At 45.0% G+C, this 283565-nt stretch overlaps 3 protein-coding genes and 2 pseudogenes across 4 annotated transcripts; 3 read left to right on the forward strand and 2 right to left on the reverse strand.

The window, feature by feature from the left end:
* Positions 1-84371: 84371 nt before the first annotated feature.
* NPAS4 (neuronal PAS domain protein 4) lies at positions 84372-91079 on the forward strand. 2 transcript variants are annotated; one of them, XM_088468429.1, is made up of 8 exons: positions 84372-84686; positions 85227-85378; positions 85719-85821; positions 86175-86424; positions 86541-86650; positions 87017-87152; positions 87356-88578; positions 88829-91079. In XM_088468429.1, exons 1-8 carry the CDS (start codon positions 84512-84514, stop codon positions 88852-88854), a joined length of 2175 nt encoding a protein of 724 aa, XP_088324555.1. In that variant the 5' UTR covers positions 84372-84511; the 3' UTR covers positions 88855-91079. The 2 variants fall into 2 exon arrangements, with proteins under 2 accessions (XP_088324555.1, XP_088324554.1); XM_088468428.1 differs by having other exon boundaries at positions 87356-91079.
* Positions 91080-98912: 7833 nt separating this feature from the next.
* MRPL11 (mitochondrial ribosomal protein L11) lies at positions 98913-117105 on the reverse strand. Its single transcript, XM_088468334.1, has 5 exons — positions 116892-117105; positions 115266-115361; positions 106675-106768; positions 102141-102300; positions 98913-99211 (listed from the first exon to the last, which is right to left on the reverse strand). The coding sequence occupies exons 1-5, from the start codon at positions 117012-117014 to the stop codon at positions 99106-99108; spliced, it is 579 nt and encodes a 192-aa protein (XP_088324460.1). The 5' UTR covers positions 117015-117105; the 3' UTR covers positions 98913-99105.
* A 55-nt stretch (positions 117106-117160) lies between these two features.
* Positions 117161-201054, forward strand: DPP3 (dipeptidyl peptidase 3). Its single transcript, XM_088468335.1, has 17 exons — positions 117161-117435; positions 126151-126443; positions 140144-140233; positions 140316-140453; positions 143406-143480; positions 143582-143675; positions 143778-143911; positions 144290-144420; positions 144609-144667; positions 145758-145952; positions 148338-148450; positions 149918-150073; positions 158992-159116; positions 166387-166507; positions 186871-187050; positions 187219-187381; positions 200534-201054. The coding sequence occupies exons 1-17, from the start codon at positions 117402-117404 to the stop codon at positions 200686-200688; spliced, it is 2256 nt and encodes a 751-aa protein (XP_088324461.1). The 5' UTR covers positions 117161-117401; the 3' UTR covers positions 200689-201054.
* Positions 201055-212729: 11675 nt separating this feature from the next.
* LOC148530714 (5S ribosomal RNA) lies at positions 212730-212848 on the reverse strand (annotated as a pseudogene).
* Positions 212849-219503: 6655 nt separating this feature from the next.
* On the forward strand, positions 219504-219622 carry LOC148530715 (5S ribosomal RNA; annotated as a pseudogene).
* The last annotated feature ends 63943 nt before the right edge of the window (positions 219623-283565 follow it).

Raw genomic sequence — 283565 nt, forward strand, 5'->3', positions numbered from 1 at the left:
TCGCCATGGAGGCAGAAAAAAGAGATGTTTCAGTATAGGAGGCAGCGAGACACTACCTTCCTCCTAAATTAATTGACCCCCTATTAAGCCATTCCCTCATAAACCCACCAATCCCAACTGAGAATCCATTACCCTATTCCTTTCCATTCCATTATAATGTCACCCTCCCAGGACGCAGTAACACTTTTATCCACTTTATCAGCTCATATAAAGATTTCCCCACACAGTACCCATCATCCTATTTACTAATTAACAGCACTCAGCACCTAATAACTTCCCTCCATCCAGCACTGATTAATTCATTAATCAATCATGTCACACACATCCCAGCATCCATTAAAGCATTAATTCACCCTGTCAGCACTCATTTCCCTCACACACACATACATACACAGAGACACACCTATACATACATACATACATACATACATACATATATACATATAAATTCTCCTCACCAAGTAATTTGACAGCAGCTCTTCATGTAGCCTGGAGGGGCAGAGCTCCTTTCATGATTGACAGGCTGGAACTCCCAGGTTAGGAGAAGACCCGAGGAGAGGGAAGGGGTGGCCACCACACTGCCTGCAAGTTCCATGTCACTGAATTCAGATACATGACAGCCAGGAAGGTTTTTCTGATATGACCCTCCAAACTTCCCCGAACTTTCCCCCACCTCCCCAGGCACCCTCCAGTCAGTGACAGGAAACATACTGGCAGTGTGGATGCCACCCCTTCCCTCTCCTCAGGTCTCCTCAGCACACAGTGACAGCACACATCAGCTTTGAGCCTCTGATGCTGACAGCCCGGGCTGGGCCACGACAGAGAGACTTGCAGCCTGGAGTCATGAGATCACAGTGCAGTCTATCAGTGACATCCTTCTTTTTTTGTTTGGTAGACTCAAAGTTTGGTAGACTCCAGGGGCCGGCGCCCTTAGGCAGCTGCCTAAAGTTGTCTAATGGTAGCTCTGGCCCTGATTTCATGTCCAACTTTTGGTGATGTAATATAACTAAGAGCCTCTACACTAACGAAACCTTTATGGGAACATACCTACGTGACATTAGGTGAGTGTCATACTAATGTGGGGGTTGTGATGCAATATATGAACCAAAGGAGTGTGAGATCATAAATAAACCTTTTGATGAACGCATTTTATTTATCCTGGGTGAGTCCAAAGGTTCCTTTTACATACATATATGAAGGTCCAGCTCTTCTATGTGACTGATATGATATCTTCTTAATTCCCTGGAGGATATAGGACATATTTACAAAAATTTTAAGGGGAATAAAGAGCAACAACTGATTCAATTTCTAACAGCGCTTGTGGACCACTCTTCTATATTCTTTTACATTGTGTACTTGGTCAACATTTGGTGCTCTTGTGAGTTGGTACTGAACTGCAGTTAGGGGGTGCAAGTTATTCTACCTTCTTTTTTTTTGTAGTAGGGCTCCGTGTGGCTTGGGGGGTGGTGTAGGGGAATGGGGGGTTGGTGGGCTTGGGGAGTAGGCTCTATGCGGCTTGAAGGGGGTCCCCACAAGCTTTAATTCAACCCTGCTAGTGTGTGCGTACATGTGATAGTGATTATAGATAGTAAGCTCCACTGGAACAGGGTCTGATGTGAATGAGTATACGGTATATCTGTCATACCACTTGCGGAAAGTAAGGATTTCATTTTGGATACAAAGTACAATAATTTCATTGGATACATGAGAATAATTTTTTCTTATGCATAATATGTATCGCATCTGATGCATCAGTGCACAATTGAGCAAATAGGCTGAATTAAATTGTGATTTTGTGTTTTACTCCAGAGACCCCTGATTGGGGATTTTTTCCTGTTTGGGAAAGTAATATATGGTTCCTATACATAGAGTCTGCTCAACTCTCTGTATTTTTTATAATACTATCTATATTGTTATCAGTATGATATATATATTCATTTAGGTTGTGTATTTATTGGTATTTATGTCTATGTAAATTTATGTACTATTTCTGACCATAAGTGCGGGTAATTAAAACTATACATTTTTTACGTGTGTTTGAATTAATGTCCTGACTGGGGTATTTAAGTGCAGTATATTGCCTTTTCTGTACTGTTTAAATGTTACAAACTGTTTACCATAAGTCAAATTTTGTACCAGACATTGTGATTTTTTTTATTTTGAAGTACGTATGTCAATCTGTAAATAAAATTGTTTGAAAAAAAAAAAAACGTACGTCCCAGATGGGTATCAGCAGGTCTTTATTTCTGTTATGATCTGCTGCCGGGATTTCTGACTGTCTTGCAGTTTCCAGTCCTGGCTGTTGCTAGGCTGCAGGGAAGATGTCAGTATGTGGAAGTTTTCAGCTGCAGCCAGCCTGTAATTAAGGTCTCAGGGGTATATTTACTAAAGTGAGAGTTTTTAGAAATGGAGATGTTGCCCATAGCAACCAATCCGATTCTACGTAACATTTAACTAGCACCTCCTAGAATAGCTAGAATTTGTTTTGTTGCTACTCACTATAGTAAATATACCCCTCACTGTGTGTGCAGCTCAGTTGCAAATTAATCTCTAATCAAGGAAGCTGGTTTGCATTGGTTAGTCCTCCTGTTAAATTGCAGTGTCCCAGCATTCCCTGCCGGTGATAGCCTGTTCCTAGTGTCCAGTCTGTTTTGGTTACGTCCAGTTCCCTGTCTCGTCAGAGACATTTACCTGTGCTATTCATCTGTGTTCCAGGTTGAGTATCTCCCAGCCTGCTGAGATCGCGCTACCAGCCTGCGGCCTAGCCGTGTTATCAGCCTGAGGCCTAGTCACGTTATCCAGCCATGTTAACAGCTGTGACCTAGCCGTGTTATCTATCATCCACATCAAACTACAGTACAGCTGCACCATCTCTAGCCCACCACTGTTCCTTCCTGCAGCCCAGTTGTGTACAAGTCAGCGGTTTCCATTCATACCTGTGACCATTACCATCAAGTGCAGCTCTACCACAGCATATCTCCATCGCTACCTGTGGTCCACTCACAGTCCAGTGTGCGATCATATCTGTGGAACCACCATCTTTGCTGGCAACAGTGAACTGCCTTACCTGTTGTCCACCTGCTGGCGTATCAGTCCTTGTCAAGTCCATCGCTGGGTAATCAGATTCAACCTCCACCCAGATCGAGATTGCAAGCTCAGGTACAACCCAACTGCAAACCATCTCCAACCTTCAGGCGTCAGTAAGTACCGGTGTGCATATTCAGTCACTAAGGGAACAACAGGTTGGTGTTATAGGCAGAAGATCTCACTTACTGACTATGTGGGTTTATCGTGCGTCACACTGTAGCGTCATAACATTACCGGCCCAAAAATATTCAGTTGGAAGATGAATCCTTCAGGCCTGAATCCTACCCAAGTCCTAGCTGATAAGCTTCAGGTGTTGAATCAGAATTTTCAGGACTTGTCCCTCCAAGTGGCCTCTCATGATCAGAGTCTCCGCACTGCTCCACCAGCAGCACTGACTAGTAAAGAACCCAAGATGAATCTCCCTGATTGATTCTTGGGAGATCAGAGTCAGTTCTTTAATTTTCGTGAGGCATGCAAGCTATACTTTGGGATGAGACCACACTTCTCTGGATCAGAGGTAAAAAGAATAGGGATTGCTATCTCATTGCTCCAAGGTGACCCGCAGACCTAGGCATTCGGTCTACCTGCAGAACATCCAGCCCGTCATTCAGTGGTTGCCTTCTTTACTTCCTTGGGGGTCCTCTACGATGATCCAGATCAAGCTACTACAGCGGAGGCTCAGTTACGTTCTATCCGGTAAGGAAAGAGTACCACCAAAGCATACTGCACAGAATTACGGAGCTGGGCCAATGATAGCAGTTGGATTGACCCAACATTACAAAGTCAGTTCCGTTTAGTCCTAACAGAACAGATAAAGGATCATCTGGTGCAGTATCCATCGCTGAGCTCCTTGGATGCCTTGATGCAGTTGGACATACGGGTTGATTGACGCATCAGAGAACAAAGGATGGAGAAGGAGGGTCCATCCCTACTTTCCCGTACTTTTGCCATCACGATGCCTGAGGAAGGTCCGGAGCCCATGCAGATAGGGGCTTACCGCTTGATCTTTTGCTTTCCATTGGGGCCCTGCATACTGAGCACCTGTCTTTCTATCTTATCTACTGTCCTCTGGCTCCTATCACACTTGGACTACCTTGGCTGAAGACTAAAAATCCTGTCATCAATTGGGAGACTGGCGAGGTTTTGTGTTGTGGTCCCAACTGCTCCAGGGATTGCCTTACTTTTCCTTATGGGTGCTGCAATCGGATTCTCATCCATTACCATCACCTTACCAGGACTATTTAGATGTCTTCTCCAAGCAGAAAGCGGATACTCTCCCTCTGCATCATCCATATGACTGCACCATTTAGCTTGTTTCCGGAGCCAAGCTTCCCAAAGGCAGGTTATGTGCCCTCTCCATTCCAGAGTCTGAGGTCATGCAGGACTATATCCAAGAGAACCTTGCCAAGGAATTCATTTGTCCTTCCAAATCCACGGTAGGTGCGGGATTCTTCTTTGTAGGCAATAACGATACTGGATCAGAACCTCTATACACACCTTCCTATTCCTTCTAAGGATGACGCTAATTTGCATACGCAGTCATACCATAAATAAAGACTTAAACGTGGAATCTGTGGTTCCAAAGCACAAGTGTTATTCAGGTAAAAGTTCAGACAGTTCCACGCAATTGATCTAGACACAATTTAGGCGCAAAAGGAAAATTATACAGACCCAAGTACAGTATACATATGCAGGCGCTTCCGACCCGGAGATAGGCATCAGCAAGAGACCCCTAGTCATACAGCATTCAGCACGAAGACTCAGAACCAGTGTTTGTGCACTCATATTTATACCCCCCAGAATAAACAGGACAATAGGCGGCCATTCGCAAAATGGCGTCTTGCGATCTCATTTTCAAGATGGCGTCTTGCGGCCATTCGCAAGATGGCATCGCCGCAATTAAATTTTAAACTGAACTTGTCTCAGCCAATTATTCAGCTTCGACAGTCCACCCTTTCGTAGCAAACAACATGCTATCACAATCTGCTATTAGAATTTAATTTAGGCTTACATTTACATATTATTTGGTGTTATTATGGGATGGCACAAGGTGGTTCTTTATCCATCAATAATGTGTCTCTGGGTGGGGACATAAAACTACTATTATACGCACACCGCGGATCTTGGAAGATCATGTGAAAGGTGTGGGAATGCACCAGTCTTATAATAGCAGTCTTGAAGGGGAATTGAGACTTTACATTATCTGAGGTGTTCTATGAATAACATTTCAATAATACATTCTATGCATGTCTAAATATAATACATCAAACAATTGTATTTCCTAGTTCAGGGTTGTAATGCAGTTCTATATTTACCTCGGTATACATATTGTCATTACTGACCACCATCATAGCTTCATTATTTCGTTTCACTCTGTTTTTACATTTTCCACACTTCAACACAATAGGAACACACCGGACACATATGCCAATTATTATGATGACAATCAGTATAAGGATTAAGAATTTGCCTATGCTAGCGATCACTTCCTGGACCCATTCCCCTAGATCTGAGAACCATTTCACTGGGTTCAGCCATGACACCCATCCTTCTATCTTTTCCCCTACTTCAGCCACTGAAGTGTTATGGTTCTTATGAAATTCCCACTTTAGCTGCAGAATTTCATCCATCTTCCGGTCGATCACCTCCTTAGGGTCGCTGGTATCATTGGTGACATAGGTGCAACATTTTACTCCAAATTGGGTGGCCAATGTTACGCAATACCCTCCAGTAACAGCAGTTAAATAATTCAACACTAGCCTGTGTTGCACCAGTTCTTTCATGTACACTTGCAATTCTCTCCCTGTATACCTGAATGTGTCATTGTACATCTCGGTGATATTATCTATTAATTTAGCAAGTTCCTGGATATATCTAATATTTAATGTACCCCGAGCGATCCTGGTGGGGTCCAATGCAACCAGAACTTGAAAGCCAGTTATCTCACTGATTAACTGAGTGGCTTTATGTATATCACCAGGTACCATATTTCTTTTGCCTCTGTGTTCATATTGTGTGTGAAGATATGGTGACAGTGTGTTTTTATGTATACCCAGCATTTCAACATGTGTGAGGGTCATAACTTCTGGGACTACTCTTCCCAGGTAACACAAACCTTCAGAACTCGGGGAGAGCCATTTATACGCTTTTTTCCACAGATGAAATATACATTATCAGGGAGAACATAAGGAATGGTATGCATCATTATCATTAAGCACATTTCCCTTGCAAACAATCCTATTTCTGGTTCTTCCATCTGATACATGCAAGTTTCTGGCAGTATTATTTTAGCACAATAACCATTTGGCACCTTACCAATAATTTCTTTGGTGGAACTCAATGTATACCGATACCTAAAATGTTTCCCACCAGACTTAATGGAGCGCAATAGATCATGGTTTATGGATTCATTACCAGCTCTTTGTGAGAAGGTCATCACCTGATTATTCCCCGTCACTTCCCAACTCCTGGGTTTATTGGGGTTGGTTATGTTTAAACACAAAAGTGATCTATCTACTTATCTACTTGGAATTGATAGAGTTTGAAATGAGGTGGTTTGGATGAGAGGAATTTTCCATCCAATGTTTTTCCTTTTTGTAATTCTAAAATATCCGTGATATTCAGCGGAAATTGCACCAACCCTATGTTATGGTGCCCCTGGGGCACATGCGAACACACCCAGCAATCAGTTTGATTTAACACTTTGCCCACCATGCTATGATAATCCTCTAGAGGATACCCACCCCAGTACGGATTATATTTAGGTTGGCACCGTTGGATACAGTTCTCATCAACTAGGGACCCACAAAGCTCACAAATACAGGAATCTTCAGACGATAACCCTCCACACCTTCCCCGAGTATCCAGAATGACAGCTCTTTTAACAATAACAGTACTAAGATTGGAAAGACACTCCCCTGATTGGCATTGCACTCCTCCTGATTCCACTCCATCAGCACTGCCATCAGCTCCCGTTTCCTCAATCGGTCCCCCATCACAGACACTGGATATCCCCGGACTGACCAGGATGGTGAACACTCTAAAAGAGAATATGAAAATGAACACAGCAGGCCCGTCCATTGTCACAACAAGACCTGCGAATTTCTCTCAGTTCAGGTATCTTACTACGACCTTTTCAATCCTCCCGGAACAAGCTCGCGAGCGACAGGTCCACGCTATCAGCTTTGTCTCCGACTTGTTTCTCCACCGGTTGATTGACCTTTTTGCAGTGAGTGGAATGGACCCAGGTATCTCTCTCGGCCACCTTCAATGATGTAGTACTCGTCAGTAGCACCTGGTACGGACCTTCCCACTGATCAGTCAAACAACCTGAATGCAAGAAATTTCTGATCATTACATATTCTCCTGGTTCAACATCATGACAGTTCATTTCAGGCATATCATTAGACAACAATTTCAGTTTCTGCTGCTGTTGCTTTAACTGCTTACTCATTGATATAAGATACTCGTTGTTACCCTTTAGATCTTCCTGTGGACTTATATCAAATGAGGTTGTCTACCGAACAATATTTCAAATGGGGACAGATTCAGAGGAGGTCTAGGAGTGGTCCTTATGCTATGTAGGACCAAAGGTAACGCTTCTGGCCATCCTAGTCCAGTCTCTGCCATGATTTTACTTAGCTTATTTTTAAAAGTCCCGTTCATCCTCTTTACCTTTGCACTGGCTTGCGGTCGGTAGGGGGTGTGAAGTCGGCTATTAATACCCATCAGCTTACACATATTTTGAAAAACATCACCTGTGAAATGGGTACCCCTATCACTCTCGATGATTTTAGAGATACCGTACCTGCATACAAATTCCTGAACTATTTTCTTGGCAGTAAATGCAGCAGTATTAGTGGCCGCTGGGTAGGCCTCAACCCAGTTAGAAAATATGTCTGTGCACACTAATACATACTTAAGGTTCCTGCAGGGTGGTAATTGGATGAAATCAATTTGTATCACCTGGAAAGGTCCATCAGTCGGTGGAATGTGGGACGGTTCGGTAGGGATCGCTTTCCCTATGTTCTTTCTCAAGCAGGTCAAACAGGACATTGCTCTCTTCTCTGCTTGTGAAGAAAAACCTGGTGCGCACCAGTATGCCCTCACCAACTTGCACATACCCTGTTTACCCAGGTGAGTCAGACCGTGTGCTGCCTCAGCCTCAGGCTGGGGTAATATGCCTTGGGGGCTACTGGCTTACCATGTCCATCCCTCCAGAGCCCAGAGGACTCTTGCATACACCCCTTGGACTTCCAAATGGATTTTTCCTGAATTGAACACAAATTTTGCATCTCAATTAATTTCAGCATATCAATAGTTTGAAATTACATAATTGTTTCAGTTGGAGGAAACATTTTTAACCCTGCTGCCCATTTTGCAGCTTCATCAGCTCTGTTGTTGCCCAGTGACACCGGGTCATCCTCACATGTGTGGGCTTTGCATTTAATTACTGCCACTGCTTTGGGCAGTTGGATTGCTTCTAAAAGATGTTTTATGTGTCGGGAATGTGCAACTGGTGTGCCTGCTGCTGTCATAAAATTTCTCAGATGCCATAGAGCCCCAAAATCGTGCACCACCCCGAACGCGTACCTCGAGTCAATGTAAATGTTAGGAGATTTGCCTGCTGCCAGTTCACATGCTCTAGTTAGTGCTACTAACTCTGCCACCTGGGCTGAGTGAGGAGGACCGAGAGGTTTAGTTTCTATGGTGTCTGTGTCATTTACAACAGCATAACCTGTACATAACTCACCTGTGTCTGTTTGTCTATGACAACTCCCATCCATATAAAAAGTTACATCCACATTCTCTAAAGGTATGTCATGTATGTCAGGTCTCATAGGCAAACGCAGGGGGGTTTCCATCTGCCTGGAAACCCCCCCTCCCCAGCCCACACCATGACCACAATAGAAATAGTAATATAATAGATTGTTACTAGTGCTGCATGTTCTTCTCAGTATCACAAATGAAATAATTAGCACCACCTGTGGATCTTTTAACATGTATCAGCCAGTAATAAATAACCTGTGCACCAACTAGAAGATCTGGAAAACATGCACTGTTAGAGATGCACTGCTATAGAGCCCAATATGTACATATACAGTATGTCCAGGGCAGTGCTAGGTTCTTCTGCTGCTCCTCGAGGCTCCCGGACTTGCTCCAATAGCCTGAAACGGTGCCCACATCTAAAATAAATACGTTCAGCTCAGGCAGGATGGCCCTACTGGCCCATCTAATGGCTTATTGTGATCATTGGTCCTGTATATGCTGGAATTAATACACACAATACACTATGTATGACACTTATTAAAGCTGGTTAAGTACTAATTCTGCCCTCTTCATTGACTGGTCACACTCGCTCTAAAATAAAGCATTTGGAAACCCCCCTCTAAAAATCCTGCATTTGCCACTGGGTCTAGCAGTAAAGGTCTGATTCAGATGTGTCATACAATCGTGCGTATCATTATGTCTGCCGAACTCACCTCCCGCCAGCAACTCCTCTCCTTCCACCCTTTGTACATCATGTTGTACATATGGTAGGTATGTTGGTGGATTCAGCGTACTGCAACGTTTAACAGTAATATTTGCAGGAGCGATTAGAGCTAGTTCCCATTTGGTGAACCTAGCCGAGGAGACGTGTCTGGTTTGAGCTGAGTTCAACAGAGCAGATACAGCATGGGGAGTGTAGACAATCATATCATGGCCCAATACTATGTCCTCACTTTTACTCACCAATAAAGCGGTAGCTGCTACACTTCTCAAACAGGTGGGGAGTGATCTTGCTACCGTGTCCAACTGGGCACTGTAGTATGCTACGGGCCTACTGGCATCACCATGTTTTTGTGTAAGGACACCTTAAGCACAACCATCGGCTTCCGTACAATACAAATCAAAAGGTTTTTCATAATCAGGTATTCCCAATGCAGGAGCTCTTGTCAGACTATCCTTATGATTAAGGAAAGCCTGTTCTGATTCCAGTGTGTGTGACATGATCGGGCTTTGAAGAAGAGACTAATTCCTGTAAAGGTAAGGCCAAAATAGAAAAACCTGGTATCCACAATCTACAGTATCCACACATTCCGAAGAAGGTACGAATTTGCTGTTGATTTTGCGGCAGTGTCGTGTTTTGTATGGCCTGGATTCTATCTGTTGTAAGGTGTCGTAACCCCTGGGTTAGGCAGTATCCCAAATATTTTACTCTGGATTGGCACGGCTGTAGTTTGTCCATAGCCACCTTGTGTCCTGTTTGTGAGAGATGAAGTAACAAAAGTTTAGTATCATTCAAACATGACATAAACGAGTCAGAACATAGCAATAAATCGTCCACATATTGAATTAGAATAGATCCATTGGCAGGTTGAAAAGATTGTAAACAGTCGTGCAATGCCTGGGAGAAGATACTGGGGCTGTCTATGAAACCTTGGGGTAATCGTGTCCATGTATATTGTAAACCTCTGTATGTAAAGGCGAATAGATACTGACAGTCAGGGTGGAGAGGCACAGAGAAGAAAGCTGAACAGAGGTCAATGACAGTGAAATGGGTTGCATTTGGTGGGATTTGCATCAAAATGACAGCTGGATTCGGCACTACAGGGAATTGGCTCTCTACTACCTTATTAACAGCTCTAAGGTCTTGTACCAGCCTATAACCCCTCCCACCACTCTTCTTCACTGGAAAGATGGGACTGTTGGCGACACTAGCTGTACGAACTAAAATTCCCTGTTGCAATAATCGCTCAATTATTGGAAAAACCCCTAATTCTACCTCCTGCTTTAGTGGGTACTGGGGAATTTTTGGAGCTTGCCTTCCGCTTTTTAAATTTACCATTACTGGGCTTACGTTTGCCATTGACCCAGTGTCCTGTACATCTTTAGTCCAAAGGGAATCTGGAATTCGGGATAACATTTCATCTACCTGTGATGGAGTTTCATTTAAAACTGTAGAGTGATACATTATCCTTTGAGGAGTGTCTAACATATCCCGCACCTCGTATACCATTCTCTATGGGATATCTAAAAATACACCATCAGGGGTGCAATATATAACACATCCCATCTTACATAACAAGTCTCTGCCCAGTAGGTTAGTAGGAGCCGCAGCAGCCAGGAGAAAAGAATGCCTAGGTATGCAACAGCCCAATAGTAACCTCTGTGGACTTTGTTAAAAGATAATGTTCCACTTTACCTGTTACACCCATTGTTGGTACTGTCTCGTTGGTCACCTGCAAATTAACGGGAGATTTTATCACTGACCTGGTCGGCCCTGTGTCTACAAGAAAAGGATATTCAGTACAAGCTACATCAACCATCATGACCGGTTCTTCCCTAGTACTTCCCGTTAACCTGACCATCTGTAGACTACAGGTATGACCTGACCCCTAGCGTTGGCTACCATTCTCCAATAAAGCATTTACGGCTACAATTGGAGCTGGTGCCTGCTGAACATTTGCTGGCCTCTGTGCAAATCTTTGACATTTGGCTATTTCCTTTTTGGGATCGGGGAAATCATTTATGATGGAATTTAGTTCTGCTCTTGTCCATGGACAATGCATTACTACTTCCCTCGTGGACACTATACCGTTCGCGTCTTCATTTCCATTTGGAACAGTTATTGTCCGAATGGGATGCAGACCGGTAGCGCTGCTACCTTTGACCTGATTACCTGGCTGGGGGTTTAGTCTGCTGCTGCTAAGTATGGTATGAACAACTTCCTCTACGGGTGTAGAGGGCATTAACACTTCCCTTGCTGTTACCGATGGAGATGGCGGCACCACTCGTGATTGTGGTGATGCAGCATCTATCATCTGCACAGCATGGGAAATGGCTTACATTACAATAGGCTCATCATCCGCATCATGAACATTTTCTTTATAATTGCTTAAGAGAGGGTACAAGTTGCTTGTTACATTTTTATGGGTATTTTTGGTAACTGTACTTGCACCTCCATCCACATAAGGTGGGGGAGGTGAGCGTGAACTGCTGACAATACTCTCCACGACGCTACCTTGCCGCACATGCACGCCATTTTGCGGCTCGCCTGTATTGCAATTCAGCATCGCGGATGTATTTTCTGGCAATGTGCTCACGACGCTAGTTTGCGTCGTTTGCACATTGTTAAGCCACGCATCCCCTTCATGCTGCCACAGTTTTAAACATTCAAAATATTTAACCTTTTTCTCTCGGGAGCGCATCAAACTGATGTGATCCCGGACATTGTCTAACACATTTTTATCAAAACTACCAATTCTGGGAAACGGTCTAACACTCTTCCTCATCATATTAAACCATAAATCACAATACCTTATTGCATAAGTACCGTACTTGGTATGCATGATACGACGGGCCAATCTGATCGGCGCCTCCTTTAGCAGCACATCATTGCCTATCATCTCTACTGTTTGCATGGCTCCCATTCTGAGACAACGCCTACGCTTTTCAATAAAGATTTAGACTGGTGAAAGACAATCAAGACACATTCACTTACCTGTGGACGTTTTAAGTCGGCGGCGCCCACACACCTGGATAAGATTTAGTAAGGCAACTTCCACACCTGGATAAGATTTGAAAAAGGCAACTTCCACACCCGGATAAGATTTAGTAAGGCAACTTCCACACCTATGAGAGTTTATATGTCGGCTACTCTCATGCACCTCTCTACAACGAAGACAACATGTACACCTGCTACTGTGTATAGAACGGTAAAGCTGCTTACCGAGCTGCTAGACTAACCCTTGCACCTAGCCTTTAAGGATCATATGATACCCTTAACTTTGTTCAACAAATATTCACTGTTACACACTTTTTTCCTGCGCAGAAAAATACACGTTAACCCAGATATTTATAATAGAAAAAAATGTAAACCTCAATGGCTTTGTTCAAACATGTGGCAGCACAACCGGAAGTACGTATACGCTATTGTGCTACCAGTTGCATACACAATAATGCGACTACCACACAACCGTATAATGGCTTTTTAAATGCGTACACAAAAGTGCAAAAGTGCATCTACCCCCCCCCAGAATAAACAGGACAATAGGGAAGTCTGTTGCTGATATCATTGGTTCCCAGGGGTGAAGCATCTGTTACAGCACATTTAACAGGCTGGTTCAAATAGACTCTCCCTGCCTCTAACAGCTGGGGGTCTTCCTCTTCACGCCTCCTGCAGCATCCTAACAGTTGTTCCTAAAATATACATTTTGTTGCTTGTAGGCTCTGCGATCCATAACTCGGGAATGCATGATGCAATCTCCCCACTGATAACACCGGAATACTGTAAAAAGGATACGCATCAGTACAACTCCAAACATGACTTGTTTAGCATGTATAATACCTTAGTTATCAAATATCTTTATTTCTCAGCATTTAAACTAACTGAACCAACTTAAGTCATACACTTTAGAGCTTATTGAACCTTATGTGTGGATATGTAATGTGTGGGTATTGAGGGTTTGATATAAGGACTCTAGTTAACTCAGGGCAGTTGCGTGCGCATAAAGCTAATAAAACAGTGGTTTCATACAAAGTCCTATGCATTCGCTAATATGCGACTAGTTAACAGCACAATTGTGTGTATTAATGTGTGTATGAGAAATGGTGAAAGATGCAAATGCATGGTGCTATTAGTATTATCGCCACATGTACTAAAATGTGAGTTTATCTAAAATGGCGCTTAGGCGGCCATTTGCAAAATGGCGTCTTGCGATCTCATTTTCAAGATGGCGTCTTGCGGCTATTCGCAAGATGGCGTCGCCGCGATTAAATTTTAAGCTGAACTTGTCTCAGCCAATTATTCAGCTTCGACAGCAAAGGCGGAACTTTGCAACCTTTTATTGATTATTAAGGGTTTTACCAGGTCACCATTAAGAATTTGTACCCTTTGCTGCTTTTTTTGGTCCTGTTTTATCAGCTCTGGGATGCCACCAATTTCTCCAAGATTGACCTGTGCGGTGCTTATAATCTCATCCGGATCAAAGATGGAGATGAATGGAAGATGGCATTTAACACGCACTGGAGCAACGAGGATTGAACTTGTAGAACTTGGAATTTAACTCCGGACTAGAGTAACGAGGATTGAACTTGTAGAACTTGGAATATGACTCCGGACTGGAGTAACATGGAATTAACTTGTAGAACCTGGAATTTGACTCTGGACTGGAGCAACGAGGATTGAACTTGTAGACCTTAAATGCAGACTGGAGTAACAAGGATTGAACTTGTAGACCTTGGAATATGACTCCAGACTGAAGTAACATGGAATGAACTTGTAGAACTTGGAATATGACTCTGGACTGGAGTAGCACTGGTAACACACAGGAAACTCAGGGACATAGGTATTAAGTGTGAATCAGCCTAGCTATGCTAGGAAGCATAGGTTTCACACCAGGAGCTCAGGAACATAAGTCATGCAGCAGTAATGGACATTGTTGCACTAGCAAACAGCATGTGTTACAGGAAAGTCTTTTATACCATCAGGCTGAAGCGGATTGGCTGAAGCAACTTGAGCTGGCTGCTGACCTGATGCATGAGTATCACCTGACCTGGCCCAAGATGACTGCGCCCATGTTCCAGAAAACTTGCATACTGGTGCACCGTGCGTGCATGGATCTGCGGCAGATGGACACACGCAACAGCGGGGATGCTGCAGACGATCCTCAGGTGGAGGCCCCGCATCGGAGATCACCGGAACAACAGGCCGATGGCTCAGCGGGTAGCGATGGCACAGACGCATGGGAAGATGTAGAGGTCTGAGACAGAGGTCTCTAGCATGGTTTGTGACACCAGCCCTTCACTCCATGCCAGTTATACTGCCTGACTTCCAGAGTATGTGGTTGTGTTCTCAGTAACCTGAGTTCTAGCCGGTTTACCAAGTCCTGCTGTTCCAGTTCCCAGTGCCTGTTTGTCTGATCTGGATCTGCCTGTGTGTTATCCAGCCTGTATTCCTGCCGTGTCTGAGTGCACCTGTCTGCCATCTGGTTCCTGCATCTCAGCCTGCTATGCCACATCAAGCCTGAATATCCACTGACTATCAAGCCATGTCTGTTTATGTTCACCAGATAAGTAAGAGTCAAGTTTGCAGTGTTATCCACGCTGCTTCCAGTCACTGTTCCTGCAGTGTCTAAAGTTCATCTGTTTACTGTCCTGTCTCATTCGCATCATCTAGTTCCAGTCACTTCACAGCCCTTAAGGCCGCTCCATCCTGTCTCAGCCGCATCACCTTGTTCCAGTCATGCCACGGCCCTCAAGGCCGCTCTGCCCTGTCTCAGTCAAAGCACCTAGTTCAAGTCGTCATGGCCCTCAAGGCCACTCCATCCTGTTTCCAGTCACACATCGGTCCTCAAGGCCACATCGCCAAGTTCCAGTCACCACGGCCCTCAAAGTTGCTCTGTCCTGTCTCAGTCATTGCACCTAGTTCCAGTCATCACGGCCCTCAAGACCGCTCCATCCTGTTTCAAGTTGCACATCAGCCCTCAAGGCCACACTACCAAGTTCCAGTCACCACCGCCCTCAAGGGTCTAGATAGTGGTCGAGATTCCCGGTGATTGACTGTCACAAGTCCTACCCTAGACGCCGGCGCTACCTTCTTGAGCACCAGACACTGGGGGAAGTCTTAAACAAGGCGGACCCAAGTTGCCTAAGACTTGGAGATTAAGCCAAGTCCAGAGTCCCTGAAGCTACCTATGCCACTAACGCTCAGTACCTTTACATCATCTGGACCATTTTGTTACTGCTAAGTGCACCAACTCATTCTTATCAACACCTCCATATCTTAATAGCAGGACGCCGCTGAGACTTATATATTAAATTTCAATCAATATACTTGATTTTCATCAACCAAGTGACTTTCACCTTTGTTATTTTTTAAACCTTTTGGATTCAACAAGTGAACTTAGATTTAAAGCAGCATCATTTTGCAAATAAGGACAAAAGACGTCATTAGACTGTGTGTTTTGAGCATTTGTGCTGACAATTTGGTCAGTTATCACTGCTACCAGCTTATTACAAAACCGACAGTTAGCTGGTAGACTTTTCAGTTTGTTATATGTCTGCTTATTATTGCACATCATAAATGTAAATTACTAAATGTCTATATATTTTAATGTGATCACAAGTAAAAATTATTTTCTCTAGTTCAGTTTGGGACTAATTTTGCATCCGCATGGGCATAACTGCACATGATTGCGTCAGCAGAATCCGTAACTTTGTAAATATATATGTAATGTTATTTGTGTAAAGGAAATGACAAACCTTTGAAGATGGACAGAAAGGTTTAACCAGAGGTTATAGGACGTTTGTTTCCTTGCCAGCCATAATTATGCCAACATGTATATCTCACATAAGATAGATGACCCTGGAAAGTACCAGCCATTTGACCAGGCTCTGCTAGGAGAAGTCATTAAGAGCTTTGTGTATTGCTCCTGAACAGAGATCAAACCAGTGTTGCTTATACCAGAGACACACTGGGCCTGATTCAGACCCACTCGCAAGCGGGTCGATGGCCGGGCAGTGCGCCCGCTCGGCGTGCGCGAGCCCCAGAGCGAGTGAGAAATTCACTCGCTCTGGGGCTCGCTACAAATGGGGCGGCTGTCGATGCTGATTGACAGCTCACCCCGTTTTGTTGGCGGGTCGGGGGGTGGCTTGCCAAACGGAGGTGTTCCCAAAGGAACACCTGCCATTTGGGGGCAGCCCTACTGACATCACTCGTGATGTCAGTAGTGAGCTTCCTGCTCTATTAGAGCAGGAAGTTCACTGGGGCTTGCGGCAGATGAGACCCTACCACAAGGGTCTCGTCACAACCATCACCTGGCTGCTCGCATAAGCTGTGGGTTGTCACCCACAGCTTAGCGAGCGGCTAGAAGGCCGGACAAAAAAAAATGCTCTTCAGGCCTGCGAGCTGCCTCCGACAGCGAGCGGATCTGAATCAGGGCCACTGTCTTCTAAGGGTGTGTATTTCCAGTCCAGGGGTATGTTTATTGACATAAGCCTTGGAGCTAAACTTCAGAATGGGCTGAAAGGTAATTAAGAACCCCTGCCCAAATGATAGAGAAACCCTGTTGTCCAGCTAGAAGGACAATACACTCTGAACTGACAAGGGTTAAAATTACCCCAGGGAGGGGGGTGGAGGGGTGCTGGAAAAGCAGGATAAAATACAGGCTCACTGGTCAGAAGTAGTGATTCTCTGCTTGAGGCTGTCAACAAGACACAGGGCACCTGAACTCATTGGGGAGGCCTCACCTCAAAGCTGTTCTATCCATCGCTATCTGAATGGTTTGTTTTCTCCCATTTTATTATTATCTTTGGTTTATTTGAAATTGTGATTAACTTTGTTTGTGACTTTTTGTAACATCCTTATATCCTTTGTAATTTTTGTACATAAGATTTGAAGATATTTCTTGAATTAAACTAAACTAATTTTAGTTCTTGGAATCTGTGTTTTTATGACCCAAACCCAAATGTGACAATTGGTTACCAGCAGTGGGATAATAATAAGTGTTTTATTTTTATAAAAACCTAAGTGAAAAAGTGAGTACTCTGAGGGAGCAACCCTATTTCACCAGATTCCAGAACTCAAAGCTTATATCAGTAAAAAGTCACACAGTGAAAGCAATTTCTGTTTCCCCTACCCTGTTATTATATATTTTTTTGGCGAACAATGGCCGCAAAGTACAAAAAGCTCAAGAAGGAAGAGCTGGTAGCGCGGTGTATGCAGAAAGGTCTGGTCTGGGTGGGTCATTCTAAGAAGAGATTGATCCGGGATCTCATGGACTATTATACAGAGCATCAGAATGTCAGCGAGTCAGTCCTGGAAAGGAGTGCATTGGCGGGGGCTACTGCATTAGCCTTGGATGTACCCTGTATTTGGGTTTTACTTACTGCGGGAAGTAATAGCGGAAAGTTGGACTCTGATGTGGAGTCTGGGCCTGATTCAGACCCACTCGCAAGTGCATGAGCACTCGTGAGTGGGTCGATGGTGGGCTCTGCGCACATGGAGCAGCAGCACTGCTCGTGCACAATCCCTGGAGCAAGAGTCACCCACAGCTATGTGAGTGGCCAGGAGGCCGCACAAAAAAAAAAACTCCCTGAATCAGGGCCTCTGTTCTTACCCATCCGTCCATGGAGCTGGCCAGAGCTGAGTGCCTGTGAGAGAGAGAGAGATCCATGACAGAGGGGAGTTCTGCAAGACACCAAGCTGAGGGAAATAATGCATTGGCTGGGGCTACTGCAGTAGTCTAGGATGTACCCTGTACTAGATTGTTACTTACTGCGGAAAGTAATAGAGTAGCATTGGACGCAGATGTGGATTCTATTAGCAAACAGGCGAGAGATATGGAGTTTATCTCAAAGCTGGATCGATATCTAGACTCTGCTCTGAAGTATGTGAAAGAGCCTGACCCAACTACAGAGACCGCAGAGCGTAAGGCCGCAAAGGACCTGGAAGTGGCTGCTAGGGACCGGGAGACCGCAGAGCGTAAAGAGCAGGCTGATCGCAGGCTCCAGTTGGAGTTAGCCAAACTCAAGCACCAGTCTGTGACCGGAGACATGAATGCCAACAGACTTCATCCAGAGCATTTCCCTGTGTGAGAATTTGATGGAGAAGCCCAGCAAACGCTACTGTGGTTTGGGCAATCAGACTGCCCTGGACATTATAACAGACACTAGACAGAGATCTGACCCCTCTGTTAGTTCCAGGGAGACTGCAGAATGTGTGGCACCTAGGGAGGCAGCAGATAGCCAATCCATTGCAGCATCAGCGGTTCAGCTGGGGTGTTCTTTCCAAGATACCGAGGACTATTTTACCGTGATGAGTACAGAGGAACTAGCTGATGAATGTCAGCTTCAAGGTCTCTCCTGCAGTAACAATACCCGCAGTGAGATGATTAGGCAGCTCTGGTGGGCACAGGATGAACAATGGAATGCCTTCAGCCTGTATCGCGGGGTGATTCTGTATCTGGATCGTAAGCTGAGTTCTGTGGAACTGCTGAACCACCTGGAGTATTGTTTTTACCTTGCTTTGGAAGATGCAGAAGATTGGGGAACGCTCGATACCCCATTCTGGCAAGATCAGTGTCGCCGGGTGAATGCTGAAAGGAAGCGCCTGCAACAACTTCTTTCTAAGGCTGAAGAAGCAACGACCCAGCCTACAGGGGTTCCCCACATGAGGAAAAGGTAACCCCACCAGAGTCAGCCACTGTGGAATATGATGCCAAGTTATCACAGCTCGAGGCGCAGTGTGCTCTGCTGGGACAGGCTGTTAGTTCAAGCAGCCTACTACCTCAGGCTGTGCAGAAATGGTGACTGGAGGAACCCACCTAGATGGAGAAACGACCTGGAGGAGCTGTTCCATTGCCTTCTACTGGAACTGCGACTCCTGTTTCAGCACCAGTGAAGTGGGTGGGGGAAAAATGGTTTGGGCCACGTGCCACCGGTGTTGTGTATGTGATGATCCTGGGCACCTCAGTGCCAGTTGTCTGGTAAAGAAGATGATGCCCTCTCCTGCGGGGGCCTCACCAGCAAAACCCATGCATGCTGTTTTGTACACACGAGGGTCCCAGGAGGGTGTCAGCGAGAATCTACAAGCCGTGGTCATAGGAAAGCAGGTAACTGTGGGGCTATGTGACACGGGGACAGATTTGACTTTAGTGCATCCCACATTAGTGGACCCGTAGAACTTTATTCCCAGAAAGACAATGGCTATATCAAGGTCGGGAAAATCCACTCGGAAGTAGCCATGGCCTGGGTAAACCTGGACTGGGGAGCCATTGTACCCACCAATGTGTTATTTGGTACTGACCTAAGTTGCTTGAGAACTATCTATGAATGTGATGTACCCAATGCAATGTTGTCAGTTTTTCCCACTGACCTCATTCCTTCCAAGGTGGCAATGATGAAGAAACCCCTAAAGGTGATATATTTAAGGAGAGTACTGTCACACATGCTACTGGGTTAGAAAGTAAAACTATTTTTCCCCTGGTGTGAGAGTATCTGGACTTGGAAGCAGGGCGAGGCATAAGGGAGGAGAGGCATGTGTTTTGCCAGGGACAGATCTGGGGATATCATTGAATGTTAAAGATGAATGTCCTTTTACCATGATGTGTGCTAGTGCCACTTCTCCTCAGGTACCCGTGGATGCTCGTCCAGGCATGTTGACACAATTATGGCTGGCAGGGAAACAACTGTCCTATAACCTCTGGTTAAACCTTTCTGTCCATCTTCAAAGGTTTGTCATTTCCTTTACACAAATAACATTACATATACATTTACAAGGGAAAGTTACGAATTCTGCAATCATGTGCAGTTATACCCATGCAGACGCAAAATCCGCTTATTCGCTATAGTACTTACACTGACAGGATTACCCTCAGCAAAGATACTTTCCAAATTATATTTGCAGCATATATTCCAACTGCATGGCCTCCTACAAGACATTGTGTCAGATCGTGGATCTCAGGCCCTGATTCAGAGCCGGACGCTCTGACAGAGCGCTTGCTCTGAATCAGGGCCGTCCTTCTTAATTTTTAGAGCTGCCTCCTGGCCGCTCGTATAGCTGTGGGTGACCACCCACAGCTATAGCGAGTGGCCAGTAAGATGGTCGCCATGGTCAAGACCATGGCGACCATCAGGCTTGCGACGAGACCCTTGTGGTAGGGTCTCATTGCCGCAAGCCCTGGAGTGCTTTCGGCTCTAACAGAGCCGAAGGCACTCCCACTGATGTCAGTGGGGCCGGCCCCAGACAGTAGGCGTTCCCATGGGAACGCCTCCATCTGGGCAGGCACGCCCACCAAAGGGGGCGTGCTGTCACTCACCATCGACAGCATGCCCCCTTTGGTACGAGACCTGTGGTGACGGCTTGCCCGTCACTATCCGGGTCTCGCACATGCGCACTGGGACAACATCGACTCACTTGCGAGCGCTCAGCGCTCGCGAGCGGGTCTGAATCAGGCCCTCAATTTGTAGCAGCATTTTGGAGATCTTTTTGTTCAGCTCTCAAGTTTACTGAGTCTATCTTCCGGGTATCACAATCCAATAGGCAGACGAGCAGGTAAACCAATCACTGGTGCAATATCTCCAATGTTATGTCTGCAAGTATCACAACAACTGGACAGAGTATTTGCCTTTAGAGTTTGAGTACAATAATGCCTTCCACTCTCCTACATCAGTCTCTCCATTCTATTGTGTTACTGGGATCCATCCGAGGGCTGATTCTTTTGAGCCACTACAAGAGGCATCCAGATCCTTGTCTCCCATCATTAGACTTCGGGCCATCTGGAAGGGAGGTCATCAGGCACTCCTAAGAGCATCTAATCGTGCCTGTGTTTCTGCTGACTAGCGTTGAAGACCATGTGACTTCAAGGAGGGCCAATTGATTTGGTTGTCCACAAAAAACATCAAACTCCATCAACTATCGCAGAAACTGGGCCCTAGGTACATTGGTCCTTTCAGAATAATAAAACAGTGTCATGACCTGGCCTTGAGGTTTCCAGTCAGAGGACTGGGAGTCAAGGTGACTAGGTGGCAAGGCAGCAGTAGATGAGGAGGAGGTAAATACGACTTCCTCATTGGCTAATTCTGGGTGTTGACGAGACCTGACCAGAGGCGCAGAGTCTAACTCATTGGTGGTTTTCACCAGTGACCCCTCCAAATGCTTTTATGCGATATGGGCTTAACAGTGCCCAATGAGCAGGTCGCGGACCCCTGGTGAGGGACCCAGGAATTAGCAACTGACAGTTAGGTGAGGAAGACAACTGAGTGGCTGGATATTATCATTAGAAAATATTGGTAGCAACCAATTTTGAGTATCACTGAAGTATATAGGTAGGGACAAATGGATAATAATACTGAAGAATATTGATAGTGGCCGATGCTGAATATCACTGGATAATATCAGTAGTTTCTGATGCTGAATAACACTGGAGAATATCACAGAGACTGGTGATGCACATTGAGGATACAACAGCGTGGAGCCTGGAACAGCGATCTGAAGCTAGCAGCTACTGGAGAAGAGAAGTTGTTCATGCAACTTCCTGTTTCCTGGAGTCCTGCTTTATACCCTTAGGTAGCTGTCCATTGGAGGAGAGAGTCAGCTGAGACATGACCAGTCTACCATTGGTGGAGGGTCCGGTCAGGTGAGACAAACAATACGGCTGCGCCCATGCCTGGTGCCACGGGAACTCTGATATGGAGGATTGCATGGAAGTCAACAGGGCCTCGGGGATAATACTCAGCATGTCACCCACACCACACCTGGCATCTGCGCATGCAGCTAGTCAGGGAAAGCCAGCACCATGGTAACAGCCGATCCCAGGCTAAATCCTGACAAACAGGTTAACGCAGTGGCACATCGCTTGAAGTTACCAACATCCCTTAAAATTAACAGTACTTTCCACTGTTCTCTGCTCAAGCCAGTCATGCTCTCCGACCGGTTCTGGGTCCGTGCTCCTAGAAATACGCAGACGTATGCGTTTGTTTAAAAGTATTAATTAGTGGACTGTTAAAAATGTATGTTCCTTTGACAATTATTTTAGTCAATGTTAAAAAAAACCCTCCTGTAAGTTGTATAGAATGTGTACTTGTATTGTGTAACCGAAATTCAAAACTTTATTTTGGGGTTTTTATGTTTACATTTTAGAAGCCCAGCGGAGACAGAGAAGGGCATGGCGAGTCCAAAGACAAGCTACCAACCAGCAGCCCTCACCTGCATCTCCTCAACCCAGCCCTCCCTCCCCACCACCATACTTCCCCAGTAACCCTCCCTCTTCCAATCCTCCCCAAGTCTGCCTCCCTCCCCTGCCCACTCATCCCAAATGTCCCAAATCTCCCCTCCCTGTGATCTTTCCGCCTCCATTTCCCCTTTCACCATTCCCCCCACTCCCGAATATTCACCCTCACCCGAAGCTTCGCCGGCACCATCTGTTGCTGTGTCTGAACACTCTCAGGGTATGTTTTTATTATTTTAATTTTTTGGGGTGTTGTTATCCATGTATTTGTTAAAATTTCTGTGCTTTTTTTGTTATTTTGAAAATTTGCTGTATGGGGTTTAACATCATTGCGCAGTAATGCTGTTTTTCAGACTTACAACCTTATGTTTATTGTCTGGCCCTTTTTTTGTTTTGGGGTCCTCAAAAATATATTTTTTTCAAAATTTTTTTGGAGTTTGAGGAACTAATGATTAAATTTGGATTAGTATTTTACAATGTAAAAAAACCTGTCACCAATCTTTCCAAGGTGCTAGGAACCAGACTACCCTTATTGATGTTGTGTACACTGTGTTTAAAATGTACTAATGTACTTAGGCAAAGTGATGTTTTTTATAGCAAACAAATAATAAATTTTTTTGGTTTATCAACAACATTCTAAAAGTGAATACGTGCATTGTGTTTTAAGGATATGGCCATCATGACTTAAGAATACACCTCCCATTATTTGTAACATCATCATAGTGGATTTTGGCTTATGCCACATAGTTAGGGTTTAAAATTAGTTGAACAACAAAAAAGAAGCAACCTATTAATAATGTTGTGTGTCTGATACTTTCAAACACACCGTAACATCAGTGTGTTTAAACACTTTTTGGTACATTGAATAATGTGTAATGTTCAAATGTTTCTAATTGTAATGAAGTATTTAATCTGCATTTTTTACAAATTTTCTACAGATCTAACCCACATCCTGAGGGAAATTCGGGAGGAGCTGCGAGAGACTTCGGGCTACTTAATGCAGGCCTACTGCTGCCTCCAAAGATTAGTGGGGCATTTGGAGGATGTGTAGTATTTTGTATTTATTTTTTTTACATTTTTATGACATCTCTATAAAAAAAAATAAAGTTGTGTTATTTCCAACATTTGTTCTTTTTTTGTTGCCACATATTAAAGGGTGTAATTCTGCATGTGAAAAATTTTAGGAACAAAGGTGGGTGCCATTCCATAGTGTAAGAGCTTAAAACATGTATTAGTAAACCTTAAGAAAATTTGCAGTAATGTTGTTTATTTTTCAATTATGGGTTGGCATACATTATACACCTCAAAATGGCTTACAATTTTTTACAACAAATAAGCAACAACATTTTTGCATTATTTAAAACATTTATTACATAACAAACAGGCTTTTAATGGTAAAAAAAAAAACATAACAGATTCACACATAACAAATGTCCTCATGGTTTTGGCAAGTTAAACATCTGTCTTAGTCAAACCTAAACAAGTATAGTAAAAAACAAACAGATTTTGGAATGGAAAACATATCAATTACTAAAACAAAAGGCAAATTAACTAAACATGTTGGGGGATATCCGTGCAAAATGTGTTAGTTGTCCAAAAATATACAGGGTATTGCCAATGGGTTCCATTTTTTATCCATGTTTTGGAAAGTGTTGTGATTTTGTTGGTAGGAAAAGAAAACAAAAGAAAAAGGGCCACATTAAAATACATTTTCCAAAAAATGTAAATATGCATACCTAAAAAAAGTGAAACAACATCATTGCGTCTGGCCCCCTGCGACAGCATCACAACACCTTCCTCCGGGGGGCCATCCTCTGGCAAGGCCTCCTCTGGCTGCATGGGTACCCGACTCCTTATTGCAATGTTGTGTAAAGTCCCACACAGGACCACAATGTGAGAAACCATATCCGGCGATTACTTGAGTGCACCACCAGAGTGATGGAGACACCGGAACCGGCCCTTTAAAAGGCTGATACAGCGCTCTACCACCTGCCTGGTGGCAGTAAACATGGCATTATAGTGAGTTTGGGGCCCTGGTGTGGGAGTCAAATAAGGAGTCAGCAGCCAGGGCGTGCAAGGATATCCACTGTTACCTGATGGAAATGGGACACCAAAAGATATACATTTACCATGAGAACCTGTTTACACTATTACTAGAAAGACATACTGGATTTTTACTTACCAAGAATCCACACATCACCAGCTTGCAATGTGCTTAATTTGGGCCAAATCCCTGAATGCTGGATCACATACGCATCATGGCTGCAGCCTTGGAATTTAGCATTCAGGGAGAGGATCTGGAGGGAGGCATCACATAGCACCATTACATTTAGGGAATGGTAATGTTTGCAGTTCCTATATATTTGTTCCCTGCATGCAGGGGGCTGAAGTGCTACGTGAGTGCCATCCACTACCCCTATGACGTGTGGGAAGCCTGCAATTTCAAAAAACTTCTGCTTTACCACATCAAGGGCTTCCATATCCAAAGGCATACTAATAAAATGTGCTAGATGATTGAAAAATGCATCTAGCACATGCCTCAGGATCTGTGAAAATGAGGGCTGGGAGAGGCCACCCACCAGCCCCACAGTGGTTTGGAAGGAGCCTGAGGCACATAAATGTAACACCGCCAACAACTGTGTAAGTGGTGAGATTGCTGTAGGAATGTTAATCTGACTTTCTAGATCATTCTTTATTATTGAAAGAGTGTCTAGGATAATATTTGGAGGCAGGCGATAAGTGGTAACAACCACATCATCAGGCATTCCAAAAAGGGTGACACGTGTTCTCTATATCTTGGCCCTTGCATGCCTCCTATGCCTACACCCAGGAGGAGGCTGAGGAAGGTTGGTGGGGATCAACATGGCCACTATTAACTGTCCAACATCGCTCTGTAAAGTTAATTTTATATTTTTAATTAGTTCTCCAGAGTGTATTGTGAAATTTTGTGCAAAAATACTTAGCTTTATAATAATGGGGCATATTCTTACAGGGTCCAAAAAAAATAACAAACAAAATGCAGTAGGCTGGCACACTTACTTGATTCTTCAAATAACGTTGGATTTAGGAAGAAGACAAAAGGCCGGCCAACCAAACAAAAAAAGTCACCGGATCAAGCCCAAAAATTTACGGGGTTTTTCAAACTCCAAAGCAATCAAATTTTGCTAAACAAAAACAACACCAAAAACAAAACACACAAAAAAAAGGAACACAAAAACCAACACCACAAAAAAAGGAACACAAAAACCAACACCACAAAAAAACGAACACAAAAAAACACCACAAAAAAACGAACATAAAAAAAACCACCACAAAAAAACGAACACAAAAAAAACCACAAAAAAACAAACACAAAAAAAACACCACAAAGAAACAAACACCCAAAAAAAAAAAAAAAAAGAAAGGAACACCAATAAAAAACCAACCCAAAAAGAAAGGAACACAAAAAAAAACAACACAAAAAAAATATAAAAAAAATAAAAAAAAACCCACAACCAAAATAAATTAATATCAAAAAAATAAAAAACACACAAGCACTTCTCAATCAACTTCAAACAAACACCTCTCAAACTACACACACAAGCACCTCTCAATCAACTTCAAACAAACACCTCACAAACTACACACACAAGCACCTCTCAATCAACTTCAAACTATTTAACTATTATCAAACACCTCCTGCACCACCAAACACTCCAACTACAACCCACAAGTAAGGGAACATTTGGCTTTGCCTTAAATAAAGAAACTAAACACCAATTATTGAAACATGCAGGAAAGGTGTGCATTTGTAGTTAGGGAAATAAGGATGCACAGGTAACCAATCCAGGGATGCGCTCACATCTAGCCCAACCCACGCAGTGATTACGGAATGCAGGAAAGGTGTGCATTTGTAGTTAGGGAAATAAGGATGCACGGGTAACCAATCCAGGGATGCACTCACATCTAGCCCAACCCACGCAGTGATTACGGAATGCAGGAAAGGTGTGCATTTGTAGTTAGGGAAATAAGGATGCACGGGTAACCAATCCAGGGGATGCGCTCACATCTAGCCCAACCCACGCAGTGATTGCGGAATGCAGGAAAGGTGTGCATTTGTAGTTAGGGAAATAAGGATGCACGGGTAACCAATCCAGGGATGCGATCACATCTATAAAAAAGTCTGTAGAAGCAGTATTCTTCATGCTCTCTCACAGGTTAGCAGAATGGCAAGCGAGGAGCATGGTGAGCAGAGGCCAACTGAGCCAGGTAAGTTACAATCACATTTTTTACACAACACAAGAACTGGTCATATTTCCCATAAAATATTTAATTAAATTGCACTATTTGATAAATTGTTGTAGGTGCTGGGAATCAAAGTCCAGCAGTAGAGGAGGAGGCGGGCCCAAGCAGGCCAAGGCCAAGAAACCCTCCATTTTCACGGATCGAGCTTGAGACATTGGTGACCATGACAATGGAGAACCTAGTCAATGCACCCAGAAATATGGGGGCTGGAGCCGAAGACAGGATTTGGGAGGAGATATCCAGGGCTGTTAATGGTGTGGGGACAACCTACAGAACACAGAAAGTCGTAAAAAACGGTAAGAAAATTATATTGTGAGTGTACTGAAGGCCAAAGCTTGATCTTATTTAAAAAAACTAACACTTAAAATTTCAAAAATAACATTGATAGCTGGACGGATTTGAAATACCAACTGAAGAGGAAGCTACAGAGTAGGGTGGACCATGCTGTGGGGACAGGTGGTGGTCCCATCCCTGAGGAGCTGGCCTTGACAAGGTTGGAGACGTTGGCTCAGGAATGTGTGATGGAAGAGGAGATAGGGCCTGATTCAGAGCCGCTCGTAAGCGGCTGCTCGTTCGCTCCAAGCGATGTTTGCCCAACTGCGCATGCGTACGGATCATTATACGCATGCGCGAACCAGTCAGTGCGGTCGAAATTCATGTGCTCGCAAAATAGCAAATGCCTGAAAATTTGAGTGACAGAAAGAGGCGTATGTGGGTGGTAACAGGGGAAGGTGCTTGAAAACGGGGAGTGGAGATCCGAACGCAGGCGTGCTTAAAGGTCAAAACGGGCGTTTTATGGGTGTGCATAATTAAAACAGCAGCGTCATTGACCATGTCACTGGGTTATTCTAGAGCCAGAACTGCTCGCAAGATTGTGGTAGCAAAAACCAACCACAAGAATAGCGAGCAGTTCATACGCTGGTCGATGTACTCGATTAATCTAATAAATAGCGGACATGACGTAGGATGCGAGCGGCCAGGGGACGTAGTTTTCCAAAAAACGACCGCAAGTTTTGTACGCTCGTTCAGACCTAGAGGCGTGAACGGACCGCAAAGAGCGAACGGTTCATTAGAATAGCCACCCCTATTTTCTGGACGAGCGAGCGCTAATTGCGTCCGGCTCTGAATCAGGCCCATAGTCGGCGTGTCCACTATGGACACTGACATGGCCGACTTCAACGCTCCACATGTGCAAGAAGGTAATTTAATTTTGTAAGCCAAAAAGTATAAAGCTGAAACATCTGTTTTTTTTTTTTGGAAAAACAAATAAAAATTTTTAATTTATATTCCAGACTCAGAGGAGGTAGTGCCTGCTCCTGAGGTCAGGTCTGGGTCCAGCACAGATGGGGACTCTGCAGGGGAGGATCCAAGTACTCCATCTGGGGACCCTGTGGAGTCTACTCCAGGGCAAACATCAGACCGAGCAGTGCCTCTCCTCACCAGGTTGGTCTCCCAAACTCAGGATAACACATCTGTTCTTCTGAGGATGGAGACCACTCTGGTGAGGGTGGCGGTGGCCCTGGAGACCATTGCTGGGGCCCTAGATCGTTTGGCCAATACCCAGGAGCAGGCCAACCCACCTGCCATGATGGAGCGAGACTCCCTTCCTCCCAGGACCACCACCTCTGGCAGCCCAACAGCCACCCCCGCAAGTATGGAGAGCCCTATGCCTAGGCCAGAGGAAATCCCATCTACCTCTGGCCAGGCCAGTCGGCGTGTTACACGCCAGTCGGTTGTCCGTAGCTTACCTCTTCCTCCGAGCTGGCCCAAACGACACAAGTAGCCCTGGATATCTCCTCCCTCACCTGTTGTCCAGTCCCCATATTTCTGGTCACCAATGACTCAAGCTCTTTTTTTTTTAACCAAAAAATTTTTTTTTCTTTATTTTAATTATATACAAATGTTGCCTAAACAATTATTCTTGACATTGTGATGAAAGGCAAATTTCACAAAAATAAAATAATTTCATACCAAAAATGTCTATCTTTAACTATATCAATGTATACAAGGTTTAAACAGTGTGGTATCTGAAAAGGCTGCTATGCAAAACACAATGCTAGATGTTTTAAAAACTGTTTGCGCAAAAAACTGGTTAAAAAGCACAAAGAAACAATTTGGTTACGAATTCACTAATGGACACACAAGTGAAATGAGTTACAAGGTAATTAGCAGTGTTAATAGTTACAATGCAGCAATCTTAGCTGCTTGGTTTGTGTGGTTCAAAATCGAAACATCGCAGGGAACATCAGATTAACGATTATACTGTTGTGGCTTACGGACGCTTCTTGCCTACCTTAGCCTGGACGATCAGCCTGTTCGTAGAGTGACGTTTTCATGCATCCGCAATTCTTGGTCGTACGAAGCAGGTCATTTATGCACTCCCCTAAAACGCCTGGAAACGCTGAAGAACGCCTCCATTTCCAGACCACCACCCCCGTATACTCCCACAAACGGTCTTTACTGTCAATCAACTTTAGCAATCCACTTCCGTGTCGGACGCCCTGCGACCGACAGTATTTGTGATCAGTAGAGCTCGTACGCACATGCGCACTGCTAGCCATGCGCAGGCGCAGAAAGAAAAACATCGTATGCGTACGACCGTGCAGCCGCAACGACCGACTCTGCATGAGGTCCTGTGTGTGCAGCGTAGTTGCAAATTAATCTCTAATCAAGGAAGCAGGTTTGCATTGGTTATTCTTTTGCAGTGAGTCCCAGCATTCCCTGCTGGTTATAGCCTGTTCCTAGTGTAAAGTCTGTTTTGGTTACATCCTGCTCCCCGTCTCCTGTCTCGTCAGATCCATTTACCTGTGCTATTCATCTGTGTTCCTGGTCGAGTATCTCTCAGTCTGCTGTAATTGTGTTACCAGCCTGTAGTCTAGCTGCATTATCAGCCTGTGGTTCAGCCGTGATACCAGCCTGTGGCCTAGCCACATTATCTATCATCCACATCAATCAACAGTACAGCTGCACCATCTGTAGCCAGCCGATGCTCCTTCCTGCGGGCCAGTTGTGTACAAGTCAGTGGTTTCCATTTATATCTGCGACTTTTACCATCAAGTGCAGTCCTACCACAGCATATCTCCATCGCTACCTGCGGTCCACTCAAACTCCGGTGTGCGATCATATCTGCGGAACTACCATCTCCGCTGGCAACAGGGAACTGCCTTATCTGTTGTCCACCAGCTGGCGTATCAGTCCTTGCCAAGTCCATTGCTGGGTATTCAGATTCAACCTCTGCCCAGATTGAGATTGCCAGCTCAGGTACAACCCAACTGCATACCATCTCCGACCTTCAGGTGTCAGTAAAATAAACCCACACTGTGCCGAGAGTAAGTCCTGGCGCCAGCCTAAATACCGGTGTGCATATCCAGTCACTAAGGGAACAATGGGTTGGTGTTATAGGATGAAGATCTCACTTAGTGACTCTGGGTCTCATTCAGACCCGCTCGCGAACGCAGGATGCTCGCAAGCGGATCGATGGTACCCAAATGCGCATGCGCACGATGGAGGGAGCTCCGTCGTGCGCATGCGCGAAACCCGGATAGCGACAGCCAAGCTGTCGCTCCAGGTCTCGCACCAAAGGGGGCGTGCTATCGATGGTGAGTGACAGCACGCCCCATATGGTGGGCGTGCCGGGGGCATGGCTGCCAGAAGGAGGCGCTCCCATGGGAACGCCTACCGTCTGGGGCCAGCCCCACTGACATCACTAGTGATGTCAGTGGGAGTGATTTGGCTCTGATAGAGCCAAAATCACTCCTGGGCTTGTGGCAGCAAGACCCTATCGCAGGGTCTCATCGCAGGCCCGATGGTCGCGATGGTCTTGACCATCGCGACCATCATCATGGACGCTGGCATAAGCTGGGGGTGGTAACCCACAGCTATGCGAGCGTCCAAGAGGCTGCTCCAAGTTTAGGTAGGAGGGCCCTGATTCAGAGCGAGTGCTCTGGTCAGTGTGTCCGGCTCTGAATCAGGCCCTCTGGGGGTTTATCTTGCATCACACTGTAGCATCATAACATTTCCCGCATACTTGATGTTCCCTGTTGATAGTACTGCAACTTCTGCTTGGTTTGGCGTCAGCTTAAAACCTCAATAAACATAAGAAATCTCAACAGTGCAGTATATTTACATAAAATGCAAACATTTATTTACAGCACAAAGTATACAGGAAACAACATACAAAAAGAGGTTTTTGGCTTATCTGTAAAGGTCTGGTCGCTGGATATGTGAATGATTTTTGTTGGATTCTGAGGGAATGGTTCCAAAAAAGTCTCTCTCCAGAAAGTGGGTTGAGTTGCATACAGCCCAACGCGTTTTAACATTAGATGGCTTCTTCAGGGGTAATACATCAGGTGCCATTTTGGGCTTTTTATACCCCAACTTATTAGACCCTTAATTGTACTGTGAATGGCTTCTTAGCACTTACTGGAAGTACACTGGTGCCCATGGACCGGAAACCGGAAGTCCGCATCCAGCGCAAAGTTGGAAGTCACGGTCCGATGGTCGGAAGTCAAGACACATGGCGCGGCCATTAGGGGCAGATGTGTATCCTGTAACTGAAGTTCTGTGAAGCTGACAGCCAGTATAGTGTCTGCCAGGGAGTACTTATTAAGAAGCCTAGTCAATCCTCTTAATAGCGGACGCCATTTTCTATCATTACTCCTCAATAGGTGCCACCATTTTCTAGTGGACAAGCATGATAGCACAGAAAATTAAAAGATGAACAGTAGGCAATCAAAATGCCTATTGGGGAGTAATGGCTCCAAGAAAATGATGTCCGCTATTAATAGGATTGTACTGGGCTTCTTAATAAGTGCTCCCTTGCAGACACTATACTGGCTGTCAGCTTCACAGAACTTCAGTTACAGGATACACATCCACCCCCAATGGCCGCGCGAAGTGTCCTGACTTTCGCCCATCGAACCGCGACTTCCAGTTTTGCGCTGGATGCAGACTTCCGGTTTCCGGTCCGTGGGTGCCAGCATACTTCCAGTAAGCACTAAGAAGCCATACACAGTAAAATTAAGAGCCTAATACAGATGTGCCCAGCTAGTTTGTTGCTCCATACGCCATGTAGCGCACCATGCATGGCACGCCACACACTATGCCATGAGTCGCGTCACACAGAAAGTTTTGTAAAGGAACATAGAGTAGCACTAAAAATAAAGTCATAACGTGTAATAACGCTTTTTGACCACACGGTGTCACTTTTCCTAAACTACACAGTGCATGAGTCTGATTTCTAATGCATTTTCTATATCACCGCCCGATGATAGGCTGACAGAAGCAGTAATTCTGTACAATATACTGTAGTACAGTGTTTTCCTCATGGAATCAGGGCTGTAGAAGAATGTCTAATAAAATTTTAAATCATTAAGTGTGTGAGTCCTGTACTTTTATATAAAAATATTTAACAGGCACGCACTGCACTGTATTACATACTGACTGTGCGGTTGAAGTTGCACACTTGCAGCACTGTCCCAGACTTTGACACCATAGTGATTTCATGACTTTAGAAAGTAGTGGGCTCTGTTTAAGAGAGAGGTCTCTGTATTACAAACTGATTGTAAGTTTAAAATGGCAAACTTGCGGCAATGTCGGCACGTCAGCGCTGTGGTGGCTGTCAGCTCTGAGGGGTTACAATGGGATTTCTGACACATGGGTCTCTGGCGCATGTCCAGTGGAGCCGCTCCATATGCCATGTAGCGATATTCCATGCTGTTTGGAATATCATAGCACTGCACATACTCAGTGGGTCGGGAGTCCAACACAGCAAAAGTGAGATGTCTGTATTACATACTGACTGTGCAGTTGAAGTTGCACACTTGCGGCACTGTCAGCGCTGTCCCAGACTTTGACACCAGTGATTTCATGACTTTAGAAACTAGTAGTGGGCTCTGTTTAAGAGAGAGGTCTCTGTATTACAAACTGATTGTGCGTTTAAAACCACAAACTTGTGGCAATGTTGGCACATCGGCGCTGTGGTGGCTGTCAGCTCCAAGGGGTTGCAATGGGATCTCTGGCGCATACCCAGTGGAGCCACTCCATATGCCATGTAGCGCTATGCCATGGTGTATAGAGGATCATAGTACTGCACATGCCCAGTGGGTCGGGAGTCACACACAGCGAAAGTGGGATGTCTGTATTGCATACTGACTGTGCGTTTGAAGTTGCACACTTGCAGCACTGTCCCAGACTTTGACACCATAGTGATTTCATGACTTTAGAAAATTGTAGTGGGCTCTGTTTAAGAGAGAGGTCTCTGTATTACAAACTGATCGTGCGTTTAAAACTGCAAAGTTGCGCAATGTAGGCACGTCAGCGCTGTGGTGGCTGTCAGCTCTGAGGGGTTACAATGGGATCTTTGGCGCATGCCCAATGGAGGGGTTGCAATGGGATCTCTGGCGATTGCCCAGCGGAGCCGCTCCAAATGCCATATAGCGATATGCCATGGCCTATGGAAGATCCTAGCACTGCGCATGCCCAGTGGGTCGGGAGTCACACAAAGTGAAAGTGGGATGCCTGTATTACATGCTGACTGTGCGGTTGAAGTTGCACGCTTGCGGTACTGTCAGCGCTGTTCCAGACTTTGACACCATAGTGGTTTCATGACTTTACAAACTAGTAGCGAACGCTGGGCCTGATTCAGACCCGCTCGCGAGCGCTGAGCGCTCGCAAGCGGGTCGATGTTGGCCCAGTGCGCATGTGCACGATGGAGCCGGCTCTGTCGTGCGCATGCGCGAGACCCGGATAGCGACGGGCAAGCCATCACTCCGGGTCTCATACCAAAGGGTGCATGCTGTTGATGGTGAGTGACAGCACACCCCCTTTGGTGGGCGTGCCGGGGGCATGGTCTTGACCATCGCGACCATCTTCCTGGCCACTCGCTATAGCTGTGGGTGGTCTAAAAATTAAGAAGGACAGCCCTGATTCAGAGCAAGCGCTCTGTCAGAGCATCCGGCTTTGAATCAGGGCCTCTGTTTAAGAGAGAGGTCTCTCTATTACAAACTGATTGTGCATTTAAAACCGCAAACTTGCACCTCCATACGCATCATTCATGTCCTGCGCATGCATGCGCTCCAATGTTAATATCTGGTGTCGTGCACCCTACTGTATGTTAGAGAAAATGGCTGTGAGGCAGCAGCCATGTTCCAGGAGGGAATTGGAGATCGTCCTTGAATGGAGGGATCGGCCCACCCTACAGCAATGCTGAGAAACGCCGGGCATCTATAAATGCCCGGCGTGATATCCTGGCCCAATTAGGCTGGGATAAAACAATCCAGTCACTACAGCGCCAGTTTAGTGACCTGGTGAGGAGGGAGGCCCCATGGCTGCAGAGGCTCAGACAGCGCCTTGTGCGTCATAAGTACAGTATTACTGTACAGTTATATCAGTTAAGTATAGGCAATCAGGATCCATAGCGCCATTATTGTGTGACATAACATGAATGGGGTAGTGAGACCTGTGCCATGGCACAGGGCACCACAGGGCAGAGGGCGCTGATGGCCCTGACAATGTTTCTGTTTATCTTTCTTGTAGCTTTCTCTACTTTTATCCCCAGCATCTCATGGCCTCCCCTATCTCTTCCCTGACCCTTCCCCATGAAGCCATGGTCCTTTATCAGGTGCACTATCTTATGTCCCTATTGAAAAAATGGGGGTGGGCGCCAATGCTCTCTTTAGCACAGGGCAACAAAAACACTAGTTTCGGCTTTGTGAGTGGGTGTGGATTACCAAAATAACAGTCAATGAGTCGACACACTAAATGTCGATATGTACAAAGGTCGACAGTTACAAATGGTCGACAGGGTGAAAAGATTGACACTTTTTTTTTGTAATGTATGCATGGCCCTGCGCCCTGCTCCCCCCGCCATCGTTCATTGTTAACGACATCAGCCGATGTCGGCTTTAGTGTGTCGACCAGCACTGCAGAAAGTTATGACTGCAGCAGGTGAATGAACGTGCTGCAGACATACAGTAACATGAATGTCTAGCTTAAGTGTGCCACCGGAAAAGACAACTGGGAGCTCCCACTGTATCTCTGTAAGTCTTTTGTGGGGGCTGGGGCAATACTTGGGGCCTGATTCAGAGCCGTTCGCTATTTGCGGTCGTTCGTTCAAAAACAAGGGGTGGCTATTCAAATGATCCGTTCGCAAATTGCAGTCTGTTCACACCTCTAAGTCTGAACGAGCGTGCAAAACATATGCTCGTTTATTTGTTAAAAACGCCCCCTGGCCGCTCGCACCATACGTCATGTCCGCTATTTATTAGATTAATCGAGTACATCGACCAGCGTATGAACTGCTCGCTATTCTTGTGGTTGGTTTTTTCAACCGCTATTTTGCGAGCAGTTCTGAGTTTAAAAAAACCAAGTGACGTGGTTAATGACGCTGCTGTATTAATTATGCACTCCCTTAAAACGCCCATTTTGACCTTTAAGCACGCCTGCGTTCGAATTCCACTCCCCCGTTTACAAGCACCTTCTCCTGTTACCACCCACATACGCCTCATTCTGTCACTCAAAATAGCAGGCACTCGCTATATAGCGTACAAACGAATTTCAGCCGCACTGACTGGTTCGCGCATGCGTACTAAAAACCGTACGCATGCGCAGATGTGCGAACATCGCTCGGAACGAGCGTACGGCCGCTAGCGAGCGGCTCTGAATGAGGGCCCTGAGTTTTATTTTATGTTGTACCCCTGTCACTGAAGATTGTGTTCCAATTATTCCAAAGATTGTGCACTATTATTTTTTTACAGGACATCAGAGGAGACAGCAGCAGACAGAAGAGGGGGAGCCTGCATAGCCAAGTAAGTTCTGTATGTGTTTGTTTTAAAGAGTTTCTTTTTAAATGTGTTGATGAAAAATTACATTATAGAATTTGGTTTCACTGTAGTACATCCACGATGGCGTATTCGCCTGATATCGTCCTCTGAGGAGGAGGACAGGGCGGCAGGGCCCAAGGTGGTGGAGGCAGAGGATGGGAAGCTGAGCCGAACAGCCCTCCCCAGCCAAGTAAGTACTGTATACAGTAGTATTGTACATTGTGTTTTACTACTGTACTGTATTTCTCTGTACTGTAGACTACACTGCTCCTTAGAGTACATCTCCAACCTCGTCTCATAACACACTGTCTCCTGCCCTCTTCAATTAGCCAAGGACTGGTGCTTTGCTACTTGTGCCATCACTAATGGAGTCAGGTCCACGCTACCCTAACTGTTACTAACTGTTAATGGTGCTCTTTTATGTGATTGCTACTGTAATGTATACTTATGGTGCTTTATACTGTAATTAAAGACAAAATTATATATTTACATAGGCCCAGAAGCGCTCCAGGAGGTGGAGGTGGAGATCGAGGCTGATACAGAGCCCGACAGCCCTCCCCAGCCAAGTAAGTACTGTACAGTACATTGTGTTTTAGTATTGTTTGTATCTGCCTTTTAAGAATGTCTCTCCCCCTCCTGAACTGTACCTCCTATATTCTAAAGACCGTTCACTGATTACTCCCTTGTTTACATTGCTTCGCATACTTATTGTGTCCTAAGAAGTACTGTATGGTACTAATTGTTACAGTACTCCTTTTATGTTTTAGTTACTGTAATTTAGTGTACAGTAATGTTATATTTACCCTCTACTTTCCACTGTGAACATTACTATGTTTTTCTTTCTTTACATAGAACATCTACATATCGTAGTCATGGAGCTGGAGATTGAGGAGGACAGCAGCGATTCTGGTAAGCCGTAACCTTGCTTTTTTGTATCAGTGCCTCCAGCCAGATATTGGTACATTATCCATGTTTTAATGTGGAGACAATAAAAGTACTCGATTTAATATTAAAGCATTTTTAATTTACACACAGACCAGCTAAGCATTGACTAGTCGGCTGTGGAGTCAGGGATTTCCACAGCCGATGACATGGAGCAGTCACATTTAGGTAATATACTGGCAATATACTGGTTCTTCTTTTGCTACTCCAGACTCTGTATTCTAAAATGGTTACCTAAAAATATTTTTGAAAAAAATATTTAGCTCAGACATGCATGACTTACCATAAGCACTGACCTGCATGATGTAGTACAGTACATATTACATGTCAGCTCTACAATGTGGCATAATGTAAAGGGTATACTCCATCACTATATCTTTTTTTAAAACAGAGCTAATTCCTCTCCGGGAATATAGGAGGCAGGAGGACCAAAGGGGCCCACGCGGGTCACAAGGCCCACAAGCCAATATTCAAAGGGGCTACACACAAGGTAAAGTACATGTCAAGATTATACAATAAACTGTTCTGTACAGTACTGTATATTAGTGTTGTAATACTGTGCCTTTTTCTTTTTTCCCACTGAGCAATTTCTTCAAGTGTTAGTGCTGTTTCGCCTGATTGCCCACCTTTTAGTGGACCTTTTTAATGAATTTTGTTTAATTTTTTTGATTACTTTTAAAAAATGTTTTTGCTGTACACGTTTTTTTTTTTTTTAATTAACAGTTTACAGAAGAGATAGGTCAATTTGCCGTTAAATGGCTAACAAAGCGTCCTTTATTATGTTAATGAAAGTCTCTTGCTTGCTTTGGGGGAAGGGACCTGATGCAGTGTGTTTCACTTCCCACAGAGCAAGTTCTAAGGGGCATATTCAATTGGACATGAGAGGGGGCTGCTGGGAGTTACATACACTAACAAACGTAGTCCACTTATACAAGCGTAATTTTATTTGTTTGTTTTTTCAAGTTGGTTGTTTTTTTTGCTGGTCGCTTGTTTTGTGTTTTTTTTTTTAGGTATGTTGCCTGATCTTGCATATCGGGCCAACATACCATCCAAAACGGCCAGTGCTTACCCACTATGTGCACTCCCATCGGTCGTCCATCAAGTGTGTACCAAGCAGGGCTAGTGCCATTCTGGCCAATAGGAAGAAACACCCCTGGTACCCAGCTGAAGACTGGCCTAATGTCCTAGTGTGTACCCGACCTAAAAGTGGTGAGGGAAATGAGGTGGGAATGAGATGGGTAACAAAGATGGGGAGTTAAAATATATACAGTAGGTTAGTAAAGAAGGGGGAGTAAAGGAAGTTAGGCAGATAAAGAGTAAAGACAAAGAGACTCCATAAACTAGTTTTTTTTATTGGGCTTTTTTTGATGGGTTTGGGCTTGTTGTGGGCTTAGAAAAAATTACACTTGCTTTGGAGGTGTGAGGAAAAAAAGCTACCAGCACTCGAAAAAGAAAAAAAATCCGCACCTGGGGACAGACAGACCAGCTGGCAGCAGGTAAGTACAGTATGTGTGAGTGAGGTAGGTAGGTGTGTAATAAAGTTTTACTTTCCAAGGTGTGTGTGTATTTTTAACTATTTCATTTACAGTGGAGGTACGGGTGCTGACCGCCTGCTGGCACTTGTAGTTCCACAAGTGCCAAAGGGCAGGCATGCTGGCACTTGTAGTTCCACAAGTGCCAAAGGGCAGGCATGCTGGCACCTGTAGTTCCACTGTAAATTACAATAGTTTTTAATTATATACAACATTATTACCCCCGTACTCACTGCTTAAGGGGTGCGGGGAAGAGCCCTGGGCTTTAGCCTAAGCCTGGGGTTTTAGAAGAGGGGGGACCCCTTCTTGGGGTCTCTACAGTATCTAAGCCTGGGACAGTGCCACAAGTGGCACATTAATAGCGGAATATTAGTTGTCCTAGCAAATGGGAGATGGTACCCTTGGTAATGGTCACCATTCGTTGATTTTTCAGGACAAGGGCAGACCTTGAGCTGACTGCTTAAATGGCTTACAAAGCATCCTTTATTCAATCAAAGCCCACTACCAGTGTCTGAAGTCTTGAAATCACTATAGAATTTAAGTCTGGTACAGCGCTGACAGTGCCGGGGCCCACTACTAGTTTCCAAAGTCATGAAATCACTATAGTGTCTAAGGTCCTGATTCAGAGGCGTTTGCTATTTGCGAGCGCTCGCTCTGAATCAGGGAGGATTTTTTATTACAAAAATCCGCCTCCAGGCCGCTCGCATAGCTGTGGGTGACCACCCACAGCTTGTGCGGGCGGCCTGGTGATGGTCGCGGTTATCGCGACCATCGGGCTTGCAACGAGACCCTTGTGGTAGGGTATAAGAAACCGATACATTCATAGCGGCATATTAGTTGTCCAAGCAGATGGGGATGGTGTCCTTGGCAATGGTCACCATTCCTCGCCTTTTCAGGACACAAGGGCAGACTTTGATCTGAAAGCTTACAGTAAATGGCTAACAGAGCGTCCTTTATTATGTTAATGAAAGGCTCTTGCTTGCTTTGGGGGAAGGGACCTGATGCACTGATTGTGACTCTCGACCCACTGGGCATGCACAGTTCTATGATCCTCTATACGTCATGGCATAGTGCTACATGGCGTATGGAGTGGCTCCACTGGGTATGCACTAGAGATCCCATTGCAACCCCTCGGAGCTGACAGCCACCACAGCGCCAATGTGCCGACGTTGCCGCAAGTTTGCTGTTTTAATTGCACAATCAGTTTGTAATACAGAGACCTCTCTCTTAAACAGAGCCCACTACTAGTTTCTAAAGTCATGAAATCACTATGGTGCCAAAGTCTGGGACAGCGCCGACAGTGCTGCAAGTGTGCAACTTCAACCACACAGTCAGTATGTAATACAGACATCCCACTTTTGCTGTGTGTGACTCCCGACCCACTGGGCATGCGCAGTGCTATGATCTTCCATACGGCATAGCGCAACATGGCGTATGGAGCGGCTCCACTGGGCATGCGCCAGAGATCCCATTGCAACCCTTCCACTGGACATGCACCAGAGATCCCATTATAACCCCTTGGAGCTGACAGCCACTACAGTGCCGACGTGCCGACATTGCTGCAAGTTTGCTTTTTTAAACGCACAATCAGTTTGTAATAAAGAGACCTCTCTCTTAAACAGAGCCCACTACTAGTTTCTAAAGTCATGAAATCACTATGGTGTCAAAGTCTGGGACAGTGCCGACAGTGCCGCAAGTGTGCAACTTCAACCGCACAGTCAGTATGTAATACAGACATCCCACTTTCACTGTGTGTGACTCCCGACCCACTGGGCATGCGCAGTGCTAGGATCTTCTATACGGCATGGCATAGCGCTACATGGCGTATGGAGCGGCTCCACTGGGCATGCACCAGATATCCCATTGCAACCCCTCGGAGCTGACAGCCACCACAGCGCCGACGTGTCAACATTGCCACAAGTTTGCGGTTTTAAAACGCACAATCAGTTTGTAATGCCTCAGAAATTTATTCTTTTCCAGGACTCGAACCCGGGACAAGCACTGTTGCAAAGCGATCACCTAACCTCTAGCCCACACGCCAGCTATATCAAGAACCGCACATAGCGGGCTCATCCTTGTGCACTCCACACACCCGCTGCTGTGTTTAATAATAAAAAAATGTATCTTCCTTTCAAAATATTATAATAGTACATATAAACACAGTACCCCACCATTAGAGATTAATTCATCCCATCTCATTGAAAGCTGTGCATGCGTCTCATTAATCTACAGTATCGGTTATACCGTCATAACAACATGGCAACTACAGTACTGTACAGTTATGTACAGTATGTGTACTGATTTGCGTCCAATTCTAAGAGCTTATGTGAAGAGCTTGAGACTATAACGGCAGAGATAGTTCAACCACAGCACGCGGAGACCACACAGCCGGCTCACATCTTTTCGGAGGCATCCTCTGTCCTGCTGCTACTCGACCCATGTACCAGACACAGGAGGTCCTTTACTGAGGCCCAACTACAGCTCCCGGTCAAGCGGCCCACACAGTCCCAGTTCGGACCGCTCTGCACATCGAGTGTCACACGGATCGAGGTAGAGCCGCACAGTGCTTCTACTTACTGTCACACGGATCTAGGCAGAGCTGCACAGCGTTCCCAGTTTTCGTCCTACTGCTGATCGTGTGTTCCTGTCCTCGGGACATCCCATTACGAGACCCTGCTATAACCCAACGTGGCGACCCACAAGACCACTGGTGTGCCCACTTACATTCCTTTGCTCACGCCTACTTTCACAGACTATTATTATTTTTTTCAATTCATGCCGGCATAAAGGAAGAATCCTCCAACTACTGCTTGGTTACATCACACTGCCACTAAGCACAGCTGCTTTGTATTATTCGCCTAAATAGACAGGATCTGTCCAAATCAGTACTGTCGCTATTTATCAAGTTTAAATCAATTGACTTTTCATTTTAGTTTGAGTCATTACAACAAATATTTATTCCTGTAATTGACTGTATTGCATTGAATTGTATATCATTTGTGTGGAAAATTTCTCTACATATATTGAAGAGATCTTTATTTGCCTATATGATTTTATATATACTGTGATCAGTTTTTTATCTGCATTAAATTTTTCTAGCGGTTATTGAGAAGCGCAGCCAATCATTTCCTTTTTTGAACATATTTGTTGAAGTATTTGCACATTTCTTCATATTTTGGCAGCAGCTTTTCTTTAACTTCAAGCCTTTATGGGAGCGCTTATGCTCAGCAGTCTCTCCTCTTTTTATATTAAAAAGAATGGTTGTGCGAACATGCAAATACAGTGCGTGAATGTGATATCCAACCAATTTAACAGTATGGTATTCAGTACAAATCACAACAGTGGAGCACTAGCCACCCAGCGGTTAAGCGCTCTATTACATGCCGTAGCATATCTTTCGTTGAAGAATACCACGGTACGCCAAAGTCCAGCCATCACGAAACGTTCCATGGCACGGCACAGAGGCCTGAATGGCGCGCTATGAGCAACAAACTAGCTGGGCCCATCTGTAGGTTGGGGTATAAAAAGACCCAAATAGCACCTGATGTATTACCCCTGAAGAAACCATCTAATGATGAAATGCGTTGGGCTGTATCCACCTCAACCCACTTTCGGGAAAGAGACTTTTTTGGAACCATTCTCTCAGAATCCAACAAGAATCATCTACATATTCAGCAACCAGATGTTTACAGATAGGCCAAAGACCTATTTTTGTAAGTTGTGCTGTAAATAAATGTTTGTATTTTACGTAAATATACTGCACTATGGAGACTTCTTATGTTTATTGAGGTTTTAAGCTGACGCTAAGCCAAGCAGAAGTTGCAGTACTATCAACAGGGAACATCAAGTACGCGGGAAATAAAGACCTGTGCTGATATTCTATTTATTAGCACCCATCTGGTACTCATGTTTTATATCTATATGCACACAAAATCTTAAATTACTACACTAGTAGGCGTTTGCCCTCTGCCCCACTTATTATAGGTTTCTGCACTGTATCACCTAATGGTTTTCTGGAAAGCTGAGCTGCCACCCATGGGAAGTGTGACTTTATACCCTTTTCAAGACTGTGGTATTTATGGTTCTACACTCAAAACTAGCCACCTCCCCAATATAAAGTGTTGGTGTCCATACTCTAATTTGACTAATTTTGAGGACAGCAGGCAACCTCATCAGCATAAGGGAAGGTGATGAACAGCCAGGATGGTGTGATGGAAGGTGGTGTCAAGGACATGTTAATAAAGGCCCAGCCTGCCTGTGACACAATGATCCATTGTTTTGTTCTGTTTACTTTAGTCCAGTTTGTTCAAAGTGTGTTAATCCCATAGATTTACATGTGTCAACCTGTTCTCACACTCCCTTCACAGTTTAGAAGGGACAGTATAGGAGACGAAACGCGTTGACACCCAAAACTCACGATCAACACCAGAGTTACCTGTTTGTGATTGTGACTTCACCGCACCACACACTCAGGGCCTGATTCAGAGCCACTCGCTATGACAGAGCGGTCGCTCTGAATCGGGGCCGAGCTTTTATTTTTTAGAACGGCCTCTTGGCCACTCGCATAGCTGTGGGTGACCACCCACAGCAATTGCAAGTGGCCATGATGATGGTCGCGATGATCAAGACCATCGCGACCATTGGGCTTGCGACGAGACCCTTGTGATAGGGTCTCGTGGCCGCAAGCCCCAGAGAGATTTCGGCTCTAACAGAGCCGGAATCTCTTCACTGACATCACTCGTGATGTCTCCCCCAAACAGCAGGCATTCTCATGGGAACGCCTCCATTTGGGCAGCCACCCCCCCCAGCCCGCCCCACCAAAGGGGGCGAGCTGTCACTCAACATCGACAGCATGCCCTCTGTGGTGTGAGACCCGGAGCGATGGATTGCCAGTCGCTTGCCGTGTCTCGCACATGCGCACGACGGAGCCGGCTCCGTCGTGCGCATGCGCTGTGAGCCACCATCGACCTTGTTGCGAGAGCTCCTCGCTTACGACCGGGTCTGAATCAGTCCCTCAGTGTTCTGGTTATCTGTATGATTACGGACATACTGCTTTGGATGTGGCAGACTCTGCAGCCATAGTGTGTTCTTCCTGATCAAGCTTGCAGAAGGAGGCAGGTGTCTCGCTCCCACCCGCACTTACACAGCAACTCTGAGCGACTATACCTTTTGCTGAATTGGGATTCGGCAAAGCTTGTTTTACTACTTCTGCCAGGATGTCAGAATCGGCTTATGATCTCCTTCATAGTGAATTTGGAGTTGTTTGCTCTGACTACTGGTGGAAAATGACGGACACAAACTAGATACAGGAAGTACAAATTATCAGCATTAAAGACTGTGAATGGAACCTGCTAGTATGCCTAATTTATATAAAGGTTCAATATCTACTAAATGTTTTAACTGCTTGACCATCTATAATCTAAATTTATGCCAATCTGAACATTTGAATTTATATGGAAGAAAGTGACATCCTTTTTCACTTTTTTTTATTGTCTAACTACTTCCAGAACTACATACTAGTGAGAGGGATAGTCTCTATGATCTAATCCATGAGCAGAATTATTTTTACAACTGTTTTTATTGCTACTTTTAGATAATATTTTCCTGTATAAATGTGTAAATATTAGTAAAATTATATTTACTTTTGAGCCTTGGAATTTCACTTAGTAAGAAGCAGACTTCTGACTATTCCATTTTTGATATACTTTTTTTTGGTCAGAAATGACATCTAGAGGGAAATCTGATGCTGGAAATTTTTTATCCCCCAAGCCGGGGTGTTATAAGTGCACTGGATGCACAACTTGTGGTTATGTTGAAACAGGTAGGTTCTTCACTCATCCGCATACATGCAAGCGGTTGCAGGTTCGTCCGTTCCACTACATATGTTGTATATTATATTCGCTGTCCTTGTGGTCTCCTTTATATAGGGAAGACCACAAGGCAGTTTAAGGAGAGAATGGCCTTACACAGGTCTTTTATTCGTCTATCCCTTGAAGGACGTGAGGTGGATCAGTTGGTAGCTAGGCACTTTAAAGCACATAAGCATAACCTTGCCACATTACGTTATAAGATAATTGATTACATCCCTACATCTATAAGAGGAGGGGATAGGGCTAAGGCACTTTTGAAATGTGAGGCACGCTGAATACAATATCTTAACACAGTATCCCCATATGGATTAAATTAAAATTTTTGTCTAAATTGCTTCTTATGAATTATGACTGTATATGTTGGTATTTAGATTACATACCACTTTATATGCTACTTGCCATTATTATGAACTGCTGTATTAGTACAGTTTTGTATTTAGTATCTGCTACTATTTTGTTCTTTTTTATTTCTTCGTAATAGTATTGTGGTGGGTTTCACTGGTTGCCTAGCAACCTCTCCGGCAGCCCAGGGAGCGCCGGACGGTGTGCATCGCAGGCTAGTGATGTCATTGGGTCCTGACGGGTATGAAGGGGAGGACACGGACTGCACAGGTGTTTGAGCATTACAAAGGTAAGATGATTTATTGTCAAAACAGTTTTAACAGCGCTAATCAAGAAGAATGATCAAGTATTGATGCAGCAGTATAAAAAGGAGGTAGTGGTCAACCTCACTAGAAAAACCAAGAAACAAGAATAAACTGCGCTCCAATAGTAAAGTGGGGACGTCAATATAGCAGAAAATCAGATGTTAACAAAATGATGATTTGCTGTGTATGATCATATATATATATGTTTCCTGCACTCACACCCCAGATCAATGTCCATAAAAGGGGTGCATCCACAAAACCATAGATATAGTAAATTATAAATACAGCCATATTTCCCAAATATGGGTAAAATAGACGGCACTCACCTGAGTAAGTGTTACACTTGTTATATCCTGATTAAACCTTTGAACAATCCTGCCTATAAACCTCTAGACAAACCTGCCTATAAACCTCTAGACAATCCTGTCTATAAACCTCTAAAACATAAATAGCACTAAGTAGCGCTATGACCAGTCGCACACCCCAATAAATGCTCTCAGACTTTGGCACTTGTGGTCCAACGCACAAAAGTTATTATTCAAGAAAAGTACAGATAGTTACACACTCTGATCTAATATAATAAGCGCAAATAAATCATACAGTCACAAGGTACAGTCGATACATACACAAGCGCTCTGGAACCAGATCCCGGCATCAAGATGAAACCTCCGTCAACAGCAAAGCAGGAAGACTGAGCTTCCAGTTTCAGAGCGACTACATATATACCCTTACCGTGATAAGCAATACAATAAAACATGTTTGGCATGTTCCCATTGGTTCTTCTTCTTGCTTCTTCTGTTACGGTACAATTCATAGGTCAGTGTAAAGATCACAATCCAGCCTCTAACAGCCCAATGTGTCCACTTTCTTGCTGCATAGTAATCTAATCTGGTTACATTACAAAATACATTTAATGCCTAACTCTAATATAGTTCATAATTCGCAGACACGTTACGATATCCCCGCCGATGGAACCGAAGATCTGCAAAGACACAGTAGTTTAGAACGGTACCAAACATGGTCCACTTATCATGTACTAAAACATAGTTATCATAAAACATACATTTCCCAGCATTGTAAAATCTTGGTAAATAACCTTTATTAATGCGGGACCTTTTTTTATTTAATTGTGTAATATGTGAGCATTAGGAATATGAGGAAAGGACACTAGTTAGCGCTGTGCGGGTATGCGTTCGTGTGTATGAAATAGCAACTGTATATATATATATCTCTATGAATTTCTTGGTTTTGACATTATTTGTCTGGATTTACAAAAATGACAGGCAATGGGGTTTACACAGATGATCAAACGATGTCTAATGAAATCACAAAGACAAGGCTAATTTGTTTAAACCTCAGACATAAATACAATGGTTTATTTAGCTTAAACCACATCAGATTCTAACGGCCTACAATGGCTATCGATAGCTTAAATGCCTAACAATGGTTTCCTAATTCACTCTGAGTATATCAATGTCTGTATTGTGGTTCAATTTTCATAGGCATACTGTTCTGTGTGCAGAGCAAATGCTCACTGTATCTTTGTTTATTCTTTAATCACTTGTCACAGACAAATCCACAAAACCCGTCTTGTCAACCCTGAATGTTTAATGTAAGGATTTTATTTGTTATTGCTAAAATGGCGTTTTGCGACTAGTTGTAAAATGGCGTCTAGTTTGCCATTCGCAAGATGGCGTAGTGCAGATTCCGACTGTAAACAGATTTTGTCTTAGCCAATTATCAGGCTTTGACAGTCCACCCTTTGATAGCCAATCAAACGCTATCACAACCTATTTTGAATCTGTTTAGCCATGAATAAGAATATACCGTTTAATGTTATTATGGTATGACACAGTTTGGTCATTTGAACCATTAGATAATGCGTATCAAGGAGGGTAAAACAACCCTTATACGCCATCTGCGGATCCTCAAGGGACCATTGGCAGGATGTGGGAACTAATCTTACCTATAATGGAAGTTTGGAAAGGGGGATTGGAACTGCGTTACCTTAGATGACTTAAAATAACATAAACAATATATTTCTGCACAACCACACAAATTCAGATTACATTGTCATACAGTACATTCTAACTCAGGATTGTAATGCAGTTCTTCCTTAATATTGCTATCCATATCTCTTAACAACTTACTGTACTAAAATTGGTCAGACACTTCCCTGATTTGGTATAACGATCCTCCTCTTGATTCCACTCCATTAACACCAGCACCAGCTCCCATCTCCTCTATCTGTCCTCCTTCACAGAAACCGGAAATCCCCAGACAAACAAAGATGATGGAAACTCTGGAAGAAAAATACAAATATGAACACAGCAGAACAATCCCTTGCTGCAACACTGATCTACAATTTTTTTTTCAGCTCAGATATCTCACTGCCACCTTTTTAATCCTCCCGGAACAGTTTCGCAATTGCCAGATCCTCATTATCTGCCTCGACTCCGTCCTGTATCTCCACTGGTTGGTTAACCTTCCTGCAGTGAGTGGAATGGACCCAGGTATCTCTCTCGGATACCTTCAAGGATTTGATACTCATCAACAACACCTGGTATGGACCTTCCCATCAATCCATCAGACAACCTGAGCGTAAAAAATTTTGGTCATAACAAATTCTCCAGGTTTGACATCATGACAGTTTGTCTCTGGCATATTGGGTGCCAATAATTTCAGTTTCTGCTGCTGCTTCAACTGTTTACTCATTGTTATAAGATACTTTACAGTGACCTCGTTGTTACTTTTCAGGTCTTCCTGTGGACTTACAATTAAATGAGGTTGTCTACCAAACAGTATTTAAAAGGGGGACAGATGAAGAGGAGGCCTAGGAGTGGTCCTTATGCTATGTAGGACCAACGATAGTGCTTCTGGCCATCCTAGTACAGTTTCAGCCATGATCTTACTTAATTTATTTTTAATAGTGCAGTTCACTCTCTCCACCTTAGCACTGGCCCGGGGTCGATATGGGGTGTGAAGTTTACTATTAATACCCATCAACTTACACATACTCTGGAAGACGTCACCGGTGATTCTGGGGATACCGTATCTGCATAAAATTCCTGTACAATCTTTTTAGCAGTAAACACAGCAATATTAGTGGCAGCTAGATAGGCCTCTACCTAATTAGAGAATACATCTGTACAAACTAATACATACTTGAGATTCCTGCAGGGTGGTAATTGGATGAAATCAATTTGTACCATCTGGAAAGGTCCGTCTGTCGGGGAATGTCTCAGTTGGTATCATTTTTCCAACATTCTTTCTTAAGCATGTCAAACAGGATATCGCTCTCTTCTCAGCTTGAGAAGAGAAGCCCGGTGCACACCAATACGCCCTGACCAACTTACACATACCTTGTTTTCCCAAGTGAGTCAGACCGTGTGCTGCCTCAGCCAAGCTTGAGTAGTATGTCTTGTGTGCCACGGCTTACCTTGTCCATCTCTCCAAAGTCCAGAGGACTCCTGTCCACATCCCTTCGACCTCCAGACTGATTTCTCCTGGATGGAACACAAATTTTGCATCTCAATTAATTTCATCATGTCAATCGTTTGGCACATCATTATTTGTTGAGTTGTTACATTCATTTTTAAACCTGCTGCCCATTTGGCAGCTTCATCTGCCCTGTTGTTGCCCAGTGACACCGGATCTTCCTCACATGTATGGGCTTTACACTTAATTACTGCCACTGTTTTGGGCAGTTGAATTGCTTTTAGTAATCCTTTTATATGTCTGGAATGTGCAACTCGTGTGCCTGCTGCTGTCATAAAATTTCTCAGATGCCATAGAGCTCCGAAATCGTGTACCACTCCGAACACATACCTGGAGTCAGTGTAAATGTTAGCAGATTTGTCTGCTGCCAATTCACATGCTCTTCTTAGTGCTACTAACTCTGCCACCTGGGCTGAGTGAGGAGGACCAAGGGGTTCAGCTTCTATGATGTCCTTGTCATTTACAACAGCATAACCTGTACATAATTCACCTGTGTCTGTTTGTCTAATACAACTCCCGTACATGTAAAATGTCACATCCATATTCTCTAAAGGTGTGTCACGTATGTCAGGTCTTGCAGTAAAGGTCTGGTTCAGATATTCCATACAATCATATGCATCACTATGCCCGCTAATCTCACTGTTTTCTGCCAGCAACTCGTCTCCCTCCACCCTTTGTGCATCACATATGGTAAATACATTGCTGGGTTTAACGTTTTGCATCGTTTAATGGTGATGTTTGCAGGTGCTATTAGGTGAGTTCAGCAGAGCAGATACAGCATGGGGAGTATAGACAATCATATCATGGCCCAATACCACATCCTCACTTTTACTGACCAATAGAGCAGTTGCTGCTACACTTCTTAAACACGTTGGGAGTGATCTTGCCACAGTGTCCAATTGGGCACTGTAGTATGCTATGGGCCTACTGGCATCACCATGTTTTTGTGTGAGAACACCCGCTGCGCACCCATCAGCTTCCATGCAATACAAATCAAAAGGTTTCTCATAGTCAGGTATTACCAATGCAGGAGCTTTTGTCAGACTATCCTTAAGATTAAGGAAAGCCTGCTCTGTTTCCTCTGTGTGTATGACATGATCGGATTTTGAGGAAGAAATTAAGTCCTGTAAAGGCAAGGCCAAAATAGAGAAACCTGGGATCCACATTCTGCAGTATCCACACATTCCCAAGAATGTACGGATTTGCTGCTGGTTGCGTGGCAGTGTCATGTTTTCTATGGCTTGTATTCGATCAGTAGTTAGATGTCGTAACCCCAGGGTTAGGCAATGTCCCAAGTATTTAACTCTGGATTGGCACGGCTGTAATTTGTCCTTTGCAACCTTGTGTCCTGTTTGCGAGAGATGAAGCAACAAAAGTTTAGTATCATTTAAACATGACATAAACGAATCAGAACATAGCAATAAATCGTCTACATATTGTATTAGAACAGACCCATTGGCAGGTTGAAAAGATTGTAAACAGTCATGTAAGGCCTGGGAAAAGATACTGGGTCTGTCTATGAAACCTTGGGGTAATCATGTCCAAGTGTATTGTACATCCCTGTATGTAAAGGCAAACAAGTACTGACAGTCAGGATGAAGAGGAACAGAGAAGAAAGCAGAAGAGAGGTCAATGACAGTGAAATTGGTTGCGTTTGGTGGGATCTGCATAAGAATGACAGCTGGATTAGGCACTACGGGAAATCGGCTCTCAACCACCTTATTAACCCCTCTAAGGTCTTGTACCAGCCTATAACCCCTTCCACCAGCCTTCTTTACTGGAAAAATGGGACTGTTAGCTATACTTGCTGTATGGACTAAAATTTCCTTCTGTAATAAACACTCAATTATGGGATAAACCCCTAATTCTACCTCCTGTTTTAGTGGGTATTGGGGAATTTTTGGAACTTGCCTACCGCTTTTTAGATTTACCATTACCGGAGATACGTTTGCCATTAATCCAGTGTCCTGTCCATCCTTAGTCCAAAGTGAATCTGGTATTTGGGATAACATTTGATCTACCGGAGACGGATTTTTACCTGTAACAGTAGAGTGAAACATTAACCTTTGGGGAGTATCCAATACATCTCTCACCTCATGTGCAAATCTTTCTGGGACATTTATAAATACACCATCAGGGGTACAATAAATGACACATCCCATCTTGCACATTAAATCTCTTCCCAGTAAGTTAGTAGGAGCCGCTGCATCCAGGAGAAAAGAATGCCTGGTATGCAATGGACCGATAGTAACCTCACAGGTTCTGTTAAAGGATAATGTTGCACTTTACCCGTTATGCCCATTGTTTGTACTGTCTCATTGGTCACCTGTAAATTAGCTGGAGATTTTAACACTGATCTGGTCGCCCATGTGTCTACAAGAAAAGGATGTTTAGTACCAGCTACATCAGCCATCATTACCGGTTCTTCCCTAGTACTCCCTGTTAACCTGACTATTTGTAGACTACAGGTATGACCTGACCCCTAGCACTGACTTTCATTCTCCAATACAGCATTTAAGGCTACTATTGGAGCTGGAGACTGTTGGGTTTTCCCTGTATTCTGTGTATATCCCCTATGAGGATATACAGGTACTCCCTGATTTGGGGGTCCTACCTTATTCTCTCTGCAGTACTTACCTATGTGTCCCACTTGTTTGCAGTTAAAGCACTTTTGTGAGTGTTGTGGGTGAAAAAGTTGTTGTGTTGGTTGAGCAGTGGGGAACGGTTGAGGGTAAGGATAAAGATTTTGAGGGTAATATGGTGGCTGAAGATATTGTGGCGGTGGATATTGTGGCGGTGGGTAGTATGGGTTTTGTGGTTGTGTGGGATAGGTGGGATGGGGTTGTGTTGGCAGCTGAATGGAGTTTGTAAGGGCATGTATCTGTGCAGGTGCTTGTGGGTCTGGTGGCTGTGATGGTATGTTCATTGCTTCTAAAGTTTGAATACTAACAGCCATTAGCTTCTCACACTGGGTCTCTCTCTTTTTTAGAATATTCTTATCATGTTCAATAGTGGATTCCCTGATGGTGTCTACGGTAGCTCCCCTCCAGGCCGGTAGTGAGGTCTGTAATTGGGTCTTTAGATTGTCTTTAAGACCATCCATAAGAACCGTGATAACCATTTCCCTGTAATGAGCGCTATCTTTAATATCTTCTATCCCAGTGTACTGGGTGATAGCTTGCAGAGCTCAGGTACAGTAATCCTCTGCAGACTCATTCTCTTTTTGTTTTATAGTGAAACTTTTACTCCAGTTAACTACTACTGGGAAATATACACCTAATTGAGTTATTATGCGGGTAATGTTACCTTGGTTTTCCTCGACTGTTAAGAGACCATCTCCATCCAATACGCAATCCGTGATAAACTTTTTCACATCAGTATTATGAGGAAGACAAGCCCTTAACACCACTCGTCAATCTTTATAAGTTGGTTCGTGAGAATCACCCAAATTTTTCAAGAATCTTTGGCATTTCGCTATTTCCTTTTTAGGATCAGGGAAATCGTTCATTATGGCGTTTAGCTCAGCTCTTGTCCAAGGACAATGCATTGCAAGAGTCCTTGTGGGCACTACACCATTCGCATCCGCATTCCCATTGGGAACGGTTATTGTCCGGATGGGATGGAGACCGGCCACATTATTACCTTTGACCTTACCACCAAGCTGGAGATTCAAACTATTTGTGCTACGTATATCAACTTCCACTATTGGTGCAGCGGAAGATAACAGTTCCTGCACTACCACTGATGAAGATGGGACTACCATTTGTGCTTGTTGATATGGTGCATCTAACATGTGTCCTTGTGATTGCTTGAGAGGGTACAGGTTACTTGTTACATTTTTATGGGTTTTTACATCGACTGTACTTATACCTCCATCCGCATAGGGCGGTGGTCGTGCGCGTGAACTATTGGTACTACCTTACACAACGCTACCTTGCGGTGCGTGTGCGCTATCAAGCAATACATGCGCAACACTGTTTAGCCTTGCGTGCGCATTACCCTGTGGTGTGCACATGATGCAGGTTTGCGCCGCGTGCACACTACTCTGTGGTGTGCACGTGACGCTGGTTTGTGTTGCGTGCACACCCTTAAGCCACGTCTCCCCCTTGCACTGCCACAATTTTAAACAATCATTATACTTTATCTTTTTCACTCGAGAACGCACCAAACAGATGTGAGCTCGGACATTGTTCAATATCTCCTTATCAAAGCTACCAATTCTAGGAAACAGCCTAACTCTCTTCCTTGTCATTTTAAACTATAAATCACAATACCTGGTTGCATTGTCAGCGTACTTAGTATGCATAATATGCCGTGCCGACCCAAGCGGCGCTTCTAATAGCAGCAAATCATCTACCATCTCTACTGTTTGCTTGGCCCCCATCCTGGGAGAACCCTAAGTTTTTCAATAAAGATTTAAACTGGTGAAAGACACAAAAGATACTTTCACTTACCTATGGAAGCTAATTTCTAGATGCTCCCACTCACCTATGGAAGCTAATTTGTAGTTGCTCCTACTCACCTATGGAAGCTAATTTCTAGATGCTCCCACTCACCTATGGAAGCTAATTTCTAGATGATCCCACTCACCTATGGAAGCTAATTTCTAGATGCTCCCACTCACCTATTATCTCTCAGTTCACAATCACAAGTTTCCAGTGCGGCTCAATTACAATGCTCAAATAACCCAACCTAATTACTAAACACTGCAATCACACTGAGAGCTGGTCCCTACAACAAAGACAACATGTACACCTGCTGATGTGTATAGAATGGTAGCTACTACCGAGCAGCTAGGCTAACTCCTGCACCTATCCCTTAAGGATCATACAATACACTTAACCTTTTAGGAACCACGTTACACCCTAAACCAACAAATGCTCACTGTTACACACTCTTTTCCTGCGCAGAAAAATAAACATTCTCCCAGAGTATGGCAGCACTGATCGAGATACTTACAATAATGTTAACTATCAATAACACAATGCAATTTCAACGGCTTTGTTCAAAACACGTGGCAGCACTACCGGAAATATGTGTACGCTATTGTGCAACTGGTCGCATACACAATAATGTGACTTCCCCTTTTAAACATACAATTCTATCAACGAGGGAAAACAAACTTTTTCCTTCCTTGTCCCTGGATTCTAATCAGCACTCATTTTACACAATAACCGGCAGTGCGCTCTCAGCAACAAAATGGTAACAGGCGATGGCTAAATGCGTCTCCTGTTATGGCACCTCCACCCTTTTGCTGAGAGACAACTGACCGAGTGTTACTGTTATATCCTGATTAAACCTTTGCACAATGATGCCTATAAACCTCTAGACAATCCTGCCTATAAACCTCTAGACAATCCTGTCTATAAACCTCTAAAACATAAATAGCACTAAGTAGCGCTATGACCAGTCGCACACCCCAATAAATGCTCTCAGACTTTGGCACTTGTGGTCCAACGCACAAAAGTTATTATTCAAGAAAAGTACAGATAGTTACACGCTCTGATCTAATATAATAAGTGCAAATAAATCATACAGTCACAAGGTACAGTCGATACATACGCAAGCGCTCTGGAACCAGATCCCGGCATCAAGATGAAACCTCCGTCAACAGCAAAGCAGGAAGACTGAGCTTCCAGTATCAGAGCAACTACATATATACCCTTACCGTGATAAGCAATACAATAAAATACGTTTGGCATGTTCCCATTGGTTCTTCTTCTTGCTTCTTCTGTTACGGTACAATTCATAGGTCAGTGTAAAGATCACATTCCAGCCTCTAACAGCCCATTGTGTACACTTTCCTGCTGCATAGTAATCTAATCTGGTTACATTACAAAATATATTTTAATGCCTAACTCTAATATAGTTCATAATTCGCAGACACATGTTACGATATCCCCGCCGATGGAACGGGAGATCTGCAAAGACACAGTAGTTTAGAACGGTACTAAACATGGTCCACTTATCATGTACTAAAACATAGTTATCATAAAACATACATTTCCCAGCATTGCAAATAAGAGTAAAATCTTAGTAAATAACCTTTATTAATACGGAACCTTTTTTTATGTAATTGTGTAATATGTCAGCATTAGGAATATGAGGAAAGGACGCTAGTTAGCGTTGTGTGTGTATGAAATAGCAACTGTATATATATATATATATTAGGGGTGAGCGGGTTCGGATTTCTGAAATCCGAACCCCCCCGAGCCCCCCCGATCCGAGTCCGATCCGAGTCAGGCTCGACTTTTCCCGCCTGACTCGGATCTGACATCGAGGCAAAACGTCATCATCCCGCCTTCCGAGTCTCGCGGGTTTTGGATCCTATATAAGGTACCCGCGTCGGCGCCATTTTCTCACTCGGCTGTGGACAGTGAAGAGGGAGGGTGGGAGTTAGTGCTGTGTAGTGTAGTGTAGTGTAGTGCTGCTGTTGTCCACTACTTCAAAGTCCATAGGGGCTGGCTGTGTTGTGCTGTGCTGCTGTTGTTAATAGGGGCTGTGTCCACTACTTCAAAGTCCATAGGGGCTGGCTGGACTGTGTTGTGCAGTCAGTTCCAAAGTCCTGTGCAGTGTCCCAGTCCTAAAGGGGTGCTGTAGTGTTGTCCAGGGGGTGCTCTGTCCATCAGGGGTGCTCCCCCCAAGTGCTAAAAAAATAATATATTTTCTGTGTTTGTGAATTGTGTGCGCAGTAGCCGCACGTGCATCAACAAAGTAGTGCCAAGCGTGCGCCTGTGTCATAAGTAAAGGGCCGGCTGGCTTGACCGTTAAGGGTGCTGTAACCCCCGAAAGTACACTCCAGTCCAAACCAAAAAAAAAATTATTTTCTGTGTTTGTGAATTGTGTGCGCAGTAGCCGCACGTGCATCAACAAAGTAGTGCCAAGCGTGCGCCTGTGTCATAAGTAAAGGGCCGGCTGGCTTGACCGTTAAGGGTGCTGTAACCCCCGAAAGTACACTCCAGTCCAAACCTAAAAAAAAATTATTTTCTGTGTTTGTGAATTGTGTGCGCAGTAGCCGCACGTGCATCAACAAAGTAGTGCCAAGCGTGCGCCTGTGTCATAAGTAAAGGGCCGGCTGGCTTGACCGTTAAAGGGTGCTGTAACCCCCGAAAGTACACTCCAGTCCAAACCAAAAAAAAATTATTTTCTGTGTTTGTTAATTGTGTGCGCAGTAGCCGCACGTGCATCAACAAAGTAGTGCCAAGCGTGCGCCTGTGTCATAAGTAAAGGGCCGGCTGGCTTGACCGTTAAGGGTGCTGTAACCCCCGAAAGTACACTCCAGTCCAAACCTAAAAAAAAATTATTTTCTGTGTTTGTGAATTGTGTGCGCAGTAGCCGCACGTGCATCAACAAAGTAGTGCCAAGAGTGCCCCTGTGTCATAAGTAAAGGGCCGGCTGGCTTGACCGTTAAAGGGTGCTGTAACCCCCGAAAGTACACTCCAGTCCAAACCAAAAAAAAATTATTTTCTGTGTTTGTGAATTGTGTGCGCAGTAGCCGCACGTGCATCAACAAAGTAGTGCCAAGCGTGCGCCTGTGTCATAAGTAAAGGGCCAGCTGGCTTGACCGTTAAAGGGTGCTGTAACCCCTGAAAGTACACTCCAGTCCAAACCAAAAAAAAATTATTTTCTGTGTTTGTGAATTGTGTGCGCAGTAGCCGCACGTGCATCAACAAAGTAGTGTCAAGCGTTCGCCTGTGTCATAAGTAAAGGGCCGGCTGGCTTGACCGTTAAGGGTGCTGTAACCCCCGAAAGTACACTCCAGTCCAAACCAAAAAAAAAATTATTTTCTGTGTTTGTGAATTGTGTGCGCAGTAGCCGCACGTGCATCAACAAAGTAGTGCCAAGCGTGCGCCTGTGTCATAAGTAAAGGGCCGGCTGGCTTGACCGTTAAGGGTGCTGTAACCCCCGAAAGTACACTCCAGTCCAAACCAAAAAAAAAATTATTTTCTGTGTTTGTGAATTGTGTGCGCAGTAGCCGCACGTGCATCAACAAAGTAGTGCCAAGCGTGCGCCTGTGTCATAAGTAAAGGGCCGGCTGGCTTGACCGTTAAGGGTGCTGTAACCCCCGAAAGTACACTCCAGTCCAAACCTAAAAAAAAATTATTTTCTGTGTTTGTGAATTGTGTGCGCAGTAGCCGCACGTGCATCAACAAAGTAGTGCCAAGCGTGCGCCTGTGTCATAAGTAAAGGGCCGGCTGGCTTGACCGTTAAAGGGTGCTGTAACCCCCGAAAGTACACTCCAGTCCAAACCAAAAAAAAATTATTTTCTGTGGTTGTGAATTGTGTGCGCAGTAGCCGCACGTGCATCAACAAAGTAGTGCCAAGCGTGCGCCTGTGTCATAAGTAAAGGGCCGGCTGGCTTGACCGTTAAGGGTGCTGTAACTCCCGAAAGTACACTCCAGTCCAAACCAAAAAAAAAATTATTTTCTGTGTTTGTGAATTGTGTGCGCAGTAGCCGCACGTGCATCAACAAAGTAGTGCCAAGCGTGCGCCTGTGTCATAAGTAAAGGGCCGGCTGGCTTGACCGTTAAAGGGTGCTGTAACCCACAAAGTACACTCCAGTCCGAACCAAAAAAAAATTTATTTTCTGTGTTTAGCCGCACGTATATATCAAATCGATATAACATAAATGGAGGACCAAACTTTCTCCGATAAAAATAAAATAGAGAAAGATCAAGAACCACTTCCTCCTAGTGCTGAAGCTGCTGCCACTAGTCATGACATAGACGATAACATGCCATCAACGTCGTCTGCCAAGGCCGATGCCCAATGTCATAGTAGAGGGCACATACAATCCCAAATGGCAAAGTTCAGGAAAATGACCTTGAAAAAGACATTTAAATCAGCTGAAGAGAAACGTAAACTTGCCAATATGCCATTTACGACACGGAGTGGCAAGGAACGGCTAAGGTCGATCCCTAGTATGTTCATGACTAGTGGTTCAGCTTCACATGACGATGGAAGCACTCCTCCCACTAAAAAAATCAAAAGAGTTAAGCTGGCAAAAGCACAGCGAAGAACTGTGCTTTCTAAGAAGATATCACAAATCCCCAAAGAGAGTCCAAGTGTGGTGGTGGTTGCGATGCCTGACCTTCCCAGCACTGGACGGGAAGAGGTGGCTCTTTCCACCATTTGCACGCCCCCTGCAAGTGCTGAAAGGAGCACCCACAGTCCACTTGCTGATATGCAAATTGAAGATGTCACTGTTGAAGTACAACAGGATGAGGATACTGGTGTAGCTGGCGCTGAGGAGGAAGTTGGCGAGGAGGATTCTGATGGTGATGTGGTTTGTTTAAATCAGGCTCCGGGGGAGACAGTTGTTGTCCGTGGGATGAAAAAGCCCATCACGGTCATGCCTGGGCAGAAGACCAAACATTCCACCTCTTTGGTCTGGCAATATTTCTATCCAAATCCGGACAACAACTGTCTTGCCATATGTACCATATGTAAAGGTGAAATAAGTAGGGGTAGGGACGTCAACCACCTAGGAACATCCTCCCTTATACGGCACCTGCAGCGCGTTCATAAAAAGTTACTGTCAAGTTCAGAAACTTTGGCTCAGACCGTAAGCAGTCCAGGGACACCTAAATCCCGTTGTCCTGTTGTATCCAAGCGCCTGCAAACCACACCGTCAACTCCCTCCTCGTCAATTTCCTCCTTAGTCAGGATCGGAAGTAGTCCTGCAGGCCATATCACTGGCATGACTGACTCTCCTATCCGGGATTCCTCCGGAGGATCCTGCATTGCTACGCCTACTGCTGCCGCTGCTGCTGTTGCTGCTGCTGCTGGGAGTCGTTCATCATCCCAGAGAGGAAGTAGGAACACCACTACTTTTACTAAACAATTGACCCTCCAACAGTCCTTAGCGAGGAGGATGAAGTACGACAGCAGTCATCCTGAAGCAAAACGTATAACTGAGGCCTTGACTGCTATGTTGGTGTTAGACGTGCGTCCGGTATCCGCCATTAGTGCAGTGGGATTTAGACAATTGATGGAGGTAGTGTGTCCCCGGTTCCAAATCCCGTCTAGATTCCACTTCACTAGGCAGGCGATACCGAGACTGTACAGAAACGTCAGAAAAAGTGTCCTCAGTGTCCTGAAAAATGCCGTTGTACACAATGTCCACTTAACCACGGACATGTGGACAAGTGGAACAGGGCAGACTAAGGACTATATGACTGTGACAGCCCACTGGGTAGATGTATCACCTTACGCAGCAACAGCAGCAGCGTCACCAGTAGCAGCATCTCAGAAACGCCAGCTCGTTACAAGGCAGGCTACGCTGTGTATCACCGGTTTCAGTAAGAGGCACACCGCCGACAACCTCTTAGAGAAACTGAGGGAAATCATCGCCCAGTGGCTTACCCCACTTAGACTCTCCTGGGGATTTGTGATATCTGACAACGCCACCAATATTGTGCGGGCATTACATCTGGGCAAATTCCAGCACGTCCCATGTTTTGCTCACACAATAAACTTGGTGGTGCAGAATTTTCTGAAAAGCGACAGGAGACGCTTTGGGTGGCCCGAAAAATTTCTGGCCACTTTCGCCATTCAGCGACTGCGTGCCGAAGACTGGAGCGCCAGCAAACACTCTTGAACCTGCCCCGCCATCACCTGAAGCAAGAGGTTGTGACGCGGTGGAACTCAACCCTCTATATGCTTCAGAGGATGGAGGAGCAGCAAAAGGCCATACAAGCCTATACATCCACCTATGACATAGGCAAAGGAGGGGGTATGCACCTGACTCAAGCGCAGTGGAGAATGATTTCCGTGTTGTGCAAGGTTCTTCAGCCCTTCGAACTTGCCACACGTGAAGTCAGTTCAGACACTGCCAGCTTGAGTCAGGTCATTCCCCTCATCAGGCTTTTGCAGAAGCAGCTGGAGAAAGTGAAGGAGGAGCTAAGACGGAGCGATTCCGCTCGGCATGTGGGACTTGTGGATGAAGCCCTTCATTCGCTTTGCCAGGATTCCAGGGTGGTCAATCTGTTGAAATCAGACCACTACATTTTGGCCACCGTGCTCGATCCTAGGTTTAAAGCCTATGTGGTGTCTCTCTTTCCGGCCGACACAAGCCTGCAGAGGTGCAAAGACCTGCTGGTGAACACACTGTCAGCTGAAGCGGAACGTGACACGTCAACGGCTCCTTCTTCATTTTCTCCCGCAACTGGGGCTGCCAGGAAAAAACTTAGGTATCCTAAGCAACCCGCTGGCGGTGATGCAGGGCAGGCAGGACCAAGTTTGGACATCTGGTCCGGACTGAAGGACCTGGCAACAATTTCTGACATGTCTACTGTCACTGCATATGATACTGTCACCATTGACAGAATGGTGGAGGATTACATCGGTGACAGCATCCAAGTAGGCATGTCAGACAGTCCATACCTGTACTGGCAGGAAAAAGAGGCAATTTGGAGGCCCCTGTACAAACTGGCTCTATTTTACCTGAGTTGCCCCCCCTCCAGTGTGTACTCCGAAAGAGTGTTTAGTGCAGCCGGGAACCTTGTCAGCGAAAGGCGTAGGAGGTTGCTTCCACAGAATGTGGAGAAGATGATGTTCATCAAAATGAATTATCAGCTCTTCCAGGGAGACCAGCCTCCAGAAGGTACAGAGGGACCTGTGGTGGTGGATTCAAGTGGGGACGAGTTAATACTTTGTGAGGATGAGGATGTACACACTGAAGAGGGTGAGGAATCGGTGGATGAGGAGGATGAGGATGACATCTTGCCTCCGTAGAGCCAGTTTGTGCAGGGACACATTAATTGCCAGCTTGTTTTGTGGGGGCCCAAACGAACCAATCATTTCAGCCACAGTTGTGTGGCAGACCCTGGCGCTGAAATGATTGATTTGTTAAAGTGTGCATGTCCTGTTTATACAACATAAGGGTGGGTGGGAGGGCCCAAGGACAATTCCATCTTGCACCTCTTTTTTTCTTTGCATTATGTACAGTTTGGGGCCTAGTTTTTCTAACTGCCATCCTGCCTGCCACTGCAGTGTCACTCCTAGATGGGTCACGTGTTTGTGCCGCCCACTCGTGTCGCTTAGCATAGTCATCCAGCTACCTCGGTGCAACCTTTTGGACATAAAAACACTATTGTGAGGTGTGAGGTGTTCAGAATAGACTGGAAATGAGTGGAAATTAAGGTTATTGAGGTTAATAATAGCATAGGAGCAGAAAAACCTACAAATTCTGTGATTTTAGCTGTTTTTATGCTTTTTTTCAAAAAAATACAGATCCAAAACACAAAACCCAGAACCCAAAACACGGAAGGGTGGTTTTGGCAAAACCAATCCAGATCCAAAACACGAAGAAAGATCCAGATCCAAAACCAAAACACAAAACACGAAAAGTGGCCGGTGCACACCCCTAATATATATATATATATATATATATCTCTATGAATTTCTTGGTTTTGACATTATTTGTCTGGATTTACAAAAATGACAGACAATGGGGTTTGCACAGATGATCAAACGATGTCAAATGAAATCAAAAAGGCAAGGCTAATTTGTTTAAGCCTCAGACATAAATACAATGGTTTATTTAGCTTAAACCACATCAGATACTAACGACCTACAATGGCTATCGATAGGCATTTAAACTAACAATGGTTTCCTAATTCACTATGTATGAGTATATCAATGTCTGTATTGTGGTTCAATTTTCATAGGCATACTGTTCTGTGTGCAGAGCAAATGCTCACTGTATCTTTGTTTATTCTTTAATCACTTGTCACAGACAAATCCACAAAACCCGTCTTGTCAACCCTGAATGTGTAATGTAAGGATTTTATATTAGTTATAGCTAAAATGGCGTTTTGCGACTAGTTGTAAAATGGTGTCTATTTTGCCATTTGCAAGATGGCGTCGTGCAGATTCCGATTGTAAACAGATTCTGTCTCAGCCAATTATCCGGCTTTGACACACTATTTAATCTTTCAGCTTCATGATAAAGCCAGGTAATAAACTGTCGATGTTTCAGTCCCAAAGGACCTTTCTCAAGACTCCAACATCACAACAAAGCCACAAATATGTGTACATACGACACTCCACAATCCCAGGCAATATACATAAGTGCAGAATCAAACCCCTCATTTATACCCCCTTTACCTTAAAAGTGCGCCAAACAGCATCATCAGACAGGACAGGAAGTCATGTCAGAAGGAACGATGTGTTTACAAGCAGCCGGAACTGCTTGTAAACACATCGTGTCATAGCCAGTCAGCGTGAGCCGGGAGCTCTGTACTCTCAACCATGTCATCACCAAAGGACGTCTGGTTGCTAAGCAGCCAAAACTGCTTGTAAACACATTGTGTCACAGCCAATCAGTGTGAGCCAGGAGTCCTGCACTCCCCACCGCATCATCACCAGAGGACATGGCAACAACGACTGTGTCGTGTAACTAATGTCAGCCTGGGATACTCTGCATACGTCCACGTCCACGTCATTAAAAGAGGTGTTTGTTGTGGACCCGGGATGGTAACAGGAGTAGACACCGGAACAGGTTTAAACTGAAAGACACTCTATTCAAATTCTACTATGCCTCTGATGAAACGGCCTCTTTGATTGGCTGAGAAACGCGTGAGTTGATCGCTATACCAGGAAGTGCAGTCTGAGCGAAGAGAGGGGAGACGCCAGGCATCCACACCACAGCACATCATGCTAGCTTCTTGCAGACACTGGCCCAGTCAGAAGACTGTTAAAGCTGAAGGTCCATCCTTTTAGGCTGACCGGGATGCCGGTTACTGTAAATATTGGACTTTGACTCAAGAGAGATATATTACAGCAACATATAAAGAGATGTAAGCGGTTATACTGTTTTTCTGCCTGACTTGTCACGCTTCGCTGCTACTCTCATTTCCAACTACTAACAAATCTATGGATGCTTGAGCATTAGAAACAACCTGCTATGCTTTGCTGCTAAATCCTAACACTGGAACTTTTAAGCCACCATACTGATTTTTTTATGTCTTTAACCTTTTTTCACTATTACAACTAACTAACATAAATAACAATACTATAGGAGACCAACGTTTATGCTGGTTGCTACCAATAACGACCAGACTGTTTTCCTATTAACACGACCATTCAGTTACCTTTGCGATTCACGATCATTCGTGTACAGTGATTATTTTAGTGTGTTGGTTATACTTAATCTGAGTGCACGCAGATTCATTGTTAAGAATTTTTGATTGTTTTCATTTTTTAGCTGATCCTGGTGCATGCCATTTGTATTATAACTATCATTGTATTTTTTGGTAATAACATTTTCTATGTAATTAGCTTCAGCGCTTCCTTCAGCTAGTGCTTCAGCCCAGGATACCCTGGTTACGTCCACGTCATCAAAGCGGGGCGTGGCTATTATCATCGCGTCGTGTTGTTAGAGGAGAGCCGAAACACCTCATATATAAGTCAAAGAGTACAACTCCATGCTCAGGTATATAAGCCATGTACCAGTATCTATCACAACATGTTTCGTATTTCCGGATTTTCCGCCCATCATTAGTTTAATTCATATACATGGACACATAGAATTTGTCCATCATAATTCGCATAAACTCTATCTAGTTTATCAGAAGACACACATCTCATGTGTCAATCATTAAAGGGCATTATGACAATATCCTTATAGGTCACAACTGTAGTACTTTTTCAGATCCATTTATAATTGGATCTATGGTAAACTGGGGCATAAATGAGGGTAAAGTAAACATACAGAAAATAAAACACAATAATTAAGCGCATAAATACTGTAGTAAACAATCAATTAGTATAACATGATCCAATATAATAAACAATATCCATACACCAGTGTCATTTATTTTGGGAATATGTTCATAAGATTAGATTCATTAAGACCTCTAGAGGTCATAGGCCCTCATTCAGAGCCGCTCGTTAGCGGCAGTACGCTCGTTCCGAGCGATGTTTGCACATCTGCGCATGCGTACGGTTTTTAGTACGCATGCGCGAACCAGTCAGTGCGGTCAAAAATCGTTGGTACGCAATATAGCGAGTGCCTGCTATTTTGAGTGACAGAATGAGGCGTATGTGGGTGGTAACAGGGGAAGGTGCTTGAAAACGGGGAGTGGAGATCCGAACGCAGGCGTGCTTAAAGGTCAAAACGGGCGTTTTATGGGTGTGTATATTTAAAACAGCAGCGTCATTGTTCACGTCACTGGGTTATTTTATAGCCAGAACTGTTCGCAAATTTGTGGTAGCAAACACCAACCACAAGAATAGCGAGCAGTTCATACGCTGGTCGATGTACTCGATTAATCTAATAAATAGCGGACATGACGTAGGATGCGTGCGGCCAGGGGGCGTTTTTAACAAATAAACGAGCGTATGTTTTGCTCGTTCGTTCAGACTTAGAGGTGTGAACACACTGCAATGTGCGTACGGATCATTTAAATAGCCACCCCTTGATTTTAAACGAACGACCGCAAATAGCGTGCGGCTCTGAATGAGGGCCATAGTTCTAATCTGATTGATCCACCAGCTCTCCAATCTGTAATGCCCTGTCCCCACCACGAATCGGGGGAGGCACCCAATTGATGAGCCGACATTTTAATGTAGCAACTTGATGATGAAATTTTAAAAAGTGCATAGCCACAGGCTTGGCTGACATCGACAGTCTGTGATTTGCCATCCTTTCACAGAAGCTTCTAGTGGCCACTCCCACGTAGCCTAGGCCACAAGGACAGGTGAGCAGATATATTACATGATCCACTGTACTGTAGCAGTTTATATTTGATCCGCAATTTAAGACCTGTCAAGGGGTGCAGGAAATGGGAGCCTGTCTGCATTGCTCAACATGTGACGTACCCTGTACATTTGAAGCAGCCAGGTTTCTGGCTACGAAACCACGTCTGTGAATTGTCAGGTGTCGGTCTCGCCATAGGTCTTAGTAACATCTGTTTGAGGTTTGGTCCTATTCTATAAGCCATTAACGGTAGGGCTTTACACATAGGTCTCAAAGCTGAGTCTGTGGACGATATCAGCCAATGCCTCTTGATGATTTTTTTGTCAATGTTTGATTTGGTATTGTACGTAATTAATGGACCATATGATTATTGGTCTAAGACTTACTTGGTGACTTACTCCCTTGCTTATAGCGTGCTCTGGCTATTTGAGGCACCTCTGTATAGTTGTCTTATTATAACCACGATCTAAGAACCTTGATGTCAACTCAGTTAATTATTGCTCAGTGTTCACATCATCTGTGTTGTTCCTAAGCACCCAAAGGTACTAAGAGACAGGTAGGCTCTCTTGAGTGGGATGAAAGCTCGATGCTTGGAGAAATGTATTCCAGTCCATTTTTTTCTTATAGAGAGCTTTGTACCATCTTCGTATATCATTAGATCAAGAAAATTGATCCTCGTACTTTCGATCTGATGAGTGAACCGGCCTGGATTATCTAAACTATTTAGATGGGTCATCATGTCTACAAAACTTTCTAGAGTGTCGCTCCAAATAAGAAAAACATCATCCATGAACTGTTTGTAGAACAGAATCTGCTGCTGGAACAGTGGGAATATATTCTTAGTCTCAAACTCAGCCATGTAGATGTTCGCATACGCTGGTGTGAGATTTGATCCCATCGCTGTCCCAGAGCATTGCTCCTGGCTCCTGGCTCACACTGATTGGTTGTGACACAATGTGTTTACAAGCAGTTTTGGCTGCTTAGCAACCAAACGTCCTTTGGTGATGACGCAGTTGGGAGTAAACAGTTCCCAGCTCACGCTGACTGGCAATGCTTTACTGCCTGTAAACACAATGTTTTCACAGGCAGTTTTGGCTACTTAGCAACCGAACGCCCTTCTGACGTGATGTCCTATCGGCATCTGTACCGGTGTTTGCAATGAACAAGATGATGCTGTTTGGCGCACTTTTAAGGTAAAGGGGGTCTAAATGAGAGTTTGATCCTGCACTTATTTATATTGCCTGGGATTGTGAAGTGTCGTATGTACACGTATTGGTGGCTTAGCCATGATGCTGGAGTCCTAAGAAAGGTTCTTTGGGACTGAAACATCAACAATTTATTACCTGGCTTTATCATGATGCTGAAAAATTAAATAGTGTGATACTCTAACTCTGGTGACTGCCCTCTATTTTACCCATATTAGGCACTATCACAGGAGGTTAGGGTTAGGCACCGGGGAGGGAGGGTTAGTGTTAGGCACTAGCGAGGGGGAGGTTAGGGTTAGGAACTAAGGGGGAGGTTAGGGTTATGCACCGGGGAGGAAGGGTTAGGGACAAGGGTTAGTCTTACCTTATTTACCTAGTGGTGTCAGGATTCTGACTGTCGGGATGCCGCTGTTGGTATTCTGACCAGCGGCATCCCGACCACCAGTATCCCATACCGAATCTGATGAAGATATATAGATACATATATAAAGATATATATATATAGATAGATAGATATAAAGATATATAGATAGATATATAAATAGATATAGAGAGAGAGACAGGGGTTTCAGTAGTGATTCTAATCATCTACTTTTTGTATTGTACAAAATCCCCCACGGATTAACAACACATGTGCAAATATGCACTGAACCCCATTATAATATAATGACCCTTAGTCCCGACATTAGCTGTCTCATTGTCATCAAGTCTCCATTCCACAATAAATCCTTCCACCATTCCCCTGTGTGAGGTTCTGAATTTGTTGTGGACCCGGGCTGGTGATAGGAGCAGACACAGAAGCAGACTTAAATGAAAAAGTGGGGTTTTTGATAGGTAACTTAGAAGACATGGGAATGGCAAATGAAAAGTCCAGGTATAGCACTAAAGTGCACTTGATAACTGTAGTGGGGGTTAATGGGAAAATGTTCAGATAGTGACAGGCAGGAACAGTCCAGTAAACAAGTATGGTAAGCTGAAACAGAATGCAGGTATGATGAGCTGTAACTGAATGCAGGAATGATGAGCTGTAACGAATGCAGGTATGGTGAGCTGTAACAAATGCAGGCTGAGGTAATTCAGTCCAGCTGGGAGTGAAGGGAGGCAAGGTGCAGGGAACAGCAGGTTCAGGAACTCAGGCAGGTGAAAGATATGTGGAGGGTGCAGGGTAAATCCAGCAGGTTGGAGCAGGCAAGGTTCAGGCTAGTAGCGTAACAGACAGGCAGGCAGGTAAGGCACAGGTACTCTCTCTCAGCCGCAGCTGAGAAACACGTTGCACTGGCAAAGGAAGGAAGGCTCTGGACTTTCCTAAATACTCAGTGCCGCGCTGTGACTGGCTGGAATGAGCATATGACTTACCAGGATTGGACAGCTGGAATCACATGGCTGCCGGCAAGATGGCGGCGCCCATGCCAATGGAATGGAAACACCGCCAGACCTCACCAGGCTTAGTGACAATGTGCCCACATAGAACCACGCGCAGCCAATGCCCCACGCCAAACATCAGCACTGCTGCCAGAGACCCCCCGCCATAACGACCTCACAGGTAATATCTGGTGACTACCATGCCGAGAAACCCTGGCCGTGACAGTACCCCCCCCCCCCTTATGGGTGGCTTCAGGACATTCACCAGGCTTCTCCAGATGGGCAGCATGGAACCTCTTGATGAGTGCAGGAGCATGGACATCTCAGGCATTGGTCCAACAATGTTCTTCTGGGCCGTAGCCCCTCCAGTCCAGTAGGTACTGCAAATGTCCTCTGCGGAGACGGGAATCCAAGACCTGGGAGACCTCAAACTCTATGCCCCTTTCAGTCTGGACACGGGGAGAAGCAGGCAGAACTCTGTGAAATTTGTTTAGCACCAGGCATTTCAACAGGGAAACATGAAAGGAATTGGGAATTTTCAGATAAGGCGGTAGTTGAAGGTGATAAGCCACGGGGTTAATGACTTCTATGATGGAGAAGGGCCCGATGAAGCGTGGAGCAAATTTCATGGATGGCACTCGAAGTTGTAGGTTCCCGGTGGACAACCAGACCTGGTCTCCAACTTGCATACGTGGTATTTTCCTACGCTTCTTATCAGCTTGAAATTTGTAATGGGAGGATGCTTTCTCCAGGTGAGTACGAACTTGAGACCAGATTGAAGCACATTTCCGTACAGTGTCTTCTACAGCTGGGACATCAAAGACGAGCAGGCTTTGAAATTCAGGGACCCGAGGATGAAGGCCATAGACCACTTGGAATGGTGTTTGGTTCGTGGAAGAGTGGTAGGAGGTGTTATGAGCAAATTCAGCCCATGGCAGCAATGCAGACCAATTGTCTTGGGAAGATGTCATAAAAATCCTCAGGAAGGTCTCAAGGTCTTGATTAACCCTCTCAGTGGGTGATAAACCATAGACAAATTTAGCTTTACTTGTAATACAGAACATAAGGCTCTCCAAAATTTTCCTGTGAACTGAACACCACGGTCAGAGACTATCTCAGCTGGAAGACCATCGAGACAGAAAATATGTTGAACGAACAAGTGAGCCAGGTCAGGGGCAGAAGGCAATTTCTTTAGTGGTATGTAATGGACCATTTTAGAGAATCGGTCTACTACGACCCAGATGGTAGTGAACCCTTGAGAATTCGGCAGATCTGTGACGAAGTCCATGGAGAGATGCGTCCATGGATGTGATGGAATAGGTAGTGGCAATAACTCACCAGCCGGTGCCTGACGTGAAGATTTATGCTGGGCACATGAAGAACATGAAGAAATAAATTCCGGCACATCTGCTTTCATGGATGGCCATCAATAGCCTCTCTTTAAAAATTCCAAGGTCTTCCGGGTACCTGAGTGACCTGCAAAGTGAGAGGAATGAGCCCAGGTGAGGAGCTGCTACTTTAACTCTGGGGCCACAATGGACTTCCCTGTAGGAGGCTGTAGCTGTAAGGTGGCGAAGACTCTTGACTCCAAAACAGGGGTATTTTGTTGATTCTCTGATTTGTCATCACAGTGGAAAGATCTGGACAGGGTATCTGCCTATTGATTAAGGGCTCCAAACCGGAAGGTCAGGGTGAACTGGAACCGAGCAAAAAATATCGCCCATCGTGCCAAACGAGGACTCACGCACTGAAGATTCTTGAGGAAGAGCAGATTTCTATGGTCCGTGAAGACAGTGAAGGGAAACTTGGCCCCTTCCAGCTGGTATCTCCATTCTTTTAAGGCTAACTTTACTGCTAAAAGTTCTTGTTCACCAATGGCATAATTTCTCTCAGCAGGAGAAAACTTCTTATAGAAGAACCCACAGGGATGAACTCGATTATAGTCATAATGCTGGGAAAGAACTGCACCCACGGCCTCTGAAGACGCATCCACTTCCACTAGAAATGGCCTATCCAGATATGGTTGTCGTAAGACTGGAGCTGAAATAAACGCCTGTTTTAAAAGTTGGAAGGCAGTCTCTGCCTCAGGTGGCCATAGGGCAGGGTTAGCGTCTTTTTGGGTCAAGGCGGTAATGGGAGCCAACAATGATGAAAATCCTTTAATAAAATGTCTATAGTAGTTGGCGAACCCAAGCAATCTGGATGGCTTTCAACGTTTGAGGACGGGACCAATCCAAAATCGCCTGCAACTTCTTGGGGTCCATTTCTAGACTGGAGCCAGAGATGACATAACCAAGGAATGGCACCTTGGGAACCCCAAAGACACATTTCTCCAGTTTGCCGTAAAAATGGTTCTTTCTCAGATGGGACAATACTTCCTTCACATGTTCATGATGTTTTGTTACAGATGCCGAAAAAATCAATATATCGTCCAGGTAAACTACAACCGAGACGTACAACAGGTCCCGGAAATCTCATTAACCAAGCCCTGAAACACAGCAGGGGCATTGCACAACCCAAAGGGAATCACAAGGTATTCAAAGCATCCATCTCTAGTATTAAAGGCGGTCTTCCATTCATCGCCAGTATTAATGCGGATGAGATTATAAGTCCCTCTCAGATCCAGCTTTGAGAATATGATGGACCCTTTAACTCGGTCAAACAATTCTGTGATCAGGGGAAGAGGATATTGATTCTTAATCGTTATATCATTGATGTCCCATAATCTATACAAGGTCTTAGGCCTCCGTCTTTCTTTCAAACGAAAAAGAAGCCGGCTCCAGCGGGAGAGGTGGAAGGATGAATAAACCCCTTCGCTAGGTTGTCCTGGATGTACTCTGACATGGCTTGAGTCTCAGGTGACCAGTCCTTTGCCTAGAGAACGTCCATCTACAGAAGTCAGGGAAATTGCTTGCTTGAAAGATGAACAAGGAATCTGTAGTTTATCAACTAGGCTGGAAGTCATGAAGTTTCCGGCTGCTCCAGAGTCTAATAGAGCAGAGACGAAGACAGGGTTGGGCTTGAGATCCAAAGCTAAGGAAATCTTGAAATCTTTAGTATTTGGGGAAAGGCAAATAACTCCTACCTTGATGTCCCCAAGGTCATTTAGTAACGGGTGTTTCCCGAGTTGTTGGAGCAGGAGGCCACCATGGGAGCCCGAATCTCTGCAGTACAGACAGAGGTTTTTTAGCATCCTTCTCTGACGTTCCTCTTTGGAGAGATGGGTTTGGTTCACCTGCATGGGCTCCTCATCTATAGGATGATGGGGTGGACGGGTAGGCAAGGGAGACGTAATTGACCTTTGCCGGTTAGTTCTGTGCTTTCAGCCTGACGTTCTCTGAAGCGCAGGTCAATTTTGTTGCAGAGTGAGATCATATCATTTAAATTGGTAGAAAGCTCACGGGTAATCAGATCAGCTTTTAATCGGTCGGACAGATGCCAAAAGGCTGAGGTGAGGGCCTCCTCATTCCACTTAAGCTCTGATGCCAAGATTTGAAACTGTACGGCATATATGCTGACAGGACGGGATCCTTGTCTCAGAGTCATGATGCTGGACGATGCTGACAAGGTGCGTCCAGGTTCATCGAAAATCCTCCTGAATGAAGATTCAAAGTCTGTATAGTTATCCAGCAGCGAGTCTGAATGCTCCCAGAGTGGGGAGGCCCAGTCCAAAGCCGAGCCGGTCAGCAAAGACACGATGTATGCCATTTTAGTTTTAGCAGTGGGGAAGTTATCAGGCTGTAACGTAAAGTGTATATCACACTGATTTAAAAAGCCACGACAGAGCTTAGGATTGCCGTCAAATTTGCTTGGCATGGGTAGATGTAGACGAGGGGATACCCTGGTCCCCGTATTACCAGGCACAGGAGGAAGTGAAGTTGGTGATACCCCAGGGGTGATTAACGAGGTTTGCAGATTATCTTGGTGTTTAGACATCTCGTGTAGGAACTGGGCCATTTGATGTTGCATAGCTTCCAGGTTTTCTAAACGACCAGCAATACAGCGAAATAAATCCACTCCAGACTCCTGTTCCATGGCCGGATCCATGAGGCCAGTGCAAACTGTGAGGTTCTGAATTTGTTGTGGACCCAGGGTGGTTATAGGAGCAGACATAGAAGCAGACTTAAATAAAAAAGTGGGGTTTTAATTAGGGGTGAGCGGGTTCGGATTTCTAAAATCCGAACCCCCCCGAGCCCCCCCGATCCGAGTCCGATCCGAGTCAGGCTCGACTTTTCCCGCCTGACTCGGATCTGAAATCGAGGCAAAACGTCATCATCCCGCCTTCCGAGTCTCGCGGGTTTTGGATCCTATATAAGGTACCCGCGTCGGCGCCATTTTCTCACTCGGCTGTGGACAGTGAAGAGGGAGGGTGGGAGTTAGGGCTGTGTAGTGTAGTGTAGTGCTGCTGTTGTCCACTACTTCAAAGTCCATAGGGGCTGGCTGTGTTGTGCTGTGCTGCTGTTGTTAATAGGGGCTGTGTCCACTACTTCAAAGTCCATAGGGGCTGGCTGGACTGTGTTGTGCAGTCAGTTCTCCATAGGGGCTGTGTCCACTCCAAAGTCCTGTGCAGTGTCCCAGTCCTAAAGGAGAGCTGTAGTGTTGTCCAGGGGGTGCTCTGTCCATCAGGGGCGCTCCCCCCAAGTGCTAAAAAAATAATATATTTTCTGTGTTTGTGAATTGTGTGCGCAGTAGCCGCACGTGCATCAACAAAGTAGTGCCAAGCGTGCGCCTGTGTCATAAGTAAAGGGCCGGCTGGCTTGACCGTTAAAGGGTGCTGTAACCCCCGAAAGTACACTCCAGTCCAAACAAAAAAAAAATTATTTTCTGTGTTTGTGAATTGTGTGCGCAGTAGCCGCACGTGCATCAACAAAGTAGTGCCAAGCGTGCGCCTGTGTCATAAGTAAAGGGCCGGCTGGCTTGACCGTTAAGGGTGCTGTAACCCCCGAAAGTACACTCCAGTCCAAACCAAAAAAAAAATTATTTTCTGTGTTTGTGAATTGTGTGCGCAGTAGCCGCACGTGCATCAACAAAGTAGTGCCAAGCGTGCGCCTGTGTCATAAGTAAAGGGCCGGCTGGCTTGACCGTTAAGGGTGCTGTAACCCCCGAAAGTACACTCCAGTCCAAACCAAAAAAAAAATTATTTTCTGTGTTTGTGAATTGTGTGCGCAGTAGCCGCACGTGCATCAACAAAGTAGTGCCAAGCGTGCGCCTGTGTCATAAGTAAAGGGCCGGCTGGCTTGACCGTTAAGGGTGCTGTAACCCCCGAAAGTACACTCCAGTCCAAACCAAAAAAAAAATTATTTTCTGTGTTTGTGAATTGTGTGCGCAGTAGCCGCACGTGCATCAACAAAGTAGTGCCAAGCGTGCGCCTGTGTCATAAGTAAAGGGCCGGCTGGCTTGACCGTTAAGGGTGCTGTAACCCCCGAAAGTACACTCCAGTCCAAACCAAAAAAAAAATTATTTTCTGTGTTTGTGAATTGTGTGCGCAGTAGCCGCACGTGCATCAACAAAGTAGTGCCAAGCGTGCACCTGTGTCATAAGTAAAGGGCCGGCTGGCTTGACCGTTAAGGGTGCTGTAACCCCCGAAAGTACACTCCAGTCCAAACCAAAAAAAAAATTATTTTCTGTGTTTGTGAATTGTGTGCGCAGTAGCCGCACGTGCATCAACAAAGTAGAGCCAAGCGTGCGCCTGTGTCATAAGTAAAGGGCCGGATGGCTTGACCGTTAAAGGGTGCTGTAACCCCCGAAAGTACACTCCAGTCCAAACCAAAAAAAAAATTATTTTCTGTGTTTGTGAATTGTGTGCGCAGTAGCCGCACGTGCATCAACAAAGTAGTGCCAAGCGTGCGCCTGTGTCATAAGTAAAGGGCCGGCTGGCTTGACCGTTAAGGGTGCTGTAACCCCCGAAAGTACACTCCAGTCCAAACCAAAAAAAAATTATTTTCTGTGTTTGTGAATTGTGTGCGCAGTAGCCGCACGTGCATCAACAAAGTAGTGCCAAGCGTGCGCCTGTGTCATAAGTAAAGGGCCGGCTGGCTTGACCGTTAAAGGGTGCTGTAACCCCCAAAGTACACTCCAGTCCAAACCAAAAAAAATATTATTTTCTGTGTTTGTGAATTGTGTGCGCAGTAGCCGCACGTGCATCAACAAAGTAGTGCCAAGCGTGCGCCTGTGTCATAAGTAAAGGGCCGGCTGGCTTGACCGTTAAAGGGTGCTGTAACCCCCAAAGTACACTCCAGTCCAAACCAAAAAAAATATTATTTTCTGTGTTTGTGAATTGTGTGCGCAGTAGCCGCACGTGCATCAACAAAGTAGTGCCAAGCGTGCGCCTGTGTCATAAGTAAAGGGCCGGCTGGCTTGACCGTTAAGGGTGCTGTAACCCCCGAAAGTACACTCCAGTCCAAACAAAAAAAAAATTATTTTCTGTGTTTGTGAATTGTGTGCGCAGTAGCCGCACGTGCATCAACAAAGTAGTGCCAAGAGTGCGCCTGTGTCATAAGTAAAGGGCCGGCTGGCTTGACCGTTAAAGGGTGCTGTAACCCACAAAGTACACTCCAGTCCAAACCAAAAAAAAAATTATTTTCTGTGTTTAGCCGCACGTATATATCAAATCGATATAACATAAATGGAGGACCAAACTTTCTCCGATAAAAATAAAATAGAGAAAGATCAAGAACCACTTCCTCCTAGTGCTGAAGCTGCTGCCACTAGTCATGACATAGACGATAACATGCCATCAACGTCGTCTGCCAAGGCCGATGCCCAATGTCATAGTAGAGGGCACATACAATCCCAAATGGCAAAGTTCAGGAAAATGACCTTGAAAAAGACATTTAAATCAGCTGAAGAGAAACGTAAACTTGCCAATATGCCATTTACGACACGGAGTGGCAAGGAACGGCTAAGGTCGATCCCTAGTATGTTCATGACTAGTGGTTCAGCTTCACATGACGATGGAAGCCCTCCTCCCACTAAAAAAATCAAAAGAGTTAAGCTGGCAAAAGCACAGCGAAGAACTGTGCTTTCTAAGAAGATATCACAAATCCCCAAGGAGAGTCCAAGTGTGGTGGTGGTTGCGATGCCTGACCTTCCCAGCACTGGACATGAAGAGGTGGCTCTTTCCACCATTTGCACGCCCCCTGCAAGTGCTGAAAGGAGCACCCACAGTCCACTTGCTGATATGCAAATTGAAGATGTCACTGTTGAAGTACAACAGGATGAGGATACTGGTGTAGCTGGCGCTGAGGAGGAAGTTGGCGAGGAGGATTCTGATGGTGATGTGGTTTGTTTAAATCAGGCTCCGGGGGAGACAGTTGTTGTCCGTGGGATGAAAAAGCCCATCACGGTCATGCCTGGGCAGAAGACCAAACATTCCACCTCTTTGGTCTGGCAATATTTCTATCCAAATCCGGACAACAACTGTCTTGCCATATGTACCATATGTAAAGGTGAAATAAGTAGGGGTAGGGACGTCAACCACCTAGGAACATCCTCCCTTATACGGCACCTGCAGCGCGTTCATAAAAAGTTACTGTCAAGTTCAGAAACTTTGGCTAAGACCGTAAGCAGTCCAGGGACACCTAAATCCCGTTGTCCTGTTGTATCCAAGCGCCTGCAAACCACACCGTCAACTCCCTCCTCGTCAATTTCCTCCTTAGTCAGGATCGGAAGTAGTCCTGCAGGCCATGTCACTGGCATGACTGACTCTCCTATCCGGGATTCCTCTGGAGGATCCTGCATTGCTACGCCTACTGCTGCCGCTGCTGCTGTTGCTGCTGCTGGGAGTCGTTCATCATCCCAGAGAGGAAGTAGGAACACCACTACTTTTACTAAACAATTGACCCTCCAACAGTCCTTAGCGAGGAGGATGAAGTACGACAGCAGTCATCCTGAAGCAAAACGTATAACTGAGGCCTTGACTGCTATGTTGGTGTTAGACGTGCGTCTGGTATCCGCCATTAGTGCAGTGGGATTTAGACAATTGATGGAGGTAGTGTGTCCCCGGTTCCAAATCCCGTCTAGATTCCACTTCACTAGGCAGGCGATACCGAGACTGTACAGAAACGTCAGAAAAAGTGTCCTCAGTGTCCTGAAAAATGCCGTTGTACACAATGTCCACTTAACCACGGACATGTGGACAAGTGGAACAGGGCAGACTAAGGACTATATGACTGTGACAGCCCACTGGGTAGATGTATCACCTTACGCAGCAACAGCAGCAGCGTCACCAGTAGCAGCATCTCAGAAACGCCAGCTCGTTACAAGGCAGGCTACGCTGTGTATCACCGGTTTCAGTAAGAGGCACACCGCCGACAACCTCTTAGAGAAACTGAGGGAAATCATCGCCCAGTGGCTTACCCCACTTAGACTCTCCTGGGGATTTGTGATATCTGACAACGCCACCAATATTGTGCGGGCATTACATCTGGGCAAATTCCAGCACGTCCCATGTTTTGCTCACACAATAAACTTGGTGGTGCAGAATTTTCTGAAAAGCGACAGGGGCGTGCAGGAGACGCTTTGGGTGGCCCGAAAAATTTCTGGCCACTTTCGCCATTCAGCGACTGCGTGCCGAAGACTGGAGCGCCAGCAAACACTCTTGAACCTGCCCCGCCATCACCTGAAGCAAGAGGTTGTGACGCGGTGGAACTCAACCCTCTATATGCTTCAGAGGATGGAGGAGCAGCAAAAGGCCATACAAGCCTATACATCCACCTATGACATAGGCAAAGGAGAGGGTATGCACCTGACTCAAGCGCAGTGGAGAATGATTTCCGTGTTGTGCAAGGTTCTCCAGCCCTTCGAACTTGCCACACGTGAAGTCAGTTCAGACACAGCCAGCTTGAGTCAGGTCATTCCCCTCATCAGGCTTTTGCAGAAGCAGCTGGAGAAAGTGAAGGAGGAGCTAAGACGGAGCGATTCCGCTCGGCATGTGGGACTTGTGGATGAAGCCCTTCATTCGCTTTGCCAGGATTCCAGGGTGGTCAATCTGTTGAAATCAGACCACTACATTTTGGCCACCGTGCTTGATCCTAGGTTTAAAGCCTATGTGGTGTCTCTCTTTCCGGCCGACACAAGCCTGCAGAGGTGCAAAGACCTGCTGGTGAACACACTGTCAGCTGAAGCGGAACGTGACACGTCAACGGCTCCTTCTTCATTTTCTCCCGCAACTGGGGCTGCCAGGAAAAAACTTAGGTATCCTAAGCAACCCGCTGGCGGTGATGCAGGGCAGGCAGGACCAAGTTTGGACATCTGGTCCGGACTGAAGGACCTGGCAACAATTTCTGACATGTCTACTGTCACTGCATATGATACTGTCACCATTGACAGAATGGTGGAGGATTACATCGGTGACAGCATCCAAGTAGGCATGTCAGACAGTCCATACCTGTACTGGCAGGAAAAAGAGGCAATTTGGAGGCCCCTGTACAAGCTGGCTCTATTTTACCTGAGTTGCCCCCCCTCCAGTGTGTACTCCGAATGAGTGTTTAGTGCAGCCGGGAACCTTGTCAGCGAAAGGCGTAGGAGGTTGCTTCCACAGAATGTGGAGAAGATGATGTTCATCAAAATGAATTATCAGCTCTTCCAGGCAGACCAGCCTCCAGAAGGTACAGAGGGACCTGTGGTGGTGGATTCAAGTGGGGACGAGTTAATACTTTGTGAGGATGAGGATGTACACACTGAAGAGGGTGAGGAATCGGTGGATGAGGAGGATGAGGATGACATCTTGCCTCCGTAGAGCCAGTTTGTGCAGGGACACATTAATTGCCAGCTTGTTTTGTGGGGGCCCAAACGAACCAATCATTTCAGCCACAGTTGTGTGGCAGACCCTGGCGCTGAAATGATTGATTTGTTAAAGTGTGCATGTCCTGTTTATACAACATAAGGGTGGGTGGGAGGGCCCAAGGACAATTCCATCTTGCACTTCTTTTTTTTCTTTGCATTATGTACAGTTTGGGGCCTAGTTTTTCTAACTGCCATCCTGTCTGCCACTGCAGTGTCACTCCTAGATGGGTCACGTGTTTGTGCCGCCCACTCGTGTCGCTTAGCATAGTCATCCAGCTACCTCGGTGCAACCTTTTGGACATGAAAACACTATTGTGAGGTGTGAGGTGTTCAGAATAGACTGGAAATGAGTGGAAATTAAGGTTATTGAGGTTAATAATAGCATAGGAGCAGAGAAACCAACAAATTCTGTGATTTTAGCTGTTTTTATGCTTTTTAAAAAAAAAATACAGATCCAAAACACAAAACCCAGAACCCAAAACACGGAAGGGTGGTTTTGGCAAAACCAATCCAGATCCAAAACACGAAGAAAGATCCAGATCCAAAACCAAAACACAAAACACGAAAAGTGGCCGGTGCACACCCCTAGTTTTAATAGGTGACTTAGAAGACATGGGAATGGCAAAAGTCCAGGTATAGCACTAAAGTGCACTTGATAACTGTAGTGGGGGTTAATGGGAAAATGTCCAGCTAGTGACAGGCAGGAACAGTCCAGTAAACAAGTATGGTGAGCTGAAACAGAATGCAGGTATGATGAGCTGTAATGAATGCAGGTATGGTGAGATGTGACAAATGCAGGCTGAGGTAATTCAGTCCAGCTGGGAGTGAAGGGAGGCAAGGTGCAGGGAACAGCAGGTTCAGCAGGGAACAGCAGGCAGGTAAAAGGTATGTGGAGGGTGCAGGGTAAATCCAGCAGATTGGAGCAGGCAAGGTTCAGGCTAGTAGCGTAACAGACAGGTAGGCAGGTAAGGCACAGGTACTCTCTCTCAGCCACAGCTAAGAAACACATTGCACTGGCAAAGGAAGGAAGGCTCTGGACCTTCCTAAATACTCAGTGCCGCGCTGTGACTGGCTGGAATAAGCACATGACCTACCAGGATTGGACAGCCAGAATTACATGGCCGCAGGCAAGATGGAGGCACCCATGCCAACGGAACGGAAACACCACCAGACCTCACCAGGCCTAGTGACAATGTGCCCAGACAGAACCACGCGCAGCCAATGCCCCTCGCCAAACACCAGCAGCCATGACACCCTGCCTGGTACAGCTCAGCTGATCTCCAAGTACGTATAGCAAATGGCAGATCAACACTCAAAGTCCTCAACTGAGCTGACCTATCCTGTGAGTGTGGGAATAGCCATGACTGGAGATCATGGTTTCCGTATGAATGATTCATGTAAGTACAATTGTGGGCAGCTGTACTGCAAGTGACAGTTGATTGCTGCTGCGCCATTTCTATCAGATCTAAGTAAGGTTCGCTAAAAGTAATGAGTCTTTAGGGGGGCCTGGTGCTGCCACCCAGAGGTTAAATTAAACATGCTTTCTTTGTCATCAATCTTGATATGAGCAGTTTCATAATCTGTGCTGTTGTCAATCCCTCTGTTCTCTAAATTGCAAGAAGGGAAAAACTGTAAATATACCTGTTTACAACTGAGGGAAGTGTAGATGAAATTGGGCCTTGGGAAGATCTTTTCCCCTGGGTATGGTCACAGATGGTCATTACAGATACCTCATCATGCCTTTTACTCTTTGTAAAGCCATAGCCATATGCCAACATCATCCAGAACCTTCACTAGCTATTTTCACTCTGTATATCATTCAAAACCCCACTTCCTATTTCCACTTCATAAACCATCCAAAACCACCAGTTCCTGCTGTTGACAATGCTAGTAAAACTCTATATTTGCATGAAAACTCAAGTTGACTTTTGTAAGGTCTTAGCTAATAAAACGATAAGGCTGACAGTGTTGATCAGTACCTCATTTATGTCTCAGAGATAACATGTGGCTTTCCCCTAAAAATATGAAGCTCAAAGTGCCTTCTATCATGCCAGCTCCCGTTAATATGTACCCCACCTCTGTGTCAGAGACAGAATCTATGTTTTTAACTTAAACCATGTAGGGAATGCCTGGACATCATTCATTAAAGGGGAATGTGCTGACATATGTTGCGTTCAGATGGGTTACTTATACAACTGTACTGCTCCCTAAACCGGCTGCTGTACACACATGCACCTGGGCCTTTTCTCCCTCTTCTACTCTCAAACAGGCTCAGTGCACATGCTGGTGTCTAAGCAACATGTATTTTTTGTATTTCATGGGGCATTAGCTAACGAAGTTACCCTCAATGACACAGTACTATAGAATACGTACAAGCCTGTTTCTCTTTAAATAGGTGAAACATCTGTATAGGTTCCGCTAAAGGAATAACCAGAAGTCTCATGTGGCTTGATGACACAAGAAGAACTGTTTTCATGTGCCCTGCCTGTGAGGATATTGGGATTACGTATGCCTTATTTGTCTAGTGTGAGGTCAGACCTACCCGGCACCTAGGAAACACAGGAAAAAAATAAAAGGAAAGTTACCATGATACCTTTATAACATGGCACACTACGTATAATATAAACAGTAACCAATCTCTATACAACTACTGTATACATAACTATATACAGAAACTCCAAGAGCCCTTAGCCATCTAAACAGTTCTGTCACCTTAGCAATGCAGTGTGAACCACATTCCTGTATGCTGGAATCCCTTTCTAGAAAGAACAAATATAAGAGGTTCATAGCACAGGCGCTTCTGTGCTGAACTCTGAATTTTGGGTAATCTTGAGGATCCCTGATGCTTGGCAAAATATGCTCTCTACCAATGTGGTAGGGAATGGTCTCCTTTCATTCAAGCCAATGACACACCAGGGTCACCACCTCACACGTAGCTCTGGATGGAGCAGACTACAGGAGATGGATGGGTAATATCTCATCTATTCAGCACCCTGTTACGGATTCCTAGGCTGTTCCGTGTAAACCCCTAGAACCCTGGCTAGCGAGGTCTTCCACCACTAACAGCGACCCGCTGTTCCCGTAGAACTAGAAGACGTTCACCGGTACTTAAGTGGCCGGCTGGACTTAATACTCGAAGTAGTAGAGGTTTACACTGATTACCTTCGGAAACCAGAGAATAGCGGGAGATACTGGAAACTAGGATAAAAGTCAGTAGTGCAGCTAAGAAGTCGATGGTGCGGCTTTGTACGCCGATGGTGCTGCTAAAGCCGGTAGTACAATTTGCAGAGTTGATGCAGTGGCTTGGAAGCCAGTGATGCAGCTTTGAGAGCTGATGGTGCGGCTTTGTACACCGATGGTGCGGCTAAAGCCTGTAGTACAATTTGAAGAGTTGATGAAGTGGCTTGGAAGCCAGTGATGCGGCTTTGAGAGCGATGGTGCGGTTTTGTACAATGATGGTGTGGCTAAAGCGGGTAGTACAATTTGAAGAGTTGCTGCAGTGGCTTGGAGGCCAGTGATGCAGCTTTGAGAATCGATTTTGCAGCTAAAGCTGGTAGTACAGTTTGAAGAGTTGATGAAGTGGCTTGGAAGCCTGTGATGCGGCTTTGTACGCCGATGGTGTGACTAAAGCCGGTAGTACAATTTGAAGAGTTGATGAAGTGGCTTGGAGGCCAGTGATGCTGCTTTGAGAGCCGGTAGCAGCTTGGAGGCTGACGGAGTGGCTGGAGAGACGATGGAGCGGCTTGGAAGCCGGAAGCAGCTTGGAAGGTGACGGAGTGACTAGAGAGCCAGTGGAGCAGCTTGAACTACAATCAGGAGAGATGAGAATGCTGACCATGCAGCAGAGCTGAGAAATCCACAAGGAATGCTATAGTCGGCAAGGCAGCAAAAGGCCAGCGTGCACAAATAGAGGAATGAACCAATCATGCTGTGTTGTGGACAGCATGTGACATCCTGCGGCGTCCAGATCACCTAGCAACCGCCGGAACTGGAACCATACTGCCAGAAAAAGGTACATTTACTAGAAAGACATAAGTCATGACCGCGACTTGTAACACACCCATACTGACTGTACATAACCAATGCCAGTCTTTTCCAATGTAATTGCCCTGGGCATTACCAACTCATCCTTATTGGACTGTTAAAATAAAGGGGCTGATCATAACACCATTATTGAAGTAGTATTAATCCCCTCACCTCTGCTAATGTGGTGCCACATAACCTAATTAGGTCCAAGGAACAATGGGTTGTCCATCACTGTCACTAAGGGGTTCAGCTTTCTTGGTTAAGAGAACCTTCCAAGTTTAACCTCTTCCATGCTTTTATTACATCATAGGTACCCCGCAGTCCTCAGCTTCATGTAAGCTAAGGGGGGTGGGAGTCCACCTGACAGGTACACCCACCCTGCCCAAAGTCATTATTAATACAGTAATAGACTGAGGACATTCATTAACAGGCAATACATTAGAATAATTATGATAATATTGTAGCATATGATTTTACTCGACAAATTAGTACGTCTAACGTGAGATGTGCTTGTATCCGTGATGCTACCCGAGCTCACATGCACCTAACATATCCCCGGGCCAAGTATTAGAATTACCTGTAAAGCACACGCATTACATTTACTTTTTTTTGGCATGTCGCACCCTGCAAGATATGTATTGTGATGCCCACCAGCATCTTTGCAAATCCAAGCATCTGCATACAAAGATGAAGCTTTGTTTGGCGATTTTTTGATGTGAGCAGTCCTGAGTAACTCTATGGTCTTGCAGAATGGCTGCAGGAAATGAGACGCCAGAGCCATGTTTACTGAGTACAGGAACATAGATGCAGGATGTGACACGCCCCAAAAACAGTCGTAACACACCTGCATTTTTATTCGACACTACCCGTAACTTTCCCCAAATGCTGTCTGTAATTGTGTTCTGTGGATCTGGGAAGAGAGAAAGGGCTAGGAAAGTACATTACCTACTACTACAAGTTGATATTCCTGAACAAATAAAAGCATGATGGCCTCTAATCTCCCCACACTCCTATTGTTATGACCTTTCATTTAAATGGATATCCATTTCCCTGCTCTCCTCGGGGGGATCCTGCACCCATGGCGGGGGGTAGGAGGGTTGATGCTCTCTCCGCAGGCTGGGACGGAGAACAGCTAGATTATGTGATACCAGATTCTACTTTCCATTTCCCTAAATTAGGTATTGGTTGAGCATGGCTGATGGTGCAAGTTCGCTAGTAAAAGCCATTCCAAGTGCTAAATTAAAATGATTTCTTGGAATGTGGGAGGTTTGAATTTGCCATTAAGAGGAAAAGGTTAGCCAACCATTGAAAACAGTTTTGTCAAGACATCATGTTTCTTCAAGAGAAACACTGGTTAGAGGGTGGTGGTTCCACATTATGGGCTCCATGGATAGGAGAATGTGTGACAGCGAGATACTCCAGAAAAGTCAGAGGCTTGGCCATTCTTTTCCACAGAAATCTGCATTACTCCATTTTAAATACTGTGCCAGACCCGGATGGCAGGTACCTTATTTTGGTCAATATATATGCTTCCAATGTTGCTCCTCTCCTGGAATAATCATACAAATAAATTTAAAACAACATATAAGAAGGTAACTGGTATTCAACAGTCTGCTGACTGTAATATCCCACTCCTGTGGGGATCTAAAGGAAAAAGGGACTATTTTGAATATTACCAACACATCCGGACCAGCCGCTACTCCACCTAGAGACACCACTGGATTATCCCTCTGCACGAGGATACATTATTGCAAGGACATCTTGCTAATATCACCAGGAATGGTAACGTCTCTTTAATTGATTTGCTGGACATTATACCGGGACATATCCACCCTATATATATCCTTCCAACAGTGATCCCCACAGGAGTGGGATATTACAGTCAGCAGACTGTTGAATACCAGTTACCTTCTTATATGTTGGATAATACGCCCCATATTAGCGCTGTTATCCATTTCTTCTTTTCATATAGACACCCATCATCTTCTGAAAACAAAAATATTAAAAAAATGCGGACCAATGGACATAAGTACCGACCTCTAAGGGTGGTACTTCCTGAATGATAGCTCAGCCACTGCATTTCACATAGAAATGCATTGGCTGAATATTCATTGGCTGAGATAGGCGAGCTTCCGCCTCTCTCAGCCAAAGAGCGGTTGCCACAATTGACTTGGGAACTTGCGGGGGTGTGGAAAGCATGCAAGTTTGCATATTCTCGCACCCTAATACATAGGATTCGTTCTAAAAATGTGTGAGTATAGCTCTATACTCGCATATATTCAAAACTAGCACCCTATTACATTTAGCCCAAAGTCTTTCTATTTACACCTGATTATTCCTAATCACAACTTATAAAACAAAGTCTACTCACTTTATTGATTATATTATGTGGTCTAGGAAACGATTGACACAAATGTAAATAGTGCTAGGTCAAGAAGGGGACCAAGCAAAGATGTAGGGGAAGGATACGAATATGGGTGCGAAGTCTAATAATATAGTATAAGAATAGCATTTTGTTAAGTTTCATTTTATTATTTGAGGTAAATCAGAGTGTATTCATTTATTTTGCTTCTCTTTTCCTTTCTATCATACATTCCCTAAAGCCCTACAAGGCATAATGGGTTTATAAAGCACAATGGCAGTAACCCATATCAAGAGTCTCTTATCTTAAGCTTGAACCTTGAAACTGTGAGCTGTTTATCAACAGTATACGCACCAAAGCTGTAGAGTATAAAAATAGCTCCACTTTGAAGCATTTCAGAACACAGCTCACTGGAAGCTGAGGCAGTATACAGTTAATTCTGCTGTATACTAAGCCCTTACCAAATATGGAGAAAACACAGGGAGTATGCAAAAAAGCAGCCGTCATTCACAAAACAGTGTCGTCACTGCAACCTACATCTAACTACCCTTTCAACAATAAAAGGGAGAGAGAGAGGGAGAGAGCAAGAGAGAGAGAGAGGGTGACAGAGACATAAATATATAGAAAGACAGGAAAATCAGGATCAGATACCTATTTACAGATGACGGAGAAAATGCAGGGGGTGAAAACACTGCTAAATTAATCATATCCTACGAAATTATGCTGGCTTTTTTATAACCAAATCTGGAGTGCGTGGGATGAATGATGAGAGGGAACTCAAAGGCAGAGTTATTTAAATGAGGAACAATCATTCTAAAAAAAAAAAAGAAAGAATATTATGCAGTTCTATTAATAGGCACATCACATATTAGTCAACCCAATCCACTACCCAAATCTATTTGTTGAGATTTTAAAACCTATAGTCATTTTAAGATAAATAGTTGAAATTCCAATAGAAGACACCTTTCCACCAAAATACAAAATAATCTGCAATATATCTATAAGGTTTGCAGCAGAGAGCATACCCATGCATTTATACTCAGTGTCAATACTATGACTGATCCTTATATTTAACTATACATGTAATTTAATAATCACTATCACTGTATATACACATGCTATCCACATAGGGAAAATTCATAATAAAGAGATGGAGGTCCTAAAATTATATATGTTCTAGATCTGAACTGCAATATTTTATAAAAATGCAGTATTTTCAGGCTTGCCTGCAATTCTCTCCAAATTGGGTACAGAATGTGATATTTGGCTCCTTGCAGAAATCTCTCTCTGTCCTGCTCCCCCTCCCAATACTCTACCCCCTCCTTTCTCTTCTCTCCCATGGCTCAGCGTCATCTGTAAGAGTTGATGACGCTCGCCTGTTATAGGAGAGAAAGGCAGTTCCCTAACCATGCAACCCATTGATGATAAACTCCACATTTTTCCCCCTCCCCATGCGTCTCACCTGCCCACACATTCTTCAGTTACTATATAAAGAGAACCACGAGCTACAGTTCTTTAAACCAGAATCCAGAGACAGGCATCAGGAAAACTAAGAGGAATACCACATTAATCAGAAAGAGAAGACAACCAGCGAAACGGAAGAGGAGAAGAGAAAAGAAGAAAGGGGCTCTCTGGACTGACTCTTACTCAGCACCCCAGAGACCCCATCCAAAATGTACAGGTCTACCAAAGGCGCCTCAAAAGCCAGAAGGGACCAGATTAATGCAGAGATTCGAAACTTGAAAGATCTCCTTCCTATCTCTGAAAGTGACAAAGTGCGGCTATCCTACCTTCATATCATGTCGCTTGCTTGTATTTACACCAGAAAGTCTGTTTTCTTCTCAAGAGGTAAGATCTTACCGATAATCAAAAGATGTTTTACTTAATGGAATCTATTACCATCTACTACCTATTGCAATGTCGGTATTGGGATAGGCATTAATTTCTGTGTAAATTGTGCAGCTTTCTTGACCTTTAAAAAAATTCACATGACATCTAAACAGTCTATATTTTAAGGGAATTTCAAGTATGCTCTTCCTATTTACTAACATGTCTGCACTTGTTGCTTCTATGTGTAAATCAATGACTACACAATTCAAACACAGAACCATTTAATATGAGAGTAACATAATCACACTTCATTCTATTCTATCTGATGTGAAGGAGCTGTAGTGGTTTTTTTATTTTATTTTGTTGCTGCTGTCCTTGGTGCTGATTCACAGAATAATCAATTTGCTCAGTTACTCTCCAAGGTTCTGAAACAGCTTCCTAGTAGTGGAATCAGTACATATGTAAAGCACTGGTACACAATATTGTGATATGTTGTTGTGAGAATACAATACATCCATTAATGTTAAATACAATTCCTTGTTTCTGTATATCCAACAGATCAACAGGTGAATGAGTTAGAAGGTCTGCTTTCCAGCCAAGACTTACAAGATTTTGTCCACAACCTTCCCGGATTTCTGCTAACCTATACAAGTGAAGGGAAGCTAATATATTTATCAGAAAACGTGATTGATCATCTGGGACATTCAATGGTGAGTCAACACCATGTTCTTTTATACCTGTCATAACCATAGAAACAAATAGCTGAAGATTGTAAATGATAAAACATTTTTATAGCTTTAATTTTTTTTACATTAAATAAGATTTTATTTAGTAAAACAGATATTTAGAATGTGCCAGGCTACAGATCTCTCACATTTTTCTATTATTTACACTAATACACAGTTTTAGATGTGTCTTTATTTTGTATGGACTCTGAAAATTTCATTAGTGTGCAGTGAATATAAATATAGCAAATTGTAAGATTGATTTTAATCACTTTGAAATTTGATCACAAAAAATGCCTCATCTCCATTGTCTTTACTTAAACAGGTTGATTTGGTCGCTCAAGGAGATAGCATCTATGACATCATTGACCCCTCTGATCATTTTGTCATGAGGAATCAGTTGGCTCTCCCATCCTCTCTTGATAATGGTAAGAGTCTGATTTTAAGGTTTTTTTTAACCATGTGCTGAAATTAGGTTATATATATAGGTTATAAGATTAATAAAGTCTCTGGGATTCCCAGCAACAGCTGAAGTGTTTACGATTTATTAATGCCTTTATAGGAAAAGTATTATTTGAAAGTAATGCATGATTTTGTGTGCATCTAAAACATAAGAGAAATATAATATAGCTCTTAAAAAAATATTTCTTTGTGAGTGTTTACAGTCTGAATTTTAAATTAATGATACTAGTTTATAAGAGAGTTTTAAATTTGTCTAGATTATTTTGCTAGTCTTAATGTGCAATTCCACATGTAATACTATTTATAATTTTATTTTTAGAGAGAATGTTCAGGTGCAGATTCAATACTTCAAAGACAGCCAGGAGACAGAGTGCTGGCAACAAGCTCGTCCTCATAAGAGGAATGTTTCAGCAGTCCCCATCTGGCACCTACTGGTCATCTAATCCAGTTTTCACAGCCTTCTGTATTCCTCTTGACCCAAAGCCAAGAATAACCAACAACCATTTCCTAGCAGAATTATTTGAGAGTCATCATGCCAAGAACCTTTCCGTGCTTGATGTGCCAGAGAGGTAAATATTCAATATATACACCTCAATTACATCTCATTTTATCATCCACATCATGTAAAAGGGGATAAGCTCACTGCTCAGATGATAATCGAAATGTTCTCACACTTTCTTTGCAGTACCATTTTGCACTTAGGTTATGAGAAGAATGAGTTGGTCAGCAAGTCGTGGTACAGTCTAATTCATCCAGAAGATCTCACCCAACTGTCCACACAGCATTACAGACTACGTAAGTTACTTTTTATTATAAAAAATAAAATCAGTACAAAGAAAACATTAGTTGTACCAAAGGTTTTGGGAATGAGATGAAATGAAGGGACGCAGATGATAGAACAATAAATTGATATAGAGAAGCAGAAATGTATTTAAATCAGCTGGATTACAAGAACAATACTGAAGGTAGATGCACAAGAATGAATAAAGTGAGATGGATAGAATTATATTAAGGAGTAAATAGCTAAAGAAAAATAAATGGTTATAGATAAAATAAATTAAATCTAGTAGTAGAGACAGAAAGAAAGAATGAACAAAAAAAAACAGTATTCTGGGTAATCCTCAATCCTGTCATGCCTAACTTTCTGTTCTTTCACTGCAGTAAGTGAGTCTACTGAATGCAGAGCAGAAGTGGTTTTACGTCTGCAGAGAAAAGATCAACAATGGATATGGGTGTATTCTCTCATGTTACTGGAGAACAATGAAGCCCCAATTACTTCATATAACTACATAATAAGGTAAGGCACTTTATGAACTTTAAATATATACACATACACACACACAAAACACACATTTACAACAGTTATGCAGTTTTAATGGCAAGTAAAATGGATTAGTCTACATAGTCACATTCTATTGATAATTTAGCTACACATGGACATATGAAAATAATACAAATTCATGAATGTAATCTAATACATAGCTTGTTTACCATTCACAGTGAGGCCGAAGCCTGGTGCTTGAGACAGCAGCTGACTTCAGAGGAGTCTCCACTTACATTCTCAGTGGGTGGTCCTCCTTCATACCAAGAGACCCTACTCTCCCCAGCAGACCTTTCAAGCCCAGACCAAGTCTTCACTCCCCTCACAAATACACCTACAAGCATCAGTCAGTCCTTTGAGTTCTCAGAGCCTGTGTCTGTCAGCCCAGAAGACCCAATCATGTGCCAGAATACTACACCACTTATGGAAGATGCTGTTGCTGCTGAGGGACAATTAGAAAACCAATCTCTCTTTTCACTTTATCAACCAACACCATATGATCAGAACTTGAGCAGAGATCAAGTTGGGACAGTACCTCCCAAAGATTTCACCTGCACTCCTCCATATACTCCACACCAAAACTGTACATTCCTTTTTGGGGCTCCAGAAAATGTTCCTCAGACATCTTCTGAAAAGGACTCTACTACCCTAAACCCAGAACTGTATTACTCCTATTGCAGCTCCCTCTATGAGAAGCTGCCCCCAACTCCAGATAGCCCTGGGGATGGAGGAGACTGCACAGTGATGACAGTACCAGAAATCCCTGGCCCTCTCTTTGTGGATCTGCCAATGCTTCCCGATGGGTTAGTGACCCCAGAAACATCACCCATCAACCAAGCAATCTTCAGGTATTCAGAACAAGAGAAGAATGAGATAGATCTCTTGGTCAAACAGATTGGCTCTTTGGCCAATGTCTTCAGTAATGTGGCTACTAAAGATATCCCATGCTCTGAGAGCATGGCATTGAGTGGTCATGGACTGGCATGCCGAAGTGTTTCCCTCCCTACCAGTCTTCAAGATACAGATATTAGTCTTAATTTTCCTCGATCCTGGAAGAGCATTGACCTTTCTCTGTTCTTGGCATGTCAAGACCAATCTGTCACCACTGGTAGCCATACGGTATGCAGCCTTTTCAAAGACTTCCCTGATTCACCACCTTTTGCAGCCACGGGGTCTCCCTGCAGCCCCATGGAAGAGGATGAAGTAGGAGGGGACCTCTCCTTATCTCCATCCATAACTTCGAACGTGACGACTGATCTGTCGCCAGAAGAATGTAACTTTTTAGAGGAACTGATGTCCTATAAAACAGACCTTGAGGCAGGTGCCTCAGAGATTCAATGTGACCGGTTTAATGATGAGTTGTATCAACTCCAGTTTCAGCTGCAAGACGGCTTCCATCAAGGTGAGCTATTAATAAGAGCTATGCCAGTTTACATGTTAGATCATTATAAAAAATATGAAATAAGTCCTAAAACTAGACTATCAGATGTTCATTGATGTATAATAGATTATGGTCACAACAATATTTTTTGGTTACAATGTTAATATTAAATATATGTGGAAACCAGGAAATTTTGAAATTATTACTGATAAGGTCTAAAGTGCTAAATGTAGCAAAAATTTACTAATTCTCTCTTTCATTCTTTCTGCAGATGGAAGTGGAAAACCTTCGTTTTGAAATAAGTCTGTGACTTACTTCGATATGTATGGCATATTGTCATATTCTGAGCAGATTTTTCCTGCCTTATTAAGAACAAAACAAGACGCACAAAATGGGTAGAAAGAACGACTTTCTGCGTCGTTCAACTCTCCCATTCATCGCAAAACTGTTTCGTTCCCTTTTTCTCTTTCATTCCTCTACTCTCTTTTTTCTGGATTTTGTGCACGTTTACATGATACAAGAGCTCTCTTTTGTTTTCATTTGAAAATAATAGTGAAAAGCAATGGCCCATCTTAAGCAGCTAACATTCTGTACCCAGGATGTATGAAATAATCAAATCAGAAAACAGTTAAACACTGTACTTCATAAAATTGTAAACCTTTAAAACAAAAAAAATTACCAACAGAAAACATTTATTTAAATGTAAAAAATGTGATGGGCCATTGTTTTGAAAGTTTTGTACAACATGTCTATTTATACAAAAAAGGGTTTGCAGAATTGAACAGAAAGAGAAAAAAGGTGTCTATTGTGTAAGGAAGTTGTAAGTAGTCTTACATAACAAAAAAATGTATTCACTCGTAGTGAAACTAAAACTTGATATATGGTATTTATATGTTTCCTGAATTGAAAACAATTTAAAAGTTAAATTCCCATGTGTCCCGAAGAAGAATTGCTCATAACGCCTTACAAAGCATTACTTCCCCCTAGTATCATGAACTGCATCAAACTGCCATTAATTGCAGGATTTAGCATTGGTTATAATAATTTAAATAAAATAATGCAAGTATAATATGCTGTAACCCATAGCAACCTATCAGCTTTCATTATCCTAAGCATACAAGACTGTGAAGACCACATACTTGGTTGCAATGAGTTACAGCACACCATCTTATAAACAGCCCAGGTATTTAATATTATTTGAGAAGGGGTATGTAAAAGAAAGATTTAGAGGCTGTATTTGGTGATCCTCAAATTAACAAATTTATCATACAATTTCAAAGCACAAAAAATTTATCGAACATTGGCGTAGCAGAAAAATGTATGTTGACCTGTCACTTTGTATTAGCATTTCATATTCAATAATACATGAGATAGTAGGTGGTTTGTTTTACAAATTATTTATGTCATTGGCCAGATGTGTCAAATTGACTGTTAGAAAGACGAAAAAAATGCAAACTCCCAGTTCTGTTTATATAGGTTAACAGGATCACATTCATATTCGAATTACATTCGCGCCCTTATTTTACCAGTCCCACAGTTACTAATTGTGATTTTGGATTAATACCTTTACTAACTACCTGCATTTGTTTAAGTTTTTCCCAATACCTTTATTCTACTGTAGTAGAAAACAAGGACAAGTAACTCCCCCTTATCTTGGTTCTGTTTAAAAGTTTTGTTGATTTCAGTATATTTACATTTTAAATATAAAAAAATATCAAATATCTAATTCCTGGAGTGCAGTAAAGACTGGGGTTACATTAATCCCAGACAGATATTTCATGAGACTAACAAAGGCTACACATATCGGGCAATATTGCTAATCTTATTCTGTTATGTTGAAGGAAAAAAAAACGCACAAATAATAGCAGTATGTCCCTTAAATGTATATGCATCGTGCATAGCAACGCTGCTTTCCAGTTTTTAAATATTAATTATAAAATTTCACAGATATATTTGGTGCAGAAATGTGACAATTAGCAATCTGAATTTATTATATTGCCATGAAAATATGGCTCACTGAATAGGTTTTAGAGCATTGGTACACAGCTGAACTGTGCCTTTTTGATTCAAAATACATACATATAGATATATACATATCTATATATCATTTTGTATACTTGCACCTTTAAAATGATGGTGTAGTGTTCAAAGTAAAATTAAACCTCTACATATAAAAAGTGAATAATGCTTATAAGAAGCATAGAAAAAAAAAATATATATATATCAAAATTATGGTGCTGTGGAGTGCCATAAAAGATGACGTAGGATTTTGCTACGATTTAAGTATAAGGATATTTTTTCCTGAAATGCTGTTTTTCAAAACGTTGGAGAGAAATGGTGAAAATAGTAGAAAAAAAAAAAGAAAAGAAAATGTACAGTTATAAATATACATATTTATAAGTATAATTTTTCTAATGTGTATGGCAAACAGATTTGTGTTGGGCTGGTGATGTAAAGTCCTGGTCTTTTACAAAGTGTGTGTTTTTTTATTTGATATTATAAAGAGACAATTGAATGACAAACAGTGTGCTGTGTGCTTCATTTTAAGACTGACAGAACATCTTCATTGAATTATGAAACATTCTTTGTAAAGTGCTGCATAATACTAATACATTGCCTCTATATAAAGATTAATAAATACATTATAGTGTACACACAGATTTTAACCAGCATTATGAAGCCAGTCTTCAGTCTTTTTCCCTGCGCTCAAATTTCACCCAGGATTTTTAGTTTGCATGAAAATACAGTTTACAAGTGGGTGATTTACAGGTTACCTATACGTGTTTTCCGAAAACCCAGTTCCTCATTAAGTTTATATAGTACAAAGAACCAAACAAGGAGAGAAAAAAAAAAAAAAAAAACTTTCATTGAGGCCTGAATTCAATTAGCCTCAGGTTCCATTAACGTGGATCAAAAACCCGCAGCCGTGGCTTTTTCCTATACAATTAGAAATCCTTATTAAGTTAACGCTGGTCTCAGTGGGAGTTCTCAGCACCTGAGTAGATGAAAGGTAGGGAAAAATCTTTAAGATAAAAATGTCAGGTCTCAGTGCAGAACCTTTGGTAGACCCCTCCCTATCAATAATCATGTACTTGGAGGCATTTAAGTAGCATAATTTGGCCAATAATTACGTCATTTTCAGTTGATTTTCCTAAAAAAGCTTAACAAAGTAATTATGTGGGACACATATTTTGGGGGTAGATGGTAAAACTAGTAGTTTGAACTGGCAAAGTGTTTTTCCCAATATTTTTGAAACTTATTTTTGAAGCTTAAAAACAATTAAAAATCACATTACATAAATTTTTCTGTATCCCCAAAATAATGTTTAAGGGAATACGTTCGGCATACCAGTGGTTGGGATGCCGATGCTTAAATTACCGGCGATGGAATCCCGATTGCCGGGATACAAACGGTAAGTAGAGATTAGGCACTAGGGGGAGGTTTAGGGTTAGGCATTAAGGGGAAAGGGTTAGGTTTAGAGTGCGGGGAGGCGGAGGTTAGGTTTAGACACTAGGGTGGAGGTTAAGGTCAGGCACCGGGGAGGGAGGATTAGGGTAGGGAAAGGGGGAGTGTTAGCATACCAACCAACAAGTGTTGGTATGCTAACCTTGTTGGGATGCCGGTGTCGTGATTCTGACCACCGGGATCCCGAGTGCTGGCATCCTGTAGCCAAACCCTTTTAAGAACCTAGAATACTTTGCTCAAGGGCACTAATAGCCTTCTATACTGTTATCTAATCTTATATGCCACTTTTTGGGGGTTCAGAGTGATTTATTGCACAACATTGCCACAGGCAGCTTGAATAGGCTTTTACAATTGATTTGGAGGGCATTTGATGAAAATAACCCACGAAGTACACGGCAATGTAATGTCCGTTCTTTCCGCGGACAGACCTAGCAGTTTATTGAATTGGCCCCTAAATATGTCAGGCAAGACTGTTTATGCTGCTAAACTATTAATAATGCTTAAGGTATGTACACACTAGACGATTCGCTCCATTAGCGATATCGTCTAGTGTGTCCCCGGCAGGGGTGTGATCAATGTCGTTAACGACATTGAGCACACACACTGAACGATATCGTTCAGTGCCGGGCACCCTCCCTCATCCCCGAGCATACAACAATCTGACAATATCATCAGGTTTGACTGCATGTTTGGGCGATGAACGACAATGACCAACAACCTGCGGGAGCGTGCATCGTTGGTCGTTATCGTTCATCGTTTTAGTGTACACACTAGCAGATATAGTCAACGACTGAATGATAATGATATCGTTCACAACATCGGCAAGTGTGTACGCACCTTTACTAGCAATGTCACCTGTCAAATACTGGTAGTTGCCATGATGAACAATCTCTCATGTGTGTAGATTTTCCAAGATAACAAGAAAGTCACTATTTCCTAATCATACTTTAAAACTAGGAGGGGAAACAGTGGTTCTTTTGTTGTGTGTACTGTTAGTCCAGAATAACTGTGACAAAGCAAAATGCAACAGATTTACAGGGGGCGATTCAATTGGTGTTTAGGGGGCTATTTTTTGGGGCGCCAACAGAGTAATTCAATTGTTGCTCCATTAGGGCGTGACAGCCGCCGGCGCTGGCATTTCTGCTTGCACCGTCAGGAAGGTGTGAGTAAAAATGTGCGATAAACCCATGGTTAGGGTTGCCCAAACAGTAGTTTGGGCACCCTAACTAGCACATTAGACGGGCTTAGCCATTTTACAGACAGCAATAATTAATGGGCCCCCAGAACAATTGAATTGTAACACTGGGCGCCCATTAATTATCACCGCCCACAAAACAACTGAATCGCACAGAAAGTGATTACATTCATGACAATGTTCTGTCGCAATGTTTGACTGCACACATCACTGTATATTACGATAGAAAACAATTGATATTTCAATATATCTCTACTAAAGCTAAAACAACTCATGTACACAGAAACCGCCAATGTCAGCGGAACATTCACACACAGCCAATCACAAGAGGTTCATTACTGCCGGCAACTGACATCATCAGCTTTTGGAACCTTTCCCTTACCACCCACAAATATTATCGATTTCCCAGGCATATTTGTGTCTTGTTCGCAATTGCGCTAAGATGCCCTTGCTTTGCAAGTGCAGAGTTCCCCCTCATCCAGACATATGCTGCATAATCGCACTAATCTACATAGGACCACTGTTCAAAGCCTACTCCATATGAATTCACTCAAGATAGGTTATGCCAACTGGCTTGGTACTTAGGGCCTGATTCAAAGATGGATGCTAACACCACTGCAGCTGTGATCCTATATGCAGCTGCTTTGCAAAAATATGCAAATGTTGCAGATGCTGATGAATGTATTGAGACGCCCACCTGCAGCATTGCAAATATAGGCGTCTGCGCACAAAGATGGCCGCAGATCATTTAATTATTGTAGTTCTGAGTAACCCTGCAGCTACTCCGGTGTGGTATGATTTGTTGACCGTTATCATGTCAACATAAGAATATCGGCATGGTTGAGTTGCCGACATGCAGCATGTTGTTGTTTTGTCTGAATTCGGCTGGTCGAGTCTGGCCAGAATCATTGGAATGGTTGCTGACTTGTTCACCTGCTATGATGATGTCAGCCTGGGCATTGGCCTGGTTGACTGTGATTGGTTTGCCAGCAGTTTCAATCAGGTGCTGGCTTTTGGGCCTGTGTGGGTTGTTCTGTTTGGGCCGAGTCTCCCACAGGATTCCATGTCTTGCCTGGTCCCTGGTTCTGTTTGCAAGCTGCCTAGGAAGGATTGCTGGTTTATTCATTTGCTAAGTATCTTGGATACAGTCTATTACATATTACTGCTAGCAGATATACACCTGGCTAATATACTACTCTGGATAGTCCATGTGTTTTGAAATGTCTTATCCTGCAGTTTGCTGTATATCTAAAGAAATTACTGCATTTTGCAATTACTCTCATGTTTATTGAAGTATTATTCTGGAATTATTATTATTGTTTAAGAACGTATATATATTATTAAAGTAGTGAAAATATAACTGCATATGCTTTTGTTAGTTGCTTAAGTAGCTAAATTGAAACCTTGTTTGTTTCTAGCTTGCAGTGACGTTAACTGCAGGGGAGTATTCTGGTAATCACTGATTAGGAGTGCTGATTGTATTACTTCATCATTTAGCTTTAGACAGACTTTTTATGTCTAGTTTGGGAAGCTAAGCAGTAAGGGTTTGGGTTTATTCCTGGATAGGCAACCTCCTGAGACTCTAGGTGTAGTTCCCTATAAAAGTTCTTAAGGTGCGTACACACGGTACGATATCGTTCAACGATATATCATTCATTTTTATGCAACTAACAATGCGCGTTCCCGCATGGATGATAATGAAATCAATGGTCGTCCGTACATGCAGGCCAACTTGGACGATTGCATCAAGATTTGCATGCTCAGCGATATCGTTGGCTGTGCAGCTCGTACAGTGTGTATGCAGCTTTAGAGTGTTACATTCCTCTGTCTATATTTTGATACCTGTGCTTCCTGCTCTGTTATTACTTTAAGTGCAAAGTCCAGACAGCAACCAAGTACCTACAAAGAAGTGTGTGTTCCGGGAAAGGGGGTTGTTATTGGCGAAGGGCACATTGTTTAGGTTTTGACAGTGCAGGAGTTAATCAGGTATTATAACAGTCGGCATGGTTGAACTGTCGACAGTGACCATGTTGGCATTCATCATGTCTACACGGATATATCAAAACATCTGCGTTCTGTGCTGCCCCTCCCCATTACCTCCCACAAACGCTTCCCGCATGTCAATTACACTGCAAGTGAATAGTCGCTGCAAGCAACAATGGTAATGTACCTTGACGCATGCGCAGTTTATCAATAATTGATCAACTTTGTAAATATTGGCATAGAGTACATCTCTAATTCAGGCCCTAAGTCCCCTAGCACCCAGTACGGTAGGCAATCACTTCTCCCTCCTTAACTACTACTCCCCAAGTACCAGTCTCTCCAGTCCGCACGCACCAGCTCTCAAGTGACAGGGCAGTGGTTTGTCTCTAGATATTTACAGTTTTGTGGGGGGTGAAATAGGGTAAAATTTTGCATAAGTGAAGATTTTTCTGCGATTTCAGCTGCAGCAGTTCATGTGGCAATTTTTTATTATGGCAACATCAACCAAACCTGTTTTTGCCTTTTAAAAAAAAAATTGCCACTAACTCATGCAGCTAAAATCAATGAATAATCAGGCCCTATTACATTTGCCCATAGCACTGTACCCACACAAGTCTTCTGCCTCCAAATGGCCACAAGACTGGTACACAGTAAGCTGCATTATTTGTGAGTTGCCATTTATCCTAGGTTTTTTTTACTGAAGGCAAGTGCGATAACAAGAGTGGGCTGTCATGTACCTGAGATGAGTTTAACAGGCAGCTAGTCACAGCTGCGCCATGTGAACCTGTCCTTGTAGAACATGAGGAGAACAGAAGAACACTTGCAACCCACACACATGCCTCTTTCATACGTTCACATCAATGATTTTACAAACATGCGAGAAACCACTTCCTTTGGTAGTCAAGACTTTTTGATCGTGTCATTATTATCTCTGATTAAACCCCAGACCTCTTCTTAAAATGTTGTCTTGTGTCAAAGAATGCACAATATAATTAGGCATATTTTCTGAACACAATCAATGACCATTATGGTGACATAGACCTTATGTAAATGGTGTGTGTGTGCGTGTGTGTGTGTATATATATATATATACACACACACACACACATACATACACACACATATAAATAGCAGAACAGAGGTGCGGCACTCACGGCGCTTCAAAGAAATCACAGCCCACACAGCAAAGAGCTCCAGATTGATACGTTGAAGCTCTTTGCTGTGTGGGCTGTGATTTATTTGAAGCGCCGTGAGTGCCGCAACTCTGTTGTGCTATATATATATATATATATATACTGCTCTAGCCAGTCAGAAATCTAGCGTTCAATTAGTACATAAAAGTGCAGAAACCTTCCTCCTTGATTTGGGCAGGTTGGCGGCCTCGAATAAGGTTAGACACGCTCACCCTATCCAGTGCAAGCGGTGGTGTGGTATTGCCTCACTTTCAATATTATTTTTCTGCCCAGTTGGCGCACATTCGGTCATGGATTCAGGATGGCTCCCTGGATGCCTTGACCTTTTTTTTTTTGTCCATCTCCCAGGTGACTCCTGGACATACCCCATTACAGGAATTATTAAGTGCAGGGTTCCGAGGAGCAGTCCCCCTTTGCTTGTTCAGGCAGTTAAGATATGGTGCGAGGTTCATAACATGTTAAAGTTTATTGATGTTGACCCAGATACCCCTTTGTGGCACTCCTGCTCATTATCCAAGCTATCCACGATTTCAGTAAGACAGGCTTGGGTTAGCATGGGAATTGGTATGGCGGGCCAGTTATATTGTAATCACATACTAAAATCCTTTGCCCAATTGATGGATGAATATGGGCTCCCGGCTACATATTTTTATAGGTTCCTGCAACTCAGACAAGACCTAGCTGATCAATTTAAAGACTGTCCTCCACTATTACCCATCCCACGGAGAAAACTTTTGAACCTACCTTAGGTCAGGTGAAGTTCATATCATGTGTGTATCACTTTTTGCTATCCTGTCACCATGGCGACACTTTGCCTACATTGCTAATAGGTTGTGAGTCTATGATAGTTGCCCTGAGTAACGAGGAGTGGGATGCAGTTTTAGAGTGTCCCCGTAAAGCTACAGCTTTTGTACGCATTCAGCATTTTATTCTACAAATGACATATTTAACCCCAGTTAGGTTGAGGCAATTCGGAGGCAGACAGTCTGACCTTTGCCCCAAATGTGGTACTGTTCAGGGGACCTTTTGGCACTTGCTGTAGGAGTGTTCCGTAACCCAGACCTTCTGGTCTCATATAAAAACGGTCTTGATTGATACTGGCAGGTTTCCCCGCACAGTAATTACACCTACATCTCAATGTCTCAGTACAAGAGATAATAAGGGGTTGTACTTCCTAATTGAATCCATTTTATTCCTTATTATGGGCCTGATTCATTATGGATCGCGATTGCAGCTACGATTACGCATGCAGTTCTACTGCGAAAATATGCTAATGTTTGTAATTGCTCACCCGACAGAGACGTTCACTACCGCTTTCTCACATCCGTAAGACCTCACAGTCCTGCGTATACATCGGTAACATCAGCCCCTCACGCAGCACTACAGCAGTTCTGACCAGTCTCATCGCACGCAGTGAGTACACAAGCTGCGTATGCCGTCACAGTGGCTAATTTATGCAGACCAAGGAAACCGTATTCAATGGAACAAGCACGCCTGCGTTTCTCCAACCACTCCCCCGTCACCAAACACTGACGACCCGTCACTCACTATGTGATGGCTTTGTACCTGCGGACGTAATCGCAATGCTAATCCGTGCACATGCACTGTGATACATGCACAGTACGCACCATCGGCCGATCTGTGTACGCTGTTGCAATTTGCGATCAGTGATGAATCAGGCACTATATGTGCAATTTTGAGTATATTTGCTGCTGTCTGATGTGTTATTGTTAAGAAAAATGCAAAAGCCTTTGTTACACACACAAGGCACTTGCCACGTCATAAGTTGTCCTGACTCTAAACAATAATATTGCCTATATTGGGTCATACCTTCATGTGTTTTAAAAATAAGAGCAAACTTACCAGTAGGTACCCCATGAACCTCCAGTGTGGCACTACAAGGACCAGCACTTCCTGCCAGCTACTGACCCCATATATGCCTCTCAGACAATGGAAGTTTCTCCACATATAGTGTAGGGCATACAGATTATACAATTACTTAAGGTGCGTACACACACAACGATGTAAGTAATGAACGATTTTCGGTCAGTTTTTCCCTTGAAAAAGTGAACGAAAATCATTTTACAAAGTAGTTGGTTTTACTTTACATAATAAACGATTTTCTGTGTGTTGAAGGAAAAATGTTGCAACTTTTATTGAAAATCGTTCAGTTGGCCAGTCTGACTGAACTACAATCGACAAACGTGAACACGCACAAATGATAATCTTTCATCATTTATCACTGAACGATTTTTTGAATGATAACGACGTCGTTATAGTTAAATCGTTCAAAAGAAATCGTTGCTTGTGTTTACGCACCTTTAACATTCATCACAATCCACTGCAACCTTTCACTGGACTCCTTATTTTTACTTTATATTATTTTTGTCCACCTCATACACAGAATTACACACTCTTTAGATCACCCCAGTATTACATTTTAGGGATGGATATTGTATACTTTACACTCCATTCACTTGTGATACATGAACAACAAATAAATCAGTAGCAGCTAGAAGTATGAAAAAAAAAAAGGCTTCATCCGGATGATGCCTTTGCTTTATTATACAGGAAAGGACATGCTCCATATATGCGCATCTCTCGTTTACGAACACCAAGTCATATTTGTCACAGGATCCTTGTATCAGTAGAAAATGTAGCCCAGTCAGTCTCCATGTAATGTTACAGTTCACAACATCACTTCTTGACCCATCATTTCTTTTTAGCTATTGCGGCTTCTGCTAATCGAGCTTCGGTGGCAGCCTGAAGGACAATACGTCGCTCCTCTAGGAACTGGCCATATTCCTCTGCTGACATACTGAAGAGACAAGGCACAATGCAAGTGACTAATGTAAAGATCAGTCTTTGTACTCAAAAACTGTCACAATTCTTAACGGCTCACCTTGTGGACTCCTAAACCAAATGATCTATTCCTAATGTTTTAATGTAATTTCTACTCTCCAATACTCCCTTTTAATACAATACCACATAATTGAAGCGGTCTGGTCCAGAAAAATCATGTGCTATACTGTATTACAATCATATAAGGTGAAAACTTTTGGATAGGTAAAGCACTGCAAAGTATACTAGCATCATATAAATAAATGTTATTAATGCAGACGTTTAGATCTAAAAAAAAAATATATTAGGCCTCACTAACTGACTGCAGAAATAACCACCCTTGATAACCTGAGAAATCATGTAATGGGTACATAGTGAACTGTCCTATGCGCCCCTCCAGCAGAATACACAGAGCAGAGCCAAGTGTCACCAAGACTTAACAAAATAATGGGACTTCAAACTGAAGTGGTTTTTATGATGAGGAATTGTATCTTTTATAATAAGGTTTTATACATTTGTGCAGGGATAACTTTTATTTTAGATTGTATTTTTACCTTTTATTATAAATTGTTTAATTACATATGAATTTTGATATGCTGTGTTTTAGTCTATATAGAATCATATGACATACATTTATTGATTTTTTTTGAAGCGTTCCCATTGGTAAATTTGATAAGGCCTTCCGGTTACGTGTCATACTGACAATATCCACCAAGTACTCTTGAGCTCACGCCGTAATCTACTATTGACGCTACACGTAGCCAGCTAAACCAGAAGTTTGAGTCTTGTTCCGGAAATTGTATATCAGAAGGTGGCCGGACGTGACAATAGACCCTACAAAATTGCTATCCGGCCATAACAGAAGTGTGGAACCATCACCTGATGTCCAGTAACACCGCAGATTTAATTTCTGTTATACACATAAATGGATTTATACTTCTGAGTCTCCTATGAAGCAGTTAGTCATCTTTATATATTAGAAACAATTTTGTTATACTCCATAAGGAGAAAGTCCTTCATATGTCAAATCACTTTCTGTGAACAATGTGATTGGCCGCCATTGGAATAAATATTAAACTGCACTCTATACACCCTCCATACTACTGCCTTGAGAAAGACCCAATTCTGGTTTGAAAATTGTTGGAAGGAGTGTTCCATTGCGGTCTCGAGCCCTTCCTAGTTAGCGGTTTCCATTTGGTTGCTGTTCAGTTCCTGGTATTTACATCACCAAGGCACCAATTGGTGAAATGCCTATTTTCAGAGCCGTAACTAGACTTTTTGGTGCCCTGTACCAGAAAGAGCATTGGTGCCCCCCTCATTTTTCAAAGGGACATAATACACCCAAAAAGGGGGAATGGCCTCATGGGGGAAGGGCCAGGGAAGAGATAGGGAAGGCCAGGAGATGCTGGGGATGAAATAAGAGGAAGCTACAAGTGAGAATGATAATAAACAGAAATTTTACAGACCCACAGTGCCCCCTCACCTGTGGTGCCCTGTACGATGGCACCGGCCACACTACCCTAGCTACGGCCCTGCCTATTTTCATCTATCTTCTGGTAGGACTTGAGTCCAGCTAGCCCCTGGATTTGTTATATATGTTTATTTTGTCTGTATCCCTATTTTTATATTGATTAAATAGTATTACACTATTTGAGTTTCCCTCTATATTGGGTGGACCACTCATCTATAATTGAGGACCCTGAAGAGGTGTTTTAAAGATATGGGAAAACATATCCATTTAGGATCTACATTGGTATGCGTGTTTAATGTACTTCTAGTAAGTGCAATTCCACAGGGGAATCTGCTACTGGAAACTATTACATATTGGGTGATTTACAATTTTTTCCATGTTACTAGTTTATTTAAATATTCTAAATGGTGTCCCCCTCCTTTTTGAGCATACTATAACATACACTTTTTTTTCATTCCCCTGAGGGTACATCTACAGTGACAAGAAACAAACCTGGAGAAAGAGGATCATCTCTCATGGCCTTTTTATTTTTTCTTGTTTGTTATATTTTGATTAATTCTTTGCCAGCGCTGGTATAGAATTTTCCCATTTATTTTTGCTCAGTAACCAGAGAAATCAGTTTGGAATAACTATTACACTAAGCTGACTTGCTAGGACAGCGTTTGCCGGCTCCAGTACTCAGGGATCCCTAAAGCTGGCCACACACTAGACCAACTTTCATCCAACCATCCAACTAGTTGATTGGTTGGAATGAAAACCTGGTAAGGTATGGCAGCAAATGACAATCAGCACTTTGCTCTCAAACACCAGAAAATGGACAAAAACTGTTTGAACAAATTGTTCAGAGCAAACATTTAACAAACTTGTCTGACGACCATTTTCATCTGTTTTCTGGCATTTAGGAGCAAATTGCTGATCATCAGTTACTCCTTCCTTACCAGATTTTCATTCCAACCAATCAACTAGTTGGATGAAAGTTGGTCTAGTGTGTGGCCAGCTTTACAGTGCATATTGTACAGATCTCCTAGATGGGCAACAGGTGTATTCATTACTGGCTGACCCATTGTAAAAGATCCACTTGTGCAGCAAATTGTTTAAAATTGTGCTAGTGAGGAGACCTGTAAGAAATGCACTGATATGGGTCCCTAGGAATGGAGTTGAGAAACTCAGGACCAGGGCATGTCTCAATCTAAAAAAAAAAATATTAGAATTTTATATATATATATATATATTATGAAGAGAATGGGACTAAGCGAAGCCTACATGTAGCTATATATCCTTTAACCAAGATGGACGTAACTATCAATTATCTACAACACACTAAACATGCCTAGAAATGTACAGGTACATGAATGTAGCCAGCATAATAAATTAAAAGGCCTACTAGGAAAACAAGGACTGAGAATCAGTGTGGTGTCTGACATCACATACTTACTCTCTCACCACTTTGATTCCCAGTGAGCGGGCACTTCCAATCATAGCTTTCACCACTTCTATCAGCGGCATGTCCCGCAGAACAAACGCTTCATCCTGAGACTTCACTACAGCAATTTCATATAGCTGCTTCAGGGTCACTATTCCTGCCACCTCGTGACCTTTTGACACAGGAGAGGAACGTTAAACAGGTTACACTCATGTTTTCCTGTTAACTTCCATGTGAAGTTCTCTCATAACCAGAAGAATAGCTTAAAATCTTCAGTGAATCTCTATTCGAACTCTCACACTGGCTCACCCTGCAGAACCACTGATGTACAAATTAGTATTAGGGAGTTTTTTTACTTATGGACTGAGCATCAGTCAGCAAAAACTAATCTGCAATCAGATACAATATAGAACCTAAAGAGATGGGAAATTGTTCAGCATAACAGAAAGCCATCAGGAACAGAGAAAACCAATCATGGAGTGTGATTAGCAGCCACAATCAGTCACATAAAAGGTTGGAGGCAGAGAAATATTAGAGGGATCACAAGAAGTAAAAAGTTGACTTTTCTTTTGAGGAGATTCTGTGCGACTTATGTAACAGACTGCGAGATGCAGGCACGGGCGTTATTCCAGTGGGTCTGGCAGTATTTTAAAGCAGATATTTTTAAATGATTGCCGCTTTAAAATTACTGACTCGCTGGAATCATAAGTCCCCATATCTACTAATGGCTTCTTCATTACTACAGAAAATCCTGTGATGTCACTGGGACATCCAATCATTAGACACTGAAGACTTCATCAGGTCTCCACTGCCAGCCCACCCCAATAGTACCAGGGAAACGGGATAGAGTAACAGATAGCTTGAAGTTTACATTAAGCATTAGGAGAGACCTACCGAAGTGTCTCCTATTTTCATACTTCCTTACTACCTTATAAGTACACACATCTAGAATCCACTACTGTGGAAAATAGTTCAGAAATGTATACTTTTAGAGCAAGATACCCCATGTCTCAGAGTCTCACCACAAATACAGGACTGCTGTGATAATCAGTTATAACCATACTGCCCAATATTTATATTAGAAATAGAAAATAAAACTATTAGCTGCTGTAAGTGGGCACAGGCTACTGAAATGTAAATGACCATATATAGAAATAAAGTAGTGCAAAGACTGTGTGTGACCTGCCAATGAATTGTTCGCAGCACCTCAAGATATTTTACTTCCTCTATTGTTTCACATTCTTGTGAAGTCACTAAATCAACACAAAAACATACTTGTTAATCCATTAGGAAAGTCCAGATGGAGTACCACCTCATGGATTTCCGACATAAATCTAAAATTAATATCAAAATTCAACTAGTACATTTGCGCTCTGTACATTTCCACCAGTCAACTTTACCTCTGGTCAAGAAATGGAATGGAGGAGAGGTAGTGTTTCAGCATGGGCAAGTCATGCTAAATTATTCCTTAAACTCAAAGTTAACTAAAACAAAAACATTAAAGAAAAAAAAACAAAAAAACCTAAATCGATACAGATATGAGATAACACACTATAGTGATCTATATAAAACTACACCCAATTGTCTCCCTGTGGAGCCCTATCGAACCCCAAATAAGAAATATGCATTTTAAAGTGGTCAGTGCTCTCGGCTTACTAACAATGTATTCATCTTCCAAGATCTTAAAGTCCACTACAGGAACAGAAAAACCTAATCAGATAATTTGTCAATGTGGCAATATCCTATATCTATTAATCTCAGTGGTGGGGATAAAAGATTAAGGCACCAGAGGCCAAGCTGCTAAATGGTGCACATTCTTCTAGACCAGTGGACTCCAACGTTAATTGAGATGTGAGCTACTAGCAAAATGAAACCTCCTGAAGAGCTACTAAAATTGTAGAAAAAAAAAAAAAAAAAAAAAAAAAAAAAAAGAAGAAGAAGAAGAAATCTGGCTAGTAACCACACAATTGAAGGTCATTTAATGAAAAAAAAAAAAAAAAAAAAAAAATGCATTTAATTATTACAGTGATATTGTTCTAGTTTGTAAATAAAATTTAAGAACAGGCACACTGTTATTTACAGTCTCCAAAGAGGTACGTACAGTAGAGGAGCAAAAGATATAGGCAGGGCTACAGTGTGATTTTCCGTCTGGGAGTTACTCGCTGCACCGTAGCGGAGACGCAGTGGGTGGAGTCACGGGGAAGCATGTCAGGTGATTGCTGTAGAGGCTATGCCAATCACCTGATGTGCTTCCTGTGGCTCCATCCATGGCATCGATGCCATGGGGAAGCACACATCAGAGGTCACTTCCTCCTAGTGGACTCGGCAATACTGCAGCTAGGTGAGCTACCAAAATTAAGACTGCGAGCTACCGGTAGCTCGCAAGCTACAGGTTGGAGGAGACCACTGTTCCAGACCAAGCTACAGGTTGGAGACCACTGTTCTAGACCAATGCACATACAAATCACGTAGTCGTATGATCACTGCATACTGTGGATCTTAAATTTTATCTGCTAGTTATAAATACAATGGATAAAACTAATAAGCAATGGAAGGGCAGAAAATGGTTTCCTTATAATGGACAAGGCAGACTTCACAACTGGGACAGAACTATTTACCAAAATTTGGTAGCAGAAGAATAATTAAAAAAAAAAGTTATTGTAGATATTACAGCGGTTTGGGGAAATCTCCGGGTTTAAAGCTAATTGTTCAAAATCAGTCGCGCTATGTGTGGGATCGGGAGACTCTCAGAAATGGTGTGGGTAACGTACAATTATCATGGAGGTCTGATTCCATCACCTACTTGGGAATTACTATTCCTAGATAACCGGGCCTTCTTTATGATCTTAATTGCACTTCTGTTTTGCATGGGCTGTCCGTTGAGCTGGACGGTTGGAAATCTCTACCCTTTTCTTACGTTGGATGGGCAAATCTTATCAAAATAGTCTTTTCCACAATTAATGTACCTGATTCAGCGATTACCTTTTATGTTAACCCCCAAAGATATTCACCATACACAGTTTCTGCTCCAGCGGTTCACATGGCAGGGCTGTTGGCCGCGAGTAGGACTCATTAAACTACAACAATCTGTCCAGAATGAGGGCATCAATCTTCCCAATGTTTAGCAATACTATCGATCCGCTCATCAGAGGTACCTCGAGGATTGGTTGCATGGTCAGGACAATTACGCTAACAAATCTTTAGAGAGAATTCCTTAAGGGAGGAGACTTGGTATCTTTTTTACACTTACACAACCAAGATATCCCACTTCATATTCAGGAGAACCCGCTCCTCTGCTCTGTTAGGAAACTATGGCATAACCTGCGACATAGACAAAATTTAAATGCTCACAAAACTTTGCATCTTCCCTTTGTTTCCAATCCTGATTTTTAGGAAGGACAAGCTCAATATCCATTTAAATTTGTAGAGTTAGGGAGGAGTGGTTAATGTTAGCTACCTTGTAAATATTGAGTTTCGTTGGCCTCTACTGAGTACCCTACACTAGCTGGACACCCAGTGCCGTTCCTTTTAGCCCAATATTATACCAGCTTAGTCACCAGATACTTCTCCCCTAATGATTGGCAAAACCAGTGTGATCCACTGCTTCAGCAGCAGCTATTCAGCAGAGGGGCGATCTCCTTTATAAACAACTTCAAAGTTCCACTGGGCCATTCCAAGTCCCAAAAAGGCCTAGCGGTTTGGTTTTCCCAGATCAAGGTTACAAATTGACGACTTACTAGCTCACTTTTCATTCTCAATTTCTTTTTTATACTTGTGAACAAGTCTGTTTTTCTGTATGTAATTAATGCTACTCCCATGTTTACCTTCGGAATCGGACAATATTAGTGAAGTATTTTGAATAAACTTCCACCTATTATATGTCAGAGGGTATTCTCTCGACACCTCTGATCTTCATGAAGATTACAAACTGTCAAACACTGTTGATTCAAGAAATTTTTCTTTATTGTAATACTCATTGCTTTAATAAAAACATTAAAAAAAAGATTTTATCCCATCCTAGGCCTGCTCCCCAAAATCTTATTGGACCAAGGGAGATGCCTCATGATTAGTATACATCAGTAGTTCTTAAACTCGGTTCTCGAAATCCCAAACAGCTCATGTTTGCCAGGTCACTTACAGGTGTATTCATTACTCACTGACACATTTTAAAAGACCACAAGTGGGGCTAATGATTTCACTTGTGATTCTGTGAGGAGACTGGAAAAACATGAACTGTTTAGGGTCATGAGGGCTGAATTGGAGAACCTATGGTCTACATTACAGGTTCTCAAACTTGGTCCTCAGGACCCCAAACAGTACATGTTTTCCAGGTCTCCTCACAGAATCAAAAGTGAAATAATTAGCTCCACCTGTGGATTTTTTAAAATGTGTCAGTAAGTAATGATTACACCTGTACACCAGTTGGGCGACATGGGAAACATGAACTGTTTGGGGTCCTGAGAACCACTGGTCTACATCAAATATCCCCTGAAATGCAGCAGTACATTATACATTGCCCTCTTATAGCATTGACAGAACTACAGACCTGTCTGGGAAGCTCCTTTTTCTATTCCAGCAGCAGTTTTCAGGAAGTAGGACGCAGGCGGCAGCCCAATCTTCAATTCATAAGTTCGGTCAGGCTGCAAAGAACAGCTAAATTGCTAAACAGTAATTCTAAGAATATTTTAAGATCATTAAAGTCATTGATCAAATCTGGGGACAATGAACATTAAAAAAGTACTCGGAAATCAAAACTGTTCACACTATACAATGCTGAAGATAATACTGTCTGTGATGAATTATTCAGACGGCAGCAAATTAAATTTATACCACTGTTTGGTTTACAAGACTGACGAACTCTATTACTGAAACAAAGTGACTAGAGCATTCCCACCAAAGACTAGTGTAATGCAACTTTTCTCTGTGATCCATACAAGCCTGTGGAAAATCCCTCCACACCCTTAGATCACATCTTCATGTGCTTATGAAAACATTCACCTATCCTAAGCAAAAAACTAAAAATAAATGAGGATTATTCTAAATGAATGCAAATGCTCTCTTCCAAAGGCAGGGGCGGATTGGGCCGCCGGGTCATTTCCCGCTGGGCCGGTCGCTTTGTGGCCGCTACCCTTTACTCACCCCCGCACCGCTACCGCTGGTTGGGCTGCCGCGATCGGAGCTCAGCTCCGATCGGGCAGCTCACTGAAGTGAACAAAAAAAATGGCCGACGGGGGAGCTACTGCGCATACCCAAATGCAGCAGCTCCTCCCATAGGCCATTGCGGAGTCCGTCTGTAAACACAGACGGCTCCGCTTGCAGCCTGCCCCCTCTCAGACGTCTTCATAAGCCTGCCCCCTCTCCGGCGTCTACAGCTGCAGCAACAGCTTTCCCCTGCACAGTGCACTGCACACAAAGAGCACAGGATCAGGAAGAGCCGCCATTCTGCCAAGCCCAGCTAATTTTGACTGCTCACACAAGTGTGACAGTAAGTAATCTAAACTGTTATATATTTATAGTGAAAATCTGCCTGCCTGTTTATGATATATCAATCTATACATAGTATATAATAGTTCAGCTGCTGTGGCATGAAAAGTAGTGTGTGTATATATGATTTTATATACAGTATGCACACACACACGTCTAGAGCGCCGCCCAGCCATTTGCTATATATACACACACGGCCCCCCCCCCCCTCCATAGACCCCGCCCCCTCAACAGACCCGCCCCCATTAGGGCTGCTAGCGGAAATTTCCCGGGCTGGTTTTCGATCCCAATCCGCCCCTGTCCAAAGGTCTTGTATTTGAAAAGGCCATACTAAATGACACATTTGTTTAGAATGAAGCAGGATGGAACAGAGAGAATTGATGGGAGCAGACAGGATCACTTGTGGTTGCATGAGGTCTGTAACCAAACTCACCAACTCCCACACAGAGGTGGTTTCATCTAAGAACAGGGAAAAAAAATGCTAGCCAAAACAAACAGCATACACAAAGGCTAATGTCCCTATAGTACATGCTCCGGTCCTTAGAAAATGCTCCAGGGAAAGAGGATGGGAGTGAAACTACATTGCTCGGGGAAGCTGTATTCATCGACTTGCTGAGAATATATTAAAAGCCTTGTCCATATGCACTTTGTGTCTAGTGCCCATCAGTCCATCCATTAATATGGCTTAATATAATGGAGCAGTTAATCAGAACTGCACCAAAACAAAGGCTTACATTTTAGTCAAATAACCTGTTTATGTGAATATATGATCGGTTGGATATTGTTTGATGGAGTACAGGAACAGTGCAATCTACTAGAAAGCACATTATATATCGGATAGCAAATGAAAGAGGTCAATGTGGTTCTCCAAATGTATGCCAAAGCACAAACTAAAGGATAAATTGCAGAGAAGGGGATGTTGTCATGTCGGCAGTCAAAAAGTCAACACCATAATGCCAAAATGAATTAATGTTGAATTTAATTAAAATGTCAACACATTCAAAAAAGGTCAGTTAAAATGTCGACATATGAAATGTTAACAATTAAAATATTTTTCAAAGGGAGTAAGGTGTCTATATATAAATCTGTTTACAAAACATACTGAAACCATAAGAAGCGAATGACAAAACATTCTTTAGAAAGGAAAAAAAGGAACAGTAAAGAGTGTACATGTTGAAGTAGACTGAAAACAAATTCAGGCTGCCTAATAGTGACTTTCGCTAGGGGAAAGATACACACCTCTGTGTCATACAAAAAAGTAGTAGGAAAAACAGGATTTTGGTACTTACCAATAAATCCCTTTCTCCGATTCCACAGGGGACACTGGAGTTCAAGACAGTGGGGTATAGACGGTGGTAGAGTAGAGCCTGGCACCTTAAATAATTTAGAAGTGTGACTGGCTCCTCCCCCTCTATGCCCCATCAGCCCCAGTTTAAGAACTGAGCCCGAGAAGAGACGGAGGACAACAGGAAAACGAGGAGAAGGAGAAGACCACAGAACGGAACAAGACCGACTGAAGGAGAACAGAGGAAACCACTGCAGGGAATCATGCAGTCACACAACCATAGAAGGAAGCAAACAACTGGCAGGTATGCAGCGCTGGGCGGGCGTCCAGTGTCCCCTGTGGAATCGGAGAAAGGGATTTATCGGTAAGTACCAAAATCCTGTTTTCTCCTTCATCCACTAGGGGACACTGGAGTTCAAGACAGTGGGGACGTCCCAAAGCCAACCTCCTGGGTGGGAAGCGCGGAGAACATGCAAACCCTTTGGCCAACCGAACAGGGACCGTCAAGAACCAGAGGTTCAACGGAAAGGCAAGAGCTGAGGATCAAGTGTCGTGAGCCAGGAGACAATCAGAACTCCCTGCGGAAAAGACACAGAAATTCAACAACTTACAGCGTAAATAGAATGGAATAGGCGGCTAGCGAGAAAACACCTTCAGGTGAGAAGCATCATAACGCTGTAGACTCAGCTAAAAACAGACCAAGCCGGACTGTTGGGAGCAGAGAACTCCAACCCGAATCCATATGAGAAGGGCAGTAACCCGGGAACAAAACTCGAGAAAACGGTCCCAGATTCGGAAACAGAAAGCTGCAACAGTCGCAGATAGCAGAATACCAGCACTGTTGGACATAGTCATAAAGATACAAGTATAACGTTACCAATCTACAGAAACAGAGCTGATCCTGTCCACAGACTCCTAACAAAGAGTATGCAGAGAGGTAAAAGTCAAGGCCGAACAGTCACCATGAACCATTCTGGAAGTCCAACTACTACAAAGTTGTAAACCAGCGGAAGGGAAAGACCATAGAAGTCTCCAACGAGTGGAGATCACACTGTGAATGAGGCCGAGGCAGCTTCGAGAGGATTGAGATTACAATACCTGTCAGAGGGTCAGACAGCAGAACAACCCATTCTGAAAACAGTAGAAAACAGCGACTGAACACCTGCAGCCGAAAAGCAAATCACAGCCACAAACTCCAAAACAACAGACAACTTCCAACATGATGGAAGTGCGTAGTCAGTACCAACCGCTGGCCTGAACATAGTGTGAAACAACCAGGATACCCTAATAGTTAAAGAGCACGGATGCAACAGCCACCCAGGGAGCTACCAATATAGGGAAGCATTCCATACCGCAAGGCTAGAGCACTAGGACAACCCTGAAGGTACCAGTCAATGTGATGAAAACATCCACAGAGACTGAACAGGAAATCCACCAGGCCCCCTGCGTAGGACATATTGACTGTCACACTTTAATGTAAAGATGTGCACTAGACCCTCGAAGCGCTTCAGTCCATAATCCCAACAGATCTAGTAGAAGAGTGTCACTAATCTTAATGTTGAAACTATGCACCAGGGAAGCTCTAAAGTGTAGAGCCAACTGATTAAAAGAGCAGATGGCTGCTAGGACCGCAGCTAGGGTGCATAAGGGAGAAAGCAGTTATGCAATGACAGGTTGGGCATTAGTGGGGTAAACCCGCTTACCTGTGAGCGGCCAAAAGCCCTCTGGACGCTATGTAGAATGTCACTGACCTTTTTCATCTCACAGTAACCTGCCCTGTCAGGTATAGGGAGTAGCTTCAGTGGGCTAAGACCCAATGCTCTACAGCACTGACTTCAGTCTGGAGATGTTGGAGTAGAAAACACTGTATAAACTAGCAAAAATGTTAGTGGAGGCAGGAAGGTCGTTCAACAGGACTCTATACCTGAGCTTGTTATATTAGGGATGTGTATCCATATAGACATTATACCTATACCACAAAACGGTCTACTAGTTTAAGTATCAGTACATTAACACTTATAATGGAGAAGTGTATTACGCCCATCAATCTAATAAAATCCAGGCCTGACCCTGCCTATATCGGCGGGGGCCCTAGGCCTTCATGTAATTTAACAAATGAATCCTTGATTACAGAACAGAACCTGGATTCTCTATGTACAGATAGAATGTACCTAGGGGCCCTTTAGAGACTCATGTTATTGAGATATGTGACAAGACATTAATATGGAGTACCGGAATCTATACTGAGAAGGGTACCTGTACATAGACAGAGTGCATTAGTTATCCCAAGAAAGGAAGGGACATATCTGTAGTGATAACCGATAGGGTTAAAAACCAGGTTTTGCCAATTATTAGAAAATATGCATACAAGGAATGGGAATATATCAGTATATATACACCCGTACATACAGACAAACATAGTTGCATAAGAAGGCCATCTCTTTGAAAGGAAGAGTAGTGCCAACATAGCAAGTTAACTTGTCAGACTCCTGCATCGGGAGATCAGCATGCTATATTTATATATGTCCTGCTATATCCTGCATTCTCAGTGTCTTGTAAGTTTGCTACCAAGTGCAAAGTTGAAATAATCATAGATCACCCTAAAGGGGGGCGCCATAGATAGGGACTAACAAGAAGGAACTATAACCCCAGGAGGATGTAAGTACATATCTTTATATACAAGAAGGCCCCAGTCATGTATAGGGTTCATAATATAAGCAATGTCTATCACTATGTAAGCTGCAGAACATGACTCTAGTCTACAGAGCCACTAATAAAAATAATATAATATTATATATATATATATATATATATATATATATATATATATATATATATATATATATATATATATATATATATATATATATATATATATATATATATATATATATATATATATATATACACACACACACACACACAGCTTTGGTAATCCCAGGCGGCTTCCCATCCGTGGAAATATAGGTACGTACACACACCCACATACAAATCCTTAGGGAGAGATGGTGTAAAGCGGAGTTATTGTACCAACTACTGCATGAGGAGAGACCAGCCTTCAATTGCAGAATCCTTTTAAATAAGCTAGGTACCAGACATAAAACTGATAACAGATCCTACCTCTGCCTTATAAGGATAAGAAACGATATATAGATCTCCACATATGCATATCTACATACAAGATTAGTAGGTGACGATAATATTTAAAATTAGAACATGAGCAATAGTTAGAGCCATGGAAGGAAAGAACTGAGCCACAGGACTCCAGCATGTATATGTTCTATAGCAGGGCTTAGTATAAATACATGTGGCTTACCTCAACGCAGGGAGACTGCTCAAGTGTTGCGTGTAGCCATCAGCCTGTTACGGTGTAATGGGCAGGATATTTTATCAGCGTGCTGTCCCAGACTGGTATGGAACCTGGGACCCTTCTGTTACTGGAGTGCTCGCCTTAATCAGTTGAGCTATACATGTGTGCAGAAGAGTAACAATCCACAAACTTAAGGGATTACTGTCCCCAAAAAGTGAGCTGTATTCTAACAGCCTTCCCAACATATTAAAAGGGAGACCTGTCCCTTGGGAAAAACCACAACGCAATCCCCCCATCTAAACAGGGGATAAAGGCCTGCTGTTGCTATCAACACAGCCAAAGAAGTGGCCGTCCCAGCCTCTAATGCTGGGCCACAGGGATGGTAAGCCCAATAAGGGATTCTCGTTCCTGAGAATGGATGATTCGGGAGGACCTGACCCAAGGCCTGCCCCCTCAGCCAACGCTGGGTTGAGACCCAACCCAATGGAGAGTTCTCCTCACCCACAGATATCGTTCCAATATTTTTGTATATGTGCTGCCAAAGCGTGCACTGGAACGCTTGTCATCCTTGCGCAGTGTGCTAATTAACCTCTCTGGAATAAGGCTTGTCCATAGACCACCTGATTAGCAGAGTAGAAAAAAAAGGTATATATATATATATATATATATATATATATATATATATATATATATATATATATATATATATATATATATATATATATATACACATATACATATATATATATATATATATATATACATATACATATATATATACACACACACACACACACACACCCTATATGGGATTACATCTACACACACACACACACACACACACACAGTAGGCGCCGGGACACGGGGAGCGATCTGCAGAAGTGACAGAGATGACTCTTAGACTGCGCTAGGGTAAAGTTATACCGCGCTGTGTGCGCAAAATGTCCATGCTAGCCTGGAAGAGTCCCGGCTAACATAAGCTGTCCCCTCAACAGAACTGCATAAAGCGGAGTCATAGTGCACCTGCTAAGCGCAAGGTTGAGGGAGGGGCAGCAAAAGGCTAGACATATCCATCAGAGCAGCAGGTGTTAGGGCAATGAGCTATACTGCTGTGGAGGGAGCTGAAGCAGCTTAAACACAAGTGCCCTGAAGTAGCTAGCGCCGGAGCTTATACATTAAAGCACCGCCTCAGCAGGCTAACAGCTACGCTGTTATAAAACACACGCAAGCACAGGGAGAATATACAAACTCCACACAGGGTCATAGTGGGAAACGAACCCATGACCTCAGTGCTGTGAAGCAGCAATGCTAACCATTAAACAGTCTGTGCTGCCCTGTTAAATATATGCAGGCTGCCTCAGTGCTACTGGCGGTGTACCTAGTGTGAGAGCTCCAGCGCTTTTTGTAAGTGATAGCGCAGTCAGCCGTCTGTCACTTACCTGACCTACAGTTAACGGAGCTTCAATACACATCTCCCCCTTGTGGGGGGAGGGGCAGGAGACCCGGACTCAGCCGGCTACACCTAGCGGAGGGACCCGTACTTTCATTTTCTCCCCCAAGCAGGAGTGAGTCAGCGCTGCGCTACACAACGGACCCCTCTTAATAAAAGAGGGGGTTGTTTATATTGCCCTTAAGAGGGAAGCGCGCTCTCTTGCAGGCGCTGGTCCACGCTGCATACATCACTGTGACGAGTAAAAACTTGGCTCCTCACATCTTAAAAGAACACCTCTCCTGCTAAGCAGGAGAGGAGAGCATTAGCTGATGTCCACTGCCATATTCTCCCCTCCCGTGAAATGCTAAGCGCTGTGCTTGCCGGCTATGCTCCAAGTGCTGCTGCGGAGCAATAAGGGGGGAGAACCCTTACAAATGGCGCCGCTGTTGCAGGACGCGCCATAAGTGTATGTTTAGGGCGGGTCTCGACGCCGGGTCCGTGCGCTGATTAAGACAGCGGGACTTATTAGCCACGGCAGCCCGCCTGGTGCACACAGCGCTCTCCTATGCAGCAGCGCCGACAGCCGCGTGGTGCACACAGCGCGGCAGTGAGGGAGCCCGACTATAATAGGCGCCGCTAGCTTGCATGACGCGCCCTTTCACTCCAGCAGCCCCAGCGACGACCGGGGCTGTGATTTGCGCCCTCATGGCTACAGCACCTGGTGACCCCCTTGACCTGAAGTCGGGGAGAGGGGAAAGTCGGGCCCTCTTGACAGTGACAGGGTCACTGAGCCCAGCTATACTTCCACTGCTCCTGCTAATCAGGAACAGTGGTCATACTCACAGCTGCTGCGGCCGGGATGCTGGGCTGAGGTGGCGGAGAGGAACCCGGACACATGCCGGTGTCAGCAGTGGCGGGTCTTCTCGGGGTCCGATGACTCCTTTGTGTGTGCCCCCTCCTCAGGGTCACCGGACACAGGCTGCAGTAGCCGTGTGGTGCCCTTCCCGGCGGCTCCCACGTAGCAGGCAGACTGCCACAGCAAGCAGCCTGCCTGTCCTCAGATATTCTCCCCTCCCCTGTGGAGGGCGTTAAATAAAAATTAAAAAATATGAAAAAGGCTGGAGACAGCCTGATGTGCGACCGGCTCTCTCGGGCACATTCTAAAAACTGGGGCTGATGGGGCATAGAGGGGGAGGAGCCAGTCACACTTCTAAATTATTTAAGGTGCCAGGCTCTACTCTACCACCGTCTATACCCCACTGTCTTGAACTCCAGTGTCCTAGTGGATGAAGGAGAAATTAATGAAAACTCCAGCAAATATTAATTAAAAAAAAAAAAAAAAAGGACATAGTTCAGCCATGCAAACGAAATTATGTAAGACTGCATGGGTTCGCTGCTGGGTGAATACCTAGACTAATCTATTGAATTAGATGAATAAAGTGATCATGGTGGATCAGTAGCTTATTTAGAAAAACATGTCTTAAATAGGGATGTGCAGGCTCGGATTAGAGGGCCAGACCAAATGATTCCAGGTGCCTTATACGACCCCCTGGCCTGAGGTTCCCCATCCCTGAGGGAGACCAATAACAACAAACCAAGAAGTCTCAGTGCACTTCAGATACTCACATTAACAAGAATCTTGACTCGCAAAGGGATTCCATCAATAATGTCTTTGGTCTTCTCATTAAACTCCTTACAAAACTGTCCAATTGGGACGCCCCTCTGTTGACAAGAAAGGGAAGACAGAATTAAAGTAATGCAATGTAATTCCAAAAACATTTAACAGAGCGTTGACAACAGCCCAAAACTGAATTAGTACAAGGGGAGGGATACCCACGGCACAAAAACTTCCCCTCTTAATATCACTGATGCAATATAAATGTATGTGTATATAGGTTTATTAGTCTATATACATTGTCCTTTGTCAGTGATATTCATTTAAATAGGAGTGTGTCTGCAGCAGCTGTAATGCAACAAATTACATTACTATTAGATCGCAATGTATCACTTTAAGAGAAACAGTCCCAGAGTAGTTAGTTTAGTAACTAATCACAGAGCCATAACTAGACTTTTTGGTGCCTTGTGCCGCGCCGTCCCCCCCTCCATTTTTTTTAAATAGGGACATAAGGAAGCTTCAAGTAAAGGTGCCTATCCATTAGCAGATCTTTTTCAAAAGATTATCCCATAAAAATTCCTGGGGCTGCGGTGACAGATATCCGTCATGTACATGACAGACTTTTGCAAACGACGAACATTATTGCATGACATCATTCAGGGAGTGGATTTTTTAATGTTTCTATTCATTTTCATTAAAAATATCATTCGTCGTTTACAGCGACAGATATTTCTAATATCTGTCAGCGATAAACGATAATTGACCAACATGTTGGAGAGAAAAGACAATATTTGTCAGCTGTGGGAGTGCACATTTTCATCATTCAGAGCCTATCCATTAGCAGATAAATTTGCAAGATTTATCGTTCAGTCCAATTTATCTGCTCCATGGCAGTTTGTTCATAATTCAATCACGTTACTAATATGTTCTGAGATAGCTAGCTCCATATATTTCCCACTCAGCTAGTCAGTGGTTATTCATTAGATCAGATGTTCCCAAAGTCCGCCATTACAGTCCATGTTTTAGGGATATCCAAGCTTGAGTCCAGATGGTTAAATCAAATAAATTGAGGCACTAAATAAGTCACCTGTGTGCAAGCATGGATATCCCTAAAACGTGGACTGTAATGGCAGACTTTGGGAACCTCTGCCTTAGATAATATTACCGTATCTCTTATCAATAGGAATACTATCTTAATGATCTAATAGTCCTTCAAGCTGCTGCAGTTATAGAAAAATTTCAGCATATTAATCCATCCCTATAATAATCAAGTATAACCAGCGGTATTGTGTAAAGAAACACCAACACGCATTTCACCTGGCTGCTTTGTCAATCTGCATTACTAACAAGACATGACAATTACATCTGCATTACTAACAAGACATGACAATTTAGGAATTAAAAACTAATGATAAAAATTCTCTCCTTCAAAACTGGTCAAATATTAGCACCAAAAACCAGACATCTGCTCATAGAGCAGTCTCCTTGGCCAGGATGGAGAGGTGTGTGCATGCATCAGGGTATATGTGGGATTATTTGCCATAAAGCGATGTATATTTGGCGTAGTTTCCATCATCTACCGAACGACCTCTTCTTCAGCTGTGAGGGCAAACTAGCAGAGAGAGGGCGATACAGACCTGTCCCAAGGTGGGACCTAGAGGAGGCCCTGGGGCGGCCTGTCCAGCTCCCAGCAATGCACGGATCACACCAGCAACATCTGCTTTCTTTACAACTTTGACAGCACGGGAGGCCTTAGACATCGCTAACACAGGGCGGTCACTCCCGTGCTCCCCACGCGGCTATGTTTCTCAGGCGCTAGGTCATGACCCAGCCTCCAGTCGCGCTGCGATGACGTTTTATATAGTAACGACAGCGCAGCGCGACCTATTGGCTGCGTCAGACTTGCACAGCAGCAGATCCCTCCCCCCGGTATACAGCGTAGACGTATCAGCGTGACTCTTGGCCGCCTCAGTTACCCAGTGCGCGTGGGGTAGAACAGTGATCACTGCCCGTCCGCCCGCCTCAGCAGCAGCCTCCCCCCTCCTGCCCGGCCGCTTCCTCATACTGCTACAACAGCCACAACGGGCTGTTACCCAGGAGCCGGTCACTGAGATTATTTTGGATAGAGCTGGAACTTTTGCCAGGGCATGTCAGCCTTGAATAGCACAAGGGATCACAGTGGTAAGTAACATTCAGCGAGGAAAAACACATTTTCTAATATGTTCTAAGCACCAAAAATAAGGCATAAGCAGTACATGATTAACCAGTGAGATCAACAGTTCATGTCCTACTTGTCTGATATATGGGAGATGTATCAAAGCTTGTAGAGAGATAAAGATGAGAGAAATAAAGTACTAAACAATCAGCTCCTGTAATTTTTCTAGCACAACCTGTAAACTGACAGACGCTGATTGGTTGGTACTTTATCTCTCTCCAAGCTTTGATACATCTCCCCCCATAGTTTTTTTTTTTTTTAAATAACATTAATCATGGATGCAATATGTGTAAAATATCTGGTGTTTGTTAAACCCATATTGAATATAGGTGCAGGCGAGGTGTAACTCACAAGTCCTTACAGATATCGTGGGCAAATGAATAAGGCTTACATTTCCAGAGTGAGATAAAATACATTATCTGAGGTTGGTTTGGTTTTATTAATTAAAGGGCCACTGCTTCTTATCAGCCATAGGGACCCCTATGCACCCCATTTCTTGTATAGGGAGCGGGCATGAGGCTTTTTTTTTTTTTTTTTTAAATCATTGAGTACAAGAAAAGAAAGCATACAAAAATAATCAGCCAGTATAAACAATAAAATACGTCAAACGTTGACTAGGCAGTATATATACAAAACCATCAAATTATCATAAAATATACATAAGCCAGCCAAGTTTACAATAATGGAAAGATCAACAACACTAATATAGAAAACCTATATGGTAAACAGGAGAAAAAAGAAGAAAAGGGTTACCGTAATTAGAAACAAATACAACTCCAGAGTGCAGTAAAAAATATACAACAAAAATATAGTCATATAGTTCTGTTAAGTGGCAAATATAAAAAGCATAGTGGTTATCTAAAGCCCCCCAAACAATGAAGAATTCACAAATTACCTAAAAGGTATAATTAGTTAACCTAAGATAAATGACTGTATAAATACCAGGTAGTAGTTTCGAATACTTGTAAAATTTTAGTTTGGACAGAATAGTGAAGTGATTGAACAAATTCACCCCATTTCTTGTAAAAAGAAACCACTCCAGTCTCTACAGCTGGGAAAAGAGCTTGTCAGTCATAATAAAGTGTTTTGAGCAACAAGGACTTGACTGTTTCCAAAAGAGGGGGGACAGAAGAGATCCAAGTGCAAATAATGACCTTATTGGCAATTGTGACAAGTACAGGCAATAAGGAGATAAATAAAGTTTTATTTAAGCCAAGGCATAGTTTCCATCATCTACCGAACGACCTCTTCTTCAGCCACTCTGAAAAATCTGCCCGAAGCAGAACTGCTGGATCTATTTGAAGCTGTAAATTAAAAATGGCGTTGATATAATTCACAACCTTACCCCCCAAAACTTGAGTAACTTAGGAAACATCCAGAAGTTGTGAAAAAAGGTTGCATTTGGGTGTTAACATTTGAGGCAATCTCCAGACTCCTGTACCATGTTCCTCCTACGTGCCTGGGAAATGTAAACACTCTTAACTGTTTTAATATGAACTTCTTGCAGCCAGGCACAATGCAAATATCTCAGCGTTGAATCCTAGTTAAGCAACAGAGCATCTGAGAAATTAATAGAAGGAATATCACGTTCCCAGACAGCCACTGTTTGTGTCCAAACTTTGTCAGGGCTACATTTCACCAGTTCTAAGCTAAGAGATTTCGTTTTATAGGGATGCAGTATATGAAAAGACATTAAAGAATGAATGGGATAAGGAGAAGCTGATTCCGGTAATTGCTGCGTTACAGATTTAGCATAATTAGAGACCTGTAACTACATAAAAATATGTTCAGGTGGAATTTGATATTTATCATGGAGGACAATAAACGAGAGAATCAAACCATCGGGATCAAATACATCTCTAATCTTAGAAATGCCTTTTATCTCTCCTCTGAAGAAAGGTCGTATTATCTAATCCTGGAGTAAAAAGAGGATTTCCCCACAATGTAAGAAATTTAGGCCCGTATTCAATTAGTTTAGCACCCGTGATACTTTTTCGCCTGCCGGAAACCTATCATGCGTGTACCCGCAATTCGCCCTATTCAATTCCAAAAAAAACGCGAAAACAGATATGCAATGTCAGAACAGGCAAAAAGTGGTGCCAGAATCATCCTGAACCCCTCAAAAAGATGCGTAAACATTGGGGATCAATGTAGTAGTTCCCCGATTAGCCCTAATGAAACAGTTTGAGGTACTTAAATTCGCACAATTGCCACTACTTAGCGTCTTTGTACAAGTGGTGAAGAATGGCATAAAGCAGAATGTTTAGGCGAAAATAAGTAGTCCTGTCAAATTTGGGGTACTTGAAAATGGGTGTAAGCATATTCAAAAGTTGCTAAAGTGAAGTTATAAGAAACGTAAAAAACGCACCTTCAGCAAACACCTGCAATCAAACAAACCTCACCCATACTTGCAGACCCCCCAAAAGTCTATTTTGCTAGTTTATAAGTTCGTACCCCCACTTTGCACTTTTCGACACCTTTTTCAAAGTGCTTTTTTGGGGTGTTCCTCAAATTATTATTTTTAATGCAGTTATCGTTTTTTTTTTTGGGGGGGGGGGGGTTGTCCTAAGGGTCCTGAGCGGTTTCCCCACATTTGCACCCTAAAACAGCGATTTTGCACTTTTTCCTCCACCTATTCATAGGCGAATCTTTGTCGCTTATTACATTGCATTGCATTTTTGCATACACAAAAAGTGTTTGCAATTGAATACGATAGATAAGACAGACATTTTATCTGGCAGCCTGCCAGCCGCAGATGTCCGCGGCATACATTGTGAGATTCTTGCAGTGTATCAGCCCGACATCTGTGCTCCGCCCCCGTGGGAGGAGACATTTCCCTGTCACTTCCGTGGGAAGGAACACAGGAAATGTCTCTTTCGGCCGCAGCTGGGCATACACATCTCGATGCGGCCGACAGTTTACCTGTTAAATATCGCATCGGACGGGCATGCTGGACAATCCAGCATGCCCGACCGAGCAATATTTAACACTCGGTCGCCCACACACACACTACAATTATCGGGGCGATTCGCGGATATCATGCAGATCGCCCCGATAATTGTAGCGTTTATGGCCAGCAAGGCCGAGACAATCTAGAGCATATAGACCAGTGATCACTCTGGGTGGCAAAATATGTGGGTCCCAGGGACCCTCCACTTTAAAAAAAAAAAAAATAAATTGGATCCTACCTGACCATTTATGGGTCCCATCATAATATATGCTTTCGAGCTCCCCATATGACCCTGAGGTCTCCCCATATGCTAGCACACATACCCCTAGAATGCCCATCTGATGCCCCCAAATGCATCAGACCCCCCACATGCCCCTTAAATGCATGTTTAATGCATCCATGATCCTACTTGTGATATGACTGTACAAAAAACACAAGGCATTAGGTAATAAGGGGCATATTCATCATTGAAATATGTGCGTTATATCACAGATAGTTGGGGCCGTGGCTGGAAGTCTTTAAACACTTTTTTTATATGATGTGTCAATAGCGAACACAAGGAAGAGGGAGTTGGGAAAAGAGCTCACTCCAGGGGAAAAAAAAAAAAAATACTTACTTGCAGGTTGTTTAATTAAACAGAAGCAAGGAGCTGCTTGACAGAAAGGGGATTTCCAAGAAGGCGCCTGTAGGGAAACCAGGAGTCCTGCTGAAGAAACTGCCAAATGTGAGCCACAAGCTAGGCTTGCAGGACCCGACCAGTGGTGACCTTGTGTGGTCACCCGGATCACTGGCCGGGGACAGAGAAGATGTTTAGGCGGTGGGACAGCCGTGAGCAGGCAGCCCAGCACGGTGCAGTAAGGAACTATGGCCCTGATTCAGAGCCAGATGCTCTGACCAGAGCGCTCGCTCTGAATCAGGGCCCTCCTCCATTAAAATGGAGCGTCCTCCTGGACGCTCGTGTAGCTGTGGGTCACCACCCACAGCATATACGAGCGTCCAACAAGATGGTCGCGATGGTCTTGACCATCGGACTTGCGAGTGAAACCCTGTGGTCGGGTTTCTCAACCACAAGCCCTGGAGTGATTTTGGCTCTATCAGTGATGTCAGTGGGGCCGGCTTCAGATGGTAGGCGTTCCCATGGGAACGCCTCCGTCTGGCAGGCGGGGCGTGCTGTCAATCAACATCGACAGCACGCCCCCTTTGGTGCGAGACCCCGAGCGATGGAAAGTCCTTCGCTCACCGAGTCTCGCGCACGACGGAGCTCCCTCCGTCATGCGCAGTGGGGAACATCGACCCACTTGCGAGCGTACTGCCGCTCGCGAGTGGATCTGAATGACCCCCAATGTGTAGGAGAGCACTGGCACCATGCTGTCGTCCTCATCAGCATCCAAGCCACGTCCTGGGCATGAGGCTTTATACATCTTACAATAAATTTTGTGTGTCCAGTAATTGTGACTATGCACTCCTGAGCTAATGATCGTTGAAGGGGTCTTTGAAGAAAGCTGATCAGAAACTGACTGTTGCTATTTCTTCCTGAATCCAAAAATTCAGTTGTTACCATACCGAATTAATGGGTTAATTCTATGTCATCACAGGGTAGGGCAAGTCCTGATTGGATCCTAACCTATTTACATCTAAACTGCTATTAAAGATCATTAGCCTTCTAGTCCCTCACTAAAAATTGGCAAAAATATAAAACCTTTTTAAAAATGTTGATGATTACAATGATATAAAAACACTTTACTTTCTCAGCATAGCTAAGATACAGCTTTTGCTGTGTATGAAATGTGAACAATGTCTTAAGAAAGCAAGGTGATTAATTCTCTGCTCCTCAAGGGGCATATTGACCGGTAATCAGGTTTACAGACAGTCATTCTTATGATGGGTAATTTACCCACCAGGCCTTGTCTGTGTAGGAGCCCATCTATTTCTTTACCGAAATGAGTGTCTATTTCTGGGTTTGTGGATTCGGTAATCTGATTAAATATCCCCCCAGATTTTTTTTTTTCACAACCAGGCTTACAGTAGCCCAAAAGAAGACACTACTCTCAGTACTGTCTACAGAAAAATGGTGTTTTATTCAGACATGTTCTTCATCCCAAGGTCAATTTAAACCTAAGCAGATGTTTAAGAGTTGATGAGATCTGTCATGGATAGTGTGGCAGTGTTCCTGGAATCCTTGCATGTCAAGGATAACTACCTACATGTTCCAGTCTGTGAATGCCACCAATGCCTTCTCAGATTTGCAATTTGGTCACATCATTATATTTCAGGCTCCTCCCTTTAGTCTGGCAATTGCCCTGGCCATTTTCACTAGGCCATTGGATTGTATTGATCAAGGCGGAGTCCTTGATTTTAATTTGGGAACATTACCAAGTAGTTACATGGAGGACCATGGCTGGGCTATCAATTACCAGAATTCAAATCTGATCCAGGACTAGAGGCTGATTTCTTTGAAATTGCTGGTCAGAAGTGTTTATTCAAAGGTACAAGATTACTTTGCAAAAACTAATATACATCTATTGGATCTCAGATGTTAATTTCTTCATGAAAATCCTGGGGAGTGTGGTCTTAACCTTTGAAGCCAGAACGAACTCCTTACAATATGAAACAAGTTGCACTATTACTTCAACATTCAAATCATCTGTCTTTCTCTCTTTGGTGGATGAATGCCATCAATCTTGTTTAGGGTTACCCCTTTACCATATGGTATTTGAAAAATTGTAATGGCGGATGCCAGCCTTCAAGGATGTGGAGCTGTTGCACTTTATTGCTGTTTTCACTGTTTATGGTCCCCAGTGGAAGCAAAGCTTCAGATCAGTGACTTGGAACAGGCGGTTTAATGTTCAGTCTTTTAATACCCCAAAAAGGTAATTCTTTTTTTTTTTTAATGGTTTCTTTAATTAGGATTTAATCTATTTTTCTGGGGTACTAGTTATCCCACCTGTTTCCACAAATAAATCCATGAACTCATTACCTGTACTAGAGTTAAGAGCTGTGTTACCCACACTAGGTTAGGGGCATCTTCTTTTTTGAGGAAACCTCATCACTGTTTAGTCTGGAAATGCTGCTTCAGAAGTGCACATTAACAATCTGGGAGATAAATAAAAAGCTCCCTTGCAATGAAGGAACCCATCAGGATCTTTGTTCTGTGCAGGGCAGAACAAACTGTTCTGGCAATATCGGCATTGTTTATACCAGGGTAAAAAAACTGAGGCATTTTAGTAGGCACACTTTGCTCCCAGGAGAGTGGTCCCTCAACCTATATGTTTTTGACGAAATTGTGGATAGGTGAGGTCCGCCAGACATTAACGTGATGCTCAGTTCAGCAAAAAACTGGAGCGGTTCTGCTCAAGGGCATGTGATTCACAGCTGCTTCTGTTGATGCCATGACTGTATTGTGGGATTTGTATCTGATTTATTGATTCCCACCAGGGCAGTGTTGCCCTGTTATGAAAAAGGTATAAAGAGATAAGGGCAGGTATTGCTGGTGTTTTCAGGGCAGAGAAGACTCTTAGGGGTATAGTTACTAAAATGCAGGTTTTTAGAAGTGGAGTTGTTGACCATAGCAACCATCAGATTCTAGCTATTCTCTTCTAGAAGGTGCTAGATAAATGATTAGTAGAATCTGAATTGTTGCTATGGACAACATCTCCACTTATAAGAACCCGTATTTTAGTAAATATAGCCCTTATTCTACACAACCATTCTCAGAATATTGGTGGGTCATCCTCGAAGAGTGGATCTGCTAATTTATAGACCTTTTTCCTATTTCTTATTAATGCAACTCAATTTAACAAAGTGCTGTTGAAGATATGATCATTAAGAAGATGGGGTTCTGTGATGATTCACCATGCTTAACGATAGTAAGCCTATTTTCACAAAGATTGTTAAGAGTTTGTAAGTCCTATGGTTGAAAAAGAGAAGTTTCTAAACCCTTCTTTTTGTGTAACCCATTTAATTTCCTATTTGCTAGATGGTTTGGCTGAATTATTAAAATTGAGTTCCTTGTGGGTTCAGATACATGAAAACGATAGTCACCAGTTATTCTTGAGGTTCAGATGGTCCTACAACGTGTGCAGTGTTTTTGACTATCATATACTCCCCTGCTTGCTCCTTGGGATCTGAGTTGGGTTTTGAAGGTATTGCAATACCCTCTCTTTGAACCACTTCATTCTGTTGCCTTGAAGATTCTTACTTGGAGAGCAGTGCTTCTCCTGGCTTTCTCCATGGCTTGGAGATGTGGGAGGTGGTAGTGCTGTCTTGTAGATCTCCTTATCTTTTATGAGGTTAGGGCTATTCTTTGGACAAAATTCATCTTTCCAGCCTAAGGTGGCTTCAAAATTCCTCTTGAATCAGTACATTGTGGCCTTGGTTCAGAATCAGTCTACACCTCAAAAGCTATTGGAGGTACCGAGCTGAAATTTGGCATGGGCGGGTAGAACTGTCACTTGGTGCTGCATGCCTAATCTCAGGACAAAAACCTAAAAAATCAGGATTTAGGAGTAATCTAAAATTCCAAATGTCAGTTTTTTTCTGACCCTCTCAATTAAGACCACTTTTCTGCTATTCTCTATGGGGGATTTTTGGGAAGGCATAAGTCAGGGTACAGGGCGAATTTAGACTTGGGGTTTTCTCTGTTAAATAGCTATTGTTCCAGGGTAGGTGATTTTGGGGTTCAGGTAAATTCGAAAGTTAGTTTTTAAACTAGTACCTCACAATTGCGCCATTAGCGGGGGGGGGGCGAGGAAGCGGGCGTTGGCTGTGGCCGGGACACGGGAGAGGGGGTAGCGGGCGGCAGCAGACAGATGCAGGATCGGATCAGGGATATCCTGCATCTGTGTGTGATAAAAATAAACACAGATGCATGGACAGATCAGTGAGATCCATCTGTGCTGCTGTGTTTAAAAAAGATGAATGTGTTCAAATAAAAAAAAACTGCCTGCCTCTCTCCCCCCCCCCCCCCCCCTTCCCCCAAGAACAACTAGCGCCGGGCTTTGCAGACCCAGTACTGGTTGTGCTAAATACAGGATCAGTGAGGAGTAGATTAGTAGGAATAGTCTAGGTGAGAGATCAGGCTAGGAATACAGGTTTTATTGGCTACCATGGTCAGAAAGGACCTGATCCTGGAAATATTACGTAGGTGGAAATGGTAGGATTTGGAGAGTAATTAAATGTTTGCGGGGATAAGAAAGACAATCATTTCAGTTTTTGAGATGTTGAGTTTTATTAAGCGATGGGCCATCCATGAAGAGATAGCTGATGGGTAAATTGTGATGTTGTCAACAGGTGATATTGTTTAGAAGAATAATGTAGTCCCTGCAGGATGTTGGGTAGAGAGGAGGGAGGAGCTAAAACTTTGAGAATAAATGTTAGTGCCAGAATCCTGGAAGCTCCTCTCCTAACCATGCTCAGTGTCCTCTTAAGGATTTAACATATTTTCTAGCTCACTGCAAGATACTATACTTGCTTATTATATGACCGAGATGCCTTTAATGGCCTTGGAAGAATTGCCTTGCCCATAATGAAAACTGTCTCAATTATATGGATTCTGACCAATTCACAAATACCTAATTGTGAATGGAGGATTATACTCACTATAATATGTATTTTGTAGCTAACAGATATAAAAATGCCTGTGCATCCCAGACTTAAAGGTTTTCTTGAAGCTGTTTGACACATAACATAACATTTCATTAAATAATTAATTACAATCTCTTCCCTTTTCCAGGAACATCATCATCCAGCAGAATGGCAACTCTGTCTCAGTATATCCTCCCCAATGACCTGCCCGTGGCTCTGCTTGATTGTGAGGAGGCTTTCTCACTTCTGTCAGCAGAAGAGAAGCTTTACACCCATTTTCTATCGCGGGCATCATTTTACGGTGGCTTGATTGTACTGTTCCAGACATCACCTGAATCTCCAGCCTTATACATTCTGCTGAACAGGCTTTTCCGGGCTCAAGAGCCTTCGGTACTGCATGATGTAGCTCTGGTGCAGGAAATAACAGAGGATGAGTACCAGGTATTCTGATATATATTAATCAATTGCAGTAGTTTATAGGTCTTACACATCTATGTGATAATTGCAACTGTACCTAGTACAATTTAGAAAAAGTTTGTGAAATGAACACAATTGTATTGACTACATTAGGTACTAGGAGATTTTCATGAAATAACTAGTGAGTATAATCATCCATACCCAATTGTGGCACCTCACATTGCGGGTGACGTCCTGACGTCACCTGCGCAGTTCACACTGGGAACGCTTGCCTCTGAAGCGATCGGAGGCTTCTTTAGCCTCCAGTCACTTCAGAGGCCAGCGTTCCACAGCAGGGTTCGGCGGGGAAAAGTGCGGGGCGGTAGGCTGTTTCTGCCGGGCGATGCGCCCGCAGAAAACAGACTGGGGAGAACACTGATATTACTAATACTGATAACATTGACCAATTCATAGGTAAAAGTAAATATACCATGATATTTATTAATGCAGTTTAAAACAAATCAGTCTTTTTCTTGTATTTTTTTATTGTTTGGTTAGTCTTTAGGTATGTCGTATTACTGGTGCACAGATAGCCGGGTTCTCATGAGCAGCTATATGAAATGTTCTGCCTGTCCGATGATGCAGGCTCAGGGATATATTTACGAAGGGGCTTCTTGGCGGATTTGACCTCAAAATTTTAAGACCAGGCTTTGCATTTAATGATAGTGCTGCTTTAAATTTTTAGGACAAACCCGCCACTTCATAATTTAAGTAGTAAAGTACACTATGAGGAGGGTAAGGGCTGGAGTGTGGAACAGAGTGCTAGTGACAGGACTAGCAGTGGTTTGCATGGCGGAGTACAAGCACTAGCAAAAGGACAAAACCAATTTGTTAAATTATAAAGATCTACGGTATAATGTAGTGCTTTACAGATAATATTTAATCATCCAAATGAGTCCCTGAAACATTGGATCTTACAGCCTAAGATAGTTTACCAAACTCCGCCATTACAGTCCAGGTTTTAAGAATATCCATGCTTGAGTCCAGATGGTTAATTAGTACCTCAGACAATTTGATTTAAGTCACCTGTGCTCAAGCATGGATATTCACAAAACCTGGACTGTAATGGTGGAGTTTGGGAAACTGGCTGAAGCTCATGATGCTGAGTTAGAAAAAATTAGAAGTGTTCAGATAAAAAAAAAACACATTTCTACTTCAGGGTCCATAGGGGCTCCACAGGGTTGACCTTGGGGTATAGCTGGATCTGGATCCACGGGCACCACGCTGTTAAAGCTTTAGCTGTTCCCAGGATGCACGGGTCCATCCTCCTCTATACCCCGCCCCCGAGCCACAGGCACCTCAGTTTGAGTTGGTGCCCGGCCGTAGTCGGGTCACCCTGCGCAGCCCCCAAAAGCTTTTTTATTTACAAAAAAAAGCCTGTTAGGGTTTTCTATTTTTTTAACGGCTCTTTAGTGGCAGCGAAGGGCTGTCTATACAGACGCCCACGCTGCCGCTCTTATTCCCCGCTGGCGCCACGATGCCAGTATCACACTGGGGATCGCGGCGGGAGGCCAGAGTCCGTACTAGCCGGACTCTGGGGACCTCCCTGGACTGCTGCCGGAGACGCCAGGGACAAGGTAAGCCAGCAATGCAGTCCTTTGCCCCCCGGTTCTAGGGGACTGACCGGGGGCTGCTAGCGGTGGCGGCGGGCTTCCCCTCTGCGGAGGAATACCCCGTGAGACCACTAGACCACCAGAGATTTCAATGGCAAGCGGGAAGCCGGCAGCCCTGGGGTTAATTGCTAGCCAGGGGAGGAAGCCTTCCCTGTTTAGCGGCTCCTCCCCTCAGCTCAGTGCGCCTTTCAGCACGTAGTCTGGCGTCGCTGAGCTGCAGTTACTCGGCCACTCCTCCTCTGAAGTCTCTGGGGGCCATTTTCTCTGTGGCAGCGCAGATATCTTAGGGAGTACGTGGACCGGTCCCCCTGTGTACCTCTCCCCCGATCAAGGACAGTGTACACAGCGCTATAGCCCTCCCAGACACTGAATCTGGGTAGGTTGATTGTAGTGGAAAGGTGCAGTGAGTATATCTTCTCTGCATGGTATGTGACTTTTGCTAGTGCTGCCTGTCTGTGCTTATTTCTACTTACTGTCAGCTTATACCTATCCCTTTACTTCTCCTACAAGCCCTACAGGTGTGTGGGGGAGGGGCGTTTCTACAGACCTCACCTATATAAATCACGTATTTGTGAGGTCACGTATTTGATTCGGCTTTGTTGCCAGATATATTTATTTATTTAATATATTTTGTCATGTCGGACGAGGAGATTGAGCACTCCGTGGCTCCTGTGTTGGTCTCCTGCGGACGTTGTTCTGCAGGAGTGGATAGGGAGGATTTGTCACAAGATGGCCTGTGTAGACGGTGCCAGGTGGTTCCTGGTCTGTCAAAAGCTCCTATAACGCAGGAACCACCATGGGCGATGTTTTCTCAGGTGCTGGTGTCTATTGCGGACCGGCTGTCGGTCCCGACTGCGGTTCCTACTAGGGCGTTGCCCCAGCCGGCCGTCCCCCATTCCCCGGGTGTTCCGCAATTATTGTGCAGCCCCCCCGGGTCTCAGTCTGTTGGTCCTTGTGCGGGGTTGCCTATGTATATACAGGCTTCCCCTGTGACGCAGCAGTCTGTGGTGCCCTTCCAGGCCCCTATGGCGGCTCCTCCACCCTGGGTGGATGTGCTCTCCAACTCCGTGCAAAATTTGGCGGCCGCTTCCTCGGCTTTTCAGTCAATGTTGCAGACTGACATGCCATATAGAGCGTCAAAACGCACGCTAATGTCGCAGGCGGCACATGTATCGGACTCAGAGGGGTCCTCAGATGATGGGGAGGTTCCTGATGACACTGACTCGGACACATCGGTCCATGAGGTGGATACCAAGTCGTCCATTAATGTGCGAGCACTGGTTAGGGCGGTGCGAGCCATTCTCCTAATAGAGGATGAGGCACCAGCTCCTAGCGTTCCCGCTAGGCTGTTTTAGCGGGGCGCGGCGCCTTGCCCTCTTTCTGGAAGGCAAAGAGCGCCCTGCCCTCCAGAAGGAGGGCAAAAAGCGCCCTGCCCTAACAGCCTGCGGGAACCGTCTTCACCCGCGGGTCGCAGTGTCCCGCGGGTGAAGAAATGTCCGGTGGCCCGGTCACCGCCGGAGAATAGACGCCGGGCGCATGCGCCCGGCATCTATTCTCCCTGTCTGCAGGGCTTGGGGGCTGCCCGGCGTGTCCGTAAGTGCCGGGCACGCCCCCAAGAGTGACGAAAAGGGGACGCGTCTTATAGACACGCCCCCTTTTTGATGACCACGCCCCCTTCTCGGTCGCGCGCGCGGATATGCCCTCTCTAGCTCCGGCGCCCTGCCTCCTGCCGGAGCTAGAGGGAACACTAAGCTCCTAAGTTGAAATATCCTAGTTTCAAAAAAACTAAGGTGGCTTCTGCGGTGTTTCCTCTGATCAGTTGACGGATCATATGGCGGTGGCTTGGCAGGCGCCCAGTAAGAGATTCCTACCTCAGAAGCGGTTGGCTTCTAATTACCCCTTTCCTCAGGCACATTGTAAAAAAATGGGAAACTCCACCGGCGGTGGATTCTCACGTCACCCGTTTAATACGGAGCGCTACTTTGCCATTACCGTCTATATCCTCGCTAAAGGATCCCACGGACAGGAAAGTTGAGACTTGCTTAATGTCCATTTACTCCCCCTCAGGGGCAGTGGCCCGACCGTCCATGGCCATCTCCTGGGTGGCCAAGGCCATTGAGGGATGGGCCAACGCATTGGAGGATACCTTTCCGGACGACGCTCCGGATGTCCAGAGGGCATTGTTGGGACAGATGAGGGCCGCTGCTTCCTACATTGGAGAAGCCTCTTTGGATGCTAGTCTGCTGACTTCTCGAGTATCGGCTGCAGTAGTGGTCTGCCTTATGGCTGAGGTCCTGGAGAGCGGACTCCGATTCAAAGAAGGGCCTGGAGGCCTTACCTTTCAATGGAGAATTACTATTTGGTCCGGACTTGGACAAAATAGTGGATACCCTGGCTAAATCCAAGTCAGCTTTCCTCCCTTCAGCGGCAACGCCTGCCAAGGTCCGGAGCTCGGCTTTTCGCTCCTTTCGGGTTCAGGGTAAGGCAAAAGGTCAGTCCTTCCCGAGACAGTCGGCGGCTAAGACCGCCTCTAAACCCAAGAAGCAAACCTGGAGTGCTCGGAGCCCTTCTTCCAAGCAGGAAGATAAACCTGCGGCCTGATGGGACGGGCCTCCCTCTGGGGGACCTCAGAGTGGGAGGCCAACTTCTCCAATTCGCCCAGTGTTGGCACAATACCACCATGGATGCCTGGGTTCGACAAGTAGTCTCTCAGGGGTACACCCTGTCTTTTTGGGTCAGGCCGCCCCACCAATTTTTTTGCACGAGTCCTTCTCTGGACAAGACCAAAGCTTCCCAGATTCAGGTGGCTATACAATTCTTGCTACAAGCAGGGGTCATTGTTCCCGTTCCGCAATCTCAACGCGGGACGGGGTACTATTCCACTCTGTTTCTGGTACAGAAGCCCAATGGTTCTCATCGCCCTATCCTGAATTTGAAGTCTCTGAACAAATACCTCAGGGTTCCCAAGTTCAGGATGGAAACGTTACGTTCCATCATTCTGGCGATGGAACCCGGGGATTACATGGTCTCCCTGGATAACCAGGACGCCTATCTTCATGTGCCCATAGCACCGGCACACCAGAGGTATCTGAGGTTTGCTATCCTGCAACATCACTACCAGTTTCGGGCATTGCGTTTTGGCCTTTCCACGGCTCCGAGGGTGTTCACCAAGGTGATGGCAATTATGGCCGCCCACGTTCGGGGCCAGGGCATACGGCTGCTGCCGTATCTGGACGATCTTCTTCTGCTGGCGGGCTCCCCGGGGGTACTTCTTCGACATCTCCATCTGACCATTGCTTGTCTTCAGGCACACGGGTGGTTGATGAATTGGAAGAAGTCATCTCTGATCCCATCACAACGGATGGTTCATTTGGGAGCCCTTCTGGATTCTCGCCAGCAAAGGATTTTCCTGACTCCGGAAAAGGTGTCTTCCCTACAACTGCGGATACACAGTTGCCTGAGCAGTGCCAGGGTTGTCGGTACACTCGGCCATGAGAATCATAGGGTCCATGGTGAAGGCATTCGACACGTTTGGAATTTGCCCAGTTCCATTCCTGGCCCCTGCAGGGCCAGATTCTATCAGAGTGGAACGGGTTGCCTCACCGGATCCGATCCCAGACACTGGTCTTGTCATCGGAAGTGCGCCAGTCTCTAGCTTAGTGGCTTCAGCCAGCTCATCTCATCGAGGGTTGCCCCTTTTGGATCCCGGACTGGGTTCTGCTCACAACAGATGCCAGTCTCCGGGGTTGGGGGGCAGTGACCAGCTCGTTGTCTCTTCAGGGCCGTTTGTCTGCGGAGGAAGCAGTTCTTCCCATAAACGTGCTGGAGCAGCGGGCCGTGTACAGAGCTCTGCTGTCAGGCACCGCTCTGCACGGAAGGGCAGTGCAGGTGCAATCCGACAACGCCACCACGGTGGCGTACATCAATCACCAGGGAGGAACTCGCAGCCGAGCTGCGATGTCAGAGGTGTCTCAGATCCTGGCTTGGGCGGAGCGCCACCTTCCAGCGATCTCGGCAATCTTCATCCCGGGAGTCCTCAATTGGGAGGCAGACTTCCTCAGCCGTCACGACATGCATCCCAGGGAATGGTCGCTTCACCCAGAGGTGTTTCAACTTCTCGTGGACCTGATGGCCTCTCGTCACAATTACAAGTTACCCGTGTATGGCTCAAGGACAAGGGACGCAGGCGCAAGCCTGGTGGACGCACTGTCGGTGAAATGGACATTTCACCTAGCGTATCTGTTCCCTCCGATCTCCCTGCTCCCTTGGTTACTGAGAGAAATCAAACGGGACGGGGGCACGTTTCTGCTAGTAGCTCCAGCGTGGCCCAGACGTCCTTGGTACTCCAATCTCAGGAGCTTGTCCGTCGACGCTCCGTTCCTTCTACCTCAGCGTCGGGACCTGATGTCTCAGGGGCCTTGCCTTTATCCAGATCTGGGTCGGCTGTCTTTGACGGCGTGGCTCTTGAGACAGCCGTCTTAAGGTCCAGGGGCTTTTCAAGCTCTGTCATCAGTACCATGCTGAGGGCGCGTAAACCGGCCTCTGCGCGGATTTACCACAGAGTGTGGCACACTTATTTTCAGTGGTGTGAGTCCAGAAACATTGATCCTCAGGTGTTCAGGGTTTCTAGGATTTTGGCTTTTCTGCAGTCAGGTCTTCACCTGGGCTTACGTCTTGCTTCCCTGATGGTTCATGTATCGCCTCTGTCTTTGTGGTTCCAACGTAGAATCACTACACTGCCTGATGTTCATACCTTTTCCAGGGTGTTCTTCGAATCCAGCCTCCCTTTGTGCCTCCAGTGGCTCCGTGGGACTTGGCGGTGGTTTTTCGGGTTCTGCAGGGACCTCCTTTTGAACCTCTTGAGTCGATTGATCTCAAGTGGTTAACACTTAAGACTGTGTTTCTCCTGGCAATTGCTTCGGCCAGGAGAGTATCCGAGTTGGGGGCACTTTTCTGTAGTCCCCCCTTCTTAATTTTTCACCAGGACAGAGCAGTGCTTCGCACTCGTCCTGAGTTTTTCAGTCCCCTGATCTTACAGCTGGCGAGGCTTCGTTGGACGTTGTTCGTGCTCTAAGAATTTATGTTGATCCGACTGCTTCTGTTTAGAAGGTCCGATTCGTTGTTTGTACTCTTTGGTTTTCATAAGAGGGGTTGGCCTGTCAACAAACAAACCTTAGCCCATTGGCTTTGTTCTGTTATTAGGGAGGCTTATGTACAGGAAGGTTTACCTGTTCCAGCCTCTGTTAAGGCTCATTCCACTCGGTCTGTGGGTCCTTCTTGGGCTGCTAGACGTGGTGCCTCCGCTGTTCAGCTGTGCAAGGCAGCCACTTGGTCTTCCATTCAGACGTTTTTGAGGTTTTATGCGTTTGACACCTTTGCCTCTCAGGATGCATCGTTTGGGCGACGGATTCTCCTCTCAGCACAGGAGCGTCCCCACCCTTGGTTGAACTGCTTTGGGACATCCCCAAGGTCAACCCTGTGGACCCCCTATGGACCCTGAAGTAGAAAACAAGAGATATGGTAAGAACTTACCTTTGTTATCTCTGTTTCTATGAAGTCCATGGGGTCCACAGGGCGCCCGCCCTGACGCACCTGGCTTCAAAAGGACTGTTGCTGGTCACCGGTTTTCAGTCTCCCTGTTCTGTGAGTATGTTTTTCTTGTGTGTTCCAGTCTTCCTTCTCTCTGTTTAGTCTCCTCCTCCGGCCTGGGCTGCTTACCAACTGAGGTGCCTGTGGCTCGGGGGCAGGGTATAGAGGAGGATGGACCCAAGTGCATCCTGGGAGCAGCTAAAGCTTTAAATGCGTGGTGCCCGTGGATCCAGATCCAGCTATACCCCAAGGTCAACCCTGTGGACCCTATGGACTTCGTAGAAACAGAGATAACAAAGGTAAGTTCTTACCATATCTCTTGTTTTCTCTTACAGCCATGGGGGAAATTGGGAACCATGGATATAGAGGGGAGCCTGGGCCTTTTTTACACAGCAACCCAGGCTTTCTCTTGCCTATACCCCGCCCCCTCAGATTGAGATCCTGTTTTAGTTTGGTGCATCAGGATTTGGCACTTATTTAGGGGCTGCTTCAGCAGCCTCTACTTAGTTTTATTTACTTTTATTTTCTTTTAGACTGTCATTGACACCCCTGCTGTCATTCCACCACCCCTGTTCTGGTGGCCGGAGCACTGGCAACTGGGTCAGTGACCCCAGCTGGCTCCTGCTCACACAAACCGGAGCCCAGCCGGGGACAGGTAAGGTAGCTCTCTGCTTGTACAGAGCCCCGTCTTAGCGTTTGATCGCCACCGGTCAGGGAGGCAACTGGCGATGCTGGCAGTTGGATCCTGGTCATCTCCGCACCCCCACTAGACCACCAGGGAAGCGGGCTAAACGGAAGGCGCTCTTTCTGAGCTGAGCCATTCCCTGAGGTTGGCCAGACGGGGTGTAGTTACATTACCGCTGCCTGGAATGCCGGCGTAATGTAATCCCCGGAAGGTTTAGATTTAGGGTGCAGGAAGGCTGGGGGAGACCAGCTTTTCCCGTTATCTTTTCCACCATACCTTAGCGCGTCCCCTGCCCCAGGATACCCGCCACAGGACTCTTCCTCTCTCCTCCCCTCCGCAAATGCCGGGCGGCCATTTTCACATTGCCAACCTTGCAGAGAGAGACACGGGCTCCTGACTCCCCTATACCTCACAGCCTGGTATCAGGTTATAGTATCAGGCTCCTTTGTCTCATGATGGGGTTTGATTGTTGAGCAGTTATTGCATATTATTTTCATTATTGCATTATCCAGCATTGAATGATGTATCTGTGTATTTTATCCAAAATGCTTGGGACCAGGGGTATTTTGGATAACAGAATATTCCGTATGTTGGAATATTTGCATACCATAATGAAATATCTTGGAAATAGGACCCAAAATACACACACAGAATGCATTTATGTGTTATATACACATTATACACATAGCCTGCAGGTCATTTTATACAATATATTCAATAATTTTGTGGCTCAAACAAAGTTTGTGTACAGAAATGAAATTCATTTATATTTCATATACAACCTATACACAGAGCCTGAAGGTAATTTTATACAATATTTGTAATAATTTGTGCCTTATACAAAGTTTATGTACATTGAACCATCAAAAATCAAAGGTTTCATTATCTGAGTAATGCCAAAAAAATTTCTGAATATTCCATATTTCGGAATATTTGGATATGGGAGACTCAACCAGTACTATGTTTTCACTATTACACCTGTGACTATTCCTAAATTGTTTTATCACTACTTAACTTCTGTTAGTGGTTAGTTAAATTTGTACTTAACTTCTGTTAGTACTTAACCTCTGTTAGTGGTTAGATAAATTGGGGACACACTTATTTTGTTATATGGTGCCATTCATTTAGTGTTTTACTGCTTAATGGTAATATACTGTTATGTACCACTTATTCTCTTAAGTGGTCCATTCAATATTCAGTGTCTTTTATCCAATACACCCCCTTTTGTTATTGTAGCAAAGTATGTAGGGGTACTGTATTTATTATTTTTATTATTATAGCAAAGTATGGAGGGGGGTGCTGCGGTGTTGCACGCAGTGTCTTGTCAGAACTGTTGTGCGTCTATTGTAGCTCCGAACCAGGAGCACAATGCTTTGTGTGAAACTTGCTTTGTACGAAAGCAGCATGGGAGCACTTCGGCTGTGGGTCCCCTTCAGGAACCAGCTTGGGCATTCACCCTGTTACAGACTGTTACAGTTGGCCACCCAGATGCAGGCCTCTCAGCCTCTTCTACTTTGCCTACAACAGCCCTACCTAAACTGGCATGGGTTCAGAGTTTGTCTATTGGTCCAGGGCCTAGTGCAGGTGTCTTCCTCACTACAACAGAGGTTGGATCAACAGTCTACGCATCATTTGTCTAAGCCAGGTCCCTCTGTTACTCTTCTTTCAGGCTACAACTCAGAGTCAGTGGAAACATTGGCCCTCATTCAGAGCCGTTCGCTATTTGCGGTCGTTCGTTTAAAAACAAGGGGTGGCTATTCAAATGATCCGTACGCACATTGCAGTCTGTTCACACCTCTAAGCCTGAACGAACGAGCAAAACATACGCTCGTTTATTTGTTAAAAACGCCCCCTGGCCGCTCGCACCATACGTCATGTCCGCTATTTATTAGATTAATCGAGTACATCGACCAGCGTGTGAACTGCTCGCTATTCTTGTGGTTGGTGTTTGCTACCACAAATTTGCGAGCAGTTCTGGCTATAAAATAACCCAGTGACGTGGTCATTGACGCTGCTGTTTTAAATATACACACCCATAAAACGCCCGTTTTGACCTTTTAAGCACGCCTGCGTTCGGATCTCCACTCCCCATTTTCAAGCACCTTCCCCTGTTACCACCCACATACGCCTCATTCTGTCACTCAAAATAGCAGGCACTCGCTATATAGCGTACAAACGATTTTCGGCCGCACTGACTGGTTCGCGCATGCGTACTAAAAAGCGTACGCATGCGCAGATGTGCAAACATCGCTCGGAACGAGCGTACTGCCGCTAATGAGCGGCTCTGAATGAGGGCCATAGTTTGTTCCAGAGGACTCAGTGCCAGATGGATGTAGATGCCTTGGTCAAGGCAGTCAAGTCTGCTCTATTAGTTAAGGATTCTGATACCAAGCCAATGGCGGAGGTGCCCCTTTTTAAACTGAAGAAAAAGGAGGTGCTGTTATTTCCTTCCTCTCCTCAATTGGGGGATCTCCTGGCAGAGGCTTGGACACATCCTAACGAGCATTTCCAGATATTTAAGCACATTTTTAACTTTTACTCTCTCTCAGCTGCAGATAGGTCAAGTGGGAATCCCCACCTCTGATGGACTCCCACATAGCCTGTTTTGTCAAGTCCACTACCCTGCCGATCCCGAATGCGGCTTCTTTTAACCGTCAGTGAACTAGGTGGGGTGTGACATACCCCAGCAAGATTTTAACTCCTATTACTTTTTTTAAAAATACTGCGCGCAAGTTGCTGTGTTGTGTGGCTGGAGTTGCTAATTTGTGTAGTGACTACGTTTAGTGTGGCTAACTCAGAGAGTACACATGCGTAAAGTGCATGTACTCCCCACTCCCACCTACTTCAGTGAAGGTTAAAGCTCCTACGGTTAGAAAAAGGGAACATTTTCTAAAATCCATCTTTCTTCTACAATCCCCTATGGCTGTCATTACAATGGGATAACATCCCTCCCATAGTTTAGACAGGTTGTTTTCTAGGTACCGCCGACCTGCTCGTATATAGCCTCACTCCTCCCCTTCCTCTGTGTCTTTTTCTTCTGACTCCTAGTAGATTAGATAGTGTAGGGAAGTATGTTTCTTTTTACAGGACTTATCTCTTTTTAGCCCAGCATGTGCGTACTTCTCCGCGGCTGGCGCCCTTGGGGGAAGCCGCACAGCATCTGGGAGTGTGACCGCTTACAGAATCCTGCCCAAGAATGCTGCCGGGACGTGGCCAGACAGGTACTATCAGCCCGGACACCCTGGACAACGGCTGTGTCATTGGGAGCTTGGCCTCTTAGATTCCTGCCAAAGCTGCCGCCGGAAGTAGCCGGAACATGTTGCACAATGGCCGTGGCATTGGGAGTGTGGCTGTTTGGCTTCCTGCCGCCGGAAGAGCCAGGACATCGCGTCTCTTGCCGGAGCAGTCCCCCACTACTTCCGGGATCGCGGCAGACCCACAGTACACGGCGGGTCATGTGTGTCCCAGAATGCTGTACGAATCGGGCTGTTCATGCATGGTATTTCAACTAAGGGTACAGTACCATTTAAAGATGGCGCCAGGTATTGCAGACCAAACAAGTTTGAATTTAGTTACAGCTCTACATACTTACTGGAGCTGCATACTTGATTGTGACTAATTCTGCCTGATATAAGCCTGTATTGATACCATTTAAACAGTATCGATATTAGAGAGAGATCTGATTGCACAGACCAGATTGCCCATACCTCCCATTCCAATATAAAATAACTTTGTCACACAGAAACAGCTTGCGGTTCCAACACACACAAAGGTATTATATTGTAAAAAGGGTATAATCAGCCTTAGTCTATACAATGCAGCTATATACAGGATAAAGACAAAGATACAATTACCAATACTTCGCCATGCGGTCTGGATCCTAGACTAACAGCTGTCCATCAGGATTGCTGCGTGTTTCTTTAGGGTCAAGCAGAGAAAAAAGGAAGGAAGGGGGTTGGGATCCAGACTGCATAGGAATTTATAGGTGTACAATTTCCTTTGAACATAAGCTGAATACTCAGAGGGGCTCCCTATTGGCCCTTTATTACTGAGTCACAATGGTTGTTGCTATTCATTTGTTAGTAGATGGTTGACGTCACTGGAGGTTGAACTGTGTTAGAAAATCCCTTTGTACTACCCTTGGCATGCAAATCTACAGGGGAGGTGTACAGTGATTTTTACAGTATAGAGTGTAATTCTTGGCAGGTCTTCATAACTCGATAGTGATCCCTTCCATATTCATTCTGTTGGTTTCATATTCCTGTTGAGACAGAGGGAAATCGGTAGATACTACTCATGACCCATTTATCTTATTCCTAAGCCCAGATATCATATAACTGCTATTTAACATGTAACATTCACTGTATACCTTTAAAACACATAAACTTCTATGTTTGGAACATTTATTGTGTAAGTGGGTGAATATTTGTATGAGAGGAAAGAGGTGTTTATGTACTAAATAGCATTGTGCGTATCTCGGTCAGTTTAGGGTTAAATGGGATATAAGTTTATTGTAAGGAAAGGCTGCTGTCCGTCGGGGTAAGGTTTCCGACAATAATACTTAAAAGCTGGCTATGCGATTGAAACGCAAAACAGTATTTAAACAGTATTGCTGTACTAACTTTGTTATGTGTTTATGTAATGTAAAATGGCGCCTAACCGTTGTGAGCACAGAAGCATGGCTCGCCATTCACAATATGGCGAGTTGCGAGGGCATGGGATGCGTGTGCATGTATAGCGAGCATGTGCAATTCGCACGTGCGCGCGCGAATGCGGCGGGAGCGTGTGTTCGCATAAAATGGCCGTGAACGATCAAATCGTCCAATGGATGTCGTGTTGCGATTCGTGCGCAATTAAGCGATCGCATGGTGGTCTCAACTTGCACAGATCTTATCTTAGAGATATATGAGCTCGCGGGCAGTTACATGTCTTAAATACACATACAAACAGACTCTGCCTGGCATGCAGCAAGAACTAAAGTCAGTGAGGAAAAATGACCATATCCTAGTATTGAATATTAGTAATCCTTAAGGTGTATAAGGTAGCTTGTTACCAGTTAAGACATTGGAGTGATATTAAGCATAAGTGATGATCATGGGTCAGTATGGATGGTCTCTGTAAGGGAACATGATTTGGACTAGATGCTGGATTTGCAGTCTGGTAAACAGTGTTGCAATATTGGTACAACCATCTTGTATACAAAATGTAAGCTAGGAAATGATATAACTGTACAGGATTAAAGTACTGCAGCTCATTTTAGCAAATATTTTACTATTATTAGCAAATGCTGCTTTACAGTAGTTTTTCTAGTCAAAATCTGGGAATCTGGTTACACTAAAGGTACGTATGCACGATTTCGAAGCATCTGAACGACAAATCGTGTAAAATATGTCTAAATCGTGTGTGTCCACTCACGATCACTGTGCGCGTACCCACGGGTTGTACATCGCATCTTCAGATCTTGCTTACAGCAGGCAAGATCTGTAAGTCTCGTACACGATGCACTGGAAATCGTTAAGGATGCATGGTAGAGCGTTGGTTAGGTTGGACACTTTTTAGCACCATATCGTATCCTGGAGTGCCGAGGAGCTGCCAGGGAGAGTTCAAGGGAAATCGTTCACGATATCTTATTGTGAGCACATCGTCTAGTGTGTTCACACCTTAACATTAATAGCATTAAATGTCTATGATCACATTCTATTTACTGTCGCTGTAGCAGGCTAGAATATTTCATGTTTGATGTTTAAACCTGTTACACACCTATCTCTCCATTACCATTCTTCCCATTCATTTCACAGGCTCTCTTGGTTTACACTACAGGATTCTTCGCCAACATGGGGAACTACAAATCTTTTGGGGATACAAAGTTTGTCCCTAATATTCCCAAGGTAATTATGTACCTGTGATGCCTGGGAAATTCTTGTTATGTTTCCTTTGAATGATGCATTTAATTGGAACTTCTTTGTGCAGGAGAAATTGGAGAAGTTACTCCGTGCGAGTGAAGCTTTTGCTAAGGACCCAGAGGGAATTGAGGCACTATGGAAAATGGTTGAGGATCGCATGTATTCACTGGAACCACGAGAGAGGCAGCTAGGACTAGGGGATCATGTAAGTACTACAAAAGATCTCAAGTATATGCTGTTGTATAGTTCTTGGCAGGCTCCATTCATTTTAAAGAGTAGAATAATCATTTACTGTTCATGCACTTTTGTAGAGACGTTATTATAAGTTATAAATAAATAAACTTCTTAGTAAGATGTTTCCAATTGCTCTATTGGGATATTTCATAGATCCTGTAATCCAGGAGTGATGACTTCTGCAGAGAGAGAGGTGGATCGCTCATGTGGTGCATGTCAAGAACAATGCACGTTCTATTATTAATACGGTATCATTGGAACTTACACTCACAATAATGATGCTCACTAAACACATTAGGTGTACAGTGACACATTCTACAGTAGGTGGATATATCAATTGCCAATGAGATGCACATTTTGAGATGTATATTCTATAGCTCCAGTCTTAGAAAAACGGTCACAGTTTGATCCATTCTTTTCAGCAACAAGACCGGCTTGGAGTCATGTTATATAATGTACTTCCTAGGCAGAGTAAACGTACATTTGACAAAGAACCAGCCCTCCTTGATCAGGTCACACGGTAGTCTACACAATCTCCTACAGTTGGTCTGAAGGAAAGATGCAGCCAAATTGTGTATTTGTTCAGTGAATAAAGACAAACTAATTCTGTAAATACAGAGAGAAAATAAAGCAAATAATTTCATAAAAAACTAGTACTACTGGTTTTCTTTTTATACTAGATAAATGTCCTGTTTGCCTTCCTTTCTCTTTTGGACCAACTATAGAGGTTGTAGAAAATATTGATTATGCTGTCCAGCAGGTCTGGTCTTTGGTAGTGTTTTGGGCTGATATGGCATAGGGTTCACTCTGAGTGTTGGAAATGTGAGTATGTATAATTTTTTTTTTTTTTTTTGTAAAATAACATAATTCACACTATGAAAGTGCCCTCTGCTTTCCATATACAGCAGAAGACTTGTTTAGGCATTTTAACTGCAGCTAATAGCTAAGCCTTACTGATACAAGCCACATCAAGAATACTAAACAAGCACATACAATCTTACTAGTTTACAGCTGACTTAATTTCCATAACTGTGCCAAATGTGGCCACACACTAATGCTGGGTACACACTGACAGATACATTGGCCGATCAATTGATCGGCCAATGTATCTGCTGCCCGTCGGCCAGCGTGTACCTGCGATATGTCTATGAACGTCGCTGTTCACCGACATATTGCATTGGCTGTGCTGCACAGCCGATGTCCGTTGGCAAGTGTGTATGGGCAGTCTGCAGACTGCCCGTACACACACAGCGGCAGCCGCGAGGAGGGGGTCGGGACACGGCCTCCAGCCGCCAGGTTCCATCCTCCGGGCGCCGGGACCCGAGGGGCACAAGCAGATGATGGCCATTCAGTGTGTATGAACGACCATCATCTGCAGATATATGTGCAGATCACTTGTTCTGTAGCTATATGTCAGGTATGTACCCACCTTTAGATTGTCAGTTATTTTGTTTTTGATGTGAAGTTGTGGACAGTTCCTATCTGTCCGTAATAACGCTGTCAAGCCAATGACTGCATTTTGAGCTGTGAAGAATAAAAAAGCAGACAAAGTTGGGATGTTAATGGACCTATTTAGTTGTCGACTGCAATTTTGGTACAATGTTAAATATAAAATTCATTGGTCTATTTGTCTGTCCGGTTATGCATTTGGACACTTCTGCACTGATTGGAATGAAACCAACGCAAGGTGGTCCATTTGGATCTTGGATAGGTTTTAGAGTGGTTAGAGTCCCGATCGGACCTCCCATTGGTGTACGCTGGACAGAACTTTGACCCGGGGAGCTTGTTCTGAGCCTTCCTCTGGATGGAGTTGGACGAAAACTTCACAGAGTGGTAACATTAGATCACAGAAGACATATTAGGGGGGGTTGAGGTCCCGGTCTACTTCCCGTTGGTGTATGCTGGGCAGAACTTTGAACCAGGGAGCCTGTTCTGGGCCTTCCACTAGATGGATTTAGATGAAAACTTCAGAGGGTTGACAATTGGTCTGGGATGCCTAATGGATTGATCTCACTGTGGAGTGCATCGGGCAGAACTTTGACCCAGGTAGCCTCTTGTGGGCCTTCAACTGGATGGATTTGGATGAAAACTCCACATTGGTCTGGAATGCCTAATGGAGTAGTTGGGGTCCTGGTCGGAACTCATGGCGAAGTACATCAGAGAGCCTGTTCTGGGCCTTCCACTGGATGGATTTGGATGGCATCAGATAAAAAAACTTAATAACTGGAAGAATTAAACCCGGGAAACACTGGGTACTTCAGCTAGTTTCATCTAAATCATTCCTACAGACTGAAAAAAAAAAATTCCCTATGTTGCAGAATCTGACATGCTCATTAGATTGAGATAATAGATTAAAGGAAATTGTCATGTTTAGTTGAGCTTTTATTAATTAACTATACCACTCATAAACAGCAACTCGTTACCCTATATCAGAAGCTGGCTCACGCCATGGCTGCCAAGGCTGGAGTGTCCATAGCTCTACTTTAGCACACCATGGAAACTGTTCCTTACAGCTTTATTAATAGGCTCCATTTGCAGTATGTTGACAGCATATATAATGATAATCTACTTTAATTCTCTAAAATGGGTGGTCGCCAGAACAAATCGTGCAGGAGATGAGTCTGGGACTTTGTTGCTTTAGATAGCCTACTGCATTGTAGTAACAATAATCCATTCAAAATATTTATTTGCATATTGACAGGAGGTACTAAGCACAGCAATTGAAATTTTGTGCAGAAAGACCACAGGTCTGAATAACAACTATGTTGGACACTTATTTTATATGTTTTTTAAAAAAATGTTTGCTAAAACCTTTCAACTGTTAAAATATAATGGAACTGATATAGTAAATATGAAATGGCATATTTAATGTAAAATGTGCATTGCACCAAAAAAACATTTTTAATGTCCTATTTTCTTTTAGGGAATTAGCACTTATTTCTCTTCAAATTGCACTATGGAAGATGCAGAATTGATTCAGAGGTTCCTGGACTCAAAGGTATATAAGTAACTCCTCCATCTGTTCCTATCTTGCTGACCATTGCAGAGTATGGCTCTTCTAGTATCTTCTCTGCATTGTTCTATTATCTTTCCCCACAGAATATTAGCGCCTACAACACTCGGCTATTTAAAACTCAGGATGAAGGTGGCCGGGCAAAGTATGAGGTTCGACTTGCTTCTGTCAGTAAAGAAGGTGAAGGAGTAGAAGCTGAAAGCTATATTAATATAGTTTTATCATAGATATATCTCTTGTTGTCCTTATTCACTAAAGTTCCTACTCTGTCTCTCCGACCAGGAACCGCTGCTGATTCAGCTGATCTAGTGCATTCCTTGGGACCATTTGAGTTTGAAGGCCATGAGATACAAATCACAAGGGGAGATTACTCTCCCCTACTTCTCAGAGTGAGGGATAACCTGGAGAAGGCAAAGGTGACTGTAACACTACACCATGTAGAGATGTATAAGAGCCCCTTGCTCTGTTCTTGAAACTTAACACCAATGTTTGGGGATTTTACTTTAGTTTAAGGATTCCATGTAGTAAGTGAATGCAAATGTTTGACATTATGTGTACCCTTTTCGTATTGCTTAATGCAAATATCTGTTCTCATGCCATATAAATTTTGACGGGCTCCCTTTTGTGTCTGTTTGAATACAGATTAATAAAACATATTGTATAGTAAATAAAAAGGACGTGCCACTATAAATTACGCAAAAGTTGAACAAACCCTTAGACACTGACTGTCTGCTGTACATTTATTGTGTTCTGCTGTTTAAGCCAATCTCTTGCTTTGTCCTGAATATTTCTAGGCTTATGCTGCCAATGATAACCAGAGGAGGATGCTGGAGGAGTATGGGCAGAGTTTTCAGGAAGGATCCATCCCAGCTCATAAAGAGGGGTCCAAACATTGGGTAAAAGACAAAGGACCAATAGTTGAGAGGTAGGAATTGGGGAAGAGGGTGAAGTGAATAAAAATGAAAGAACTGTTGTTGACCTTCTCATTGTAAAGAATGGTTAATTGCTCCATGTTATCTGTTTTAAAGTCAGAATTGACATTGTAAAATTGATCTTAAATAGGAAAACATGTAGAATTTCACACAATGTTTGACAGTACATCTTTCCTTCCAGTTACATTGGATTCATAGAGAGCTATAGAGACCCATTTGGTTCCCGTGGAGAATTTGAAGGTAAGGGGTATACATTGTAAAGTGTTTGCTTAAAGGGGCATTCATTAAAACATTGTGTGTTCATGTGCATATCTTGTAATGGGTGCAGGGTGTGCGGTGCACGAGCCCCAGGGTCCAGCAGGGCCCGCCACGAACCTCTTGCACCCATACATCATACTTGCCTCTCCGGCCTCTGTGACGCAGAAGCCACCGAGAAAATGGAGCTGCCGCCAATTTCCAGAAGATCTGCACAGTAGATAAGTCACCATGATAAATCGCCATGCGCAGTAAACTCTGGCACTGTAATCTGCACTCACCAGCAAGAAAGTGGGAGCACACAGGGACACTGTACAAGGGCCTGCTCGTTTCTTAAACCACCCCTGTGTCTGTGTTTAAGCAGTTTGTATTTTTGAGAGATCAGGGTATAGGGTTTAATATGTTATTGCCTAGTAGTTGTATTATGCAGAAAGATAAAACACAAAGATGAGGAGCGCTAGTGTCAAGTATAAAAGAGTATACAGTTGATACTAGCGCTCCTCAGTTGATACTAGCTCACCTCATCTTTCATCCTATCTGATCACAGGGTGTTTAGCCTTATTCCCCTTTCAGAGAAGCAGCTGTGACATCTGTATTGTAACTTATTATAATATTTGGAGACACATAGAATGTGCTTGCAGCCAACATTCCATTATTTGTGCTAATAGTTCATGATCATCTAACCAATGGATGACTTGTTCTATTGGAAGTTGTATAGCAGCCAAATAGGTAGCAGTGCATCTGTTTGACATAAAGACGTGATGCTACAATCCATGGAAAATGTCACCTTGGAGGGGGACTGTAAATACATGCTGCCGCTGTTCTATTTCAGTCTGTAGCTAGGTACTTACCATGCCTTATCAAAACCATAGCTTGCTTTATCATTGAGAAATTATACGATTGGTGAATTAACTAAAGGAAAATTTAGGAAGACGCCTATTGGGATTATAGGGAGGTTTTGTTTAAGTAAAACATTGTGCAACCTTTGGAAAAGGTAGGATATATAACATTATGTGGAAACTTATGACTTTTCCTTCATTTACTCCTATAACGAGCTCTTTCTTGGTTTCTTTAGGCTTTGTTGCAGTGGTTAACAAGCTAGTGAGTGCTCGCTTTACCCAGCTGGTCTCTGCAGCAGAGAAGCTTGTGGCATCACTCCCGTGGCCATCTTCCTTTGAAAAGGATACTTTCCTCCGACCAGACTTCACATCCTTGGACGTAGTAACATTCAGTGGGAGCGGCATCCCAGCTGGCATCAACATACCAAACTGTGAGACTGTCAAACTTTCAATACTTTGCTTTCATATCAACATATGTCTTTTGCTGTATATTGCCATCATGTTTTGGTTTATAGGCAGGAGAATTTAATCCTTCTCTAAAGCTGGGTATACACTGGAGCATTGTCGTTCCGATTGGGCTTATCTACATATGGGGCATATTGTGCAGTCTGTATGAATGATATGCGCGCTTCCGCGGTCGCATGCGACGTAGTCAGGTTTGATATGCTACACCTCAAATCTAACGCTATTGCATGTGCTGCCAAGTGGTGAATGAAGGACTGTACAAGTGATCGTTCCGTCCATTACAATGTTCTGATGTGTACCCAGGATCCAATATGTCTGCCTGTAAATAACCTGCAGCCAGTGGAAAGAAGAATGCTGAACTTCAAAGACACAGAAACATTCACTGCGCTGGTTATATAGTAAATGTCTACAATGTGTCCAATTTATACTTAAAAGCCATGAGGCTCAGAGGGTTGTACGGCTATAGGCAATGAAGATATACAGGGGACGAAACGCGTTTGACGTCACAAAGTGGTTTGCACACCTGCTCTGCTCTTGGGGCACCTCGTGATTGATGAACAACCGTTGCACATTCAACCCCTCTGCAGGACCATATCTTCCCGCTATTAGCCAGGCCACATTGCACTACTGGGTGTCAACTATACAATAGCTGTGGTTTGGTCCGAACCAGATGGATTATTTGAAGGAGATTTTATTTCCCCACCGTAGCTCCACAGCAGAAACACACAAAGCTGAAGGTACTTATATTTACAAAAAAACGGAGGATCGGCTATATTAGCCACGCTACACCTACATAGATGGCGGCTGCCCATAGCTATAGTTATATAATCTGCATCTCCAGATGCACTGCAACATAATAAGCAGAAACTTATTGAGAAATAACCACGTATAATATTCCAAAACTCTACCAGACGTTCGTCGCTTCTGCTGGGACACCGGCAACGGCCACTACTACAATACAGAGGTAAAATACTATTGTTTTGCTTCTCATAATATTACCAAGTACTGTCTGCCAGCATATACAGAGAGTAAATCCGCTATTATAACTGTGAAGAGAAGTTTTTGCTCATCTGAACGATACTGAGACCTGCACTGTTATGGCATTTATTCCATCCACTTAAAACAAAGACACTTTATTTATATGTTTTATGGTTAGTATTAAAAGCCTTACTGAGATGTTTTTATGTTAAGCAAACATTACTATATTTTTAAACATTGTAACTTTTTATTATTGCTATATTGTCTATATTTTTCTGTTATTTTATGTAAAAAAATGTATAACTTTAAAGCCGGGTAGACACTAGACGATATGTCGTCCAATACGGCGCCCGCGCGTCATTAGCAACTTTGTCCGTCGGATCTGCATACAGGTCCAACGGGCGATATATCGTCAGCGAGGGCCATGCTGCCAAATGCAGTATGGCCCCCTCCGTCGCTCCCAGCATTGGCAAGTGTGTGTGTGCACTTGCCGATGCCCGGGCCCCTGCCGGGTCCCTTTTGTGAACGAGATCGTGCTGGGTACACATTGTTTAGTGCTGGGTACACATTGTTTAGTGCTGGGTACACATTGTTTAGTGCTGGTTACACATTGTTTAGTGCTGGTTACACATTGTTTAGTGCTGGTTACACATTGTTTAGTGCTGGTTACACATTGTTTAGTGCTGGTTACACATTGTTTAGTGCTGGGTACACATTGTTTAGTGCTGGGTACACATTGTTTAGTGCTGGGGACACATTGTTTAGTGCTGGGTACACATTGTTTAGAACCCTGAGCATCATGGTTTTTAAGTTGAAACTGGACACATTGTAGATATTTACTATAACTAGCACAGTGAAAAGTTCTCTTTCAGCCCTACTATACCTGCTAGAAGTCCATCTAGGATAGCAGTTGTACCTTAAATGAAGTATTAAGTGCTACCAAAGAGTGCCTTGGTCATAATTATTGTCCTGATTTGAATATGCATCATGGAAATTCCAACTGAATGACTACTAGGCTCATTTCAGTACTTACAGAAGCATATGGGAAGAAGAGATTTAAAAAAAAAACTCTGTAAATGATTGGATCTGTGGACAGCAAGGACCCTCTTGTTGGGCTAATTTCCACAAATCAATTTGTTCGGCACTATACAGCTGGATTTTACAAAGAACTACTCTGATTCGATTTGTCAGCATGTCCCACAAAAGCACTTTTTCTTGGTGTAAATTGCGCAGATGTATACTGTGTATTATGACCGCATCCCATTGTAAGAAGAGTCACCAATCAGATATTCGCTTCTAGAATAATGGAAACAGATGTCTGATTGGCTGTACAGCATGCGGTTTCTCATAATTTATCTCTTACCACCACCCAGATGATGACATCAGACAAAGTGTTGGATTTAAAAATGTCTCCTTGGGGAATGTCCTATCAGTTGGATCAGCTACGGAGCGTGAGAAATTGACATTTTTATCTGAGGAAGACAAGGTATAGTATACATTAGCCAGGATTTGTGGGATTATCTATGAGACCACTAATTTGCACTTTTTATTGATTTATACATCATTTTTTTTTTTTTTTTTTTTTAATAGATTGGGCTCTTTTTGCTGCTTGTTTGACAGACACAAAAGAAAAAAAAAGCAGTACACAACAACTACAGTAGTGCCCTGTTGCCCCCTCACTCTCCATTCTCCTATGTCTAATCTGCAGAACTCTGAATTGTTTTTTACTCAGGCATTGATATCTACTTTGTAAATCATCTAACATAAGGAGAGAATTGTCTGATAAAATATGCCATAGTTTGTCCTGTACCATGGCCAGATCTGATTGGCTGGAATAGTCTGAAAATGTACCAATTAGCAATGCTCCAAATAAGGGTAAATGTGTGCACCATTGAGTATCATTAACAAAGGGCCTTCTGGAGTATAAAGTAACTACTAAAGGCACCTGTATGCACCCCAAAAGACCAAATACCCTAGGCTCCAATACAAACCTTGGACAGCTGCTTCCAAAACACAGACCTAAACTCGGCTAAAATAAAACCACCAGCAAACCATCACCAGTATGACCCCCAAGAAATCATAGTAAAAAATTGAAATGCAAGACCCCTCCCTATCATGTATCTCAAGGTGTTGGATGTGCAGGTTTCTAGAAGCCCCTCCCCAATTCAAATATGATAAAATAGCAACACAACTTTTCCTAACATGTAAGCTGCTCTCACATTGGGTCATTGACATGACTCATGGTGCTTCTATTGTTCATGGTTTCAGAGGACATCAAAAATCGGTAAAAGCAAATGTGTGACCCATTTTGGGTTATAGTCATGTAGCATAACAGTAAGCAATTACATGACCCAAAGTGGGTGCTATTATGTAGCATTAGGGATACCGGTACAGGGACACCTTGACATGGCCCAGTACTTAAACATATCTTTGCAAATATATGCAACAAAGATCTCTGGATTTCTATTATCTCAAAGTATTTAAGGAGTCTATTTACTAAGCAGTGTTAGGGGACAGAGGGAAATTGATAAAGTGATAAGGTGCCAGCCAATCAGCTCCCAACTGTCATCTCACAGGCTGTGTTTAAAAAATGACAGTTGGGAGCTAATTGGCTGGCACCTTATCACTTTCTTATCACTTTTCACTCTGTCTCCTAACACTGCTTATTAAATAGACCCCTAAATCTTATTGCTGGTCTATTGCAGTGTGCTGGGGGAAATTCTTTTTTTTCTAGTCTGGATTAAAACTCCTCCCGTTCATGCATATGTGAAAGACTATTAAATTGATCTGAGCAACCACTATTATATTTTACCGCTTGGCAGACTTGTGCGTAGAAATGCACTATGTGGATTGCTGGATACATTCACAGGGCAGGGACAGTTATGTATTGTATATGGTATTGATATCGTTGTTATACCTTGGTATATTGATCATGTATATTCGGTCTCTGCAGGATGTTTTTATAAAATATCGTGGGCCATCTTTTGAAGTTCAGGTCGGCCTACATGAGCTACTAGGCCATGGCAGCGGGAAGCTCTTTGTTCAGGATAAGAAAGGAACCTTCAACTTTGATAACAAAAACATTATTAACCCTGAGACTGGAGAGCTGGTAAGTCTCATTAATATGTCTATACATCACCCATTACATGTCCTTCTTTCCACTATTACTTACTTCTGTAAGAGCTCAGCCATTGTTAAGCAGTTCTTATTAGATTCTAATTATTTTTGTAAATAACTGTGGTGCACTGAGTGACAAGCATAGTGATCGATTCCACCAAGACATTTCAGCAACAGAACAAAGATATCAGGGCAGGTGAATCACTACTGTTGGACAGTGACAAGAGATGCCCCAGAAGAGGAGTACAAGTGACAAGCAAAGAGAAAGCACCCCCATGAATAGGCCACTATATTAGATAGTACTTTCATATGCTGTGTGTTTGTTTCGTATGCTGTGTGTTTGTTTCGTATGCTGTGTGTTTGTTTCGCATGCTGTGTGTTTGTTTCGTATGCTGTGTGTTTGTTTCGTATGCTGTATGTTTGTTTCGTATGCTGTATGTTTGTTTCGTATGCTGTATGTTTGTTTCGTATGCTGTATGTTTGTTTTGTTTTGTGTTCTTATTTGTGATGGATTGAATTAAAAAAAACTTATTTATTTTCTATTAAGAAAATATCAGATTATTTTAAAATAGCTTTTCACTATGACTATATTACTAATGTACATACAGTATAGTGCAAGTAGTGTAGCTCAAAAAATAAAGCTAGTAAAAACATTCTGAAATCATTTTAGTTTTTCTTGACCTCAGCATTAGTAATGTATGACTATTTTTAGAAATGAAACAAATTAAAAGTATTAATTTGTTGTACAGTGTAATCATAGCAGTTTGCACATATTATTGAGATCTTTTTTTATCCCTGTACACACTGGACGATTTATTTGAACTATATATCATTCAGTGTGTATGCACTTACCGACGAACGATGCGCGCTCCCGAGAGTCGTTGACGATATCCCCAGTCATCTGTACATGCAGTCCAATCTGGGGATATCGTTAGCGATGTCAGCATGGCCCTGCTACCCCAATCATCCCCCCCGCCATGCCGTCATTCGCCATTGCCGGCATCGGCAAATGTGTATGCACTTGCCGAAGCCGCACCCCCGCTGGGCCCGGTGCATATGACATCGCTCCGTACACACGTCGTCCAGTGTGTATGGGGGCTTAACAAAAACAGTTATATAATTTCTTTTATTCAATTATCCTAGGATAAAGCTCTTGTATTTAAACATAATATATTTTCATCATCTGTAGTAGAAAGGCACAGACTGTGCATTACGTTTAACCCCTGGGAAGCAGGCGCTGGAAATGGAATGGAGTCTTTATCCTACCTCCTTGTCCCCCCGGTCTCTTTTTTTCCTAATCAGTTCTTCTCTAATGTCCTTCATAGCTCCTGCTACTTACATTGTTTTGCATCAGAATGCATTTACTTTTTCTGTAAGGTTAGATGCTCTTTGTTCCCAAGAGCACGGTAGATGTGTGGGGGTTATTTGTTTTGTACCCATTCTATATGCCCACTCCCAGTGCTGAAGTCCATTTTCCCAACCTCTGTCTCCAGTCCTAGTTACAGGTCCAGTGGAATCTTGGCGGAATGAGGACCCACAGCTGTGGGCCCCTAATAGCATCTACTGTCCTAGCCACCAGTGTCCAGGAAGGGAGTTTAATGGCAGTAGCACTCTTCCCCCTCTAGCACTAAACAGTCCATGGGCCGGCCACTTGTAAACTTGGCCTTACAGTACATCAAGTTTTTTCATGACCGTACCTTTCTCTGCGAAGTTTTCACTCGGATGACGTCATTTTCGCCGCTTTTACTTTTACACCATATTCAATTTGAAAACTTTTCGCCGGTGCGAAAAGTATATTGCATTCAACCCTGCGAAAAAGTATCAACAAGGAATGGGTGGCGAAAAAAAGTGCAGAATTGGGGTTTTGGGGTGCAAGATTTACCGAAACCACCCTGCAACCTTCAGACAGCCCCCCAAAGGTAAACTGTGTCAAAAAAAATTAAAGCAATATCTCAGAAGACCCCAAAAAAAGCACTTTCATTTTGGGGTCGAAAAAAAAAATTGGGGGGTACAAAGTTAAAAACTAGCGAACTACAATCTAAGGGGGTCCCCAACTATTTTTATTTTTTTTCAATGCAGGTGTTTGCAGCAGGTGGGTTTTTCAAGTTTTTTAAAACCTCACTTTAGTAACTTTTAAATATGCTCACCCCCATTTTCAATTACCCAAAATTTGCTGGGACTACTTATGTTCTGCAAAAAAAAACTTGTAAATACTATTCTTCACCACCTTCCCAAATCCCCAAAATAGCAGCTATTGAGCCCGTTTAAAGACCCCAAAAACCTTCAGCAGGGCTAATCGGGGGTATCCAGAGTGATCCCCCATGTCAGAGCATCTTTTGGGGGTGTTAGGGTGATTTCCCCAGAAATCAGCGAAGTTTTCGCTGATTTCACATCCGCCGGGTGCTGGTTTCGCCGATTTCATATTGAATACGGGTATAAACGGGGGCGTGCGTGATACTTTTTCGCCGGCAAAAGCTCTGATGTGCGGCGAAAACTTCGACACGCATAGACGCCGAAGTTTTCGTTTCATATTGAATACCCCTGTAAGAGTTTACATTTTCCGAGACCATACTCTGTCCTGCCATAGCATTTAGACACTACACATGGCAGACTTATGAAATAGAGGGCAGTTTTAATTCAACATGCCCAGGGTTTATGCTATTGCTCCTCATGAGTCCATCCTACGGATCACTGACCTGGAAAATAGGATCCCATGTCTGGCTAGCCTGGTTTGCAGAGATGCTACCTATTCATCAATTTTACAAAGTGTAAAGCTACATTTGGAAGGAAATCAAACCTCCTTTATCACCCTACTGCAGAGAAAATCTGATTTTTCTGCTTACTGCTAAATTCCAGTGTCCAAGCGTTATTCTACTCTGCTCCATTGCTTGTCTCATTGTTCGGCTAGGTGAAGACTGAGGAGGAACAAGAAGGCCAAGGGCGCAAGGAGTAAATTTTTTCCCCCAGTGCCATGCCACCTAGGGTGCTCATATAGTCTCGCCTTTATCTCACTTGTTCCTCGCTGTTCTCTAATCCACTTTCTACTTCAGGGTCCATAGGGTATCCACAGGATACCTTGGGGGTATAGGTGTGACGTCAGTCATCGGGCACCATAGAGTTAAGCTTTCAGCCTCCCAGGATGCACTAGGGTCCCGCTCCTATACCCCGCCCCCGAGCCAAGGCACCTCAGTTTAGTTTGGTGCCCGGCCGGAGTCGGGTGCACCTGTTGGAGTGGGGGCTAGAAGAGCCCCTGAAGTTTTCCTGCATGCAGCTGTGGCTGCACATCTGGATGTACAGCATGGACAGTCAGTCCTGACGCCGGTACCGATCCGGGGATGCTGATGAGCATCTGGGGTCACAGCTAGCGGTGACCCCAGATGTTCCCGACCATGGCTGGAATCAAGGGGGACAACGAGGTAAGCAGCGGGGTCCCGCGGTGGGTCCCCGCTGTTACATGGTCCAGAGTCCCCAGGCAGGGGGCTCCCTGGGGACTGGCTGCAGCGTGGAGCCAGGTAAGAACCTGCGCTTCCACTACCCCCCTGGGACAGCGGACCGCAGCAGAGCGGTAGCGCTGCGGCGTCCCGGGGGTTAAATGCATGCCAGGGGAGCGCGCCTTCCCTGTCTCACAGCCGGCGCCTCCCCCGCTGCACACAGCCCTCTCTGCACACGCCGACTGGCCCTGTGGCAGCGCTCCTCCCCCAGGCCAGCCTCCTCTCTGCTCCTCGGCGGCCATCTTCCTGAACGCATGGTGAACGCTGCTGGAAGCCTGGACGGAGGCATCGTGGTCTGGGTCCCCCCGCATACCTCTCCTCCGCTGTGGTCAGGTCTGTGTATGCAGCGCTGTGTCCTACCAGACCCTGTGTCTGCGTAGTTGAGTGATCAGCGCTGGTTAGTGCAGGAATTGATTTTCTTTGCATTGTATGTGACTGTGCTAGTGCTGCTGCCTGTATCTTTTATTCTGACTGTCAGCTTTATTTCTGTCCCTGTTCTTTCTGCTAAGCCCTTGCGGTGCGGTGCTGCAGGGAGGTCTCTCGCCTCTTTAAAATACAATTGGTGAGAGGGGTCACATACTTGGTACCATTATGTCTGAAAGTGATTTTCCTCTCCGGCTACTGTGTACTACGTGTAAAGTACCTTTAGCGGAGGGGGAGGGTAGCGCGGAGGGCCTCTGCCGGCAGTGTTTGTCAATGGCGCGGCCTATTAATGTTACTGCACCGGTACAGGAGCCGCCCTGGGCTTGTTTCGCTCAGGCGCTTACAACCTTAGTGGGCCAGTTAGCTCCGCAGCCCGCGTTTGTCCCAGCGGTCAGTGGTGTCGTCACCCATGCAGGGTTTCCCAAGACAATTGGTGGTACCCCGCAGTCTCCCTATTTCCCCTCTCCCGGTTTCTCAGGAGCCGGCGTGGGTTAACTCCCTGACGAGTTCTGTACAGCACTTGTCTGATGTGTTGCAGGGGGAGGCTGTGATGCGGCCACATAAACGGTCGGTGGCGTCTGTCGGCTCCTTATGAGGATGATGAAGGGACGTCTGATGATGGGGAGATTCTGGATCCTTACGATCAGGAACCTCTCCATACTAAGGACGCTGACGCTAGGTCCAAGGTGTATATTCCTGGACTTATTCGGGCAGTCCGCACAGCCTTGGTGATTGAGGACGAAGTTCCCCCAGCTGCTAAATCCAAGTATGCCTTTTTTAAGGATGTGAAGGGTGACGCCACAGTCTTTCCTCTTTCGGGTCAGTTAGTGGACCATTTAGAGGAGGCGTGGAAACAGCCCGGCAAGCGATACCAGCCGCAGATGCGCCTGGCTGTGGCTTATCCGTTCGCGGATAATTATTTTGCTAAGTGGGAATCCCCTCCACAGGTGGATTCTCATGTGACACGTCTTGTCCGTAGTGCCACATTGCCGATGCCATCCATGTCCTCCCTTAAGGATGCTACGGACTGCATGGTGCACATCTGCCTGAAGTCTGCTTATTCCCTTGCGGGGGGGGGGGGCAGCGCGGCCGTCTATGGCCGCTTGCTGGATTGCCAGAGCGATGGAGCGCTGGGCGGATTCATTGGAGGCGTCCTTTGATTCCGACTGTCCGGCCGAACAAATGGAGTTGATTGGTAATCTCTGTGATTCGGCCACTTATATCAACGAGGCGGCCTTAGACATTAGTACCCTGGTGTCTTGAATTTCTTCAGCAGCGGTGGCTGCTCGTCGCACCTTGTGGTTGCGATCCTGGAAGGCAGACGCTGATTCCAAAAAGGGTTTGGAGGCGTTGCCCTTTAACGGAGAAGTTCTCTTCGGTCCAGATCTGGACAAGATTGTGGCCACGCTGGCGGCAGCCAAATCGGCATGTCTCCCGTCGGCCGCTGTTTCTTCTGGTTCAGGTCCATCGTCCTTTCGGTCTTATAGGGCCCAGGGCAGGCCCAAACCACAGTCTTTTCCCCGACAGGCTGGTCCTAAGAAATCGGCCAAGCCCCGGAAGCAGGCATGGAGTACCAGACGTCCGGTCCCTAAGCCTGATGACAAGCCTGCGGCCTGACGGTCCGGGCCTCCTGCTGCAGTTCGCCCGGTGTTGGTCGGTCACCACGACAGACACTTGGGTTCTCGAGGTGGTCTCCCACGGGTACGCCCTCTCTTTCCGGCACAGACCCCCGACTCGATTCTTCACCACGGGTCTACCATCAGACCGGAACAGGGCCACGGAGCTGCGGAAGGTCTTGCACACTATGCTCCAGGCTGGAGTTATAGTGCCTGTTCCATTCTCCCAGAGGGGCCAGGGTTTCTATTCCAATCTTTTTTTGGTGCAGAAACCCAATGGGTCGTATCGTCCGATTCTCAACCTCAAAGCTCTCAACAAGTCTTTGCAGGTGCCGAAGTTTTGGATGGAGACCCTACGGACAATCATTCTGGCGCTGGAACCGGGGTACTACATGGTGTCATTGGACATACAGGACGCTTACCTGCATGTCCCTATTCTTTTGCGCCATCAACAGTTCCTCAGGTTTGCAATCCGCAGCGACCACTTTCAGTTTCGGGCGTTACCTTTTGGCCTGGCGACAGCACCGCGGGTGTTCACCAAGGTGATGTCGGTCATGGCGGCTTCTCTACGGCTGCAGGGAGTCCGCATTTTGCCGTACTTGGACGACATTTTATTAGTGGCAGGGTCTCCGGAGCTCCTTCTGCGCCACTTGGACCTGACCATTGCGCTACTGCAACGGCACGGCTGGTTAATAAACTGGCAGAAGTCCACTCTAATCCCGTCTCGGCGGATTCTGCACCTCGGAGCCTTATTGGACTCGGGTCAGCAAAGGATCTTTGTGACGGGGGAAAAGATCTCTGCTTTACAGTCGAGGGTGCGCAGTTGTCTGCACAGCCGCCGGGTGTCTCTACACTCGGCGATGAGGTTACTGGGCTCCATGGTGTCGGTGTTCGACATGGTGGAATATGCCCAGTTTCACTGCAGACCTCTGCAGCACCTGATCCTGTCCAAGTGGAACGGGCTGCCTCAGTCTCTGAAGTCCCAGATGATAGTGCTCACCCCGGAGGTTCGCCTGTCCCTTGCCTGGTGGTTGCAGACGACCCATCTCAGCAAGGGACGTCCGTTCTGGGTACCAAATTGGGTCCTGTTGACAACGGACGCCAGTCTTCGGGGCTGGGGAGCAGTTTCGGGTCCACACTTGTTCCAGGGCCGGTGGACGCCGACAGAAGCGGAGCTTCCAATAAGTATCTTGGAACTCCGTGCGGTCTTCAATGCTCTCCATCAGGCACATCGGGTTCTCCAGGGTCGCCCGGTGCAGGTCCAGTCAGACAACGCTACCACCGTGGCCTACATAAACAGGCAAGGAGGAACCCGAAGTCGGGCGGCTCTCGTAGAGGTGTCTCGAATCCTGGTATGGGGGGAGCGCAATCTTCCGGCCATATCAGCGGTCTTCATCCCGGGAGTGCTAAATTGGGAGGCGGACTTTCTAAGTCGCCAGGACGTTCATCCGGGGGAATGGTCCCTGCACCCGGACGTTTTTCAACTGCTGGTGGACAGGTGGAGTATTCCAGAGATCGACCTCATGGCGTCCCGGCACAACAACAAGTTGCCGGTGTACGGGTCTCGCACAAGAGACGAAGAGGCGTCTCTGGTGGATGCTCTGTTCGTCCGGTGGACGTTCCGGTTCGCATACCTGTTTCCTCCGGTTTCCCTTCTTCCACGGGTAATCCGGAAATTCAAACAGGAAGGAGGGACGCTCCTGTTGATAGCTCCCGCGTGGCCCAGACGGCACTGGTTCTCAGACCTTCAGGGTCTGTCCGTGGACAGTCCTCTGCGGTTGCCGCTACGACCGGACCTTCTGTCGCAGGGTCCTTGTCTTCACTCGGACCTGACTCGGCTGACTTTGACGGCGTGGCTGTTGAGACAGCCATGTTGAGGTCCAGGGGGTTTTCCAGCTCTGTGGTGCGTACCATGTTACGAGCTCGGAAACAGTCTTCCACGAGGATATACCATCGCGTGTGGTATACGTTCTTCCAATGGTGTCGACCGAGAGGTTATGCACCGCGGGAGTTTCGTCTGTCTAGGATACTCGCCTTCCTACAAGCGGGACTAGATCATGGGCTTCGCCTTGCTTCTTTGAAGGTACAGGTTTTGGCCCTGTCTGTCTGGTTTCACCGTAGGATTGCTACAATTCCGGATGTGCGCACCTTTATGCAAGGTGTTCTCCGCATTCAGCCGCCCTTTGTTCCACCTGTGGCGCCTTGGGATTTGGCTGTGGTCCTGAGGGCTCTCCAGGGACCGCCGTTTGAACCACTGGGCTCAGTGGATCTTAAATGGTTAACAGCTAAGACTGTTTTCCTTCTGGCCATAGCTTCGGCCAGACGTGTTTCTGATTGAGGGGCTCTCTCTTCTAGACCCCCTTTCTTGATTTTTCATGGGAACAGGGCAGTGCTCCGCACTCGACCTGAATTTCTTCCCAAAGTTGTTTCCCAGTTTCATGTTAACGAGGAAATAGTTGTTCCAGCCTTTAACTCACCTGGTCTTTCAGTGAGTGAGGCCACTTTGGTTGTTGTGCGGGCCTTAAGGACTTATGTTGACCGCACTTCTTCGTTTAGGAAGTCGGACGCCTTGTTTGTCCTCTATGGCTTCCGTAAAGAGGGTTGGCCTGCTTCAAAGCAAACTTTGGCAGCCTGGATCCATATGGCTATTTCTGAAGCTTATCTTCATGAAGGTCTGCCGGTTCCTTCTTTGAAGGCTCATTCCACTAGGTCTGTGGGTCCTTTGTGGGCAGCTCAACGTGGTGCCTCTGCAGTCCAGATCCGCAAGGCTGCTACGTGGTCCTCTGTCCATACCTTCGTGAGGTATTACAGGTTTGACACCTTCGCCTTTCAGGATGCTTCCTTCGGGCGGCGGATTCTCCTTTCAGCACAGGAGCGTCCCCACCCTTAAAGGATACTGCTTTGGGACATCCCCAAGGTATCCTGTGGATACCCTATGGACCCTGAAGTAGAAAATATGAGATATGGTAAGAACTTACCTTTGTTATCTCTATTTCTACGAAGTCCATAGGGTTCCACAGGACTCCCGCCCTGTCGCACCTGTGCTGCAGATGGGCTTTGGTCTGGTCACCGGTTTTCCCGTCTCCCTCTGGTGCGAGTGTGATTCTTGTGTGTATCCAGATCTTCTTTCTCTCTCTTCCTTCTCCTCCTCCGGCCTATGGCTTGGTAACTAACTGAGGTGCCTTGGCTCGGGGGCGGGGTATAGGAGGGGGACCCTAGTGCATCCTGGGAGGCTGAAAAGCTTAACTCTATGGTGCCCGATGACTGACATCACACCTTATACCCCAAGGTATCCTGTGGAACCCTATGGACTTCGTAGAAATAGAGATAACAAAGGTAAGTTCTTACCATATCTCATATTTTTTCATTCCTCTTGTCAGGTGAAGAGTTGGTACAAGCCCGGTGAAACCTGGGACAGTAAATTCTCCACCATTGCCTCCACTTATGAAGAGTGCAGAGCGGAGTGTGTTGGACTGTACCTGTGCGTTAATGAAGAGGTGCTGCGGTAAGAAAACAAAGGTCTTTATTTTCTGTTAGACTAGAACAAAAAGTGTTACTTGTACAGCCTTAATCTTTACACAACCATGTAATTAATCCCAGCTGTATGTTCTTTTGGCACAAGCAGTAACGTTTCAGGCTTCACCACAATTCATACAATTGTCTTTCATTCATGATCCCTTAGTACATTGCATAAGATAAACATTTAAAAGTGGATCATTAGCATATGAAGCATCATTGTTTCTCTGAAAACATAGATGTTAGTTAGAATAGACAAGGATGACTAATGGAAGAATGCAAACCTGTACTCACTCAATTTATTAATACAAAATGGGGCCACCAGGTTTGTAGTGCGCGTTACTGGCTTAATCTTTATCACATCACTGAATCTGGACAGTAAGCCAGCTGTCACACCCTAGTTCCGTAAACAGGCATTTTCAGACTAAAGCAGTCTTGCATTTCTGTGGGGCAGTAGAGATTGCGGAGTCTGGCTGACAGTGGGGCAGATTCTCTTCGTAATTAAATGCTCTGTATAGATAGAATTCACACAGAAGGGAGCTGTCAATGATGTTAACAATAAAGGCTTATACACGCTTAACGATATGCTCCATGAGCGATATCGTTAAGTGTTATTCCTTGAACTGCCGGGCTCACTGTTGAGAACGACATTGGGCATACACACTGAACGATATAACGAACGATATCGTTCAGTGACGTCACCCTGCCACATCCCCAATTTCTACTTCAGGGTCCATAGGGGGTCCACAGGGTTGACCTTGGGGTATAGCTGGATCTGGATCCATGGGCACCACGCAGTTAAAGCTTTAGCTGCTCCCAGGATGCACTTGGGTCCGTCCTCCTCTATACCCCGCCCCCGGCCACAGCACCTCAGTTTGAGTTGGTGCCCGGCCGGAGTCGGGTCACCTGCGCAGGGGGGCTGCAGGAGCAGCCCCCAAAAGCTTTCTATTTTTATTTAAAAAAAAAAAAAAAAAGAGCCTGTTAGATTTTTATTTTAAAACAGAGGCTCTAGTGTGGCAGCGACGGGCTGTCTATGCAGACGCCCACGCTGCCGCTCTCCTTCCCCGCTGGCGCCGCGACGCCAGTACTGCACGGGGGATCGCGGCGGGAGGCCAGAGTCCGTACTAGCCGGACTCTGGGTCCCTCCCTGGACTGCTGCCGGAGTCGCCGGGGACAAGGTAAGCCGCGAGTCGCCGATTAGCGGCGGCTCGCGGGTTTTGCCTGCAAATGCAGTCCTTTGCCCCCGGTCCTAGGGGACAGACCTGGGGCCGCTAGCGGTGGCGGCGGGCTCCCCCTCTGAGGAGGAATAACCCGTGGGACCACTAGACCACCAGGGATATATGGCAAGCGGGATGCCGACAAGCCCTGGGGTTAATATGCTAGCCAGGGGAGGAAGCCTTCCCTGTCAGCGGCTCCTCCCCTCAGCTCAGCGCGCCTTTCAGCACGGAGTCTGGCGTCGCTGAGCTGCAGCTACTCGGCCACTCCTCCTCTGAGGTCTCCAGCGGCCATTTTCTCACAGTGGCAGCGCAGATCTTCAGGGAGCATGCGGACCGGTCCCCCTGTGTACCTCTCCCCTGATTAAGGACAGCGTACACAGCACTATAGCCCTCCCAGACACTGAATCTGGGCAGGTTGATTGTAGTGGAAAGGTGCAGTGAGTATATCTTCCTGCATGGTATGTGACTTTTGCTAGTGCTGCCTGTCTGTGCTTATTTTCTACTTACTGTCAGCTTATACCTATCCCTTTACTTCTCCTACAAGCTCTACAGGTGTGTGGGGGAGGGGCGTTTCTACTGACCTCACTTATATAGATCACGTATTTGTGAGGTCCGTCACATACAGTTGTGTGCTACTCAGTGCCATATTGTGGGCTGTTGTTCAGTACACCGGTGAGTGCGTTTTACTTCTGCCCTGTTGCCAGATATATTTTTTGACTATATAATATATTCTGTCATGTCAGACGAGGAGGTTGAGCGCTCAGTGGCTCCGGTGTTGGCCTCCTGCGGACGCTGTTCTGCAGGAGTAGATAGGGAGGATTTGTCACAGGATGGCCTGTGTAGTCGATGCCAGGTGGCTCCTGGCCCATCCAGACCTTCTCTGGCGCAGGAACCACCGTGGGCGATGTTTTCTCAAGTGCTGGTGTCTATTGCGGACCGTCTGTCGGTCCCGACTGCTCTCCCTACTAGGTCGTTGTCCCAGCCGACCATCCCCCATTCCCCGGGTGTCCCGCAGTTATTGCGGAGTCCTCCTGGGTCTCAGTCGGTGGGTCCCTATGCGGGGTTGCCTATGTATATACAGGCTTCCCCTGTGCCGCAGCAGCCTGTGGTACCTTTTTAGGCCCCTATGGTGACTCCTCCACCCTGGGTGGATGTGCTCTCCAACTCCGTGCAAAATTTGGCGGCCGCTTCCTCGGCTTTTCAGTCAATGTTGCAGACTGACATGCCTTCTAGGATTTCAAAACGCCCACTCATGACACGGGCTGCTCAGGTATCGGACTCAGAGGGCTCCTCAGATGATGGGGAGGTCCCTGATGACACTGACTCGGACGCCTCGGTCCAGGAAATGGATACCAAGTCGTCCATTAATGTGCGAGCACTAGTTAGGGCGGTGCGAGCTATTCTTCTTATAGAGGATGAGGCACCGGTTCCTAAGTCGAAGTTTCCTAGTTTCAAAAAAACTAAGGTGGCTTCTGCGGTGTTTCCCCTGTCGGATCAGTTGACGGATCATATGGCGGTAGCTTGGCAGGCGCCCAGTAAGAGATTCCTTCCTCAGAAGCGGTTGGCTTCGAATTACCCCTTCCCTGAGGCACATTGTAAAAAATGGGAAACTCCACCGGCGGTGGATTCCCATGTCACCCGTTTAACTCGGGGCGCCACCTTACCATTACCGTCGATATCCTCGCTGAAGGATCCCACGGACAGGAAAGTTGAGACTTGCTTAAAGTCTATTTACTCCCTCTCCGGGGCGGTGGCCCGACCGTCCATGGCCATCTCCTGGGTGGCCAAGGCCATTGAGGGGTGGGCCAATGCATTGGAAGATACCTTCCCGGACGACGCTCCGGATGTCCAGCGGGCGTTGTTGGGACAAATGAGGGACGCTGCTTCTTACATTGGAGAAGCTTCTTTAGATGCTAGTCTGCTGACCTCGCGGGTATCGGCTGCAGCGGTGTCTGCCCGCCGATCCTTATGGTTGCGGTCCTGGAGAGCGGACTCTGATTCAAAGAAAGGTCTGGAGGCCTTACCTTTCAATGGGGAATTACTATTTGGTCCGGACTTGGACAAAATAGTGGACACCCTGGCTAAATCCAAGTCGGCCTTCCTCCCTTCGGCGGCACTGCCTGCTAAGGTTCGGAGTTCGGGTTCAGGGTAAGGCGAAAGGTCAGTCCTTCCCGAGACAGTCTGCGAGTAAGACGGCCTCTAAACCCAAGAAGCAAGCCTGGAGTGCTCGGCGCCCTTCTTCCAAGCAGGAAGATAAACCTGCGGCCTGATGGGACGGGCCTCCCTCTGGGGGACCTCAGAGTGGGAGGCCAACTTCTTCTATTTGCCCAGTGCTGGCACAATACCACCACGGATGCCTGGGTTCGAGAAGTGGTCTCCCAGGGGTACGCCCTGTCTTTTCGGCACAGACCACCCCACCAGTTTTTCTGCACAAGTCCTTCTCAGGACAAGACCAAGGCGTTACAGGTTCAGGAGGATATAGAGTCCTTGCTGAAAGCAGGGGTCATTGTTCCCGTTCCTCTATCACAACGAGGGACGGGGTATTATTCGTCTCTGTTTCTGGTGCAGAAACCCAATGGTTCTCATCGCCCTATCCTCAACTTGAAGTCTCTGAACAAATTCCTCAGAGTTCCCAAGTTCAGGATGGAAACGTTACGTTCTATCATTCTGGCGATGGAACCGGGGGATTACATGGTGTCCCTGGACATCCAGGACGCCTACCTCCATGTTCCGATAGCATCTTCACACCAGCGGTATCTGAGGTTCGCTATCCTTCAACACCACTATCAGTTCCGGGCGCTACCCTTTGGTCTCTCCACGGCACCGAGGGTGTTCACGAAGATTATGGCGGTCATGGCCGCACATCTTCGGAACCAGAATGTACGGCTGCTGCCGTACCTGGACGACCTCCTGTTGCTGGCGAGCTCCCCGGAGGTACTGCTTCAACATCTCCACCTGACGATCGCTTGCCTGCAAGCACACGGGTGGTTGATAAATTGGAAAAAGTCCTCCCTGATTCCATCACAGCGGATGGTTCATTTGGGAGCCCTGCTGGATTCGCGTCAGCAAAGGATCTTCCTGACTCCGGAGAAGGTCGCCTCCCTACAGCTGCGGATACGCAGTTGCCTGAGCCGTTGCCGCCTGTCGGTCCATTCGGCTATGAGAGTTCTGGGGTCCATGGTGTCGACATTCGACATGGTGGAATTTGCCCAGTTCCATTCCCGGCCCCTGCAGTGGCTGATTCTATCAGAATGGAACGGGTTACCTCACCGGATCCGCTCTCAGGTGCTGGTGTTGTCTCCGGACGTTCGGCTATCTTTGGCTTGGTGGCTTCAGACAGCTCATCTGGTCGAGGGGCGCCCATTTTGGATCCCGGACTGGGTCCTGCTCACGACGGATGCCAGTCTCCGGGGTTGGGGGGCAGTGACCGGCTCTTTGTCGCTTCAGGGTCGTTGGTCAGCGGAAGAAGCACTTCTCCCCATCAACATCCTGGAACTGCGGGCAGTATACAGGGCCCTGCAGTCGTCCGGCCCCGCTCTTCACAGAAGGGCGGTACAGGTGCAGTCCGACAACGCCACCACGGTGGCGTATATCAATCACCAAGGCGGAACTCGCAGTCAGGCAGCGATGTCGGAGGTGTCTCGTATCCTGACTTGGGCGGAGGGTCACATTCCAGCGATCTCGGCGGTCTTCATCCCCGGAGTCCTCAATAGGGAGGCGGACTTCCTCAGCCGTCACGACGTGCATCCCGGGGAATGGTCGCTTCACCCAGAGGTGTTTCAGCTACTCGTGGACAGGTGGGGACTGCCGGAGCTGGACTTGATGGCCTCCCGTCACAATCACAAGTTGCCCGTTTACGGGTCAAGGACAAGAGACGCAGGTGCAAGTCTGGTGGACGCGCTGTCGGTGAAATGGACGTTTCACCTGGCGTATCTGTTTCCTCCGATATCCCTGCTTCCTCGGGTTCTGCGGAAATTCAAGCAGGACGGCGGCATGCTCGTGCTGGTAGCTCCGGCGTGGCCCAGACGTCCTTGGTACTCCGATCTCAGGAGCCTCTCCATCGACGCTCCGTACCTTCTTCCTCAGCGTCGGGACCTGTTGTCTCAGGGGCCCTGCCTTTACCCGGATCTGGGTCGGCTGTCTTTGACGGCGTGGCTCTTGAGACAGCCGTCTTGAGGTCTCAGGGCTTCTCCAGTTCGGTTATTGGTACCATGCTCAGGGCACGCAAGCCTGCTTCAGCACGGATTTATCACAGAGTGTGGCACACTTACTTTCAGTGGTGTGAGTCCAGACATTATGATCCTCAGGTGTTCCGAGTTTCTAGGATCTTGGAATTTCTTCAGTCAGGATTGGATCTTGGCTTACGCCTTGCATCTCTGAAGGTTCATGTGTCCGCCTTGTCCGTGTGGTTTCAACGGCGGATTGCAATACTACCAGACGTTCACACCTTTTTCCAAGGTGTTCTCAGGATCCAGCCTCCCTTTGTGCCTCCTGTGGCTCCTTGGGACTTGGCGGTGGTGCTACGGGTCCTGCAGGGTCCTCCGTTTGAGCCTCTTGAGGCGGTGGAGCTCAAGTGGCTGACATTTAAGACGGTTTTTCTCCTGGCAATTGCTTCGGCCAGGAGGGTGTCTGAATTGGGGGCGCTTTCCTGTCGCCCTCCTTTCCTGATTTTTCACCAGGACAGAGCGGTGCTCCGCACTCGTCCTGAGTTTTTGCCCAAAGTGGTCTCGAAGTTCCATATTAATCGGGAACTTGTTGTGCCAGCTTTTCTGTCCCCTGATCTTTCAGCTGGTGAGACTTCCTTAGATGTGGTCCGGGCGCTTAGAATTTATGTAGACCGGACGGCTTCGGTTAGGAAGTCTGATTCCTTGTTTATCCTCTTAGGTTTTCACAAGAGGGGTTGGCCTGCCAACAAACAAACGTTAGCCCGTTGGCTTCGTTCCGTTATTTGTGAGGCTTATGCACAGGAGGGCTTACCTGTGCCAGCCTCTGTTAAGGCTCATTCCACTCGTTCTGTGGGTCCCTCTTGGGCTGCTAGACGTGGCGCTTCTGCTGTTCAGCTGTGTAAGGCGGCCACTTGGTCTTCAATTCAAAAGTTTTTGAGGTTCTATGCGTTTGACACCTTTGCCTCTCAGGATGCATCCTTTGGGCGCCGGGTACTCCTTTCAGCACAGGAGCGTCCCCGCCCTTAGTTGTACTGCTTTGGGACATCCCCAAGGTCAACCCTGTGGACCCCCTATGGACCCTGAAGTAGAAAACAAGAGATATGGTAAGAACTTACCTTTGTTATCTCTGTTTCTACGAAGTCCATAGGGTCCACAGGGCGCCCGCCCTGACGCACCTGGCTTCAAATGGGCTGTGTGGCTGGTCACCGGTTTTCCGTCTCCCATTTCTGTGAGTATGGTTTCTTGTGTGTTCCAGTCTTCCTTCTCTCTGTTTAGTCTCCTCCTCCGGCCTTGGCTGCTTACCAACTGAGGTGCTGTGGCCGGGGGCGGGGTATAGAGGAGGACGGACCCAAGTGCATCCTGGGAGCAGCTAAAGCTTTAACTGCGTGGTGCCCATGGATCCAGATCCAGCTATACCCCAAGGTCAACCCTGTGGACCCTATGGACTTCGTAGAAACAGAGATAACAAAGGTAAGTTCTTACCATATCTCTTGTTATCGTGAGATTGTCCTGCAAGTTCAGGCGATGGAAGACATTGTTAACGATCCACGGAAGCGCGCATCGTTAACGATATCGTACATACACACTGGACGATATTGAACGATACCATTATCGTCTATATAGTTCACTTTATTGTCTAGTGTGCATGAGCCTTAAGTGTAACTTCCATTTTCCCTATGTCACCACTCACTTAGCCACTGTCTGTTTTTGTTGGATGTGGAGATATGGAGAGTAATACTATTTCACACTTTGTTTTGTACCAGGACAGGAAGAAAAGGAAATCAGGTTTAGAATTAACACTGCATTTATCTTCATTCTTCACATATGAAAATGTTGCAGTAGGGTTTAACGTTAATCTGTCTCATGCCATATGTAGGATATTTGGCCATGAATCTCAGGAAGCACAAGATGTCCTGTATGTAAACTGGCTGAACATGGTCCGGGCCGGATTAATGGGATTGGAGTACTATACACAAGAGACTGGCCGCTGGAGGCAGGTTTGTATTAACATTCTGGCTGCATATTATTGCATTATATATATATTTCTACTTCAGGGTCCATAGGGTTTCCAAATGATACCTTGGGGGTATAGGTGTGACGTCAGTCGCTGGGCACCATAGAGTTAAGCTTTTCAGCCTCCCAGGATGCACTAGGGTCCCCCTCCTATACCCCGCCCCCGAGCCAAGGCACCTCAGTTTAGTTTGGTGCCCGGCCGGCGTCGGGTGCACCTGTCGAGTGGGGGCTAGAAGAGCCCCTGAAGCTTTCTTCAGTGCAGCTGTGGCTGCACATCTGGATGTACAGCATGGACAGTCAGTCCTGACGTCCATGCTGTCTTCCCTACACCCCCGCCGGTACCAGAACGCCGGTACCGATCCGGGGATGCTGGTGAGCATCTGGGGTCACAGCTAGCGGTGACCCCAGATGTTCCGGACCATGGCCGGATTCAAGGGGGACAGAGGTAAGCAGCGGGGTCCCGCGGTGGGTCCCCGCTGGTCACATGGTCCTAAGTCCCCAGGCAGGGGGCTCCCTGGGGACTGGCTGCAGCGTGGAGCCAGGCGACCAACCTGCGCTTTCCACTACCCCCTGGGACAGCGGACCGCAGCAGAGCGGTAGCGCTGCGGCGTCCCAGGTGTTAAATGCATGCCAGGGGAGCGCGCCTTCCCTGTCTCACAGCCGGCGCCTCCCCCGCTGCACTAAGCCCTCTCTGCACGCTGCCGACTGGTCCTGTGGCAGCGCTCCTCCCCCAGGCCAGCCTCCTCTCTGCTCCTCGGCGGCCATCTTCTCCAGAACGCATGGTGAACGCTGCTGGAAGCGCTGGATGGAAGCATCGTGGTCTGGGTCCACCCGCATACCTCTCCTCCGCTGTGGTCAGGTCTGTGTATGCAGCGCTGTGTCCTACCAGGCCCTGTGTCTGCGTAGTTGAGTGATCAGCGCTGTTAGTGCAGGAATTGATTTTCTTTGCATTGTATGTGACTGTGCTAGCGCTGCTGCCTGTAACTTTTCTCTAAACTGTCAGCTTTATTACTGTCCCTGTTCTTTCTGCTAAGCCCTTGCGGTGCGGTGCTGCAGGGTGGTCTCTCGCCTATTTAAGTTCTAATTGGTGAGAGAGGTCACATACGTGGTGCCATCATGTCCGAAAGTGATTTTCCCCTCCGGCTACAGTGTACTACGTGTAAAGTGTCGTTAGCGGAGGGGGAGGGTAGCGCGGAGGGCCTTTGCCGGCAGTGTTTGTCCATGGCGCGGCCTCTTATGGTTACAGCACCGGTACAGGAGCCGCCCTGGGCTTGTTTCGCTCAGGCGCTTACAGCCTTAGTGGGCCAGTTAGCTCCGCAGCCCGCGTTTACACCGATGGGTTTATCCCAGCAGTCAGTGGTGTCGTCACCCATGCAGGGTTTCCCACGACAATTGGTGGTACCCCACAGTCTCCCTATTTCCCCGCTCCCGGTTTCTCAGGAGCCAGCGTGGGTTAACTCCCTGACGAGTTCTGTACAGCACTTGTCGGATGTGTTGCAAGGGGAGTCTGTGATGCGGCCGCATAAACGGCCGGTGGCGTCTCTGTCGGCTCCTTATGAGGATGACGAGGGGACGTCTGATGATGGGGAGATTCTGGATCCTTACGATCAGGAACCTCTCCATACTATTTCGGGCGGTCCGCACAGCCTTGGAGATTGAGGACGAAGTTCCCCCAGCGGCTAAATCTAAGTATGCCTTTTTCAAAGATGTGAAGGGCGATGCCACAGTCTTTCCTCTTTCGGGTCAGTTGGTGGACCATTTAGAGGAGGCGTGGAAACAGCCTGGCAAAAGATACCAGCTGCAGAGACGCCTGGCGGTGGCTTATCCGTTCGCGGATAATTATTTTGCCAAGTGGGAATCCCCTCCACAGGTGGATTCTCACGTGACCCGTCTTGTCCGTAGTGCCACATTGCCGATGCCATCCATGTCCTCCCTTAAGGATACTACGGACCACAAGGTGGAGATCTGCCTGAAGTCCGCTTATTCCCTTGCGGGGGGGGGCAGCACGGCCGGCTATGGCCATTTGCTGGGTTGCCAGAGCGATGGAGCGCTGGGCGGATTCATTAGAGGCTTCTTTTGATTCCGACTGTCCGGCCGAACAGGCGGAGTTGATTGGCAATCTCCGTGATTCGGCCACCTACATCAACGAGGCGGCCCTAGACATTAGTACTCTGGTGTCTAGGATTTCTTCAGCAGCGGTAGCTGCTCGTCGCACCTTGTGGCTGCGATCCTGGAAGGCGGACGCAGATTCCAAAAAGGGTCTGGAGGCGTTGCCGTTTACCGGAGAAATTCTCTTCGGTCCGGATCTGGATAAGATTGTGGCCACGCTGGCGGCAGCCAAATCGGCTTGTCTCCCGTCGGCCGCTGCTCCTTCTGGTTCTGGACCATCGTCCTTTCGGTCATCTAGGGCCCAGGGCAGGCCCAAACCACAGTCGTTTCCTCGACAGGCTGGTCCTAAGAAATCGGCCAAGCCTCGGAAGCAGGCATGGAGTACCAGACGTCCGGCCCCCAAGCCAGATGACAAGCCTGCGACCTGACGGTCCGGGCCTCCCTTTGGGGGATCCCAGGGTGGGAGGCCGCCTGCTGCAGTTCGCCCAGTGTTGGTCGACCACTACGACAGACACTTGGGTTCTGGAGGTGGTTTCCCACGGATACGCCCTCTCCTTCCGGCACAGACCCCCGGCTCGATTCTTCACCACGGGTCTACCATCAGAGCGGAACAAGGCTACGGAGCTGCGGAAGGTATTGCACACTATGCTCCAGGCTGGAGTTATAAACCCAATGGGTCATATCGTCCGATTCTCAACCTCAAAACACTCAACAAGTCTTTGCGGGTCCCGAAGTTTCGGATGGAGACCCTACGGTCCATCATTCTGGCGCTGGAACCTGGGGACTAAATCGTGTCATTGGACATACAGGACGCTTACCTGCATGTCCCTATTCTTTTGCGCCATCAACAGTTCCTCAGGTTTGCAATCCGCAGCGACCACTTCCAGTTTCGGGCGTTACCTTTTGGCCTGGCGACAGCACCACGTGTTTTCACCAAGGTGATGGCGGTCATGGCGGCTTCTCTGCGGCTGCAGGGAGTCCGCATGTTGCCGTACTTGGACGACCTGTTATTGGTGGCAGGATCTCCACAGCTCCTGTTACGCCACTTGGACCTGACCATTGCACTGCTGCAACGGCACGGCTGGCTAATCAACTGGCAGAAGTCCACTCTAATCCCGTCTAGGAGGATTCTGCATCTTGGAGCCTTATTGGACTCGGGACAGCAAAGGATCTTCGTGACGGAGGACAAGATCTCTGCTTTACAGTCAAGGGTGCGCAGTTGTCTGCACAGCCGCCGGGTGTCCCTACACTCGGCGATGAGGTTACTGGGCTCCATGGTGTCGGTGTTCGACATGGTGGAATACGCCCAGTTTCACTCCAGACCTCTGCAGCACCTGATCCTGTCCAAGTGGAACAGGCTGCCTCAGTCTCTGAAGTCCCAGACGATTGTGATCACCCCGGAGGTTCGCCTGTCCCTTGCGTGGTGGTTACAGATGACCCACCTCAACAAGGGACGTCCGTTCTGGGTTCCAAATTGGGTCCTGTTGACAACGGACGCCAGTCTTTGGGGCTGGGGAGCAGTTTCGGGTCCACACTTGTTCCAGGGCAGGTGGACGCCGACAGAAGCGGAGCTTCCAATAAATATTTTGGAACTCCGTGCGGTCTTCAATGCTCTCCAGCAGGCACAGCGGTTTCTCCAGGGTCACCTGGTGCAGGTCCAGTCGGACAACGCTACCACCGTGGCCTACATAAACTCGCAGTCGGGCGGCTCTCGTAGAGGTTTCTCGGATCCTGGTTTGGGCGGAGCGCAATCTTCCGCCCATATCAGCGGTCTTCATCCCGGGAGTGCTAAATTGGGAGGCGGACTTTCTAAGTCGCCAGGACGTTCATCTGGGGGAATGGTCCCTGCACCCGGACGTTTTTCAACTGCTGGTGGACAGGTGGGGTCTTCCAGAGATCGACCTCATGGCGTCCCGGCACAACAGCAAGTTGCCGATGTACGGGTCTCGCACAAGAGACGAAGGGGCGACTCTGGTGGATGCTCTGTCCGTGCGGTGGACGTTCCGGTTCGCATACCTGTTCCCTTCGGTCTCCGTAATCCGGAAATTCAAACAGGAAGGAGGGACACTCCTGTTGATAGCTCCCGCGTGGCCCAGACGGCACTGGTTCTCAGACCTTCAGGGTCTGTCCATGGACAGTCCTCTGCGGTTGCCGCTACGACCGGACCTTCTGTCTCAGGGTCCTTGCCTTCACCCGGACCTGACTCTGCTGTCTTTGACGGCGTGGCTGTTGAGACAGCCATGCTGAGGTCCCGGGGGTTTTCCAGCTCTGTGGTGCGTACCGTGTTACGAGCTCGGAAACCGTCTTCCGCGAGGATATACCATCGTGTGTGGCATACGTTCTTCCAGTGGTGTCGACCGAGAGGTTATGCACTGCGGGAGTTTCGTCTGTCTGATTCTCGCCTTCTTGCAAGCGGGACTAGATCATGGGCTTCGCCTTGCTTCTTTGAAGGTACAGGTTTTGACCCTGTCTGTCTGGTTTCACCGTAGGATTGCTACAATCCCGGATGTGCGCACCTTTATGCAAGGTGTTCTCCGCATTCAGCCGCCCTTTGTTCCACCTGTGGCGCCTTGGGATTTGGCTGTGATCCTGAGGGCTCTCCAAGGACCGCCGTTTGAACCACTGGGCTCAGTGGATCTTAAGTGGCTAACAGCTAAGACTGTTTTCCTTCTGGCCATTGCTTCGGCCAGACGTGTTTCTGAGTTAGGGGCTCTTTCTTGTAGACCCCCTTTCTTGGTTTTTCATGGGAACAGGGCAGTGCTCCGCACTCGGCCCGAGTTTCTTCCCAAAGTTGTTTTCCAGTTTCATGTTAACGAGGAAATAGTTGTTCCGGCCTTTAACTCACCTGGTCTTTCCGTGGGTGAGGCCTCTTTGGATGTTGTGCGGGCCTTAAGGACTTATGTTGACCGCACTTCTTCGTTTAGGAAGTCGGACGCTTTGTTTGTCCTCTATGGCTTCCGTAAAAAGGGTTGGCCTGCTTCAAAGCAAACTTTGGCAGCCTGGATCCGTATGGCTATTTCTGAAGCTTATCTTCATGAAGGCCTACCGGTCCCTCCGTCTCTGAAGGCTCATTCCACTAGGTCTGTGGGTCCTTCGTGGGCAGCTCGACGTGGTGCCTCGGCAGTTCAGATCTGCAAGGCTGCTACCTGGTCCTCTGTCCATACCTTCGTGAGGTATTACAGGTTTGACACCTTCGGCTCTCACAATGCTTCCTTCGGGCGGCGGATTCTCCTTTCTGCACAGGAGCGTCCCCACCCTTAAAGGATACTGCTTTGGGACATCCCCAAGTTATCCTGTGGATACCCTATGTACCCTGAAGTAGAAAATATGAGATATGGTAAGAACTTACCCTTGTTATCTCTATTTCTACGAAGTCCATAGGGTTCCACAGGACTCCCGCCCTGTCGCACCTGTGCTGCAGATGGGCTTTGCTCTGGTCACCGGTTTTCCGTCTCCCTCTGGTGAGAATGTGATTCTTGTATGTGTCCAGATCTTTTTTCTCTCTCTTCCTTCCCCTCCTCCGGCCTATGGCTTGATAACTAACTGAGGTGCCTTGGCTCGGGGGCGGGGTATAGGAGGGGGACCCTAGTGCATCCTGGGACGCTGAAAAGCTTAACTCTATGGTGCCCAGCGACTGACGTCACGCCTATACCCCCAAGGTATCCTGTAGAACCCTATGGACTTCGTAGAAATAGAGATAACAAGGGTAAGTTCTTACCATATCTCATATTATATATATAATCCTTTATTTATATGGCGCCACAAGTGTTCCGCAGCGCCTTACATAGTACATAGAACTAATAGGTGAACAAGACACAAGTAACTTACAGTACATTACAGTGCAGGACAAGGACACAACTTACACACATTGCTGAAATAGTGATTAAAGCACTCACAATAAGCTGCCGTGAGTTGGCAGTCCCGTGTTAGGTGCCCTAATAAAAATTTATATTTATGGCGCAGCAAAGGTTCCGCAGCGGTTTACAAATGAGGAAAACAAGAAAACAGTGACATACAGTACAAAACAATGCAGGATAAGTACATGGTTTATTAACATTGCTGCAATAGCGATCATAACACTCTAATAAGACCCTGCTCATGATGGCTTACATGTATATATGTGTATGTACTGTATATGTGTGTGTCTGAAGTGAAAAATTCATGTGATAGATGTGTAGGACCCCACTCTAGCCCTGTGAAGTGTGACAACTCAACGTGGTATCTATTCCACAAGTGGACGGAAGACCTCTGGAGAGATGTTGACACATGCCATCTGGATAGTTTCCCATAGCTTCCTGTGTTTATACGTGCAAGATCTTGAGTGCCAATGGACCTCTCTACCATGTCCCATAAATCCCCGATTGGGTTCATGTCGGGCGAACAATGTGGCCACACCTGAACCCTACCATCAGCCAGAAACAACTGGAACTGTGACTCATCAGACCACACCACATGTTTCCAGTCCTCCAGTGTCCAAACAGCGGCATCACAAGCCCAGGTGTGGCGTTGTTTCTGGTGTTGTAGTGGGTCTTCTGCTGCCATATCCCATGGAAACTCAAGAACACAGCACTGACCTGCATCTGGTACTTCTTTGAACGTGGATGTGTTCTGAACCAGTGTTGTTTGTCTGTTACAATGGACAATTCTTGCCAGATGACGCTGGTCACCCAAGGCTCACCAGCTTCAGTCCTTAAATTCTCATGGGCGGCCCTGTTTCCAGCTCTTTTTTTTTTTTTTTGTGGACAAAGCTCTTCCTCCTTCGGTGAAAGAACCAAGGCTAGACAGTCCTGGACCAGCTGGAAGGCTACTCTCAAGCCCACGAAAAAATAGGCCACATGATGGGCTGGACTCAGTTGTTTTGCAAAGAAAGGTGGAGAACGACCTCGGAATCTTGAGTGAGAGGTATTGCAAAAAGCGGCTATGCTCTGACCTTAAGGGAGCTTTCTGAAAAGCATTTTTTGCCTCAGGTCAGTTTCACGACCCCACCAGAGCTGTGGCCTTACTAGGTTGCGTCTGGCCCCTCTGGAGTGATTTTTCCCTATACCTCAACGAGCAACCTTTTTTTTCTTTTTTTTTTTTTTTTTACTCCAACCTCTCCTCGTAGGAAAGCCGGATGGCTCCTTCCTTCCCATCCTGAACTTAAAATCACTGAATATTCATATCCGTGTACGCTTTGGAAACTGAGGATTTTCTAGTGTACCTAGATGTAAATGGCGCTTACACATTCCTATCTGGGAGCGGCATCGGTGTATCCTATGCTTGCAATCCTCTTAGTTCACTTCTTATTTCAAGTTTTGCTGTTCAGGTTGTCAGCGGCTTCTTGAGTTTTCACCAAAGTGATGTCTTACCTAAATGATCTCCTGGCAACCCAATCAGCAGACATCCTACAGGAACACCTGACCCTAATGATTTAAATCTTTTAGTCTCATGGGTGGCTCCTCAATTGGCGCAAGTCCAGCCTCATACCTCCACAGAGGCTGGTACACATGGGGGGCCCTTTTGGACTCTTGGGCACAGAGGGTTTTTCTCCCTCGGGACAAGATTATTTCTCTCCAGACCTTGCTTTGGTCTCTGCTACAGTTACATTGGGTTTCGGTACAGCTCTGCTTAAGGATCCTCTGCATATTTTATCTCCACCTTTTTGATTTGGTGGAGTTTACGCAGTTCCATTCCTGAACTCTCCAGTTGTATGGCCAGGTGCAACAGAGCTCATAATCAAATCCAGTCCGTTTCTCCTTTTCTCATCTAAGAATAGTCTATCCGTCCTATGGTGGCTTCACATAGTCACTTGGACAACTGTTTCCCACTCTTAATTCTGGGATGGAACCTCCTTGCGATAGAAGCCAGCCTCGCTTTGAAGTTTGGTTACTTTCGCAATGACTTTCCAGGGCTTCTGGACATTGCAGGAATCACGGCTTCCTATCAACATCTTGGATGTCTGGGCAATTTACAGGGATTTGTGCCCCGTCAAGGTTCGATCGGACAAAGCCACAGCTGTTGCCTACATAAATCATCAAGGTTGCATGGAGACGAGAAGTTTCTGTGCCATGCACTAAGTGCGCAGAACTCTTCAATGGGCGGTACATTTACCAGCTTTGTCGGCGGGCTACATTCTGGGGGTCGACACCATGGAGGCCTACCACCTAAACAGTCAGGACATTCATCAAGAAGAATAGTCTCTCCACCCGAAGATCTTTCAGCAACTGGTGGACCTCAGAGGCCATCCATCTATTGATCTGATGGTGTCCGGTATGAACCACAAGCTGGCTTGTTACAGCTCTAGAACTCAGGATCCGGGAGCTTTTCTGGTGGATGCGTAGTCAGTTTCTTGGACTATTCCTCTCCTGTATCTTTTTTTTCCCAATGACCCTTCTGCCTCTGGTCTTCTGCAAGCTAAAGCAGGAAGCCAGAGCATCCAATCCTGGTTGCTACCGCACTGGCTGCGCAGGATGTACTAGCGAAACTCAAGAGCGCGTTGGTAGCTCCCCCTTGGCGCCTGACCCTCTGACCGGATCTTCTCCCGCAATGACCGTTGGTCCACCAGGTTCTTCCTTGGCTGGCTTTGACAGGGTGACTGTTGAGACAACCCTCTTGAAGGCCCGAGTGTTCTCAAATACTGTTTTGCAGAATATGCTCTGTGCCAGGAAGCCGGCCTACCACAGAGCGTGGATAGCCTACTTTGCCTGGTGTGCTTTTCAGAAGTGTTTTGTCTCCAGTATTCTGTCTTTTCTACAAATCAGGGTTGGATATGGGCCTTTTGTCTGTTTTTTTCTGAAGGTTTAGCTTTCGGCCATCCGTTTATTTTCAGAGATGTATTGCGGTCCTCCTGTCCTTCCGGACTTTTTTTTTCTGCAGGGAGTACTTCACATCCAGTCACCTTTTATTTCTCCGGTGACGCTTTGGGATTTAGTTTTGGTCTCAGGGCTCTTCAGCCATCCATTGAGACTTTGGACTTTCTTCTGGCCATATCTTCAGCTCAACACATCTCAGAGTTAAGTGTGTTGTTTTACAGATATCCTTTCCTGATAGTTCTCTAGGACCGGACAGTTCTGCGGACTACTCTGACTTTTCTTCCTAAAGTTGTTTCTCGTTTTCATATAAATCAAGAGATTGTGGTCCCATCTTTTTCTGCATGAGATTAAGGGGACCCTCTGTCATCCTTAGTAACTTTTGGATATTTACGTAGACCGTTCTCAGGTAGTTTGTTGCATGGACTCTGTCTGTGCTTTTATTCTGTTGTTAGGCAGAGTTGACTTACTTCCAAGCAGATGATCGCACGTTGGATCAAGGAAGTAATTTGTCAGACTTATTCTTTGGCTGGCCTTCCATTTGTGGAATCTGTGAGAGCCCTATCGACCCGCTTTCAGAGGACCACCTGGATGGCTCGGGTTTTGATTTGGAGGAGCAGCTTTGCAGGGCCGCCACCTGCTCCTCAACACACACATTTGATCAGATTCTATCATCTTGATACCTTTGCCTCCAGGGATGCTGGTTTTGGGTGAAGGGTCCTATACACAGCACAGGAGCATTCCCTCCCTTAGTGGACAGACCATTGGGCATCCCCATGGTTTCTCCAGGGTTCCCTTTTGGCTTTTAGAGAAAACAAGATTTCGGTTCTTACCTGGTAATCTTTCTCTGAGGCCACGGAAGACACTGGACTCCCTTACTTATGCTCCACACTTGGTTTGGCTGTTGTGTTGCGGGTTGTGGAGCTCCAAGTTCACTTACCCTCCAGTGTGTGTATTGGTGTGCCTGATTTTTATTTTTTTTCTCTTTGTCCTTTGGGCTTTTGCTAAAAAACTGCCTGCCCTGGGCAGGGTGGGGAGAAGCCTGAGCTATAGGGGGGGGGAGGAGAAGCCTGAGCTATAGGGGGGAGGGGGGGAGAGAAGCCTGAGCTGTCAAAGTTTTAACTTTTCAGTGCCCAGCACCTGCTATGCCCCATGCACCTGCTATGCCCCATGTTTTCGCCAGTGTCCCTAATGGATTAAAAAAACAAAAAGATATATCAAGTAATAACCAAAATCTTGCTTTTATAGAGGTCCCTTTAATTAGTTGTAGTCGGGTTAGCATATATTTTGTTTCAGATATCCCAGCAGTTCTAGGGGGTGGTTGTGCATTACTTTGACTGTATGTTATGCTTTTCAATTTTATTGAATACTCCTGCTGGATCTATCCAATAAGCCTAGTTCAAAATTGGTCTTGATTTTATTTATATTTAACATTTTTATTTAACTTTATGTTCTATAACTTTAATTTTCAGAAGTCACAAGCCTTGCATTAATATACCATATGTCAGTGGTTCCCAAACTGGGTGATGCACTCCCAGGGGTGTCACTGGTCATCCAGTCTCAAATCAAGTCATTTGTGTCAGCATGTTTAGCCTTGAAGGGGCAGCGTGCAGCTATTTACACAGGCTGTGCTACTTGCGTGGCTGTGCTGTCCTGCCCTATTCTCTTTATCCTACCTATTTGTGCGGCAAAGTGAGGTAGGTTAATTAGCACTGATGATTTAATGCCAATACACCTTGGGTGATGGAGCCTCCCGGCAGAATTCAAAATAAACAGTGTCCCTTCTCCCGTGGTCCACTCCTATGTTTCTCATATCCACTGTGTGTGTTTCTGCTCCCCCTGCGTGTCTATCACCCCTTTGTGTTAGCCTCTCTGTCTCCAATTTTAAATGTGAAACTGTGTCTGTCGACTTTTAGGTGTATGCGTCCAATTGTCCCCGATAGCATCTGTTCACCCTATCTTTTTTTCTGGGGGATTGATGTAAGTGGGAAGTTCCAGTTTATTACGGTAGGAAAAACTAGCTCATTTTTTAATTCTATCTTATGTGATATGAGCATAGATTTCATACTGGATGACTGAGGTTGTGTTAGCAGTGATCGCTAATTCAATCTCCCCCCATGGGTGTCATGAAATAAATAATGGGGGCCCAAGGGTGCCGTGAACTGTTTAAGTTTGGGAATCACTGATAGAAAAACTCTTATAAACATTATATCTATGTCACACACCTCTCTCTCTGTTAGATTGTCTTGGGGTTGCTTTATGCAGCATTAGTCCTACTCGCTGACAGTGATATAAATATTGAATATTTAAGAATGTAACTTACATTTTTTATGTAGTTTAGTTTTTGTTTGACTGATATTTCATTTTAATAGACCACTATACTTTCTCCCAGACTTGGTGATATTCTTTTACTCATATATATATATATATATATATATATATATATATATATATATATATATATATATATATATTACTTGTCTCCAGAATTATGCATTTATTTGAAAATACTGTAAATTTTTTTAATAAATATTTCCAGTGGCTCTGGTGGTTTTTCATATACCTTGCTATCTTTTATTTTATATTACACAATAACTTTTATAGAATAGTTTCCTGTGATTAGCAGACTGGAAAGGATTGGTCTTTGATTGGTCCTATCTAGGTGTCCAATATTCTGTTATATTGTATAACCTATCCCTGCTAGTATCACCATTTAATGCGCTGTTACGTTTGACCGACACTTTTACTGACACTAATTGGCAGACTAGAGTCTGCCATATAGCTACTGTTTATACCTAGTTAGATCGATAGTCTCAATATAATGTCTTTTTCTGGTTGCTGGAGATGCACCAACTCTGCTATTTATAGTTTCTCTTGAATGTGATCTGGATATACTGCAGGACTCTGGATATATAGGGTGGCTAGAAGCAAGACACTTAACTAGTTAACTTAGAGTGAAGCTCCCCCTTCTCTATGTCCTACCTCCAGGAACTCTGTTTTAATTTAAGTCCCTTAGGAGCTGGAAAGTTTCTGCTGCTGTGCAGCAATTTTATTAATTTTGTATTTGTTGTGATTTTCTACATTGAATATGCTGATGGTCATCTTTTATGGCTCCGCTAGAATTTGGGAACTGCATTGGTACCGGTGTCTGTTTAGCCACAATCCACTCCCTCCAGCAGGACTCCCAGATGGGTGTCTGGACTGCTAGAACAGTGTCTTCAGGGACCCTACTTTCCTCTAAGAGGACTGCATAGTAGTTTTCAGAAAATCAGAAATGGCATCCTGTTTGTTCTCTGCTTGATTGGGTTATGGCAAACGTTCTCAAGCTTTCATAAATAACTGCATGCTACAGTCTCGGCATTTTTCATGTCTTTTCCACTTCTGTTTGTGCATGTACCAGCGCTGGTTTTGCTCATCACATTGACAGGAAGAGCAGGAAAGAAAATTAAGAGGGGAAAAGTGGATGACATTGAGAAGAGTCGACAGTGGCTTGTGGGAGCAGATGGGAGAAAAAGGTGGGGAAACAGATGCGGTAGGGGTACAATGGGAGACCTATACACAAAGGGAGGACAGGGGGGCCACATAGGGAGACAGGGAGAATAATGGAGAAGGAGAGAATAATACAAAGATGGTGACTGACACACACAGAGGGGTAGCAGAGAGACAGACAGAAGATGAGACAAACGTGTGTGTGTGTGTGTGTGTGTGTGTGTGTGTGTGTGTGTGTGTAGGGGGGGAAATGAAGGAGGAATGGAGTCTGGACATAAGAAGACCCTACTCATTCAGGTTTCCCAGAGGAGGAGGATTTGAATGGAGGGTTAGTGCAGGAAGAGATGAGAATGTCAGGCACACACTTGGCAGTACAGCCTTTGTCGATGGCAATGTACTACCTCTCTAAGGAAACAGGCAGTGCAAAGCACATGCTACAAAGATGCCAAAATTTAATTTGTGACTAGACCGCCAACCTGTGGTTCCCACGGGACTCTGTCTATGCTTCCATTATTGCTGTACTTATCAGTGATACATTTGTCTGAGTAAGTGACATAACTCCGCCTGCTGCCAAGGCTGTGCCTCTAGCATCCCATTCCTCTACCGTTCCCTCAGGTGGTGTCAGCAGGTCCTTTGCCGGAACCACAGTGGCTAATATTGAAAGTGGTTTATTTAAGGTGGTGTTATTCCCTAGATATATTTTTTTTAAATCTCCGCCAGCTTCTCATCCCCGGAAGCATCGGGTCTATTCTGGGGAGATTGAATTCAAACAGATTCCTCACAGAATGACAGGGAGGTTTCAGATGTTGAATAGGAAAATCAGTCTGGTTGGAAAGAAAATGTTGCTACCAGCCAAGGTGTTGAAGAGTTGGCTCTGGTGGTCCATCAGATTCTCAATATACAGTAGGAGGCCCCTTTGGCCTTGGACTTTTCTACCTTATTTAAATGTAAAAAAAAATAAGAATTGCCTTTTCATAATTTTATCATTCTTTAAAGGTTTAGGCGAGACCTGGCTACTTCTGCACCAGAAGTTTCAGGTACCTCACAGATTCAAGTCTATCTAACCAATGCTAAAAAGGACACGTACCTTGGGAGGTTACGCCCTAAGGTGGATGCCTCCATAGCATGACTGTCCAAATTGACGGTCGTTCCCATCACAAATGCAGAAACCTTTAAAGAGGGCACCGACTGGAAGTGAGTATAACCTCAAGGTTATCTTAATGGTTAAAGAAGGCAGCAAGGTAAATGAGTCTTTTCCTGACCAGATGGCCGATGGCTATCAAAGTTTCTCAGGCCAATATTCTCCCATTAATGGACCAGATTAAGTGTGCATCTACGAGGCACCTCCCTTGATGCTAGCTCTACTCTTCTTGATTTTGGCCTTGGCTCTTTCTGCCAGGAAGGCTATCTGGCTCAGTTTGTGGGCTGAACTAGAATACGAAAGGATTTTGGAAGCAGTTTCCTTTTTTGGAGTTATACCAAATTATTGACCTGGCAAGAGTTCTTACCTCCTAGCTTCTGCTCCAAATCCAAAATTTCAGCCAAATTTTTTTTGTCCCTTTCATTTCCAGGGTGAGGAAGAGCTTCTGCCCTCTAGATGACAGTCTGGCATCATGATCACCAATCATTTCTGGTACGGGATCATCTTTTTGGGGGACATGTGGGTTTTTTTTTGCAAATGGTACATTTTGGACCTAGTGGGTTTGCCCTCCCAGCCGTCTGTTTGCTACCCCCACACCAAAACAGCTTTGTCCGGAGGACCACTTTAAAAGACGCAGTTCAGTTTCTCCTGGGGCAGAGGACATCCTGCCAGTTCCAGATTCACTATGAGGTTTGGGGTTCTACTCAAACTTTTTCCTGGTAAGAATATTGGACCTTTCTTTTAGGCCAATCCTAAACCTTAAGTAGCTGAAGACTCACTGCAAGTGGAGAAGTTCAAGATGGAATCCATCTGATCATCATAGCTGCCATGGAATAAGGAAAGTTACGGTAAAACTTACCGTTGTTAACTCTCTTTTTCGAAGTGCATATGGTCTACAGGGAGACAATGGGGTGTAGGTGGGACCTGGAGGACCGGACACCAACAGCAAAGCTTTTCAATCCCAGGATGCTCCGGTCCTTCCCCCTTTACCCTGTCCACAACCTGAGGGCCACTCAGTTTTGTTAACAAGCCCAAAGCAGGAGCAGGATAGGAGAGAAGGAAGACTGGTACCACTGACAAATCCCACAGAGCCATAGGAGGGACAAAGGGAAGTTATATATGTAGAACACCCTGCAGGAAGGAGTGAACATCTGGTAGAGTAGCAATTCTGCGCTGAAACCAGATGGACAGAGCAGAAACGTGCACCTTTAGAGATGCTAGGCGGAGTCCAAGATCCAATCCAGCCTGAAGAAAGGCAAGTATTTTAGAAACCTTAAAAACTTGAGGGTCATAGTTTCTAGGGGCACACCACTGGAAATATTTATTCCATACCCGGTTATAAATCCTGGCAGAGGCCGGTTTAGGAGCGCTGATCATGGTCTGGACCACAGAGCTAGAAAATTCCTTAGACCTTAGGAGGGATGTCTCAAGTGCCAAGCCGTTAAAGACAGGCGGGCCAGGTCCGGATGTAGGTGGGGACCCTGAGATGACAGGTCTGGTCATAGAGGAAGTTGAAGAGGAACGTCTATGGTTAGACTCTGCAGGTCTGAGTACCAAGCTGGAGCTACCAACAGGACTGTGCCCCCTTCCTGTTTGAATTTCCGAAGAACTCGATGAAGAAGGGATATTGGAGGAAAGAGGTATGCCAACTGGTAGGTCCACCTCACAGATAAATCGTCCACAAAGGCCGCATTGGGGTTCCTTGTCCTCGCTCCATACACTGGAAGTTTGTGGTTGTGACTTGAGGCCATAAGATCCACATCTGGTAGACCCCATTTTTCCACCAGAAACTGAAAGACTTCTGGATGTAGAGCCCACTGTCCTGCATGCACATCACGTCACAGCTGAGGAAATCCGCTTCCCAATTGAGAATTCCTGGGATGAACACTGCAGATATGAAGTTCGGTCCATGTGAGAATGCGGGACACTTCTGCCATTGCTGCCTGACTTGGTGATTGAGGTAAGCCACTGTTGTGGCGTTGTAGCACTGTACTTGTACTAGCCTGCTCTAAAGAATATCCTGAGCCAGAGTGAGAGCTCTGTAGGTGGCTTGGAGTTCTAGGATGTGATTGGCAAGACTGCCTCGACTGGAGTGTAGCGTCCCTGGAAGGAGTGCTGGCCGGTCACTGCTCCACACCCGCGGAGGCTTGCATCCGTGGTTAGTAATACCCAGTCTGGTATCCAAAAGGAGTGTTGCTTGTTCATGTGGAACGTCTGTAGCCACCAGGCTAGGGACAGGCGAACCTCCGAGGAGAGGCTCATCATCTGGGATCTGAGCAGGTGAGGCTGGCCGTTCCAACTGGAGAGGATCAGATGTTGTAGGTGCCTGGATTGAAACTGAGCGAACTCCACCATGTTGAAAGTGGACACCATGGATCCCAGAGTCTGCATTTCTGAGTGAATTGACACTCGGCGACTGTATAGTAGTCTGCGCACCCAGTGCTGCAATACATAGATGTTTTTCTGTCATTAGATTCTCTGAACATGGGAGTCCTGAGGGCTCCCAGATGTACCATTCTTTGAGAAGGTGTCAAGGAAGACTTCTTTCCAGTTGATCAGCCAACCGTGCGTTTGTAGAAAGGCAATGGTTATCTGTAGATGACTGTGAAGAATTTCTGGGGAGCTGGCCAACAGCAAGAGATTGTCTAAATATGGAAGCAGTCTGATCCCTTGACTATGAAGATAGACCGCCATAACTGCTATGATCTTGGTAAAGACCCAAGGACCCGTTGAAAGGCCAAAAGGTAGAGCCTGACATTGGTAATGTTGCTGTAGTATAGCAAACCAGAGCTATTGTTGATGAGAAGGTGCTATAGGTACATGTAGATAAGCGTCCTGAATGTCCAGAGACACCATAAAGTCCCCAGGCTCCATAGCCAGGATAATAGAGCGGAGGGTTTCCATACGAAACCTGGGCACCCTGAAAAACTTTTTCAGAGACTTGAGGATAGGCCGATGAGACCCGTTGGGCTTCTGAACTAAGAAAAGGGTAGAATAATAGCCCTTGCCTCGCTGTGAGGAGGGGACCTGGAATTATTACTCACGAGAGCAGTAAGGACTGAATGGCCTGCTGGAGCAGCAAGGCTTTGCTTGGGTCCGATGTTCAAAAGAACTGCTGGAGGGATCGCCTCTGGAAGGAGAGGGCAATATACGTGGGAGACCACTTCTCTTACCCAGGCGTTTGATGTGGTCTGATGCCAGAACTGGGCGAATTGAAGAAGTCTGCCTCCCACCCTGGGAGCCCCCAGGGAGAGGCCCGCCCCGTCAGGCCGAAAACTTGTCCTCAGACTTGGTAGGTGGACGTCTAGTCGCCCAGGTCTGTTTGGGCTTAGGCTTGGAGGCCTTAGTTGATGCCTGATGCCTTGGAAAGGACTGACCACTAGCTTTTCCTTGAGGGCAAAAGGATGACATCCGAGGCTTTGCATTATATGTCGAGGGAAGGAACGCCGTCTTGTAAGCTGCCAAGGTAGTCACAATTTTGTCTAATTCTGGGCCAAACAGGATATCTCCAGAATAAGGCAGAAAATCCACTGCCTTTTTAGAGTCCAAATCTGTCTTCCATAAGCGGAGCCAAACAATACGGTGGGTTACTACAGAAGTGGCAGATGCCTTGGAAGCTAGGAGAGCCATATCCAGAGCTACTTCACCCAAATAGGAGGCTGCATCTCTAATGTGAGAAATGTAGGACAGCTGTTCCCTCAAAGCATCAGAGGTAAATGTTTCTTCTAGGGCCTCTGCCTAACTCTCAATGGCTTTAGCCACCCAGGCTGTAGCCCTAGCAGGACGGGTAATAGCTCCTGTAAGAGAGTATATAGATTTTATACAAGCGTCCATCCTTCTATCCATAGTCTCCTTTAAGGAGGTTGCAGTATAGATGGGTAAGGTAGCATTCTTGATCAGACTTGTCACATGGGAATCCACTGCTGGGGGGGAACTTCCCATTTAGTGCAATCAGTAGCGGGAAGAGGTTAAAAGGAATTTAAACATACAGGGGTCTATTTACTAAGCTGTTAGGAGATAAAGTGAAAGGTGAAAAGGTACCAGCCAATCAGCTCCTAACTGTCATTTTTCAAACACAGCCTGTGACATGACCGTTAAGAGCTGATTGGCTGGTACCTTATCACCGTAAATCTTTTACTGGGAATATTCCATGCCTCACTCATATGATCAGATAGCTGATCAGAGTGAGGAAACTCCTGGTAAAACTACCTCTTGTCGTTTAAATACTGGCTCTATTGCCTTAGGAGCGGGTTTTGTCTCTTCTATTTGAAAAATAGATTTTACAGCTCTCACAAGTGCAGGTATATTCAATTTAAAGGGGAGTTCCTAGTCTCCTGAGGGGGAGTCAGAGTAAGAGAAGGCTGGGCTTCTGCCTCCCCAGAAGTTAATAAAGAATATGCTAACTGGGTGGACTGGGAAGATAACACAGCACGCGCTTAGTAGGTTTACTAGGTAGGGGTCTCTCCTTTTGCAGCATTTGTTGAAAGGCAGTAGAGGTATCTGCACTAAGGTAGAAAGTACGTCTACCCATGGGGGAGGCAAAGGATTTGCAGGGTGTACCTGCTGTGGCCATCCCATAGGGGGAGCTACCACAGGGACTGATAGGTGGTCTGCAGTTTTTGCCATCACCTGTGAAAAAGTAACCCAGGGTGGGTCCTGAGTAGAGGACAACGGGGCTGATGGGCCCGGGGCAGTATAACAAGATGCACAAAGACCATCCTGAATGAGGTCTCTGAAGCTAAGCCTGCTGAGCAGTACTTGCAAGACACCAGAGTGGGAGCAGCAGGATGCTTGTTATTCTTGCCACTGCCAGACATACAGTAGCTACAAGAATACTGTAACACACAATCTGGCAGTGCAGTGGGCAACCCAGATGTATGTGTAATATGGCAATGTAGTGCGCAACTGCGATTATATATTATGTGATAGCCCTCACATATGTAGGGAGATGTGAGGTACAATGAACCCCCTATACCTTAGTATGCCAGGGTTATAGTAGAAGTCGCATACAAATGCAAAATATACAATTATAACTGCAGTGGGCACTAAAATCAACTACACAGACCGCAGTGGCTGGTAGGATATAGCACTGTATAAACCTGGCCCTTGGGAGGGTATACAAGGAACTGAACCCAGCATTTCCAGAGACCTGAATGCAAAAAATGGCTGCCGTGAGTCTCAGAGGGAGCGGAGGGTGAGGGAGGAGCAGCTCAGGGAGCAGCAAGACCTCAGTGGAATGGCGCCCTGAGCTTGGGGAGGGGCTGCAGGGAAAGCGCCTTCTCCCCTATGCTATCATTAGCCACCAGGTTCCCTGGCTATAAATTGCCATGCACCAGTGCTTGTAATGCCCTTATGGTCTAGTGGAGTCCCGGACGAATCGGTGTCCACATCGGCGTGTCCAGTCTGTCTCCTGAAACCGGAGGCAAGAATGTGCATTAAACATGGGTCCCCGCCAGCGGGGTTCCGCCTTACCTGTCCCCTTGAGTTCCGGCTACAGTCTGGGGTCCGAGGAGCCTTGCTATCTAGGTCTTCCTCAGGGCCCCGTCGAGAGTACCTAGCCGAGGCTAGTGTCACGGCGCCGCAGAGGGGTGATGGAGCAGCAGTGCAGGTGTTCAAAGGACTGCCTTGCGCTACTGCTCAGTAGAAAAATAAATGAAAGTTAATAAACTTGGGCTGTTTAATGCACTACTGATAAAACGGTGTTCCAGCTCCTGCCGTACACCAACAAAACTGAGTTGCCTTTAGGCTGTGGGCGGGGTATAGGGGGAAGGACCAGAGCATCCTGGGATAAAAAAGCTTTGCTGTTGGTGTCCGGTCCTCCAAGTCCCACCTACACCCCATTGTCTCCCTGTGGAACCCTATAGACCCTGAAGTAGAAGAAGAAAAGGGAAATTTGGTTTGAAAACAAGTCATCACAGTCATTCCCCACTCTGCTGGTGAGGGCCGCTTCGGAGTCCATGCTTCTGCATCACCTAACCATGGTTATTTCTCCTTTTGAGACTTGCGGTTCGGTATTAAATGTCCAAAAATCCATGTTGGTTTTGGCCCAGAGTATGATCTTTTTGGGCCTAGTATTTATCATAGTGTGCACAAGGATCTTCATTCCTGTTTCCAAGTTTCTGACTCTACAGTATAGGGGGGGTCTCTGGTGAGACTGACTGGTGTATTTTCTCCTCTACATGTAATTGATGGCAAAGATGTGGCCTCCTTTGAGGCCGGTTGCTCAGTTCTATTCAAGACCTTCAGTCTCTGATCCTGACACGATGATGGTCCAAGGCAAATATTCGTTTGGAAAGCTTTTTGCTTTTATTCTGAAACCTGCCTATTGCTGGAGTGGTGGATTCACTCACCTATCCTGCTAAAGGGGATGCCTAGCTCTAGTTCATCCTCTATATTCAGAGTCTTGCAGTGTCCCCAAGATGGTTTACGAGAAATTTGTTTTATGGTGAGTAGAAAAATCCTTTTTTGTTCAGCTTGAGAAGGATCACACTTGTCTTCGAAACATGGCTTTTAAATTCAGTAGACCCATATTGTTAGTTCCTGAGTGCCTTTAAAGTTTAGGCAACTCTTCAAAACTGGTCTATTTTGTTGTTGTACTTCATGCTCACATGATTTGTATTGTATTAACCATTTAAAAAAAAAAAAAATTAAAAAAATTAAAGGACAGAAATAGATAAATAATTTGGTACTGTAAAATTGATTAAAAGACAGTGGTGCGGTTGCTTTTCTTGGTGAAATAGTTCAGGATATATGTATGTTTTTAACTTGTGTCATTCTGTTGTACTAGAAAAAATGATAAAACAATTTATCTTTAACACAGGCTCACATGCAGGCTCGTTTTGTCATTCTCCGAGTCCTCTTAGAGGCTAAAGAGAACTTTGTCACCGTCACACAAAAAGTCGGAGCTGACGGACGTCCAGATGCACAAGTGACACTAGACCGGAACAAGATTCTGAGTGTGGGCCGACCAGCAATCCAGCGCTTCTTACAGCGCTTGCAGGTATGTATACAACAAGGAGTAGAGTACCATGGATCTTTATATGATCACTACCTTCATCTAACTTTTCTTCTTCACTGTTTGTTGTGCTTTGCTATTTTAAAGCATCGTGTCATCCCTTCCCACATTATTTCTTCTCCCCCTCCCAAATTGCCTCCTCTCTTTCCACAGGTATATAAATCCACAGCAGATGTAGAAAGGGCTCGTGAGATGTATGATGGTTACTCTGAAGTCACAGACTCTGAGCCATACAAGTTTCTCACCCTGCGTGACATTGTCATACTGAGAAAAGAGGAACGCAAATCATTTGTACAGATAAATACTCGAGTGACAGGTGAGCAATGGTAGTGCTGGCCAAAGGAATAGAACAGAAAAATGTTAGACTAACACACACACAGCTGGTTGACAGGATATACTCTGGCACATATAATGTTGATATATACCAGACAGGTAGATGCCCTAAGGTTTTATCCCTTTATATTTAGTTTACATTTTGCTAGTTTATTTTATAAAACAAATTCTATTAGAGATTATGTGCCAATAGAGTACTGAGCAAAATGCCCAGTACTCTTATTTGCTACATGTTATGTAATGGGAGAGCATCTACATTTCTGCAACACATTTTTAGGTAGTCTTCGAACTATGGAACCTATTTGGAGTCCCTTGCTTTTCCCCTACTGAATTTCTCTGTACCCGGTATGATGGGACAGCTGCTCAGCTTGTTCCTACACCTTCTCCTATACTAAATGTAATTCCTGCCCAGTCCTGTTTGGATTGGCCATGTAATTGGCTTGCAGTCAACCTCAACACCTGTACAGCATCCAGAGCCTAGATGCATTGAGAAGACAGCCTGCAGGTGTGTAGGCTGCCTGGCAGTTCTCTTTGCGTTGCTGGACCACTAGGAAGTCAAATCCTATCTGCGGAGGTTTTCTATACATATTAGTTCATTCCACCAGTTCCCTCCTCATGCCAAGAATAGCTCCTCCTTAATCCTCCATTTGGCAGCAGACAGATTCCTTTGGGGGGTATCCAATTGGCCCCAAACATTGTCCCCCAGGGCCCCAAAATCCGCCCGACGCCGGCACTTATCAGAGCTTTTTTTTCAGGATCTGATGTGTCCTGAAAAATTATCCCCAAAAAGTGCAGTGTTCCTATGTGGTTTATTGTTTGGCCGAACAAATAGGTTACCAGGATAAGAAAAACGGGGATTATCGCCGAAAAAACAGAAAATATATCTGGGCTAATTGGACATCCCCCTTTGAGTCATCATCTCCGCACTTAATATTTCTACTTCAGGGTTCATAGGGTATCCACAGGATACCTTGGGGTATAGGTGTGACGTCAGTCATCGGGCACCATAGAGTTAAGCTTTCAGCCTCCCAGGATGCACTAGGGTCCCCCTCCTATACCCCGACCCCGAGCCAAGGCACCTCAGTTTAGTTTGGTGCCCGGCCGGAGTTGGGTGCACCTGTTGAAGTGGGGGCTAAGAAGAGCCCCTGAAGTTTTCTGCATGCAGCTGTGGCTGCACATCTGGATGTACAGCATGGACAGTCAGTCCTGACGTCCATGCTGTCTTCCCTACACCCCCGCCGGTACCAGAACGCTGGTACCGATCCGGGGATGCTGGTGAGCATCTGGGGTCACCGCTAGCGGTGACCCCAGATGTTCCGGACCATGGCCGGAATCAAGGGGGACAGCAAGGTAAGCAGCGAGGTCCCGCGGTGGGTCCCCGCTGTTACATGGTCCAAAGTCCCCAGGCAGGGGGCTCCCTGGGGACTGGCTGCAGCGTGGAGCCAGGTATATAACCTGCGCTTCCACTACCCCCCTGGGACAGCGGACCGCAACAGAGCGGTAGCGCTGCGGCGTCCCGGGGGTTAAATGCATGCCAGGGGAGCGCGCCTTCCCCGCCTCACAGCCGGCGCCTCCCCCGCTGCACACAGCCCTCTCTGCAACACGCCGACTGGCCCTGTGGCAGCGCTCCTCCCCCAGGCCAGCCTCCTCTCTGCTCCTCGGCGGCCATCTTCCAGAACGCATGGTGAACGCTGCTGGAAGTCTGGACGGAGGCATCGTGGTCTGGGTCCCCCCGCATACCTCTCCTCTGCTGTGGTCAGGTCTGTGTATGCAGCGCTGTGTCCTACCAGACTCTGTGTCTGTGTAGTTGATTTATCATCGCTGGTTAGTGCAGGAATTGAGTTTCTTTGCATTGTATGTGACTGTGCTAGCGCTGCTGCCTGTACTTTCCATTTCTGACTGTCCGCTTTATTACTGTCCCTGTTCTTTCTGCTAAAGCCCTTGCGGTGCGGTGCTGCAGGGTGGTCTCTCGCCTTTTTAAAAAACAATTGGTGAGAGGGGTCACATACTTTGTACCATCATGTCTGAAAGTGACTTTCCTCACCGGCTACAGTGTACTACGTGTAAAATGCCTTTAGCGGAGGGGGAGGGTAGCGCGGAGGGCCTCTGCCGGCAGTGTTTGTCAATGGCGCGGCCTATTACGGTTACAGCACCGGTACAGGAGCTGCCCTGGGCTTGTTTCGCTCAGGCGCTTACAACCTTAGTGGGCCAGTTAGCTCCGCAGCCCTCGTTTACGCAGATGGGTTTGTCCCAGCAATCAGTGGTGTCGTCACCCATGCAGGGTTTCCCAAGACAATTGGTGGTACCCCGCAGTCTCCCTATTTCCCCTCTCCCGGTTTCTCAGGAGCCGGCGTGGGTTAACTCGCTGACGAGTTCTGTACAGCACTTGTCGGATGTGTTGCAGGGGGAGGCTGTGATGCGGCCACATAAACGGCCGGTGGCATCTGTCGGCTCCTTATGAGGATGACGAAGGGACGTCTGATGATGGGGAGATTCTGGATCCTTACGATCAGGAACCTCTCCATACTAAGGACGCTGACGCTAGGTCCAAGGTGTATATTCCTGGACGAAGGGCAGTCCGCACAGCCTTGGTGATTGAGGACGAAGTTCCCCCAGCGGCTAAATCCAAGTATGCCTTTTTTAAGGATGTGAAGGGTGACGCCACAGTCTTTCCTCTTTCGGGTCAGTTGGTGGACCATTTAGAGGAGGCGTGGAAACAGCCTGGCAAGCGATACCAGCCGCAGAGGCGCCTGGCGGTGGCTTATCCGTTCGCGGATAATTATTTTGCTAAGTGGGAATCCCCTCCACAGGTGGATTCTCATGTGAAACGTCTTGTCCGTAGTGCCACATTACCAATGCCATCCATGTCCTCCCTTAAGGATGCTACGAACCGCAAGGTGGAGATCTGCCTGAAGTCCGCTTATTCCCTTGCGGGGGGGCAGCATGGCCGGCTATGGCTATTTGCTGGGTTGCCAGAGCTATGGAGCGCTGGGCGGATTCGTTGGAGGCGTCCTTCGATTCCGGCTGAACAGGCGGAGTTGATTGGTAATCTCCGTGATTCAGCCACTTATATCAACGAGGCGGCCTTAGACATTAGTACCCTGGTGTCTCGAATTTCTTCAGCAGCGGTGGCTGCTCGTCGCACCTTGTGGTTGCGATCCTGGAAGGCGGACGCTGATTCCAAAAAGGGTTTGGAGGCGTTGCCCTTTAACGGAGAAGTTCTCTTCGGTCCAGATCTGAACAAGATTGTGGCCACGCTGGCGGCAGCCAAATCGGCATGTCTCCCGTCGGCCGCTGTTCCTTCTGGTTCAGGACCATCGTCCTTTCAGTCTTATAGGGCCCAGGGCAGGCCCAAACCACAGTCGTTTCCCCGACAGGCTGGTCCTAAGAAATCGGCCAAGCCCCGGAAGCAGGCATGGAGTACCAGACGTCCGGCCCCTAAGCCAGATGACAAGCCTGCGGCCTGACGGTCCGGGCCTTCCTTTGGGGGATCCCAAAGTGGGAGGCCGCCTGCTGCAGTTCGCCCGGTGTTGGTCGGTCACCACGACAGACACTTGGGTTCTCGAGGTGGTCTCCCACGGGTACGCCCTCTCTTTCCGGTACAGACCCCCGACTCGATTCTTCACCACGGGTCTACCATCAGACCGGAACAAGGCCACCGAGCTGCGGAAGGTCTTGCACACTATGCTCCAGGCTGGAGTTATAGTGCCTGTTCCATTCTCCCAGAGGGGCCAGGGTTTCTATTCCAATCTTTTTTTGGTGCAGAAACCCAATGGGTCGTATCGTCCGATTCTCAACCTCAAAGCTCTCAACAAGTCTTTGCGGGTGCCGAAGTTTCGGATGGAGACCCTACGGTCCATCATTCTGGCGCTGGAACCTGGGGACTACATGGTGTCATTGGACATACAGGACGCTTACCTGCATGTCCCTATTCTTTTGCGCCATAAACAGTTCCTCAGGTTTGCAATCCGCAGCGACCACTTTCAGTTTCGGGCGTTGCCTTTTGGCCTGGCGACAGCACCGCGTGTGTTCACCAAGGTGATGGCGGTCATGGCGGCTTCTCTGCGGCTGCAGGGAGTCCGCATGTTGCCGTACTTGGACGACCTTTTATTAGTGGCAGGATCTCCGGAGCTCCTTCTGCACCACTTGGACCTGATGATTGCGCTACTGCAACGGCACGGCTGGTTAATAAACCTTCAGAAGTCCACTCTAATCCGTCTCGGCGGATTCTGCACCTCGGAGCCTTATTGGACTCGGGTCAGCAAAGGATCTTTGTGACGGGGGAAAAGATCTCTGCTTTACAGTCGAGGGTGCGCAGTTGTCTGCACAGCCGCCGGGTGTCTCTACACTCAGCAATGAGGTTACTGGGCTCCATGGTGTCGGTGTTCGACATGGTGGAATATGCCCAGTTTCACTCCAGACCTCTGCAGCACCTGATCCTGTCCAAGTGGAACGGGCTGCCTCAGTCTCTAAAGTCCCAGACAATAGTGCTCACCCCGGAGGTTCGCCTGTCCCTTGCCTGGTGGTTGCAGACGACCCATCTCGGCAAGGGTCGTCCGTTCTGGGTACCAAATTGGGTCCTGTTGACAACGGACGCCAGTCTTCGGGGCTGGGGAGCTGTTTCGGGTCCACACTTGTTCCAGGGCAGGTGGACTCCGACAGAAGTGGAACTTCCGATAAATATCTTGGAACTCCGTGCGGTCTTCAATGCTCTCCAGCAGGCACATCGGGTTCTCCAGGGTCGCCCAGTGCAGGTCCAGTCGGACAACGCTACCACCGTGGCCTACATAAACTGGCAAGGAGGAACCCGAAGTCGGGCGGCTCTCGTAGAGGTGTCTCGGATCCTGGTATGGGCGGAGCGCAATCTTCCGCCCATATCAGCTGTCTTCATCCCGGGAGTGCTAAATTGGGAGGCGGACTTTCTCAGTCGCCAGGACGTTCATCTGGGGGAATGGTCCCTGCACCCGGACGTTTTTCCACTGCTGGTGGACAAGTGGGGTCTTCCAGGGATCGACCTCATGGCGTCCCGGCACAACAACAAGTTGCCGGTGTACGGGTCTCGCACAAGAGACGAAGAGGCGTCTCTGGTGGATGCTCTGTCCGTCCGGTGGACGTTCCGGTTCGCATACCTGTTTCCTCCGGTTTCCCTTCCACGGGTAATCCGGAAATTCAAACAGGAAGGAGGGACGCTCCTGTTGATAGCTCCCGCGTGGCCCAGACGGCACTGGTTCTCAGACCTTCAGGGTCTGTCCGTGGACAGTCCTCTGCGGTTGCCGCTACGACCGGACCTTCTGTCGCAGGGTCCTTGTGCTCACCCGGACCTGACTCGGCTGTCTTTGACGGCGTGGCTGTTGAGACAGTCATGTTGAGGTCCAGGGGGTTTTCCAGCTCTGTGGTGCGTACCATGTTACGAGCTCGGAAACAGTCTTCCGCGAGGATATACCATCGCGTGTGGCATACATTCTTCCAGTGGTGTCGACCGAGAGGTTATGCACCGCGGGAGTTTCGTCTGTCTCGGATACTCGCCTTCCTACGAGCGGGACTAGATCATGGGCTTCACCTTGCTTCTTTGAAGGTACAGGTTTTGGCCCTGTCTGGTTTCACCGTAGGATTGCTACAATCCCAGATGTGCGCACCTTTATGCAAGGTGTTCTCCGCATTCAGCCGCCCTTTGTTCCACCTGTGGTGCCTTGGGATTTGGCTGTGGTCCTGAGGGCTCTCCAGGGACCGCCGTTTGAACCACTGGGCTCAGTGGATCTTAAATGGCTAACAGGTAAGACTGTTTTCCTTCTGGCCATTGCTTCGGCCAGACGTGTTTCTGATTTAGGGGCTCTTTCTTGTAGACCCCCTTTCTTGATTTTTCATGGGAACAGGGCAGTGCTCCGCACTCGGCCTGAATTTCTTCCCAAAGTTGTTTCCCAGTTTCATGTTAACGAGGAAATAGTTGTTCCGGCCTTTAACTCACCTGGCCTTTCAGTGAGTGAGGCCACTTTGGATGTTGTGCGGGCCTTAAGGACTTATGTTGACCGCACTTCTTCGTTTAGGAAGTCGGACGCCTTGTTTGTCCTCTATGGCTTCCGTAAAAAGGGTTGGCCTGCTTCAAAGCAAACTTTGGCAGCCTGGATCCGTATGGCTATTTCTGAAGCTTATCTTCATGAAGGTTTGCCGGTTCCTCCTTCTTTGAAGGCTCATTCCACTAGGTCTGTGGGTCCTTCGTGGGCAGCTCGACGTGGTGCCTCTGCAGTCCAGATCTGCAAGGCTGCTACGTGGTCCTCTGTCCATACCTTCGTGAGGTATTACAGGTTTGACACCTTCGCCTCTCAGGATGCTTCCTTCGGGCGGCGGATTCTCCTTTCAGCACAGGAGCGTCCCCACCCTTAAAGGATACTGCTTTGGGACATCCCCAAGGTATCCTGTGGATACCCTATGAACCCTGAAGTAGAAAATATGAGATATGGTAAGAACCTTTGTTATCTCTATTTCTACGAAGTCCATAGGGTTCCACTGAACTCCCGCCCTCTCGCACCTGTGCTGCAGATGGGCTTTGTTCTGGTCACCGGTTTTTCCGTCTCCCTCTGGTGAGAGTGTGATTCTTGTGTGTATCCAGATCTTCTTTCTCTCTCTTCCTTCTCTTCCTCCGGCCTATGGCTTGGTAACTAACTGAGGTGCCTTGGCTCGGGGGCGGGGTATAGAAGGGGGACCCTAGTGCATCCTGGGAGGCTGAAAGCTTAACTCTATGGTGCCCGATGACTGACATCACACCTATACCCCAAGGTATCCTGTGGAACCCTATGGACTTTGTAGAAATAGAGATAACAAAGGTAAGTTCTTACCATATCTCATATTTTTTGGGAACTTGTGATTAGTCTTTCCTAATGGATTATAACTATCCGGTAAGTTCAATTTCTGTTGCTTCTTTCTCTGGAGTATTGTTTGATTTTTTTTATTTTTATCACAATTGACTTTAAACACAGGGAAGACTGGATTGTTTGTTTGTTTTTTGTATTCTGAGGTCCCAATTGTCATTTATCAAACAGATGATAGTTGGGAGCTGATTGGCTGGAGCACCATTATCATACACAATGAGTTGTGAATGATAAAACTCGTTGATAAATGAGGCCCTGGGAATTCTATCCACTTTGGAAGCTTCCATTGAGAGTTTGCCAGCATCTCCTTGGATCAGAGGTTCCCAAAAGTGGTCTTTAAGGCACCCCAACAGTTCAGGTGTTAGAGCACAGGTTCTCAAACTCTGTCTTCAAGACCCCAAACAGTGCATATTTTCCAGGTCTCCTCACAGAATCACAAGTGAAATAATTAGCTCCACCTGTGGATCTTTTAAAATGTCAATGAGTAATGAATACACCTGTGCACCTGCTGGGTGATCTGGAAAATGTTACCTGTGTGGGGTCCTGAGGACTAAAGGCCCCCATACATCAGAGATTGATTGCAGCAATCGTGCAATTTGCAATCGATTTGTGTATGAAAATCTTTCCCTTTTTCAATCGATTGCAGAATTGCCACAATCGATTGAAAAAGGGAAAGATTTTCATACACAATCGATTGATTGCAGCAATCGTGCAATTTGCAATCTCTGATGTATGGGGGCCTTGAGTTTGAGAACCTCTGTTATAGAGATATCCATGGTTGAGCACAGGTGGTTAAATCAAATTGATTGAGGTACTAATTAAACACCTGTGGTCAAGCATGGACATCCTTAAAACCTGGACTGTTAGGGTGCCTTGAGGACTGAGTTTGAGAACCTCTGCCTCAGAACAGTCTTCTCATTTTCTGGAGTAGTGGAGTGCAGAGGAATCCTCATCCTTTGAAAAATCATAATCCAGGAAGAGCGGCCTCATCAAAGTATATTTCACTTAAGGAATGAAACGCTCCCTCAGAATCTGGAGACGAAACAGTGGGGTGTTGTCTGACTTTGGCTCTTTTCCATCTGTGATCGCTGTTGCTGTGAATCACAGCTAATTAATTCACCTAAAGTGAGATGCTACTTGAGAGACGTTAGCAGATGCAGACACCTGTTTCGTAGTCTGCTGAAGTGTAGACTTAAACAATCCGAAGAACTGGTGAGTCATTGGATTCTCTTCTAGCATTGCTGCAGGAAGTTTATCAGAGGAAGAAGCTGTAAAACAACAGATGGGGGTCACAGTGTACTCTTGTATCTTTGGGGGTTAATTAAAAAGAGGGTGGATTGCTGGGTACAGATGTTACATGTAGGCTTGGTGAAGTCCAGAAGGGGTTCCTTATTCGATTTGCAGCAGGAAACCCTTTTCTGTTTGCATGAAGCCATCTTAATGTAAGGCAGTAGGCAGAGATGATCAGAGATGATCAATGACGCCTATGTGTAGGGTAGGAGACAGTGATGGAGAGCCTCCACATAGTGAGGACTTGATGTGTTTTTTTCATTATGGCACCAAATAAAGCTGCAACATCAGTAGAATGTTGAATCCACTTCCTAAGGTTTGTCCCGCAGCTAACAAAGGGCCTGATTCAGATTTGGGAATAGAGTAAGATAGAGCAAGTAACTGTGCATCTTGGTAAAACCTTGCTGCACTGCAGGTGGGGCAGATGTAAAATGTGCAGAGAGATTTAGTTGGGAGGGGTCTGTCCAACCTGATATCTAAATTGCAGTGTAAAAATAAAGCTGTCCAGCATTTGTTGGCTACATGCAAAAGCAGCCGGTATTTACCCCATATGCAAAAGAAATTATGTATTTGCAACGTGGTTTTTCCAGTTACAGAGTTACTTGCTTTATCTTACTCTATTCCCAAATCTGAATCAGGTCCAATATCTCTTGGGATCTAGAACTCTGAATTTCCTAACAGAGTGTATCTATCAGGTAGTAGACAAAAGGAAGTGTCCAAGGTTGAGGATCCATCCACTCACATATATCAGCAGTAGTATCATTTTCCAATAAACATTCCAATGTTATGATCAATACTTCTGGCTCACAGACACTGGAAATGTTCTTAATTAAATAAAAGCTGGAGACCAAGCTATAGCTATGCTTATGGCGCTCATAGGGAGAAGATGGGAAGAGATATAGAACAGAGGGGGAAATTCAATTGAACGCGCTATTGAATAGCGACGGGAGGGACTCCCGAAGCTATTCAATACACTGCGCTGTTTGGTCGCGCTAAGGATTTCTTCTCGCACCCCCCTGGGGATGCAAGGAGAAGTCCGACCAAAGTGCCGGGCGCGTAGAAGTTTTTCTGCATAGCGCTGCGCTAGCAGCCGCGTGCACGGCACTTTGGTCAGAGAATGACGGTTAACTCACCTTAACACCCTTGTTTAAGTGCGTTAACCGGCAATTCTCCGACCACACAGCGCAGTGTATTGAATAGCTTCGGGAGTCCCTCCTGTCACTATTCAATAACGTATTCAATTGAATTATGATAGTGAGAAAAATTTGCGCTCTGAATAAATGGCTAGAAAAGGGTATTCTATTTATTCTAAAGCAAAATATTTATAAAATTGTTGCATAAATAACAATATGTACCAGGTAGCTGGAAGTGTATGAACAACAAATATATGATAAAAACACAATTGAAACCAGTAATAAAGCAATGTATATTGTCCTTTTATGTATGTATGTGTGTATATATATATATATATATATATATATATATATATATATATATGTGTGTGTGTGTGTGTGTGTGTGTGTGTGTGTGTGTGTGTGTGTATGTATATATATATATATATATATATATATATATGTGTGTTATATAGCTATATATATTATCCACAAAACAAAGAGTGCATCTACTTGTGATGGAAAGAGTTAAGCCTAAACGGCAACAATTTTGTCCAGGGACCTGTAATCCTTTTAAAACAAAGACTGGCATGCAAAAAAGCCTTTGTCTCCCGCTGTGATGTTAACCAGTAGCCCAATGACTGGAATGTGTTCCATAAACAGTAAGACAAATTGTTCCGTTTATAAGCAATGTTGCTACGTCTCCTGTAATACGGAGTATAATAGTAAGAGCTTATAACTTTCTGGCGTTACCTGGTCTTTTCTTCCTCTGGTGGTAGATTCCCCGTTCCTTCGTCGCTGCCTGCGCTACAGTGTGCGGCACTCTGCGTCCTTCTGGTGCGCATTCTGTACCTGGTGTGTCTGCACACTCCTGACTGCTGGGACGCACTGTGGAACGCACAGAGGCCGCTTCCGGTCCGGCTTGTGCAGCTGTTTTTATTGTTTGGGATTCTCCGCTCTATCCTTGTGAACACACAGTATACAAACCAGTTTCACCCTTCCGGGCTTCTACAGGCATATTACTATACTCCGTTTTACAGGAGACGGAGCAACATTGCTTATAAACGGAACAATTTGTCTTAAGCTGCACGGTATTGTCACCTTTCCCTGTCCAGAGATGTGGCAGGATGACTTCACTGAAAGATAACTTTCAAGTCGTTGGTGGTACAGATCGTACAGTGTGTATGCAACTTAACTGTTTATGGAACACATTCCAGTCATTGGGCTACTTGATAACATCACAGCGGGGAGTTTTTTGCATGCCAGTCTTTGTTTTAAAAGGATTACAGGGCCCTGGTTTAGGCTTAACTCTTTGCATCACAAGTAGATGCATTCTGTTTTGTGGATAAATACACATAAGCACAATATACATTTATTACTGGTTTCAATTGTGTTCTTATATATTTGTTGTTCATGCACTTCCTGCTACCTGGTATTTATTGTTATTTATACAACAATTTTATTAATATTTTGCATTTGAATAAATATAATACCTTTTTCTAGGCATTTATTCTCTTTCACTATCTCTGTTTTATATCTCTTTCCATCTTCTCCCTACCTAACCGTGGAATGTATTTGCGCCATAAGCATAGCTATAGCTTGGTCTCTAGCTTTTTTTTTTTTTTTTTCATTAATATCCTGTTAACTGAGAAGGGACCCAGGTTGCTTAACGGCTGCTTTACACCAAGCCCCCTACCCTGAAAGGTTTGGCGCAGGTAGAACATTTCCAGTACAAATTGGACAATCACTGCAGTTGCATATTTAAACCAAGAGGCTGGCATCAAGAATCAAAGCGCACTGAAAAGGTGTCAAATATACAATGAACAAAATATCACATACCTGAGATCTGTGGTATTCATTTTGGGATTGGAAAGTTGAGAAATAAAATTCCCTTGAAATGGTCACTGCATACTGAGGTCTTATAGGAATTGGTTATCTGCGTAGGTCTTTCACTACTGATTACAATAGTGTTCTAGAACATGGAACATGCAGGTTGCATTTGTTGATGCTCTGGGCATTCTGTGGCAGTTTACATTTGGTTTATTTTTCCACCTATAGCACTTCTTACTTAGAGGTTCACGATGGAAGCCATTCATACAATTTTGCAACATGTCAGAAAGCCAGCCTTGGAAACTTCCTCTTTTGTCAGACCAACCCACTCAAGGAACAGCCCATCACCCCAATCTCCACTTAACTGCTTAGCGTTTAAATCTCAAATTTGGAAAACGTAGGTCCATGCCCTTCTGCTCCACGGGAGGTTTCTGTCCTCCCTGAGCTCGACTTGTGAACACTCTGTTTAAGGCCAGCGGTCAGTTTACTTTACAGATATTACCACACCTGGCAAATGTTCCTACAGTGGCCATCTTCCAGATCATCAATTTTCTGCAGTAAGATTAGGGTAATGGCCTCAGCCTATTCTCCATTACAATTCAGGTATCTACCAAAGGCAGCTAACCCTATACCTGTACATTCACAGTGTCTTCCAGGCTGTTAGCCATATTCAACTTCCATTCAAATACCCTTCTGTGTCTTGGGGTCTTAAGTTTGTCCTTTTGATGTACATATCATGCAAACCTTGGCTATCTGCTCAGTATGTAAGGTCTCTTTAATCTTTCATGCAGTTTTGGCAGTGCTGTGTATTACTACTACCTTTTTAACTAATGTTGTGGAATCCTCACACATGTGTAATGAAATTGCCCGTCCTTGGATTTGTCCACCCCAGTGTAATAAATGGGAAAGGTTGGACACAGTTCAGGCTCTAACTAATGTCACTTGTAGCCACATTCTGCTCCTTAGGCGTTCTACTTGCAAATTACAATGTGTCCCTTGGAGGGCGTCCATCATTCGCGTACAGCGCTTTGCAAAGACTGGTGCTCACAATCAATTTGACATAATGACTCTCAATGCAGGACTCTTTTTCCTTACAAGCATAACTGACATTGTTGGTTTCAGCACCTTAGTCACTGGTTAGAAAGGTGTTAATGGAAGATCTGTCAGGTGACCAGTGGTCCTCTCTCCTTTTCATTCTTTGTTAAGGTTTATGTTTACAGTAATTAGTTTTCCCAATTTTTTGTTCTTTGACAGTTTTTCGGACAGTAGTCTTCACTGAAAAAAGGAGTTTCTTTCTGTCAAGTCCTTTTCTTGGAGACCCGTAATGTTTTACATTGAGTCGTTTTTTATTGATTTTTTAAGAGAATACAATAAACCCTATATACATAAATAAAAATTAATGTGGCAGACATGTAGAAAAACAAAGTATACATAGAAATATATGGCAGAGCATAACTTAAAAACAGGATAAACTGATCAGGATATATATATATATATATATATATATATAGGACTACCAAGTACCAGAAGGTGACCCCTAATGTTGGCAAAGTACACGCCTGTCTTTTTTTTGTTCATTTTTGACTAGTTTTAATTCAATGACTTTTTTTTGGACTCTCAAATCTCGACTTTGTTAAACAGAGCTACTTTTTGAAGTGGTGCTGCTGCTACTCCACCACAATCTGTAGTTATTGTGTAATATTAGTGGGGGATGGGTAAGTATTGTTCTTATTACTTTGCTCCCCATGTGCACTAAAGATTAGTTGGACTCATCGTTATATGTGCAGGATGAGTCCAACTCATTCTTAGCACTGAAAGGGTTAGGCATTTATTATATATGAGCTAGGCAAAACCAAATCATTTTATAAATATAAGCAGATTTTCAATTTTTTTTAAATGCAATTGGTTGCGTGTGCTTTCTAAATCTATAACAGGCTGATGCATTGTCAGGGCTGTGACATGTACATATCGCTCGGTCTCAGTGACCATAAGGTTGCAGATCATATGTCAAATGCACAATCCTGTTTGTCTTCACAGGGGATAATGTGGACGTATTGCGGTATGACAGCAGTCCCTCAGGTCTGATCCTCTCTGTCCTAGAGAGATTCCCTGATGAAGAGGAACTAGAGCGGGAAATGCTGGACCTGAGCTGTGCAGATGCCCTCTTCTGGGGGACACAAAATAGCAGATGAATAGCAAGGATATTGGGCAACATACTGCAGGGCTGTGCTGTTGAAGGGTCCATAAAGCAATACTCTGCAGGGTGTCGGCATGGATCAGGGGGTAACACACAAGCTGTGCAGGGAATGGGTTTTTAGAGTAATCGCTTGCAATGATTAAAAAAAAACAATGATTCAAAGCAGAAGAGTCCAGAAGGAGAGTAATGCTCTGAAGAATCCCTCACAGGAGAATGGGCAGTGACACATCACCATGTATGATTGCCAGTAGGGCAGTGTCCTCGGAGCATATGGTTATGTTGCTGGTTCATGTGACTCTCAGGGTTGCCATGATGATGACTAAACCTGGGTGTATGTAAAATTAAAAATGCTTTTACCAAATCTGTGTTCAACAGTTGTATTGTTTTGTATAGTAATTATCTTTTGCAACCTTGTTGAAGTAATTATCCATGCATTGCTACAGAATGGTGCCCAGTGCTTTCTCTACTTTTCAGTGTGCTGCTTTTTAATCTAAGTATCTCTCACACGTTGGAGTAAACCTACTTTATTCTATAGTAGAGAGATATAGATAGTAGGTTATGGTAATAATAATAAATGACACCAATTGGAAGATAAGGTTGTTGGGAAAACACAAACTATTCGTCGCTATTACCCTACTGCTCATTGTCTACCACCACCTTTTTCTTCTTCAGGGTTGACCTTGGGGTATAGCTGGATCTGGATCCACGGGCACCACACAGTTAAAGCTTTAAAGCACTGGGTCCATCCTCTATACCCCGAGCCATAGGCACCTCCGTTTAAGTTGGTGCCCGGCCAGAGTCCGGTCACCGTTAGCGCAGGGGTCTGATTAGCAGCCCCTAAGCTTATTTTTGAATTTTTTAAATTTTACTTTAAAGACTTCAGAGCGTCAGCGTCTGACTGTCCATTGGACGTCCAAGCTGCCGCTCCTGTACCCCACCGGTGTCACAACACCAGTACAGATCTGGGGATAGCAGTGGGACCCCAGAGTCTGTGCTTGTTGGACTCTGCGGTGCCCAAGACTGCTGCTGGATCGACAGAAACAGGTAAGTCTGGAATCACTGCGGTGATACGCGTGTAAAGGCAGTCTATTGCCTCCAGTCTCTGGGGACAGACCGGAGGCGCTAGCAGTGGCGGTGGGCCCCCCATACCCTGCGCGTCCACCAGGGAACTATGCCGGCAGCGGGAGTCAGCGTCCCGGGGGGTTAATTGCTAGCCAGGGGAGGCAGCCTTCCCTGTTTAGCGGCTCCTCAGCTCAGCGCGCCTTTCCGCTCGGGTCTGGTGTCGCTGAGCCACTCCCCCTCTGAGGTCTCTGGCGGCTATCTTCTCGCAGGCAACGCAGATCTCTCGGGCATCGCGTGGACCAGTCCCCCTGTGTACCTTTCGCCCTGCTAGGACAGCGTACACAGCACTATAGCCCTCCTAGACACTTAATCTGGGCAGGTTGATTGTAGTGACGAGGTGCAGTGAGTATTACTTTCTGCATTGTATGTGACTTGCTAGTGCTGATTGTGCTTTATTTCTAAATACTATCAGTCTGTACCTATCCCTTTCCTTCTCCTACAGCCCTGACAGGTGTGTGGGGGAAGGGCTTTTCTCTGATCTCACTTATATAAATTCAAGTATTTGTGAGGTCTGTCAAATACAGTTGCGTGCTACACTGTATTAGATCTGTGGACCTGTGTGTTGCATGCTTGTGGGTTCGCCAGGGGTGAGCCACTGGACTTCCCAATAGATTTTATATTTATATAGTCAGCCATGTCTGATGAGGAAGTTGATCGCTCCACTGCTCCCACTCTGTTCTCATGCAGACGCTGCGTTGCAGGGGTCAGTAAGGAGGATTTATCACAGGATGGGCTGTTTGTGAGGTGCCATCAGTTGCCTGGTCCCTCCAACTACAGGACAGGACCCTCCTTGGGCGGTGTTTTCTCAGGTGCTGGCCTCCATCACGGATCGCCTCACGGTCCCAGCTGTTCTCCTCCCCAATATGGGGTTAACCCAACCAGCCATCCTCCCATTGCAGGGTATACCGCAATTATTGCAGTCTTCCCCTGGGCCTCAGACGGTTAGTCCATATACGGGGTTACATTTTTATATATATATATATATATATATATGTGTGTGTGTGTGTATATGTATATATATATATGTATGTATATATATATATATATATAATTATACAGTCTCCGGTGACTCAGCAGTCTGTCATTCCGTTTCAGGGACAACCACCTTCGGTGGATGTGTTCTCTAGTTCACTCCAGAGTTTGGCGACTTCATCTTCAGCCATTCAAACTATGCCATGGAGTGACAAGCCTCAGAAGGCGTCTAAACGCACTCTTCCGTCGTCCCAGTCTACGCAACTGTCAAGACTCTGATGCGTCCTCGGATGATGGGGAATTGCCTGAGGACTCTGACTCAGATTCTCCTCTCCGGGAAGTAGAATCTAAATCTTCTATTAATGTGCCGGTATTGGTAAAGGCGGTGCGACCCATTCTTGATATAGAGGATGACGCACCGGCCCCTAAATCCAAATACCTGAATTTCAAACAGGCAAAAGTGACTTCAGCAGTTTTTCCTCTCTGACCAGCTGACTGATCATATGATGGAGCCCTGGCAGTCACCTAGTAAACTCCTGGATGGCTAAAGTCATTGAGAGCTGGGCCAATGTGCTGGAAGTTACTTTTCCTGAGGAAGCTCCCGAGGTTCACAGAGCTTTAGTGGGACAGATGAGAGATGCCGCTTACTATATTGGTGAAGCGGCCTTGGATGCCAGTCTTCTGACTTTGAGTCTCGGCCGCAGCTGTGTCTGTTCGCCGTTCTTGGTGTTTACGTTCTTGGAGAGCGGATGCAGATTCCAAGAGGGCCTAGAGGCCTTACCCTTCAATGGGGAGTTATTGTTTGGCCCAGACCTGGACAAAATTGTAGATACCCTGGCAAAGTCTAAGTCAGCTTTTCTACCATCGGCAGCTGTACCTTCTAAGGCTAGGACCTCTGCATTTTGGTCCTTTAGTTCTCAAGGAAAAGTCCAAGAGTCAGTCCTTCCCGAGGCAGTCGGCAACCAAGGCCGCCCCTAAGCCTAAAAAGCTTGGAGTGCTAGACGCCCTACTTCCAAACCTGAGGATAAACCTTTCTCCTGATGGGACGGGCCTCCCTCTGGGGGATCCCAGTGGGAAGCCAACTTCTTCAAATCACCCAGTGCTGGTACAACACCACCACAGCTGCTTGGGTACGAGAAGTGGTCTCTCCAGGGGTACGCTTCTCCTTTCATCACAGACCTCCCCAACAGTTTTTCTGCACGAGTCCTCCTCCGGACGAGACCAAGGCCTCGCAGATTCAGGGAGCCATTGTTCCCGTTCCGAAAGCAGGGGTCATTGTTCCCGTTCCGCTTTCTCAACGCTGCACGGGTTACTACTCTACTCTGTTTCTGGTTCAGAGACCCATTGGGTCTCATCGGCCTATCCTCAATCTAAAGTTGCTGAACAAGTTCCTCAGAGTGCCCAAATTCAGGATGGAAACTTTGCGTTTCATCATTCTGGCTATGGAGCCTGGGGATTGCATGGTCTCCCTGGAAATCCAGGACGCCTACCTCCATGTTCCTATAGCGCCTTCACACCAGCAGTATCTGCGGTTTGCTATACGACAGCACCACTTCCAGTTTCAGTACTGCCATTTGACCGCTCCAAGGGTATTCATCAAAATTATGGCTGCCAATCTACGGAGCCAGGGTATACGGCTTCTACCGTATCTCGACGACCTCCTATTGCTGGCAAGCTCTCCGGAGCTACAACATCTACACCTGACGATCGCTTGGGTGGCTGATAAATTGGAAAAAGTCCTGCTTGATTCCGTCACAAAGGATGGTTCATTTGGGAGCCCTTCTGGATTCTCATCAGCAAAGGATCTTTCTGACCCCAGAAAAGATTTTCTCCCTACAACTGCGGGTGCGCATTTGCCTGAAGAGTTGCCAGGTGTCTGTTCACTCGGCAATGAGGGTTCTAGGGTCCATGGTGTCAGCGTTCGACATGGAGTATGCCCAGTTCCATTCCAGGCCCCTGCAGGGGCTGATTCTATCCAAATGGAACGGGTTGCCACACCGGATCAGGACTCAGATGCTGGTGTTGTCTCCAGAGGTGTGCCTGTCTCTAGCTTGGTGGCTTCAGACATCTCATCTCACCAGGGGTCACCCCTTTTGGATCCCAGATTGGGTTCTTCTCACAACAGATGCCAGTCTCCGGGGTTGGAGTGCAGTGACACTTTCACTTCAGGGCTGTTGGACAGCGGAAGAAGCAATTCTCACGATCAACATTCTGGAACTTCGGGCCTTGTACAGGACCTTCCAGTTGTCAGGTCATGCTCTTCAAGGAAACGCCATGCAGGTTCGGTACGACAACACCACCAGTGGCGTACATCTACTATCAAGGGGGCACTCGCAGTTGAGCAGCTATGACAGAGGTGTCAACACCTTCCAGCCATCTCTGCAGTGTTTATTCCAGGAATCCTCAATTGGGAGGCGGACTTCTTCAGCCGTCACGATGTGCATCCCAGGGGAATGGTCGCGTCACCAAGAAGTGTTTCAACTACTTGTGGGGACTGCCAGAGGTGGACCTCATGGCATCCCGTCACAATCACAAGTTGCCCATGTACAGGTCCAGAACAAGAGATGCCGACACAAGCCTGGTGGACGCTCTTGTCAATGAGATGGACCTTCCAGTTGGTGTATCTATTCCCTCCGATATCCCTACTTCCTCAGGTTTTTCGGAAATTCAAACGGCTTCGGCACGCTTCTGCTGGTGACTCCGGATTGGCCCAGACGTCCTTGGTACTCAGATCTTCGGAGTCTCTCCATCGACGCTCCGTTCCTTCTGCCTCATCGTCCGGACCTGTTGTCTCAGGGTCCCTGCCTTTACCCGGATCTGGGTAGTCTGTCTTTGACGGCGTGGCTCTTGAGACATACATCTTAAGGTCCCAGGGTTTCTCTAGCTCTGTCATCAGCACAATGCTGCAGGCGCGCAAACCTGCCTCCACCAGGATTTACCACAGAGTGTGGCATACCTATTTTCAGTGGTGTGAGACGAGAAACTACGATCCTCAAGTGTTGTGTTTCTAGGATTTTGGCGTTCCTTCAGTCTGGTTTGGACCTAGGCTTACGCCTAGCATCTTTGAAAGTTCATGTGTCTGCACTATCTGTGTGGTTCCAGCGAAGGATAGCTCCACTACCAGATATCTGCACCTTTTTCCAGGGTGTTCTCAGGATTCAGCCTCCCTTTGTTCCCCCAATGGCTCCTTGGGATTTGACGGTAGTACTTCGGGCCCTCTAGGGTACTCCGTTTGAACCGCTAGAGTCGGTGGAACTCAAGTGGTTGACTGTTAAGACTATTTTTCGCCTGGTGATTGCTTTGGCCAGGAGGATGTCACAATTAGGGGCGCTTTCCTGTCGTCGTCCTGGTGTTTTCTTCCTAAGGTGGTTTCCAAATTCCACATTAATCAGGAAATTGTTGTGCCGGCCTTTCAGTCACCTGACCTCTCGGCTGGTGAGGCCTCCTTGGATGTGGTCCAGCCTCTCCAAATGTATGTGGACCGCTCTAGTTCCATTCGTAAGTCGTATTCCTTATTTGTCCTATTTGATGGCAGGCCAACCCCTCTTGTGAAATCCAAACAAACTTTGGCTAGATGGCTTTGTTTGGCTATTTCTGAGGCTTATACATAGGAAGGCTTGCCTGTTCCAGCCTCTGTTAAGGCTCATTCTACTCTGTCTCGTGAGCAGCTAGCCGTGGCGCCTCGACTGTTCAGCTGTGTAAGACGGCTACGTGGTCTTCCATCCAGATCTTTCTGAGGTTCTATGCTTTTGACACCTTTGCCTCTCAGGATGCTTCCTTTGGGCGCCGGTTTCTCCTTTCAGCACAGGAGCATCTTCACCCTTAATTGGACTGCTTTGGGACATACCCAATGACAACCCTGTGGACCCCCTATGGACCCTGAAGAAGAAAATTAGAGATACAGTAAGAACTTACCTTTTGTTATCTCTTTCTTCAAAGTCCATAGGGTCTACAGGGCGCCCGTACTGGCTGTGTTGGCTGGTCACCAGTTTTCAGTCTCCCTTTCTGTGAGTATGGTTCTTGTGTGTTCCAGTCTTCCTTCTCTCTGTTTTTCCTCCTCCTGCCTTTGCTACTTACCAACTGAGGTGCCTGTGGCTTGGGGGCGGGGTGTAGGGGGTATAGAGCTTTAACTGCGTGGTGCCCGTGGATCCAGATCCTGCTATACCCCAAGGTCAACCCTATGGACTTCGAAGAAAGAGAGATAACAAAAGGTAAGTTCTTGCCATATCTCTTTTCCAGCCTTAGGTCATCTGGACTGTGCCTGGCTGAGATGAGGTGAGGGCACAGTAGTGTCATGGGTAGAGAAGGCTACAGGGAACTAGCTTTTGTTTCGCTGTCCTGTAGTCCAGAAATGAAATGGCTATAGCGGAATTTAGGATCATCACCACTCACTTGATCTTTTTTAGATGGCATCTACGGAAATGGTACACATCACTTGGCTTCAGTGCTTCTCTATATAAACTATAGCAGAGTGCAGTGTTCAGATCCCATTTTATTTATAGTGATACCTGTCTTGGGTGAGAGATATCAGACTCCCTAGTGCTTAAGACGAGGTTTGCTAAGCTTTCAACCTTGGTGGTATATAATTACGTCTCTGTGACTATGGCAAACTTAATTACATATTTATATGGTCGTGCTGCTTTACTCTGCACCATAGGGAAAAAACCTTCCAGACAATACCTTGTGGTACCTTCTAAATAAAAACTAATAATGATGCGGAATCCTGAGTCACGGCTTTAAAATTTAGGCACCCTCAGGGGGACTTAAGGTTAGGCACCTCCTGGGAGGGTTAGATTTAGGCTACGGGAAGGGGGGGGGGGAGATTAGGGTTAGGCACCACCCCTCAAGTCTTAGGGTTATTTAACCCCTAGGGGAGGGTTGAATATACTTACAAGCTGGCGTCGGGATTTGAACCGACTGTGTATGTGTGTATATATATATTTATTTCAATGATCCGGTATACCCTGACGGAAGTGTCAATACACTGAAACGTTGATGTAAAATGGACTTTGAGTCGTCGTCCTTCTGCCGAGTGCCACACCATTGTTTTTCATTAGAGATTTTATATATATATATATATATAAAATATATTCCATGTAAGGGAGCACTCACCAGGCTAATATATCAACAGGACAGAATTTTTCCTTTTAAGTATTTATTCCATGATGTAAGTCGATGTTTTGGTCCCACAGCAGGATCTTTCTCAGGTCCCCAAGACTCCAGAAGCAGAGAGAACCATACCTAACCACCACCGCCATGAATACCCATACAAGGGACAAGACACCCCCCCAAACACCGCGTTATTCGCGCCAAACCCAATGTCCTATTATTAATCCAAGTAATAGTCATACTATGACCTTATACTCACTTCTAATCAGCTCAGCACCATAATACCACTCCACGTGTGTCTCCGCTGACATTCAAGCCGGAAGTCACATGTCACGGACACAGGAAATGACACACCTGCATCATCAGTTGGCATAACAATATGCGCGTGCGTTCCACACTGTGGAACGCACCACTACGCTAAACCGGAAGTCACCTTCCGTGCACAGTCAAAAAATCCCATAAGTATAATTTTTATTTAATGGTACTAGCACAAACTGCGGGGCATAATAACAACCTCTCCCAGTAAGAGAAACAATAGAGCTCTCTCTAGTGGATGGAAGCAATACCAATATGCTATAGAAAAACTACAGCTATGGTGTTTGGGAGGCTATGCAAAATCCCAAGCATGAGTAACCATGGGAACATGGAAATAACATCACCATTACAAATACATAGCAACGAACTAGACAAACAACATTAAACATACATAAAACATGTATTAACTATACAACAGGTCCAAAGAAAATCCACTAAAACCTCATCAAAAAATATATATATATCATATCCTATTGGGTCTCTCTGCTTCTGGAGTCTTGGGGTCTTGGGAAAGGTCCTGCTGTGGGAGCAAAACGTCGACTTACATCATGGAATAAATACTTAAAAGGAAACCTTCTGTCGTGTTGATATATTAGCCTGGTGAGTGCTCCCTTACATGGAATATATTGGTGGCAAATCGTGAAAGTTTTTGCTGTTGGGTTGCTAGTGGGACTTTGTGCACCCCAGCAATAACAATGTGTGCAGCTTTATGCTTCTACTATATATATATATATATATATATATATATATATATATATATACACACACACACACACACACACTCAGGTGCATAAATATTGGGACATTGACAGAATTTTCATAGTTTGGCCTCTATTCACCACCACAATGGCTTTGAAATGAAACAAACAAGAAATGCTTTAACTGCAGACTTTCAGATTTAATTTGAGGGTAATTACATCCAAATCAGGTGAACGGTGTGGGAATTACAACTGTTTCTTTATGTGCCTCCCTCTTTTAAGGGGCCTAAAGTAATGGGACTATCAACTCAAAAGCTATTTCATGGACAGGTGTGGGCTATTCCCTCGTTATGTCATTATCAATTAAGCAGGTAAAAGGTCTGGAGTTGATTCTAGGTGTGACATTTGCATTTGGAATCAGTTGCTGTTGACTCTCAATATGAGATCCAAAGAGCTGTCACTATCAGTGAAGCAAGCAATCATTAGGCTGAAAAATCAAAACAAACCCATCAGAGAGATAGCAAAAACATTAGGTGTGGCCAAATCAACTGTTTGGAACATTCTTAAAAATAAAGAACGTAGGGGTCTTATTTCTACTATTTATTCCTTACTAGGGGAAGAAGTAAGCTCTAATCGAGACCCTCATGAGTTAGCGTGGGAACGAGATTTGGGACACCCTATAGATGCTGAGGATTGGATGGAGATATGGGACAATGCTGCCACCAGCTCTATTTGCGTCAAAATTAAAGAAAATGTTTATAAATTGCTATACCGATGGTATTATGTACCATCGCGGCTACAAGCAATGTTTCCCGATGCTTCGGATAGATGTTGGAGGGGTTGCGGTGGAGAGGGCAGTTTTTTGCATATCTGGTGGACTTGTCCCAAACTATCTAGAATATGGCAGGAGGTTCTTGCTCTCCTCTCGCACCTCTTTGATATTAAGATTCCCTCTGATCCTCGGCATTTTCTACTTCCCTTGGGTCTGCCTTCTCTGTCCCGGTGTCAGAATAGGTTATTCCGACATATAGTGTCTGCTATGACCTGCCAAATTGCAGCGGATTGGAAAAACCCTCATCCCTCTCCGATGCAGGCAATATTATCACGCATCTGGTATATATACAAGATGGAATATATGACAGCTTTATTACGTAATACATCCAAAACCTTTGATAAAATATGGTCTCCTTGGCTGACATACGAAAATGTTTCCTCTCCATTTAACAATTAATTTTTTCCTTTTATATTTTTTCTCTAATATGTTTAATCTGAAAGAAAGTGATCCTATATGGAGTCCGCCCACCCTCTTCTCCTCTTATTCTCCTTTGTCTTTCCTAAAGTCTTTCTTTTCCTTTTTCCTCTTTATTTTTTCTCTATTTCTTAAACGGATTGCCACACCGTTGCTGCAAGATCTTTCTCTTGCTTCTGTATTCCTTCTCTTTTTTATAATGAGAAAATGTTCTACTATATCATATTATTATTCTGAAATAGTACAGTTCCCACTATAAAAGTATGTTATGTGTTAATCCTTATTTTTGAATATTGGAATGTACTGTTTTTTCTGTGATTTGCTCAATAAAAAGAGTTTACAAAAAAAAAAAAGAAAGAACGCACTGGAGAGCTCAACAACGGAAGCCCACGGAAAACAACTGTGCTGGATGGCAGAAGAATTATTTCCCTGGTGAAGAAAAACCCCTTCACAACAGTTGGCCAAATCAAGAACACTCTCCAGGAGGTAGGTGTATATGTGTCAAAGTCAACAATCAAGAGAAGACTTCACAAGAGTTAATATAGAGGGTTCACCACAAGATGTAAACCATTGGTGAGCCTCAAAAACAGGAAGACCAGATTAGAGTTTGCCAAACAATATCTAAAAAACCCATTACAGTTCTGGAACAACATCCTATGGACAGATGAGACAAAGATCAACTTGTACCACAGTGATGGGAAGAGAAGAGTATGGAGAAGGAAAGGAACTGCTCATGAACCAAAACATACCACCTCATCAGTGAAGCATGGTGGTGGTAGTGTCATGGCGTGGGCATGTATGGCTGCCAATGGAACTTGTTCCCTTGTATTTATTGATGATGTGACTGCTGACAAAAGCAGCAGAATGAATTCTGAAGTGTTTCGGGCAATATTATATGCTCATATTCAGTCAAATGCTTCAGAACTCATTGTACGGCGCTTCACAGTGCAGATGGACAATGAGCCGAAGCATACTGCAAAAGCAACCAAAGAGTTTAAGACTAAAAAGTGGAATGCTATGCAATGGCCAAGTCAATCCCCTGACCTGAATCCGATTGAGCATGCATTTCACTTCATGAAGACAAAACTGAAGGGAAAATGCCCCAAGAACAAGCAGGAACTGAAGACATTTGCAGTAGAGGCCTGGCAGAGCATCACCAGGGATGAAACCCAGCGTCTGGTGATGTCTATGCGTTCCAGACTTCAGGCTGTAATTGCCTGCAAAGGATTTGCAGCAAAGTATTAAAAAGTTAAAGTTTGATTTAGGATTGTTTAATTTGTCCCATTACTTTTGGCCCCTTAAAAAGTGGGAGGCACATATAGAAACCGTTGTAATTCCTACACCGTTCACCTGATTTGGATGTAATTACCCTCAAATTAAATCTGAAAGTCTGCAGTTAAAGCACATCTTGTTTGTTTCTTTTCAAAACCATTGTGGTGGTGAATAGAGGCCAAACTATGAAAATTCTGTCAATGTCCCATATATATATATAATCTATCCAAAATCCGGCACTCATGAGATCAATGCAGTACAAATACCGGCTGATGTGATATCTTTCTTGCCACAGAGTGCCACCAGTTGGTGTGTGTGTTTTTTATATATATATATATATATGTAATATGCAAAACACAGCGGCACTCACGGGTCTTGTAATAAAGAATAACGCCAACCAAGGGCGCTTTCGCTCAACGTTTCAGTCGCTTAGACTTTTATCAAGAACTCAGTGTAAACAGAAAGACACCTTTATACAAGCATAGCAGTTAGTTACAGCCCAACTGTTTCCTCTGCAACCCGGTCGGTGCCACGCGGCAGATGACGTCATCAGCATGCGTCCCCTGCACTCCAGCGTGCATGATGACGTCACACGGCAATGGAGCCTGACGCTGCCTGCTGTCGTCATTCAGCCAAGTCACAGACACTCAGACCAGTGGGAGGAGTCTGCGGCCATGATGGACACATACATGATACAATCCTGTGAGAAAAATAAATAAACAATAACAGAATGACAAAGTGATGTGTGGGCTGGGAATAAAAACAAAACAGATATAAATAATACACCAGATGAGGTGGGGTGAAAAATACCAGGGAATAGACAGGGAAACAAAATCAATATATGACACAGCTTCATAGGTATAGAGAAACAGAGCATAAAGAATGACGTTCATAATAAAGATAAGTAACAGAAAAAGTATACGCAGGCATGCAGAACGCCTGCATAAGGGAAAGCGATAACTGTACTAATATGAAGCCAATAGTGTCAAAATATCTCAGAGAATCACTGTGCTAGTGAATGGAAATGAACACAATAAGTGTCTGAAGTATCAACTATAGAAAAGTCAGTCTATATGAAATGTACTGGTGGTGAGCCAATAAAACATACGCTCTAACCACACTTACAAAAAATGATGCAAACCCATCATGGCGCAAACAAGTCTGCGAGCAATGTCAAAAAAAATAATGCCTAAAATGTGGTTTATACTGATGATAAAAAGAACATTGAAAGCAATTGCCTATGGTTGCGGTGGCAACCATTGGAATAATGGAAACGAAACTGTAGAACGCTGTATAGTTGACTTACAGCACCTGGTATTCCAAGGAGGTCTCCCATCCTTGTACTAGCCAGGCCAGACACTGTATAGCTTCCAAGGTCGGACGAGATCGGGCACATTCAGTGCTGTATGGTTGTAAGTAACTGAAGTTCAAATATCACAGTACACTTGATGATCCAAATGGAGGCCATCCGATAACCAGATGTGGGTATACTTTCATGCTCATGCTACACCAAAGAAACAAGGAAAAAATATGTATATATATGAATATATCTATGTATGATATATATGTATCATAAACAAAGTCCCAATCTTTGGGCATGTTTTTGGTGGGCAAGAGGAATGAAAAAGGGGGAGAAAAGAATATAAATGAACGAGTGAGAAAAAGACAGAAAAACAGGATGATGAAAGAAGGCAGCATAATCAAAGAAAACAAGCAAAAGATAGTCTCATTTAGTCCAAAAGGTGCAACGGTATTCATCTTATGGATCCAGCGAGTTTCAAGCTGCAAAAGTTGCTTATCTCTGTCTCCTCCTCTCTTAGACATCGGTACTTGGTCGAACGCTTTATAGGTGAGGGTAGCCAACGAATGTCTATGTTCACAAAAATGTCTAGCAACGGGTTGGTCTACATCCTCTCCTTCTAGTGCCTGCTGAATCGCAGTCCAGTGCTGGGCCATCCTCACCTTTAATGTACAGGTGGTTTTTCCCACATACATGAGTCCACAGGGGCACTTGATGATGTACTGTAGATGACAAATTTGCTGGACCAAGTCTGTACATGTCTAATGGGGATTCTTTTGCCAGAGTGTGGATGCACCACATCAGGACCAGTTTCAAGGTATAGGCACATTGTACATCCCGTGCACATATAGAAACCCCGGTTTTTTAGTAAGAAAGTGTGTGTTAGGGTTCACAGAATATCCAGAAACATCATTGTGGACTAGCCAATTCTTCAAGTTTTTACCCCTCTTGTAACCCAGCATACCCTAGTATTTTTAAAAGCTGGAAGGGTGGGGTCAGTATTAATGATTGGCCATAATTTTTTGGTTGCAGTGTTGCCAAGTTTGCTCCCTGTGTTAAAGTGATTAATAAATAACATCTGTTGTTTTTTATTAGTCTTAGAGTCCTCATTTTCAGTTGTTGCAGTCGTTTGAAGTAATGCTTTTGCCTTTGCTTTTTGTAGATCTTTCAACTTGTATCCTCTGCTGATGAATTTAATCATCATTTTGTTAATGACCTCTTCTGCCTTAATGGGGTCATTTGTGATCCTTTTGACCCACAGATATTGTGAAAAAGGTAAACTCTTGATAAGTAATGTCTGATGATGGCTGCTAGCATGTAGAAGTGTATTGCAATCAGTTGGTTTGCTGTACAAAGAAGTATCAAATGTGGATCCTGTCCATGTGATGTTCACATCAAGGAAATGCACTGTAGCATGGCTACATTCAAAAGCAAATTTTATATGATCATGTAACAAATTAATTTTATGCATAGTTGAAATAAAGTCAGATTGAGATCCAGACCATAAAACAAAAATATCGTCTATGTAACTAGTAAAAAACAAAACATGCTGATTGAAGTTTGGGTTTTAGTGAATAGAAGTTTCTCCACAAAAATCATATACGTGTTGGCAAAAGAAGGTGCCACATGGGAACCCATTGCGCACCCCCTCTTCTGTAAAAAAAGGAATTGTCAAACAAAAAATAATTATGCATGAGCGTTTTCTCCAAAAGGTGAATATAAAGCTTTATGTCCGGTCCATGGTAATTATCACTGCTGATGAGAAATTCTTGCATACACTTTAGGCCATCCTCATGTGGTATACTTGTGTAGAACGACACCACATCAATTGTACATAAAAGTAGAGTAGTAGGTAATTGTTTTAAATCCTGTAATTTCTGCAACAGTGAATTTGTATCCTTTAGAAATGATGATTCTTTCATGATTAGTGGCTGTTTGAAGTAATCCGGATATTGTGAATTTATGCTATATAATGACCCTCTTGCCGATATAATAGGACGGCCAGGTGGAGACTGTAGAGACATGTATTTTTGGTAGCGTGTAAATTAAAGGGACAACCGGATAATAAGTGATCAAATTTAGTCCTGTTTTACTGTCCAATAGGCCATCTGACATGGTATCTCTCAATATACTGTCTAGTTCTTCTTTATACAGAGCAGTGGGATCACAGTCTAACTTAGTGTAGACTGCTGTATCACCTAATTGCCTATATATTTCATTTTTGTAATCTGATATATTTTGGAGAACCATGGCACCCTATTTAGCTGCTGCACAAATAATAATAGACTGATCCTTACTTAAATTCTTAAGGGCTGTGAATTCAGCTTTAGAAAGATTAAAATATGATTTTTATTGGATTTTCTGTTGGGATGTTATTTCATGGTCCAAAAGCCTAGTAAAACTTTTTATAGAGGCGTTACATGACTGAGGCTCAAAAGTTGATTTTTTTTCTGTATCGGGCCTTTGTACATGTTGTCTCTGGCTTGCTGAGGATAGTACTCTTTCAGTTTAAGATTAAATCGTCATAAATCTTGTTTCCAATGGAAACCATCAAATGGGCAAGTGGGAATAAATGTTAGACCTTTATTAAGTACTTTCTTTCAATGTCAGAGATGGACCTACTTGAAAGATTAATAATCAGGTCCTCCTCTTGTAGGGTTTTCTTCCTCTCCCTCTCCCCTTGCCCTCCACGCCGCATGCGGACCCTCTTTCTGCTTGTGCACGCATGGAGACCCCTAAAGGGGGTTTTTGTGACAGGGGGGTAGGGAAAGAATCCTGATCACTTTGTGATGAAAGTGCACATGCAGACTCGTCAGTGTCAAAAGTGGGCTTGTACTTCCTAAATCTGTTTTTTTGATATTGTGCTACGGAGGCTTTATCCGTGGCCCAAGTGTAAACCCTTTGTTCAAGGTAATCAGTATTAACTTTAAGTAGTTTTTCTTTTTTGTACTTACTGAGTTCTTTTTTTATATTCCGCCACTTGCGTGTTTAATTTGGTTAACCACAGGGGTGAGGTGTCACTAAACAAAGTTTTTTTATGTAATGTCTCAAAAGACTTGACTTTTTCTTTTAAAGAATTAAGCTCTTTCCCAGATTCTTCTATAACTAAAAGTATAAGGTCTAGAGAGCATTTATTAAGTATAGCGACCCAACGTCTGCAAAACTCCACATTATTCCTGCCTATCGTGGGCACATTTTTGATTCGAAACCCTCTAGGTATCTTTTTTTCTTTGTGATAATCAGTGAGGTTACCCCGTGTAGGTAATAGTCAATTTCTTTTTTCTTCAATTTTAAGAAGGTCTGATATAGTTCATCAACGGTGTCAGATCCTGCAGTGTCCAGTAAAGTATCCTTAAAATATAGACTTTCTGCTTCAGAGTCACTGAAGCTTAGCACATCCCCAATTGGCAATTGCAGATTCAAAAAAACATTACCATCATTTGGAATACTGACATTGCTCCTGTTTGCTTGGGACATGATAATATTGAAATGTCAAAAAAAAATTTTTTTGTAGTATTCCTATAATATAATAAAAAAACACACCGCACAAATGCCAGTATGTAAAAAAAAATCACCAAAAAAGAAAAACTGATACTTCTATTGAACAAAATATGCATATCCACAAAAGAAGAAAATCAACAATAAGAATTCCCCAAAACACTCCTAGTGTTGCTAAAATAATAGTGACAACATCAATGAAAAATAGCACTTGTAGATAAAGATCGGATTAACATAATAGGGGTGCTGCGCTATCCAATTGGGAAAAGTAATCCAAAGGGAAAATATTTATCTCTTTAAGCCAGCACTCCACAACAAACACGTTATAAAGGCCCTGGTGCCATCTGTAGTATAAAATACTCAATATATAAGCAGCAAAACACAGCGGCACTCACGGGTCTTGTAATAAAGAATAACGCAAACCAAGGGCACGTTCGCTCAACGTACCACATACCTTTAAAGTTAATACCGATTACCTTGAACAAAGGGTTTACACTTGGGCCATGGATAGAGCCTCCGCAGCACAATATCAAAAAAACAGATTTAGGAAGTACAAGCCCACTTTTGACACTGACGAGTCTGCATGTGCACTTTCATCACAAAGTGATCAGGATTCTTTCCCTACCCCCCTGTCACAAAAACCCCCTTTAGGGGTCTCCACACGTGCACAAGCAGAAAGAGGGCCCGCACGCGGCGTGGAGGGCAAGGGGAGAGGGAGAGGAAGAAAACCCTACAAGAGGAGGACCTGATTATTAATCTCTCAAGTAGGTCCACCTCTGACATTGAAAGAAAAGTACTTAATAAAGGTCTAACATTTATTCCCACTTGCCCATTTGATGGTTTCCATTGGAAACAAGATTTATGGTGATTTAATCGTAATCTTATATTGAAAGGGTACTATCCTCAGCAAGCCAGTGACAACATGTTGAAGTACAAAGGCCCAATACAAAAAAAAACAACTTTTGAGCCTCAGTCATATAACGCCTCTATAAAAAGTTTTACTAGGCTTTTGGACCATGAAATAACATCCCAACAGAGAATCCAATACAAATCATATTCTAATCTTTCTAAAGCTGAATTCACAGCCCTTAAGAATTTAAGTAAGGATCAGTCTATTATTATTCGTGCAGCAGCTAAAGGGGGTGCCATGGTTCTCCAAGATATATCGGATTACAAAAATGAAATATATAGGCAATTAGGTGATACAGCAGTCTACACTGTTAGACTGTGATCCCACTGCTCTATATAAACAAGAACTAGACAGTATATTGAGAGATGCCATGTCAGATGGCCTATTGGACTGTAAAACAGGACTAAATTTGATCACTGATTATCTGGTTGTCCCTTTAATTTACACGCTACCAAAAATACATGTCTCTACAGTCTCCACCTGGCCGTCCTATTATATCGGCAAGAGGGTCTTTATATAGCATAAATTCACAATATCTGGATTACTTCATACAGCCACTAATCATGAAAGAATCATCATTTCTAAAGGATACAAATTCACTGTTGCAGAAATTACAGGATTTAAAACAATTACCTACTACTCTACTTTTATGTACAATTGATGTGGTGTCGTTCTACACAAGTATACCACATGAGGATGGCCTAAAGTGTATGCAAGAATTTCTCATCAGCAGTGATAATTACCATGGACCGGACATAAAGCTTTATATTCACCTTTTGGAGAAAACGCTCACGTGTAATTATTTTTTGTTTGACAATTCCTTTTTTTTTACAGAAGAGGGGGTGCGCAATGGGTTCCCACGTGGCACCTTCTTTTGTCAACACATATGTTTTTTGTGGAGAAACTTCTGTTCACTAATAACCCAAACTTCAATCAGCATCTTTTGTTTTTTACTTGTTACATAGACGATATTTTTGTTTTATGGTCTGGATCTCAATCTGACTTTATTTCAACTATGCATGAAATTAATTTGTTACATGATCATATAAAATTTACTTTTTAATGTAGCCATGCTACAGTGCATTTCCTTGATGTGATCATCACATGGACAGGATCCACATTTGATACTTCTTTGTACAGCAAACCAACTGATTGCAATACACTTCTACATGCTAGCAGCCATCATCCGACATTACTTATCAAGAGTTTACCTTTTTCACAATTTCTGCGGGTCAAAAGGATCACAAATGACCCCATTAAGGCAGAAGAGGACATTAACAAAATGATGATTAAATTCATCAGCAGAGGATACAAGTTGAAAGATCTACAAAAAGCAAAGGCAAAAGCATTACTTCAAACGACTGCAACAACTGAAAATGAGGACTCTAAGACTAATAAAAAACAACAGATGTTATTTATTAATCACTTTAACACAGGGAGCAAACTTGGCAACACTGCAACCAAAAAATTATGGCCAATCATTAACACTGACCCCACCCTTCCAGCTTTTAAAAATAGTAGGGTTATGCTGGGCTACAAGAGGGGTAAAAACTTGAAGAATTGGCTAGTCCACAATGATGTTTCTGGATATTCTGTGAGCCCTAACACACACTTTCTTACTAAAAAACCGGGGTGCTATAGGTGACCGGGATGTACAACGTGCCGATACCTTGAAACTGGTCCTGATGTGGTGCATCCACACTCTGGCAAAAGAATCCCCATTAGACATGTACTGACTTGTTCCAGCAAATTTGTCATCTATACCATCAAGTGCCCCTGTGGACTCATGTATGTGGGAAAAACCACCTGTACATTAAAGGTGAGGATGGCCCAGCACCGGACTGCGATTCGGCAGGCACTAGAAGGAAAGGATGTAGACCAACCCGTTGCTAGACATTTTTGTGAACATAGACATTCGTTGGCTACCCTCACCTATAAGGCGTTCGACCAAGTACCGATGTCTAAGAGAGGAGGAGACAGAGATAAGCAACTTTTGCAGCTTGAAACTCGCTGGATCCATAAGATGAATACCGTTGCCCCTTTTGGTCTAAATGAGGCTTTATCTTTTGCTTGTTTTCTTTGATTATTCTGCCTTCTTTCATCATCCTGTTTTTCTGTCTTTTTCTCACTCGTTCATTTATATTCTTTTTCCCGCTTTCATTCGTCTTGCCCACCAAAAACATGCCCAAAGATTGGGACTTTGCTTATGATACATATATATCATACATAGATATATTCATATATATATACGTATTTTTTCCTTGTTTCTTTGGTGTAGCATGAGCATGAAAGTATACCCACATCTGGTTATCGGATGGCCTCCATTTTGGATCATCAAGTGTACTGTGATATTTGAACTTCAGTTACTTACAACCATACAGCACTGAATGTGCCCGATCTCGTCCGATCTTGGAAGCTATACAGTGTCTGGCCTGGTTAGTACAAGGATGGGAGACCTCCTTGGAATACCAGGTGCTGTAAGTCAACTATACAGCGTTCTACAGTTTCGTTTCCATTATTCCAATGGTTGCCACCGCAACCATAGGCAATTGCTTTCAATGTTCTTTTTTTCATCAGTACAAACCACATTTTAGTCTTTATTTTTATATTTGATATTTTTTTGACATTGCTCGCAGACTTGTTTGCGCCATGATGTGTTTGCATCATTTTTTGTAAGTGTGGTTAGAGCATATATTTTATTGGCTCACCACCAGTACATTTCATATAGACTGACTTTTCTATAGTTGATACTTCAGACACTTATTGTGTTCATATCCATTCACTAGCAAAGAGATTCTCTGAGATATTTTGACACTATTGGCTTCATATTAGTACAGTTATTGCTTTCCCTTATGCAGGTGTTCTGCATGCCTGCGTATACTTTTTCTGTTACTTATCTTTATTATGAACATCATTCTTTATGCTCTTTCTTTGAAGCTGTGTCATATATTGATTTTGTTTCCCTGTGTTTTTCCCTTTATTTCCCCGTCTATTCCCTGGTATTTTTCACCCCACCTCATCTGATGTATTATTTATATCTGTTTTGTTTTTATTCCCAACCCACACATCACTTTGTCATTCTGTTATTGTTTATTTATTTTTCTCACAGGATTGTATCATGGCCACAGACTCCTCCCACTGGTCTGAGTGCCTGTGACTTGGCTGAATGACGACAGCAGGCAGCGCCGCGCTCCATTGCCGCGTGACGGCATCACTCATGCTGGAGTGCAGGGGACGCATGCTGATGACGTCATCTGCCGAGTGGCGCCGACCGGGTTGTGGAGGAAACAGTTGGGCTGTCACTAACTGCCATGCTTGTATAAAGGTATGTGTCTTTCTGTTTACACTGAGTTCTTGATAAAAGTCTAATGGTGCGTACACACTGGGCGATTAAAGTGGACGACTGAACGATAACGATATCGTTCAGTCGTCCACTTTATCGTCCATTTTTAACACAAAAAAGATGAACGATGACGACGCGCGTTCCCGCGGGTCGTTCGTCATCCTCGTTCATCGGGCTGACATGCAGGCCAACCTGACGACCTCGTCAGGTTGCTGCATGTCAGGGAATGGGTGAGAGAGCCCGGCGCTGAACGATATCGCTAATGATATCGTTCAGCGGCTGTGCTCAATGTCATGAACGACATTGAGCACAGCCTGCCGGGGACACACTAGACGATATCGCTCAGGGAGCATATCGTCTAGTGTGTATGCACCTTAAGTGACTAAAACGTTGAGCGAACGTGGCCTTAGTTGGCGTTATTCTTTATTACAAGACCCGTCAGTGCCACTGTGTTTTGCTGCATATATATTGAGTATTTTATACTACAGATGGCACCAGGGCCATTATAACGTATTTGTTGAGGAGTTCTGGCTTAAAGAGATTATATATATATATATATTGTTGATATTAGAGTGAACCTCTATATACCCCTGCCTGTACCTTCTAAAACCCTTCCTATAAACCTCTAAGGATGAAGCTAATTTGCGTACACAGTCATACCATAAATAAAGACTTAGACGTGGAATCTGTGGTTCCAAAGCATATTCAGGTAAAAGTTCAGACAGTTACACGCAATTGATCAAGACACAATTTAGGCGCAAAAGGAAAATTATACAGACCCCAAGTACAGTATACATACGCAGGCGCTTCCGGACCCGGAGATAGGCATCATCAAGAGACCCCTAGTCATACAGCATTCAGCATGAAGACCGAGAACCAGCGTTCGTGCACTAATATTTATACCCCCCCCAGAATAAACAGGACAATAGGAAGTCTGTTGCTGATATCATTGGTTCCCAGGGGAGAAGCATCTGTTACAGCACATTTAACAGGCTGGTTCAAACAGACTCTCCCTGCCTCTAACAGCTGGGGATCTTCCTCTTCACGCCCCCTGCAACATCCTAACAGCTGTTCCCAAAATATACATTTTGTTGCTTGTAGGCTCTGCGATCCATAACTCGAGAATGCATGATGCGATCTCCTCACCGATAACACCGGAATACTGTAAAAAGAATACGCATCAGTACAACTCCAAACACGACTTGTTTAGCATGTATAATACCTTAGTTATCAAATATCTTTATTTCTCAGCATTTAACTAACTGAACCAACTTAAATCATACACTTTAGAGCTTATTGAACCTTATGTGTGAATATGTAATGTGTGGGTATTCGGGGTTTGATATAAGGACACTAGTTATTAATGGGTGAGATTTAAGTGCATAAAAGTGAACATCCAGCAGTGTGGATTGCTGAGCATTGTAGTTCCACATGCCCTCTGTCAGCAGGCCCCCCCTGTCCTGTGTTCAAAGGGAAAAACCTTTTTTCTCCCAGACTCTTGTGTGAACTGTGAATCAAGCTGTGAAGTTGGGGCCATCCTGTCTGTGTGTGGGGCTAAGACCTGTTTAGGATTCAGACAAATCCAATTGTGTAGATCAATGTCTGGATTATATTACAATTGCCACAACTATACTTTATTTGCATCCAGGGATTCCCAATTTGTATGTAAAAATACCCATTGTCTATTCTATTTACTTTTACTCAGAAAGCTTGTTCTTCCAGTTGCCCTTGGTAGATTAACAAAAACATTGCCATCTGTTCTTAGCTCCTGAGTTGTAACTTGAAATGACGCTGGTCACAAAATGGCGTCTTGCAGATTCTTGTTTCTAAAATGGAGTCTAGCTGCCATTTGCAAGATGACGTCGCGCACGCTTCAATTTTTAACTGATCTTGTCTCAGCCAATTATTCAGCTTCGACAATAATATATATATATATATATATATATATATATATGATGTATGGAGCTCCGAAGTGGCATCAGCGCACGTTATGTGCGCTGATACCGCTTCACCCCCATGTATGATTGGGTGCTGGGCTTTAAATGACAGGGGTACTATGTGCAAGATAGCAGTGCTGATAGCCCAACTGTTCAGCCCGCTGCAGCTGTCGCTATTGACAGCTACAGCTTGGCCATGCCCTATCCCCTCAGCAGGGACAGCGCTGCCCCTGCTGTGGTGGCTGCCGGCTCCAGAGCTGCACGCGAGATCCCGCGTATGCTTGGTGGCTGCCGGCCGGGACTGAGACGCAGTGCATCAGCACTAGGCTGATGCGCTGTGTACTCAGGCAGAGATCGCCGGAGGGGGGAGTTATAACTCCCCTGCTCTGGCCGATTAGATTTTAATACATCTCATAGTGGAATGGGTATGACACGAGCAGAGTTAGAAGCAGCGGAAGCCCGACAGCACTGGAAATCCTGATCGTGGATAGGTAAGTATCTACTAACCTAACCTAACCCTCCTTAGGGGTGCCTAACCCTAACTTCCCCAAGTGCCTAACCCTAACCACCCCCTTCCCCGCTGCCTAAACCTAAGTCCCCCGGGGGGGTGCCTAACCCTAAGTCCCCCCCAGGGCTGCCTAACCCTCCCTCCCCCTAGCCTAACCCTCCCGGGGGGGTGCCTAACCCTAAGTCCCCCCCGGGAGCCCTAAACCTAACCCTCCCCCCCGCGGCTTTCTGCTCGCGGCGCCCGGCATCACTACGATCGGGATGCCGGGCGCCGGTCTCCCGGCGTCGGGGAAATGCGGGCGTCTACATCTAGATGCCCAGCATTTCACCCTTGCCGGAGTATGACAGTCGGGAAGCCGGTTGCCGGTATTTAGGCAGTCGGCTTCCCCATTGCTTCCCCTCATAGTTAGTGCTTCCTGCTTCGCCTCTGTAAAGAGAGGAAGCGTTATAGTGGCATGTTAGATGCCACTATAATACATCTGCCCCTCTATCTCTATCATACAAACACATACTTGCCCCTCTCTCTCCCCACCTTTTTATTTAAAACCGGAAAGTAATTTTTTTTCAAAAACATTCCCAAAATGGTCATTTTTACACATTATGTAATTATTTGCTATTTACATGTGATTTTACATTTTTGTTAAAAAAAATTATATTGAATCATGAATAAATTGCTCTTATTTACATTATTTGCTAATAAAAAAAAAAAAATTTTGGTGGTGTTTTTTTGAAAAGGAAAAATTGCCAGTTAAGTGGTTAAAGCAAAAAGTGGTGATGAGTAAATAAATTGTGAACAGAAATGAAAAGCTTCCTGCTGTACAGTATAACATATTTTATCCAGTGATAATGTCTCCTATATGCAAATTGTTTTAGTTATACAGCAAGTCCTTGCTGCTATTTGTTGAAGCATCACATTGATATAGATAGTCTGTGGATAGCTGTCATTAACTGAGACTATCTGTTACTGTGTCTGGGTGGTGATTGGCAGAGCCGGCCCTAGCCAAATTAGTGCCCTAGGCAAGATTTTGGGTGGTGCCCCACCCAGTCAGATCCTGAAAAGGGGTGTGGCCTCACTGTGTTGTGGCCCCTTCCCCCATTGTGCTGTGCTCCTATCACCCCCCTCCCAGCACAGCACCCATAACCCTGGCCCTCACTTAGCACAGCGCCCTCTTCCAGCACAGCACGGGGTTAGCACCCCTCACCTGAACCATCACCTCTATCCCAGCACAGCACTCCCCCTTCACCCAGCACAGTGTCAGCATCCACTCACCCACCACCCCTATCCCAGCATGAGTACAACAGCACCCCGGCCCTCTCCCAGTTCCAGACCTACTTTACCTGAGGGCAGCCTGCAGCGCCGTCTGACTTGAGGTACAGCAAGCTGTGGGTGGCGGACTCGCTTTTCCCTGCTCAGGCGGGCAGGCCGCAGCTGTGTGTAATGATTGCTGGAGCCGTGAGATGTGACTCACTACTCTGAGCTCCGCAAAGGCCCATGGGGGGAGCTGCTGTGGGTGCAGCAGCCCTCCCGCGGCCATTTGCTAATAGTTCTGAATGAGCCCAGTGCTAACCACTAGCCGCCTTCCAGGTTCCCCGTCCCCACAAACTGCCACTACCTGCTCGCTGCTGCTGGGCTCGATATGAGCTGTCAGATGAGCTCCAATCATGGACGCTGCACAGCGGCAGTAGCAGCTGTCAGAGTCTCTGCCCACCTGGCAGCAGGTGCCCTGGCTGTGCCTACCCCAAACTTATGCTGGCCCTAGATGGGTCTGGATGCCCCTAGGCATTTGCTTAGTTTGCCTATGCCTAGGGCCAGCTCTGGTGATTTTATCCCCTCCAACCACAATTCCCTCTGATTGGGTCCAGACAGCGCTGGCTACCACAGCGTTTAATACATCTGTAATGCCCTGTGTGCTCCACCGTCTTGGATCGCTGGATCTGGCAGTCAGTCAATTCTGTGCATTGTCTCTACAGTTTGATTCATCTTACTGCCCATGCAGTGTCTCTCCAGTTGGTTACATTACACTGCCCCAACAGTGTCGCTTCAGTTTATTGTATTACACTGCCCCTACTGTCACTTCAGTTTGCTGCATCATATATCAGTCAACAGCATCTGTACAATTGTATACAACTTCAGCCAGAGCTACTGCATCACAGCTCAAGTGCTTCACCATCTTCTGCAGTATTATTATTTTTATGGTGCCACAAGTGTTCCGCAGCGCCTTACAAAGTACATAAACAAATAGGTGAAGAGTGGCTTACAGTACAATACAATGCAGGACAAGGACTTGCATAATATACATTGCTACATTCGCGACCATAACACACAAATAAGCAACAGAGCATAAGCAACTAAGGCCCTGATTCAGAGCCGGACGCTCTGACCAGAGCGCTCACTCTGAATCAGGGCCCACCTCCATAAATATAGAGCGTCCTCCTGGATGCTCGTATAGCTGTGGGTCACCGCCCACAGCATATACGAGCGTGCAGGATGCCCACTGCGAGCAGAAGCCTGCGGTTGAGTTTCTCAACCGCAAGGCCAGGAGTGATTTTGGCTCTATCAGAGCCAAAATCACTCCCACTGACATCACTAGTGATGCCAGTGGGGCCGGCTTCTGACGGTAGGCGTTCCCTTGGGAACGCCTCCGTCTGGCAGGCACGCCCACCAAAGGGAGCGTGCTGTCAATCAACATCGACAGCACGCCCCCTTTGATCAGACACTACGAGCGAAGGAAAGTCCTTCGCTCGTCGCGTCTCACGCATGCGCACGATGGAGCTCCCTCCATCATGCGCATGCGCAGTGCAGACCATCGACCCACTTGCAAGCGGACAGCCGCTCGCGAGTGGGTCTGAATCAGGGCCTAAGTGTTCGGTAACCTAGTGGGGAGTACGAAGTAGATGAAAGTAAAGTGAGGAGAAGCACAAGAAGTTGCAGTACTCCCAAGTTACTGTTAGTTTAGATTCTTGTCATTCCATTCTGCTCACCTGCCTTACTCTGTGCTACCCTAAGGAGCAACAACCTGTGAGTACTCTTGGGATAAGACTCTCCTGCCTTGCAGCAGTTCATTGTGATAATCAGAAGTCTCTTTAGACTCCAAGCCCCTAGGTCAACTGTGTCAAACCAGAGTAGGTTAGGGCACAAGTCCACAATATATTCTCCAGACTTGACTACCTTTGTGTAGTCTGAATAATACCGGTGTACATCATTTTGTGCTGTCTATTGTTTGGATTATTTATTACTTACATTAAATCTGATCTTTAAATATGAATTTCTTAAGATTAGGGAAAATATGCCAAGGAGTAGCATACCCCTCTAGTGCTTAATGCACGTTTTGCCTATTCCTTTTCAAAGGATTGATACCTGTATTTTAGGGTTATATTTATGTGAAGAAAAAAAAATACATAACAGTACTAAGATATGAGAACTGCTAATCTAATATTTAATGTTGGCTTATTCCGTTGCACTTTACAATTGGGAACACAGTAGTAAAACAATACTGGGTGCTAACAGACATACAGCAGGGTAAGAGGGCCCTGCTCACAATTGTTATAGATAGAAACTGCTAAGTGGACTGTATGAACTAATCAATTTGGAAGAATGCATGTAATATTTGTTTGAACTGTGTAAAGGAGAGCTGTATATAAACACCGTAGGAGACATTCAACAGTGGATAGAATTATTTATACATAAGGTAGATTTTATTTTCTCTTCTCTTTTTTTTAAGATCCCAATTTATTCACTCATCACCACCTTTTATTTTTACTTTTTACCTAGCAAAAGTGGTTGGATCTTAATGTATAACAATAAGGATGTATACTTATTTTCATTCATTTAACCCCATGAGTGCCACAAAAAAAATACTTGTTTCTTGTTTGGTAACCAAATCACCCAGTTCCACTTTACCGCATTGGACTTGGCAACTCAACTTACCAAGTGCGGTTGAACACTGGGTTTAACAGTCCTAACCAAGTGTGCCATGACAGCCAGTCTGAACATAAACATCTAACACTGGCCGGCTCAGGCACATGTGATCGAGAGACAAATATAATATTAACTGGGGGGCACAACAGTCTGGCATAATGTTTACTTGGGACATTGTAGCATAATGTGAACTTGTAAATGAAGAACTACTGTGTTTTTATTTTTAATTAAAAAAAAGTTTTAAAACTGATGGTGACTTGACTATCTTAACATCTTGTTCAGTGTACTGTGCATTGAAAGGCTGAAATCCGTAGTTTTTGAGAATACAGACTATTAATTCAGTAGAATAAGTAACATCAAAAAGTGCCTCATGCCTCAGTGCTGTAATTGCTAAGATAAATATTGGTTCAGCCTGGAAAAAACAACTGCCTTTTGCTGTTTGGGGGATGATAGGTACAGTCTGTACCGCTATGGGGCGGTTCTGCTTGGTTGGCCTGGGGGGGTCCCGTGCCCTGTATTTGTTCCATAGGAGTGTTAGGGACCTATCTGATAGAGGTCACCTGGATGCGGTGGGCAGGCCCATAATTATGGGCATTATTATGCAAAGAACCTCTTTGATGCTATTTAGCAGTTATATTATTAGGTTCAGCACAGTTAGTGTGCACTTGCATCTGTCTTTTTTTCTGCTTGCAGCACTACAAGTCTCAGCAGGTAGCACCTCAAATTGTGCTTAGGGTGTGCAATCTAGGGCCCCTCCCCCTATGTACAGTCTGTATAATAATTGGCTAAGTCTGACATGCATAGTGGGAGCTGAGGCACATGCCTCCTGGCAAGACATGACAAACGAGGAGGATAAGTATGACAGGGAGGGGGCAGGAGAGGAGAGTGGTCCAAAACTACTAGTTTAAATATGTAATAGTTCATTTACACTTGGACTACGTCAATTTTTGGGATGTAATATAAAAGCGGATTATACTCACCGATAATTCAGTTTCTTGTAAATGCTCCATGCCAGCCATTACTCTGGGGTAGTGACCCATTCCCCTAGGTGTAGACAGGAAGTTTTTCCACAGGGACTGCCCACTTAGTGCATATACCCTAGTGCAGGGCTCGACAAAACCCGTGGGCCAGGTCGCCATGGCTACCAGATTTTGCAGTGAGGGAGGAAGCAGATCCTCATCAGCTCCGGCGGAGATTCGTGCCTATAGTATTGCGGTGTTCAGATCATGCACAGGAGTGCATGTGCAGAGTGTCGCCTGTGGTGACTGCTGTGCCTCTGTCCGTCCCGGCCTGCTCTGATCCCTGCTGTCTGTCCCAGTCTACGCTGATCCTCCTGTACGTCCTGGCTGTCTGCTGTCTCCTATCTCCGGCTGCATAGAGCTTTCCGGTAGTAGGGTCTTTGGTGTGACCACGAGGGGAGGGGGGTGTTGTTGTACTTTCTGGCACCATTAATGTGAAATGTAGTGTTATTGTTGGGGGGTGGAGCAGGGGAGCCGTGCAGAGCAGTGAGGGGGCCTCCTTTTTGCTGTATACATTCAACTGTGACCATTTTGTGGACTAGTATAGTGTGTATAACAGTTGCATAACTCACTCTTGTTTTTCTTTTGGGGGAACGGTGGTCTGGCTCCTAGATTTTAGAAAAAATTGTCAAGCCCTGCCCTAGTGTCTCCTGTTCCCCCTTGTCTTTTTGAAGTGCCTATCCATTATATTTCTCTGGAAAAAGGTATTCTATAGGCTGCTATGGAGTGTTTAGAAGATACTCAATTATCAGTAAGTATAATTTGCTGCTTTTCTTCTCCTCCATGGCAGTCATTACTCTAGGACAGGGGTAGCCAACCCTGGTCCTCGAGAGCTACCAGCAGTGCATGTTTTCCAGGTCTCACAGAATGAAAAAGACAATAACACTAAGACATATAGTTCAAATTCTTTGTTGTAAGTGAAGAAACACCCATGGTGAAAGTATATAGATGGGGGCTTATTCACCGTTTAAATCCTGGTTCAATTACTCATTTAATGGGTCATCATCCAAAGTAGATTTAATCTGTTTGTGACAATTAGGGATGAACAATCCTCCTTGTTATATCTGGAAAAGATAAGTGTCTCTCTCCCACATAAAATCGACAAAATAGTGCAGTATTCCTTAAAACCATCAATATTTAATAAAGAAATGCACTTCCAAACATTAAAAAAAAACAAAACACAGCATATCACAATCAATCTCCCGATATGGCACACTGCAACATTACTGAGGTCCCAGATGAAGATAGGGAAAGGAGTAGACGACGAAGGACCAATACTGGGTCTGAAACGCGTTAAGCAGGGTTCTGCGGTGTCTCCATGTGATCGGCTGAAACTGGACAACTATACAGCTCAGGAGCGCTGGCAATCCGGAAGCAAGTCTTGGACTAATGAGTCACTGTTCCAGTTGTTTCGGGTTTATGGTAGGGTTCAGGTGTGGTACAGACCCCATAAGGCCATGGACCCTAGTTTTCAACAAGGTACTGTGCAGGGTGGTGGTAGTTACATAATGTTGTGGGGTGTGTTCACCTGAACATGTCATTAACCGATAACTGCTATGTTGCATTGCTTGTTGACCATTTGCAGCCCTTTATGGACTTTATGTGCACCCATAACGAATGAATATTCCAGTATTATTCCAGATAATGCATCGGTCATCGGTCCCAAGTTGTCCAGAATTTATTTGATGAAGATTCTGGAGAGTTAATTTCACATTTGCCCGACATGAACCCAGGCAATGAGTTAGGGTTTCTTACTAGCTGTAGGATATCTAGCTCCTGGGGCTTTTACTCTGATGTTGGGCATACACTATACAATTATCTGTCAGATATCTGTCCAATCTGGCTGGTTGGAATGAAAATCCAGTAATGTATGGGAGTAAATGACAGTTGACCATTTGCTCACAAACACTGGAAAACAGACAAAAATAGTTGTTATGACAAATTGGTTAAAACACACAAATTTAACCAATTTGAACAATTGTTTTTTTTCCGTTTTCCAGTGTTTAAGACCATATGATCGACTGTCATTTGCTCCCATACATTACCAGGTTTTCATTCCAACCAACCAGATTGGACTGATATCTGACAGATAATTGTATAATGTATGGCCCACTCAAGTGTCTGGTAAGTAATTAAGGATTATGCTATTGCTCATTTCCTTAATCTACACCCAGAATTTTTTTAATTGGAGGGCAATCCCACATACAGTGATATAGTGAGGCATCTACACTGGCACACTTAGTACAAGCAGATTGGGACTGTAAGTCAATCCCATCAAACTACATCTGGACGGTGATTGATACCCTCTGTAAAATAAGCAGAAGTGCATTTCTTTGGTTTATTTGTGTAAAAAGTAATTGGGTTCCAAGTGCTTTCTCGTCTAGGTGTGGAAATTGAGAAACCCATTGAGTAATACCTGTACATCTACAGTGCATCCGGAAAGTATTCACAGCGCTTCTATTTTTCCACATTTTGTTATGTTACAGCCTTATTCCAAAATGGAATAAATTCATTTTTGTCCTCAAAATTCTACACACAATACCCCATAATGACAATGTGTAAAAAGTTTTTTTGTGAGATTTTTGCTAATTTAATTTAAAAAAATTAAGAAATCACATGTACATAAGTATTCACAGCCTTTGCCATGAAGCTCAAAATTGAGCTCAGGTGCATCCTGTTTCTACTGATCATCCTTGAGATGTTCCTACAGCTTAATTGGAGTCCACCTGTGGTAAATTCAGTTGATTGGACATGATTTTGAAAGGCATACACCTGTCTATATAAGGTCCCACAATTGACAGTGCATGTCAGAACACAAACCAAGCATTAAGTCCAAGGAATTGTCTGTAGACCTCCGAGACAGGATTGTATCGAGACACAAATCCAGGGAAGGGTACAGAAAAATATCTTCTGCGTTGAAGGTCCCAATGAGCACCGTGGCCTCCATCATCTGTAAATGGAAGAAGTTTGGAACCACCAGGACTCTTCCTAGAGTTGGCCGGACGTCTAAACTGAGCAATCGGGGGAGAAGGGCCCTAGTCAGGGAGGTGACCAAGAACCCGATAGTCACTGTCAGAGCTACAGCATTCCTCTGTGGAGAGGGGAGAACCTTCCAGAAGGACAACCATCTCTGCAGCAATCCACCAATCAGGCCTGTATGGTAGAGTGGCCAGAGGGAAGCTACTTCTTAGTAAAAAGCACATGGCAACCCGCCTGGAGTTTGCCAAAATGCACCTGAAGGACTCTCAGACCATTAGAAACAAAATTCTCTGGTCTGATGAGACAAAGATTGAACTCTATGTTTGGAGAAAACCAGGCACTGCTCATCACCAGGCTAATACCATCCCTACAGTGAAGCATGGTGGTGGCAGCATTATGCTGTGGGGATGTTTTTCAGCGGCAGAAACTGGGAAACTACTCAGGATAGATGGAAAGATGAATGCAGCAATGTACAGAGACATCCTGGATGAAAACCTGCTCCATAGTGCTCTTGACCTCAGACTGGGGCGACGGTTCATCTTTCAGCAGAACAACGACCCTAAGCACACAGCCAAGATATCAAAGGAGTAGCTTTAGGACAACTCTGTGAATGTCCTTGATTGGTCTAGCCAGAGCCCAGACTTGAATCTGATTGAACATATCTGGCAAGATCTGAAAATGGCTGTGCACCAACGCTTCCCATCCAACCTGATGGAGCTTGAGAGGTGCTGCAAAGAGGAATGGGCAAAACTGCCCAAAGATAGATGTGCCAAGTTTGTGGCATCATATTCAAAAAGACTTGAGGCTGTAATTGCTGCTAAAGGTGCATCAACAAAGTATTGAGCAAGGGCTGTGAATACTTATATACATGTGATTTCTTAGGGGTTTTTTTTATTAAATTTGCAAAAATCTCAAAAAAAATTTTTTACACGTCATTATGGGGTATTGTGTGTAGAATTTTGAGGACAAAAAATTATTTATTCCATTTTGGAATAAGGCTGTAACATAACAAAATGTGGAAAAAGTGAAGCGCTGTGAATAAGTTCCGGATGCACTGTATATTTGTCATAATAAGGTGCACGCAAAGTAGTGTCAAAATATGAAATTAGATAGGACATTCTCACTTTGAAATACCATATATAGTGAGTTATTCATATCTAGTGTAGACAATGAGGCTAGGACAGTTGAAGTGTAGTGTTGTGCCTGTAAAAATATAAATCGTGAACAGTGAGAAATGAAAAAAGCGAACTGGCCGCTGAAAATGAGAACTGCTTTTTAGTATTTTTAGTATCAATATCAGTTAAATGTTGAACACACCTAAGCTCTTCGCCCCTTGCCCAAGAACGAAAAGGAAATGTGGTCCCCCCCATTCTGAAACTCTTGCTTGTTCATGTGTAAGAAATAAGTTAGATCCATCTGAGGTAAAAACTGCTGTTCCAGCAATGTGTCCACATAAGTGTCTTGTTTATGCAACCAATCTTTAATATATCTACATTGGGTAGCTTGTGAATAAAGCCGGACATGCGGGAAATTGATGCTGCCCTTCATCCTTGTCCTCTGCAGAACAATGATACTAATTTTTGTTTTTTTTGTCGATCCAAATAAAGGAACAAAAGGATTTGAGAATAGTAGCCTCATATGATTTAGAAAGTAGTATTGGTAATACTTGTAGCGGGTACAAAATTCTCGGAAACACAATAATTTTAATAAGATCAGCTCTCCCCAAAAAGGAGAGGGGGAGGCCACGCCAACCTCGCAGTATATCAAGCCAATTCAAAATACGATTTTTAACATTGAGAAAATACAAATTGTAAATATTACTAGGTAAATAGATTCCCAAATATTTGATATAACGTTTTCCCCAATGTAGACCAATACCACATGCCCAAGAGGGTTGCACCACATCACCCAAGGAAAGAGCAGATGATTTTTCAATATTAATAACAAAACCAGAAATTTTACCAAAATTAGCAATTTTATTTAGGATGGGCAATAAACTCCTAGCCGGGTTACCTATATGTAGAAGTAAATCATCAGCAAATGCCGTTAGCATGAATTCCAACCATCCTACTTGAATACCCTTGAACTGATGCCAATTATGAAGTATGCGAAGAGGAGGGTCAAGGGCAAGGTTAAGTAATGGGGTTAATGGACAACCTTGTCGAGTACCCCTAAATAAAGGTAGAGGGTCACTACGTAAATCATTGATAATTAGCGAGGTCATTGAGGAAGTATAAATAAATTTAACAAATTGTTGGAAAGAGTAACCAAGTTCCTAATTGGCAAAACATTATATAAATGAGGCCATAGACATTATCAAAGGTTCCATCTTTCTAAATTATTTTACTTTGAACAGGCAAATGTATATTGCTCTTATGTTTATAAGCAAATTATTTTCTTAATACTTCTTTGAGGGAAGAAAGATGGTAGCATAGTTTCCTGATTCATGTGGAATGAGGATACTACTTTTGGCAAGAAAACTGGATTTGTTTTCAGTACAACCCTATCTGGCATGACCATCCACAGGGCTTATAATTCACTTGCTTCCCTAGCTGACGTAATTGCAATTAAGAATGCCACCTTCCAGGTCTGGTATTTCAGAGAAGCTTCTTGCAAAAACTCAAACAGGGGTGACATCAAAGCATTCAGTATTAAGTTTAGATCCCATGAAACTATGAATTATCTAATATTTAGACATTTTTATTAATTGCCTGACAGAATCTTTTAAATAAATCTTCCTCCGCTAACTTCTTCTCCACAAGGATACTCGGAGCAGATATCTGTACATTTATTGTCGACATGGCTAGTCCTTTCATAAAGCCATCATGTAAGAATTGTAGGAGTTTTTTAATTTCTGCTTTCATTGGATCAAACTTCGTTCCTGTCCAGGAATTAGGTTTTCCAGTTTCTGTAATAAACTTGTGAAGAGATTCTCTTTCTTGCCTGTAACAGGACCTGAATTACCTGGTCAGAAAGCAATTTCCGCTCACTCTTCATACCGTCAAACTGAGGCTTGCTAAATAAAAGCAGTGGCCCTTGATGCAATAGATCCGACCTGATTGGTAGTACCCAAGGTTGTTCTATTGCCAGTTCCAGAGCAGTTGAAAACCTTGGCCTTCAAGTCTCCTGTGAGTCTACTTACCAGGAACAGTTGAGAATAGAATCCTCTACAGGAGGTACAGGCTTTATCGCATGTAAATTTATCAGTTTTGTTAAACTGTCCTTTAAAGCATTGACTTCTATTTCTGTAGTAGGAATGTCTGACATCACAAATCTGTTAATCCTGGGAACTCTCTTGAAATCTATCAGGTAGAGGTGGATATCCTCTCTTGAGCACCCACTTGTCAAAGCATCTATATGTTTTGGTGATCCTCGAAATCTTGCCACCTACTGGCAAGGTTGAGAGGTAACAGACATAGTCATTGGTGATCTGCTGAGGGGAGGTTTGAGCCAGGTGCTGCTGCTGAGAACCTGGGGTTGCTGCGTCTAGGACCGGGAGGTGCCTGAGCATTGAGTCTGGTGAGGTCACATCTGAGTGCTCTGATGCCACATGCCCATAAGGAGTACATCTTTGCCATAATGTGTTTAAGGGGCGCTACGGTGTAATAATTTGAATAAGTGGCACTACCAGGGTTGGACTGGCCCACAGTGGTACATGGAAAAGCCTTGGTAGGCTCCACTGCCTGAGAGCACATCCCCTCCTGTCCTGTTCCAGAGAGTGCACTGAATTGTTACTCTATTAGAGGGTCAGGTACCTTGTGGAGCAGGAGCATTAATAAACATTTTGGTTTCCTTCTATAGAAACTACACCCAGATTTGCCTAATGGTTAGCCAAGCAACTGAGGTGGCTGGCCACACCCTCTCTGGTGGATGACCGCACCCTTTAAGTATGGACCCATGTCCCTGCATTCCCCCAATGGGCCCTTTATGCTCCAGTCCAACACTGTGCACTACTGTGGCATAATGTGGATGAGGCACTATGGTGTAGCATAACGTGAATTGTGGGCACTACTGTGTTGCATAATGTGAATATTTGGCACTGTTGAGGGAAGGCTCAATAGCATACACTTGCTCCAGATGCCGTGACTACATGCTATGCCCCTGAGTGTAGTAGATCTACCTCCTGTCATTTTTTGTATCATTGATTCAAGTCTGATTCCAAATAGAAATGATCCTTCATAAGTTAATGTTGCTAACCTATTCTTGTATAACAAGTCTACTGCACTCAACCCTTATCTGATGAGAACTAGAATAGCTGAATAGTATCTTTATTGGGTAATGTTATACAACGTATGTATATGTGTGTGTGTATATGTGTGTGTGTGTGTATATATATATATATATATATATATGTGTGTGTGTGTTCACTGACAGGCAGTGTATACAATGTTTGGAAAATGGGTGTGGGCGCCCACCCATCGATGGTTGAACACAACAGGCAGCTCTCCTAGGGGTCTCCAAACACCCTAATTGAAAATTAAATTTAGTGAGATAGATAAATAATGGATAGCACCACAGTGTCTGTCCCAGACCAAAGAGACACGCAATACAGATAACCCCAATAATGTTTTAATTAATTCAATGGTCAAATGTATTAAAAATTAGCATATATAATGAACATATAGGATGACAGCACTATTAATACAAAAACAATACAATACAGTAGATCTGCACATACAAGGATGAATATTCTAAACTGACACCTATAAAACCTGATGAAATAAAAAACACCAGCTGTGTGCTCTGTTTGCAAACAGTGTTACTGTGTGTCCACTAGTTCACACAACAAGAAACAAAGTATCCTATGCGTGTATACAATGTTGCCACCCTGTTTTATAGCAACCTAACAGGTGTGAGGAACGATGGGGATAAAAAAAGTTTCCATAGTGGATACAGAACTGAACAATGGAAACCTTTGGTCTGAGGTTTAAACAGGTCCTGTAGTATAGTAGAAAGTCCCTGAATCTTCACAGAGCTACTGGGCATCTGTATGCCTTAAAGTTTCTGTGTATGTGTCATGGTAAGTATAGTCTCCAGGTGGACAAATGGTGGTCGTAACCCGGAGAGTAGAGTAAACTTTACACAGTACCTTAATGGTGTGCAGTAAGCGGCGTCTCGCTTATCTGCTGTGAGTTCTACCTTGGGCTGCAAGACAAGCGGCGGTGGACGGCAGTGTCGCCAGTCAGGTATGTAGGTGCCATCTGGTGCAGAGTTTCAGCAGGTTCGCTTCTCAGGAGGAGATATTGCCAGCGGCTCTCTTTGTGGGGATAACAGTCAGGGCTTCAATCCGGTGGGATTGTCCACTTTTCAGGTAGTGTTTGCCGCGGCTGTCTCTAGTGCAGTACTGTACCGCAGAACGCACCTTCTGCTTGGGCTCTGCTAGGCTTGTTACACACGTCTGGTGTCTTCCAGGTCTTGGTCACGTGGTGCAAATGCCGGTCACGTGTCCCCACAATTTGGATGATCAGAATGCAGGCAGCTATAGCGGCACATTCACAGGTGTGTGTGGTTTGCCGATTTTTGGCTTCCCAACACATTTCGGCCGTGGATGGCCTTCCTCTGGAGGTATAAGTCAAGTAGATGTGGAGCTTGGATATCATCTAAAAGGCCTTGTGGATCCCTGCCTCTTTTCTGATTGGTCGGTTGGTGCGGTGCTCTGATTGGTTCAGTCTTCTGTCCATCTTGGTGTATACTGTAGATTATTGGTTCTTGTAGATGGTAGCGATGGTGGTGAATTGGATTGGCATACAGGAGGTTAAGCAGCCATCTTGGTAGTTTGTAACTTGTGTGTCTTACAAATGTGATGGACATCATGGTGTAGATACTTCAAAGGATGATATGATAGGCTCCTTGTGATGGGTGGTAGTAGAGATGCTGGTTAGTGGATTGAGTGGGGTTAAATAGCCATTATGTTGGGTGGAAACAGCATATATGGGGTTAAACGGCCATCTTGATGGGGGAATGTGTTTTATTGAGTATGTCTGTTGGGTCTGGTGGCCATCATGGTGTGGGAACTTATAATGAAGATGTGGCATGGCTTACTTTCATGGGTAATAATAGAACCACTGAATGATGGGATATGTGGGGTTAAGCAGCCATCTTGGTGGTGGTATAGGCATCCAGTCAGCCATCTTTGTGGGGCTATATGTGTGTATCATTAGACATATATATGGGTACAAATTATGATTAATTAAAAATAAATATAAATAAAAATAAACAAATACAATTTTAATAAATAATAAAAAATAAAAATATATAATAATAAAGTAAACTAAAGGATAATGCTAGACAATCTGCATGGTCTGGAGTGGGGTATATACCTTAGTGACCCTTACCTACTTCCCTAGTCTAGACCCCCGAATTTCATGACAGTGTGCCTTAAGGACTGATATAAGCCGTGCAGTAATTGCGTCCTGAGTGTGAGTGGTGATAGACGTCCATCTATGGATAGATGCATCCTACCTGTATAGTTATATGTCACTTGTGGGTGGGTTGGTATGTCTACATGGATGTGTTAGTCTTAGATGTGCAGGGGGTAATGTACTGTGCTATCCATGGTGGAGTCAGGGTAAGTGCAGGGATATGGGGAGTAGGTAGTTGGATGGTCTCGTGGGTCTATGTGGTGTAGGGTATGCATTAATGTGCGCAACCGATTATGTATCTGTGGGTGTATCCTGGTCCAACCAATGTGCATCCTTATGTGTGCGGGTATATTAGTAGAGGATGCTAATTGCAGATGGTGTAAGGTGTGTGTGTAACCAATTATGTGTCTGTGGGTCTGTATTGATGAACCGGGATGTAGTCAGGATATCGGCGGGTGCTATCCCACCCGACGATATCCCGACACTGACATCCCGACATGGGACTACAGATAGGTGTCAAAATCGCAACGCCTATCATTAGCCCCACTACAAAATCCAAACACCCGGCATACCGAACGAAGGTAAGCCGGGTGTTTTAGCATTTAGCCATGGGGGGGATGGTTAGGTTTAGGGACCCCCGGGAGGACTTAGGGTTAGGCACCCCCCTGGGAGGGTTAGGGTAGGGAAAGGGGAGGTTAGGCACCCCTTCCCCGGGAGGGTTAGGTTTAGGGTGCGGGGAGGGGGGTTAGGTTTAGGCACTAATGGGTGGAGGTTAGGGTTAGGTACCACTAAGGGACGGTTAGGGTACTTACCTGCTGCAGTCGGGATTTCGATCCGTAAGGGCTGCAACTGTCGGTATTTGATCCGTTGGCATTACATACCGATTCCGATCAACCACTGTGCATCTTTGTGTGTGAGTATTTTAGTAAAGGTTTCTAATTGCAGATGATGGATCTAATTTCATTTTTCTATATTTAGGCCTTTTGGGGGAAGGGTGTCTAGCATGATCATGTGTCTAAGTTCTTCCCTATTGATCTGTAGCGTGTAATCCCCCCTCTCCAGTTTCTTTTTATTTCCTTGATTTAGCTTTGATGGGTCACATTCGTGTTTGTTTTTGAAGTGGGTAGATAAGGGATGTTCTTCACATCCTTTGCTGATTCTCCTTATGTGTTCGCTGATTCTTTGTTTCAGCGGTCCTACGGTCCTACCTACATACTGTTTCGAGGAGGTAAGTCACTCCTTTCGTGTGGCAGGTCAGAGTGTTTTCGATCTTTATGGTGTGTCCATTTCTTGTAGATGTTATTGTATGGAATGTACATCTGCTTTTCTTGCTCCAATTCCAACGGCTGTAGATCTTGCTGAAAATGTTTCACATAAATATTCCACAGTTTTTTGCATTATTTCTAGATTTTTAAGTATTGTTTTGAAATTCTTTCTCGTAAATCTGTGTGCACAGATGAACGCCACAATGTTAAAGCATGGGAGGCTGAGGCTGTAGCCATACCTGATTTTAATGAGACAGCTGCAGAGAGATGCAAATTTTTAAAAGAGAATTCCATCCTTTTATCCATTGTATCTGAAAATGAAGCTCCATCCTCTAGAGGAATGGTTGGTCTAGACATTAATTCTGCCGTCGCAGCATCTACTCTGTGTACTACACATCACTTCACAGGATACATGTGTGCAATCCCACCAAGGCTTCCTTCCCGTTTATCTAAATTCTATAATCACAATTTCTTTGATGATTTTGTGTACAGGTAAGACTTTCTCATTTTGATCTATCCTCCAACAACAGGTCCTGTTCATAATACTGCTCAGTGACGTCTTTATAGATCATAGATTTATACTGTACATATTTTTAAGCATACTTTCTAGTTCTATATTAAATGCTCCCATCTTATATATAAAATTCATTGGTCTGTTTGTCTGTCTGTCCGGTTATGCATTCGGACAACCCTGCACTGATTGGGATGAAACCCAACGCGAGGTGGTCCAGTTGGATTCTGGCCATGTTTTAAGGGGCTTAGGGGTAAATTTACTAAAGTGAGAGTTTTTAGAAGTGAGTTTTAGAAGAGATGTTGCCCATAACAACCAATCAGATTCTAGCTATTATCTTCTAGAAGGTGCTAGTTAAATGTTAAATAGAATCTGCTTGGTCGCTATGGGCAACATCTCTTCTAAAACTCACTTCTAAAAACTCTCACTTTAGTAAATTTACTCCTTAGGGTCCCGGTTGAACCTCCCGTTGGTGTATGCTTGACAGAAATTTGACCCGGGACGCTGGGCAAAACTTTGATTCGGGGAGCCTGTTCTGGGCTTTCCACTGGATGGATTTGAATGAAAACTTCACAGAGGGGTGGCAATTGGTCTGGGATGCCTAATGGAGTGGTTGGGGTCCCGGTCGGACCACACGGTGGAGTGCACCGAACAGAATTTTGACCCAGGGAGTCTGTTCTGGGCCTTCATCAGGATGGATTTGGATGATGTCACATAATAAAACTTAATAAGTTGAAGTTTCTACACTGGAATATCCTCAACATCTCCTATGCCACACTCTGAGGAAGCTGCACCATTCTCATAATTAAGGCTCGTCTAGGACCTGGATCTTTTAGGCCCCTGCTAAGTGGAGAATTCCTCCATAGAAACAAACTATTTCTTCATCCATTCCTTAAGCTCATGAAGCTGGCTAAACTGCTGACTGGGAACAGGTACAGGCTCTCGTACACATTCATCAAAGAATACCACATCCTGATTCCCAGTAAAAGATTTATCACAGGCTGCATAGTTAGCTACTTCTTTTATGACAACTTCTTAGATCCCATTGTTTCAGGCACACTGCATAAAGGTATGCCAACATCTTAATATCTTGCAGTAATCTAACAGAACACACAAGCACCCATTGTACTGAGGGCTTACCTCGCTTGGGTGCTGATAGGCTGTTGGTCCATTTTATTTGCCAGGATCACAGAATCAGAGGGATCAGCTCTGAAAACTGGAATGCCAAAAGCAGCTCCTTTCTGGTGTGCAGCGGCAACTTTTAATGCCCTGTGACCTCCATCAGTACGGGTGCATGCACAGACTGCCCCGCAAGGCATCCTGGTCTGATATTGTCATTGGTTCCCACCAGGGTGTGTCTGCCCACTACTGCCAACTCCATTGTTGCCCCAGACCTGATGGGGGAACTGCTCCTTCCACACCAGTCGCCATTATTGAATGGCTGAATCCATAAGCATGATGGGTTGCACACTACAGGTCGCAAGCCACACACCAAGCCTTTATTCAGACATGAAACCACAGGAGGCACATCGCTGAGCAGAAAATCTGAGGCAAGTCCTATAGAGAATAAAAATAACAACCTTCCTTACTCTACCAGTAGTAAGACAGGAGCAAAGACAAGGGGGAACAAATGATTACTGGGGCCTTATACGGCCCACGGGCCTGAGGTTCCCCATCCCTGACCTAGGGGAATAGGTTACTAACCCAGAGTAATGGCTACCATGGAGGAGTGAAGAAGAAATATATTTCTGCACTGTATGTGCATACCAAAATGCATCAATATCTATATTTGTGAAAATCTTAGTCCTATGGAACCATACACCTGGAGAGGCAGAACAGGGTTGACCAATCACACGGGTTAACAAAGATTTTGTCCCACTCAAAAGAAATACCTGATTCTGTTATACTTTTTCATGATGAATTCAAATATGGTTTCAGAATTTTATTTATCACCCATAGTTTTGTTGTTCCAGCAAAAGCTCTAGATCATTTGGAACCAAAATAGTAGCAAACATAGCTATTTATATACTATAATATTTATGCTATAATACTCCTCTTGTTGATCGGGGGAAAATTTATCTGCCTCCGTTGTACATTAAGCTTCAGCTGATGAAGAATTTCATCAAAGCTATTGATAAAACTGGTCGTAGAATCACTTATGTGAGGAATAAATTCCCCAAAATCAGTGAGGCATGCCCCCTAATGGCGCTATTTGGGGGCATGCCCGCGTGGCACACCTCCCATGTAATGTCAGGCTGGGGGCGAGCTCAGCGCTCCGTCGCTAGCTGGGCTTCCCCCTAGCCCTCTCCCTGCACTGAATGGATGCATGTGCGCAGCATCCATTCAGCTTCTTCGGGGTCCGGCACCACGGCATAGCTGCGGCGGTGGGGATGCCCAACCTCCCGACCACCCGCGGGACACTTTGACCCACGGGTGGAACAGCGGGACAGTGACCGAAAAATTGGACTGTCCTGCTGAAATCGGGATGTTGGGAGGGATGCACCGTCTATGGGGTGGCGTCCGTTCAACCTGACTGGTCGAACATGACTCGAGCCGGCCCACTGTATACCCCTGCCGATGCATTACTGATATACCATTTGCCAATCTAATGAACAATATATAAACAAGTGTGTACCCAGCTTTATGAATGAATGCACCAGATCTTTTAAAATGTGACAGAAATGCTGGTCATACAGATTTAGATAAATATTAGACAGATTTTTTATCATTTTTTTTATCTGACAAGCTGAAACCATCAGATATTGTGGTTATACACTGTGAGATATATCATAGTATATGGCCACTACATCTGTGTTCAGGGGCGGATTGGGCCACCGGGACAGCGGGAAAGTTCCCGCTGGGCCGGTCCCATCATCCCCCCTGCAGGGCCAGTTCTCATTACCGGGCCGGCTCACACACTGTCACTGCCTGCCGGCCCGGGCTCGCAGCCGTGCTTCCGGAATTTGCGTTCAAGTCTAGAGCGCAAACCGGAAGCTGCACCCTTCCTGCCCGCCTCTTAGGAGTCAGACCATTGGCCAGCCAGAGCAGTGGCTCCCCTGCACCCGCCGCGGCATCAGCAGAAGCGCCTGGAGCCGGGTGACTGAAAGTCAGAGAGAGAGATGAGGTGGCAGCCACAGTGCAGCATCGCAACCATAAACGGTACTGTGCCCTCATGCCGCACTGAGCATCACTCTCCCCTCACTGCATATATGCACTCTGTCTCCATGCTGGGGTCTATTGTCAGGGAGAATGTATATATATAGTGTGTGTATATATATATATATATATATATATATATTTATTTATATAGTGTGTGTGTGTGTGTGTATATATATATATATATATGTATGTATATATATATATATATATACATTGTGTATATATGTATATATATATATTTATATAGTGTGTATATATATATATATATTGTGATAGGATCACTGGTAAAGTGGTCTGTGGCAGGGACATTTCTCCCAGATTCCTGTCCTATGTGTTTAAAATCCCCAGGAGAAAGTCTGCAGTGTAGCAGGCTTGAGTTTCGGCTTTTTGAAAAGCCGGTTTGGGACCTGGGGGTTGTGGGTGAGAGCGGAGAGGGAGGGCTCCACCCACGGCCACTCCAGGTTTTGGTTCTCTTAGCCTGGTAACAGGCTTGTTAGGGTTTTCCACCTGAGAGTGGCCAATATAAGCCTAGTTTGTTTAGGGCTGATTGTCTCACCTGGGAGAGCAGACAGGGAGTTTGATCAGAGACACTTGGAAAACCTAAGTGTTGTGCTGTGCTTTGTTGCTGGCGAGGGCATCGGGCCCTGCCAGGTTCTGGCAGTGAGGGAACTACCTGTGAAGTTAGTGCCCCGACAGGGCTAGGATTTATGTTTATGTTTTCTTTATGTTATTTCTGACATTGTACAATAAAGACTGGCGCCGACCAGCTTGTACTTGCATCCAGACTGGTGTGCTGCTTCCCTGCTGCTGTGTGTGTGTGTAAGGAAGGAGTATATATATATATATATTGTGTATGTATGTATATATATATATATATATATATATATATATATATATATATAGTGTATATACAGTCAGGTCCATAAATATTGGGACATTGACAGAATTTTCATATTTTGTCCTCTTTCAGATTTAATTTGAGGGTAATTACATCCAAATCAGGTGAACGGTGTAGGAATTACAACGGTTTCTATATTTGCCTCCCACTTTTTAAGGGGCCAAAAGTAATGGGACAAACTAACAATCCTAAATCTAACTTTCACTTTTTAATACTTTGTTGCAAATCCTTTGCAGGCAATTACAGCCTGAAGTCTGGAACGCATAGACATCACCAGACGCTGGGTGTCATCCCTGGTGATGCTCTGCCAGGCCTCTACTGCAAATGTCTTCAGTTCCTGCTTGTTCTTCGGGCATTTTCCCTTCAGGTTTGTCTTCATCAAGTGAAATGCATGCTCAATCGGATTCAGGTCAGAGGATTGACTTGGCCATTGCATAACATTCCACTTTTTAGCCTTAAAAAACTCTTTGGTTGCTTTTGCAGTATGCTTCGGGTTATTGTCCATCTGCACTGTGAAGCGCTGTCCAATGAGTTCTGAAGCATTTGACTGAATATGAGCATATAATATGGCCCGAAACACTTCAGAATTCATTCTGCTGCTTTTGTCAGCAGTCACATCATCAATAAATACAAGGGAACCAGTTCCATTGGCAGCCATACATGCCCTCACCATGACACTACCACCACCATGATTCACTGGTGAGGTGGTATGTTTTGGATCATGAGCAGTTTCTTTCCTTCTCTTCTCTTCCCATCACTCTGGTACAAGTTGATCTTTGTCTAATCTGTCAATAGGATGTTGTTCCAGAACTGTAATGGCTTTTTTAGATGTTGTTTGGCAAACTGTAATCTGGTCTTCCTGTTTTTGTGGCTCACCAATGGTTTGCATCTTGTGGTGAACCCTCTATATTCACTCTTGTGAAGTCTTTTATTGATTGTTGACTTTGATACATATACATCTACCTCCTGGAGAGTGTTCTTGATTTGGCCAACTGTTGTGAAGGGGTTTTTCTTCACCAGGGAAATAATTCTTCTGTCATCCACCACAGTTGTTTTCCGTGGTCTTCCGGGTCTTTTGGTGTTGCTGAGCTCTCCGGTGCGTTCTTTCTTTTTAAGAATGTTCCAAACAGTTGATTTGGCCACACCTAATGTTTTTGCTATCTCTCTGATGGGTTTGTTTTGATTTTTCAGCCTAATGATGGCTTGCTTCACTGATAGTGACAGCTCTTTGGATCTCATATTGAGAGTTGACAGCAACTGATTCCAAATGCAAATGTCACACCTAGAATCAACTCCAGACCTTTTACCTGCTTAATTGATAATGAAATAACGAGGGAATAGCCCACACCTGTCCATGAAATAGCTTTTGAGTTGATAGTTCCATTACTTTTGGCCCCTTAAAAAGTGGGAGGCACATATTGAAACTTGTAATTCCTACACCGTTCACCTGATTTGGATGTAATTACCCTCAGATTAAATCTGAAAGTCTGCAGTTAAAGCACATCTTGTTTGTTTCATTTCAAAGCCATTGTGGTGGTGAAGAGAGGCCAAAATCTGAAAATTCTGTCAATGTCTCAATATTTATGGACCAGACTGTATATATATAGTGTGTGTGTGTGTGTGTGTGTGTGTGTGTATATATATATATATATATATATAAATATATATATATATATATATATATATAGTATAGGTATGCATGCAGCCCGACACTGTCCAGTGTAATGCAATGTATCTTACTCCGGTGACGGCTAAATTCACCCAATATGCAGTCCATAAAGAGAGGCAGTTCTCAGGAGATATTCCCCAAAATGTTGAAATGACTTAAAGAACAGTTTTTTCTTCATTGAAAATCTCCTGAGTGCCGCATCTCTTTATGGACTGTATGTATTGTAATATACTGTATATGTGTGTTCGTGTGTGTGTGTATATATATATATATATATCCCTTTCTGTTAAAAAAGATGAGAAAAAAGCGCCTCCTAGTGCAATACCATCAATAATTATTGATCCCGTCACCAGAAATGTCACCCAAATACAAGAGGTGTACCTCTTCTGGTGGTATAATTTAACCACTAATTCAACCACTTTAGGCGAAATTCTGTCTCTAGCACGTTTCCATTCACAAATGACAGCCGGAGATGTTTTTACGGGGTTATTTCATCAAATTTCCTGCAGTATACAGGAAAAAATAGAGAGAACATATACCATAGCGTAATAAAGTCAAAACAACATTTATTTCAAACTAAACAAGTAAATGCTTGTACCATATATAAAAACAAATAGAGCTGATCTGTAGGAGAACTTGACCAAGTTCTCTATAGTCCCAGTATCAGAGGGATTACGGCATTAACCTCAACGCGTTTTGTCCTAATGCAATATGCTGGACTTCTTCAGGAGGATATAGCATAGTATGGGTGTGTTATAGTAGTGACACAGGCGTGTTGCTGAAAGTGGTTGAGTATAGAGACGCTGCACTGCTCACACTGGAGGTCATACCTCGCGTAGAGATGGTGAACGTTTCAACGGTGTGACTGATAGCAGCGTTTAAAGATGCACAAAGCATGATTGCAGTGTCTTCAGACACTGACAATGGGAGTCTCAGTCCTTGTGCATTTGGATGCACGGCTTTACACCAGGGAAGGGCATTGTAGTAGTATTAGCATAAAGTCCCTCACACAACTGCAGGGAAGGCCGTGACTGCCTCAGACTCAGGATCAGGCTCTATGAGGATCAATCCTGCCCCCTTAAAAAACCACACCCCCTCAAAAGACCCCGCCTCCATTTGGGCTGCTTCCAGATATTTCCCGGGCTGGTTTTCCATCTAAATCCGCCCCTGTCTGTGTTACTTCACAGGAGATTACAAATATCCATATTCCTCCTCTGTGAAGGAACACGGGAAATGTCACTCACAGCAGCGCATACACTGCCAGATGCTGCCAACTAATTATCAAATCTTTCTGGAACATTGGATGATTTCAGTACGTCTGACAAACCGATAATTACTGGTCGGTCACGGCAATACAGTTATCTGGGCTATCTGGCGGATTGGCCAGATAATTGTATAGTGTATGCCCAGAATTAGTAATGATTACACCTGTGCACCAGCTAGGTGTTCTGGCAACAGTGAACTGTTAGGAGTCCATGAGGATATTGTTGGCCACCCTGGGTATAGCACATCCAAAGGAAACGCAATCTAATAATAATTGGAGCATCCCCAAATATGCATCTCTTGAGAATATCGGACGAAAAACTGGGGTAAAAAATATACATGATGACTTTGACGACACCAGCAGCACTATCTTACCGCTTATAACTGGCTATTTCTTTATTAACTCTTCCAGCTGATAGAACTAAATCATTAACGTTGCAGCTATATTAGCTCAAGTCACAGCCAGTTATTCGGATGCCTTATTTGTCATTTCCATGTAAATTTCTGCAGGAAAGAACGTTCTTATTTGATTTACAAAACCATAATCAATGGATATAGAGGTTTCAGAACTTTGGATATGGAATAATCAACTTTTGCATTTATTAATAACAGTATATTAATACACTTCTCTTATGTATATGACAGTCCATTGCATTATATTGTCATGTATTCGTTTAATATGTCCTTTGCTTTTCCAACATAAGCCCCATGCTACTGGGAGGCCTAAGTGAACACATTTGCACATCTTTTGAGATATATACAACTCAACTCGCACCCAAACAATACACTTTTCTTTTAGCATTAATCATTTTCACGTGTACTTTCAGGGCACAAAATGTATGTAACTCTAAATGAGGACCATTGTACAATTGTGACTACCAGCCCCCAAAACGGCCATTAAGAAACAACAGTGTAAAAGAGCAGTAACAAATAGGAACATTTTGCGTGGGTAGTACTGTAGAGGTCTTTGTTCATTTCAATACAACACTGTTCACATTTCCAGGATTAAGGTAAATTAACATTTCTGATTCAATAGTTGAAATAAATAACTATGTACATATCATGTTATTTATGCTGGGTTTTTTCTAGAAATTCTTTCTTTTTTTTAGTCATTTATCCCTTCTTTATCTGTATCCTGCTGCCATTCCAGCCTAATTCCTGTGGCTGCTCTGTTCTGATGTGAGTGAGTCATCAAGCTTAGCAGCATTCTAATAGTGTACCCTGCCATCCTCGATTGGAAAGGAAATAAAGGCTTATTTTGACGTAGAAAATGACAAATCATTATTTGATCCTTTAAGGACACCAATAAAACTTCAGAGGATCACCGGTCCACAGTAAAGAGTATAACTTTATAACATTATCTATAATATTGATTTCTTTTTTTAAGTTCCTTTTTTGTGGCCTTTCCCTGGTAATGAGTGTGACTGTGGCTTGTTATTTTTCTGAATTTCTTGTATACATGATATTGCCCTAGCCTTCTTGTATATTTATTGATTGAATGCATGCAAGCTGCAATTACACTCGAGGGGTTGCCGGACTAGATATGTCTGGTTCCTATTATTAATAAAGTAAACATAATTCTGCTCATCCTAATATAGAATAATAAATACATAAGAAAAAAAATATTTTATATATATATATATATATATATATATATATACACACACACAGTCAGGTCCATAAATGTTGGGACATTGACAGAATTTTCATATTTTGGCCTCTATTCACCACCACAATGGCTTTGAAATCAAACAAACAAGATGTGATTTAACTGCAGACTTTCAGATTTAATTTGAGGGTAATTACATCCAAATCAGGTGAACGGTGTAGGAATTACAACGGTTTCTATATGTGCCTCCCACTTTTTAAGGGGCCAAAAGTAATGGGACAAACTAAACAATCCTAAATCTAACTTTCACTTTTTAATACTTTGTTGCAAATCCTTTGCAGGCAATTACAGCCTGAAGTCTGGAATGCATAGACATCACCAGACGCTGGGTTTCATCCCTGGTGATGCTCTGCCAGGTCTCTACTGCAAATGTCTTCAGTTCCTGCTTGTTCTTCGGGCATTTTCCCTTCAGGTTTGTCTTCATCAAGTGAAATGCATGCTCAACCGGATTCAGGTCAGGGGATTGACTTGGCCATTGCATAACATTCCACTTTTTAGCTTTAAAAAACTCTTTGGTTGCTTTTGCAGTATGCTTCGGGTCATTGTCCATCTGCACTGTGAAGCACCGTCCAATGAGTTCTGAAGCATTTGACTGAATATGAGCATATAATATTGCCCTGAACACTTCAGAATTAATTCTGCTGCTTTTGTCAGCAGTCACATCATCAATAAATACAAGGGAACCAGTTCCATTGGCAGCCATACATGCCCACGCCATGACACTACCACCACCATGCTTCAATGATGAGGTGGTATGTTTTGGATCATGAGCAGTTCCTTTCCTTCTCCATACTCTTCTCTTCCCATCACTCTGGTACAAGTTGATCTTTGTCTCATCTGTCCATAGGATGTTGTTCCAGAACTGTAATGGCTTTTTTAGATGTTGTTTGGCAAACTCTAATCTGGTATTCCTGTTTTTGTGGCTCACCAATGGTTTGCATCTTGTGGTGAACCCTCTATATTCACTCTTGTGAAGTCTTCTCTTGATTGTTGACTTTGACACATATACACCTACCTCCTGGAGAGTGTTCTTGATTTGGCCAACTGTTGTGAAGGGGTTTTTCTTCACCAGGGAAATAATTCTTTTGTCATCCACCACAGTTGTTTTCCGTGGTCTTCCGGGTCTTTTGGTGTTGCTGAGCTCTCCGGTGCATTCTTTCTTTTTAAGAATGTTCCAAACAGTTGATTTGGCCACACCTAATGTTTTTGCTATCTCTCTGATGGGTTTGTTTTGATTTTTCAGCCTAATGATGGCTTGCTTCACTGATAGTGACAGCTCTTTGGATCTCATATTGAGAGTTGACAGCAACCTATTCCAAATGCAAATGTCACACCTAGAATCAACTCCAGACCTTTTACCTGCTTAATTGATAATTAAATAACGTGGGAATAGCCCACACCTGTCCATGAAATAGCTTTTGAGTTGATAGTCCCATTACTTTTGGCCCCTTAAAAAGTGGGAGGCACATATTGAAACTGTTGTAATTCCTACACCGTTCACCCGATTTGGATGTAATTACCCTCAAATTAAATCTGAAAGTCTGCAGTTAAAGCACATTCATTTCAAAACCATTGTGGTGGTGAATAGAGGCCAAAATCTGAAAATTCTGTCAATGTCCCAATATTTATGGACCTGACTGTATATGTGTATATATATATATATATATATACACATATATATATATATATATATATATATATATACAGAGCAAGAATAGTATAATATAATCTGCTCAAAGAAAGTCCTTCTAACAAGGAATTAAAGTGTTTGGAATTAAAAAAAACAAAAGAAAAAGTAACCCTTCACTGTACCACACCACCTGCATAGTGTCTGGATTGATGGATTGAAGCTGTCAGGTACAGACAGGTGTTTGGGAGAATTAAATCAAGAAGAGAAACATTCCCAAATAGATCAAGTTTTGCTTATGCACCCATCAGCCATAACATTAAAGCCACCTGCCTAATATTGTGTAGGTTCCCTCGTGCCACCCATCAAGGCAGGGACTCCACAAGACCTCTGAAGGTGTCCTGTGGTATCTGGCACCAAGACGTCACTAGCAGATCCTTTAAGTCCTGTAAATTGTGAGGTGGGGCCTCCATGGCTCGCACTTGTTTTTCCAGCACATCCCACAGATCAGTGGCGTATCTAGGGGCGTTGAGCAGGGCATGTGCCCTGGGCACCGTCGGGCCGGCAACGTGGGGGAGATCTGCACTACACAGTAACAAACATCGGCGCCGGGTAGTACACTCGTACTACTTGGCGGCGGTGTGTTTGTTTTGGCAGCCATTGAGAGTCAGACAGACTCTCCTTGGCTGCTGCACCCACGACTGGAGACGAGCTGGAGCTCACTCATGAGCTCCACCTTCCGGCTCCCGCAGTGAGTGATGGGAGAGACGTCATGACGTCTCTCACATAGTGCAAAGTGTGCCGGGAGGACGGAGGAGCGGGCGGGGATTCAGGTAAGTGTTGTTTTTTTTCTTTTTTTGTGTGTGTGTGTCTTTGTCCTATATATGTAAGGGGCACTGGCACTGTGTAGGAGGGACTAATACTGGGGGCACTATATAAGGGACTAATACTGGAGGGACTAATACTGGGGGCACTGCATAAGGGGGACTACTACTGGGGGGCAGTATATGAAGGGCACTGCATAGGGGGGACCAATACTGGGAGCACTGCATAGGGGGGACCACTACTGGGAGCACTGCATAGCGGGCCACTACTGAGGGCACTGCATATGAGGGACTACTTCTGAGGGCACTGCATAGGGGGGGACTACTACTGGGGGCACTGTATAAGGGGCACTACTGGGAGCACTGCATAGGGGGGACTACTACTGGGGGCACTGGATAAGGGAGACCACTACTGGGGGCACTACTAGGAACACTGTATAGGGGGACCACTACTAGGGGCACTGCATAGGGGGGACCACTACTGGGGGCACTGTATAAGGGGCACTACTGGGAGCACTCTATAGGGTAGACCTCTACTGGGTGCACTGCATAAGGGACCCACTACTGGGGGCACTGCATAGGGGGGCACTGTATAAGGGGCACTACTGGGAGCACTCCATAGGGGAGACCTCTACTGGGGGAACTGCATAGGGGGACCACTACTAGCGGCACTGTATAAGGGGCATTACTGGGGGCACTGTATCAGAGGCACTACTACAGGGGGCACTGCATAAGAGGCACTGCTACTGGGGAAATTGCTTAAGGGGCACTACTACAGTGGGCATTGCAAGAGGGGCATTACTACTGGGGGCATTAAGGTGCATATGGAGTGGAAAGGAATGTTCCCAGAGTGATGAGAAACGGTGGTGTGTAATGTAGACAAGCCACCATTTTCCAGTGGTCACGTCCCTTGTGGCATGTGATCACACCCACTTTTTCACCACGCACACATACTTGGTGGGGGGGCTCCATTTTTTAATTTGCCCTTGGCTCCAAATACCCTAGTTATGCCACTGCCACAGATGCTCATTTGGATTTAGATCTTTGTCATGTTCCTCAAACCATTCCTGAACAATGTATTAGTGTGTTAGTGTGGCATTATCCTGCAGGATTAGACGGCCAAGGCTCGGGAACAGCAATCTTCATTTCAGCACCAATTTTAAAGAGACCATAATACTGATACAAATAGTATACCAAATTAGCAAATACGTTTAATAATATAAAATTGCTTAGTCAGGAAAGTTCACTGCCCTGCACCAAAACTTCTGTTACTATGTATTTGCTAGTTATATGTTTATTACATTTAGTATATTCCTAAGCAAACAGGCATCTCCTGGACCATGTGATCTCCTACGTGAATAGTGAATACCAACTAAAGTCACCATCTGCCCAGGGAGCATCAGTTTCTTCAGAGGTTCCCATTGCAGAGATACCATAATATAGGTAAGGAAGACTCACACTTAGGATAAATCACACATATATCAGAAAAGATAAAAACTGGCATATCAGGGACAAACCAACCTGATAGTAGAAAGTGTGTCCAGGGGATATTGGAAGCTGGTTCCTTGTTTGCAGTGGTGCTGCAACTGCTGACAGGGAGAATTGATACAATGCTGGTGGCATTTCAAATATGGCCGCGAGCTGCAGTGGCCGCTCCTGATTGGCTGCCAGTCTGCGAGCTGTGATTGGCTCACGGCCGGTGCCATATTTGAAATGCCATTGGCACTGGGTTAGGTCTAACATGAACTGGGCTGAGAGACCTTTGACATCACAACCACGTGCGATGGTCACAGTTCCTTCTACTTACTCGGATGTAGCATCAACCGTTGAAGCTGATTCTACATGGTTGGCTGCACCAGAGCAGCCAACTGAAGAAACCACTACACCAAGTACTACATAGTCTATGATGACAGAGCCGCCATAACCCATTTGATGCCCTAGGCAAGATCTTGGCTGGTGCTCCCATGCAGCGCTGCTAGTTCCACCTTTAACCAAGCACCCTCTCCCAGCACAGCACCCATCACCACAGATCACAGCAGCAGCCAGCAAGACCCATCACCCAGGTGCATATCTATAATGGATGCAGGATGTGCGGTGCACACGGGCCCCTGGGTCCTGGGGGGCACACACCGCACACCCTGCACCTATTAACTCTTTATACTTACCTGTCCGGTGTCTCCAGAAATGCTGCCCTGCAGCGCCGGACTGGTAGTACAGAGCAGCAAAAGTCACTGGGAAAATGGTAGCGGACATTTTCCCAGTGACTTGCGCATATGCAGTACTGCTGTCCCCGGGAAAACGGCGTGGATGACATTTTGCCGGAGACCCACACATGCGCTGTAAATTCTGGAACTAAGCCAGAATCTATTGCCGCACCACCCGTCGCGGCACCGCAAGAGAGGGGGGGCCGCACTGTCTGCACACGGGCCCCCTCCTCTCTTAAAATGCCCCTGCCATCACCTCTCACCCATAGCAATCCTCATCCACAGAGTTGTAACTAGACATTTTTGTGCCCTGTGCCAGCAAGAGCATTGTGCCCCCACCCCCTAAAAAAGGTGTGGTAGCACAATAGTACACCACATAGTAGTGCAACCTTATTCACACAAGATATGTAGTATCCTTACACTATGCTCAGCTCGACACTATGTGTCTCTCTGCAGACAGGACTCCGCAAAGGCCCATAGGAGGAGCTGCTGTGGCTGGGCATGTGCTACAACCCTCCTCCAGTGGCCATTTTTGTTACTGCTCGCTGCCCCCACTGTCTCTGCTCCTTGCTCCTGCCGGCTGTATGAGCTACTGCTTGATCGTAGCTGAGCTGAAAGCTCCAATCATGCAAGGCAGCCAGAGCAGACCCGCCGTGTGCTGTCCACCTGTCCTAGTCCTGCTGCTGCCCACTGTCAAGCTCTAGGCTTGGTATGCATGCCCTTTAGGCATCCCAAATGCTCTAGGCATTTGCCTAGTTTGACTATACCTAAGGCTCTGGCCCCTGACCTTGCCCTGTGCTCCCCCCCGCCCTGTCCAGCCAACCTTCCCTGCCGTCCCCCCCTGTGCCTCCCAACCAATCCAGCTAGCCTTCCCTATCTCCCCCCTAATCCAACCAGCCCACTCTGCCCCCCCCCAGTCCAGCCAATCTTCCCTGTCCCTCCTAGCCCAGCTAGCCTTCTCAGCCCTGTGACCCCCTATGCCAGTCAGCCTTCCATGCCCCTCCCCCTTAGTCCAGCCAGCCTTCCCTGCCCCGTGTCCTTCCTTCTGGATTTTTATGTGGGTTTGGCTTTTTCAATGTATTTTATGTGGTTCCGGCTTTTTCAATGTATTTTATGTGGTTCCGGCTATTTCAATGTATTTTATGTGGTTCCGGCTATTTCAATGTATTTCATGTGGGTCTGACTTTTTCAATGTATGTTATGTGGATCTGGCTTTTTCAATGTATTTTATGTGGATCTGGATATTTCGATGTATTTTATGTGGTTCCAGATATTTATTCTATACATATATTATATATACACAGTCAAGTCACATTATTATGACCACCTCCTACATATGACGGCAGCGCATAGCTCATGAAGTACGTCAGGTGCCCTGTGCTGGCTTGGTGGGTATATAAGGTGTGCGATAGACTGTCTGCACACATATCACTCGTTGCTGTCATGGGTAAAAGGGGCGATTTATCTGAGTTGCAAAAAGGGATGATTATTGGCTTTTGGGCCAAGGATGGCAGTATTTCTGAAGCAGCGCAGTTTGTGAACTGTTTGTGTGCTGCTGTGTTGAAGGTGTATTGTGACTGGACAAATGGCACCATTGTGAATAACCAACGTGTAAACTGCATAACACTATGTGCCATTGATGTGAGAGGTGAACATCGGCTACGACGGTGCATGAGGGCCAACCGACACGCTACAGTGGAGCAGCTCACAGTCAAAATGAACCTGGGGGCCACCAAACACGTGCCTAAAATGACAGTTCAGCGAACCCTGCTGCGTATGGGGCTCCGAAGCAAACAGATGGTTACTGCACCTATGCTAACGAGGGTGGATCGGCGGAAAAGGCTTACATTTTCATGCCTGTATCAGAATTGGACTTCCGTAGATTGGCGAAGGATTGTCTTCTCTGATGAGTCACGTTTTCTGCTTCATCTAATGGATGGACGTTGGTGTGTCAGGCGAGAAACATTGGAGAACAAACACCCTGTAAGCATTGCTGGTGGTGGCAGCGTTATGTTCTGGGGAATGTTTTAATGCAATTCTCTGGGCCACTCATCCATGTGGAAGGCAACCTCAACCGATTTTGTTATGAATCCATCCTTGCAGATACATTGCTGATTGTCTTCCCTGAGGTGGATGGGATTTCCAGCAAGACAATGCGACATGTCACACAGCTAGAAATATCCCACAGTGGTTGGACGAGCACGACCCAGACTTCCAAGTACATCCCTGGCCCCCTAATGCCCTGACTTGTACCCAATTGAGCATCTGTGGGACCACCTTGATAATTATGTTTGCTCTATGAATACTCCATCATGCACCCTCCACCAGCTGTGGGATGCACTGCAGTCAGCATGGCTCCAGATACCTGTGCCAACCCACCAGCACCTTATTGAGTGACTCCCAGCCCATCTAGCTGCTGTCCGTGCTGCACATGGCGGTTACTTTGGCTATTAGAGGATATAATAATGTGACTCGACTATATATATACACACACACTATGTAGACAATTGTGATTGGACACTGACAGCAAATAGATAAATGTGATTGTATTGACGACAGTACTTTGTAGGTCCACCACGTGCAGTGATTACTGTAGACACCCTTCTTGGCAAACTGTCCAGAAGTTCCTGGACAACAGCAGGTGATAAGTTTTGCCATTCTACCTTAAGTACAGTGACCAACTGTAACAATGAAGAAGGTTGAAATGGCCTAGAACGCACCCGTCGCTCCTATTCGTCCCATAGATTCTCAAAGGGGTTAAGATCTGGGGGTAAATTTACTAAAGTTCGATTAGAGATTGATTTTTATGAATCTCTGAAATCTCCTGAGATCGAATTGAAATTGAACAGCAAAATCCCTTAGCAAATCTCAAATTTACTAACAATGGATTTTGCTTTCGAATTTCAACTCAAATTTGATCTTGTTTCAGTTTAAGAAGGGATTTGCTGTTCAATTTTGCATGTTCATGTCCAAATCGAATAACAAATCCCACTCCAAAATGAACTTCAAAGCCCCAAATTAATAGAATTGCTTCATGCTTTCATTTTCAGCATGAGCAGTTCTATTTGAAACAGATACATGCATACATAAGTGAGATGCAAGATACAAGATACTTCCTGTAAAAAGCTTGTAAAGAATTAATGTTTTTTCTTATTTTTGATGTGGTGTCCCCCCCTAAAACAGAACCAGCCCCGGACTTTTCATAGCCAGTCCTGGTTGTGCAAGTACAGGGAAAAAATTGTGTATAATTCCCCTGTACTTAGCACAACCAGCACCAGGCTTTGATCCAGTCCTGGTTCTGGAATTACAGGGAAAAAAATGCATAGGCCTCCCCTGTAATTTCCACAACCAGCACTGGACCCTTTATAGCGGGGAGGTAATGTCACCGTGTTCCCCAGCCGAAACATTACTCCTGACCGCTAGTCAGCCCAGGCCGGGGATCCCTGGAGAGTTGGGGACCCCCCAATAAAGGAGTCCCCCTCTCCAGGGCACCCCAGGCCTAGGCTGATAGCCCGGGGCTATCCCCGGCACCCGTGAGCGATGGGTGCCGGGTTGATAGTGTAAGTGTAGTGTAAAAAAAGAATAGTAAACTTTGGCCCTCATTCAGACCCGGATGCAAGTGGCCGTTCGTACGTTCGGCGTACGTAAAAAAATATGGAAATTCAAGCACTCGCTCGTATTTTCGAACGCAGCCAAACATCCTCCCCAAACTCAAGCGACCCCTCCTCTAACTAACGGGCGTGCCAAATAGCGAGCGTACATCCCCGAAGTGGCTTGAAGGGAACGCACGCACAAGTACAACCCGGAAGTGGGACTGTCAGATTTCGATTAACTGCTCGTTTATTCTGCCTACCTCCCTCAATCGTATCCTGCCAATCAATATATCAATTAGCTTAATTGTTTGTTTATTTTTTTTTATTTTAACACAATGCAATAAACTTTATTCTTGTCCGTGTTTGTGTTTACCCGCAGAATACGTACGGCTTAAACATTCGCTTTTATTTGTCAAAATACATGTTAGCCCCAATTAAACAATTGTTCTATTTGTTTTTCTACCCGCATATTTCCCGGGGTTCATTTCTTTATTTAAATTTGCTTACGCATGTCACTGCATCAAGCCTATCATAACTCGCAAAAGATTTCTGGCCCTGTCGAACACATGACTCATACACTAACCAATAGAATTGGTCCTGTTAATTACCCAAATACATTAGCCAATCAAATTTTTTTTGGGCACTTTATTAAAAATGATTTAAAACAAATACACCATTGCCATCATGAGAGCCTCCGCATTCACCAGGCGCGAGCTGCTGGTGCTAACGGAGGTGATGGATAGGCGAATCACCAGCCAGCCTCCACCCATCACCAACCGCAAAAAGCGTTCCGCATATGCGGATGTACGGGGCCACCTGCGCTCCTTCAGCTCACGCCGCCAGATCGGGCAGCTGGAGCGCAGGTGGTCGGACCTGCAACGGCGGACGCCCCGCTTGCTGGCATGCTTTCACATGCAGATCGCAGAAAGTAAGTTTTAGGGACTGTGGTTTTTATGTTTGTCTTTGTGGCCCTAACTGCGTGTGCATGTTTTCATGTCTGTCCTATTTATTCATTGTACTCATATCTGCATGGCCATGTTTTTCATGTCTGTCCTATTTATTCATTGTACTCATATCTGCATGGCCATGTTTTTATGTATGTCATCTTTATGCATTGTACTCATATCTGCATGGCCATGTTTTTCATGTCTGTCCTATTTATTCATTGTACTCAAATCTGCATGGCCATGTTTGTTTGTTTTTTGGGACAGAAAATAGTGTTTTTCTTGGATTTGGGTTGAAACTAACCACAATTTGTTTCACATCTTTTAGGGGCACAGTGAAGACTACGCCGTCATCGTCATCCCAGACGGCGCTCACGCCCACTCTCCCCAACCCCCAGCCAACCCTCCACAACCCAAAATTCCCCTATTTCCCACTCCTCCCCAGCCATCCAAGACCCTCTGGTGGAAATTTCGGGGCTCCTTCCCCTCCGTCCCAATTCCCCCTCTCCTCCAACCACCCCTCTTCGAATTACCCCCTCCCCGGATTCTGAAATTACCCCGCCCAGATCGTTGGGGAATGGAGGCACCTCCGAGGAGGACGAGGGAAGGCCTTCTGGAGCTGCCGTTTTTTCTAACGGTATGTTTGTGTTTTTTTTTCGCCACAAACTGTTTGTATGTAATCATGTGTCGTTCCCTTTTTTTGACTTGTTGGGTAGACTTTTGGTGATTTTGCAGATTGCCTTTACCTGTTACTGCTGATTTCACCATACACATATCACACCTGTCGGAATTTGTTTATTGGCCTTGTATTTTGGGCTACACCATTTTGGGGGGATGGGTTTTAATGGTGTAATTATGCTTTGTTGCAAAATATTTGTATTGTTGGTTTGTTTGTTTTGGCTTGTTTTTTAATGTGGTTTCATTATTGTTGTATTAATCCCCACACTTTTCTCACCCACAGAGGAACAGAGGCGTAGGGCTGAATTAGCCGCCTGTGTGGCCCGTATGTGGGACAATATAATCGGTCTGCTGGTGGTCCTTGACCATATGTCGGTCCTCCTTAGGGACTAGTTTTTTTGTTTTTTTTTGCTATATTTAAATAAATTAATATGTTCAAAGTAACGTTCTGTCTCATTCATTATTTCAAAATCAGAGATTGTTTACCCTGACATAAGTAGACTCTTCCTGCAAGGATTTGCAATTTTTGACAATAAGATTGTGTGTTGTATTTTTATGTAAAACAGGCACAAGAAGCACCTAACAGTAACAATCTCATTTCCCTTTTTTGGTGTAGTCACAATTAGATATTACTACATTTTACAGGTTCCTAGTTGGGGTGCAAGCTGCTTAGGCCGATATTACGAAGCCAAATGATTGTACAGGATTCCTTTGGGTGTTGGTTTGGACCCTGAAAACATATTACATTTTAGCTCAACTTGCGTCATTACTGGATTACCCCTTAGGCAAATGTAACATGTGTGAACCTGGTTACACTTGCTTGTAACGTTCAAAAAAAGGTACAAAATTTCACTCGCAAGACATTTATTCACAACATAACTCCAAAATCAAAGTGGTCACTCACAAACAAAACACACAGTGATAATCACAAATACAACACATACCAAAAAATCTGAAAAAAAACACAACAAATCAAGAACTGGTTGACGAAGGACCATGCCAACATGATTCCACAAATATGGTGTTGCAATATGGGTTCCATAATATATCCCCAAATTTTCCACATACAGGTTTTTTAAGGGTAGCAGGAAGTAGTAATCGTTGGAGTGCCAAAGATTATGGAAAAAAACAGAAGATGGAGAAAAAAAAAACAATTAATTAGATGTTCACAAACAAACCGTACCACATTGGGTATAAACACTGTTGTTTTGACAATAATTACCTAAAATATCTGGCCACCACATCATCGCGTATGGCCCCCCCACATACTGACCTCCGACCAACCTCGGGGGGGCCATCCTCAGGTAAGGCATCCTCTGGCTGCATTGGGACACCACTCCTTATGGCGATGTTGTGAAATATCCCACACTGGACCACAATTTTCGAAACCATATCCGGCAAATACATGAGCTCGCCACCAGAGCAGTGGAGGCACTGAATCGGCCTTTTAAAAGGCCAATACAGCGCTCCACCACTTGCCTGGTGGCTGTAAGTGCGGCATTAAACTTACTTTGTGGCCCTGGTGTGGGAGCCAAATAAGGAGTGAGCAGCCAGGGCGTGCAAGGGTAGCCACTGTCTCCTGTGAAAAAGAATAGACAACATCAGGATCACTCTGTATGAAGCTTAACAATGTTATGTACTAAAGGTCTCCACTTACCCAGAAGCCACGCATCACCAGCTTGTAGGTTGTTTAATTTGTGCCATATCCCTGATTGCCGGATGACGAAGGAGTCATGTGCACTTCCTGGTAATTTTGCATTCAGGGACAGGATCTGGAGGGAGGCATCACATACCACCATTACATTCAGGGAGTGATAGTGTTTCCGGTTTCTAAATATTGCCTCCAGCCGTGCTGGAGGCTGAAGTGGTATGTGAGTACCATCCACAACCCCTATGATGTGTGGGAAGCCAGCTATTTGGTAAAAATTGGTCTTGGCCACACTAAGGGCACCCATATCCAAAGGCATTTGAATAAAATGATGGAGGTGTTTGAAAAGTGCCTCCATCACTGCCCTCAGTATCCGGGAAAAGGAGGATTGGGAGATGCCCGCCACTATTCCCACCGTTGTTTGAAACGATCCTGAGGCACAGAAATGTAACACCGCCATAAATTGCGTAAGTGGTGGTATTGCTGTAGGACTGTCAATTTGCCGCTCAAGATCACTCTCTATTAATGAGAGAGTGTCTATGATGATTTTGGGAGGTAGACGGTAGCGTCTTAAAACCTCATCATCGGGCATTCCAAAAAGGGTGACTCGTGTTCGAAATATCTGGGGCCTTGCACGCCTACGATGCCTACGCCTGGGACGAGATTGAGGTTGGTCGGCTTCCGGGAGCATGGCCAGAACAATCCGACCCAGATCAACCTGAAATGGCAAGATTTGAATGTAAGGCTTTTTAACCCCCCCCCCAAAAAAAAAAAAAACTTAGCTTGATGATACCATCCATTGATGCTTACATGCCGGGGTATTGTCATGATACGTGGAAACTGGAAATAATCACAACATAAATATACATCATTTTATGCTGTGCATTTCTGTTTAAAAATGTTGTGCAAGACAAAACATAAAAGGGGAGAAACACACATTTGGCCAAAGAGCAAAAAGACATTGCGCACACTACGTCAAATTGTGGCCAAATGTAAGCAACAAATGCTAAAGAGAAAACAGAATCAATTTTACGGGATGAATAAGTTTTTCAAAATGCGCTAATTAGTTCGCAAATACAAGTGACAATACAAACTAATAAAAATGCGCTAATTAGTTCGCAAATACAAGTGACAATACAAACTAATAAAAATGCGCTAATTAGTTCGCAAATACAAGTGACAATACAAACGAATAAAAATGCGCTAATTAGTTCGCAAATGCAAGTGACAATACAAACTAATAAAAATGCGCTAATTAGTTCGCAAATACAAGTGACAATACAAACTAATAAAAATGCGCTAATTAGTTCGCAAATACTAGATAAAAAATACGCAGCTACCAAAAAAAAACATTTTTAAAACATTTCTGATTTAGAAAAACAAAGGTTACAAGTGTAAGGCCACCCAAAGTTGCGTAAAGACAAACAAGAAAATTTACAAAACAATTAAACAAATGAACTTACCAAGAGATAATATATAAGATTCCGGATGAAAAGGTCTTTGGGGCACAGCCAAAAAAAAACCTAAGAGAGATGAAATGACACCAAAAAAACGTTAGAAAATTCAGAAACAGAATGAGACACAAATTGAACCAAAGTTAGACTTTCAAAAACTTACCAAAACAAAAAACGCCAAAAAGAAATCCAACAGAAAAAATGCGAACGGAAATAAAAACGGTAATATATCAAAAATAAACTACTTCCACCAACGCCAACTCCAAAAACCGCCAACAATCAACTCCAACCAACGTAACCTCCAACAATCAAAAAACGCCACCTCGACTCGAGACGCCCCAAGCCATAAATAGTGTTTAGTTTCCTGCACAAATTAAGGAGGGATCATAGGAACGCACAATCAATGATGCGGCCGAAAAATAAGGACGCATGTATAAATACGTCACGAGCCAAACCAAACATTCTGGTGTATTTCTTGTTTGGAGCTCAGACATGGCTACAGACCAGGGAAACAATGGACAACAGTCTGGCGGTAAGTATTTCAGGCATTTTGACTCAATGATTAATTAGAAACCTAATATTGTGCAAGTTGTGAAGTTGACAATTCTCCAAATTTACACAAATAGGTGAGGAGGATGACATGGAAGAGGCTGCCGGGCCCAGTATTCCGGGCAAAGCTGCCAAAAAGAAAAGGCAGCCACAATTAACAAGAAAGGAGATGGAGGTTTTGATTCAGAAGTGTGTGGACATCCTGCCACAGGCAGACAGGAATATGGGTGTAAGCCAGAAGTGGAGAATGTGGGAAGAGGTAGCCGTTGATGTCAATAGGGTGGGTGATTATGTCCGTCTAGCCCGGGATGTCAAACGGCGGTAAGTAAACACTTGCCCCCCCCCTAAAACCAAAACCCATTTTTAACAAAAGGATAATGGTTCCAATTTCACCCACAGATGGGCCGACTTCAAATATCGCCTGAAGCAAAAACTGGCGGACAGGGCTAGGCATGCAAGGGGGACAGGTGGGGGTCCCACCCCTGTGTCATTGGAGTTGAATGATTTAGAAGAGCTGGCACAGAGGTGTGTGCAGCCTGTGGAGGTGTTTGGCGTGTCCAACATGGATACGGACATGCCAGACTTTGCGGCTCCTCATGTTGTCCCAGGTAAATATTGTGATGTCACCAACTGTGAAATGTTATTGTGCCAATATGTAGATTCTAATGTGAGTCTTTTCTCATTTTTCCAACAGAGACACAGGCGGATGAGTCTGCTCCAGAGGGGAGCCTTGGCCGCAGAATTTCTGCTGGCTCTGCAGGGGAGGAACCAGTACATCCGGCTGAGGACCCTGCAGAAGCCAGTCCAGGGCAATCTCCCTCGCAGGCAGTGTCCCTCCTCACAGAACTCAATTTTAAATCGGATTTCCATACGGAGATTCTGCAGAGGATGGACGCCAGTCTGGTACGGGTGGCTGAGGCCCTGGAGCAAAATGCTGCGGCCAACGTGACCATTGGTCAGGCCCTGGCGGAAAATACCAGGGCCAACATCCGCATCGCCAATGCCCTGGAGCAGCTCGTTCGCCAGCACATGGTGGAGCCGACCTCCCTTCCTGCCGGAACATCTGGATCCTCCACCTCTGGCACAACATCAGCCAATCCTCCAAATGTGCCTAGCCCTGTGCCTAGTCCAGAGGCCACAACATCTGCCTCTGGACAGGCCAGCCCGATGACATCCCGGACCCGGTCTGGCGCCCTCCCTCCCCCAGCCAAATGGGCGAAAAAACGGTGACAGCATTGGCTACTTTTCCCACACTCCTTCTGTGCTTGCCTCATATTCCTTTCTGGCCAAAACTTCCCTCTCCTTTCTTGTGAATTGTTTTTAATTTTTTGATTTACTTTTAACCAAAAATTATTGTTTGCACAATTAATAAATATTATGGAATGAACACTGCCAAAAATGTTTGTGTAAAATATGTGCATTAATTTTTTTTGGGATACCAATAAATTTACATCAAATGTACGACTTTGTATTCTGACATTATTGTCAAAATGGGTTACATTTAATCCGGGCCCACAAGGCAACAACGTTCAAAAAAAACATTTTACATTGGAAAAAAAGGGCTCTTTAAGGAACGTTTAAAACATTACCTAAGGATGCAAATTCACCTTGCAAAAACAAAATGAGCCAAAAAACATAAACATGATGACATTATTGTTACAATAGTCCAAAAACCACAAATTGAGGCCAAAATAAACCCCCACAAATGTACGCTAATTGATTGTGTAATCCAGACATTAGCAGCTATGATTTCCACCTGCGTTCGGTTTTGTGCTATCCAAAAAAACTGATTTCCAAACACATACCAAGCCGGTTTTCAATCCAACACTAATTGAATTTCTGACAAGCCGTGATTAATCGATGCGACATCGTGGAGTGCCGGGACAGAGGAGAAGGCCATCGCCAATGTGGTCGAGTGCAAGCTGTGCAAGCATTTTGAAGGGAAAGAGGATCATCCAGTGACGTATGAGTTGGTACGAACACATTTGACGTTCGCATTTGTTAATGTATGTACGCCCCAAAAACGCCTCGCCACGCCTGCGTTTTTCCATCTCCTCCCCCGTCAACATCCAAAAACGCCCTGTTCTGTCAATCACATTTGACATGTCACTTCCTGTACGCTATTTGACGAACGAGACAAAAAAAACACGCAATCTGCCGTACGCACATGCGCAGTGTAACACCGACGCATGCGCGGTTAGTCAACATCGGAACGCAACGAGCGTACTGCTGTTAACGAATGGCTCTGAATCAGGGCCTTTGTCTTTATGAGTAGAACTGCAGGTCCCAGCAAGTCTCCTCCACATGCTGGTGCTTGGAGAACCACAAGTACCAGCATGCGGGGCATGAAGGGCCCGCTGGTACCTGTAGTTCACCTGTAAGGAAATGTGTAAATAAACACAATATACACACACACCATGACAGTATAGTTTTAATACATACATACATACACACTCACACATACTCACCTAGATTACCTGGACTGGTCCTCTTCTCCCTGTAGGCATCCTTGGTCTTGGTAAAACAAAAAAAAAATGAGAAAATACGACCCATGAACCAGGTACCATCCGTGACGGATGATACCTCCCGAATGAAGAGCTCAGACGCTGCTTTTCCCTTTGTAGTGCCGTGTCTGAGCGTTCATTGGCTGAGAGAGGTCAGCTCCTGCCTCTCTCAGCCAATGAACGGGCTCCCACCCACCATTGAAGTCAATGATGGGAACCCCAGAATCAGCTTTACTGACCCTTTAGCAACCCAACTCCCCAGGGATCCCCGGCCTGGGCTGACTAGCGGTCGGGAGTAATGCTTCCCCCCCCCCTGCTAGAAAGGGTCCGGTGCTGGTTGTAGAAATTACAGGGGAACCCTACGCATTTTTTCCCTGTAATTCCAGAACCAGGGCCGGATCAGTGCCTGGTGCTGGATGCGCTAAGTACAGGGGAACCGTACGCAATTTTTCCCTGTACTTACACAACCAGGACTGGCTATGAAAAGTCTGGGGCTAGTTCTGTATTAGGGAAGACCCCACATCATTTTTTTTAAACATGAACTCTTTACAAGCTTTTTACAGTAAGATACATGCATACATGAAATGTATCTGTGTCAAAACGAACAGCTCATGCTGAAAACGAAAGCATGAAGTTCTATTCATTTGGGGATTTGCAGTTCGATTTTGAGTTAGTTTTTCATTCGATTTACAAATTGTTAATAAATGAAGAGATCCTATTGTCCTCTATGGGAAAACATCTATGTTTTTCAGAAATTAGATTTCATTTGAAATTAATTTTTCTGTTCGATTTGACATTCGATTTTGCCCAAAATCGAATACAAAATCGAACAGAAAACAAAATCGAAACTTTGTAAATATACCCCCTGGACTCTGAGCTGGCCAGTCCATCTAGGTTACAGACTTTTCTGTGTACCAGTCCAGCGTCACCCTGGAAACATGACAGGTGGTACTGTCGTCCTGATAAAAACATTTGTTGTTTCCGTAGAACTGCAAGTGCATGCGCCTCCCTACGAAGTGTTCTTGGCAAAACTACCACATTAGTGGTCATTTGAAACTCTTGTGCAATGGAATGCATTTCACTTGTGCAGGGGTATCCAATCACTTTTGTCTACATAGTGTGTGTGTGTATATATGTATATATATATATATATATATATATATATATATAAACACAGGCAAAGTCTGGCACTCACTTTTAGAATGTAGTTACTTCGCCCTATTGCCTTCATCATAGATGAAGCCTTGCAGCAAGTACATACACACAGAGGGATGCGCACTCAGGGCTTTGAAACAAACAGCCAAACGACTCCCAGCAGTGTCAACGTTTCAATGTCAAAACAACATTTCCGTCAGGACAATGTTACATATTGCACTCACCAAATTTATGTGCTCCCCCTCACCATTGTGATGCTCGTCCTCCCACATGTCCAGCCAGTGGGCACGCTTCCGATGACGTCACCCAGTGTGAGCCTGTAACCAAGGTTAGCAATGCAGACTACAGAGGCCGTAATTACATGATTTAGAGCCTAAAGGAGGTTCAATCTGGGTATATTCACTTAGGTTATGCACTCCAAGCAGTGTGCAATATGCATTACATATTTTGTACATTGAGTAAAAAAGATATATATAATACATTAGCACGTAATCGATTACAAGCAAATTCTCTATTCATTAAATAACACTGCCATCTAGTGGCCAAGTAGAAAAAATACAAGTAGAAAAAATAGTGCAATGAATTTCTAAATGGTGCATACACGCTGTCAGGTTTTCTGTCAGATCTGAACGATAACGATTTTAAAAATCGTTCATATCTGAAAGAAAATCTGACATGTGAGCCTGCAACGATAAGCGATGCGCGTTCCCGCTTGTCAGATAACGATATCTGACATCTGATGTGTTTGCAGTAGGGTCTTTTGTCCAGGAATGATGATGTTCGTCCATGTAAGATGACGTTTTGCCTCGTTCTGAGTTCCGTTTTTTTGGAGGGAAAAATCCGAACTCCACGTGCAAACTCGAACCTATCCGAGCCTGCACATCCTTAGTTTGCAGTCAGATTTGGACAATTCCATCCATTTTAATACAGTCTAAAACTGTTCAATCGTTCATCTGACCGTGTGTATGCACCATTTGTTAGATATAAATAGATGTTTGAGGCAGAAAGCTCATAACTGCAAGATTAAGAGTATAGTTGTCTATACATTCTGTCATAGAAAATTCTCATAGAAAGGAATGAAGGCCCATGGTTTCATTTAAGCCGGATGGTTTCAGAGAATCCAACAAAAAGATCCGTTTTGCCTCTATTTGCAATAATAATCTCCCTCGATCCCCGTCTCTAGATAAGCTAAGGTGGGTACATGGTCCACAATTTTGTGTCTTAGAGATGTAAGAGAGTGCCCCACATTGGCAAAATGCTTGGCCACGGGCTGCACACTGGTTCCAGAGAGGATGGTCGCATAGATCGCAGATCTGTGCAAGGCCATGCTCTCCTTAAACTGACTCCCCGTCTTGCCTACATATACCTTTCCACAAGGGCTATAGAGGCAACCAACATTGCTTTCTCTTTATATTTAGTGTAGATTCTGATTTTGTGCGAATTTACAGTAGTTTCTCTCATGGGCCGGTTTCAATTAGAGGCGAAAAGTGCCGTTTGGAGATTAGTTTTTCGCGGATTCAGACTTTCCGCCTGTTTTCAAAGTATCTCAATATTCAATTCCAGGACGATTTTGCCTTAGCGGAAACTCAATGCATTGTAATAGGTGGAAAAGTATTTCCTATGAATAGGTGAAAAAAAGTGCAACATCGTTATTTTGGGGTGCAAACATGGGGAAACGACTCAGAACCCTTGGGACACCCCCAAAAGGACAAAACAGCCCAAATATGCTTGCACCCATTTTCAAGTACCCCAAATTTCACTGGACTACTTATTTTCACCAAAAAATACTGCTTTATGCCATTCTTCACCACTTTTGCAAAGACACTAATAAGAAGCTATTTAAACTAGTAAAGTACCCCAAACACTTTTATTAGGGCTATTAGTACACACCTACATTGGTTCCCTATGTAAGTGCATCTTTTTGGGGGTACAGACTGATTTCCCCACATCTGACAGTACTTTCCGCATTCGCTGCTTTACGTTTTTGCCTGTTTGGGAATTGAATATGGAGAAAAGTGAGGAAGCGGGCGTAAAGCTTCCGCCTCTGAAACAGGCGAAGGAGGAGGAAAGTCGGACAGGCGACACTTTTCCGACTTTTCGCCTCTAATTGAATACGGGCCACAGTTTCATATATTATATTTGACATGTTAGAATAATTTATATCTTATAATAACAACCACATGTTATAATAACCGCAGCCTGAACTTTGAGAACTTTTAAACTGGTTTACACACCAACTGATGTTGTCGTCCCCCCCACCCCCAGGTGTAGCTCCACCCACCTCTGCATCATCTCCCCATGGGGGGGCTGCCTATTTTGTCAGCATCGGCAGTGGCGGGCTGGGCCGGGGGGCAGGCTGCCATGTGCCCCCCGGTCCGCAGCGTCATGCGGGCCGCGGGCAGTCTGTATCACTGTGACACAGACTGCCCGTGTGTAGAGCGCTGACCAGACGGTACTCACTGCCAAACACACAGCCGCCGGAGCCAGCAGCTGTGTGTTTGCTGTAATCAGCAGCCGCTGAGAGTCTGTCAGACTCTCATCGGCTGCTGCTGCTCCCACTGCGGGAGCCATCTTCCGGCTCCCGCAGTGGGTAATGGGAGAGACGTCATGAGTAATGTCGTCTCTCCCATGCAAAGCGGCCGGAAGGAGCGGGAGTTTCAGGTAAGTGATTTTTTTTTTTTAAATTAAGTCTCTTTCTACTGGGGGGGGACTACTGGGGGCACTACATGGGGGGGATTACTATGGGGGCACTTCCAGGGGGGATTACTACTGGGGGCACTACCAGGGGGGTGGATTACTACTGGGGGCACTACAAGGGGGGGGACTACTACTACTGGGGGCCCTACAAGGGGGGGGGGGACTACTACTACTGGGGGCCCTACAAGGGGGGGACTACTACTACTGGGGGCACTACAAGGGGGGGCTACTACTGAGGGCCCTACAAGGGGGGGACTACTACTACTGGGGGCACTACAAGGGGGGACTACTACTACTGGGGGCACTACAAGGGGGGGCTACTACTGGGGGCACTACAAGGGGAGGGGACTACTACTAGGGGCACTGCATAGGGGGGAGGAGACTACTACTAGGGGCACTACATAGGGGGAGGGGACTACCACTGGGGCACTGCATCGAGGGACCACTGCTGGGGGCTCTATATGGAGGTACTGCATAAGGGGGAGACTACAACTGGGGCCACTATTTAAGGGGCATTGCATAAGTGTTACCACTATTGTGGGCACTGCATGGGGGGTGGACTGCTACTGGGGGCACTATATAAGGGGCACTGCATAGGGGGTACCACTATTGGGGGCACTATATAAGGGGCTTACTACTGGGGGCACAAGGGGCACTGCACAGGGGGGACCACTACTGGGGGCACTATATAAGGGGCTTACTACTGGGGGCACAAGGGGCACTGCATAGGGGGGGATCACTACTGGGGGCACTACTGGAGGCCTGCATAAGGGTGTTCTCTCCTGTGGCACACGGGGGGCACTGCATATGGGCACTACGACAGGGGGCTGCCCCTAATCTTTATTTTTACCTTACATTAATCCCATATGGACCCGCCTCCTCCCTGAAACACTTGAGGGGGGGGGGCCGTAGCACGCACGTTCTTCGGGCACCCTGGCTACACGCTACTCCTCTGCCAGGGCCGCCTGCATGCATTTGCCCCCCAGGCTAAAAGTTGCCAGCCAGCCCCTGAGCATTGGGCCCCACAATTTCTGATGGCAGCCCTGCCCCCATTATAAATATGCCTACCCTATGACACTATACTGTGATTAGACCTACTCTTACAAACCCATATAGGGAGAGCTTATGTGTAGATTGGGAGAGGTCAAAGTAATTATCACAGCTATTATACAATTGCTAAACACTGGTAAAGGATTTAATTCAATAATAGAGAATATCATTTTAGGTTCAAATAACATATATTGTTAAGTGGCATTAAAAGTACAAAACTATTTCTGTCATGGACAAGCTTACTATTAAGATATACAATATTTATAGACAGTAAAATGATCATATATAAGAAAATCATATTTAAAAAATACAGCAACATTAAAATACCATTAGGCATAAAGTCAAAATAAACCAAAAAATAAAGCATAAAATAAATAAAATTGCTCACCACTAATTTCCCGGAACCTGGCCGCTTTCTTAATCAGTAAGAAGTTATCATCTTCCAAAGCCGGAGAATTCTTCTTTTTATAAATCCGTTTTGTTTAAAAAAAATTATGCAATCTGATTTTATTGAAAACAACATTAACAGCAGACATAGAGCCTGATTCAGCAAAGAACGCAGTTGCTTATACGCACATAATCAGCCGATTGTTGAGTTCTGCGCATGCGAATGCATCTCAGTGCGCATGCGCGAACTAGTCACTGCGATCACAGTGACTATGCAAACCTATCGCAGAGTGCTGTTTGTGGGTGGTCGGCAAAATGCAGGCGTGCCAGTGCGTTTCAACGGCGTTGCAGAGGCATGCATAAATTAGCCACTGCGACACCATATACAGCCTATAGCCTCATAGCGTGCACTAAAGCTAGCAATTCCAGAGTAAGCTCTGACCTGCCTTAACTGTACGTGAGGCTTCGATGGTACTCGACTGTACCGATGTTTTCTCAGTCTTGATAAACATTATGGATGTGCGTGGAAGTGAAGTGGGCATCCTTCTGTAGTGCTGCGGCAGCATTGCAATCACTATGGATTAGTATAATTTCATAGTGAATCTGCGCGCGTACGCTATTTTGCGATCTGTAGTGAATCAGGCCCATAGAACAAGGCATATACAGAGCATAATGGTAATAGACAAATTGTACATAGGATTCAAATAGATAACATATATCGACAGCTGCTCAGCCTAAATCAAGTCTAGAGTAACTATGAGAAGTCACAGAGTAATAAAAGAACATAAAAAAAGAATACAGGGTGAGAGTATACGTGAAGGTAGGAGAAAACAGGAAGAGCCAAGAGAGGTGGGGGTGGGGGGGGGGGGTGCGGTGAAATAGCGATGTCACCATATCTATGAGGGAAAATTGGAAAGAGTGGAAATAAAGTAGACACCATAATCTGGGGACTCCTTTAACTCCAGCCAATCAAACTAGGTGGCTGTGAAAGCAGAAGATGTTGTGTTAGAAGAGGTCGTAAGGTCTTCCCTGGTCATGTAAAGATCGACTCTCTGAAACCACCAAGTGACAGGGGACCTCCAGAAGCATGGAATGGTTGTTCTCGTCGCATTTGTGAGATGTCGTAGTAATGATTTCTTAAATTGGGAAATGGACATGCCTATTAAATTGAAAAGCCAAAAATCAGGCAGAGCTTCTTCACGATCTCACGGACCATTAGCCAGAAGTCAGCCAACACCTGACAGGGCCACCAAATATGGAGCAGAATGCCCAGCACTTGACCACACCTCCAAAGGAGATCAGAGAGACCCGGGAATATCTGGTGGAGATGTACAGGGCATGTATACCTTTGTCTCAAGTACCTCTACCGAAGAGGAGCTGGCAAATGTATAACTAAATATCCGAGATCTGGGACCATTGGTCTTCAGACAACTATCTGGTCAGTTCCTTGTGCAGTAACAGAACTGATATTAAGTGGATATTATATGACTAGGTGGAGTTTGCGAGAGGCATAATGGCTTAAATAGGGTTGGATCCCATCCTGTCATATGGATAGGTAACAACAATGTCTAAATTGAAGGTAAACCCAAAATGAGTTAGATGGAAGACCAAATGTGTGTTGATGTTCTGTAAAGGACCACAACCCTCCCGCATCTACCAGATGCTCCAAATGTAAGATACCTGCTGAGGTCCAAACAGAAAGGGATGTTGATGATAGCCCAGGCAAGAAATCTGGATTGTATAACAGGGATGTAAATAACAAGGCACCTGGATTAAAAGAGGGGAGGCGTCTAAGTTTTTTATAGCATTTGAGAGAAGGATCCATCGTGGGATGGTGAAAATTAGGAATTTTGCTTAAGCCATGGAATAACTGAGGTGGGGGGTTTACCTGAATGGCCCTCAGAAAGTGGCCATTGCTTAGTGGCCAGATATCTAGACATCGCCACAATTGTATCTAAGTGTGCTGAGTGATAGTAGCTAAGAAAGTGAGGAAGTTGGAGGTCCCCCTAGTACGAGATTGAATTAGTACTTTTTGTGCCAATCTGGGTCTGCTATTACCCCACACAAATTTCCCCACTTTACCCTGTAACTCCCTAAAAAGGAAATGGGACCATAATTGGGAACATTTCTAATAAATAAAGGATTTTTGGCAAGATATTCATTGTCGTAAGGATGACCAATTTTGAAAGTGAGCTGTAAATTTAGTTAGTAAAGGCTGAAAGAGGTTAGAGTTATCATTGGATAAAATTATGCCAAGATACTTAAATTGAGATGAATGCCAGTGGAACCAGTGAAATACCTCCTGAAGCCCCGCTAAAACAGAACCACGAGTCAAGATATTTAAAGTCACCAATTTTGTGTAAATATTTTTAAAATTAGACATATACGCAAACCTCTGGAACTCACGCATGAGAGCAGGGAAAGAGGTCACCGAGCTGGAGATAAAAGCAAGAAGGTCATCGGCAAACAACGCCAATTTGTATTCAGCAGTCCCTACCTGAACTCCCTTAAAAACACAATTTTCCTGGATTGCTCTGACCAGAGCCTCCATACAGAGCACAAAGATTAAAGGGGACAGAATGGAAAATGCTCCTGCAGTCGATTTCCAAAAATATTGTATTTTCAGAGCTTGATGAATTTTTGTCCCCATACTAGTGTATGGGGACATCGGGCCACATCGGAAGTGAAATCAAATAGCGCTTAATGAATTATTGAAATAATGTGTGACTGTGGGATGTGTATTATAATGTATATATGTTGTTAGCTATGTATATGTGATAATGTAACTGTGGGACGTGTGTAATAATGTATAGATGGTGTTAACACAGCGTGAGTGTCCATTCACTGCAGAGCGCCGGCAAGCAATTACCGGCGCCGGAGGGAAGTCCAGGCGAAGGGATTCCACGTCTGAACAATGTTTAGGGTAAGATAGGGTGAGTCACCCACAGCATTGCATCACAGCAGCGGGCACCCAAATTATCCGGATAAAAGAGCCTAAACATTATATACTGCACTTGCTAATTTTTATTCTTATTCTTTGCATTTACTTTATTTATTTGTTTTTGCAGTTGCATGGTTATTTTTAGTTTATTAGTTTTATTCATTTGTTTTTCTTTAATTAGTGGTTTCAGTTACATTATCACATATACACAGCTAACACCATCTATACATTATTACACACATCCCACAGTTACATTATCACATATACATAGCTAACAACATATATACATTAAAATACACATCCCACAGTCACACATTATTTCAATAATTCATTAAGAGCTTCCCACATATTTTATCGGAAGTGAAATGTAAGCAGGAGATATCTGTGATACTAGTGTATGGGGACAGCGGACCATTCCGCAAGAGGAAGGTAAGCAGGAGATATCTGTGACACTAGTGTATGGGGACAGCAGGTCATTCCGCAAGAGGAAGGTAAGCAGGAGATATTTGTGATACTAGTGTATGGGGACAGCGGGCCATTTTGGGAGAGAAAGGTAAGCATGAGATATCTGTCATACTAGTGTATGGGGACAGCAGGCCATTTCGGGAGAGAAAGGTAAGCAGGAGATATTTGTGATACTAGTGTATGGGGACAGCGGGCCATTCCAGGAGAGAAAGGTAAGCAGGAGATATCTGTGATACTAGTGTATGGGACAGCGGGCCATTCCGCAAGAGGAAGGTAAGCAGGAGATATCTGTGATACTATTGTGTATAGGGACAGCAGGTCATTCCGCAAGAGGAAGGTAAGCAGGAGATATTTGTGATACTAGTGTATGGGGACAGCGGGCCATTTCGGGAGAGAAAGGTAAGCATGAGATATCTGTCATACTAGTGTATGGGGACAGCAGGCCATTCCGGGAGAGAAAGGTAAGCAGGAGATATCTGTGATACTTGTGTATGGGGACAGCGGGCCACATCGGAAGTGAAATGTAAGCAGGAGATGCATTACCTTTTTGATGAATGGCCCAAAAACTTCATTCTACAAAAGCCAGTGAAAATGAACATTTCCACCAGCTTTTGTAAAAATTAAGTGATAATGAATAGAGCCCTTAGGGAGGAGAAAGTACTGTTGTCAGAAATAGCGTCATATGCTTTTAAGGAAAGGGGCATGAGAGAGACACTATATGTTTTGTAATAACAAATTGGGAAACAGTCTGGGCCCAAACTTTTCCCAGTTGGAGTAGTGGACAGTGCCATCTCCAATTTCTCAATGGTGAATGGTTGCTGAAGGGAAGTAATATCCTCCTCAGTAATGCAAGGAAAATCAACAGAACAAAGATTTTCTCTGATTGCTTCGTAAAAAAGGAAGGTTGTTCATAAGAAGGGTGGGTGTTCCTTAAATTATAAAGATTCATATAGTAAGACTGAAAGGCTTATTTCATATCAAGCTTGGTCTTGTCCTGGAGGAGCTTGTTAAGGGCCATTCTCACCTCTGTGAGTTCTCATAGAACATATGCCAAGAGTGAGGATTTGTGGGACATTTTAAAAGCTTTAATTGTTTTTTTTTATTCTCTGGACCCGCAATCATCATTGAGAGATATGTAATTGGAGATAGCAGAGCCAAGTTTGTCTTTAAGCGGGGGATCAGAAAGTAGGAGCTTATTAAAGCACTAAGTCCATGGTTGAGGAGGTACCAAGTGAAGTCTCACAGCATAAACTGTGGCGTGGTCTGACCACGAAATTTGTCCCATCCCACTTTGAGAGGAAAATTGTAAATACCTATGATCAACAAGAAAATAGTAATTCGGAAGTATACAGAATGAGGGGTTGAGTAGTACGTGTAATCCTTAATGGTGGGATGTTGCGTTCTCCACAAATGTATCAATTGGTGCTTGCAGAGAAATTGGCATATTCTACGATGTCACCTAGGTGGAAGTGAGAAAATATAGCGGAACAATCCAGGGCAGGCATACAGACCAACCTAGACTAGGATAACCCTCTCCAGGTGGCTGCAGAAGTTTTAATGTTTTATTACAGAACTGGCGCTGGTTACGGTTGGGGGAGGATATATTAACAAATGTATACATCTGTGCAAATAATTTACATTTGAGGACCTGACATCTACCCTCCTCTAAAGTGTGGTGGGAGACTTCATAAAGTGGTAGTGTACAGGAAAGTAAGATAGCCACACCTTTCCCAGAGCATTATCACTACGAAAAGCCTGCGGGTAGTAATACTTACCTAATTTAGGAGAAGCATGAAGTTTAAATTACATTTCTTGTAAAAACAAAACATCGATCCTGTTCTAAGTTTTTTTTCTGGGATATTCAGCCCCTTCACATTTAGAGAGTATAATTTTATATCAGCACAATCAGCAAAAGCCATGGGAACCAAGGGTACAAAAATCTGTATAATATATACTCTAATATAAACCACTAAACAATCCCTACAGAGGGTAGATATGGTGACTGAGGGAAGGAGCAGGGGCACTGAGAGTGTGGGCGCAGGCACCCTCTGCTGCTACTTTACTCCAGGCAGGGAGAGAGAAGATTGATTACTGCGCTGCTGTCACGCTCTGTTCTGGGCTGGGGAGAGAGGCAGCTGCAGCAGCAGTTAATTCTCTCGCTATTTGGCGAGCGCTCAATTTCCGATCGCACTGATTGGTTGGCGCATGCGCATTACGACCCATACGCATGCGCAGTTGTGCGAACATCGCTCGGAGCGAACGAGCGGCCGCTTACGAGCGGCTCTGAATCAGGCCCTCAGGGTGTTGGTGGGGTGCCACAAAGCCACATGCGGAGAAAAATCTAGTTACAGATATACATGTGTGAACTGCGTAGTTATTGACATGCTACTTTAAGATTCTTCACTAGATGGCGCTGAATGCACAGTAATGAAAAGGTACAATGTAATTAATTGGCTATTTCAAAATCTTCCACTAGATCAAGCCTGGCCAACCTGTGGCTCTCCAGCTGTTGTGAAACTACAAGTTCCAGCATGCCCTGCAACAGTTGTAGCATATCCTCATAGCAAAACTGTAGCAAGGCATGGTGGGACTTGTAGTTTCGCAACAGATGGAGAGTCACAGGTTGGCCAGGCCTGCACTAGATGGTACTGGATAGATTGGCAATAAAATGCAGGAAAGCATCTCAAAGCAGGTACCGAGAATTGACACTAGAGGGAGCTCCAACACCAGGAAAGAGTATGGAGAAGCTATAATTGCTCTTTTCCCAGGTTCCAATAAATATCGGACACTTCTTATGCAAAGTTCCAGGGCATCAGCAGGCATTTATGTAACCCCATAAAAACTAGCAGTAAAGAAGAGATTCTGGGCAGGTGCAGAAAGACTTTAGTGTACTTATGTATAAAAGTCCAGAACAGCTGCAGTATCACATCATAGGAATGCCTGTGGTATTATTGGAATCGGTATGATTAACCGGCGGACGGGATGCCGGTGGTCAGAAGACTGACAGCGGCATCCAGATGGTGAACATCCCAACAGGGGCCGGTAAGTAGCCTAACCCTCCCCCTGCCCCTAACCCTTCTCTGGTGGTGCCTAAACCTAACACCCCCTTCCTGCACCCTAAACCTAACCCTCCCTGGGTAGTGCCTAACCCTAACCTCCACCCTGTGGTGCCTAAAGGCAGCCTAACCCTAACCCACCCAGGCAGGGCCATAAACCTAACCCCCCCATCCCCGGCCTAACCATAACCCACATACTTACCTTTGGGATGCCGCAGTAGGGATGCAGACGTCGGTATCTTGATCCCTTTGGGATTCCGCCGTCGGCATTCTGACGGGCGTCGGGTTTACGGCATCGGTATCCTGACGTCTGGCACCCCGTCCGCCGGCATCCTGACTGGATCCCGTATTATTATGTAGGAGAAATTCTCAGGAAGGCCTGAAATCCACTTTATAGCACTGGAAAGGTGGTGTTCAGGGGCAGACAGCAGGGTAGCTCCAATACAATGCCCAGGGGTCAGCTGGTAAGGAAGGGAGAGACCACAGGGTGTGCAGCAGCTGCGCACTCACCAGGAGGTCTGACAGCGTGGAGTGGGATCCTTCAGGCAGACCAGGCTCAACAGGTCCGGCAGTGAATGATGCAGCGACACACAAGAGGAGAGGTTAGAGCGGCGTCTCCAGCCGTTCCTGAAGCTCTACTGTTGTTCACCTGGAGTGTTGTTGCTGTGTTCTACAGGTAGCCCACACACTCAGTAGAGACCAAATGTCCAGTCAGGGGCTTTCTCCAATTTAGGCATGCTTGCATACTCCCACGGAACATGCGGGAGACTCCCAGCCACCCAAAAAAAGTGACAAGTCTTCTGGCTGCCTACCCCCGGACCTTCCCCTCCCACACATAAGCGCAATACACACCTCCCACCCCTCTGCAAATTCCTCCACAGAGGGGGGCGATGACGTGAATTGAAACTGAAATTACGTGATTTGTGCTGAATCGCGTCATCATGGCCCCGCCCCCTGCTTTACAATAATCTCTGCATTGTGTAGCTGGGGCAGGGCCACAATAACACGGTTATGCCACCCGCTCCACCCCCAATGTTGCATAAAGGCACAAGTATAAGCCCCCCCCTATAGTCTGTTTATACTGACATCATGGCAAGTTATCACATTTTTACTTCATAACAGGGTGGCTTTGTCAAGAGCCGTGACAAAACCGCCCTGCTGTGCGGTGAAATGCGTAGAAGATACGGAGCTTCTCGGGTTTGTGATTATTACCTCACTCAGTGGGTTACAGTGCTATCATTGCTGTACCAACTTTCCTGTTGTACTTTGAGCTTTGGGGAACTACAGAGCTTACTGGATGTCACAACCCAGGCTTATTACCCCTGCCGCTGGGTCACTTACCACTCCTGTGGCCAGCCAGCTCACTCCCTGAGCTCAGTTCGTGCGTCCACTATTATCCCTGTGAGAAGCAGGCTTCATTGTTTCTGGCATGCTAAGCTGCAGCACACATCCAGCCAGCCCAGAAGTACTGCTGTCCCGATCACCTGATCGCGATCAAGCCAATCACTAGTCAGCCGGTATCATTCGACACTGCTCATCCAATCCTGGCTAACCCCGGGGTATATATTCCAGTCCCTGGCTCTTAGTCATTGCCAGGACAATGTCTAGCTCAGTCCCTACTGAGTGAAGCTTACTGAGCTCCTGCTGCTTTCGTTTGTATCCTGCTGGTGCAGTTCTGATTGTGTTTGCTGCACTAACTCCTATGTCATTCTACTCCTTTGCAATCCGCATCTCTAGTTGCATAGGTAATATCCAGCCTGTTCCTATGTTGCTGATTCTGGTCTGCACCTGTGCAAGTATACACCTATCTATCTCAGTCCCTACTGAGTGAAGCTTAACTGTGCTCCATTTACAGTCATTGTTATCCTGCTGGTGCAGTTCTGTTTGTTCCTGCTGCACTAACTTTCTATGCTATTCTACTTCTGTGCAATCCCCATCTCTAGTTGCATAGGTAATATCCAGCCTGTTCCTGTGTTGCTGATTCTGGTCTGCACCTCTGCAAGTATACTCTTGTCTATCTCAGGCACTACTGAGTGAAGCTTAACTGTGCTCCGTTTACAGTCATTGTTAGTGCAGTTCTGTTTGTTCCTGCTGCACTAACTTTCTATGCTATTCTGTTCCTGTGTAATCAGCATCTCAATTTGCTCAGGTAACTCCAGCTTGTTCCAGTGTGCTGAATCATTGTTACACCTGTGCAAAGCATCCACCTGTCTGCTCAGGTATATCAGCCTTCCCTGGCTTCCATGCCAGGTTATTCCACAGCTACCATCCATTCCAGTGTTCGGTCTGTATCCGATCATGTCATCTTAGAGTGCTTCATACTACAGAGAAAACCCAGTCCAAGCCTGGTAAATACTCCTATCAAGATCTGCCACTCAAGTGTCCTGGACAACAGAACCAAGTAAGAAGAGTGCTTTTATTATTATCAAGTAACAACCCAGTTCGGCCTGGTAAATCTACTGCTACACTCTTCCCTGCTACATACATCATACCATCAACAACACCAACGTCCCTGGTGGTCTAGTGGGTACGATCCGGTATCTCTCTGCCGAGACCCGGGTTTGATTCCCGGTCATGGAAGCTTCTATTCTCATGTCCAGAGGTCTCCTCAGGCATGCCAGCTTTGTATATACACTTCTCACTACTCTAACAGACATCTACCCGATCCCAGTTCCACAAAACAAACACAAGTGTGACACCGGAACACTTCTGCACCGCAATATAAGGGACTTTGAACTGAGCCGACTGATCGGTGAGCGCCAATTATTGTCTCCCAGCATGCCCGTGCCATTGATCCGGCTGGATTGATTTATCCATGGGATTTGCATCTGGATGCTATATGCAGAGCGAAAGTAGTGTTCCCTATAAGGGGGGACTAATACCCCTATCTATAAACTGCTCACCGAGACTACATGTAGATTGACTGTCATTTACTGAGAACCTCCGAAGTCAGTTGGTTCTATGCATTTTAACTATTACCTTTGATATATTTCTGATGCTTATTGCAACAGTGGATACCATGTGTTACATTTTATATTAACCAGGAGATGCCGTTGTATCCAGATTTAAGTGCTGCACTGAATGGTATTTATTTTAGGAATCGGTATGAAATGCCAGAAGTCGGGATGCCTTCTGTCAAAATGCGGACAACGGCATCCCGATGCTCGGTATCCCGACAAGGGTCGGGTAAGTATGTTAACCATCCCCCTAACCCTCCCTTCTTGCACCCTAACCCTAACACTCCCCCCTTGGTGCCTAAACCTAACTGTCCCCCCCTAGTACCTAACCCCCCCCCCAGTGGTGCCTAAACCTAGCCCCCACAGCGGTGCCTAACCCCCAGCGGTGGCTAACAGCTACCCGCTATACTTACGATCGAGATGGCAGCTGTTGGGATTCCGGCATCAGTATCTAAACTGGCATCATCATTCCGACGCCTATGTTTAGTCCCGGGTCGGGATTTCGAAGCCGAGATTTCAACAGCCGGCTTCCTGCCTGCCAGCAATCTGACTGTATCCCTTACGTTACCACTGAAGAGATTGATATTTGTATATCTTTTATAATTACCCCACTCCCGGGAGTTATCATTATTTCTAATATGTATTAGGTTTGTTTTATTTTACTATAAAAATGATGGCTGTAATTTGATTGCTTGCTAAAAGCAACACCTCTACTTGTCCTCTCTAGAAGATCTGCTAAATCTTCTTCATGGTGAGGATTATGGGGGTCGATGTTTCCCCACTGGACATGCGCACGTCGGAGCCGGCTCAGACGGGCGTATGCGCGAGACCCGGCTAGCGACGGGCGCTCTGTCGCTATGGGTATTGCACCAAAGGGGGCGAGCTGTCGATGGTAAGTGACAGCTCGCCCCATTTGGGAGGTGGGCAGGGGGCGTGGCCGGCCAAACGGAGGCGTTCCCGACAGAATGCTTGCCGTTTGGTGGCGGCCCCACTGACATCAGCAATGATGTCAGTGGGGAGCTTCCTGCTCGATCAGAGCAGGAAGCTCCCTTGGGCTTGCGGTTGACGAGACCCAACCTTAGGGTCTCGTCGCAAGCCCCGATGGTCGTGATGGTCTTGACCATCGCGACCATCACCCTGGTCGATCGCAAGAGCTGTGGGTGGTAACCCACAGCCTAGCGATCGACCAGGAGGCGGCACTTAAAAAAGTAAGCGGCCGCCCTCATTCAGAGCGATCGTTTGCAGCAAGCGATCGACTCTGAATGAGGTCCTATGTTTTTTTCTCCAATTTTACTTTGGGGAGCCCAGCTTTGTGGAGTGTTTACATATGAGTGATACTTAATATTTTATGGGTTTTCCCGAAAATGGGTGTTTTCGGGGGATATGCCACAAATAGACCCCTTTGTGGTCCATTTATTAATAAATATTTGCGGCTTATTCCCCGACAGCAAGGGGGGATAACCACAAATATTTAATATTCCCCGAAAATGTATGACAGAGATATCTGCTGCAATTCCTCCATTCTCATCGGCAAACGCAAACCCCCATAGAAACTATGGGGGATGCGATGCTGCCATATTTATCAACTTTCATAATGCGATGCATTCCGGAGCAGTGGCAGAACTAGCGGCGGTGCAGCCGATGCCTGGCACCGGGGCTCACTGTGGTGCAGGGGTCCATAGCTGCCTGCATCCAACAGCGCCGCTGCACCCGCCCCAGTGTCCCCCAGGCCCCACACTATTTAAATGTAGTGCAGACTGCAGTGACAGCAGCCCAGTGTTTGTTATAGCAGCCAATGTGAGTCAGATAGACTCTCATTGGCTGCTGCGTTCACTGAGGGAGCCGTGCTAGAGCTCACTTATGAGCTCCGCCTTCCGGCTCCCGCAGTGGGTGATGGGAGAGATATCATGACGTCTCTCCCATCATGCAGAGCGGAAGGATAGAGGAGCTGACGGCGGCAGACGCAGGAGCGGGTTTCAGGTGTTTTTTTGTGTGTGTTTTTTGTCTTATATATGTAGGGGGGGCACTGCATATGGGGAGCACTGCATAGGACAGTGTTGGCTAACCTAGACACTCCAGCTGTTGTGGAACTATATATCCCAGCATGCCCTGCCACAGTTTTAGCGTGCCCTAACAGCAAAAACTGTAGCAGTGCATGCTGAGTTATGTAGTTCCATAACAGCTGGAGTGTCAACGTTAGCCAACACTGGCATAGGGGGACCACTACTGGTGGCATTGTATATGGGGCACTACTGGGAGCACTGCATAGTAAGGACCACAACTGGGGCACTGCATAGGGAGACCACTACTGGGTGCACTGTATAAGGGGCACTACTGGGGGACCACTATTGGGGGCACTGCATATGGGGGACTACTACTGGGAGCACTGCATAGGGGGGACTATTACTGGCAGCACTGTATAAGGGGGGACCACTTCTGGGGGCACTGTATATGGGGCACTGTATAAAGGGAGCCAAGGCACTGAGGGCACTGCATAGGGGACCCAAGCATATTCTTGCACCTGGGCCCACCACTCTCTAGTTCCGCCACTGTACTGGCGATTGAACCCCACAGCTACCGCTATCTGAAGATGTCGGTAGCCGGTGGGCTGCACATCGCATAACTAGTCAGGAGAGCGTTTCATAGGAACCCTCCCTAGCAATAGCCACGGCGGATGCAGTAAACTGCATGTGCTGGAGTCCCGGCACAGGAGTGATGAGACCACTGACATGGTCACTTCACTCCCAGCACATCGCAGGGACATGCTCCTTTTAGTGCCCCTGTCCCTGCGTGTGCATTTTATTACATCATATAGCACCCAAATTGCATTGAAAATGCGATAATTAATAAATGTGCTCCTTAATGTGAAAGCCTGAATTTACAGTGACGGTCCCTAGGACAATAGGAAATGCTGGCAAGTGGATGTAGTCTCGTGTACAATGTGTGTGTAGGTGGTACTGGCTGAATAAAGAAGCACTAGTTATTACTGCTCCAGTGTTCTTATACATAGAAACACAAGCAAAACAAACACTGGGAGTGATTCAGCACAGGACGGAACTGTAAAGCCGCACACAAGCAGCTTTGCAATTCCATCCTTGCAAATATGCAAATACAGCAAGAGGTGTCTGACACCCCCACCTGCATTTGCGATCCCAGCCCTGCGACCGACGCAGGCTGGGATAACCATCGTGACCATCAGCCACGATGGTGGACGGAGTCAGGGTCGTAGAGAGCCGGCCTGGGGGAGCGACCTAATCGCAGGAGGCATGGCCACGCCCTCTTAGAAAAATAAAGACCCTATTTGCGCGTTGGGGGGGGCACTGCAAGCCCCTCAGCCCGGTGCAAATCCAGGGGGTGGGGCAGAATCATTGTGGTCGCTCCCCCCCCCCACAGACTGAAGAGGGTAGACTGCTGCTGCCCCAGTCTCCCACTGCAGCCGCATGACAAGATAAGATGGAGGGAGGGGGGGGCGCATCGGACTCGAGCCCCTCCAACAATGTCGGGCCCGGGTAATTAGTACTCGCAGGCCACAGATGGGATCTTATCAGCTGCAGTGATCTCCTGTTGCCAGATGGTAGATGAGGAAAATTTGTTGAACACAGTGAAGCCGCTGGAGCTTGGTGGTAATGGAGAGTCGCCTCCAGGCTAGATGAAGTCTTGGGTATCCACAGGTGGAAGATGAGTAGATGAGGCTTTCTTGGATGGTGGCTACACCACTGGCCACTACAGCACCCAAGGATAAGTCGTGGTTTGCTGGTTGTATTTCTTTTTAGTACAAGCAAACAGGCAATAAAGCTACAGTATGTAAGGTGCACTGTAAAATAAAACTAATATAAAAAATGGATAGCATGCAACCCTCCCAAAAGGTAATGGGATAACTCATTCACTGATCCTGGATTGTTGTTCCTGCATTTACCTACCCTCCAACATGACCCGCTCCATTAGGTACAAAATGCTCTGCTCCTGGACTTCCCACCTAATGTTTGATTGCAGTCACCTGTGTTGCACTAGGTAATTGATGAGACAGGTGTTTCTACACAGGTGGTGGCAATCATAAATTAGGAGGGAAGTCCAGGAGCAGAGCATTTTGTACCTAATGGAACTGGTCATGTTGGAGGGTCCGTATTTATCCTCCATCCATCACTTTTCCGGGTGGCCAGGAGCGCCCCCCTATTTTTGAGGAGGCAAGTATGGGTAAGCTTCTGCAATCACCAGGGGTGGATTTTACCCCCATTAAATTCTGACACCCTCAGTGAGTCCATGCACTGGCTTCACATGCAGTAGCTCTCCCATTGGAAGCACTACCAGCTAATCATCACACACAGAACAGGCATTCCCGGGGGAAATGTATTCTCCCCCTGGGACTGCCAATCCAGGCTCCAATTAACAGAGCGAGCTCTTCCAATAGGACGCCCCTCCTCCACCTCGCTGTCAGCCCTACCCAGCTTCTAGTGGCTGTAGCTATTGCAATCCCTAGAAGCCGTTTGTGTGCATAAGTCTGTCCCAGCACCTGCCAGATCCATTATGCAGGTGCTGGGACTGTCTCCGAGTCTGGACTGCAGGACGGGCAGCGCCCCTCATCGAAGAGGGCAGGAGCCGCAGCTGGCAATCACCAACACTTTAAAAAACAAAGTGTGTACAGCGATATTACTACTCCTGAATATAACAGTGATTATTTCTATGAAGATCCTACATACAATGTTTCCTTGGGTACATTTCTGAATTGTGAGTGGTGGAGCCCCCCTATCTTCAACCATATTTAAAGTTAAAAGACTAACAAATTAGAGAGAACAGTTTCACCTGGCTAATATGTTACTGGTCTGGCGGGATTTTATACCATTATTATACACAGTGCAAAGATAAGAGCATAGTATAGTAGGAACACAGGGCCTGATTTAGAGCCGGACGCTATTTGCGCTCGCTCGTTCAGAAAAAGGGGCCGGATATTTAAATAGAGCACTCGCTCTTTGCTGTCTGTTGACGCCTCTATGTCTGAACGAGCGAACGAAACATGCGCTCACTATTTTTAAAAAAACGCCCCCTGGCCGCTCGCATCATACGTCATCTCCGCTATTTATTAGATTAATCGAGTACATCGAAAGGCATCTGAACTGCTCGCAGTGCTTGTGGTAGCATTTTCCTACCGCAATCATGCGAGCAGTTCAGGGTGAAAGACAACCAAGTGACATGGTCG

Source organism: Taudactylus pleione, unplaced genomic scaffold, assembly GCF_031769625.1.
Source record: "Taudactylus pleione unplaced genomic scaffold, aTauple2 ptg000085l, whole genome shotgun sequence".
Lineage (NCBI taxonomy): Eukaryota > Metazoa > Chordata > Amphibia > Anura > Myobatrachidae > Taudactylus > Taudactylus pleione.

Coding starts and splice junctions, on each gene's coding strand:
- NPAS4 (XM_088468428.1), top strand. CDS start 84,512: ATGTACAGGTCTACCAAAGGCGCCTCAAAAGCCAGAAGGGACCAGATT. Junction 85,822..86,174: donor CCCATCCTCTCTTGATAATG/GTAAGAGTCTGA, acceptor TTTTATTTTTAG/AGAGAATGTTCAGGTGCAGA. Junction 86,425..86,540: donor GTGCTTGATGTGCCAGAGAG/GTAAATATTCAA, acceptor CTTTCTTTGCAG/TACCATTTTGCACTTAGGTT.
- MRPL11 (XM_088468334.1), bottom strand. CDS start 117,014: ATGTCTAAGGCCTCCCGTGCTGTCAAAGTTGTAAAGAAAGCAGATGTT. Junction 106,769..115,265: donor GAGTCAAGATTCTTGTTAAT/GTGAGTATCTGA, acceptor TGTTCTTTGCAG/CCTGACCGAACTTATGAATT. Junction 99,212..102,140: donor GGAATCAAAGTGGTGAGAGA/GTAAGTATGTGA, acceptor TTGTCTCTTCAG/TATGTCAGCAGAGGAATATG.
- DPP3 (XM_088468335.1), top strand. CDS start 117,402: ATGTCAGCCTTGAATAGCACAAGGGATCACAGTG. Junction 140,234..140,315: donor TTGTCCCTAATATTCCCAAG/GTAATTATGTAC, acceptor TTCTTTGTGCAG/GAGAAATTGGAGAAGTTACT. Junction 150,074..158,991: donor ACCCTGAGACTGGAGAGCTG/GTAAGTCTCATT, acceptor TCCTCTTGTCAG/GTGAAGAGTTGGTACAAGCC.